The 288,358-nt window shown below is 32.6% G+C and overlaps 6 protein-coding genes and 2 long non-coding RNA genes across 21 annotated transcripts in view; 4 read left to right on the forward strand and 4 right to left on the reverse strand.

Moving 5' to 3' along the window:
* The first annotated feature begins 9,453 nt into the window (after positions 1-9,453).
* Positions 9,454-51,812, forward strand: LOC127735978 (NKAP family protein-like). 8 transcript variants are annotated; one of them, XM_052246461.1, is made up of 7 exons: positions 9,456-10,443; positions 42,994-43,226; positions 44,548-44,590; positions 45,527-46,761; positions 47,801-47,836; positions 50,758-50,832; positions 51,471-51,812. In XM_052246461.1, exons 1-7 carry the CDS (start codon positions 9,623-9,625, stop codon positions 51,623-51,625), a joined length of 2,598 nt encoding a protein of 865 aa, XP_052102421.1. In that variant the 5' UTR covers positions 9,456-9,622; the 3' UTR covers positions 51,626-51,812. The 8 variants fall into 8 exon arrangements, with proteins under 8 accessions (XP_052102422.1, XP_052102421.1, XP_052102423.1 ...); XM_052246463.1 differs by lacking the exon at positions 9,456-10,443 and adding an exon at positions 21,213-21,361; XM_052246465.1 differs by lacking the exon at positions 9,456-10,443 and adding an exon at positions 25,132-25,429.
* Positions 51,813-59,534: 7,722 nt separating this feature from the next.
* On the reverse strand, positions 59,535-62,103 carry LOC127736012 (uncharacterized). Its single transcript, XR_007998689.1, has 3 exons — positions 61,981-62,103; positions 60,695-60,812; positions 59,535-60,037 (listed from the first exon to the last, which is right to left on the reverse strand). It is a non-coding gene; the product is annotated as an uncharacterized LOC127736012 (long non-coding RNA).
* A 10,367-nt stretch (positions 62,104-72,470) lies between these two features.
* Positions 72,471-76,757, forward strand: LOC127733741 (M-phase inducer phosphatase 1-like). The gene is made up of 8 exons (XM_052243056.1): positions 72,471-72,569; positions 73,125-73,202; positions 73,550-73,693; positions 74,075-74,227; positions 74,724-74,822; positions 75,296-75,414; positions 76,138-76,255; positions 76,541-76,757. The coding sequence occupies exons 1-8, from the start codon at positions 72,471-72,473 to the stop codon at positions 76,670-76,672; spliced, it is 942 nt and encodes a 313-aa protein (XP_052099016.1). The 3' UTR covers positions 76,673-76,757.
* A 50,045-nt stretch (positions 76,758-126,802) lies between these two features.
* Positions 126,803-132,075, forward strand: LOC127735986 (free fatty acid receptor 4-like). Its single transcript, XM_052246482.1, has 2 exons — positions 126,803-126,890; positions 130,835-132,075. Exon 2 carries the CDS (start codon positions 130,849-130,851, stop codon positions 131,953-131,955), a length of 1,107 nt encoding a protein of 368 aa, XP_052102442.1. The 5' UTR covers positions 126,803-126,890; positions 130,835-130,848; the 3' UTR covers positions 131,956-132,075.
* A 4,892-nt stretch (positions 132,076-136,967) lies between these two features.
* On the reverse strand, positions 136,968-179,259 carry LOC127735988 (nicotinamide/nicotinic acid mononucleotide adenylyltransferase 1-like). 3 transcript variants are annotated; one of them, XM_052246485.1, is made up of 10 exons: positions 179,067-179,259; positions 176,273-176,361; positions 171,869-171,936; positions 170,886-171,046; positions 160,749-160,870; positions 160,005-160,106; positions 155,917-155,975; positions 152,492-152,590; positions 148,210-148,246; positions 140,525-140,747 (listed from the first exon to the last, which is right to left on the reverse strand). In XM_052246485.1, the coding sequence occupies exons 1-10, from the start codon at positions 179,143-179,145 to the stop codon at positions 140,538-140,540; spliced, it is 1,026 nt and encodes a 341-aa protein (XP_052102445.1). In that variant the 5' UTR covers positions 179,146-179,259; the 3' UTR covers positions 140,525-140,537. The 3 variants fall into 3 exon arrangements, with proteins under 3 accessions (XP_052102444.1, XP_052102445.1, XP_052102446.1); XM_052246484.1 differs by lacking the exons at positions 140,525-140,747; positions 148,210-148,246 and adding an exon at positions 136,968-137,696; XM_052246486.1 differs by lacking the exon at positions 148,210-148,246.
* A 28-nt stretch (positions 179,260-179,287) lies between these two features.
* Positions 179,288-225,949, forward strand: LOC127735980 (nucleolar protein 14-like). 2 transcript variants are annotated; one of them, XM_052246469.1, is made up of 22 exons: positions 179,288-179,376; positions 185,022-185,207; positions 185,721-185,855; positions 186,846-186,987; positions 187,776-187,903; positions 188,120-188,215; positions 189,418-189,501; positions 190,458-190,526; positions 190,942-191,027; positions 191,461-191,657; positions 192,041-192,135; positions 192,566-192,620; positions 195,335-195,465; positions 196,857-197,081; positions 197,483-197,584; positions 199,791-199,853; positions 201,834-201,924; positions 208,553-208,625; positions 221,197-221,280; positions 222,788-223,054; positions 223,616-223,774; positions 225,815-225,949. In XM_052246469.1, the coding sequence occupies exons 2-22, from the start codon at positions 185,025-185,027 to the stop codon at positions 225,927-225,929; spliced, it is 2,580 nt and encodes an 859-aa protein (XP_052102429.1). In that variant the 5' UTR covers positions 179,288-179,376; positions 185,022-185,024; the 3' UTR covers positions 225,930-225,949. The 2 variants fall into 2 exon arrangements, with proteins under 2 accessions (XP_052102429.1, XP_052102430.1); XM_052246470.1 differs by lacking the exon at positions 179,288-179,376 and adding an exon at positions 179,518-179,576.
* A 20,146-nt stretch (positions 225,950-246,095) lies between these two features.
* Positions 246,096-248,893, reverse strand: LOC127736009 (uncharacterized). The gene is made up of 4 exons (XR_007998686.1): positions 248,641-248,893; positions 248,411-248,514; positions 246,974-247,071; positions 246,096-246,119 (listed from the first exon to the last, which is right to left on the reverse strand). It is a non-coding gene; the product is annotated as an uncharacterized LOC127736009 (long non-coding RNA).
* Positions 248,894-276,796: 27,903 nt separating this feature from the next.
* The window catches only part of LOC127735982 (CREB3 regulatory factor-like), a 13,271-nt gene continuing 1,709 nt past the window's right edge, over positions 276,797-288,358 (reverse strand). For 2 of the 4 annotated variants that reach the window (XM_052246475.1, XM_052246474.1), the window contains exons 2-7: positions 288,062-288,164; positions 286,276-287,167; positions 285,724-285,795; positions 284,774-285,191; positions 280,404-280,627; positions 276,797-280,051 (exon numbers count right to left, since the gene is read on the reverse strand). In XM_052246475.1, the coding sequence (XP_052102435.1) occupies positions 279,957-280,051; positions 280,404-280,627; positions 284,774-285,191; positions 285,724-285,795; positions 286,276-287,167; positions 288,062-288,164 (1,804 nt within the window). In that variant the 3' untranslated portion in view covers positions 276,797-279,956. Of the gene's footprint in view, positions 280,052-280,403; positions 280,628-284,773; positions 285,192-285,723; positions 285,796-286,275; positions 287,168-288,014; positions 288,165-288,358 lie in introns of those variants that run through there. The other 2 variants (XM_052246477.1, XM_052246476.1) reach the window with 2 other exon arrangements.

The following is a 288,358-nucleotide window of genomic DNA, read 5'->3' on the forward strand; positions in this document are numbered from 1 at the left end:
ATTGCTACGACAGGAACAATATACTGGCAAACAGTTCCAGCAAGAATGAGTGCTCTCTATCAAACTGTATCAGAGAAGTTGTGTTCACAAAGTGTCATTGTGGTAAAATAACGGTAAAGATAAGATTTACAAAGTTCTTAATAAATCCTCTGTAACAAGATTAAAAAGATATAAAAGCAACTTATGTTACAAAACATGAGAAATGTAATTAGTGTCTTTCAAACAATGACAAACACAAAGTTTGTATTTTGTGATTGTTATTATAAAAGAAAGACTTAAAATGGGGAGTCTAGATCGGCGTTTTGCATCTGCACTTCATTTGCCCAATTTTTTTTAATTTTTCATTCATTTGCGCCAATTTACAGGTAAACACAAGTTATGAGACATGTAAGTTGTACAGAATTTATTGATATGATAGCAAAAATACCCCTTCCCTCTGCCATCTGATCCCTGCCCACCATAGGGAGACGGAAGTGAGATTTCAAGCTGGATAAGTTTATTGTAAAAGTTTCTAAAAAAATATACATCACACGTAAAATAGCACTTTTTTAATGAAATATTAAAACAGTTTGACGTCAAAAGCACAGTTGCATATTGACAAGTCTGTCCTATATGAGTATTTGTACAACACATCTGATGAACCTTGTGATACCTTCTCTACAAAACATCCGATACTTTTCACTAACAAAGTTCATTTTTTCCTTTTCGTAGTTTTCTTACGGCTACTGGCATGTCGAAAGATTTGATTTTTACATTAGTTGTTGTCTTGATTTTCTTTATGAAAACCATAAAAATGTAAATGCTCGGGTGGTGTCTTATTTGTACATCTATGGATAAAGGCAACCGTAGTATACCGCTGTTTAATAGTCATAATTTGATTAAGCAAAAACAAATCCGGGTAACAAACTAAAACCGAGGGAAACACATCAACTAAAAGAGGAAAACAACGGAACAACAGAAACACTGAACTACAACAAAAGCAAACGCCAACATACATAGAAACGGACTGTAGATAACAATTGCCATATTCCTGACTTGGTACAGGACATTTCAAGAAAACTGGTCGGTTAAACTTGGTTTTATGGCTAGTCAAACCTCCCACTTATATGGCAATTTTAAAAATACCGCTAAAATGACAACACTACGTGACAGGAATGCAGTTGCAGTACAAACAAACACAAGAACACTCAGCACAGAGAAATACATAAATAAATAATATAATAGTACATTACAACATGTAAACCGCAGAATAACAAAATGTAAAATCACAAAAATACTGAACTCCGAGGAAAATTTCAAAAGGAAAGTACCCAATCAAATGGCAAAATCAAAAACACAAACACATCAAACGAATGGATAACAACTGTCATATTCCTGACTTGGTACAGGCATTTTCTTATGTAGAAAATGGTGGATTGAACCTGGTTTTATAGCTAGCTAAACCTCTCACTTGTTTGACAATCACATCAAATTCCATTATATTGACAACGATGCGTGAACAAAACAAACAGACACAATAGGTAAAAATGTCAAAAATAGGGGTACAGCAGTCAACATTGTGTTATCATCTTAATCACTATAAAAACAAACAAATGTAACGAAGAAGCACAAAAAGGCATACATCAAATTTAAAATCCTCATTTTGCTTATATTATACGATTTTATTTATCTATGTAAAATCCACCCATAAAGGATGGAAGGTTTTAAGTACTGGCGTAAAATCGCGCGTTTGAAATTCGCACAGGTATACATAAAATAATTTTGTCGTTCAAAGTATGAGGGGATACATAAATACAGAGTCACGTAAAATGGATATAACAAAAAAAAGACTTGACAGTAAAAGTAATATTAATAAATAAAATAAAATAATTGTGTAGTACACAGTATGACGATATACATAAGTACAGAGTCACGTCAAATGTATATCACAAAAAACAGACTCAACAGTAAAAGTAATATTAATAAATAAAATAATTTTGTCGTTCAAAGTATGACGGGATACATAAGCACAGAGTCACGTCAAATGGATATCTAAAAAAAAAACAGACTTAACAGTAAAAGTAATATTAATAAAGATAAATAAGGGAATACTATAACACGTTATTAAGATGATAAACAACGTCAGTACGCAAAATCTATACTTCAAGACCATCGTGTATTATTTGTGAAGAAATGGACACCTCCTATTAATTTACGACAGCACATCAGGACACAACAAGCGAAATATAAACTGCGCGCCACATGAATGGATCAACGTCACAAAAAGTGACGTATTTTTTGTGACGTTTATATTATCACAGGTAAATTTCTAAAAATAGAATATATTTGTTTTATTTATAGACATGTACAAAAATATTAAATTGGGATTGAGTTTGTAATGGTGTTATTTTATGTATTTTCTAACCATGACAAGAATATTAAAATGGAATTGTGTTTTTAATGGTGTTATTATTTGTATTTTCTAACCATGTCGGTTTTTCTTCTAAATCAAAACTGTGTATAAGCAAAAAAATCCTGGGCATATAGTTGCTTTAAACTTAAAATCATATAAATGAAGTAGCTGATTTTTTATCTTAACTTTTACAGACAAATAGAAAATAAAAATAAAATAACTGTAATATAAGGCAAGATCATGCAAGACCAAACAGTAAACACACATGGAAACAAACAACATAAAACAAAAACGCTGTAGACGAACCACGAGTAACAGGACTATACTGACAAATAAGACATGTGAAATTTACCGAAAATACAGAATTCAAAACAAAAACGAAATAAACAGACAACAACTCAGCACAAAATGACCCACCGGACCCACACGTATAAGAAAGTAACAACAAAATGCCCGAAAGCGGGATATATATATAAATACCAAACCCCGTCGTCTCCAACAGCGAACATAATACATAACAAAATATCCAACCGGACTTACAAAAGAAACATCATAACTAAATACATGAATGTTGGATATATAAATACCGAGACACGTCGTATAAAAATGCGAATTCACACTCAGCAAAACAGTCCTATTCGGGAATAGGTCACGTTCGGTACTAAGCAGACCAGACGACGTTGATGGTAAACCACAATCTAAGACGTGGTAAAAATGTCGTTAGTTAGTTTAGACACAGACACAGACACATCGTATAGATCAACCAATTTGTGATGGTGTCCATAAAATTTACGGAGTGTCATTTTTAATCTTTCCTCCTCTTTATAGCAAATATTTCCATTTTTTAAAATGTTTGATTGCCTATAAGAATGTTCATCAAAGATTATCGACTTATTAACCCGGTTTGTTTCTGTGATCAAAAGATCCATCTTATAACAGAAATGATCTCAACAATGATGTTCATACATGTACATATAACATGAACCTAAGTAACAGTAATAATGTAAAATGTATCAGATCTTCCCTGTTCAAATTAAATTGGCGCAAATGAAAAATAAATAATTGGCGCAAATAAATACTTTGTTTTGGCGGAAATGAAAATATGATAATTTCAAAATTGGCACAAATGTCATACGCCCGTCTAGATTTGTGTTAAAAAATTAAACACACAGGTTTTCAAGCCAAATCTTTTGCCAGGTGTTTGCGTCAAACATTATGGTAAAGACCATATTTATAATTATTTATTATCAACACAAAATGTCAAAGATAGTTGTTATTTAAACAATTATGATTGAAAACAAATCTTTTCTGTATTATAAGAAATAAATTGGTTCATCTATCCATTTTATACATTTATTTCTAACTATATCAAATTATGAAAACAACTTGGATGTATTTTCTAGAGAAATAAGGTCAATAAACCAATTTCTAATGTTCACTGTCTAACATGATTATATCAAGTTATAGTTCATTGGAGTACCATCAGTATAATATACAGAAATATTTTCAAATAGATGATACCCGTTATATCGTATTCAGTCTGCAGTTTTCTAAACCTTGGTACTTTCTTTTCATTTTGTTATTATTGAAGTAACAGGTTATCTTTCTTTGAATAAATCTATTTTATATTTTACCTTTTACTCATGTCAATTGTTTGAAATTTGGAATGCGTTTGAAAATCAATTTTTTTACCATTTTTAAAATATTCTAAAAAATCATGCATATAATGTAAAATGAACCTCTTTGAAAAAGTTGATCTCCGTCTATTATCTGTTTATGTATCCGGTTTGATGTCTCAAATTATTTTATTTATACAACTTTATAAATATTTATCAATTCTTCTGTCGATCAAAAAGCTTGGTTATTTCTACTTTAACAGCTTTAAAAAATATTACTTTTAAATGAAGCTTATAATCCTGGTATATATGATGAGTTCATTTATAAAATACAACTTTAAATTGTTTTTGATTTGGCAGAAATTTGTTGCAGGACCTGGAAATGGGTTCTAAAAAAAGTATAAAAAAATACTGGAACTCCAAGGTAAATTAAAAGCGGGGATGTCCATAAAAACAGACAAAATCAAACGTTATCAACCAACAGAACAAGTAAAAAACGACTATGATATTCCTGACTTGGTACAGGTAGTTTTAGAAGAAAATGGTGGGATATCCCTAGTTGTATAGTAGTTAAACCTTCTAATTTGTATACAGCTGTTTTGTTGATAAAAAATATTATTTCCTAAGTTTTTGTGTCGAACAAAATTTAAGTCTTACACAAAATATTCTTTGAAAACCTAGATTACCTGACATAATTAAAACAAAATATAATAAATTGCTTTGAAAAAATGCTTTTTAAATCTTGTGCCTCCTAATAATTGATTTCGTATGTTTTGATTTAGAATAAACAAGATGTTAAAAATACGTCATTTATACAGTTATCAACAAAGCACATGCAAAGCACATGCATATTTACCATACTGCATGAAAATGAAGATATTAAACAACTTTTGTCAAGGATCTGGTTGTATGTAAGTTCCAAACTTTGCCAATCGAGTAAATGAAATATCTGTTTAGCTGTACATATAAATATGTAAATATAGTGAACTTCAATTTTCAAAGCGAATTTCAAGAAAATCAGAAATTAAATTTCTCTATCAGACAATTATTCCGTTCCAGCTAGTTGTTCTGATATTTCAGTATTCGTTGATCAGAACAGTAAAATTGTTGATTACTGAAGATATGTTCAGCAGATCTTAAATTTCCTCAGTCGTCAAAATAGTACTGAGATCATGGCTGATGCGGTGGAATTTACTGTCATTTGACAAAAAGACTGAAAAGTTGTAGCTCCTATTCAGGGGACTAGATCAGTACAGAATAAAATATCTTTTCATTTGCACATTATTATACTACGAATATTGGGAACAACAAACTAAGGATTATAATTTAAGTGCTGACACATGTAAATAAAGTCTAACACAAAAATATATTAAATACGTATAACATAGTGTGCATTGAAAATGAGGAATCCTTGCAGTTTTTATGAAATAAAGCACAGCATTTAAAAGAAATCTTGACAATTGTTTGTTACAATTATTTTATAGAAAATTTACAATTATCACGTACTTAGTTATATTATATATCTTTATACTCACAAAACCAATGTATAACATCAGTACAGAGATAACAACAATAACTATTTACAATATATACAAAACAATTGAAAGAAGTTACAAAAGTCACTAGCCAGAAGGACAAACATAAGTATTAATATTTTTATAAATGAACAAAGTGTCTTCAGGACTGGTTTTCGTGTACTCAACATAAGTTTTTGACTGTATTATGACGTTTTACAAAATATGAGGTTAAATACTCTTTACGTTTTTGTTCGACAAAAGTACATTCGAATATATAATGATATTCGTCTCCAATTTGTCGATTGTTACATTAGAGGCAAACACGGTTTTCTCTTGATACGTTTTGCCACCTTCCTGTTTCAATCGGCAATATGGTATTAGTCGTTCGAAGTCGACAGAGAACAATAGCATCTTTTAAGTCCAAAATTGAATATTCCTCAAATTCCCAGTTTTCCTTAAAATTTTTGTAGTTAATACATTTTGACGAATTTCCAATCTTAAGAAACTGGTCTATAATATTTCTTGTTTTTTTATATAGATTAGACCGTTGGTTTTCCCGTTTGAATGGTTTTACACTAGTAATTTTTGGGGTCCTTTATAGCTCACTGTTCGGTGTGAGCCAAGGCTCCGTGTTGAAGACCGAACTTTGACCTATAATGGTTTACTTTTATAAATTTTGAATTGAATGGAGAGTTGTATCATTGGCACTCATACCACATCTTCTTATATCTACTAACAATCTTTGCTTTATAACAGTTTTTAACCAATCTTTATTAAGGAAATTTGTGTTTCCCATATGTATATGAGAAACCACAATTTTGAAATATTTTTTGATCTAAACAGAATTCATTTAGTCTGCATGTTGTGGTAAGCGTTCATATGGCGAGAAAGTTGATATAATATAAAGAAAAACTTTGCTTGTTTGCCGGATATCGAATTTGCCTAAAATAATACTGCTTGAACTTTTTTATCTATGCCGACCGGATGGCGACCTCGTTCCTTGTAAACCATGTAATTTGGTGTTTGAGGACTTCAGATTTAAGAGCAATTTTTTACAGAATTTTAAATTTATCTTTTCTAATATATCATTATTACTAAAAATCTATACTTCGAACCCATAAAACAGAATGGGCTTGATCAATTTTGTCAAAAAGATCAAGCTGACATTTTACAGAAAGCTGATACATCCTTCCTATTTTCAGGACTTTGTACATGGCTTTTAAGGCCTTATCGGATAAATGTTGGGTTTTTTTGTCATATTAAAATTAACCGTTTTAGTAAAAACAATCCCCAAATAGTTAAACTGCTTTACTATCTCAATGTTAGTGTTATTGTAAGAAAATCGGAGATTGTTTGGCAAACGTTCAAAACCAAACACTAAGGCTTTGATTTTGTCAACGTTTACTTTCAATTTCCAAGCCTTACAATTATCATGGAAGGCATTGAGTTGCGTCTGCAGATTCTGTGCTGTCTCGGCCAACAACACCGTGTCATCTGCATATAATATAATAAAAAAACTTAAGATATATTTCTAATTCTCTTTCCAGATCTTCTGCTATAGTTTTAAGTCCTGCTATATTTTTACTGACTAAGAAATTTTCTAGGTACTTCATAAATAAAGGAAATAGAAAAGGTGATAAGTTTTCTCCTTGTCGTACACCATTGTCACAAGCAAAGTATTCCGAATTACTAGTACAATTATTATATGATATGCGAGATTTAATATCACTGTACATATTCAATATTACCTTATACAAACATCTTACCATTTATATTATTCAATAACATTTTATAAAACAAACCATCTCGCCATACAGTGTCAAATGCCTTGTCAAAGTCTATAAAGGCACAATATAATTTCTTTTTCTTACATTTCAATAATTCAAAAAAAGAATATAAGGTAAAGATATTATCTGTAGTAGAATATTTTTGCCGAAAACCACATTGCATTTCTTGAATGATAATAAATTCGTCTGAATATTCATTCAGTCTTTTATTTAAGATTGCAGTAAACAATTTTACAAAGCAACTACCAATAGTAATTGGTCTATAATTCTTTGGATCTTTAAAGTCGCCTTTATTTTTATGTATAGGGTTAATAGTACCAATTAGCCAACTTTCTGGAATTAAACCTCTATCAAATATAATATTAAAAAGTTTCTCATAAATGCATATAAACTGGTTTGATGTGGATTTTATGTATTCATTTATAATTTCGTCTTCTCCGCAAGCTTTGTCATTCCTCCACCATCAGTTTCTTAATGCACTAAAGAATTTCATCTTGTGAAAAAGGCGAATTTATATGTTCATTAATCTGCTCACGTTGTATGGGATCAATGTCTGGAAAACGCACATTTTGGTCACCTTCCGATGCAGCGTTCAAGTTTTTGAAAAAAGTGTAATTTTTCTATATCAATATCGGGTTGTTTTTTCTTGTTACTGTGATTTGAAATGCGTACTTACAAATGAGCAGTAATACGGGTGTTACTATTGGACCAGGGTCTGCTTACCCTTCTGGGCATCTCAGAACACCCCCAATTAATGTTGGGGTTCGTGTTGCTTTGTTTTTATTTCTACGTTGTATTTTGTTTTTGTTTTTGTTTTTGCCATGACGTTGTCAGTTTCCCTTCGAATTATAAGTTTGAATGCCTTCCACCTTTTTGTTTGGTAATAAACATTTATGAAATTTAAAGAGCTAGTATGGCCAATAAGCCAAGAGTTTTATTCAATCACTGGGACAAAACCGAAAGTAGATGAAGACTAGTTGAATCGGAATATTTTAAATCCAAATAGTATATTCAAAGCTCAAAATGTAATTTGTCACATTTTCACATTGCATCACTTCTGAAGATAATTTTGATGTAATGTTGCAAATTTTACATGCTTTGTATAATTTTGCATCGACAGACATCAGTCACTAAGATGCTTTAATTTGTATTTGAAAGACGATAAAAAACTGAAATTTCCTTAGAAATTTGTGTGTGGTTATAAAGATTGTAATATGGTTTGATTATGACCTCAATAAAATAAAGGTGAAATTGCTCCAACTTTTTATAAATTTTGAATCATGAAATTAAAATCTAATTCGAAATTAAGACTTTGAACATCTTGAAATTCCTACTTAAAATGGCTTATATGCTTTCTTACTATCCTCCCCATACGGCAAGTTAGCCTAAGATCTCGATGTTGATGACAAGGCGTTTTTTCTTAATTACCTGAACCAGTACTGATCGATACTTAATCGCTCGAGGTAGCCAGTGTACTGAACATGTACTGGACAACTGAAAAAAGTTTCCTTGCGGTAAATTCATGCATTTAAGAGTTGTTCAGTTTAAAATGACCGTTTCAGTAGTGAAAACAGTTACTAGTGTATTAAATGGAGAAGCAATCGAAACTAGATTCATCATACCGTTAGATTATAGTAAAACGATATATATTGATTTCCACAACTCAACCACTATCAGTCAGATTATCGGTTTTTAAAATCATTTGGATTGACTGAAATGGCGACAATTAATATCCCTGACACGAAACAAGGATAGAATTAAGAAGTCCATTTTCCTATCACATATCAACATGTAACACCTTTCAATGTTCTAATAGAGAAACGTCCGATATAACCGATTAATGTATACCAATTACTAGTATGTGAAGGTTAGACATTTAAACACTACATTCCAATTAAAACAAAATTGAAAAGATTCTATTTGTTAAATGTCTAAACAGTAACTATTTCAATATCATTATGGTAAAGCACAACGTCAAACCTTTTTGTAAGTGGTAAAGTATAATCTGCCATGAGAAAGGGTTTCCTTTAGATTTTAACGATCTTCAAAACTAGTCCAAGCTTTACAACCGTAATTATTTAAAACAAACTAAGAACTTTAAAACATTTACTCTGCACACATGAATAAATTCCCAGTAACTAAAGTACGGTTGAAATATAAAAAGCTAATAAGAAATATTTTGTATTCATGTTTGAAATGAGTTTGAAATAATACAAGATGTAGAGTTCTCTTTTTTGCATTAGCGACTAGTATTATAAACGTTTCTGACACGAATGGACACATTGACTATAAATACACTCAAATAAATTCATGGAGATTGTAAAAGATCAAGAAACGGGAGATTTATATAAAAATGGAGAGAAATATCGTAGATTTAATGGAGTCAATGTAAATGAAGAAAATGTAGACACAAGTGTGAATGCTTCAAACTCAGGTAATAAAGGAAAGTTTTCTTTTCACGCAAAAGGCAATGATATCCCTACCTCGGACATATTGATATCTTCAAAATCAAGTGATATTCCTACCTCGGACGTGTTGATATCCTCAAGATCAAATCCACAATCACCAAAACAATTAGACGGGGAAGCATCCGATTTCAAATATTATGCAAATGGAGATATTGAGTATGAAGTTGTTTCATCACAAAATTCTATTAAGGATACTAAATCTATTAGATCGCAAAAGTCACCAGACTTTGAAAAAAGCGTTAAAGAGATTCAAACGCTAGGAGATAGTAATGTCAAAAATTCAAAATCAATTTCTTTGAGCAGTTTACAACAGATTAAACCACCATCACGTCCAGTTGTAAAAAATCACGTTTTAATCAATCAGAATGAATCCTCTGGCGAGAAAAGGAAAAGCAGTGAAACTGCTAGAAATGAAGATAAAACCAGAGCAACATCACCAGGAAAACAAGGAGTTTCAACTAAAAAGCTACCTCAAATTAAACCTGGATATTCATTGGAAAAATCTAAAAAGCAAGAAGCAGCAAGTGCAATGAAAGTACAGAACAATTCAAAACGAGGTTTTTCTCCGGACAAATCAAATGATAAAGTTAAACCTGAAAAGGAAAATGAACAGGAAACAAATTCCGTAAAAGTGGATGTGACTGACTTAAATGATCAGCAAGGGTATGTAAATATTTCTCATATAACATAAAAGCTGAGAAAGCAAACCCCTGTCTTCAAACCATAGTCGCAATCACGACCTAGAAACCAATAAAAGGTGTTCTTAAGAATATATAAAACCAAACATATAGTATTCATTTCAATGTATTAAGCTTCAAAAAATCATGTTTGACAAAAATCTTAAGGTAAATACACACGCAAGTAAAAAAAAAAGATCTATCATAAAAAAATCATACAGAGAGAAACGGTTATGCAAAGTTTAGGTAATTCGATGTTCTTTAAAAAGCGGTGATAAAATTTGCTGCCATTTCTCAATTCAATACTCGTTATTTCTTTTAACACTTATGACATTTTAGTAAAATGAGGACGATTATTACGTAAAGAAATGTCAGTCTCCCATTTCATTTATAAGATGTACTAAGAGACACATATTTTTCGTCATTTTTTCATATGTTCCTTTACATTTTCCTTTTAATAGCCTTGGGTTAATCCTGTTATTTTAGAAACACTTACTGTTTGATACTAAACAAACTCACAAAGGAGACTAAAGAACTTCATCGGTCATTAAACCGAACTTGTTGGTAAATGGGCCTTACTGGTTAGTTTCTTATAAAAAGGCAGAGGAAAACAAAGCTAGATCCGATACCCGTAATGCTAAAAGAAAACTTATCAAAGATACCAGGCTTATAATATAGTACAAAAGCCTCACCAGTAACGCTCGAATCAAAAAGTTAAAAGACCAAATCAAGTACGAAGTTAAAGAGCATTGAGGACCCAAAATTCCGAAAGGTTTTGCCAAATACAGCTAAAGTAATCTATTCCTGGGGTAGAAAGTCCTTAGTATTTAGAGTTTTGTTAACAGTTAATTTATAAATATGACAACATCATTGATATATCATGTCAACACAGAAGTGCTCACTACTGGGTTGGTGATACCCTCGGGGGACCCCTACCAGTAGTGGCATCGGACCAGTGAAGGGAGACCGACAAAATCATTGCAAAAACGAAAAACTATAAATAGACAACAGTCCACAAAACACTATATAACAGCCTTATGACTATGAAAATCGAACCCAACTAAAAACCGGACATGACCTCGGATAAAGGTTAGCAGATCCTGCTCCACATATGACACCCGTCATGTTGCTCTGGGTAAGTACACATTATAATATAACAATATTGATACATCAAGGATGTCGCTGTATTTGACAGAATCTATTAACACACTATTTCTTATGTAATGCAGTAAAGACCTACGAATGAGGTATTGGTATATTCATCACTTTTTGCCAAGAATCGTTTTTTGACATGCCCAAGTATGAAATCCAAATAATTTTGTCAATGTCATCTTAAGTATATACTTCAAGGGGTGAAAATTGTAGAAGGATATACAACATGATGATATTTAGAGACAATATATATGGAGTCAGTTTTGCAGAAATTGAACTCAATAATGTTTAAAAAAAATCATTGCATCAATTAAGTAGTAATATCATTGAAATGACGTAAATTATAGAGAGAGCAAAAACAATGTTGAAATTTTCTGTAAAACATATATTAAAACGAAATGGCTCCTTACTCTGCCTCAAAACGGCATTTCATGCTATAGGTTTTGATACTTGATATATGAATAGGTAAATGGGAAATGTTAAACTCGAAACAAAATGATTTTCCTTATGGTATCTGATTCAATTAAAGTATGATTATTAGTAGAAACCAACTCATTAAACTACGGCATTAGATTTTACGGATACCAATATGGCCTTCTTTGAGAATTAATCTGTTCGTTTTATTCAACCTGACACTGAACATATTGTTACACTTTGATAATACACTTACGGCTTTACACCTGAGAGTGAGAGAACAGGTTAATGTCAAGTAGGCCACAATCTGATAGAAAAAAGTGGGTAACATACGACGTTCAAAATATAGTACATTTTTAATATAAAAAGTGTTATGTTTAGACTAGACAGAAAGTTCTCTAAATAATACAAGAATTGATTGAACATATATATTTATGTAAATTGATGTTTCTGCTTCTCCACTAAAACGCTACATACAAGGGAATCAAAGCCTCGGTATCAGTAAAATTCACTTTCATGTTTTCTAAAGAGCCAGCACGTAACCAATCCGGATAAATGTATACGGTCTTCATATACATGAAGTGTGCTCCTTACGCAGAAACTGCTCCAACAGAGTTATGAGGAGGAAAGATTAAAAATGACACTCCGTAAATTTTATGGACACCATCACGAATTGGTTGATCTATACGATGTGTTTGTTTCTAAATTAACTAACGACATTTTTACCACGTCTTAGATTGTGGTTTACCATCTACGTCGTCTGTCTGCTAAGTACCGAACGTGACCTATTCCCGAATAGGACTGTTTTGTCGAGTGTGAATTTGCATTGCTATACGACGTGTCTCGGTATTTATACATCCAACATTCATGTATTTAGTTATGATGTTTCTTTTGTAAGTACGGTTGGATATTGTGTTATATCTTATCGTTTGTGGTTTGAATTCTATATTTTCGGTACATTTCACATATGCCTTATTTGTCAGTATAGTTGAGTTCATTTTCATTTTCCATGGATAAAGTATTGTGTTAGTCCAAATGATTATGACGTCGTCACAGCATTAATTTAAAAGAGCCTTTCAATACCGTCATAATCATGATAATTATTTGGACTAGTATTGTGAAAATAATTGTGAATTTTTGAATCTCGCTCCATATAATTGTATGAATTTCAAGATTATATATACGTCACAGAAATACTTCACTTTTTGTGGCGTTGATCTATTCATGTGACATACAGTTTGTGGTGTCCTGTACTGTCATTAATGGAAGATGTCGGTTGTTATTCTGCGGTTTATATGTTGTAATGTACTATTATATTATTTATTTATGCATTTCTCTGTGTTGAGTTTTCGTGCGTTTGTTTGTACTGTTTTTTTGTCACGTAGTTTTGTCACTTTAGCGATATTTTTTAACATTGCCATATATGCGGGAGGTTTGGCTAGCCATAAAACCAGGTTCAACCCACCATTTTTTCTTTAAATGTTCTGTACCAAGTCAGGAATATGGCAGTTGTTATCAAATAGTTCGTTTCTATGTATTTTGGCGTTTGTTTTTGTTGCAGTTCAGTGTTTCTGTTGTTCCGTTGTTTTCCTCTTATAGTTGATAAATGTTTCCCTCGGTTTTAGTTTGTAACCCGGATTTGTTTTCTCTTAATCGATTTATGACTTTTGAACAGCGGTATACTACTGTTGCCTTTATCTAATACAAATTAGGATTCGTATTTAAACACATTCTCGTCTCTTTTATATTCAAAACATCAAATCACTCTATTTCTTCTAAGGGTCACCACCAAAAACTTATGTTTTAGTTCATGATGTATAGACTATTTCCTGATTACAATTATGATTAGTTGAAAGATAACCAACTGACTTAAATGTAATGGGATATGACAGTTTACGCTTATTTGGTGCAGAAAATAAGTTTACACAATTTGTTTACTTTTATATTAGATATTTCAATGTTGAAGACTTTTTTTCCGGTGGTTGTTGTAATATTACCATGCATATACTATATATAAACTTTGTCAAATTGTCTTTTAAAAGATTTAATCAATTAAAAAAGAGGCGGAAGATATCAGAGGGACATTCAAAACGCATAAGTCGAAGGAGTACTGACAACATCATGGCAAAACAGACAGACAAAGCAAAGACAAAAAGGTCATCAAAACAAAATATAAAAACTATACTTAGCAACACGAACCCCACCATCAACTGGTGGGGATCTCATGTGCTTCGAAAGGGTTAGTAAATATGTGTCACTGGAGAAACCCGTCATGTTGCTAATTGAAAATGCACAAAAACGGAGACAAGTCTCATTTGGTGATGTCTCAATGACGGAAAAGCAGACGGGATTACGGTTAGGAAAATTAGAACAGTTACACATAATTGTATATTCCATTACGTCAACAAACTAGTGATGGCGTTCGTAAAACTTTCCAAGGGTTGACTTCAACTTTACACCACTTACCTCTTTAAAAGACTATTTGGAATTTGCTCTTTCGAATAATTCATTTGCCAATAGAGGGTTGACTTCCATGCGACCGACATGATTGCCTGACCATCCTGAGCAGTTACTTACATGGGTGAATTGTACCTTTACTTGCAATATGTAATATAAGTGTTCGTTAACCTTGTAATTACTTTCTTAGTATAATAAATTATAACACTTATTATGTTAGAGCTGATATCAGCATCACATATTTCCATTATTACAGACAGTTTATGACTAAACGTCAATTAGTCATGTTTACGAGGTATGTAGGTGGCAAGAATAGTAAATAAAAAATAATTCACTTAACTCCAAGGTAATGTAAAAAATTACTCAGTCTAAAATAATTGACAAAATATTTAACATATTATGAACTTGAAAGCAAAACCGAATTTGATAATATCAGTAACCTTCCGGACTTGGTGTGTACATTAACTCAGGGGATGTTGTGGTCTTTATAGCATTTAAATCATAGGAACGTCTCCGGAAATTACGTATCAACGTTATAGCTTGAACAAAATTCAGACATCTGTGAATAAATATACGCGGCACGTCCAGTTGGAATGGGAACTTTTAATACGTGACCATCATTGGGAGAATGTGTTACTCTTTTCGGGTAAAAGAAGCCTAGTAATAATTTTGAAGTGGTACAAAGGTGACCGATATTACAACCAAAATTCAAAATTTTGTCCCTTCGCAACACGAAGGTGACCGATATTAAAACCAAAATTCAAAATTTTGTTCCTTCTCAACACGAAGGTGACCGATATTACAACCAAAATTCAAAATTTTGACCCTTCTAAACACTATGTTTTCAATGGCAATTCAAATTACTCCACCCTTCATTCCTGTCGTATCAAACCTAACATTGATTTATTTCTATTCGTTCTCGCTCTGAATATAGATAAACGTTTTGCAACTGAATGTTAAACAGATAACAGTCAACTGAACAATACGTTTACGTCTCATCTCCTGTTAGTGCAAAGTGGATTTGATTTATAATCATTCATCATGTAATGCATGAATACTACCAACTAGATATGTTTGAGATAAACGTTTGATACCTGTCAAAATGTATCTATATTTGGTTAATTGAATGTGCAGTAGAGACGTGTTTCTTTTAAGACGAAATTTGTAGTTTCGATTTAACGGATTTCACAAACAAGGATATAATACAAATAACAAAGTCTTTACAAACGACGCATACATTAGATTTTAAATTGAAAACTACGAGTTTGAACGCAGAGGCAGGCACTTAAATTAACATACAATTTAAAGTCCGTACAAAGACATGCTTTAATTTGAACACTTACATGCACATTTTGTCTTATTTGTTTAGATTTATTTTTGAATTTCTATTACAATAATTTTCGTACTTTTGAATATTTTATTATATAATAAGATCATTCGTATATCTCTTTGCAAATATTACTAATATAAATAATGTGTTTTAGTACATTGTCAAAGTGTAAATATATACGCCATATTTAAATAAAATCCAATGAAACATGTTTACATGACACTACAAAGAATTTTTCGTACCTTTAACTCTTAAACCGACTTGCACAGTCGGTATGGGACATAAATCTTGCTTTATTTTATATGGTGAGATTTGCTTGATATAAAACTGTTGATTCGAGAGTTATAACAACGAATAAATGATACCATGATATCAAACTAAAGCAAAGCTTTGCCAAATAAACTTCCTGTTCTTTAGACTCCTTAGCTACCGTGATAAACTTCCTGTTCTTTAGACTCCCTAGCTACCGTGATAACTTCCTGTTCTTTAGACTCCCTAGCTACCGTGATAACTTCCTGTTCTTTAGACTCCCTAGCTACCGTGATAAACTTCCTGTTCTTTAGACTCCCTAGCTACCGTGATAAACTTCCTGTTCTTTAGACTCCCTAGCTACCGTGATAAACTTCCTGTTCTTTAGACTCCCTAGCTACCGTGATAAATTTCGGAGAAAAGACGGAATCAAATGTATCTCCTCCATTTTTTTATTTGAAATCTTCTCTAGTCGAAGTACACTCTTGTTTAAAATCTGCCATGCTTAAATAGAACAAAAACGTAAATGCTTGTTTAAATACAGTCTGAATGTGCATATTTTAAATTAAACTATGTGTAACTTCAAATGAAGAAAAACAGGGAAAAAAATATTAAAACATGGATCATTTTGTACTTGTTGTTCCTCAATCTCCTCTCACTACCGATAATTTTATAGATATTCATTAAGGATTTCTGAAACATAATACTGCAACAGGTGTGGATAAGTCATGCTTTTAGCTCATTTTAGCTCACATTTAGCTCATAATGGGTATATAATTTCCTTGGTAGATGGCTAGTTTTATCATTCTTGTGTTTTCTGGTTTCAGTAATATCGAAGTTTAAACAATGAGGGTTGATGACTGTTTTTTTTTTGTAATTGTGGTCGCTTCTTCCGACATCTTGTCTATGTGGGTGTTACATATATATATATATATATATATATATATATATATATATATATATATACAAGTCTAAATTGAAAACAACGTTCAAACCTATGATTGCGTTGGATAAAAACCGCAATTTTTATACGTGTGCATGCAAAAACAAATTTCTTGTTAGAGGGGTCTAAATACAGCACAAACAACATTTTCCAAAAGACCAAAAAAGTGAAAAAGTATATTTTAACAAAACGCATTTGACTAACAGGTCGAACAACAAATGTTCTTAAACCCTGCTGACTGCCATTGGCGATTGCCAAATAAACGGATCACAAGGTGTAATAAATGGATCTTAATTAAAAATTTAATACCAAACAGAAAACAATAAACTTGCGGCAAAGATGGTATACCGCAAACAAAGGTGCAAAGATTTTTGTACACCATATCCGGATTTCGACAATTAATGTCTCTTCAGTGATGTTAGGAATCGAGACAGTATTTGGAAGGCCATGTAATTTGCCTCAATTTAGGATAGACTCTCGAATTTTGAGGAGTCAAATTAGGATGAACGGATCATATTAACCCGAAGGCAAATATAATACAAGCCCAAACGAAAAAATATAAACAAGTCTAAATTGAAAACAACGTTTAAACCTATGATTGCGTTGGATAAAAACCGCAATTTTTATACGTGCGCATGCAAATCAAATTTCTTGGTAGAGGGGTCTAAATATAGCACAAACAACATTTTCCAAAAGACCAAATGAGTGAAAAAGTATATTTTAACAAAACGCATTTGACTAGCAGGTCGGACAACTGATGTTCTTAAACACTGCTGACTGCCATTGGCGATTGCCAACTAAACGGATCACAAGATGTAACAAAATAGATCTTATTATTAATTTATTACCAAACAGAAAACAATAAACTTGCGGAAAAGATGGTATACCGAAAACATGAGGTGCAAAAATTTGTACACCATATCCGGATATATATATGCAGCACGTCCAGTCTTATACTTACAATCCAATACCCCGCTCGGGAGACTGTTTTGCTCTCTTAACGTAAATCCAATCACTCTTTTAGGGGTCAGTTCGTGAATGGTGTTAAAAGTCAAATTCAATTTTTACTCGTACTCAGCGTATCACCTTTTTATAGTAGACGCTATATTGCACATCTTCTGTTATTAAAATTGTGATTTATCACCAATGTATGAATATTACAAGATATGATTTAAAGAAAATGCTTTGACACTTGTCAATATATGTATATATAACTATTTTAGTGTGTAGAAGAGACATGTTTTATTTCGGACGAACATGGCATATTCAATTCAATTAAGATTCGGATTTCACACATAATGTTATTATTATAATATACAATAAACAGCGTCATCCCACAAGATTCATATATTAGATTTTGAGTTTGAACGTTAAACCAAGCACTTTAAATACATAAAATTCCTGGTCTTAACAAAGAATATTACAACTTGCATGCACTTTTGGTCTTAATTGCTTTAAATTATTTTTGGAACCTCTTTATTGTGGTGACAATAATAGTCGTACATGGCAAATTTGTTTATCTACGTATCTGTATTTGATATTAAATGAACTTTATTATATCTCACTTTGTTAATACCCCTTGAAATATATTGTGAAAATGTTAATATATTCCTATTTAAACAAAATCTAGGGAAGCATATTTACATGAGATTAAAAAGAAGTGGTTCATATGTGTACAATTTGTTTCAATTTTTCATACCTTTAAAATGTCTTAGATGGGCTTCTAACAGAGTCAGTATGTTACATAAAGTTGGATTTGTTTGGTATTATGATATTTACTTAAACTTAAAACTGTTAATTTATCACATGATATATATGGTACCCACTCAGACTTTTTTTGTATGCAAGGCTTGCTGTTCTTCGAACCTATTTGCTCCTTGAAATAGTTCTCTTAGTTATAACAAAAACTGCTTTTAAATCCTATCCTTTTTCCAAAGCTGAGATACAAGAATAAAAAACCGTAATGCATGAGGAAACCAGGAAACAACCTATGTAGTTTCATCTGCATATTTCAAGTCTTTCAAACTATTTGTGAATTTGGAAAAAAAAGTCGAAACAACGCTCGAACATCCAGCTATGGCAAGGGAAAATCGATACTTTCAAAACTGTGTTAATTTATCAAACATGTTAAAAAAATGTTGTTTGATTCGGGTTGACATCCATCTCAAATAAGATTTTTCACTTATGTTTTTTTTTTCTCTTTACCTTTCCACTGTATGTGGTGTGTTGAAAGATATAAATATGAATAGCAGAAAACTAATTAATTTGGTGTATCTAATCACCAAATACAGCTGCCCGTGATTAGTGACAGCGACAATTGGAGCATTTTTGGCATGGACCCCCTTTTTAAATGTTTTCCGTGTTTCAGATTTATTTCAATAAAATCACACTGTTATTTCAGCTCAATTTCCTTTATTTCTCGTGTAAATAAATATTAGCAACAAAATACAGAAATAGCGTGATCACATAAAAGTATAATATGGTTAAATCACTTTCCAGTTATTAAGTCCCCCACATTCCATAAAATACATATTCCATATAATATGATAAAAATGGAATTTAAATGTTTTGTGTTTCTTTGTTTTCTTACTTGCGACTTGTTGTAAACGTTTTATCATGTTAATTTTTGTAAATCTTTTAAATTTTGTAAGCAGATTTGTTTTTCTTACTTGCGACTTGTTGTATTTATTTTTTTTTATCATGTTCGTTTTTCATACTTGGGACTTGATTATGTGGTATATTTCAAACAAACTGCATAATGTTCTTCGAAGATTCGAGCATTTTTGGTGCAAACCTGTGTTCCCCTTTATCTGTAAAATGAAGTAAAAACTACACGAAACCAATTAAGATGGCTTTCTATAACTTTGCAAATGTATTTGTTGGTTAGATTCAGACCTATTATCTGTGCACTATCTTTGTGAAATATATCTCTTACCTCAGAAAGTTTGTATGCTTCACAGCTAGTGTATGGTGTATCTTTATTTAGTTTTACATGATATATTATTCATTTTAGCTACCATTTTCAATTTTTTGAGACTTTTGGTTGGTTTTTTTTTTCTCGCAAAATCATATAAATAACTTATTGTTATGCAAATACATCTAGAATAAAATCACTTTAAGTGGTTTGTAAATTCTTCCTGGTTATATTAAGACCCAAGCATTGTCATGCATTGTCGTTATTCAATATTGCCATAACAATTAAAAAAACCCACTTTAAACTAATTTGAAAATATTGTATGATTTTCAATCATTCTTATGGTGTAACTTCATAAATATGTCTTCATGGTAGGGAACTAATGAAGTATTATTTTTTTAAACCGGTCGCGGTATCTTATGTTGGATTGGTTTTCTCATTGTACGACAATTAGTAGGAGAGTAAATCACAAACCATTTTGTAAGAAATGTCAAGACTTTCTCAATTAAAAAGATTTAACTAAAATCAAGGTGTGTTTTTAGCTTTAAAGAAATCCATAAAATCTATTTGTAGTGCTTCACTAACAACCAAACAAAAAATGAAGAAAAAATCTTGAGTAGAAATAAGGCGTATAACTTTTTATTTGTTCTAGATTTAATTTTGTCATTATTTATTTGCTTCAAAAATGTTTAATAGAGACCAGCATGACAACCAGTCGTATATCGGACAAACAGATATTACTTAGTTACGACTTGGTCAAAACTGAAGCGGGAGAAACTTACTTAATTATATAATTAACTAGTATATTTTTCTTCAGTAATACAACCTTTATATTATGTTTTCTCTGTTTACTTTAACTACATGAATTGCATGAACATGGACAATCTCTTGTTCTTTTTATTATTGTAAGAGATTCTGCGTTTTCAATCACCACCGTTGCTTATTTAGTCATAATTAATTTCACTAGTAGTTTTTTTTATATGTACCAATATAGAGTATAATATATTAAATTAAAAGCAATGATCCAGGTTGTATTTTCATGATAATGGCAATTTTAGAAAAACAAGAAAGATTTTGTTTTGCTTTATGTTTATATGAACAGATTTTGAACAATGCAAGTCATAGTAACATTGAAATATTCACAGTAGAATCTGAAGGTCTTTAAAGTTTTCTAATTATCTACAAAATTGGGTGAACTAATTATAGCGGTAAATTTATCTTTTATGTGACATACTATCGTGGTACTAATTATTGTGAAAATTTTGTTTGTGAAGTTTTATTATGTTGAAGCCATAGTCGTTATCATAACGTGAAAAAATGGCGACTATTTACAGACCGACGCTATCATCTTGGAATTCTTTTGGACTTTTAGACACATTCGAAGTTTTACCCTACATCCAAAAACATAAAACATTTTGTTATGAAACAATTCATCCGCTCAGGAGGTATGTTGAATCAATTATTATTAATTTTGAATATCCCTTTTGTATCTTTCTCCTCTCTTTTATTAGAAACTTTAAAATATTTCTTTTTGATTAGGTTCTGTTATGCTAATTAATTTCTTAAATATTGACCAAAGGGCGAAAAACGGAGAAAAGTAATCGATACTTGATATGGTAAAGGTGGTTGACGCTGGGTTCAAGTCGAGTTGCTCCATCAATTTCTATGTAAAGTGCCCGTTTTGATTCAGACCTATGACTTTATTTTATATATCAATGTTGTTCTTTACTCAAATGATTATACATTTTGGTTTTTTTAACTGATGTAATACTGTACATCGAATTCAGCATTGCTTATATTTAGAGTATAATACAATAATTTCATGAAAGTTGAAAGGTTTTTTTACGTCCGCTGATATACAAACTTCTACGTCATATGGTCTCTGGTGGAGAGTTGTCTCTTCAGCAATCATATCAGGCCTTCTTATTTTTATATATCATGTATATTACAGACCAAATCAAGCTTAAGAATGAAAGTAAGGGACTGAAAATTGTCTGATTTTGCATACCAGCAATCGAAAAATAAACATGATTCGTAAGTTTTTGTGCATATGAATTTTGAAATTTTTATTGTTGAGAGCTTTCAGGATTATGAATATTGAATACATCAACAATGATTTAATATTTTAGGTGTCAACGCTGATGTGACAAAAACGCAAAGTCTAACATGGTAAAGTAATTGAAGAAACAATTATGAAAATATTATCAAACGACCGGTTCTATTTTCAATGTCTCGTCCGTCGAAACAATCTTTTTGTTTTGTAATTACTTTATACAAAATGAATAAATACTGATTTAAGCTCACATAGTATATAGGAGTTATTCCAAACAGTTGTTTTTTAGCCGAAGAAATTGAGATTGAACATGGCCTGATTCATTTATTTTTTGTGTAACTAAATATTGATCGATTTGCTTATCCTTGATTAACGTCCAGTGGAAAATGTTTCATATATATTCAGGACGAGCCGAAACAATTAATAATTATAATACAAAAGGTAGGTTATGTAAGGTATGACCGCATTGATAAAAAATTGGGGACTGCAACTGGTCAACAATGGTATGTTAGATAGGGGCAAGACATTTAAGCTAGTAACAGGTTAACCACGGGGCCCTAGGTGAGTTGTTGCAATGGTTCGTCAACTGCAGAGAGCGTGACGCTCGCCCTACACGAGGCATTTCATTTAATATCCCCATTCAGACCGGACCTAGTTGCGACTTTATACAGTCCGCATAGCTAAACTAGCTAAAAGGACGCCCCACCACGTTTGCAAGGGTAGAGGACCAATATGACCCTTTTCTGTACCCCAATCACCCTTGGAGTATGTATAGAACACAAACAATATAAAAGCCTATATTGATCTATATTGCTACTGGATTTTTTTTCAAATAAGCAGTTTCTTTGGGCAATGTATTGATACTTGGATGCTTTATGTCATCTCGGAGTTATGGTCCGATAACCCTAGCAATGGTTTATATATGCTAATGGACAGAAGAAACGTTTGAAGGGGAATGCACGTTATCTGACTTGCCAACTTAGTTGGTATATTTATAGTTTCGGTAATGGAGCTACCATTTGATTTTTATGGGGGGCTAGGATGAAATTTGAAAAAAAAAGACAGGATAAACTAATAAAAAAAAGGCAGGACCGAATAGAGTGAAAAATAAAAAGGCAGGACAGAGATTACAACTAAAAAAAATGCAGGACAAAATTTTTCATCCTAGCCCCCTCCCCCCATAAAAATCAAATGGTAGCTCCCTAAGATTCGATAAAACTAAGGTCCATATTTTAAATGAAAGAAAATTGAAGTACTTTGGTCTCTTGTGGTTAGTTGTCTCATTGACAAACATATCTCCTTATCATAACCATAACATAAATACGTGTTTTGTTCATCGTTGTAATAAATAAAATACAAAACATGTGCAATTTTACGCGATTTTCCTTTGTTTGAAGTGTTCTTTCTAGATTAACCTTCATCAGGAACTCTCAGAGCTGAAAGTCAGGACAGCAAAAGATATATAAATACTTTAGAGCCAAATCATGACTCAAAGAATTACCACATAACTTATCCTTTTAGTGAGTTGGAATATCAAATTCCTTTCAGAAATACACAACGAATAGCAAAATAGAACAAATTTTACATAATAAATCATGACAGTATTAAAATAATAACCACGGTTGATACCAAGACAAATCATGACAGTATTAAAATAATAACCACGGGTGATACCAAGACAAATACAGTTTACCAAATTAGTTTATTTTATATGAACAAAAGGAAATTGTGGTGTTTGTTAGCAACCCAAAGACCAAAAAACATGTAGAGGTCAAAATGCGGTCTTCAACAAACAACAAGTTTCTAAACTAACTTGTCAAGATAAAATATTAAGAAGATGTGGTATCATTGCCAATGAGACAACTCTCCACCAGAGATCATATGACGTAGAAGTAAACATATATAGGTCACCGTTAGGCCTTCGACAATGAGCAAACCCCATACCGCTTAGCAAGCTATAAAAGGCCCCTAAATGACAATGTAAACACGCTCTATATTTTCTCAAATGCTCAAAAACTAGGTAGCATTTGAAAGAGACTATCATTTATCTCTTATAGTTTAACTGACATTGTGAACTTTACGATTCTTATTAAACGACCACAATTTTGTAAAAATATACAGAGTTAATATCAACAAACCAACAAAAAAAAAGGTGAAGGGCGGATGGAATTTTTAAATGTTCTGAAAACAAATTCCAACAAATAAATTTGAACATGTTTGGGTAGGATTATTCCTAAGATTTGTATGTTGAAAAGTATTTGATAAATCTGTGAAGTCCATACCTACAAATGACGAACGTTTACATATCGTTTTATGTAGTCTAAATGTAAATATATTGACCTATTTTTTTCTATCAACCACTAGTTTAGTAGCCGTAAAAGAGTGGGTGTGTTACTGTATACAGTAGAGGTATACATGGCTATGTTTAAAAACCTCCATCTATACATATATCTTCAGTTATTTGCATTGTAATGTACTATTGCATTCATCCATTATATTTCTGAAGTCAATAAAATCCTTCTTGTACAAAAAAAAAATATAGAATGTAGAAATTGTGACGAATATATATATTTCATGGAAGTATTATGTCAGTAACTAAATACGAAATTATTTTTTTCTGCATTTTGAAATTGAGCTTAATATATTTAAACAATTATATTATATAATATTATCTTAGGTATTATAGTATTTATAATTGTAACCAATAGAAATGGTATAAATGAGTTTTAAATGTCAAGTGGATTTATTTATCGAAATAAAAAGTTAACAAATTTCTTAAATTGACTGCATTATATATTCTTTATTGGAAATTCTTTATAATTTATATGTTCAATTTAAATAATAATATCAAATATATATCCATTCTGGATCGACAAATTGTTTGATGTGTTATTGATTTAGATTTTCAATGTTTCAGTGATCATAAGTGTCGTGGTAGAAAGTTTTACTATTTCTTGGACATGTAAAATACTAATATTAAAATGCAGAGGTAAAAGGTTCAGTTGTTTTTTAAACAAAATTCTGTGATAAAAATACTTTGAATCAGACTACTAGTATAAAAAAAAAGTATTTAAATGATGAGTTTTGATCCGTCAGTGATTTTTTTTTTCTTTTAACAAATCACAGTTAGTATAAACTAAAATATAAACTTATTCAAGCATAAAGTTATGTAATTTTGGATCAACTTTTAAAACGAAGCAGATTAAGATCAACACAAGCGAAAATCCGTTAATCAACAACATTCTTGTTAATCACCTTTTCTTTATTTGGAATTAACAATACAATAATATTTATTATGGCAATAGTGGTCAACATGTTTTTCAACTGAAACAATGAAATTATGATTTTGAGTGTACATATGTGATAGTTATGGAATATTCTGGATGGCTACTGTAAGTTTACCATTAATAAGGAAAGTCCAGTTTATGGCTGGCTGTAATGAGAGAGACATCAGATCAAAGTAAGTTTTAAAGCTATCAAATTATCTATTTACTAACTTCCATTGCATATTCTAATTGAAAAAAATTTGCCGATATTGTTACGATGCAGAGTTTTAAATCTAAAAAAATCCGAACGGCATACTGGTCGTTGATTATCACCCTAAAGGTTGTAGTCACTAAGCTTCATTGTTATTATTTTACTATTGTTTACTCTCTTTTTATTAATTTGGTTTTGATGACAGATTTTGTCATAATGTCTATAGGGAGATCACAGAAATTGGTATATTTTAGTTATTTTTCTGCTTTGTATCGATTTGATGAGTTAGGCCCTTTTCAACTGATGTTTACAGCTTGTTCTTATATTGTATTGTTACACCACTTTCTTAGGATAGGGGAGGGTTTGGTGCCACAAACATGTTTAATCCTGCCAAATTCGGTATGTGCCAGTACGAAGTTAGGAGCCTGTATTTCAGTGAATGTTGTTTGTTCATGTCTGTCTTTGTTTTGTAATAAATTAGGCCGTTAGTTTTCTCAGTTGAATTTTTACACATTTTTCATGCCGGGACCGTTTATAGCCGACTATACGGTATGGGGTTTTCTTTGTTAAATCTATAATTGCTTACATCCACTTCATTTGAACTTTGGTGGATAGTTGTCTCATTGACAATCATACCACATCTCCTTATTTTTATATACTCAGTACAAAATTATGTCCAGAGGTCAATTTTTCTACATCTATAGTATATGTTGCTGTAGAGAATCATTCAAAGAATCTATATGTAAAATATGCAACGAAAATGTTTTAAATTATAAATGGGTTTTAAAAGGGTACATGTCGTTGCGTCAACGGGTTTATACATGTATTTAGTCAATTAATAGTCGATTATTACATCTAAATTTCTGAACTTTTATGTATTATAATTATCAATGACATACAGTTGATAAGAAATGCGTTTTAACCTTACACAACATTATATGGCCTTTTAAATACTCTTTTCCACTATAAAACGTGGGAATTATTATAACGAATAGAATTATATTGCAACAGGTCAAGTATGAATATTAACTGCACGTAACTTTGTTGTATGGGACCTTGTCAGAACGGGTATTGTTACGTATGCATGCGCATTGCATTGTCAACCCGATGCTCCCTAGCATGGATCTTACTTCCTGGACACTGGGAGTCTTAGTATCCATATACTTTGAAACAATATAAGATTTTATTTAACAATGCAAATGATTTAAATAATTATCAAAATTCTTGTTGAATAACCACATAAAGTAAAAAAAATTTCCTAACAATCGTACTGGAAAAAAAAACAACTTCAACAAACACACAGGCCATTATGGATTTCTAATTTCCAATCCAAAATCTCGGTGTTTTTCTTCGCGCTATGACAACTTCTAAAAAGGATTTGGAATTGACTTTTACTGACGGATTCATGTATGGCTTTGCTTATTCCGTCAACAGATTGGGGGTTCAAAGAAATCTTTCCCTTAATTTTGGCTAGGATTTCAGCTTTATATACAAGAAAACAGACCACAAAAAGGCAACAACGGCTTGTACAATCAGTGATTTGTTTTACCCATCCTTATATGAATTAAATAATGTATTACATTGGTTTTACATACATTCATCTCACGTCTACAGTTTGAGATGACACTTTTCCTCTTAATATGTGTAAAATGAATTAATAAGATTATAACCAACTTGAATAGATCTTCTTTTTAATTGAACATGTTAGAAACCTTGAATGATTGTGTCTTTTACAACGAAATAAAAACAGTGTATTTTTTACCCTCAGTGTAAAATAAATAAGGTTGATTTCATTTAAACGTTTTCTTATGTTAATTGTATACATTTGGGGATTTAAATATTTGATGTGATTACGATTATTTTGAAATAGTTTGATGCTTAATTAAAACATGTTGACTTTTAAAATGTATATTAGTAAAATAGTTAAAAGTCACAGTATTGAAGTAGATGTGGTTGTCGTTTTTGTGGGGTGTTTCTTGCTTTATGCATATTTATAAACTCATTTGACTGTATATTCTTGTGTACTGAAATGAGTAAGAATTTGATTGTGTTCTACTTTTACTAAAGATGGTATAAAATTATAAGCACGAATTTGTAGATCCTGTTTTACAATATAAACTCACAAAATTTCTTGTTTCAGTACCATTTCAAGCCAATTAGGACACCCTTGTATTTAAAATGGAGTCTACCTGATTGTTTATTTGTGTGATTGATCATTCAATGTAAAATATCTTTTTTTCGGTATGAATTGGTTATATTTTATTTGGTTTATTTTAAATGACAGACATATTGTTTTATGTCGGGGTCCTATAATAAACAAGAATGTGAAATTTTGATGGAAGAATTCATTTTAGGTACATATGAAAATAAGATGTGGAATGATTGCAAATGAGACAACTCTCGAAGTCTAAGAGACCAAATGGTGTCTTTTTGGTTATTTGTGTTGTAGGGTTGCTGTGTAATTGATGTATACCCAACATATCCTGTCATGTTTAGCCATCCGGAAGTATAATATTTCACAGGTTGTCAAATATCAATTTCATGTATCTACAGTATCTGACGTAGACTTTAAATTCCGTTAAATAAGTCATTTAAAACATTCGTTATCCAGAGGGTGTAGATAATTTTATTGTTGATCTTCACAACCAAATAAATCCGCTGGTTTTGTGATTTAAATAGAAGTCGCTAACAAACAAATAAACAAATAGAAGAATAAACTAGTTGATAGAGAGAATTACTAATTCCATTTAGACCTACTTATAAATTGAGAAATATGTTTCACATGATTCGTTGAAGCTTAAGCAACACATATCAAAAATATAACGCTTAAGTAATAAAGAACTCTTGATAGTATTAAATAAGGAGACGGTGTTGAATATCAGTGATACAGCCTCTCTCAAACGTCCTTGTCAAAACTTTTAAAAAAAATATCCTTGCAAACAACGTTATACTGCTAGATCTTCTAAATGCACAACGAAATCTTTTCCAAATTACTTTACAGGCAATCTTTCAAAACGAGACTTAAGGGATGGAGTGAATCGGATGAGTACACTTAAAAATCAAAATGTAAGTTTATAAAATCCACGTTCCTCTCATTGTCCAAATTATAAAAATATTTGACTTTACATTTTTACACAAAAATTTCTTATTTTAAACCTGAAGGCAGATTGTAAGAATCATTCCAACTTTGTTTTATGAAAAAACTGCCTACTTAGAAGAAATATCTTTTTGAAATATTATTTTAGGACGGGGAAATAATATTTTGTACAAAACACTTATTTTTTCAAAAAGTTCTATGAAACTGGCATCATCAATGTTCCTGATTTTTTTAATGAGAACGTGATGGTACTTTGGTGGAGTTATTTTTTAAGGAGAATCCGCATTCCTGTAGTGACCAATTGTGCTACTCTTCTCGCCAATTTTTTCTTTTGCTCGCATTAGGCACACAAAAAGAACGAAGATAGGATTACCCTTTAACTTCTCATTCCGCTTTAAAGATGACGTCCTTTCAGTTCATAATTTAAAGTTAAATGACTTTGTTGATCACATCCATTCCTCTTACCTTGAAATAAAGAATACCATAGATACAAATTCTTCTTTGTATCTTGACTCTATCGGTTAAGCATTCAACTTTACAACAACGGAGGCGACTCTAAGGTTACCTATGTAGCAACAATCTTCCCAGTAAATACGGTATTCCAGGACTCCTGTTATGATTTTCTTAATAGAGGGCTTCTGCTTTTAAGATATATATTGAACCAAAGGTTCTTCTCGGTTAAGTTCCAGTCATGTCTTTGAAAGTTTGACAGACGCTATCATGAACTGGTTGACCGTTATTAAATAGCTGTGTTATATGACCACGGACATGTTCCATTTGTCATAATTACAGTCCCATCTTCTATTCCATGATATTACCTAGTTCAGCTTATCGCCGGATGTTTGCCTGACATGAGCTGCACGATGGTACAACTAGTGGAGCAGAAACCCCACATGAGTTCACCCCGATTTTCGGAGAGGTTCATGTTGCTAGATCCGGAGTTAAGTGTTGTTTTATAGACGTTTGTTTGTATTTTTGTCTTCTTTTTTTTTGGTCGGGGTGTTGTCTGCCAGGCTTTCTTTGACTTACAGTTTTTTGAATTTTTACTTTTTTAAGTGAAAACTTATTATGTATTAATCTTGATTTTTTTTCTTCCGCCAATAAGACCCGTATGAGCGCGTGCGAGTTGGATTTATCAATATATTGATAACTGACGATAAATAAAAGGTAATTTTTATGAGAATATAACATTCTTTGCACGTAAGTTTTAAGGAGGTACCCGTGGGTGACCTGTTGTAACGAAAATGTTATGATTCTTCCCAGAATGTCCTTATAAAGTCTACATTATCTGTATCGCTCCTGCATGACCCCCTTTTCAAGGTCGTAATGTTAATTTGTTCTCGTCATAAATATATATGAAATATTTGCCACGGCAACCACCAATCAATCAAGTTATCTCTAAAGAGTGGTATTTCTAGAATAAGTGGTCCCAAATATTTCATGGAAAACAGTAGACTAACAAAACGAAAGAATGTTTGATCAAAAATTAAAATAACACTTTCTAAATGTTATGCGCTTTTCTAGATTTACCTCGATCAGAAACACTCAAAGCCGAATATTTGAAAGCCAAGGATTTTTGAGAGCCAAAGCAGGTGAAAGGCTATTTGACCAATCAGGACCTAAAAATAATAACCAAATTCATTTAAGGTCAACTTTGCCTGAGGGAGTTGGAACCTTAGTTTCTCAATAATTTATAAATGTATAAACGGACCATTTAAGAAAGGTATGTAATCAATCATGTTAGTACCGAAGTACTTACTGACTACTGGGCTGAATTGATAAGTTTGATATAAGCTATGTTTGTATTATTATGTTTGACTAGGTTTCCAAACTCTTTTGGTCCAGTACTTTCTACTACAATTCTTTGAGTTACAAGACTTCATTGAAGTCTTACAGTACAATTGTCGTCATTTATAACTTGAGTAAATTCTTTTATTTACACAACGAATTTAGATCCACCTTGTTTAATTACTTCGCTACTTTCCAACAATTTTAGAAAACGTTGTCAAAATACAAAGTCTGGATTTAAATATCATTCGCCCTTCAATTTGTATTATCAATATTCAGGAATAGTTCAAGCGCACAATATGATAGACTTTTAAATTTCATAATCGACAACAAATAAGTTAACATATTTGTAGTATGACACCCGAGACTCTCCCACCAATTTTTAAACAAACGTGAGTACTTGATTATTTTATATTTGATAAATTAAAACTATTACTTACAATTTTCTCTTTAAATAAGTATTTTTATTTTTATTAATTATGCAAAATTACACCTGATAACATAAATGAAATAAAGATAATATTATTAATGATAATAATAATAAAAATAATAATAATAAAAATAATGATAATAATTATGATAATGTAACCTGATAATCAAAGCTTTATCACAATGCTGATTTAAAAAAAAGGAGAAATTTCATAATGACGATTTTGGTTAAGAAATTTTTATACTGAATAAATGTTTTAGACGAAAGTGAAAAAAAAAGTCAGATATAAGTCATTGCGTTAAAAAGTTCAGAAATAGTTTATGAGAGCTATAAGTTTGCTGGAATTTTTATTCCATGGTTACCATTTAGTTTATTGATATTAATGAATCCTTTTTACCAGAATGTCGTTCGAAATAAAATTACTTATAATCATTTGGTTTTTTGCCACATCAACTGGTTTTCTATTTATTCAAGATAAAATAACTTATTCATGTAAAAAGATGTGAATGTAAACATTAAAAATGAGGACACACAAGACGAGTGGTAAAGTAAAATAGCGAATCGAATAATAAACACTTGTATTGACCCTAAATGTTGCTTGGGTTTAGATTATCACTTATTAAACATGGTTTGTTAATGTGACTGTACCTGCTGTGTGAACGTCTAATAAGTCATATAAAAATTAAAAAAACTTGTTATGATTGCCAATGAGACAACTGTCCACCAGAGACAAAATGATGTAGATGTAAGCAACTAAAGGTCACAGTACGGCCTTCAATAATGTGCAAAACACATACCGTATAGTAAACTATAAAAGGCTCTGACACGACAAAATGTTAAATGTAAAACAAAACAAATCAAACTAAAAAAAGATATGATAGACAGGAACCAACGACAACCACTGAAATACAGGCTCCTGTCTTGAAACGGGGCCTTGGGCTGTTTTCTGCTCTTTGGTCGGGTTGTTGTCTCTTTGGCGCATTCCCCATTTCCATTCTCAATTTTACATACAGAATGAGTCGTGGTTAAAAATGTTTACGAGCACTCAACCATACCGAATACTGGGACAGGGGTGTAACGGCACAACATAAGAAAATAAAATGTAAAATTCAGTTGATCAAGGTTAACTTGTGTTGTGATATTGAAAACTGAATGTTAATTAACTATCAATTTATTTTTTGTTTTACTAAATGCTTTCTTTAAAGTATAATTTTCCAAATTTTGCTTGGTGGATTTACAATATCACAGATTGTTTAATTTGACAAGATTTTCAGTTCATAAATTATGCAAGTTTACCGAAAAAACAAACAATTAACAAAATACAAATTGCAACCCCATCAGGCACCTTGGGCGGTTTTAGCTGTTCTGTTAAGGAGGACCCTTTTTACTAGTATTCCGATCCATATTATTATATGGCTTCCCAAACGTTTTGTCTACAGCGTATCTGATAATGTTTATTCCAGGATCACGTACATACGCACTTATTTAAAGATAGGTATCAAATCAATATTATTATATATTTATATTAAAATTGCACTAAGTTGGTCTTAAAAAATATAAAACCATTTTTTAACGCGTTATCATCTATTTTGATCGTATTAGCTTCTGTTAATTTTGATATTAACATTGATGAGAAGTGATTTACACTATTGTATACATAGGTATATTGACAATAGCCTCATATGGAGAATAATTTGATTTAAATAACTTTTAATGCAGCAGATAAAATCTAGTAGAAGAAAATGCAATGATTTAATTACGTGTCATGTGTGTGAGCAACGTGCAAAGGTTTTTATTAACAGATCAGTAATCCAAATCTACTAATGTGACTTCCATGTTACAAAATAGTATAATAGTATAGAATCTGTCTCTATCAATACATCTCTGTCAACAGTTGAAGGGTACATGGACAGAAATTAATAAATATGCTAAAAAGTTGGTGGTAAAATCGCAAACATTTATTTATCATTGCATTATCATTCATGGTTTATTGGAGAATAATTTTCAAAGATGTTTGTTTGTGCACTTGTTTTGTTTTGATTTTGGTTTGTTTGTTTTGTTTTGTTTTGGTTTGTTTTGGTTTGTTTTTTTTTTTTTTTGGGGGGGGGGATCTTAATTCAATTTTTGGTGGTCTTAGTTTTGTTTGTCGTTTTTCTTCTCTTTCCGTTTCTTTTGTTTTTAATTTTATCTCTCTTTTTTCTTTATGTTATGTGTAAGCGTTGAAGTATTTATCTTACTTTTTGTACAAAAATAATTTAAATGATCAATGAATCATACGATATATCCCAAAGATAGGACAACGGTTTTATAAACAGAAACCAAGCGGTCGATCGTTTTATTGACTAGTTTCATCTAACATTAAAGCATTATTCAATTTGAATGTTTTAATCAACTTTAATAAACACTCACATCACATATATCTCCGACAAGCAAACAGTTATTCGACTATCCTCCGTTATTTGGTTTGTTCAACCCATGGGACATTCATTTGTATTTCATACTTCCAAAAGTATGTTCCATTGAGATAACGGCTACTGAAGAGTATTGTGTATTGCCACTCTTACACTCTTCAAGTGGTATTTGAAACTTGGTAATAAATTTGAATATTTAATAAATATCCGTTACGACTCAGGACCAACAAACCGTGACCAAATACGTAAACAAAAATAGTCGATTTAATCAAGTTATTAGTATTGTAAGACAGATAGCTTTTCCTTTTATTTAGTTAAGCCGACATTAATGTGGCATGTTTTAAAATGTGATTGTAAAATATCCTAATATATTTTCAAGCATGTATTACAAAGATACATGATTTTTAAACATCTTCCTTGGGAAAGACGGATTTTTATTATCAAAGGGAATCTTAATCGCCACTGAATCAAAGAAATCAGTGGAAAGAGCAAACCGTTTTTGTTTGATGCATTTGAGAGTAAACAATGTTAACACTACGAAGGTCAGTTTTATAATATATTATAGTAACTGTGACTCCATTTATTGTATATACACAGTATAACGTATTGCCTAGGGGAATCACCAAGAGACTACTGGATCTGTCCAAGGTCCTCTGTCGGTCGAGGTCAGATGATAGGTTAGATACTGACAATCGACATCTTATATTTTTTTGGTACATATTTTTTTCCTTTTGGCCCGAGATACTGGTTTCATATGCCCGTGTTATGTAGTATACTGAAATCTGTAATATTCATAATGAACAGTAAGACCCGATATGGGAACTAAATAAGATGTACTATGTACAATAAGTAAAAATATAAATTCATAATGAACAGTAAGATCATATATGGAAACTAAATAAGATGTACTATGTACAATAAGTAAAAATATCAAACTACATATCACATTTGAGGATTTTATGTAAAAGGCCCAAATAGAGCACATCCGCTACGAGGAAAGACATGTGTTTAACAATAACTAAACGTTAAACACCACTGTAGTGGCTATATGCAGAAACTAGGACAGATTACTAATTGATACAAATACATGGAAAAAGTAAAACAACAAAAATACCGAACTCCAAGGAAAATTCAAAACGGAAAGTCCCTTAACAATTGACAAAACCAAAAGCTCAAACACATCAAATGAATAGAAAACAACTGTCATATTACTGACTGGGTACAGGCATTTTCTTGTGTAGAAAATGGTGAATTAAACTTGGTTTTAAAGCTAGCTAAACCTCTCACTTGTATGACAGTCGCATAAAATTCCATTATATTGAAAACAATATGATCGAATCTTTCACCACCAAATATATAGGTTAGAAATGGTTTTGCATACATAAGGTCTTAACCCAAATTCGGACTGATCTTTATTATCTTTAGGCATTACACGTGTATATAATCAAAATGGTTTAATACTTTGGCCTTTTGTAACCTTTTGTAATGGCCTTTTTAAGCATTGGGGTGATTTTGAAATACTTTATTAAATAGTCAGTAAAAATAAGATTTTGAAATGAATACATTGTATCTTGTAGGAACATTGGACATAAATTGCAATGATCAAAATTATTCGAAAGACGAAAAACAGAATTACACACATTCGACAAATCTATTTATTGTTGCATAACTGAATCTACACCTCTTCTGTTTTTATATCCATCCTTGGCTTACAAATCAACTTGTCTTTGAGCGTTCCTGTTCAAGGTGAAGCAAGAAAATCACTACGGACGCATAATTTTTATAAAGTTATTTTCATATTTTTTTTTCTCAATAAATGATGTGTTCCTAAATTTTGCTAAGTAGCATGCATTATACACAACATGAATTCGTGACCTGATTTTTCTACCCCTGCAGCTGTATAAAAGGGAAGTAATTTGCATGTCAGATATCATTTGACTTGACTATCAAGTTAATCTGGGAAAAGAACTTATTCTGTTTCTGGCCAATGTGTATATGACGCATATAAAAACCATATGAACGCATTGCAAATTTTCTTATATGCATATACACGGGCAAATTTGCACTTGTGCATTTTTTAATGCACGCGTGTAAAATGTAACCATTTGAACGGAGCTTTAGAACCCATGGTTCGCCGTAACTTCGTTGTTTAGTGGAATTTATTTGTTACCGTGTATTTTGGGTGAATAATACAATCAATGCTGAACAATTAAATATTTTAAACCAGTTTTAAGTTGTCCATTCAAACGGTGGTTCGTGAAATATTTAAAGTAAAGATATACCTAAAGGTATTCACTTATTTTTCATAAAATACAGCCCTTTAACACATTGAACGTTGGGATTACTCAATTTATTTAATATCCATTATTTGTTTTCTTCCAATCATGTGTATTTTAGTATTAGTGAATTGAATTATGATTTTGAATTAAATGTATTTGGAATTATTGTTGTGTGTACTTTTACATTTTCCCGTCTTTGTTGCTTTTAATGAGTTTAACAAACAAATCAATACCTGTTTTACAAACCTGTTATGCTTTTGTACTTTACATTAGGCTTTTTATTATTCAATACATAGATTAATTATCACATCCATTTTTAAAATTCAGAGGATGGTTGAAAATAGGAACGGTCAAATTATTATAGACTTAGAATTAAGGCCTTTATATATTAGAGAATTATTGAACCCGTTAGTTTGAATAATTTTCTATTTTACCATGGAAACGGATATAGTTTGTATGATTTTACAATCAAAAGGAAGTTCGGCCCTAAACACAGTTGTAACCAAAACCAGAAAATCAAAATATTATTATATAATAAGACACTGGTTTGTCGTCGGAAGTTGTCCATGTTTTTTGTGTTGTTTTTTTTAGAAAAGATAGTCTGAGATATGTTCATCTGTTGAATCTTGAGTCGGAAGACCTCTTGTTTATTCTGGAGACTAATGAATTATTTTGTTATATTCATGTTGCATAAAGTACTTCTATTGTCAAGAAGTTATTTTAGTCTCATCCACGTTATCCCACGCATCCTTCTATTCATATTGTACCCAGACAAAACAAGGATTTAATTAAATGGTGGCTTCTTAAGTTGCAAGATTTAATTTTAATAAAAAAGGGTAAACATAAACCAACACTGTGACATTTTCCTTCTTGTCATGTATTCAAATTGTAAACGTTTTATTGTGCATTATCAATGGCTGCATTTTGGAGACCATTGATATGTAAATCATTTTGTCGGGAAGTGTGACATGTTTACCACATTAATAATGATATAATGCAGGATAAATCCGTCCTGTCCCTTGATTGTTTCTGGCATATCATTATTTAAAATTCTAAGTATTAAAGTATTGTTCTCAGATTGTTTGTATTTAATTTGTCTAAACACCTGTAAACAAAGAATATATTACACTTATATAATGTAGATGAAGGTCAAATGTTATATAGATATCTGGTCTTTAAATTGGATGTACAATTGAGATTTTTAATACTTATACTATATAATAAGTCTTTATACCAAGAAAAACAATAAGGCATGAACAGTTTTGACAATGATCATTCAAACCAGACGAAAACAAATACAACAGAACAAAGATCAGAAAGAGAGAAATTTGAGTTTGTTTTTATCAGCATCACGTAAACACAGATTGATCCTTTTGTATGCGATTTTTCCAATTTATTTCGAATAAATTTTGGAAAAAATGTCTTTTCTTTTACAGTTCTATCACGATATTAGCTAGTGGTCGTACATTCACATCTTTTAGAAGTATTTCTATTCACAGAAGTTATGATAACTACCCATTAAATTTGTTTATGACGTAAACGAAAATGGGTATTCAATTAGACATGATAAAACAACTTTTTGTTATTGCTAATAAATATGTTCTATTTTGTCAAGCTTAAAAGGACAAAGCAATCCGGGGGAAATTGTAATTCAAAACTTCAAAATTGAGAATAATATATCTTCACGAACATGTAAGATTTGTTAATGATGAAAGTGCATTCAAGTTCACGTCTTTAAACGAAATTATTTTCCTTATACCTGAGCGTTACCAACGGAAAAGATCTTACTATATATCTTATGATTATTTTCCTCCTACCTGTGGGTTACCAACGGGAAAGATCTGGCTGTATATCTTATGATTATTTTCCTTATACCTGTGCGTTACCAACGGGAAAGGTCTTACTGTATATCTTATGATTATTTTCCTCCTACCTGTGGGTTACCAACGGGAAAGATCTTACTGTAAATCTTATGATTATTTTCATCCTACCTGTGCGCTACCAACGGAAAAGATCTTACTGTATATCTTATGATTATTTTCCTCCTACCTGTACGTTACCAACGGGAAAGATCTTACTGTATATCTTAGGATTATTTTCATCCTGCCTGTGCGGTACCAACGGGAAAGATCTTACTGTATATCTTATGATTATTTTCCTCCAACCTGTACGTTACCAACGGGAAAGATCTTACTGTATATCTTATAATTATTTTCCTCCTACCTGTACGTTACCAACGGGAAAGATCTTACTGTATGTCTTATGATTATTTTCCTCCTACCTGAGCGTTACCAACGGGAAAGATCTTAATGTACATCTTATGATTGTTTTCCTCCTACCTGTGCGTTACCAAAGAGAAAGATCTTACTGTATATCTTATATTATTTTCCTACTACCTGTGCGTTACCAACGGAAAAGGTCTTACTGTATATCTTATGATTATTTTCCTCCTACCTGTGGGTTACCAACGGTAAAGGTCTTACTGTATATTTTATGATTATTTTCCTCCTACCTGTGCGTTACCAACGGGAAAGGTCTTACTGTATATCTTATGATTATTTCCCCCCTACCTGTGGGTTACCAACGGGAAAGATCTTACTGTATATTTTATGATTATTTTCCTCCTACCTGTGCGTTACCAACGGGAAAGGTCTTACTGTATATCTTATGATTATTTTCCTCCTACCTGTGGGTTACCAACGGGAAAGATCTTACTGTATATCTTATGATTATTTTCCTCCTACCTGTACGTCACCAACGGGAAAGATCTTACTGTATATCTTATGATTATTTTCCTCCTACCTGTGGGTTACCAACGGGAAAGATATTACTGTATTTCTTATAATCATTTTGACTATTTTGATTTAAGCTTTCCGCCACTCTCCAAAACCTCTTCAAGAAAAAAACAGTACTTGATAATGACAAAAAAGTCGAAAGTCACTGTGACCTTTCCACCCTAAAACTAGTGATGAACTCAGAAACCGTATTTATAGTTAAATGTAAGTGGAAAATGTTTGAGACATCAAGCTGCAATTTTGCTATGTTTTAACGAAAAGCTACGACTCCATAAGGGAGAGTAAGTGACTAAACAAAAAAGAAAAAACGCTTAAATGTTAAAAATGTTTTAGATGATGTATTTAAAAATTTGGGTAACAGAACAATTCTAAGCAAGTGGAAAAACCTGTATTTGTTCTCTGAAGAATTGTGTATTAAGTTCTCTGAACAAATAGCCTTTTCATTTTATCTTTTATTATAACGAAACGGTATTATATAGTTTCCGATGCCTTTTAAAGCTTCCTATTCGGTATGAGTTGTTCACATTATTGAGTCGGTCTCATGGTGGCATTAGGTTGTTTACATCCTCGTCCTTTGATCTCGGGTGGATAGTTGTCTCATTGACAATCATACCACATCTCCTTGTTTTACATTTTAGAGAATGTAGGACAGTTATCCCTGTAACTTATGTTATTCCATGGACTCGGATTAAAAGAAGGACGGTTGAGTGCTCAAAAACTAGGGTACCCACACCACATGTCCATGTGCCCGTCTCAAGTCGGGGACCTTGTAAATGGTTAAAATGGTATTTTAGTTTAAATGAAGGATGTTAGATGGTACCTGTTCAATTCGTTCACAGTTTTGTTTTACTCGTATCTATTTACTAATATATAACCACTTTTTAGTGTTGTCGGGTTGCTGTCTTATTGACATATATCCCTCATCTCCTTTTATTCAATCTTTTTTGTTGTTTAATTCCCGTAGAATTGCGCAGATCATGTGATGTACTGCCATTAGCTCTAAGCTGAACATATCAAATATTTCATAAGGTAACTAACACATGTGATATATATATTTTAAATAAATACATATAAAAACTAGATCTGATTATAACTATCTCTTAATTATACATGTTATACACAGGTTTCCGGTTAGTTAGTTTTGACTTCTATTGTATCTAGCCTACTTATCTCGAATAACTTGGTTCAACCGAACGCAACCGCTTTGTAGCGTTTCGATATTTTATCAATGTATCATGCTATAAAAAGTGTAAATAAATTGCAAATATTCAGAAAGTCAATAAATTCACAGCTTGAACCAAAGTCATTTAATTATTTCCAACAAAACCTGTTACTTGTGATCACTAAATATTATTCATAGAGCAGTAGATTTTCCAATGCTTCATATCTTCACACTGTGACCCTATTAAAATTTAATGTCTTCAAAGGACAAGCATTTAATGTTGGCAATAAACATCTATTAAAGGGTTGTTGAATGATAGTACATATATACGAAATGATTTTAAATAAGGTGAGACGTGGTGTATCCATGTCTTGCAATATACAATATTAGAATATTGATGATTTAGGGTCGACATTACTGAGTATATGGACTAGTATAAAGTGCATTGGCCTCTAACAATCCTACCCATATCATTTCACTGACAGTTTGGCGTTTTAATCTGAAAACAGAAGATATTTAAAGGAACGGTATCAAATATGTAGATGTAGACTATTTGTATCCGATTGTAGCATTTTCAAAGCACTTTTGTGTATACGTACTAATTTTGTTTTCTGCGATATTGTTTCCAATCGTTTTAATTTCAAGAGTTGGCTAATGAAAAATGCATGCAATATTAGTTCGCATTAATAACATCAATATGTCAATTTAAAAACTCAAGCGTTCTCATCCTTGTTGACCAAAGAATGTTGGAACCAATCACCCTTGACACTTATAATTCATAATCAAAGTACTGAAGTACTGAACATCGGATGACCGCAAGTTCTGGTGGATGGTAACAAGCACTTGTCTCAGAAAAAAAATCACATCTCTATACCTGAAAGTTAGGATGAGGTACATAGATATATTTTTTCTGAGACAAGTTCCTGTGTGGATGATGAATAAATGACAGGGAATTCAACCACACCGTAATAATTATTATATTGTAGTGATATAATCATTTGATATCAGTATACTCTGGTTTGTTGTTATATATTATATTAATATTTGTATACCAGTTATATGTATAACAGATCATCTTAATAACTCTACAGGCAAATTTTCATTCATTTATATATCATTCTATTCTACTATTCTAATGATAGTGCAGTGCAAGTACATGGTGGACACTCTTCTGTATTAATTCGTTTTTCTAATAGATTGGATTTGAGTAGGCATTCATATTTTCCCGCTTTTGTTGCAAAACGTTCTCGAGATATTCTTCTGCATGCGTTAACACAAATTTTCGGTATCCATGATTTGTTATTGATATATATATATTTCTCACGACAAAACATTTTCATACATTTATCTATGTTCTTAACAAACATTTTCATGAATATTTATTGATGAAATTAATATATAACAAGCGATAAGGAATGTTATTTTGCGCTCGATAATTTCCTCGTAATTATACGAAATACGTTCGGATATCAGTCAAACGGCAAGGAAATTTCTGCGGCAACATAACACCGGTATGACCTCTCAAGGTCACATCCGATGTTAAAATCATCTGGCTTACCTATGTGCATCTGCTAATTTTAAAGTCGTTTCTACAGATTTGGAACCTTCCAATGTTATATTGGGATAAAATTTTTAATTTAAAGAGATTATGAAAACGTGTGTCTTCGCTAAATAGTATTGCTAAATGTAACAATGACCAACGACTAACGAATATAGTATCATTTATCGGCGAAAACACACGCTCTAAACTGCACACTTATTATTTACCAACCAATCATTATCACCTTTGACTTCTCTGGTCGTACATTATTTTTAAAGGCGGTGTCAGTTTACGCGGGATGTATAAATACGCAGTCACGTCTGTTAAATCTTATCCCGTCTTGCTGGGAAGGTGTCGCGCTTCGTGCACGTAAATACGAGTGCAATAATTCTTTTCGGGACATGTAAGTGACCTTCTAAAGGTTTGATTTCTGCTCTACACAATATAGCCCCTTTATCAATGGCAGTACAATTTTCCCATCCTTCTTTGTGGTCAGTCCATTATGTAGAACGCGCCCAATTTGTATATTGTAAAATGTGTTCTCAACCTAGATATGCATTGAAACATTTGTTGCTGGACGTTACGAAAAAATCAATCACACTATCTGTCCATTTTATTAGTTCATAGATTTAACTTTTTGTATTTATTGACGGAATATCATGGTATAAAACTGTATTGAAATTATCAATTAAAATGTGTCCGTGGCGAACCATAAAGGTGTATAATAAATTAAAACTCTTCTAATTATAATACCAAATTGTAATATGATATTCTGTTGCATCCCCATTTTTTCAATTTTTTAATGTGCAGTTGTTTTTCAAAGATTTCAAATAGGTAACAGTAAAACCAATGACAAAATTCTAAAATAAATAAGTCATATAAATCGAGATCTGATTATAACTATCTCTTAATTTTTCACAGGTTTCTGGTTAGTTAGTTTTTACTTTTTTTGTATTCTGCCTACTTATATCGAATCCTGACGTTTAAATCGTATACCATCGTATATTTTCCCAGTGTGAAGTAATACCTGGCATTGTTCTTTTCAATATCCAGCCCTTGATTGATATGTCAAATTATCATTCTTCAATTATTGTTATTCATTCAAATCTATGGATTAATATGGATTAAAACATCATTTGAAGGTGATATTTATAAATTATTTCATTTATCAATGGTAACGGGGACCATTCAATCCACTCCACCATTTGAAATCATAAGCAGCAATTGTAAATAATTACTTAATACATTTTAAGGATCTCCTATTGATATAAAAGTTTATGAATCACCATGGATGTTTCGATGTAAATTACAATTCCAAAATCCGACGTGACTCATATACGTGTTAAGTGTAATTCCACATAATTATCGTCATTTGATACCTTCATGAATTGCATTACGCAATGTTACGACGTGATAGTAGTGGAATTGATTTACAACGCAGTCATACTTGTATTTCTGACTATAGAAGTTCGGAGTTTACACCGTTTGTTTACTATTTGTAAGTTTTTACTTCAATTATATTGTAATGTTCTATTGTTTTACAAACACGAGTCGTGTCAGCTTATAAGTTACTACTATTTGACTCTTTTTTTAATATTGCTGCTAATCAAAATCAATCACAATTGCTCCCCCTAAATTATACCTGTGTTTTCTGAATATATATAGAATTTTTACACAATATTTTGACTTTTATTTGTGTATTACAGTTTTTTGTAAGTTAAAATTTGAAATGACAGTCGTATACAAGTCGGAGATTTGGCATTGTAGAACAGTTTTCCACCCACAACGTTCCCGAGGAGAATATCTGTATACTAAACAATCATGAAATGACTATCTTGTTCTGAACTTCATTTTTCAAGTTCTTTTTCTGATGTTTTGGGGCCTCTTCTTCGTGTTTGTTGTTTCTTTTGTCAGGAAAGGTTACAGCTGAAGGGAGTTATCTATACTGTTGTATATTTTTTCCCAATACATTATTCAAAAACTAAACGAAATCTCTTACTAAAGTGATTCGATGTATTATCACGGTTTTAACTCTCTTTTTTCAGAGCGGATGATAAGACACCGCAAAATAAGCAATCAACAACAACACGTCTTCCACCAGCAGGTAAAAACAACAGTTTAGTAGGGAATGGGGATATTAGTCGCCACCGCCTTCCACCAGCTAATAACAACAAAAGTTTAGTAGGAAAACCAAATGGTGATGTGACGCACAATAACAACATGAAAAACAATGACAGGAGACAGGAGAAACATGTGTCTTCGATACATAAACCGGATGGTAAATAACTTAGTTTTGTTACTTATTAAATATATAGTTATAAAATTAAACTCTGGTGGATTCACTTCCATTGGCTAATAAAATGCAGACATGGGACTTTGGGATAGACATAATATACTATCAAATTATATTTCTATCAAGATAATTTAAGTTCAATTTAATCAAGTATATTAAGCTGTCCAAAGTCAGGAGCCTGGAATTGAGTGGTTGTCGTTGTTTCTTGTCTGTCATATTTGCTTTTCGTTAATTGTTTTGTTATTTTGTTATAAATCAGACCGTTGGCAGCTCGTTTGAATTGTTTCACATTTGTTTTCATGTCGGGACCGTTTGTAGCTGACGATACGGTATGGGTTTTGCTTATTGTTTAAAGCCATACGATGACCTCTACGTCATTTGAATTATTTTGGATAGTTTTGCTCGTACCACATCTCTTCACTTTTCTTAAAAATTTGTACGCAAGCCGCGTGAACAGAAAATCAGCAGCAGTGCTCAATAAAAACATGTTTTTCAGTTATTTAGGTATGGTGATCTCTAAAAATCAATTGTTTGCGTGTATGTGTTGCTTAGCTGCTGTTTCATTGACGCTTTCACTGTCAATATACTATGGATTATTACAGGAAAAAAATTGTCATGTGACTGGATGGCTACACACAAGACAAGGAAACAATCGGTATATCAAAATAATTAAGGAGACAGATTAACATAAGCACTTGATGCTTGTTTCTGAATCCTATTTGTGAATGTGAATATATATTGTAATTCGTATAATTAATAATAAAATATTGTTTACACTAAAATAACAGCGCTTTTATTCCTGTCTATCATCTAAATAGTTGCTGTTAGGTCTTCAGCGATCACTCGAAGAGCTCGATCATACCTTACGCATTCGGACAACCGACTTAAGAGTTTCTCTTTTAATATCCATTTATAATCTGTAGATAAACCATTAAAGACTCATATTTGAGAATGTGTTGTGTGGAAAGAATATATTATAATAAACATTTAATGGAAACCTAATAAATTGTCTATCATATTTTCGACCGATATCAGTATTACAGTTGTATAGTATTTTTAGCCAATATTGTAGGAATGATCGTGTACCGTTACATGTTTGCCAAATTGGTTTAATATACAGACGTTTAGTTATTGCATGTAGCAGGTGATATGTAATAAATACTTTTGCATCAATAGAACTGAATAATAAGTTTTATGTTGCACAATCGAGGTTTACAACTGGGTATATAATGATATCCATTAATACTAGAATTGATATAATGTTATAAGTTTAGTCAGTTTTAAGAAAAGCTTATTTCTATTTCAGTTATGACATCTCAAAGTAACAGAATCCAAACGAGAGGGAAAAAGTAAGTAGTCACATGAAATATCATTGATATGTTCACTTTCTGTAAATTAAAAGAGGGACGAAAGATACCAGAGGGACAGTCAAACTCATAGATCGAAAACAAACTGACAACGCCATGGCCAAAATAAAAAGACAAACAGACAAATAATAGTTTAGATGACACAACATAGAAAACCAAAGACTAAGCAACACGAAACTAAACTGTAACTGTTTCTAAAATGTTGAAATATTCTAAACGCTAATGTTTTCTACACCCAGGTACATATTGCCTAAGCTGTATTTGGCACAACTTTTTGGAATGTTCGGTTAGTAATGCTGTTCAACTTCGTAATATTTGATTTGGCTTTGCAACGGTTTTGATTCGAGGGCTATTGATAAGTCTTACGCATAAACGAAACTCGCGTCTGGCGTACCAAACTATCAGCCTGGTATCTTTGGTGAGTTTTTAAAATGAAATTAAACTATTAAATAGGGTTATCTCATTTATTCACGATAAATAAAACTTCGTCAATCAAGATTTGAGGAACGTCACTTTCACCATTTATCATAGCAGAATAATGTATTTCACTTTTCGATCACACTTATTTGTAATATGTATACATACATTTAAGTTGACTTAGTTTTCTAGATAATTTTATGCACGCCTAAATGAAATTACGTAATATAATGACACCATTTACTTTACAAATCCTTTTGTTAGTGCTGAAAACTCTTTTCAATATATTTTGAATACCGAAAAATTTATCATATTGCCATAGTCATTAAGAAATAACGGTTACATCGTTAAGTCTTTTGAACATTATAGTTAAGAGTTGATAAATGCAAATAAAATGTGCATTTAAATAGCTAATAAATAAAGGATTAAAGTTTCTCAATTTATTATTCGTCATATGTCAACCCATTGCTACACGATGGTAGAATTTCTCCTGTTTTGCAGTAGTGATACAGAAAGAATGTCCGTTGGAAGTAGAAATTCAAATAGAGTCCATGCAACCAGTGACAGGAATAAAGTTTCATCGCCAAGAACTGACACAACAGAATATAGAATTCAAAATCCAAGGAGTAGCCAAAGAGTTAATGGACAACCCATGTCTCCAAAAACAGAAATGTCAACAAACTCGCGAACTAGTTCTGAGTCCAGAGGAAGGAGTAAAGAATTTACTTTCCGGTGGAATGCCCCTTCACGGAATACTTCACCCGAAGCCACTGACAAATCAAGTTCACCCCCATTAAAACAGTATAAACCTAGTGCTCAAATTCAAAGCTTTTATTCTTATTTATACGGGCGATCAAAAAAGCGAAAGAGTGTATTAGAACCGTCTCCTAAACAAAAACCAAAGGAAATTTTGAAGAAAAATACAAATGATACTCTTGAAAGAGAGCGACCGCAATCATTTGTGTTACTCCGAAGTAAAACGGTTAAAAGAAGTGCTTGGGATACGGAGCCCGCCGAATTAACTTATAAACCATCGACGAATGGACCTGAGGAAATCTCGCAAGCTTATGTTGGTGAAGAGTCTATTCGTGAAGCCGAAATGACAGCTAAACTACATCAAATGGAACAAGGTCAGACTAAACCAAAGGAAAACAATAAAGTTGTTCAAAAACGGTCTAAAATTCCTCCTTGGTATGAGAAAGAGTATGTACTGAATAGGAGACAAGCCGGTGTATATAGAAATATGTCCAATGCGTACGGTAATGAATCAAAAAAGCACCGAGAACAGAGGTTCGTTCAGAGACTTGCCGAGTATGAGGTATATAAAGCGAAACAACAGTGGGAAGAATTGTTAGAAAAAGACCGAAGAAAACGAGAAACGAAAGAGAGACAAATATTGCAGCTAAATGAATTACGACAACGATTCGAGGACGAAGCTTACCACCGTTTTCATACGCAGTACGTCACTTCTCGCGTCCTTGAGCACGAGAAAATGAATCGTGATGAATATGGATTACCAGAGGACAACGAAGAGGACCAAGAACAACGAACAATTATCAAAAGGAAAAAAGTAGTACCAAAATCCCTCATTACAGAAGACATGATTCAGGATATTTACAAGAAGAAATTCAATAAAATTTTCGATGTTAATAAAGGTAAAGGTCTGGGCAGACGACCGAAAACACCAAAAATGGAAGGAATCGATACAGTTGTACTAGAAGAGACGGACAAAAAAGGTAAAGTCCAATATATGAAAAAAAATACGTAAATTATTATTGTTTTTATTTTGAGCTGTCAAAAAGAAGGCTTCCAAATTTATTGTATTTGTTCTTGATGTAAGTTGAACGTAATATACATGTATATCAAGCACTTAAGTGTAATTGTTTTAAATTATGGTTGAGTCTTCCCGAGCATAGGTTTACCATAGACGGGATTTGCTTTTTTTTTCGCATGAGCCCGTTCTGCTCTTTACGCACTTTAATGTTTAATGTAATGGGCTTCCAACATTCAGGATAAAGTGTGATAAAGATTTGAGGAAATTTGTTTTGCATATCTAATGTTTTCTTATGTTTTAAAATAAAGCATATATATCATTATCTATATATTTATCACAATAAGAAAATCATATATAAAGTTTATCATATAGTTGGTATTACCTTGCGATAGTTTCACACGATGTTTTATTTTAAGGATATAAAAAGCTGTGATGAACAAGGCAACAAAAATACATGTTTATTGAGGATACTTATTTAAAGTTTGTCTTACAATTTTCATAATATTCTCTGCACAAAGGAAACATGAAACTCGTGAATTATTGGTTTTCATTTTATGTCATTATTATTAAGTTCAATTTGTAAACTGTTAGTCAAACGTGTTTTTATCCGTCTGTTGTGTAATGTAAAAGCTCGTTAAATGGCCTATAAAATTTCTTGTATTATCATTCAGTTTGGAGGGGACAAACATCCAGATTTATCCTGTATATTTTATACTAGATTTTTGCCTGAAACAGGAAAACTTATATATGAGATTAATAAAAGAATTTATGTGATTCTTCAAACAAGACCATTATGCACAAATCAAATTTCAGGTACAAATACTACATTAGTCCGGATCATTGATCAAAAGAATTTCATGCACTTTTTAACATTTGTTGTAAAGTGGCATTAACAGTTTTGTAATAAAAATGTCGTTTGCTTATTCAAGTTTGCGAAATAGGTAATTGGATATTATTTTACTTCATTATGTGTATAGATAATGTAAAATTTGTTTTGATAGATGTTGAGAGACAACCTACACGTATACAGGGTTCTGGTATGGACACTTAAAACTTCATCTATAATTTGTATCTCTCACTTAGCTTATGAACTCACCTATTTTCTTAATATTTATTTGTGTAGTTCAAAAAACATGTCTGTGTCTCTGAGAATAATATACTGTTTGTTGTTCAATTATATTTTCTTATCTTTTATACTTTTACGAGTAAGAATGGATTGGATTGTCATTTTGCTTTTTTTTTTCTGTTTTCTATTCTGACATCGGACTCTGACTTCTTTTAGTTTTACTGTGCGTATTGCTGAGTGTTTGTTTATTCTACATTGGCTAGAGGTATAGGGGAGGGTTGAGATCTCACAAAACATGTTTAACGCCGCCGCATTTTTTCGCCTGTCTCAAGCCAGGAGCCTCTGGCCTTTGTTAGTCTTGTATGTTTTATTTAATTTTAGTTCATTTATATGTTTCGGAGTTTAATGTGACGTCCATGTTCACTGAACTAGTACTCATTTTTGTTTAGGGGCCAACTGAAGACCGCCTCCGGGATTTTCTCGCTGTGTTGAAGACCCATTGGTGGCCTTGGGCTGTTTTATGCTCTTTGGTCGGGTTTGTAGTCTCTTTGACACATTCCCCATTTCCATTCTCAATTTTATGCATATTTTTTATGAAAGCTCACGTAGGCACCGTTTGCTTCTCAAATTCAAAAAGAGTTATAACATGTGTATGGAATTATCATTTTTCACCTGAGCAGAATATTTCTTGGTCAGATACCAAGTCAGCCTTACCTATACGACAGTGTATTTCAAGGGGTGTTAAAGCGATTTAACTTTCTTTTTGGTTAAGTTATTTCTCACTATGCGTAAACTGACATCTTTGGTCAATTATGTCATTCAGAATAACTTTAATTAATATTACATCGTAGTTTAAATTTTTTAATTGAAATGGTCAAACTCTCTCTTTTAGCAGTATATAGTAAGAGTAATCTGAAAGAAGTTAAGGTTTTTTTGTGTTTCGATATTTCGATTTAGGGACAAATAAAATAAATCAATAGTTCGAGACTGCAATGAGCTTTGAAGGCTTTTTGTGACTTGTGAAACCACGTTTTGACGTCTGACGGTCTTTTTCGGACTTCCTTGGAAAATGGGACGTTTGGGGACACGATCCAAAAAGGCCATCAGGCGTCAGAGCAATTTTGGTCTTCTACAACGGGAATGTTAAACGACATTGACTATACCCATGAAGGTCTCGATTGGTCGGAACTAATGTACCGGTTGTTGAACTGTCGACACTGACATTTGAAGTAAGGTTTACAATTATAAGGTGTTATAGAAGTTCTAGCATGTAGTAGTTACTTATAATTTCACCTACATTGGAACTATTTGAGGACTGTGGTATTCTGGTAGAACTAACTATATTAATACATAATCTAATGGTATATATATTTATTACCGAATAACCATGGTATAATGTTGATGTTTATATAGATGTGTTACAACTGGTTTGCATTTAATATATAAACTAATATCAAACTCTCTCTAACTATCTATTTGATTTTTTCTGGACAATTGAGATGTCTGCATGACGTCAGGGTGCCCAGATACCCATGTCAATAAAAAGTGATACCCAGTAGAGGAGATTACTGAATAAATCTATATGTACAAGTGTTGTAATTTTCTTTTGCTGTGTTGTGTTGTAAAATTCGTTGAAGAAAACAAGTTCAGACGATCTAGTATACTTCAAGGGAGAGCCAAATAACAAGAATTATCTATTTCTGCTTCAATAGCAAGCTGGAAACACTGACTTCATTCTCTTATAAAGAAGAAAATAAACCAAAATAACGGTTTATTATTTTTTTTTATTATGTTTTATAGTCACAATCACTCTCTTACTTGTTGCTATGCCATTTTTCGGCACAACTGAGCACATCTTTCGTGTTTTATATAGCTATGCATTAACAAATTAACGATGTTATTTACAGTTGAACTATTATTAATGGTCTTAAGTTATTTAGAATATCTCGGCTACCCTTTCTTACTACTTTATCCAAAAGTCAATCGGTTTTATACAAATGAATGCTCTTTTACATAAAATGTTAAATAAATTATATATACGAAGTCCGCATGGTATAAACTTGGCGTTTTAATGAATAAATAATGTTCATATATACAATATAAACATGTTTAAATTGAACTCAAGGTATTTGATTAAAAAAAAATTATGACACTATTCCAAAAGATTTCAATGGTCAATATTTCAGTACATTCCATTCTGTTGCGTTCGTCAATTGATTGCAGAGATGTTGGCAAAACTATCACATACATTAATTTACCAAAAATGAGATTGATATTTATTAAGGTTTTGAATTTTCCTTAATGCCAATCCTGATAGTATGCTTGTAAATTTGTACAAACATATTTTACTAGAATACCAAAATTGTGGTGTACTTCCTTACATTCATTATAGACGACTGTCGATGTTTTGTGTCTTAAGGTTGCCTTATGAACGCAAAAAAAGGTCATTCCAAGCCATAATCAAAATTATATTCGAAGTACAAATATTCATTTTTATGAAAGATATTATTTGATGCAATTTTGTAACGAATTTTCGTCAGCAATGCGCAAGACTCAACAATATTTTGATTTAATGGAAATGTTTAAATTTGTTCACAAACCTTTAAAATATTTAAATTCCGTTAATTTTTAACAACTGTCTAATTTTTATCCTGTGAGTGACTGCAACAAATGCACAGATAAAATGTCCATACCTTTTTACATACAAAATATATCATTATACATTATATTCCATTACTTCATTCTAATCGTTCTGAAAAAGCAAGAAATATTCACCACTAAATTAACAACGAACTAAAAAAAATATTCAGCTCAGACGCATGGTTTTCTCCGAATACATAGTAAACAATGATGTTTCAGTTTAAGTCACATTCGTAATTTGATTACTTTCAGGAAATACAAAGGAGAGGAAGAGAATGGTCAAAGAAGTTATTAAAGCAGCCGAAAAACAACTGGAAGTTAATAAAAGTACGTTTTTAACTTATCAGGGAAGTTGCAGGATGAACAATACATAATAATACTAAATACTAGTATAAAACAGAAACGATTACAAGTGTAAATAGCTAAGATTTCTAAATTAGCATATAATGAACTGTGTTGGCTTAATTTGAGGCCAAGAAATTGAAAGTTGGTGATATTCAGATTTGTTTGAAATTTGTATGCATTCTAAGATCTCGTTTAACTGCATCTGAATATTGAAACAATAATATATGTAGCATTTATACTTCCAGAGATACATTCTATCAAACATGTTTAAATTGCATGCATAGAACGCACATAAAAAATTTCCGAAAAATAATGCTTTTTACCTGCGTCGCAAAAGGCGAGAACAGATACGACCTTGTTTAACCTTGGGGACTTTTTTTAGATGCGATATTTTTTGGTTTCCCTAGTAACAACATCATGTTGGTACTCTTCTTAAGTCTAGTCTGCCTGTTTATATGTTACTTGTAATCGTATTTACTATTGTGTAATGTTTTATGCATTGATGTTGATATGATATATACTTCAGATATAAGTCTGCAAGTTTCTTTATTTTTATAACTACCTTATGACCACGACGTGTTAATGAATAAATAAGTATTCAGATTATTATTTTTTTTCAGAAGAGCAAAGAAAACTTTCGACTGTAGCCAAAAAAGAAGAATCACACACTCCTTCTATGAAGGACCTTGACCTTGACGATGACAGTGATGATGACGATATGGATGACATTTTCGAGAAAGCCAGGAGAAAATATGACTTAGATGTTGATGATTAGATGCCATAGTTATTCACCTTAAATTATTTTCTTACCAGTATATATATTTATCATAATGAGACTGTAACTCGGAATGTGCATGCATTGAGTCGTTTAGAAATTAGATACCAGCTGTATTTGAATGGTGTATCACATAACTAAAATAAAGTAAGATCATTGTAGGAAGTGATATCTTTTTCTCCAAAAATGGGGTTTGAAAAGTGGATTTTTTAACCGGAGGAGAAGGTACAATGAGATAGTTTCAAAATAGATTTGAAACACCGCCTTTGTTGGTAAAGATTTTTTTGAAGGCCAGTAGGACTCCATTGGCTGCCTCAAACAATTACTGCCTCACTACCTCTTAATACTGTCGACGTTCCACATGTACTTATCATTGACTTTTATATTAGTGCCAATATCAATTATATGTAATTAGGGGAATTACATCAAATGGTTATATTCATAAAATACCATGAAAAACAGTCTAATAAATGAGGGTGCAATGCCAAAGAATTTTTTTTCTGTCACCAAAGGTACTGTAATATAATCTGAGATTTTAATGTATCTGATAAATTACTAATTCTTATTAAAATTCATTTTAAATGTAACATAATGATTTTAGTTTTTATGTCTTTAAGTATGTTTAAAGTGCAATGCTGGGGAAATGAAATATTCTTCTTTCAAAGAATTTGAATTTTTTTGAATTATTGACTATGAATCACAGTATATGGCCAAACTCAGAAAAGACCCGTCTAAATTCCATTTAATTGATCAATTAAAAAACACTTACCGTTATCATTATGATATGTTTTCGTTAAATAATCAAGAATTCTCTAAATATACTACCGATATTTCCCCAAAGGAACTTACCTTAAATAAATCAAATATTAACAGCAATAAGTGACCTTTCCTTTATTTAGACATTTCAGTTTTACACCAGAAACTCTACACAAAAATTTACGACAAAAGGAATGAGTTCTCTTTCCCTATTGTTAATTTTCCTTTTATGGCGGTGATTTTCAGTTGGCACCGTTTTACGGTGTTTATATATCCCAACTCGTTCGCTATGCCTTTACTTAATTCTTTCCGGTTTGCAAGTTTGGCTGTACATCTAAAAAAACTTATTTCAAACGGAATAGCACATCCTAAATTTTATGGTGATGTTGTAATTTGAAATTTAGATACGATCTGGGTAAATTTATCAATCTTTGAATAAACTTATTTTAAAAGGTTACCAATTCAACACTGTAAATAAATCTTTTATTGTCTTTTTATAGGTATACATATTGGTTTTGTTATCAGTAAATTAAAAACAAAACTAAATAGTATCGGTATACACATATCATGGTCCTACAATCTGTCGATACCTATATTTTGGCATTGAACAAGGTCATGTTTTTTTCTGATTGCTAATGACGTCTTTATACTAAATCCATTTGATGTTGGATTTGTACTGATTGATATTTTAGTCTTAGATACATGATTTTTTTTATTAGTTGTTATTGGCTTTGAAATAGCTGTCAGTAACTGCGAGTACTCTCAAATCTGTACTTAGTGTCTTTTTTTGTTGTTGTTGTTGTTAGGGATGAGGAATGGGTAAATACCCTGCCACGTCCGTTCTGTGTTTTTGTTTGATGTTTTTCTGCTTTTTATCGATCTGGTGAGTTTAACCTTTTTCATCTGATTTATATAGTTTGTTCTTATGTTGTGCAGTTACCAAATTGTGCCTCTCTTCTTGCCGACTTGTTTCTTTATTATTATGAGGCTGACTTCATACTTTTAGTTACATAGGAGTGTAGAAACGTATAGGAGGTAATATAAAGGAACTTCTTAGGAAGTAAGATAAGAAGTTAGCAATATCCTTTAACTTTACTTTCCGCTATATAGATGATGTTCTCTCACTAAATAATTCAAAAATTGGTGACTATGTTGAACGCATCTATCCCATCGAACTAGAGATAAAGGATACAACAGATACAGTTAAGTCTGCCTCATATCTTAACTTACATCTAGAAATTGACAATGAGGGTCGGTTGAAAACAAAACTTTACGACAAAAGAGATGATTTCAGCTTCCCAATTGTGAACTTTCCATTTCTATGTAGCAACATTCCAGCAGCGCCTGCATGCGGAGTATATATCTCCCAATTGATACGATATTCCCGGGCTTGTATTTCCTATCATGATATCCTTGATAGAGGGTTGCTGCTCACAAGGAAGCTATTAAACCAAGAGGTCAAAATGATGAAGTTGAAATCATCCCTTCGTAAATTTTACGGACGCCATCACGTGTTAGTTGACCGTTATGGAATAACCGTTTCACGGATGATATCGGATGATATCGGATATGTCGTAATTACAATCCACTTCCTTTTTCACTACGAATATGACCTACCGAATTAGACTATTAACCGGATTTGTAATAACATGAGCAACACGACGGGTGCCACATGTGGAGACGGATCTGCTTACCCTTCCGGAGCACCTGAGATATCCCCCAGTTTTTGGTGGGGTTCATGTTGCTTAGTCTTTAGTTTTCTATGTTGTGTCTTTTGTACTATTATTTGTCTGTTTGTCTTTTTATTTTTTAGCCATGGCGTTGTCAGTTTATTTTCGATCTATGAGTTTGACTGTCCCTCTTGTATCTTTCGCCCCTCTTTTACACCAATTTCCCAGGTTTGCGGTGGGGGTTGGGGGAGGGGGTTGAGCGCTCACAAACATGTTAACCCCGCCATATTCTTTATGTGCATGTCTCAAGTCAGGAGCCTGTAGTTCAGTGGTTTTCGTTGGTTCATGTCTGTCATATTTGTTATTCGTAATTTGTTTTGTTATAAATTAGGCCGTTAGTTTTCTCAACTGAATTGTTTCATATTTTTAATGTCGGGGCTTTTTTAGCCTACTATACGGTATAGGGATTTATCATCGCTGAAGGCCGTACAGTTACCTATAATTGCTTACATCCATTTCATTTGAACGTGGTTGGATAGTTGTCTCATTGGTAATCATACCACATCTCCTTATTCTATATGCACTGGGTGTCGAAAACGAAGTATATGAATCCCAATATACAAAATTTAGAAAAGTTAAGATAATATAAGTTTCCTTTCTGGGTATACACTCTGTTTTGAGGAATCACACTAAATAATCACTCGATCAATTTAAGAGCAAAATATAATATAAAACGACCACGCAAAATCCAATCTTAACAAAAACACTCAATTCAATTACAATGTATATAGAAATGACAAAAGTCCAAGATACTTCTTCATTAAAACAATATTATAATAATGCTCTAACTAACTGAAAGCAGGATTCAAAGTATTTTCACTAATCATGAAATGATGGCTTCTTACACTTTGACATCGACAACGGAACTTACAAGGGTGACTGGGGAATAGAAATATGGTCACTACAGGTCTCCTTCCGACCGGCAGTAAACTCCATAGTGGGGCATCTGTTTGGCTGTGCGGGATGTACATGTACGCAGCCACATCCAGTCAGAAATGGGACGTTAAATCCGATACCTCTTGTAGAGAGATTGCCACTCTCTCTGCACGTTAAGAACCCTAGTAACAACTCTTTGAGGGGTCCGCAGGTAGTGTGCACAAGGCAAATTTTCTGTCCCTATCCTATTTACCCTCATTTTCCGGTGGCAGTCTAAATTTCCCCGACCTTCATCCCTGACGGCCTCTATATCAGGACCTACCTATTGTATTTATTGTTAATTTGTTCTCGTCCTGAGAAAAATGCATCAAATATTTGCTACTGGACGTAAAGCAACCAACAATCAATCTAAAAAGTTTTCATGCTCAACAGTACTATCCAGTAATCGGATATAAAATAGTCGTTTAACAGTCCCCTTTTTAACTTGCTTGCTAGAAATAGGCTATAGTGTCCAAGGTGTTCCGCGTAAAGTGGTGGGAATTCGTAAGGAAATTTCCATTTTCATATTATTATAAATTACACATAAATACGCACAGACACACACAAACATCTTTTGTTTGTGTCATGGCTACTGTCTCATTCACCTGAACCCTCTTCTCTTTTATTTCTTGTATCTATACTTTTTTATTTGTTTAACCTATTCGACCATCGGTTTTCTTCTCAAGAACTTCCTGGTCATTTTAATCATTCTTCATGTCTCATCTTCGTATGAATAGCTAATTTTCTATCATGATTTTTAAATTGCGGTGAAACATTTTTGAACGATTGAACATTTCAATTATATTTCTTTAGTCCTAATATTACTACAAGATTGTTACTTATAAAACTGGGTAGATGCGGAACAGTGGTTACTGTGTAAATGATACTATCGAAAATAGAGTTTATCAATAATGGTATCAAATCAGTGAGAAAAATATTAAAAAAACTAGCCTATTTCACTCAACCTTGACATGTATATGATAGCAGGCATGAACACTATTTTATCATATACATGTGAGCATAATCCTTTAGTATTGTAAAATTCAGCACTGAACCGTATTTTACATCTTTTTTTTTTTATTTGAAAACCAACAGTCTGAATTCAGATTTGCTTCGATGGTTTATTTTTCGTCCATCTGGGGGAATAAATAGGAGGCTCCATGAAAGACCTTCCTTATAGGCCGTTCATACATTATTCTAATAAAGGTTCGATAATATTGACCGAGGATTACTTGTGCTGTTCAATAGTTTAAACATATTTTATAGTAAGTAAATGAATCAGACACAAGTTTTTTTCAACTTAGAAAACTCTTCTCCGAAATAAATGCGGACCAAAGGAAGCCAATGTGGCATCCGTTGATATACAAATAAGAAGATGTGGTATGATTGCCAATGAGACAACTCTTCACTAGAAACCAAATGGCATAGAAGTTAACAACTATAGGTCACCGTACGGCCGTCAACAATGAGCAAAACCCATACCCCATAGTCGGCTATAAGAGGCCCCGAAATGACAAATGTAAAACAATTTAAACGAGAAAAGTAACGGCCTGCTTTTTATACAAAACAATGAACGAAAAACAAATATGAAATATAGCAACAAACGACAACCACTGAATTACCAGCTCCTGACTTGGAACAGGCACATACAGAATGTGGCGGGGTGGAAAATGTTTGCTGGCGCGCCAAACCCTCCTCCTAATCTGGGACATCAGTGTAAAATGTAACAGTAGGACATAAGGACAACCTATAAAAATCTGTTTAAAAGGGCTGATCAATACAAAGTACAAAACAACTAACAAAAACACAGATTGGCCTTGAAAGGGCATTTGTACATCCCCACAACAAAAAACACTATAAAGTATAGATCTAAGAGTACTCGCAGTTACTAACAGCTAGTTCAAAGCCAATGACAACTAATAAAAACAAATCATGTATCTATAAGACTAAAATATCAATCAGTACACATCCAACATCCAATGGACCAACTGATGAACATTTGGAAACGGTCTCCGAATTAGCATTCATTTAAAGTGGGACAAAGCGTTGCCTTGTAGTTTCTCTCAGAAAAAGTTTAAATTAAAAAAATATTTGTTAGAGTAAATAAAACATTGGTTCTGAGAGTCACGTTTTTCAACCAATCGGACAAATATTAATATGATATACCATAAATCCGTTCTTTAATCATGTGATTGATTACAAACCGACAGACGTGGGTTGAAAATTCTTGTAGTCTGAATTACAAATACTAGTACTCAAAAATGAATGGTATCAGATGGTCGTTATATTCAAAACTTTGATTCACCTGAATATGAAGTACACTGATAAATATAAATTTTGAAGCAAAGTTGAAATATTAATTGTCTTCTGATTAGAAATAAATTCCCCGAAACATATAGGGTCTTAAACACATCTTGGGGTTATATATTTATATACTAGTATATTCTTTTTCTGGAAAGCTATTGCACTAGACATTCCCTCCCCAACAAAAAAGTAGGGGAAAAAATGACAGTGACCATGTTGTTTAATGTAGGTCTTATGCATAAGTAAATGTCATAACCATGTTCATTTAAAGATGAGAGAGAAAGATGTTATTTGATTTCTAATATGGTTCTAACAGGCCACACACGGAACCATCAGAGAGTTGGTGCTAAGTTTCTTGAACGTGCAGTGATTGTGGCGCTCGGATTTAACGTCCCCATTTCCACCGGACGTGTCTGCGTATTTACGCATCCCTTAAGACCAAACGGACGCCGTACATTATGTTTACTGCAAGATTGGAGAGCTCTAGGGATGACCAAATTTATATACCAAGTTAATCGTTTGGGTTAACATAAAGTTGAAATTTAATCAATTGAAATAATCAATTGTCTTTGATGTATATGTATAACCTGAACTAATTAAGTCAGGACTCTGTAATTCTGTATAGTTGTCGTTTGTAGCTGTATACCATGTTTGTTTTCCGATTGAAGTTTTGTACTTAAATCATGCCGTTGGTTTTCTCTTTTGAACTGTTTTACATTTTGTAACGACGGGGCTTTTTATAGCCTGCTATGCGCTATGGACTTTGCTCATGACTGAAGGCCGTACGACAACCTATAGTTGCTAACATCTACGTCATTTGGTCTTTTGTGGATAGTTGTCTCGTTGACAAGCATACCACATCTCCTTGTTTCATATCAATGATGAACATATACGGTTCCAATTTTACTGTATAAGATGCGCATTATTTTTTCAAGTAATGTCTCTTCAGTGATGCTCGAGTCCAAAAATATTATATAAAATCCAAAACCTAATACAAACGTTGAAGAGCTTATACAACTTAAAAGGACTACAAGTAAAGCCAAACCCGGACAATGAATCAGAGGTATGCATGAGAGAGATAATAAAAACTGATTTTTAAAAGGAGTAGGTCCGGTAAGGGCCGATTTTGGCCCCAAATTTCAGGTTCATCTGATGAAAGATTTTGGACACTTTTTAAACACTTAAGTGTCTACTTTAGTAGAATCAATTTATTTATGTGAAAGATTTGACTGATTTAGTCATTAAAGACGTTCATATTCAAGCTTAAATGTTATAAATCTATCAAATATGCCATAATATGCTACTTTTCAGATGGTTTTTGTCAAAAATGAATGTTGCCGCATCCGTGTTCATCCTCAACCTTTATATATGTTATGTATTATCATCAAATACAACTTACATTTAAATATTAAGAATGAACACAAATGCGGCCACTTCCATTTAAGACGGAAACCGCCGAAAAATTAACTCAAATGCTAAAATTATGAAGATTTCAGTAATTTAGCATGACTTAATGATGCTAGTACCCGATAAATATGCATTGTACTATCAAAAACAGCCCATATGTATGTAACAGAAGTATTTTAATTTCCAATGAATAGCTAAAAGTTTACATTTTAACAATTTTGTAAAACTGCTATATTTTGGGGCCAAAAAGGGGTCTTACTGAACCTACTCCTTTGATAACAGCAAATAGTGATAAAACAATTGCCGTTTTTTCATGATATCAGTAGTACCACAGTACTGGCTATTGGGCTAATAAAATAATAATTGGATAATGACAACAACCCATACTGGCCCTTTTTGGCTAGATTGGCTGACCTTTTTCTAAACATAAAAGGAGAGCTCTATACATACAATGTTTTCAACGTAAAGTCCGGGACGATTCGAAGCAGAATGACCAATTGGTCATGTTGCATCTAATCTCGTGTTGAGATTTTGAATGCGTTTATACTCAAAAGTTTCATTTGTTAACAGCTTGTCAGAATACTTGCCAGTTATTATTTATTTTGGAAAAACTATGGATGTCATTGCAATTTCTATTTTGTTTCGCCTTATGTTGATTTTTTTCTGTTTTCATTCTTTAATAGAAATAAAACGTAATAAGACCTTTAAAGATGCAACTATTAATAATTAACATGGTACTTTCAAGTGCTTGTTCTCAGCCTTAAGTGTGTTTTATATGCACACAAGTAAAACAAATATTAGATTATTTTTTTATTTATATAAATAGTACAAAAACAATAAGTAATAAAAATATACATAAAAACCGTGAAGGGATTTCGAATTGTTTACAGAAAAGAAAGAAATGTCAGAAACGTACATGTATACACAAAGTAATATTTAAAAAAGCAAACTGAATATACATTCAGGACAGATATACAGCACTAACTTTAAATATACAACATTCAAGTTGTTGTGACCAGCACTAAAATACTTAAACATCCCAAATACTTAAACATCTCAAATAAAATAAATATTGGTAAACTTTTTACACATCTCATAACTCGAAACAATTCAAACACTCGTTCCTTTGCAAAGGTTGAGGTATCATTTGCAATTATAGACGTTTTTAAAACAATAACCGTTGTGGGCTTTTCCTTTTCTCGCCAGCTGTCCAAGACTTTGACTTAGATCGGAAGTGGCGTACGTCTGCTGCATGGTCTTGGTGAAGCATAGGGACGTAGTTAATTGGTTCACAGTATGACTGAAAGGAAAAAATATACATATATATATATACATATGTATAGTAACTCATGTTTAAACATTGAATTTTCCTTTACGACAAAGCAAATATTTCGGTGATTAGTAAATGTAGTAAGTTATTTAAGCTCTTTGACCGTGACAGTATAAAGGAATGTTTTAAGCAAACAAAAACGCATCTGAATAAAAGGTATAAGATACAAAGGGCAATACACTGTAATTTTTTTGTGAAAGTGTTACAATTTAAAATCATTTTCGTTTGTATATGTTACCTTACAAAATTGGTGCTTTAACAATTTTAGATTTTTCCTAAGATTTATTCCGATTCTGTAACATCATACTAGCTTGCTTATAACATAATTAAAGAACGTTTGGCTACTTCTGCAGACGACAGAAATACCAAGTATAAGTTTTACCTAAGATATTAAATATAAAACTAAGTCCAACATATCAAATTCCCATTAATGTAACACTTTTGATAAAGAAATCCTTGAGCAAAGATTGACAGTGTAATAAATGCTATCTGTCTGTTAATAAATGCATCGTGTGATAATTCCTTTATTTTTTTTTTCTTAAAGATAGTTTGTTGTATTATTTCTTATACATCAATTCGTGAAATTCAAGACTAATAATGTACTTAATTCGAGACTTTCAAAAATACCTTAAAACTGTTGTAAAAACTCTTGTAACCACCATCTAAAATATACAACTCTGGGAAAGTTAGAAACGGATACATGTCACTGTTCAGCTCTCGGTCTTTGTTCCGGAGATAGCGGCACCTGAAAACCAAATTATAAAGTTTACAATACAAAAATATTTCAAGTTGTAATTAAACAAAAAAAAACAAAAAAAAACAAATAGCATTCCTTATCGCTTGTTATAAATTGATTTCTTCAATGAATACTCATAAAAATATTTGTTTTTAGAACATAAATTAATGATATGAAAATGTTTTGTCGTTAGAAATATACATATAAGGAAAAAATCATTAATATCTTTGCACACGTACAGAAAAATTGTGTTAACGCATGCGGAAGAATATCACAAGAACGTTTTGCAGGAAAATATGAATGCCTACTCAAATCCAATCTATTAAAAAAATCGAATTATTACAGAAGAGTGTCCACCATGCACTTGCACTGCACTATTATTAGAATAGTAGAATAGAATGATATACAAATGGATGAAAATTATATATACATGTAACTGTTATATACAAATATTAATATAATATATAACAGAAAAAAATATTTCTCTGTACATTAACCTCACTTTCAGGTATAGAGATGTGATTTTTTTTCTTTGAGACAAGTGCTTGCGACCATCCACAAGAACTTGCGGTCATCCGATGTTCAGTACTTCAGTTCTTTGGTTATCACAAAGAGACCAATTAAAACTTATTCCGATTTTTTTAAAACTTACCATCCCACCATGAATCATATCAAAATGAATTTATTTTAAAAACATAACAAAAGCTAACGGCTGTATCTGAAACACTAGCTGGAGCCCTATGTATCACTAACAAAGCAAACCAGATTAAGTTTAATTTAGAAACACGTGACTTGCATACTGAAATTGATAGTTAAACTGGACCCCTGTTGTGTTCACTTATCGCTACACTAACGGTGTGGAGATTTATATGGAATGGCGGACCATGCAGTGTAATTGATAGTCTACTTTTATTTTTAAACAGTGACTTGTACTTTGCACAATCAATCGAGGGGTTCTACACCATTTGACATTAACAGCCATATTGGCGTCGACAAATCGATTTCCAACACCGTTTTCCTTTGAAAGCAGCTTTAGTTGTATGGTTATTTAGTATATTGCATTTAAAAATTCAGATTAAACAGGTTTTTTTAGATTTTCCTTCACATGTTTTATGATACAATTCGTAATGTTTCTTACTATGGATAAGAAAAATTATTTGAACATCTAAGTACTTACAATTTTGGTGCTCTTTCTGAAGAAAACTCGCAGTGGAAAATGAGTATGTCTCGTTGTGTGTTTGGCTGAAAGGCGTGTAAGAGTTGTAAGATGTCATCCTCTGTGTAGATATTATGGGCTCCCTAAAAAAAGAAAGTATGGAACTGATTTCTGTGGGCTCGACAAATGTTTCTGTAATAATCTGTATTTATTACGCTGTAGACAAAACTACGATGGTGTGTACACATCAACAAGACAGCAACCAAACTACACATAAATCCAAAAGACGTCTAGAATTAAACATATAGTCTTCAACAAAAGACAGGTATTTGTACTAAATGTCAAGCTGTAAATCGCCCCAAAAAGTCTAAAAAGTTGTGAATAAAGATATGTCATCAACACCAAATTCTTTAAGTAACAAAAAAAACCATTAAAGTATGACATTCGACAACAACCGAAGAGGTTCCTGACTTTGGAAATATTTAAACGTACGAGATGAAATAATGCTGTCTTAAACTCTTAAATCGGGAGCTGCACTTTATTCAGTATATTTATTCAGTAAAACAGTCCAGGAAGATATGAGATTTGGCAATGCCCAGAATAAACCAAACGCAACACTTTCGCCTTGTTGCAATCTTTAATGTGTATCCAGAGGCAATGATAGAACGGCAACAGTATTACTATAACCTTTATCAATAAGTCTATGAAGCAAAAAAAAAGGACAGTTCCTATATTATCGTTATTCCTATATTATTGTTAAAAGCTGGGTGTGGAATTCAATTTTTATTTTATTCCGGTGATTGGATATCATACTTTATAATATCCATATATCTGTTGTAAAAGATTTACAGTAATGAAAATATTACATTCAATGAAATCTGAGACGTCACAGCAAACATTGGCAAATCGAACTGTTGGCTGTTATTATTATGTCTGTGTATCATCATTAAAGATCAACCGGGATTAAAACAAAATTTAAGTTTTATGTTCACTGCAATATGCTTAGTTTCTGAGCATATTGGTCCATTATAATGATAAGAGCAAATCTTATAAATATTTCATAACGTAAAAACTTTGAAATAAAAAAAAAATGACAGTATTATAAGACCACCAAGATCATTTCTCTTTCTAAAAGTAGACAACTAGATAAAATAACAATCTACCTCTCCTTCCTAAATATCTTCCTTAAATTCTACTCTCTGTATAAAAATTATACATTCCAAACTTTGGTCTTTCTTGTTTATCATTGATCAGTAATCTAATCAATAGATTTTTAGATAAAATATTTTTAACATAAGACTCCAAAAACTTGCTTACTTGAGATTCTTACTATCATACATTTAACAGCTAACAAAAAATCTACAAGAAATACAAAATACTTTTTCGTCAATAAAATAAAAAAATGAATGAAGCGAATAATTTCAAATTGGTTATTTTCATTTTATAATTAATAAATATGTCATTCCTTCTACATCGTACTTGTCCTTAGCACTTATTCTTTAGTCAAACAGCTTTAGGCTGACCTTACATTTTTTCAAAACTGGTTTCTTGACCAAGAAAAATACATTTTTAAAACTATCCCTGCAGTATAAGTTTTCAGTGCATTTATAATAAAACATGTTTTTTCAAAGGTGATGTGGATTTTGAAACAAATAACAATGTAGATAAAGAAGATTCAGTTTACAAATTGTTTATATAAAATGAACATGAGATAAAGTTATTAAAATAAAAATAATCTCCAAAAGATAATCGGGGTTTCAGTAAAAAAAAATCGAAGACAACACAGTGCAATTTTCTTAAGATTTGCATTCAATTTCTATAGTTAAAAAAAACTAAACAAATATAAATGTGAAATCTGACAAGGAAGAGCTGTGTATACTGCAGTTCATTTTGTTATCGTATGCTATTTTAGATTAAAAAAAAATCCATTTTTTATTTTATAATTAAAACGGTTGTATACTTCTGAATAGCGGAAAAGGGATCCACAGAATAAGCAGAGATTTGCTTCATCTTTGGCACTGAATATAAACAATAAAACAAACCTTTAAATGGCCACCATTGTACTCGTACGGATAGCGGCAATCTATGATCTGGTAGCCACTGACGGTTTCCTGATACAATCCATTCTGTAGACCAACAAGCTGGAAAAAAATAACATGATATATTATCTATGAATTAAAAAATAAACGGTGTTAATTTATGATCTTACTTCCATTAGTAAATTATTAAGAACCTATGAAGTATGTTAACCACAAACCACACAACTGATTGCATTTATTAAAATTTGAAACTACGGTAGATTCAACAAACATGTTTACATCCACTTCATTTGAAGTTTCGTGGATATTTGGCAATCATACCACATCTCCTTATTTTATATAATTCAATCGCCAAATTAAGTAAACTGCACGTAGATGTGAGGTATACATCAGTGAGACAGCAATCCAACAACCCAAAGATAAATAAAAACATAGCAGTCAACAGCCAATCTTAACCAATGGACAAAAGTGTATACTAAATATCAAGTTCTATATCGCCTCTAGACAAGTTGTGAATAAGAGGTAAAGCAAATTTCCCCTACATTGGTTTAACTCCAATAGATCAAACAAAAATATTGTTAAAATCTTTTCATTGTCTATGCTTTTTTCTACATATGATTTCAATTGCCTCCTCCAGGTCATCTTCTTCTAGTCCCTTTGTTTTACACATAACCATACGAAATAGTAAGTTGTATAAAGTAAGATCTTGTAAAAAAATAGTTTTCGTGTATGATTGGTTGTTGGTTGCGTGCCATTCAGTGGAGCGATATCATTTTGTGGTTAATTTACATTTGACAACAGTTTCGCGTATATCAGCAAATTAGCCATATACTATATATATATATAAAATGATGGAAAATATTTTTTTATGTTTATTCATTTCGACATCTACTTGTTTTCAAAAATGGGCCAAACATTCCACACCTTACATCAAGATCAGAACTAATATTAATGTCGACTTAAGCTTTGCCTTTTTATCAATAAGTTAAAGACACTTTAGGACAAGATTTATTCTTTCAAATTATATGCTCGCTTTTTTGTCTAAAATTTTGACATGATGATGGTTATTTATAAGATAAAAAAAAGATACATACTGTATTACTGTCAATACTCTTCAGGTCAGAGTGCTTGCCCTTGACTGTAGGTAAAGAGAATATACCAGTGCCGTCACCAATGACATTGTCGACGTCCATTAGGAGACTTACTGCATTCTTGACACCATTTGAGGGTGAAGGTTGATAAACTGGATGGTCCTGAAAAATAAGTGAGATGTTACTGATTTGATATAAAACAAACATTTTCTGCTATCTCAAAATGTCGCCAACGTATAAAAGTAGTTATATTATATATTATAGTTTGACTGTCCCTCTGGTATCTTTCGTCCCTCTTTTACGATTCCTCCTTTTCAGAGTATTTTCAAAAACGGTTATCCGCTACAAGTGCTAAAGATATTTCAACGAGATAATAAATTTGGAGTAAGTTAACTTTTCTTATATCAGTTAAAATGCAGTTCCGAATCAGTTGTCATTAGTTAAAAAATACTGTTAGCTATTTTCGTGTTTGCAATTGGTTCTGTGGAAAGTATTTGAGCAAACATCAAACCTAAAAAACATACGTATTTTTGAGATCGTGTACATTAAAAAACTTCCATGTACAAGTTTGGCAAACTGTCATACACACCCCAAAAGATAAAGATTTATGGATTCCACCAGTTTGTCTTGGTCTCTTGGTACAATGATTGTCATGTGGAGTACGCATGCGTTTATCTGTTTCTGTAAACCTTAGTGGTGAGAATACTGGCAATGAACCACGAAGCTGGAAATATTCAAAAACACATTTTTTTAATTGCACTCTCAATCTAAATTACAACTTACATTCATGAAAATACATTTCTCAACTGAGACAGCGTGCAGCAACGACAAAAGGTAAAATCTTTATGTGGAATGGACATATTCGTAGCTTGAATTATAATTAAGTGTGGTGAAGGACACTATTTTATTCAACTCCTTGGGGGTGTGCCTACATTGGCAGAATTTATACAGATACAGATACAGATAGACTGATAGAGGGGCAGCATATTTAACTGAACTACTGTTATTGCAATATCGTATGGATACTAGCCAGTATATGTTAAATAAGTGAAAATGTGTTTAAATATTAAAGAACATTTACTAAAAAGAATAAACACACAGAAAAATGGAAATCAAAATAAAGGGGGGTCCATGCCCCTAAGCGCCTGTGGTAAGAAATGTCTTGTTTGTGGATTTTAATAGAATAATACGTCAAAAGTCAATTACTACTGCAATGCATAAATTTATCCTCAGCAAATAACTTGTAACAGATTACCATTCATCGATAATTCTAATGTCACCATATATAAGTGAATAAATTTAAAAAAAGATAACCGAAGAAAGGGAGATAACTTTAACTCGGATCGAATTCAGTAACGTTCGATTGCGGATATTTAATACAAAAAACGAACCATCAACAGTTTATTACACATAGCTATTACATTCTCAATTTCCTTTTAAAAAAGATTAGATTTGCATCAAGTACAGGTTCCATTCAGATGAAACAGATCAAATATACTTTCTCCCAATATAAGATATTAGCAAGAAAGGGGAGACAACTAAAGAAGTGATATTTTTATAACACTTTTAAATCCGTAATAATAATAATAATATTATTATCAATAATCATAATAATACACTAGTAAATTAACAAACAAAAGAAGACAAAGTGAACTATCTATGATCATTTATAAGCACATTTAAACAAATAAAATACGAACTTAATTATATTTTTTAAAAAAACAATTAGGATCGTAAGTGACAAATATTTCCATATTGACTTCAAGTTTCAACTTCAATACACATGTAAACTATGTGAAATAATGGCTTTTTCGGTGGATTTAAAAATAAATCGACAATTTTAACCAAATGCTATGTTTTAACTTGTTTGTATCACTGAATTTAGGTAATCTTAAGTGAATCTTTTTATGTTATCGTAGGCATATAATTATACCAATTAAAACCTTCGGGCAGTGATACGAGTTTTTTTATAAAAAATGTCTGATTTCTAACATAAACGTAGATAGGAAATCGAATTTTATTAAACTTACATAGATTTACTTCAGAATAGAGACGTTCTTTTGGAGAGTATTTTTTAAATCACAATAAATGAAATAAGATTTTACAGTAGGTTTAAAATTTTACCTCTTCAAGACTTGTATCTTTCTCATCATCATAAGTGAAACTGACATCTGCAAAGGTGAATGCGTCCATATCCTACAGGAGGAAAAAAAATCTGTGATACCGGAGTTTTACACACAAAAAATCCAAAATTATTTTCATCGTTTTATTTAAGCAATGAATAACTAGAAATGTAATCAAATCTTCGCTTTAACATAAAAATGTTTAAAAAAATAAAATATTACTGTACCATGTAAAAGGAGAAACTTGTCCCACGTCTTGTTCCGTCGACAGATATTTTTTGGTATGACTAAACCTGATAATTGTAGTAATCGGTCAACTTCTGTGGAAAACTAAATACTTGATTGACTTGTTTGTATTTTTTGGCGTGTTGGCACAAGCCCGCGTCCCTATAATCCCAGCCGACACCTTCGTGTGCACAATTGTTATACCAAGCGCATATACAAGCGCAGCTGATTGTAAGAATAGAACGAGATTCTGTTTGTTTTGGAAATTTAATAAGGTTTTTATTTGTTTATTACCGACAGCTTGCATCTTAATCTCTCTTCTATTATGCAATCAATGGTTGTTTTAACTATAGAGTAATTTTACGCTAATTAGTCTTTTTTAGATATTGAAATTTAATGTTCTTACGTAACATGGTAAGGGGTATTTTTTTTTAAATCATGATGCAGCTACTGAGGACACTAGCCGTAGAAGTGTGGTTTTTTTTCCTCGTAGAAAGTACAAACATTTTTCAAAGAGAAAATATCTACTTTCCCACATACATAATAATTTAAATTAACAAAAAAATATTTTCATTTGAAAAAAAGTAATTGCTTATTAAAAAAAGCACATTAACCTTGGTAAGCCATCCGCAAAAATCTATAACTGTGGCCTAACTGAGGACAGTTTTGTTTTGTGTCCAATAAGTTCTATGATAAAAAGAAAATATCAAATGGTCTTGAAACCTGTTTGAAATGAGAGTAACTTACCATAAATCGTAATAAGAATGAAAGACTATTCTTTACCCTGCATGTTATAGAAGCCAAACATGTCATATTAAAATTACTATAACTTACTTTCAGTTTAATTAATTATTTCGTTTTGATTTCAAGATCTCACTTTTATTTAAGATTGAATAGTGTTTTCAAATATCTAAGTCATGTGAGTAAAACATGCTAATTAAATTCTGTTTTCCAGATTTTTTCACCTTCATTTTGATAAACATAAAAATAAGGTACTTTGATTTTAACAGTTTCGAAGATGCTTTATAACACTTTGTAAAGAAGATGCAATAATTCAGACCGTTCAAATAGTTATGACATCACCTTGGTTCACTGCAAATATACTTTATAGGACATGAACACATGCAAATCTCCAATTTCAGTCGAAACACATGAAGACAATACCAATCCACAAAATATTTACCAAACATTATACTTATATTTGTCTCTTACACGGCATAATAATTTGAAGAGTACACAATGCTTGTGGTTTAAATAAACTATTATAACAGACCAAATTAAAACCAATTATGTAACTGGATGCAGACGTTCTTATTACAAAATAACATATGTAAGAAAGCATTCAAGAATTGCACGGATTGACATTTCATACTGATTCAATAAGAAAAAGAACGGGGGTTAAGAGAAAAAAAAAGTCATAGTGTATAGATACAGCAGGGGCAAGACCATTTCTGATCGAGGAATAGAGAAAGAGTAAGGGGGAAAGGATGGGGGTACTGAAATAAAATAAAGGTTTACAATGTTACATTTTTTTTATTTTAAAATGACTCATCTTAAGTCCTGATAATACGATGTATATATAAGTTCAGTCATTTCTATGATTATGATATTTCTATATACTCTTTCTTAAACCCTTACATATATCTATTTATTTAATACGTTACACAAATAAATATGTATGCCTATTATCACTTTGAATTACACCTTTTTTGTTAAATATAACTCAAAATGATCATAGTTGTGTAAAAAAAATTATAAATCCTTTTATGTTTTATGATAAGAGTTAAAAATTTAAGCTCAACTATTTCTCAAGATAACTAATGCTATTTTTTGTTATGATTATTATGATGAACTCAGTCATGGGTTAATGCTCCTTGAAAATTTTTATTTTAATCTTTAAACCTTAATTTACTGATGAAACAATACCGTTGAAAATTTAATTTTATCATACTAAATGCAAACATGGAATAACGTAAAACTTTTTTCTTTCTTTTTGTCAAAAGCTACATGCAGAAATTAATTCTGTTATATGGTGACATTGATAAGACAATTAGTGTCGATCTTAATTTCATTAAGCAATTTGTGGATAAAGATTTAATCTATTCTTCAAAATACAAAATTTAAAAAACGGGTTGTAACATATAACATTTGAGAAAGCACGAAATCATGCATGTACATTTAACATAATTGGTGTTTTTTTTTACGATTTGAGAATGTATTTGATAACTGAATACACAACAAAAAAAACTAAATAGTTTAAGGGGGACATCATAATTATGCAGATCGCAACTGTAGTTATTTATATTTTCCTAGCTCATTTGATTTATGAAATAATGCAGAAACACGTCTAATTTCTTTTCGTTGGGTTGCTATCTAATTGACATATACCAACATCTCTTTATATTCATACTAAAGAGGGGTTTGATAATACTTCGGAAACAGAAACTCTGTAACTTTGTTTTCAGAAGAGTCTTACAAACTTCTTTTCTTAATGGTAAAGCCTGGTTTTCGAAAGTATCGTATGACTAAGACAAGTCTTATGATATGATATGTCATATACTGTAAATCAAAGCTGTCCTAAGATATTCATACCTGTGATGCTCGTAGGATACTTTCGAAAACCAGGCTCCTGTGGTAGTAAAGGATATCTGTTGTTTCGTTGATACTTTATAACAGTGCCTTTTTTTAGATTGAGAAAAGCAATGAAGTATTTTTGTAGCTGCTTACAATTGATATGTTTCCCTATAAGTTTAAAACACTGATTAAAAAATGCCAGACAACTGATTGACAGAACACCGGAGTGAAAGTTGTGATAAGAGTACTGCAATTCGTATTAAACAAAGCTTTTTACGAAGCTACACTACTAGTTTTATAAATGATTTTCTTTTTTGAAATTATCTCAGTCTTCGGAATTATCGCAAGTCGAAGCCAACAACAGCGCTTATATACTTTATCTACATCTTTACATTTGCTTTAAGCTCTTTAACTATTCAGAGAATAGTTACATAGTCCTTAATACAGCAAGATATTTCCGACTTTTGTGGAACTTATAACCGTATTGCATGCAATTGATTGAATTAAATTGGATAGATGAAGATGAAGAACATAACTTATAAAATATTTTAAAAACGTTGGTTTCATTTAGTTCTGTCTTTTTATGTTGTTGATACAAATGAAACTCTAATTGAAATTCATAAATTTCCTCAAAGTTATCAATAACTTTGTATTTCATCATTTTTTATTTATTTCTTTCATTTTTTATTTATTTCTTTCATTTCTTATTTATTTATTTGTGGGGGGGGGGGGGGCATAAATAAAAGTATGCTTAATGAAACTGACGTACGAAGGTGAAGAAAGGTTCAGCTCGAAAGACAACTGATAATTGCCAAGGAGGTGAAGAAATGTTCAGTTGGAAAGACAACTGATAATAGCAAGCTTAAACACTCTCACTCTCATTTGTCATCATTAATTACTTAATTGTGACAAACCTATAACTATAATTATTGTTAACTAATGAATTGCTCACAGTTATCAACTTTGGAAAGTGGCATTGACTAAATATCGTATTCCTATAAATAATTTATAAAACCGTGAAAAATGTGTTGTCATTTCCATGTGAATTATTATCTGATGGTAAGCTCAACATCCAAGCGAATTAGTGCCAATTATGGAAGTATGATATATGGACTACTTGCTTGGAAAAAAAAAAATATTTTGTTTTATCTGTTGAGGGAAAGTCACATTGTAAGTTTTCTTTCTTATATTTATTGTAAATTTCTTATAAATTCTTAAGCACCAAAAATTTAATGCTTAGCTTGAAAAATATTTTTGCCAGTTTATTGCGTAATGGATATTGGGTATTACACGCTGGCTTTTAAGGTACAGTCCAATTTAGTAGTGGCAAAACAATATCTGCTGAAAGCAATGATGAAAAACCATTTCATATCAAACTTTTAAGAGCTATATTTATCATTTAATTGAGAATCAGTTGTGAAAATGAATTAACGCTTTCCATCAATCTTACTTGATAATTACTCTCAATTAAAATAAATATCATTTATGCTGTCAAATATGACTACTCGGTGAAAATTGGTGTGAAATCTGATATATTTTACTTATAGTAGGTGAGACATTTTTAATAATTTTAATTGCATATATAAATAATTTGTATGACCATATTGCACTTACAGATAATATGCCAATTCGTGTTAAATTCAATTAACGATTTATGAAATCGTTCTCTGACGCTTTTGGCGACAAAATGACTTTAAGATAAATTTTGGTTAATAGAAATAATTCACAGGTTTAGGCGTGAAAATTACAAGATAATTCGAAGGAATTGTATAAATGCGATTTTTGTTGTTTTCATTTGAATATAAGTTCATAGTATAGACTAGAGGTAAGATTGAATTTAGAAAAATGCAGAATTACCATTGTATATAAATAATTTACATCGTATCTTATACCATTAGACGTTTCTTTATTAAAGAAAAAGATTTATAATGTTTCGAAAATTGATTAATTAAGGAAAAATACCTGTTAATTTTGCAGGTCTTGGACAAATCATTTTGATGATTTTATCTTATTCCAAGTTAATTAAAAGCATATAAATTTATGACACGACCATTAAATTAATAAAAATGTTACTTCTTTTAATATTTGATTAATTTACAACTATATTGGAACAGAACAGATTCTAATATAAAACAATAAATTGTCCTTGTGTGGGACTGATAAGATCACTGAAATCCCCGATTACAATAGAAATAAGATTTGGTGAGAACATGTGTCGCGCGGACCATGTCAATTGGTGACAATCCACATGTCGTTGACCTGCTGGACCGGTTTGTAAGAAGGAACCAAACTTGTAATTCACTTTAAAAAGCTGTCAAATAAAATTTCACAAATTAAAATGACACAGTACATGGGATAACAGCTTCATAATAGGACCATCAACAAGCGCGCGCGTTCGGACCTACCTTTTTCTTATATATTTAAGTTTTTCCTTTTTTGTCGTATAGAAAATTGAAAGAATGGATTTAAGTGAAATGGTCTCCACCCGTGTTTCCTTTAATGATGATGATTCTGGCCTCGGCATGGACTTTGAAGAATATGACAGCGATTCACAACAGGTGAGACATTACTTCTTTAAGCATATAAATAAATTTTAGATTGTGATGTGCCGTTCTAAAACAAAGTTGAGAAACAAAATCCAGGAGATTTCTATGCTGACATTTGACTATAGTCAACAACACAAAACACGTTTTATCATACCTTGTTTACATGTAGTTTATATCATGCTTTTATTCTAAATTCCATGATTGTCAAAAATAGTTGAAATCGCTGAGTTTGTAACAAAAAGTTATTACTATTATGAGAAGTCCAAGTAATGGACTTCTGCTATTAGGAAAAGTAATATAATTTAATTGTCTTCATTTAAATGTAAATTGCTTAAGTTTGTATATCAACGTAAAAGTGTGCACTGATTATTTTAAGTAAAGTGCCCGACACAATAAATCAGCTAACGCATATTAATTTCCAACAACTTTACGAGATATCACTGTATTACCAGTAACAGTTAAATGTTTGGAAAACAGTCTTAATTTTGTTTTATTTGTATTTTGTATGTTTCCCTTCAAAATATAAGTCTATTCTGTCAATTTCACGTCATTATCAATATATTACAGAATAATGAGTTATACCCTCTGACTTCACAAGCCCTGTTCGACTTTGATGACAATCCAAGCATTTCTGATGTTCGAAATGTAAGTTGAGGATTTATATAAACTACAAAATATAGTTGTGTTTTTGAGAGAGTATTTAAAGGAAATTACCACAAGGTAAACCAGTCCGTTTTAAAGTGTTGAAGGCCTCACTGTGATTTTGAGATGCAGAACAGCAGTAAAACCACTGTTCCTTTGCTTTTTGTGTTGTTTTTTTGTTGTTGTTGCTGTGCATGTACTGATTTTGTAAAATGGACGGATACCCCGTATCCTTTCTTTTCTATAAGTTTAACTTATTAAAAGTAATGCTTTATTTTACAATATTGACACTCGAAGCTAGATGTTTCTTGTCATTCGGATATAAATGTTTTTTTTTCTTTTATTTACAGTTATTCCACGAAAGTGATACATACTGTCAATCTAATACATCATCAATAAAAAGACCAAGAGAATACGATGCTAAAGACAACACCTTTAAACGCCCAAAAGTATTTGATGGACGAAAAACATTGACAAAGTCATTGTCTTTTGGGGTAAGTTCCCTTAAAATACCTTTTGAATTCAATTTAAACTTTTAAACAATAAATTTCACTTCTAAACGAAATGTTATAGTTAGCTTCGTTGATTTTCAAGCACCGGCATTATTCATACCGATATAAGCAGCTTTCTGAAAAGGTTGTCCATTCATCACACTTTTGTTTTCAATTTACAGAATTTTGAATATTTGAATATTTAAATAATGATAAAATTCAGATATGAAGCAACACAACAATACCATTGAAAAATTGGACGTTAAGGTCAAATGTCATCGGTGATAGAAAACTATCAATACCAATTATCAACATAAATGTGAAACACTATTACAGTCAAATGTTTCTTGACCAAAGATTTTTATTTTCAATTTAAATTGACAGGATGAACCACAATTTGTATCATCAGAAGATGTATACACCACAGTTAACAGAGCATTAGACAGAGACGACTTAATTGCCGATGGTACAGGATATTACAGACTACCAACTGTTAAGGGAAAACATTCTGATCTCAAGAGCATCTCCACAGAAACAGTAAGCATTCATTTTCCATAGTTATCTTTTAAAGTTGAAACACGCACAAACACATAGAAGAGAGTGCATAAGATTAAGGTTATACACTCCCTATGACAAAGATGACCATGAAAGGTGTTTGCTATAGATATTTTATCCCTCTTGGTAACATAACTATTTTTATTTATTTGGCCTTTGGCTTCCCAAACTTTTGACTCCGAGCCGTTAGTATAAAAAAAAATTAAGAAATGCGCCTCGTTTGCCAAAAAATGATGTACGTTATTTCAGTTTAACACAGGCGATTTCCATTTTCTATATTTAATGTTTTTGAATGTTTCATATGTATACTTACATCATAAATCTTTTAGAGGTACAGAGTACTTTCTACAAAACAATGCTTAAATGTGTTTTTATGAGTTTTTCCAATTAAATCTCATACAATCACACAAAAATATATGCCTAAAAGGTATATTCACAATTTATATTATTTAAAATTTTGTTTCATTTTTTTTTCCAGATGACAAATATATTGATAGGAAAATATGACGACATAGTAAACAGTTATTGCGTTATTGATTGTCGGTACCCCTTTGAATATGACGGGGGACACATACAGGTAATGCAACTTTACATAATTGAAAATCTAAAAAAAGACGTTTAAAATAAATATTATTATTTATGATATAGACAAGGAAAAAGGAAAAAAAACATAGCAAAACTTGTTAGCAACTTTATCTCTTTGAAGTTGACACTATCTAAAGTTCAATCTTTAACCGCCTCTGGCTTATGTATGTAATATTTTCAAATTTTAATTCAATAACACTCGCAAAGAAACCTTGTGCACATACACGTAGAACTACGTACTCATATATTTTATTAATTTAAAAGGAAAAAAAATAATTAAACCCAATTCAATGCAAATAAAAGTATGGGGTAGATAGTACGAATAAACAGAGTTCTAGCAACATAACATAACAGCTGATTGAAGAGTAAATTCCGACTTTACGGAGAGCTTATGTAGTCCCCGTAAAGTAGATATTGATTCTAAATAAGTTGATTTATGAATTATGCATCTTTATTTTTATTCAGGGAGCAATTAATTTGCCAACCAGAGAAATGATCTCAGAGTTTCTCAACACCCAGTTATCAAACAGACCACAGATTCTCATCTTCCACTGTGAATTTTCATCAGAAAGAGGACCAAAGTTGTAAGTACTTATGTACTATGATCTCTATCGAAAATAAAGAAACTTATTGTTAGGTTTTATACCGATAACATAATACTGTGTGTGAAGATGACCTGTCTATTTTAACTAAGTTTTATTTTTGCGACGAAATGTCATGCAAAGCATAAAGGAGAAAACCTCGTAAGAATAAACATCAAAAGAAAACAAAATACATACTGGATGCAAATTTTCTTTAAAACAGAATATATTTTTAGTATAGCTTACATTGTGGTTACTTTAACTAACTGGAACATTGTTAATTATCATAATTATAGTCCGCAGCTGATAAATTTCCATTGTATTCATAAACAAAAAACATTTTGTTAGTTTCTATATAATTCGGAAATAATTCCCTCCATTTAATAATGTAAGCAATGACATGTTTAGTGCAATGGCATTTATTTTTAACATTACGATTACGGATATTTCTTACTTACTTACTTAGGCCCTGGGCTCCTCTGGGGAGCATAGGCCATGGACAATATTACTTAATATGAGTATAATTGGCGCAGATTTGTGCAACAGGCTCCGTTACCTCTACCTCCATGACAATGACAAAGCTATATAAAAACAAAGACATTTAGCATTGAATTTTTTTGTCAACGAAGAGCTGATCGTAGTCCAATCAAAAAGAAATAAGAAAGTATAGAAATGTTTAACGGTGTAGTTGTAGCACAAGTGAAATATTATATATTTTTTTTACAGATGTAGATTCCTCAGAAATACCGATAGACACCTAAACGGAGAAAGATATCCACATTTATATTACCCAGAAGTCTACATTCTTGATGGTGGCTATAAAGAATTTTACAACAACGGCAAGGTAAATACTGTCATCCATTTATTATGTTTTTTTTTTATCTTTTAGAAATTACAAATTTTATACGTTAATAATTTATTGCATTAAGGATTTTATATGTTGCATCAGTATAATTTTTTTCTTTATTTGGATGCAACGTATTGTCCGTTCTTTTTTCCCCACAAAAAAAGAATTCGAGTTACCAGATTAAGTAAGATCATTATAAACTATACATGTCAGTACTAAGCAGAAGCTTGCACTTGTGTCATACAGGTCACATGTACATCATATTCTTTATTTTTATTGCAGGAATTATGTCTTCCAAGGAATTATATACCAATGTTACACGAAGACTATACTGTAGAGGTACGCCATTTTAGATCAAAGTCTAAATCGTGGGCTTCCGGAGAACGAAGACGATGCCCACAACGCCTTTTTTAGTCAAACAAGCTCAATAGTTCTAGTCTTATTGTTATTGTATAGTTGTTATTATTTATTACTGTTATAAATTATTGTTCCGGTTAAATGTGCCTGAAATAAAACACGTGTACTATTTCATCTAGTCATTTTTATTCCAACTTACGTAAACGTAGCATTTTGTGGGTTTTTTTTTTTTACAAAATTGTGTTGTAGGCTCACGAGCGTTCCCGGTGTAAATCCAGAAGGCACTTCGGATGCATACAATTTATAAAGTGTTGTTTTCATTTATTAGCACGGAGTCGATACCACTGCTGATGAACTGTTAGTTCTGGAGGGTATCACCAGCTCAGTAGTCAGTACTTCGGTACTGACATGATTAACAACGTAGTTTTCTAAAATGTTAATAAAGTAAGAACTTACTAAAAAACTAAGATTCCATCTCTCTCAGTTTGAGTTGATCATAGCTGAATTTGTCTCATTTTTTTTATCAATTAGCTTCTAACGTAGCTACGTATTCATACATCCTTGTGTTTCACACGTTTGGGCTTGAGCGTTCCTGGTGAAGGTTAATACAGAAAAGCGCTTCGGACGCACAAAATTATCATTTACTAACACTGAGTCGATACCACTGTTGGTGGACTGCTAGTCTCCGAGGTTATCATCAGCTCAGTAGTCAGTGCTTCGGTTCTGACATGATTTTTATATCATATTTTTTACTAAGAAACTAAGGTTTCAACTCCCTCAGGCAAAGTTGACCTTAGCAGAATTTGGCTATTCATTTGAGACCACTTTTGGTCATTTAGCTCATAACGTTGTGACGTATTTGTACATCCTTGGCGTTCAGATGTTTTGGCTTGAGCGTTCCTGATGAAGGTCAATCCAGAAAAGAAAGTAATGAAGAGTTGTTTTATTTAGTAGCACTGAGTCGATACCACTGTAGGTGGACTTCTAGTCCCCGAGGGTATCATCAGCTCAGCAGTCAGTGATTCGGTACTGACATGATTTATAACATATATTTAGTCTAAAATTTCTCGTTGAAAAATAATTACGAAACTAAGGTTCTAGTTCACTCAGGCAAATTTGACCTTAGCTGAATTTGGCTATTATTTTGAGGTCACTTTTGGTCATTTAGCTCCAAATGTTTCTACGTATTCATGCATCCTTGGTCTTCACGTACTTGAGTTTGAGCTTTCCTGATGAAGGTTAACACAGAAAAGTGCTTCGAATGCACGAAATTTATAAAATGAGCTGCGTCGGATAGGAATCGACCTTATGCAAATGAATTCGAATACATCTGTAAACCTATTTCGGGTTGAAAAAAATCTCCTCGGAAAGCCTGTAACTGTTTGGAAATTGAGTTGTCATAAGAACCCTACAAAGCAGTTCAAAATTCATCTTTTATCTCGTATTTGAATATTATATAATCAATCATAGTCTTACACATGTACATGTCAACGTGCACTTGCATAAGGTCGATTTCTATCCGACGCAGCTCAAATGTTGTTTTCAATTATAGAATTTTATTAAGAAAACTTTATTTTTTCAGAATACTTTTTTTATACTATATGATCGCAACATAATAGCTTTTTGTAGATTTCGAACTCTTAATAACTCCTTACCAAGTGGACGTTGGTAACATTCTGACCGACACGAAAGAAAATTATCTTCAATACGTCAGAAAAAGGCAACGCATCGCGCTATATCATGAAATACCCTGCCATAGGAAACAAAAGAAAAAAAACTTTTACACGAGACTAAATACGTTCTCTGATTACCACAATAGGTAAAAAAAAATCAAATTTATTGGAGTAATAAATGAAAAAATAGTCCTCCTGGTAATTTGTTACTTTACTATAATCTTTTCGTTATTTGTTGTTTTGTTCATTTTGTTTTAATCTTCTCCATGTATGTATTACCTTAAACATTGCATATCCAAATGCATTACGTAGTCTGACAAAGTTAAAATCTTCATTTTAAAGTTTAGAGACCTTCTTATCATTCTATTTGACCTCAACCTTGTTTCGACATTTTACATTATCAACAAACAGGGCAACAAAATGGTTAACTTTGGTTTCCTGATATGTCTCGGTATGTCTATTTAAGTTTAGTCTTTGAAAAGTAAAATTTCAGATGATAATTCTTGCAAGCAAAGCAAAGATTTGGACTGTTCATATAAAATCATGTACACAATGTAGTTTTGAATAATTGCCTTGGCAACTTCATATTTTTATGAAATATGATTTTGTTTCCATGATAGCCTTAGTGTACGTTATTTGTTTTTTTACTAACGTACCATATTAGGTTGGTAATTTCTTATACAAGTACATCACAATACGTCAATTCAAGTTCGAAAAAATTACTACATATAACGCCATGTTATAAGGTGGTCAGAGACCACACACAATGTATCACCAGAGACATATGTCTCTGGTATCACTTTGTGTTTCTCTATATCTTACTGTCACAATACACGGTAGGTATAGTGTCCAACTAGGATCGTGGTTTTTCGAGTGATTTGATCGGGTTTTTTCGAGTGTGACCATTTTTTTTCGAGTGAATATGATCAAAAATGTAAACAAACAGACTTACTTTCTAAAAAGACGTGATATAGAAGCTTCAGTTTAATATACAAGTATATACAAGGTGTGTAAGTATTTGAGATAAAAAGATATTATCAATCCGACATTATTTTTCGTTCAAAAAGTTGAATTTAGCCTTACATTGCTTTTATTCCAAAAAACAGAATAAAGCCATTTTTATACAACTACCAGTGCAAACGTCGATGAAAATGCATACATGGAATCCATATATCCTTAGATATACAGACACTTTACAAAAATTCTTGTTGTTGAATTGAAAAACGATATTTTGAGACTAAATTCATTTCTAACACTTAGACTTTATAAACAAGTATCAGCCATCTGTATATATTGTTGTTTGTCACATCTGACAAATTACATGTACAGTATATATTCATGATGTCAACAATCTAATGTAAGCATAGACAATTTGGATTGAGACGTACGTACAAAGAGTGAATTAAGCTGATGAATTATTCATTTCATTGTTAACTATATATGAAATTTAATTCAGATGTTATTGTCAATGGGAATAAAAACTGGTCGGATAAAGTGTCTTTTAGTAGAATATTTTTTATTACATATAAAAACAGAAGATAATGAGACAACTCTCCACAAGAGACCAAATGACACAAAAATTAACAACTATAGCTCACCGTACGGCCTTCAACAATGAGCAAAGCCCATACCGCATAGTCAGCTATTAACGCCCTCGAAATGACAAATGTAAAACAATTCAAACGAGAAAGCTAACGGCCTAATTTATGTAAAAAAAATAAACGAAAAACAAATATGTACACATCAACAAACGACAACCACTGAATAACAGGCTCCTGACTTGGGACAGGCCCATACATACAGAATACAGATCCCAACCATCCCCCTAACCTGGGACAGTGGTGTAACAGTACAACATAAGAACGAACTATAAAAATCAGTTGAAAAGGCTTAACTCATCAGATGGATACAAATAGAAATACATCTAACAAAAACAAATGCATTTTTCTGATTCTTCTCTGCTGTCCAGTATGTTTCTTACTCAGTTTTTTAATAAACAGCTGCACTATGGGCGCATGATACGCTTGATATCAAACTCGCCGGAGCATCATTTGATATTATATTGAAATTAAATAACTCGAGTTGATATCAAGCGATATCCATTATCACTCGTTATGAAACCTATAAATAATTTCTCAATGTCATATCAAAAATTTATAAAAAAAAACTAAAAGGGAGGTAACCTTAATCTATATAAAGCAGTCACCAAAGTTTCATGACAACTCCTCAAAGCACTTTAAAAATATTGTCCGAAAACTGTAAAATCACCCCTTTTTAGCTCACCTGGCCCTAAAGGGTCAAGTGAACTTTTATCATCACTTGGCGTCCGTCGTTGTCCGTCGTCGTCCGTTAACTTTTACATTGTGTCGTCCCGTGATGCTCAGATATATACGTCTAGAGTTTTAATTGCTGTTGAACAGATCACAATCTGAGCAGCATAATAACTGTATTTTAATGTTAAGGATAGCGGATCATGTGCAACGCAAACATTTTTTACAGAAATCTTCTCCTCTAATACTTATGGAACAAGTTTATTATAGATAGAGATAGCTGTAAACAGCAAGAATGTTCAGTAAAGTAAGATCTACAAACAAGTCACCATCACCAAAACAGAGAATTTTGTCATGAATTATATTCTTGCCTTTAATGTAGAAGAGTGTCCATTGTTGCTATGCACTGCAGCACATATACCAAGGTGAGCGACACAGGCTCTTTAGAGCCTTTAGTTTGTTTAATAAAATCCTATAACTCGAAAACGTAAAATCTAAAATTTATAAAGTTCGAAAGGGAGGATACCTCAATAGATAAAAAAAATTCAACGAAGTTTCATGTAAATTGGTTACAGCGTTTTCGAGTTTTGTCCGACATGCTGACGACGGACGGACAACGGTATACCATAATACTTACCGTATAAAAACTCTGGGGTTCACCACGAAAAATATTATTAACTGTGACAACAGAAATACCATAAAATGAAGTTGAAAAGATTATGAGTCTCCTGCACTATGTTCTTACGACCTTTTTATAAAGGATCCAATAATTTCTAATTTAATACTGGAACGTTGTGGTAAAACTTGCATTAAATTGAAAAAGGTTAATTTTGATCAACGTAGTAATATGTTTTGGTGATTTATTGATAATATATGATATTTTCATTCATTAAATTACATTTATATACTAGAAAAGTCATTTTTTAAAGTCAGAAATAACTTTTTTCTTATTAAAATTTTCGTTAAAAAAACCGGACCATTTGTTTAAAAACCCGGACGGTTTCACAGTTCCTCTCGAAAAAGCCCGGACAATAACAAACACTGAATTTAATGGTTAAATACAAGGAATTGTGCTTCTTTGTTTCTCAAAACATGTATATTATTCAAAATAAGATGTGTAGTCACGTAAAAACTATTATAATTACGAATTAGTAGTTAATTGACCTGATCGCATGTTTTATCACTCGAAAAAGCCCGATCTTCACTCGAAAAAAAATGGACAGATTCACTCGAAAAACAACGATTCTAGCCGGACACTATACCTACCGTGCAATACACCAGTGCTTTCTTTATATTCTTTCACTGTGCATCATATAGCTAGAGTCTCAATACTTTAAACTTTTAGAAAAAATTACCTACTACAAACTCATGTCAGATCAAGCTTAAATATATGAAAAAAAAAAGTCAAGAAGTCTTCCGATAGAAATTTTGAATTATAAATCTGAACACTCGCAAACTTCCTTTCAATTAATCTTTTCAATAGACGTTGAGCAAACCAACATTACTACATACATATATAGAATGGGTAATTCAGCTAGGACAACATCGTGATACATGAATTAGTTGAAATTCGGCTTTGAAAAATGTTTCTGTAACTGCTAGAACTCGCATGTCAATACTTTGTTGTATTCTTTAATTATTTTTCGCTTAAATATACATGTAGTACGTTTTCACGAAGCCGTTAGTTTTCTCTTTTAAATTGTTTCATATTTCAGTTTCATATCATTACCCCAAGGTCTTCCATAGCCTTACTCTACGGCTTTGTAATTTGTTCATTGTTGAAGGTCGCACTGAGACATCCTTGTCCTTTGGTGTCTGTCAGTCGTTGTCTCGTTGTCAATCATACCACGTGTCCTTATTATTTTTGTATACATGAGCAATGGCTTATGTTTTGTCCAATGAAACGAGATTGGTGTTTATTTACAGGATGTATGATTATCATTGCTGATGCCTCGCGTGAGTAACAATTAGTATTAAGAACATGTATATGGTTTTGTAAGTAAGAAAGAAAGAAGAAAATATGTAACGTTTCCATCAGTAGAAACATAAACAGCTCTCGTTTTTTATATAGATTAGACTGTTGGTTTTCCTGTTTGAATAGTTTTACACTAGTCATTTTTGGGGCCCTTTATAGCTTGCTGTTCGGTGTGAGCCTAGGCTCCGTGTTGAAGGCCGTACTTGACCATAATGGTTTACTTTTACAAATTGTGACTTGGATGGAGAGTTGTCTCATTGGCACTCATACCACATCTTCTTATCTATAAACAAATGGTGTGATTTTGCGCGCATTTACATTTCTTTTATAAAATTAATGAAACCGCACCCATGTAAGATATATACTTTAAATAATAAAGCTTAGCATGTCCAAACTTTATTATTTACCCTTTTGAGTCTGGAAATGTTTCTTGCTGCTCCTCCGCTAAACACACGGCATTGTATTGTAAGAGCAAATACTGATCGGCTGGAGTCCGAATGTTTATGAGCGAAAGATCAATTTTAGTTCTACAAAATACAAACAAATAAATCATTCAATATATACACATTTTACATGAATATAAAGACAACTAAAATATGTATCACGAATCACTTCATCTGGGTAATTTTACTTTTGTACATTTGTTTTCATGTTTTGTCATTGACACTAACTAGATTGTATAAAATGTTGCAGCTCTAATAAAAACCAGAATAAGAACACCTATTTTATCTGTGTTGAGGGTCGATAAGAAAGAACGAGGTATGGTTTAAATTCAGAGCTCTAGATAAGCTGCGTATTTGCGTGATCACGCAATAAAAATAATTAAAAACCCAATGCAATTGCCCATTGCAGGGTTCAATAATCCAATTAATTCAAAGGAAAACCCAATTATATGCCAAAAACATGGGTTCTTAACGCTTTTATTCGCTATCGTTTGCGTTATTTACCCTTACTTGATTACAGTCGTCGCGTAAATCTATTTTTATAATATTTATAATTGGAAATGTTCTTTCGTTCTAAAAATAGAGCCCTGCATCAAGTAGCTGTAATGGGTCCCTGTTGGAATTTTCCGTTGCTCATAAGGTACACGTGTTTATGATAAGATAAGATAAGATAAGATATTTTATTTCCAATTATGGGCCCCAAAGGGCATAAACATTACAACATCAATAATTTTTTCATAATACAATACAAACAATGAGATAAAAAAAAAAAAAAGTTAAACGAGAACTATTTAAGTTCTTAAAGAATACGTAGATAAAGAATCTATAGTATGTTGTTTTTTTTAATACTAATGCATTTTATTGCAAGTGTGGTTGATATAGATAACAAACAAGCAGCCCAAAAAGAAAAAAAGAAAAATAGATATCCACATATGTATAGTACACAAAAAGTTGGATCAATTAAATATATAATAATTAGCCAAAAAGAAAGTAGAAATTAAACATGTCCATGACTCATCCTGTGTCAGCAGCAAATAGGAAAGCATTATGGTTTCCTAAAGGCAGCTGACACCAGGGGGCGATACCTTATGGGCCATAGGCATGTAAAATGTGTGTAAATGTCTCTTTCCTACCTGTATCAAAAGCAAACAAGGAAGCATCATAGGTAACTTGAATGCAGTTGATACCAGGGGACGATGCCTCAAGGATATAAGAGAACATTTGAATAAATAATATATCTTAACAATTATTTTTTTTTTTAATCGGCTAGTATGTTTGTGATATTCAGATGAATATAATTTTCTATGTCCAATCAAATGTATATACACACATAGATTTCCTTTAACTAATCTTCACTAAGGAAGATGTTTGTATATAAAATTACATATTATTTTAAGTAACTCAACATTTTCTACACTAAATAACCAGATAATTTTGCTTTGACTGTTCATATGATTAAAATAAGAATTATATTGTGCAATACTAGCTAACATATAATTTCTATCATCCTCAAATTTGTTACAATCAAATAGAAAATGAGCCTCATCTTCGACAGTATTGGAAGAACATTTATTACATATTCTGTTAATTCGGGGAATACCCTGATATCTACCTAATTCTATTTGTAATCTATGAGAAGATACACGTAATTTAGTAAAACTTCTTCTAAGTTCAAAATTCTTGATCAATGTTAGATATTTTTCAAAACCAAAATTTGTTTTATATAAAAGGTAGGTTTTCAGTTTACTGTCTGAAAATTTATCTATTTGTTTTTTCCAACAGCTAATAAACAATATTGATAGCTTGGTTTGTATATATTTCTTAAATTTGTATAAGGATTCACAAAATGGAGCATTTATGGCATTTGTATAGTCAATACCAAGTATTTTAAAAACAACATTTATTGAACCATACCATGATGTTATATTCATGTGATGTAGTGTCTTTGATTGTGTATATGCCTCTTTTAATAGAGGAAAATTATTACCTAAATTCTCTAATCTATACCAGTACAATAACATTCCTTTTATAATATTAAAATATATTGGAAATCTTCCAAGTTCAGATAACACTGCAGCATTTGTTGTTTTCTTGTGTACCCCAAGTATAAATTTACAAAATTTTATATGAAGTTTCTCACAGGGTAAACCTGAATATAATTTTTCAAAAGATATATCTTCCTTCTTACATTTAGAGGAAAGAGAATTAAACATCCCCCATATTTCGCTACCATATAATAAAATAGGTTTTACAGTGTGGTCAAAAACATGAATACTTGTTTTTACATCAGGATTAAGTGATAAAAGATCTTTCCTTAATTTGAAATGAGCTTTCAGGGATTTTTTGTATAGTTCATTTTGAGCATAACTGAATGAACCAGATGAGCTTAAATATAAACCTAGGTATTTGTATTTTGAAACACATTCCAGATTTATATTCTGAAATGTGAATATCTGTTTTACATGTCTGCCTGCCTTGTTGAAAATGAAAACATTTCGATCTTCTCGGCGTTTATCCAATTAGCGTGTGACATGCTGTCATATTTTTTTCGAATTGCTCGGGATTTATCATAACATACAATGAATTAAAACGAAAGTAAATGTCCGGTAAAAATATTGAATAGAAGCATGTTTTCGGCTTCTTTTTGATAGCTGAGGGAAAGTTATGATGATAACAAGACTCAGCTCGTGATTGAACGCACAGGCGTGTTTGCGTACCATAACGAGAACATTGCTAGAGCGATAAACACGGGGTTCCGTCAAAAACGAAATCAGTTGGAAAAAGTGAAAGGCCAAATCAAGGATTTGTATAGTGGACTATACAAATCCTTGGCCAAATCAATTATGACATGATATGTAGTTTGAAAGCATTGGAAACCAAAAGATCTGATAAGGGACAACTTAACCCAGATTTATGTAAATCGAAAACAGTTTATATATTATTTTTTTCATTTTAGTTGATGAGTGAATACACATATCCGTTTTTTACGTCAATGCAGCTTGACACTTTCTTTGTTTTTGGTCTAATTGTTCTAGATGCTTAAGATAGTTGTCTTATTGGCAAGTGCAGTATAACATTGTCATTTATTTACTTGATGTTGCAGAATTATTTGTAAATTTAAGGTTTTGGGGGTATATCTTAAATCTGGAAACTACTTTTTATTTTTATTAAAAAGTAGATCTGGCAAATAGGTGAAAGGACTGGCAAAACTTTCTTACAGCACCTAAATTTCACATATATTAAACAAAAATCTAAACACTTAGCCACACCTACCCCAACTATAATTAAACTGTAGGGTGATCATATGGGATCTAGAAAGGCAATTAGTTCCTGTCCAACTAGTGACACCAGCTGCAGTTTACATAAGTTTTGAGAAAATACCAAACTGACAGAACGTTAAAAACGGGACACAAATTAAATGTACAATTGCTCGTCAGTGAATAAACCAAATAAAACAGCTAGCACATATTCTACAAAGAAAGAAACACATTTAAGATGGAAACACATCTGGGGTTGATATAATGTGATTATAACATGCCTAAATATTCAATATTGTGTTGATGAAAAAACCCAATACATTAAGGAGCTTGGTGGTTAAAAACCCAATTTGATATTTGCGTGAGGGGTGAATTGGAATTGATAATGCAATTAAAAAACTTTATCACCCAATTACATAAAAAAAATGGTGGGTAAAAACCCCAATTTGTGAATTCTTATCTGGAGCTCTGGTTTATATTACCCCTGAATTAAAAATAGTATTTTTAATTCTTTCGAAAACGTTATTATCCTATAGTTTAGTTTGTTACTGTGATGTCATAATTATCGTAAAATATTATGAAAATAAAAAAATCTCGAGAATTATTTATATATTCCCTTCCATAATGACAATTCTGCAATACGAAAGTATTTTTGTTTCAGCTATAAATTCGATTAGTGGAGTTATAATTAATGCAACTGTACAGATAGTGATAGCCGACACAACCATTCCAACAACAAGTGAGTAAATATGTGACTTTATTATTCATCAGAATGTTTATAACATGTATTTCAATTGTCGTAACCACAATCCCGGCCTCTTTTTCTCAAATGATACCTACCGATTTAGACTTAATACCGGGTTTTTAATTACAAGCAACATGACGGGTGCCACATGTGGAGCAGGTTCTGCTTCCCCTTCCGTAGCACATGAGATAACCTCCGGTTTTTGGTGGGGTTCGTTATGTTTTGTGTACTGTTCTTTGTCTTTTGGTGTTTTTTCGTTTTTTGCCATAGAATTATCGGTTTGCTTTCGACTTATGCGTTTGAATATTCCGTTTGTATCTTACGTCTCTCTTTTACAGTCATATATTAGTCTTCAATTATCTATTACATTTCTAAAGACATATAGTAGTCTGTAATTTTTAACATATACCAACAAAGGCATTTTATCATCTTTTCTAAGTGTTAACTGGTTAAAATCTTGGTTCACGTTCTACAATCTACATACTTGATGAAAGTAAGAGAGACTTTAAAGTGTTCATCACATCGTTTGTGTGATTTGAAAAAGCTTTTTTATACGATTCACTTTGTTCTATAAGTGTTTTTTCATACAAAAGGTTCGACAGCGTTTTTTGATAATAACCAATATGTAAAAATTAAGAGTTTAAATTTACCCCTTCTTACTAAAGCGGGGTTATGTAGTGATCTTAAGTGTCCCAAGTCAGGTGCCTGTAGTTCACTGGTTGTCGTTGGTTCATGTCTGTCATATTTGTTTTTCGTAAATTGTTTTGTTATAAACTAGGCCGTTAGTTTTCTCAAATACGGTCTGGGTTTTTCTCATTGTTGAAGGCCGTACGGTTGCTTCTAATTGCTTACATTTACTTCACTTGAACTTTGGTGGATAGTTGTCTCATTAGCAATCATACCACATCTCCTTATATTTATTTATTATCCGTCCGTTCGTCCGTCCGCACTGTGCATCTGCAACTCCTTTTGAACCACAGACTACATATCAATTAAACTTTCACATAATCTTTATATGTAGTGACATTGAGAACCTATTTTACTTTTTATCCAAATGATTTGGGTTGTTCCTATAACAAAATATGGTTAAAATAATATCAATAAAAGGAGAAGACACCTTGTATACGGAGACTGGATTTCAATGACTGTGTCATATATTCTTGATTGTCTAATGGCTTGTAGATTTTGCCATATCAATACAAATGGGGGAAAATGGGAGTATGTATTTGTACAGTGATTTAGGTTTAACGTATAATAGCTGAATATTCACATTTCCTGAAAATGTAATAGGTAACTTCTAAACTTGTTAATTTTAAAGCTCCATTAGCTAACAAATTCATTCCTATCGAATTGAATCAAGATCTCCGATTTGAGTAATACCATACTAAAAGGAATACCAGATTTACAAAAGTTCCATAGGAAACCATAAACAATGCCAGGAATAAGTTAAAATTAATGTTTCTTCAGTATTTTGGGACTGGGGCGATCTATTTTGCCGTCGACATGACCACTGAAGATTTCCGATGTGCATGTGAACCAGATATGGATAGAAATATAAATAGAGGCATGGATTCGGCGGTGAGCACAAGCAGTATTTTCCTACCTCTGTTCTTTTTCATATCTCAGATCAAAAATAAATTCCGCAATGACTTGCAATAAGAAATACAAGTTTATTTGTTACGACAAATGAACCAGAAGTTTTCAACATAATGTAGAGGAGGATAAGTTCGACTTTCTGTTATGAGGAACTGTATGTAAAAATTAAAAAAATTCTAGTTTATTTAAAAAGATAAAAAAAAACATATCTTTACAGAAAATATATATTCGAGATAACATTTTTACGTCTGACGGACTAAATACAAACACTTTGTCTCTGAAATCCATTTTTTTTCTGAAATTAAATCAAAGATAATTAAAAGATTATTGAGGGTTAATCAAAAATTGATGACAATAACTGAAAAACACCAAAGATAGGTTGACAAACAGTTGTCTAAAAAAAATTTCAACTGAAGATTAAGCAACATGCATGAACCCTACTGAAAAGTAAGGAAAATTCGTGTTGCGGAAGAATAAGCATTATGTGTAGCACTAGTGACACCCGTTATGTTCCTCATTTTATAATCCTCTGAACGATAAAAAAAAATGAATCTAATGCAACAACGAAAAAGCAATACATCTGCATTCATTGATAATTCACATATTCCATAAGTCAAATGCTGACATTAAAACTTTCGAACTTATAAGTATAAAACGACTAGTCCAGAAGCTTACACAAAATGGTTTAACTGTTTAAAACTTGTATTTGATGATAAGAAACGTCGATATTTATCATCTTTATTATCTTTCTGGTAAGAGAGACCACTCGAGCTAGAAGTCACACTACAAAGTCTACTATAATTTCATTTCAACAAACGATGAGAAAGTTTAAACAGGAGGTGTATTTGCCCAAATATAGACGGCTTTCAAATTAGTTCATATACCTGTCTCTGGATAATTACATGCGAATATTTTAAACTTTTCGTTTAATTGACATTTTGTTGCTTATGAGGTCAAATTAATGTGTGTGTATATATATATGCATTGTATATACAAGTCTAAATTGAAAACAACGTTCAAACCTATGATTGCGTTGGATAAAAACCGCAATTTTTATACGTGTGCATGCAAAAAAAAATTCTTGGTAGAGGGGTCTAAATACAGCACAAACAACATTTTCCAAAAGACCTAAAAAGTGAAAAAGTATATTTTTATAACATATATATACAACATGCTTTTGCTAAATTTTCTTGTTTACTTGCACGTATATGGAACTATCTGAACATTGATGTTTTGTAATCATAGCTATGTTTAATGACAGGTGTTCCACCGCCTTGTCCACGAGATTTCTTAGGCCATAGTACATCATGTTTTCATGCTGCTCATATCTTGGCCACGTGGCCCGAGGCTGTGGTAAGTTTGGTAAAACATTTTTTTCAACTGTTTTCTTCCTTTTTCTATCCGTCAAAAGTATTTAACATCAACACCATGTATAGACAAACCTGTATATAAGTGTCAACCGTGGGAGCATATGAAATTGACTTTATAAGATAGGTAACCTTTGAATAGAGGTTCAGAAACCATAGTCATTACTTCAGCGGGAAGAAGGTGGCATGACAAGACAGATGTGACCATTATAGCAGGTTCGACAGTACACATAAAAAAGATCCTTCACACGTTATGGACAGCAATCTTATGAAGGCCTAGATTATGTGTTGTTGTGTTCCTGTTTCGTTAACATACATCTCCAGCTCCTCCTCTCTTATTCTCTTTTATTTTAAAAGATTTTGTAGAATGGAAACATTGTTTAAAGTACATGTAATACAATTGTTTACATTTAACATGATTTTAGGCCTACTGTGAATCTTTTGGTGCTGAGCTGGCAACAATTGAAGACGCACAAGAGCAAGCTTATATAGAACAAATGCTGAATAACCTTCCACGTAAGTCATATTAATAACGTTGGTGCTGAACTGGCGTCTATTGAAGACGCACAAGAGCAAGCTTATATATATAGAACAAATGTTGAAAGGACTTCTACGTAAGTCATATAAATAACTGGCGTCTATTGAAGACGCACAAGAGCAAGCTTATATAGAACAAATGTTGAATACCCTTCCTCGTAAGTCATATAAATAACTTTGGTGTTGAACTGACATCAATCGAAGACGCACAAGAGCAAGCTTATATAGAACAAATGTTGAAAAGTCTTCCACGTAAGTTATATCAATAACTTTGGTGCTGAACTGGCAACGATTGAAGACGCACAAGAGCAAGCTTGTATAGAACAAATGTTGGAAAGTCTTCCACGTAAGTCATATCAATAACTTTGGTGCTGAACTGGCGACTATTGAAGACGCAAAAGAGCAAGCTTATATAGAACAAATGTTGAATGTCCTTCCACGTAAGTCATTTACCAGTAAATAACTTTGGTGCTGAACTGGCAATTATTGAAGACGCACAAGAACAAGCTTATATAGAACAAATGATGAATGTCCTTCCACGTAAGTCATATAGATAACTTTGGCGTTCAAAATAAGATAATGGTCAGGATTTATTTCATTTTACTAGATTCAATGGCGTTATTAAACCTATCAATCGACACCAAAAGATTTACAATATTCACTTAACATTGAAACCATAAGATTTGCATCTTGGTATACATCAAAACATAGGCCGTATAATAGAGAGAGGAGGCAAAGGAGAACTATCCCATTCACAAGGTCAAAGAGAGGAGGCAAAGGAGAACTATCCCATTCACAAGGTCAAAGCTATACACATGTAAACTCCAATTTTTCAACTATTTTTTTTTATACAAGACGTGAGAAACCATATATTAGCATTTATTCTGCCCTTAAATCAGTTGCAGTTTTTTGTTTTGGCTTATTAGCTAATTAAGACATAAGAAAAATAAAATTCTTTTACTCAACTTATCTTGTAACCCCACCCTCTCTTTTCATCTACGAGTATCTTTCACCAGATGTAAATAAATTGTGAAACATGCATATTTTTCCATAGCACTGGGATTTAAAACAAAATTAGATACAATTCAGTACACTTATAAGATTTCTTGTACATTACCTATATATACATTTTTTGCGTGAACCCCGTGAGGGGTTCATGCTTATATATTGGCGAGTTTTTGGAAGTGTCTATGGGCCACTCGATATTCTCGGAATCACGATTCTTGGAACGTCTCGAAACTTTTCCATCATTTATACAGGTAGTTATTTATGTCTTTGATAGGGTCCCTCTATGGATTGGCTACCACGTGACATTCTATATTTCAATAATCCGGCAAAGTTCATTTGTAACAATAAAGTCTAGGTTGCATTCATTTATATGTTTGACCCTATTTGCCTTTTGACAAAACATATATGTTTTTATTCTGATGTTTATAAGAATGTGAATGTTTATTGATTATCAAGTATAATGATGACGCAATTATATAATTCATGCTTTGAGACGGTCCCACTACGCGTTGTGTGTGTAGTATTTGATAAACCTGGTAATAGTTTTATTGATATACAATGACCCAGAATAAACTGATTATTTCTGAACGTTTATTATTTGATATTTAGTATTTCAATCAAAGTATGACAAAATGTCGGAAAGCAAGAAAAAAATTAAGAAAACGATATTTCTGTTAAAAATATTTATCTAAGGTCGGAAACACAGACGTTACGCACGTTATTGCGTCAATACCGTGTAATCAACCAGTCCACACTAATAAACAGCTTTTCTATAAAATCATAAAAGTGAAGTTATATAAATTTTTTATCCATAGACTAGACTAGTAAAAACTATTCCGAAAAAAACTACAAACTGTTTTATCATATTTTACAGTAGTCTAAAATAAGGACAACATATTGACAAAACGTCCAAAATATGCGTGTCAGACGTAACAGACTATACGCAAAATAACTTTAGCAGGGGTGTTTGTGTTCTTCAAAACAGTGTTATATCCGCGAAAATTCGAATGAATGATATGCTTTATATATAAAGTATTACAATATTACTGAATATGCGTTCCTGTAACGACCAACGCTATTTTTTGGCAAAAACAAATAGTGTTCATTATGGTCAGATTTAGGAAAATCTTAAATTATCAAAATTTATAGGTTTCAAAATGTAAGATTATATGAAATTTCGTTTGTGTAAATTATGCTCACAAAAGTACATATATAGACTATATCAAAATCGAATTTTTGCAGCACTCACACCACATATAAAAGGCAACGGCTTCTGGCAAATGTCTTGCAAGATGTCCAATGTCGGATTTCGCCGCTTTTTACAAATAAACTGTCATTTGCGACGTTATTATTGAAAATTGAGATTTGTTGCATGCTAAATAGTGCTTTTCCATAATTGTACTTTAACTCTACGAAACAGCTACATACTTTTTGATAATTTGCGAAGTCACAACGACTTCGTTTTCAAAGAAATGAAATGTCTTGCAAGTTTGTCCACTGGACGATTTTCATACGTTTTGAACGTTGTAAACTCGGGACGCTATTTATGGTGGATTATCTGTATATATTTTCCAGATAGAATTTTCTTGATAGTCAGATACTATCAAAAAGACCACAAAGTATAAAAAAAAATCCGATGGCTGGAGTTGTTCGTTTAGATGAGGTTCTTTAGTTGTGAAAAAATTGTGTAGTACGAGAGGATAAAAAATAATCTTTTTCAAATTTTCAAATTTGGGGAGCGTAAAACTGCGATTTTTTTTTTATTTCTCTGCAATGAGATTCATATGTATAGAACTTGAAAGTAAAAATAAAATTGGACCTGAAGCGTGGCTATATACCTCTCCATATCATACAAGGCTTGTAAACATATGAGATGAATATAATTAACCATTATTCTGACAATCGTTTCATCTCTTAATCTAATTGTTCCGTTATTAAAGAAAGTACAGTGAATTTTATAAGCAAGACCCGTTTAACTTGTAATTCCCGACAAACATTTTTTAATTAAATCAAAATATATATCTTCTTCCTTTTCGGATCAAAATGGGGAAACATTGCATTTTATTACGTTTTATGTCAATTGGTCTCTGGTAGAGAGTTGTCTCATTAGCACTCATCATATCGTACATATCTTCTTTTTCATATAGACTTATGCATTACCCAAATACGATATAGTTTTGTTGTTTGTTGCTTACGTTACTTTCAGTGCATGGGAAATATTTCATGCATAATCAGTACAACCAAACATTAAGAAGTATCAATATTGATGAGCAAAACAGAAATTGCAAGCGAAATAAATAGAGAATATCATATGGCTTTTTCAATATCACATCCGTATCAACCCGAGACACCAATATAATCCCAAAAGCTCTGCTCGAGGGATTATATTGGTTGAGGGTTGATACGGTGTGTGATATTGAAAAAGCCATATCATATACACTTTATTATATACATATACCTCACGTAGATGTTTTTATGTGACATGACGTCATACAGGTAAGGAGGTTTGAAATGACGTCATACAGATTATAGGTTTGACATGACGTCATACAGATTAGGGGTTTTATAAAGCCTTTCAGTTTGCAACAGTGACTGCAATCGATGACGTGACGTCATACAGATTAAAGGTGTGACAAAGCCTTTGCAACCGTGCTGATATCGATATCATCACGGGTGGCTGATACAGAACGCTTGCCAATGATTGTATTACACATAAAATTTATCTGTATTTACTACTAAGTATATAATAAAAAAAAATATCCCCAATATAATCATTAATCGCCGTACAACGTAAAAAAAATGACGTTACCATTTGAGACGCAATATCGTGCGTAACGTCACAGTGGTCGGAAAGTAGAAAGATAAACAAACAAAAGAATTTTTCTGTAAAAAATATCTAATTACATTAATAGACACTACCAGACTAAGAGAATATGCATTGTTAAGGTAAAACTGAGACGGAATTTATTCCTATTAATTATAGAATATAATTAAAATTATAATGTATACGTGCATTATGTCTCACAGGTTTGATCAGTAATTACATTTATGAACATTATATGTAACGTATGAGCACCAATGAGCAGTCATGCGTACCCAAAGTTAGCTGAATATCTAAATTTTAAACGGTCGTGAATGAAAAAATACTTGCGTTGTTTCAATTCACAAGGATTTTAAATCCTTGAATCTCACACAAAAAACGTAATCAATATTTTACAATAATCATAACAAAACTGTCGACCTTCCTTTACTTGGTGTACATTAATGATCTATTAAATGAATTAGAATTAGTTGGAACTGCAAATATTTCAAATATTCATACAAGTAATCCATCATTTGCTGACGATGTAGTGTGCATTGGTACCTCACCACAAAGACTCCAAATTCTGTTAAATTGTGCTTACGATTACTCACTTAAATGAGAGATTTGAGTTTAATCCGCTAAAATCTGTCATTTTATGCTACAAAAATGATTTAAACCACGTATTCAATCTTGGAGATAATGATGTTAACGTTTCAACCGAGACAAGGCACCTTGGAATATAAGAACGGTTGACTTATCGCCGAGCTCAGATATTCAGCTTTCATGTAGGAAGGTTCGAAATGCGTATTTTGCTATAGCCGGCACTGGAACTTGTTTGCTAAATCCCTTAACTGTGTGTAGCCTTTACAATAAAATCGTTATACCTGTGGTACTTTAAGGATGTGAGCTTTGGAATGGGTTAAAACTGAAAGTCTCTTGAAACTTTCCAACATTTCACTGTTAAACATATTCAAGGCCTTCCTAGACGAACACGCTCAGATATGTGTGAATCGATGACCAACCTCGAGAGACTACCAATACTAGTGGAAAAACGGAAACTGATGTTCCTGTGTAAACTTTGCGAAATGAAGGCGGAATCTCTTACAAAACAAATTTTCATTTACAGACTTTACCAGTTTTTCGGAGATACCTTTAGAAAACAATTTGGATTCATCCCAGATGTAATTAACATTTTATTAAAATACTCCCTTTTGAAATTTTTGACAAACTATATGTTTACAGGCACATTCCCGACCAAGTTTCAGTGGAAAAACATTATCAATAGTGCTATTAACCTAATTGAATGACTTCAAAAGGAAGAGCGAATGCGAAGGGACAACGATTTTGTCAAATTTCTAAGATTGTCTGAAAACAATAACTATGATTTCCTGTGGCAATATGCAAAAATTAGTGGCAGACTTTTAACCGCGAAACATATAGCTAAACTTTGAACTACTCCCCCTACTAGCGGAAATTGCAAACTGTGTGGACACTTTGTTCTAGGTATACTGAGCGACCAAATATGTATGTGCACAGAACTTCAATCACAGAGACTTTCACTATATAGCATTTTAACAGAATTGACTAGTTACAAATTCGTTTACACAATGGTTTCAAAATCGGACGAGAGCTTCTCAGATCTTCTGATTGGCAAGCAGGAAGATCTCTGTGACATTTTAACACCAGAGCATCGTTTGGAAGTCCTTAACGAAGGATTTTTCTTCCTAAAAAACTGTAAACTGTAAATACTTTCCATTCAAAATATTAAGTGACATTTCTAATTTTGTGATTTCAAAACTTTATAATTGTACATAACATATGCATTTTGTCTTATGTCAATCTCCTATAGGAGGAAATAAAGTATGATGTATAGCAATATATTCATATAGTGGAATGTTAGACTTTAAAAAGAGATTCATTTGATAAATAAAATGTCCATCCGTAAATACTTGACATTTGTGTTTATTGACATTATATTCAAGCATTTTTTCGGAAGAAGTTCACTAACAGGAAAGAATGTATGTTTATTATAAAATTTCAATTTTTTTTTCTTTTATTAGTTCAACCTTATAGCATCTTAATATTTGTACTATGGTAAGGCTTTGAAAATTTTATGCATTGTGTTGACCAGCTATCCTACACGTCTTGATTCATTCACAATTATAATTCACCCTGTTCACGCGCACACTATCGGTTTGCGTTGACAAAGATTCCGGATAAAATGTCAATGAATCCGGATCCAAAACACTTGAGGTAGCCTAATGTAGTTTGACATCTGAATTCAACTATTAGATTAATATATGTAATGACGCAAATGCGTATTCTTATCCAGAGTATCAGTGCGTATGTTTTCTGTTTACTATTTCTTGCGCAAAAATACCACGTTCATGAATAAATATTAATTTCACTCGGGAATACGAATTTTCGCTTTTTTGTTATCTAAATTCAGGACACGGCAGTAAAGCTTGACATGTGACTTTCAAGCACGGTCATCATTCTGACCTCTAGCGGTTTCTCTTTTATTTTCTTTTTTGAGACAATGTCCTTTTATAAACTCTGACATTTTCGAAATGCTAAGGATTTTCTACCCAAGAAATATATTACTTAACTTCGTACTTTATTTGGCCTTTTCAACTATTTTTATTCGAGCGTCACTGATGATTCTTTGTAGACTTAATTCGCGTCTGGCGTACAACATGTTAATCCTGATATCTTTTTATGTCTGCATGTCTTTTTTTATAAATTGGTTCTTTTGAGAGTATGTTCTGGTATTCATAAAACTTCTAAAAATAAGATATTCTTCAAAACAAAGTTTCTCTGTAGAATATTTGAACTGATTTAAGTAAATTCAGGAAATCCTTAAAATTGGAGATGTTTTATGAGACCAAAATAAGTCTCTATATAAGAGGTCCAAATGAAGCTGGTGTGTTACTCTCAAGAAAAATATACGAAACCTTCTTATAAGTTGCATGCCACAGGTTTTCACTTCACATGAAAAATGGACTTTAAATTTATGTATACAACATCTACCACGAGTACAGCAGACAACTTCAATAACGATTTGAGAATATGACGGCATCCATGCAGGAAACAAAATATAAAGATATGATAGATAAAATAAATGCATCGACGTTGCGCACGATGTTGGTACTACTTAGCGTTACACGACGTTCCGCATAATGAAGCGATTTCGACGATTTCAAAGAACATTTCCACTAATGCATTTCAAGCGTTCAAGCTTATAATTGATGAGGTCAATTTACTGTTGTGAATTTGGTAACCGATTTCGATTTGTCTGAAAATGCATAGTTTAACAAATAAAACTCAAAGTGGTCGTACACATATTTTTTTTAATGAATATTCATTTATAGGAGTTTTCAGTCTTTCCAGGCCATAATTGATCATTTTACTTTTGGCAGCAGTTCGCATTAATGGATCATACATTAATTTCCAAATTTATTCAGATTTCTTTTTAATATAAATTAGATTTTGATTTTATTTCCCCTTTTAATGCATGTTTATACATGTTTATATTTCTATGTCGCAAAATTTCTAGGTAGTTAAACATTTTGGATTCATATTTTTCTCATTTCCGTATTTTTGTGGCATTATGCATATCCTTTGTTTTGTTATAATAGCCAGCGATAGTTTTTCTCTATTTTATTTTATTAACAAAAAAAAGTATGCATGTTGCTTTTGATGATTTAAAACTAGCAGATACTTAGTAGACAACGTTCCTTGAATAAAACAAATGTCATGAATGTGCTGAAAAAAAACTAAGATCCCAATATTTTTTATATCAATCTCATTTGGTCAACATTTGAATTTGAAATTAAACTTACATTGGTTATATTATAACTTATATTTTTATTTTCATTCGAATTAAACTGGAAACAAATAATTATGATATAAAATTAAAAACCCGAGCATGACATCAATTACGTTTTGCGAACGTTGGGACAAAACGGCTATACTTTTTGAAACGATATAATCATCTTGTTGCCTATCGAAAAAAATGTTCAATAGATATAACAAGATGTGGTATGAGTGCCAATGAGACAACTCTCCATCCAAGTCAAAATTTATAAAAGTAAACCGTTATAGGTCACAGTACGGTCTTCAACACGGAGCCTTGGCTCACACCGAACAGTAAGCTATAAAGGGCCCCAAAAATTACTATAGTAAAACCATTCAAACGGGAAAACCAACTGTCTAATCTATATAAAAAACGAGAAACGAGAAACACTTATGAACCACATCAACAAACGACTACTACTGAACATCAGATTCCTGACTTAGGACAGGTGCAAACAAATGCAGCGGGTTTAAACGTTTTAATGGTACCAAACCTTCACCCTTTCTCTGAAACAAAAGTGTAACATCACAACATAGAAAGACACACACTATATTGTTTAAAAAGAAAAAGAAAAAAACTTTTACCGCCAAGTTTTATTTTCTTTGATCTAACTGTGCTTATTTAATATACAGCCGGTTAAACCATCAATTGTAAAGAAAATACAGCGTTTTTTTCGTTGGGACAAGATGGCTATACTTTTTGAAGTCATTGCAATAGAAACTATACGCATGGTTTCCGGCAAAAAAATATCATGAACCAGGAGAAAAGTAAAAAAACTTTCAAAATATCATAAATATTTTTCCTCTCAGCTTTTCCAATTTCACGGTATAAATGCGCAAACCCGATATATGCGTACCTTGCATATGCCTGGACATTTTTCAGACCGTTTTCAAAAATAACATTTTCCGGTTTACGGTTTCAGTGATATTGATTTTGCTTTAACACGCGAATAACAATAACAATAGCAATACTCTTGTGAAGTTTTACGATGGTCAGAAAAAAAATAATGTAGGAAAGAAACGGAACTCCGATATTTGCACACAAAATGTAACGTTGGACATTACGTTTTTGCTAAAAATGGGATAATTAAGTGATAAAATTCTTGATATTTTAAATTTCGGTTCCTTTTTTTCTTTATTTTCAAGTCTAATGTAATAAATTCAACCAAAAATCACTATATTTTTATCGAACTGACCAGTCTACGTATTTATTTTCATGCTAATCTATAGCAAATTGGAATTCGTACCAACATCGTGCGCAACGTCATCCAGATTATAAAGCAAACTGAGTGCTTAAATTTATATTGCGATTGGTTTGTGAATTTACGTTATACATCCGGTTTGTAGAAACTGGGATTTGCAATAGGATTATAAAAAAATGATGTACAATCCCAAGTAATAAATGAAATAGTCGAGCTTTAAAGTGTATATTCAAATAGTAGCTGTATATACTCTTTTCTATTCACAACTATCCAACATTGCTTTCAACTGACTTGTGCAAGAATGTACACACTATTACATATTTTTGATAAAGGTAGTTTAACTTCATCATTATCTTCTTATATTCACAGACAATTATTTCAATTCAAAAGCAAACAAAAATTCAGCAACAATCTTTTGGTGACCAGTCAGCTGTCTAAGGTTCACGTATTGCTTTTCTTTTTTTAAAGAAAGCAACTTTTTTCAAGATGATAAAAACCAAGCAACATTCTGGCTAGGAGGTCATGATATATTAACAGAGGGTGAATGGCAATGGGTCATATCAATGGAAAGGATGGCATACACCAATTGGAGTAACGGACAGCCTGACAACGCACATACATCCGAGCATTGTCTCGAATTGTCCGGGCAAAGAGCATTCAAGTGGAACGATGATGCCTGTGAGGATCATCATTACTTTATATGTGAAACCGGGTTAGTATGGTATCAAGCAGGAAATAGTCCAGAGGCGAATTAAGGGGGACAACCCCACCCCCGTATGAAGCTACATATATGGTAAATGCATAGACTTTTTACAAGTCCCACTCCTAACGTTGTCTTGCCGGGGGTCCCCTTTTTCTAATTTCTGGATCCGCACCTGACATACAATGATCATCATTTGTTGATCAAATAACAGTATTAACATATAAGTTATAATACACACCGGTAACCGCTACTTTAAGTATATGATCTAGTTTTTAGCAATTAAATTGTATAGTGAACTTCTATTCATTCTACTTTTGAAATGCATCTTCCTTAATATCTAATGAATATTTTCGTTTTAATTGTATATATATATTCAAACATTATCATTACTTTTCTGCATTATTTTGTAGACCATAATACTTGTATTCATGAAATTTAATAAACTCAGACGCTGACCCTTAAAATTTTCAATAGTAGACTTTTCACATGATTAAAAATCAAGATTAAGGGGAAACCTCCCTCTAACTTTACCAAAGAAACTTTTATAATTTATTTATTTCGCATTAAAATCATTTTTCTTTTGTTGTTTCAGAATCAGTAAAAACGGTGGTAATATACTTGGAAAGTAATGAAGATACATTGATTACACATTTGTTATATATTATTATTTATATGAGTGTAATAAAGAAAAGTATATTGAAAAGATTAACATGCGACAAAACCCAATAAATAGCGTGCAAATACCCTGTGCACATGACACAGTATATCTTAGATACTAAATCAAACATTTAGACCCTCCAATAGATAAAACAAATGGAACGGGTCGCCTAAGCATATATGGAAGCGTCATAACTGTCTTGGCTTTAGAAAATACTGTCATCACAAACTTTCTGACAAGAAAAAAAATAATAATGATATTCAGTGATTTCGTAGCTCTTTATCATATCAATAGCCAGAACCATTATAAACAATTTCAACAAGAAGTGTTAAGCGTTTTCTGAACATTGATTTGAAAACATTAAGCGAGAACCCACGCATATTCTCATATTATATGTGCCCATTACATAGAATAATGGGCGAAGAAACCACTAGTCTTCATACCTATAACGTTTATACAAGTACCAATGAAAACATTATTTGATGAACCAGTGGATTTTGATACACTTAGATATAGTATACGTTTACTCCTTCATACGTTCACGTGCCTTTCCCAGGAACCTCGTAAGAGGTGGTCTTTTGTCATATTATAATGGATGTTTTTGTTAATTGGGGAATTATGTGGAACTATGATTGTCTCTGTGAAAATCCACGAATTTATTAAGATTCTTGGCGATTTGGAGCTAAAAAAATGTGTATCCAGTTGAAATGTTGTAAAGAAAACCCCTCCCCAGAAACCTGTCTATTGTTGAAGATCATATGTTGACCTCTAGATTTCCTTTTAATTTTTTGTTTATGTCGCTGGGTTGTTGTCTCAATGACGTTCATCCACAGCTTATTTGATTCATATATCAATGGGCACGTTCAGAAATGGTGTAACATTATTGGAACGTCTCTGTTTGGGGCGCTATTTTAACTTCAGACGTCATTTACGATGACGCCGAATATGAGAAAGTAACTTACTATAGCATGGGTCGGTGTTGAATTTCTGGACTGGTTCAATTTGCAACACAGATTGATTGATAAGTTTCCCAAAGTAATATTTTCAATTTGTTTTTCTATTAATGTGGAAATATCATTTTCCTACCCGAAACAATGCTACATAAACAAAGTTCAAACAGTGCATGGCTGAGATTGAGAAATGGTCTGAGATCGTCAACGATAGGATCACTGTGAATAGGATATAACGATACTGATACTAAAGGGAAAATGAGACAGCAAAAGCGATGTCCAAATGAAGAAAAAAAGGGAAAATGAAAGAGCATAATTAAAAAAGCAGGTTATAAATAAAGGATAACAAGGAAATGTTACTAAAAAAACTGAAAGGTATACATCATGACGGAGAACTAACAAGGCCTTTAAAATCCCAAATATAATTATTTCGGGGCCTTTTAATAGCTTACTAAGCGGCATGGGTTTTACGCATTGTTGAAGGCCGAACGATGACCTATAGTTGTTAACTTCTATGTCATTTGATCTCTGATGGAGAGTTGTCTCATTGGTAATCATACTACATCTTCTTATCTTTATACCGGATGCTTTGAAAGATAAATGAGGTTTTTTTCTCTTATAACGTGGTACATGACGAGAAGGTCATGATATTAATCCGGTGATGTTATAAATACTATTAAAAAATGGAACAAACCCTTGACAACCTTACTGAAAAATGCTGCAAAGTGGACAAAAAGGAAAATTCCATTTGTTGTCGTGAAGTTTTAGTTTCGGCCAGTTTATTCTGATAAATAATAAGTGAAGATAGACATGACATAAGGATATGTATAGAATCCATCTTTTTTTATTCTTTAAAGGCCAAAGATAAGATCAATTTGAAAATAATTCTAGTTTACTATTTTACCATATCAGATTTCGATATCTTCCCATAGTTGGTGTCCAAATACAAACATTTAACCATATATTACAATTTAAAAAGTGTAAGTAAGTAAACAGAAAATGTGTTTCCGATGTCTAAAAGAGAAATGTTGTAGAAGGTAAAAAGTTCCTTATCCTTGCTTGGTACTAGTCAAGTAACTCATGGTACAGTAAAAAAGTACAGATAGACATGTATGGAAGAGAAAAGGTTGGAGATCTTTAAAATGGCAAAACTGCTGGAGCATTGACACAAAATAAAGGTTAAACATACTTTGTTCATGCATAGGGGAAATTAAGCCATTCCACTTGTTTTAAAGAAAACTTGATATGATTTCTGTGCGATAACACGCATTTGTTCTTATATTGTGGTTTTACTCCAATGTCCCGGGTTAGGGGAGGACTGAGTGTTCACAAACATATGTAACCCCACCAAAAGACATGGTTCACTTTTGGCCAAATATAGCATTGAATTTCAACTTTATCATAATGCATCAAAAAAGCCATAATTTGGATCCATTTCAAAAGCTTGAATGCTAGGTTAACACAAATTTCTTCATAAGAGTACATTATAGGCTCCAAAGTCAGCACATTTTGGCGATATTGTCAATATTTAAAGACTTTGTGATTTTTTCGGACTAACAAGCATTAGGAAAACATTAACCGCAACCTACGATCTAAAATATTCCGTAAACAAAAGGTGACAATAATAGCATGCAATCTCTAGTAACAAACACTTTCTGGATCAGGAATTGCGGCCAAAGTTAATTATGCAAAAAACTGTTAAATGGACCAAAACTGGCGTAGCTATTCAAATAAATCCTAATTAATAAGATATACCAAAAAGAAGTTATTTTGTATCAATAGTATTATCTTAACTATTTCTACGTGAAATTTGTAGTAATTTGTTTATTAAAAATAACATTTACATCTTCGGCCCAATTTAAGACCTTCGTGAACCTACTTTTTTTGTTGTATGTGCCTATAAAAGGTCAGGAGATTTCGTTGGTTGGAGTCTGCCATATTTGGTTTTGTTTATTATTTATAAAAATAATCATGCCGTTGGGTTTCTGTTTTGAATGTCATCATATTTGTTCTGCCTTGCGCTTTTATAGCTTCCTATACGGTATGGGTCTTTCTCAACACATTGTATCTTGGTGTTATTTGGTGTTGTGCAGCTTTGATTTTTCCTCTACAACAAATCTAGTATAATAAATGTTCGATGCTAAACAGGATCATATTGCTATTGTTTTGCTTTTATCCATTAAGGTCAAATAACTGTATCTCGGTTAAAGCATCAGAACATTAACATGTCTCTTATCGGATCAATAATTTAACCTACTTTCATAGTTCATACAGAATTATTGTTAACAACATGATGGCTTTCTTTCATTTCTTCTTACATATTGGTAAGAATTAATTTTATACTTGGACAAGGTTTTTTTTATTTCAGTGAATATTACCATCAGCATGTATTAGTTAAGTAGAACAGAACAATCTAAAATTATTGTGTAAGATATATAGAAATTCATTTATAGGGTCATTAATAAGCTTTAAGAGGCAAGAATTCGGGGAAAATAAAAAAGAATGAATGTTCAAAAGAAAGACAACTCCTGCAAAATATGTCAAAAGAATATTTTTTTTCAAATCGCTCAAGTTAAGATATTTCGTTCGACTTATAGCATTTAAGTGTTGTGTTTATGACAGGATTTGTTAGATTTCTAAGCTCGATATAGTTTTAATACCTTGTTGATTTAACTCCACAGATGTATCTTCAATGAGGGTGGTAAAGGGTTATTTTCGTGCAACGTGTTTTGCCATTTTTATTTCACGTGCAGCCGTGAAAAAGGTTCGTTATTCACCGTGTTTCGTGAAATCGGTAAAAAGATCAACGTGCAAGAAATTTTTAATTGTTCGTTCATCGTGAAATGGCAATTTTATTTCGCGTTCTTCCGTGCAGATACCCCCCCCCCCCCTTTTACGCCCCTCTTCAATATGTATATGAAGTGTGACTGATATCTAGCACAACTGATACCAGGGTCCGTCTTGAACTAGCATTGAGGTGTGAGCTTTCCCTCCACGTTGAAGGCCGCCAGACTAGCATTGAGGTGTGAGCTTTTCCTCCACGTTGAAGGCCGTCTGGGTCCTTCTTGGACTAGCTTTGAGGTGTGAGCTTTTCCTCCACGTTGAGGGCCGTCTAGGTCCGTCTTGAACTAGCATTGAGGTGTGAGCTTTTCCTCCACGTTGAAGGCCGTCTGGGTCCGTCTTGAACTAGCATTGAGGTGTGAGCTTTTCCTCCACGTTGAAGGCCGTCTGGGTCCGTTTTGAACTAGCATTGAGGTGTGAGCTTTTCCTCCACGTTGAAGGCCGTCTGGTTGTAATTTTGATAGAGTGTTATTTCTTTGCTTTTTGTTTTGTCAAGTGCTTGTTTGGATTTTTTGTCCGAACGTGATTTGTGAATGAATTACGTCATAACTTTCACAGTCAAAGATGCATTTATTAATTTGTGAATTTCAGTTATTGCTAATGATATGCCATTATTAAGCAACAGGTCAGTTACGTTAGGCATATGCACTCAATCAATAACAAAATGATAACAGATCATATCTATATTCCAGGAAATATCATGGTGGTCACTTCAAGATGTAAGTATACTCAATATATACATACTGGTATTATTTCCATGGACAACAAAATGGTTTATTTTTTTATCATAAAATGAATGACTTTAATCTTAAATACTGAAATAGTGCAATTTTTTTTCAGAATAAAATGTACTTATATCTGAAATTTATACAGTATTTCTGTTTGTACATAAAATAATTATAGATTCATAAAATGTACATAAAATAATTATAGATACATGAAATGTACATAAAATAATTATAGATACATGAAATGTACATAAAATAGTAATAGATACATGAAATGTACATAAAATAATTATAGATACATGAAATGTACATAAAATAAAATAATCTGAGGGTATCATATCAGCAAAAAGCATAAAAATTTGACTTGAAATATCAAGTAATGGTCAGTTTGCATTAATTGAAAGAAACGTATGTAAATTAACATTTTTTGAGAAGTTTTCATCATTCTGAAAAAGTAACGGCATTTATATCACATTAATAAGCATTTTGCGGATTACAGTCCAACAGAAAATATTTGTAGGCGTAATTTTCTATAATTGCATTAACTAATCTTGCATTTTTCTCGATGATCAACAGTCGTCCTGATAAATGCACACAGTAATTTCTGAATGTACACTATAGAAAAAGTTTAACTAACTTTACTTGACATCAAATTTGATATACATGTTATTAATTTTAGCGACGTTGCCAAACATTGAAACGCCTTTCCCTCCCAGTACAAGTCAGACAATGCCGAACAAGGAGACACCATTTCCGCCTAGTACGGTACAATATTTACCAAACAAAGAAACGCCGTTTCCACCATCAACAGTTCAACCATTGGTAGTCGTGACCAATGCCACTGATTCTCCTACAAGTACATGTAATAATAGTTTGCATTACTTATTAACATTCAAAAGTATTTGAGAAAAACATGTAACTTTGTACAATGACAGGTTCATTGTGTAGTCGCTTAAATTTATCGTTCATTCTTTTATACGATTCATTTTTATTTTGGACAATACTGTAAAATTCTTGATTGTATCTAGTGTTTTTATGCTTGTTGTCATTTATATTCCTTCTGTATGATAAAAACATTTTGGTGTTCATTGCCTCACAGTGTGCATAGTAGATTTTCCAAAAGGGATAAGTAAAATATCCCATGATAAGTTATGAAAAAAGGAAGAAAAACAAGACTGCAGCTACTATAAATGGAACATCCATGGTCATTTGTGACACATATTTTTGAGACTAAAAGACTAGAAAGAAAAACTAAAAAAGTGCTCAACATCAACAACAAAAGTTTCTGTTATACCAGTACTAACACCTCAAAACTATCGATTGTCATGCAAGTCATTTTTTACAGACATTTTGAAAATCTGTGCACAATGGCTTCAATATATTAAGCATTATCTGAACGTTGATTCTAATATTCTAAAACGATTATAAGTTACTTTTTAATTTTGGATAAACCAGAAAATGTATATAAATATGAAAAATGTAACAAACTATCTTCCAATAGATAGAGGAAGATGTGGTATGAGTGCCAATGAGACAACTCTCCATCCAAGTTACAATTTATAAAAGTAAACCATTATAGATCAAGGTACGACCTTCAACACGGAGCCTTGACTCACACCGAACAGCAAGCTATAAAGGGCCCAAAAAATCCAAGTTTTCATTACAAGAAACTTAAAGTTAAAATGAGTTTCAACTCAACGAAGTAGAGAACTTTTACAGAACCCCCAGCGTCCACGTCAGCATGTACTGCAGTAGCAAAAACTACAGAACTGTAAATAAACATTCTGCGATACAATTCAGTACATGATCATAATTACAAGCTGAAGTTCACGTTACCAATATTTATTTTTAAGATTCGATTACTTATATTAAGTTTTACGTCCGAATTCTATTTTAATGTACTAATTAGCTTTTAAAAAATGTTATGTTTTATGATGTTCCATCATTAGACGTCCCTCCGCCATGTCCAAAGGATTTCCTTGGCCATAGTAACTCTTGCTACCATGCTGCACGTGTCAAAGCAACATGGCCAGAAGCGGCGGTAAGATTATAAACTTACCTTGTATCTTTCAAAGAAAAATAAATTATAAATTTAATATGTGTTGATGCTGACATCATCTTAGGATTAATTTCTGTTTTAAATTTTCTACACACATCTACGAGCGAGTACACTTGAGGATTTGCACACATGTATCCAAATGTCTCATTTATTTGATAAAATCCATTGCATACATTATGAATTTATTTGAAGTATTATATGTATTGTTACTTGAGTAAATAGAGGGTATTATAGATTATAGAATTGTACTTAAAGTTAAATATTACATGATTATCTTTTACTGAAAAAGTAACAGAATTGATAAAATTATCAATTATAATTTTCTGATTCACTGCATAATTGTAAAATGAAAAAGTGTAAAATTTAAAACATGGATGTGAAAGAACTCTTAATGTAATATATTAAAAGATGACATATACATGAAGACATAATACACATTTAAAATGTTAGAATTTCAGGTACAGACAGAAAGATTAGAAACAGCAGGAATCGATTTAACTTTAAACGTAATATTACCAGGTACGTCAACACAATGAGCATTCCTGCTAAACAGGCATCGCCCGTCATATATTTCCAAACTCGTGTGTCCAGTAACAGGCATCAAGACATGTAACATTGTTGAAGCCGGTTATAAACTAAGATGACATTTATGACAAAGTAAACAAATTTCTAGATAGAAAGTTGAGACATATAGATAACGTTACATAAAACACATTCAGCATAATACATTTTTCTTTACTTCACCTCTATTGTAGGCATATTGTGATTCGTTTGATGCGACTCTGGCAGTGATTGAAGATATACAAGAACAGTTATATTTAGCACAAATGCTAAAGAATTTACCTAGTAAGACGGATTTATAAACAATAAATGTTCATTTCTACATATTGTACCTACGCAATATTGAAAGAAAATGTTAATAGTTCAATGTAAGATCCATACGTGTCCAAACACTACAAAAAGTATCATGTGGGCACACGAACTTTTTAACACAACTAGCAAACATAAAATTAGATGTTGTGTGCGTATATTAGCATACTGTTTATCTACACCGAGCTGGCGAAATAATATAGATTGAAGTTAATTGGCAAAATCTCATTTTATGTATCACGAACCTTAAACGAATTAAAAATATTCAATTACTGACAAACGTTCTCTCGACAATTAATACACATGATTTTACAATTAAGAAGTATATAGATTTTTTACACTACTGTCACTTAAACAAAAAGAATGCACCTAAAAAAAACATTGTATTTCAGATAATGCCGGAAATAATGCATTTTGGTTGGGTGGACATGACATACTGGTAGAGGGAGAATGGCAATGGGCGATAACTCTAGAAAAAGTACAGTACATGAACTGGGATTCAGGTCAACCCAATAACCATGACAATAACGAACATTGCATGGCGATGACTGGAAGCAGAGGATATAAATGGGAGGACAAAAAATGTGAGGATCACAATTACTTCATATGTGAAACAGAGTAAGTATGTTCATACGGTACAATTAGTGTTATTACTTTTATATTAGAAGTAGTGTCACTCCGATACTTAGATCTTTATGAAGTTCATCTTTTCTATTTTTTATGAAACATTTTAAGTGTGATACATGTCTATGTATTGTAAAACATGTGCTTATACATCTTGTACTTAATATCAAATTATTATTCTATGTTTCAAGAACGTTTAAGTTGACGTTAAATAAAAGATAGCAAACCAACAGTAAGATGATATTTGAAGAAAACAGAATCCCGACGCTATTAAACATTTATATAACAGCCTTGTGTGTTAGCCATGAATTGTCGTGCTAGTATGAACTTGATATAGTGTGAAACATCTAAGTTTCCTGGGTAACCCACAAAACAAACGAGGAGATTTGGATTTTGTGAAAGGATGACGCGTGGTTATCTGTAGTAGTATCTTCCCGAGATAACACTAAATAGAAAAAAAGTACCTACGCAATGGTTTATATGCATACCATACTAAAAACTCCCATTCTTATTCCTATTACACTATAAAACTTCATTTCTATATTCATACCATACTACTCACGCATTTCCTTAATAAATGGTTTATATTTATACCATATTAAGGAAAGAGAGAGAGAGAGAGGAGATTCCAATAAGTCCAATAAAAACAGACAAGACCATGGCCAAATGTATAAACGCTAAAACACTACACAGAAAACTGTAGATTGAGCAACACGAACCCCATGTGCACAAAACTAGTGTGAACTCAGCTGTTCCGAAGTATTAATAAACATATTCACTAATTGCTCTAATAGAGAATAAAATAAATATTTTTGTAAGGCATAATTCTAATTTTAGGCGGAAATATCACTTTCAAAACGGTATTTGAATTAAAAACATTTTAACTAATTATAGAAATCGAACATTTACAAATTATCATACTTTTATAGACGTATTTTGAATTACTACATTCATATTATACTTATGATATGTTTTCTCTATCTTTTTTCAGTCACAAAACCAGTATGAATACAAACATAATATTTGGGAGAAAATAATTAAACGTTTCAGTCAACCAGTTTTAATTCATTAATTAAACTGATAGTAAATAATCATATTTTTTTTAGTAGAAATGAGATTTTCATGGAGTGAAAGTTTTGATAGTACAGAATTAACACTTAAAATATAGATCTTTTGACATGAGTTTACACAACATTAAAGTACGCTGGAAACAAATGAAACCAAAAACACGTCTATATTGAAAGATTGAATACCGGTACCAGTATATATACGGACAGAATGCCGGTGCCAGTATACGGACATGAGGTATATGTCGATGCAGTGGCAAGAAATAGGGGTACATATTTTCTCAGCCAGTAAGATATGTCAGAGCTCTCTCTCACCATCGATATATCAAATGCCTAAAAATCAATCTAACAATTTTAAAGTAGATCTGATTCTTTATTTCCTCCCCAAACGAGACAGGAACCTGTACTAAGTGGAATTAAAATATTTTGAAATTTAAACAAAGGAGGATGTGGTTTTATACATCAATCAGACAGCAGAAACGACACAAATAATCAAAAGACATTTTAGGATGTTGTTTTTGTGTCTAGTCTTTTAAAGAATATCATAAATTCTGCTTCATATGAGTAATAGAAGGTGTGCACAGTTAGTATCCTACCGAAACCCAGTGTCAATTTGAATATCAGTCCATAGAACGTATAATGCACATTATCGTTGTCAGTTAAAAAGTCCACCATAATGTCAATGTCGATGAGTTTGTTATGGGAATAAAGGATTTTTTTGTTTTGGTTTAGTAGGACAAGAAACTTATGTAGGCGTTCGTATTTATTCAAAACGTTGCACAGTAATTGCACATTCACAGATTGAAGATCAGTACCTCTTATTAGTACAGATTTGATTTTTTTTCTCCCAGATATCTTCAATGTGTTAAACTTAAATCATTTTGTCATCAAGTGCCAAAGGGCTTGTTTCATGTGTAATACGTTTTCAATAACACAATTCATCCTTTGAACAATGAGCGTACCACGATTGAAGATGCGCATTTTATTTTCGACTGATTTGGATTATTGTTTTTCTCAGATATTTCATATCTGGATCATAGTCATTTCTATCATATAATGTCGTAGAGGGTACATAAATTATAAGTTTTCAAACTTCGCGTACAGATTGAAATATGTACTTCCAATTTTGACAGATTTTGGATTATTATTTATCATGTTTCCTACGCGTAGAACTTTTTTCGTCATTAAATGCTAAAGAGAGCACCTAATTTGCATAGTGTTACTTCAGCATTTTTTTTAACAATTTGTCTTCTTTGCATTGTGATTGAATGTACTTGGTTAATATTGTCATGGGATGTTGTATAAATTACCTTGATAAATGTGTCTCGTGTAGCTCCAACAATTCAAACTTTGCAAACAGATTGAAGATGTGCACCTCCTGTATTTTACGAAAAACAACGACAACCACTGATCGACGATCATGACTGGACAGTGTCACAGAGAATGTGGCGTGGTATAACATGTTTGTGAGTGCTCAACCCTCCCTAACCTAACAGGGATGTGACAGCACAACATAAGAACAAACTGTAAAAATCAATTGCAATTGGCTTAACTCAAAATATCGGTATAAGAAAAAAGTATAACAAAAATACCAAACTCCAGTTTTCCTGGGTTTTGTAGAACACAAATAAAACACTTCTCATGTTTTGGATTCGTTTTTATTACGACATGGAAAATAATTGGTAACAAAAAGACCCTGTAATGAAATATAAAATTATAAACAACGGTTCAAGAATAATAGCATGAGTACAATGAGAACTCAATGAATTTCAAATTAAAATAAATTATACAAGTTCTGAACCTTTTCTCTAGTTCATTATTCTAACAAAATATGTTTAATGTAATCTAATTGAATTAAATCGCTTATTGATTTTTACAAACTGTTCAATTATGTAATAATGTCTTGAAAATATAATTACATGCAAAACTAGATTCTACACAAAACAAACTAAATAGCTAATGTTAAGCACAAGCAAAGCAATTAAAAATAAGCATAAGCGATCAAAATAATAAGCATTGATAGCAAAACATATAAAACCAAACTCAATGCTTACCTCACACTTAGATACAAAGGTCAAAACAATAGGATGGAATCAAACATGACTCATCAAAACATGGTAACACCTGATTATAAAATAAAGATTATAACTATTGTGCCCCAAAATGCGCAATTACACAAATACACAGATTGTACATGAAATCCTACTTTAAATTGATATTTACTAGTTTAATGATAAAAATACTATTCAGATAGTTTATATTAATATTTAATGGTTTTAAATAATAACTCATATTAGTTTTTAATACTTTTATAGTTTTTAACCATTTAATCAATTTAGCTGTATTATCCGTCAGTCAATCAATCACTCATCTCAAATACACTAGAAGTATTAAATAAATGATAATTAAATATATGTTAGTAATCATAACTACCTCAATGAAGAATATGGTGACAAAGTAAAACAATAACTCAGTATAAGCCTCAAATGGACATCAGAATATAAATTATTTTGTATATCTCAAAATATCTGCCTTCATGCTGAATGCAAATCAAAAGGAATACTTTCAAAGAACAAAGATTTCCCTCCACAGATATACATGTGATTTAAATGACCAAGGAGAATGGACAAAGTGACGAATACTGACCATCAATACAATGAATAGACATTTAAAGGGTTCACATACCAGAACTCAGGTCATCACCTTAATTAGCATATAAAGATAAACAAAACAACATGCTTCATTTTTTTATTATTGAAATAAGATACTATTCTGTAATTAAGTAAACAGATCCAATAAATATGTTCCAATGGATATTTTATTATCAAAACAGTAATTTCATACAGATCAAATTACAATCCTGAAAGTTAAAAATATATACATACAAACCATTGAAATTTCAACCTTCCACTTACTCCCCCCCTCCTCCCAAGCTGGAAAATGACGTCTCGTCATTTCAGGTTGGAGCTTGTGAAGAAGACTTCAGTATCTCTAAGATGGTCTTTCCTGCCTCAGACTGCAATTCTTCTAAAAATCCTCTGTCTGACAGTGAAGTGATGTATTGCACCTTCTGTTCTCAATCTGGTATAGGTGGCCTCTCTGCAGAATTTGTCATGTCGAAATCTCCTGATCTGAATCAGAGGGGAACTCTCCGTTCTCTTGTGGAACGTCGTGGTTGAACTGGTTGCTCATCATCAGACTCTTTATCAGTATCCTGAGCTGTTTCCTCATCAGGCGGTTCCTCCTGAACAGTCTCATCAGTTGAAGCGCTTCCTTCCTGTACAAGCTCGACATCTTCTGTGATACTAGTAATACCCATAGATGACTGGGCGTCCCCTTCTGTCTCGCTTGTATCTAAGATATCCTCATCAGCATTTCTAGGTATACTCTGTTCAGTGATGGATGAATCACTGACAATACCAGTCCTTGTGATGACTCTATAATTCCATTCTGACTCTTCATCTGAATCTGCTTTTGAGTCAGGTTGGGTTGTTCCCAGTTCCTGTGTCCTCTTGGCAGGTCTTTTCCGTGGTCTTGGTTTCGGTGTTTGAGTAGATGTAGGTTCTGGTGTGTCGCTTAGAAAACCAATTGGTAGCAGAAGGTTACGGTGGAGCGTCCTTGTACTAGTACGTCCCTCTCCATTTTCCTTCCTGACCATGAATACAGGGATGTCTTCATTCTGTTGGCTTAGCACTGTGTAGGGGTCTTGTTCCCATCTATCTGCCAACTTGTGTTTCCCTTCAAAGCTACCAATCTGTACCAATACTTTATCTCCAACTTTTACTGTCCCTCCTGGAACTCTGTTGTCGAAATGTTGATTTCTGGCCTTATTTGCAGATGTAATTACCAACTCATGTGCCTGTGTGATTCTGTCCTTCAGATCTTTTATATAATTTGTTGTTATCTCTTGTTGGTTTTCTCTCAAGCCTAAAGCTGCATCAATCGGTAACCTAGGGTTACGTCCAAACATCAACATGTAAGGCAACTGTCCTGTACTCTCATGTCTGGTGGAGTTGTAGGCAAAAACCAATGGACTGACATGACTCTTCCAGTTAATCTTCTTGCTGGTGTCTAGTGAGCTAATCATATCAAACAGCGTCCGGTTAAACCGCTCACATTGTCCATTTCCCATAGGATGATAACTGGTAGTTCTTGACTTGGACATTGATGTGATGGCACATAGTTCTTTAATGGTGGTACTTTCAAAATTTGCCCCCTGGTACGAATGAATTCTGTCTGGTATTCCATAGTGCAAGATGAAATTGTTGTAGAACGCATCCGCAACTGTCTTGGATAGCTGGTTCTTGGTGGGAACTGCCATAGCAAATCTGGTAAAGTGATCCGTGATGACTAGTAGGTGTTGATACCCTCCCTAAGATGGTTCAAGGTTTAGGAAGTCCATTCACACTAATTCCAATGGCAATGTCGTTGTTATACTTACCAATGGGGCACGTTGATTGGTAGTTGACTTCCTACGGACACATCTTCCACATTCCTCTATCCATGTTTATATATCCTGGTGCATTCCGGGCCATTAAAACCTATCCTTGACCAGTGATGTTGTTCGATCTCTCCGAGGATGTCCCATGTCATTATGTATGGCTTGTTGGTACAAGTTCTAGGGGTAGTACCAGTTGACATCTTTCTTCTTTATTTACAACGGTTACACGATGAAGTACTCCGTCATACAGTTTCAGATGGTTAAACTGCTTTAAGTGTGGATTCGGTCCAATGTCTTTCCTGGTAGGCTTGGTGTTTCCTCTAACATACTCCACAATACGTTGTATGTCAGGATCCTGCTCTTGAACTTTCCTCCAGTCAACAATGTTACCAACTCCACTGCCTCTTAAATCAAGATCTTTCAGTACGGCATCTGATGTCAACGCAAGACTGTCAATGTAAGATTCTGGCATGGCTATATTTCAGATGGCTTGGATGGAATCACTGCTGATGGGTAATCGACTGTGCGTCCGCATCTGCGTTGGTTCTGCCAGGTCTGTACTTGATGTCAAAAGTGAATGCTGCCAATCCTGTTAGCCAACGGTGTCCTGTGGCGTCTAATTTCGCAGATGTTAAAACATAGGTGACTGGGTTGTTGCCCGTGTACACTGTGCAGTCTTGTCCATAAAGGTAGCCTCTAAACTTGTCACATACTGCCCATTTCAAATGCCAGAAATTCTTTTGTGTGGTGGATAGTTGCGTTCAGCCTTGTTGAGTCCTCGACTGGCATAACTGATGACTCTCTTCATTCCCTGCTGTTCTTGGTTAAAAACTGCTCTTAAAGCATCTCCAGTTGGTGTTGGCAAGTTCACTACCTTCTCTGTTTTCTGTTGGTCTATTTCCACTCCTTCTTCTGATACCACGTGTCCTACATACTTTACCTTGCGATTGAAGAATTCGCACTTGCTGGGGTTTAGCTTCAGATTGGCCTCTCTTGTCCTCTTAAATACTAGGTGTAGATTATTTAAGTGCTCCTCATATTTCCTACCATAAATGATGATATCATCAATAAACATATTTTCAGGTTGTAATCTGCAAGGCAATCCTCCATCAGTCTCTGGTATGTCGCTGGAGAGTTCGTAAGTCCAAAAGACATCCTGTTAAACTCGTAAAAGCCAAGAGGTCCCACGGAGAAAGCAGTATGCTCCTTATGGTCTTCCAAAATCTCAACCTGATGGTAACCGGACTTCATATCGACGACTGAGAAGAATTTGCTGCCAGCACAGCAATGTTAAAGCTCTTCTATTCTCTTGAGTGCGTAACTATCATGTTTACTCTGCTTTTTTAACTGTCTGTAATCCACACACATTCTAAGCTGTCCATTCTTCTTCCTAATAATGACAATAGCTGATGCGAATGGTGAACGTGATGGTCTGATAACTCCCATGTCCAAAAGTTGTCTTAGATGAGATCTAGCTTCATCGTACATTGATGGGGGATTCTTCTGTACCGGTGTTTAAATGGAGTCTCATCAAGCAGATCTATTTGATGTTTAACTTGTTGGTGTGTCCTAAATCGTTGTCTCCTCTACTGAAACTGTCTGTGTATCTCAATATGAGTTGTTTTCCTTCATCAAATTGTTCATGTGTGAGATCACTTTAGGTAATATCCACTTCTTCGAGTAACTTCAGATCTTTTTCAGTTGTATTGCTTCGTTGTGCTTCAGTAGTAACTGGTTGAACTTCACAAATTATGGCCTTTGGTGATATGGTTATGGTTCTGGTTGTAATGTTAGATAGTCTGGCTGTAAGTGTTCAATTTTCTTTGTACTGATAAGTCCTTAAAGTTGGTGCTGCATCAATTTCAGTGTAATATTCTGCCACAATAGTTGATTGAATGATAGATGGAGTTGTTTTGTAAGGTATCTCTTTGTCATCGTAGCCAGGAACTTCAGTGGTGGTATTCGGAATTATGGTTATTTTTTTACATGTTCTTATTACTGCTACTCTGTTGTTGTTCTTGGTTAACCCTTTTTCCCTCATTGCTAGACATCTGAAGGTCATATACCATGGCATTGTTAAGGCGGCATTCTGCAAGTATCTTGGTCCATGTTCCTCCTTCAGTTAAAGCATCATGTTGTCTAAGATGTTAGTTCCAATTAAAGCTGTATGTGTTGACTATATCTGCTATCAGGTACTACTAGCATTACATGTTGGTTAGTGGTGTTAGTTTTTCCAGGTATCTTGATATTGACCTCTATATATCCTGTATAGGGCAGCTGAGATCCTCCAGCGCATTCAACTTCCAAGATGCTATCTAGATTTTTCAATGGTACTGTTGCTGATAAGTGTTCGGTATAAAATTATTCTGCAATGGTCGATACGGGTGACCCTGTATCCAATAATGCTGATAATTTCCTCCCATTCAAAAATATAATAGTCTCAGTAGGTGTTTCAAATAATCCAGGTGGTGTCTTCACTATGTTGTTACTTACCTTGGGACCTGATGTTCTTCTGTTCAAGCTTAATGCTGGCCCCTAATAGGCATAGGCTTCCCTGAGTTTAAATTCTGCCTTGTGTTATCTAATCTTACACGGCATCCTATCTGTATGTGACCTTCTTGACCACAACGTCTACAAAGAATTGGGTAGTTTTGTTGATTGGTTTCTCCTTGTTGGTAGTTCGGCTGATGTTGTTGAGGTTGATTTGTGGTTTGTTGTTGTCCTTGCTGTCTATTGTACCATTTTCTACCTCTATTATAACCTCTGTTATTGCCTCTATGACCTCTAAAGTTGTTACCTCTATAATACTGTGACTGTTGCTGTGGTTGCTGCTGTGGTTGCTGCTGTTGCTGCTGTTGCTGTCTCAGTTGTGTAAACGCATGAGTTAATTACTGTACCAATCCCTTCAGATGTTCATAATCATCTGTGTCTTCTTTGGTGGTAGTTGCTGCTTTGGCTGTATTAGGTTTCAACTTCTTTGGTTGATGATCTTTCTCCAATTGACGCAATGCTACTCTTAGTTGGTTGAAATCTTTATTCCACTTATATCCTTAAGTTCTTGTCGTAAACCTGTCCATAACATGACGTGTAACATGGAATTCATCTCTTTGTAGCTGACAATGCCTGTCTCAAGTCCTCTTCCTAGTATATCCTGTAATGTATTACTCCAAGTAGTAACATCTTCATCATCTCGCTGCCTTGCACTATAAAATTCCGCAAGTAGTTGTTCCTTAGGCGCAATTTGTAGTCAAGTGGTTTTCCTGGGTTTTGTAGAACACAAATAAAAACACTTCTCATTTTTTGGATTCGTTTTTATTACGACATGGAAAATAATTGGTAACAAAAAGACCCTGTAATGAAATATAAAATTATAAACAACGGTTCAAGAATAATAGCATGAGTACAATGAGAACTCAATGAATTTCAAATTAAAATAAATTATACAAGTTCTGAACCTTTTCTCTAGTTCATTATTCTAACAAAATATGTTAATGTAATCCAATTGAATTAAATCGCTTATTGATTTTACAAACTGTTCAATTATGTAATAATGTCTTGAAAATATAATTACATGCAAAACTAGATGCTACACAAAACAAACTAAATAGCTAATGTTAAGCACAAGCAAAGCAATTAAAAATAAGCATAAGCAAACAAAATAATATGCATTGATAGCAAAACATATAAAACCAAACTCAATGCTTACCTCACACTTAGATGCAAAGGTCAAAACAATAGGATGGAATCAAACATGACTCATCAAAACATGGTAACACCTGATTATAAAATAAAGATTATAACTATTGTGCCCCAAAACGCACAATTACACAAAAACACAGATTGTACATAATATCCTACTTTAAATTAATATTTACTAGTTTAATGATAAAAATACTATTCAGATAGTTTATATTAATGTTTAATGATTTTTAAATATTAACTCATATTAGTTTTTAATACTTTTATAGTTTTTAACCATTTAATCAATTTAGCTGTGTTATCCGCCAGTCAATCAATCATTCATCTCAAATACACTAGAATTATTAAATAAATGATAATTAAATATATGTTAGTAATCATAACTACCTCAATGAAGAATATGGTGACAAAGTAAAACAATAACTCAGTATAAGCCTCAAATGGACATCAGAATATAAATTATTTTGTATATCTCAAAATATCTGCCTTCATGCTGAATGCAAATCAAAAGGAATACTTTCAAAGAACAAAGATTTCCCTCCACAGATATATATGTGATTTAAATGACCAATGAGAATGGACAAAGTGACGAATACTGACCATCAATACAATTAATAGACATTTAAAGGGTTCACATACCAGAACTCAGGTCACCACCTTAATTAGCATATAAAAATAAACAAACCAGCATGCTTCATTTTTTTATTATTGAAATAAGATACTATTCTGTAATTAAGTAAACAGATCCAATAAATATGTTCCAATGGATATTTTATTATCAAAACAGTAACTTCATACAGATCAAAGTACAATCCTGAAAGTTAAAAATATATACATACAAACCATTGAAATTTCACCCTTCCATATAATTCATAGTCAAATTCCAGTATATCTCATCAGCACCGTTTTTAAGTAGACCGTTGTGTAATGTTTGGACATTAGTAATAAATCGTGAAAGATACCAGGCTTTTGATTTGATACTCCAAGCGCGTGTTTCGTCTAAGACTGATCAGTGGCGATCGAATTTTAAAAAAACGGTAAGAGGGCCAACTCGAATACGAAGTGAAAGAGCTTTATAAACAGAACATTCCAAAAAGTTGTGCCCAACTCGGCAAAGGCAATCTTTGCCTAGGGTTAGAAAAACCTGAGTGTTTCGAATATTTCAAGGTTGTATGAATAGTAAATTTACAGAAAATGAACATATCAATGATGATATCATATCAATACAAAAGTGCTGACAACTGGGCTAGCTGATGATACACTCGGGGACGAAATGCTTGGTACCAAGTTGATTAAAGTCAAGCAAGAAATTACCTCTCAATTTTTTTGTTGTTGAAAAAAAGTAGTTTCATATGAAATATATAACAAAAATTGTAGGTGACGAATACTTGCATAACTCTGTATGTCGTCTTTAATACTTATTTTAAATGTGACTTTATCACCTGATTTTACTTGAAATGAGCAACATGACGGATGACACTAGTTGAGTAGGAACTCTTGACTCCAAAAGCACCGGAATGAATCCGGTTTTTTTATGGGGAGGGGGGGGGGGGGTCGTCTTGCTCAATGTTAAGAACACTTTGTAGTGTTTTGTTTACTGGTGTTTGTTTGTTCGTCTTTTTCTTTTTGCCTTAGTGTTTTTTGTCTTTCTTCGATTATGGTGTTTGATTGGCTTCTTAGCATTTTCTTCTTTTTTTTTTTATTCTAACAAATGTTTCGTATTTATTTTATTTTGCTTTTTCCCCCTCTGATCTCATTTGTTTATTTGATGACCAAGACAAAACTAAATCGTCCACCATATATTCAAATGCGTGTCCTAGATCTTCTTACTGGATGTTGCGGTTTTACTAAGTGTTTTCTGTCTGTGGTTTTGTTACTAATGTCACTGACTGGCCGACATTTTTGAAAAAGAATATTAACACAGAAATATTCTTGTTCTCACATTTTTTTTCTCCGCGTTCAAGTATCTTCCGCCTCCTGCACGTTCTTCCTTTTGTTAATACGTGTATAGGTTTAACTCGGATGGTTCAACTAGTTTATCTTCTATACATGAACTATAACTACTTAACAATTAAGATAATTATCACTGTGAGAACTTCCTGCTTGTCCGCGTAACTTATTATATAATATATATATCATTATGTAACATATATCATTAGGCTTCACTTTTAACGATATAACAATGAATAAATGTCTTTAATACAGTTCTCTTAAATACATGGAGTGTTTATATATATATGTGGTGTCGTACCTGATTTAGATGATTATTTGATAAATAGTAATCATGTGTGCAATGTCTCGTTTTTCATGGCAATCAGACGCCCTCGTAAGAATAATCGTTAACTAGTGTTTAGACGTTACATATATATCGAACCGTATTTTTCTCTTGCTAATTTAATATATCGTTCCTTCGTAGATTCAACGCCAACCACACCCATAGGCTGCGTGTACTGCACTACTGAATCTCAAATATGACTTTTATTGGCCATCGTAGAAATTTTAACTGCAAACTACCAACACCGCTACTCCTCGTGCGTCATTTGCGATCTAAACGAAGAGAACCAGAAATTTTAAAACAATGACACCAGATGGGATCGATGAAAATAGGTCTCGTACGAGCGAAGCGCTTTTCCGGATTAACCTTTATCAGGAACGATCAATTTCAGACATTTGAAAGGTGTAGAAGTATTAGGAACTACATAACCAAAAGTGACATGAAAAGAATAGACAAATATGTTTAACTTTGCTTGTGGTTGTTGAAACTATAGTTTCTTAGTAATTTCTACATTATCAACGGGGACATTTGGAAACATACGTTATATAGCAGTAACGAAGCACACACTACTGGGCTAATGATATCCTTGAAGACTAACAGTCAACCAGCAGTGGTACCGAGTTACTGTTAATAAATGAAAGTTATACTTTATAAATTTAGTGCGTCCGAAAAAAAAAACATGAAAATAACACTAATATAAATATCATGCCTCCGTAGCCCTTTTCTGGATTAATCTTCAGCATAAACGCTCAAAGCTGAAATTAAAAACCAAGAATGTATATGTATTGAAACGATTTAAGATCTTTATGACTAAAAGGGATCTAAAAAATAATATCCAAATTCATCTAAGGTCAACTTTGCTTGACGAAATTAGGACATTTTTTCTCTTAATTTATAAATTTATAAACTATGGAACAATTTAGAAAAGATATGTTATGAATTATGCCAGTCCCAAAATACTGACACTGAGTTGATAACCTTGGGGAATAATAAGTACCAAACACTTAAAGAACTGTAAAACAAAATGGACCAAAGCATAATAGCCTAATCACTCTAAGGTCAATTTGTCCGAGGGAGTAGGAACCTTAGTTTATTGTTAATTTGTAATTTTATAAACGGACAATTTAGAAAAGGTACGTGATAAATCATGTCAGTACCAAAACGCTGCTAATGAGCTGATGATATCGTTGGAGAATAAAAGTCCCCAAGCATCGGTATCTAGCTAGTGCTTTAAAAATGAAAGTAACACTTTTATAAATTTTATGCGTACGAAGATGTTTTTTTTTTACCGTCACCACGAAAACTCAAACCCAGACATTTGAAAGCCAGTAATGTATAAAACGTAGAACTGTTAGGAGATAAATGACAGAAGACGTAAAAAGAATAGCCAAATTCAGCAAAACTTAAAAAGTATACAAAAAAACCGAATTCCAAGGCAAATTCAGAAAGGGGAAGTCCATAAAGACTGACAAAATCAAACGCTTTCAATCAACGGACCAAGTGAAGAACAACTGCCATATTCTTGACTTTCCGAAGAAAATGGTGGGTTAAACCAGGTTTTATAGATAGCTTAATCTTTTACTTGTATGAAAAGTTGTTTATAATTCCGTTATATTGACAAAATTGGGCAAGTAACCAAAACAGACTAAATTCTTCCATAGATACAAAGATTTGGTTTAGAAGTTTGGATGTTCCTGTAGAAAACATATTTCAACCGGAATAATACATCCTAATTTCAACGCTGATGTTGTTTACCGAGCCCGGAAATTTAGATACGATCGGGGTAAACTTATCAATCTTTAAAAAAATTTACTCTAAAAGGTTGCTCATTAAATCAACACTGTAATTTGATCTTTGAATATTGTTTTTATTGGTATAAAACATTGATTTTGTTATCAATAGATTAAAACCAAACTAAATATTATTGTGATACACATATGCACATTCGCGATACTTCAATCTGTCGATGCCTATGTTTTTGGCATTGCATAAGGTCATGTTTTTCTCTGACTGTTAAGGCGTCTTTACACTGCATCCATTGGAAGTTGGATGTATACTGATTGATATTGTTTTTGTATTTTTTTATTAGTTGTTATTGACTTTGAATTAGCTGTCAATAACTGCGAGTGCTCTCAGATCTGTATTTGTGTCTTATTTATTTCAAGTGATGTATAAATACCCTGCTACTTCCGGTCTGTATTTTTGTTATATGTTTTTTGTTTTTTGCTTTGTAAAGATCTGAAGAGTTTTTTCAACTGATTTTTATAGTTTGTACTGTTACGCCACTGTCACATGTAAGGGGAGGGTTGGCGCCTTCAAACATGTTCAAACCCGCCACATTCTTTATGTGTCTGTCCCAAGTCAGGATCCTGTAGTTCAGTGGTTGTCGTTGGTTCATGTCTGTCATATTTGTTTTTCGTTAATTATTTTGTTATGCCGTTAATTATTTCATATTTTTCATGTCGGGGCCTTTTATAACCGACTAAACGGTATGGGTTTTTTTCTCATTGTTGAAGGTCGTACGATTGCCTATAATTGCTTACATCCAGTTCATTTGAACTTTGGTGGATAGTTGTCTCATTGGCACTCATACCACAACTCCTTATTTTTATAATCATAGGTTAATGTGATAATAATTGGGACCCAGCAGCCAAAACCGTATAAACATACATCACAGACATACAACGCAACCGACTAAAAATTCAAACAAACATGCAAATAAATCTAACAAAGACGCCAGGAAAAAAGGTGTAGATAGTGAATTTGAGAATGACGTCAACCAAACAAACAACTATTTGTCGTTGATAGTACATAACGTATATAGCATTCACTTTTTCGATAAAGTAAAAATAAAGTAAATATGAATACAAATACAAATACAAGGGTTCACAAATTAGAAACAATACTGTAAAAACCATGTGTGTCCGAATCGCACCGAATTACACCAGGAATGCTCAAAGTCAAAAAGTCAAATCTCGGAGGCGGGATACATAATACCGAGTCACGTCAAAAGTCATACGACCAAAAGAAACATATTAGCACGAAGACAAATAACGGGAAACTAAAAAAAAAATAAAAAGATACACAACTTCAGCATCTAGAATCTCAAGACCATCTTGTACTATTCGTGAAGTAGACACTGAATGTTTATCGATTAGGTCTTGGTACTTTCTGATGAATTTTTAGAGAAAAAGGACGAGACGTTCTTTGACAAAACCATGGCTCATTAATGTTTTGCTCGGACACCGATGACGTTTTACAAAGTCTGATTAGCAGCTGCAAGCTCTTTAATATTGTATGAGTTGAGAAATGTATACTCCATACACGGATGAAGTTGGTATATTGCTGCTAAGGTGAGGAAAATTTATAATTTCAAAATTGAAATCGTCTCGATTGTCATCGATTCTAATACTGAGATGACCGGTGTTGCCAAATTCAAGGTAAATGTCTATTTTTGTTATTTCCCATTCTTTTACATATAAACCTCGCCTGTTTCTAATAGTTCACCAGCAGCGGTATCGAAACAGTGATAGAAAAGCAAATAACACTTTTAATCTTGTGAGTTCGAAACGCTTTTAGTTACCGATTTACTCAATAAGGATCGTTTGGATATAGACATTGACTTTTTTTTGGTATACCTTGAAGTTTTGCATTTTTGCTATTTCTATTCTTTAACATAATTTATGTTTCATTGCTTTCTGTTAGGATTTTTTAACTTTTGTTGATGTATAATGTGAAAACAACACTTTATAAATGTCATGTGATCTGTAAGAAGAGCTTAACTGGATTTATCTTAATCAGGAACGCTCAAAGGCGAATATTTGAAAGTCAATGATGTATAAGAACCGAAACAGTTGAAGAGGTAAATGACCAAAAAGGGCCAATATTCAGCTTATGTCAACTTTGCTCGAGGGAGTATAAAATAGTATGACGTTTAAGATTTTAAGACTAGAAAAGGTTTCATCAAAAATATGAACGTTTCAATTTATGTGCTATGGTCTCTATACCCAGCGAGCAAATGATACCGAAATTTTGTTTTTTACTATTTTTTCTATACTTTTTCTATTTCATTTTCTGTGTAAAGTGACGTGCATATGTTGTTCTTTTATATATACATATAAACCTTTCGCGGGACAAGTCGTTCACTGCTCTCTCTCTCTCTCTCTCTCTCTCTCTCTCTCTCATTATATATTATTAATGACATTTTTTTAACAAGAGTAACATTGGGATTGTGGGTTCTAAATGATAAGAATAACTTTATTCATTCCCATGGGGATTTTGTTATTTCATCTATAGATGCATATCCGATATTAACAGATCTACTTGCGTTTTGGTAAAATTAACATTTGATTTACTAAAATGTCCTTTGGATTATGAAAACTTTAGCCAAATCATTTGCTCCTTTCGTGTATACATTATGTTGTGAGAAGTATTTAAGACAAAACACCTGCCAATATATAAAGCCTATCTTAAATGATCCATATGTCACTCACGATAAACAATGTTTTGTGTGAGAGCATGGGGAGCTATTCAATCTTCTTGTCGTATTTCATATTTTCATCTTATCCTATCATTTCTTATATATTATCCATATGTTTGATAGCCATGCAAATGATAAAGGATACTCGGAGTTTAGCACCATTTTTATTATTTGTATTTATTTAGACGATTTCATGGAGGTCTGTTCCATTGATGAAGAACAATTCGAAATGCTCGAACTAACGCAATTATGAAACCATAATGATTTGTACAGGCAGTTTTTCGTCAATTTCCGGTCCACTTGACAACGAAATCCACTAGAACTTTTTTTTATAAAACATGAATAGAAAAAGAGGAAAACGACAAAAAGAATTAAAAGATAAAGCAACAAACGGTCTTGTTATTGGCTTTGAACTAGCTATGAGTAACTGCGAGTACTATCAGATCTGTACTTGGTGTCGTCTTTGTTGTGGGGATGTATAAATACCCTATCACGTCCGGTCTGTGTTTTTGTTAAATCTGCTTTGTATCGATCTGATGAGTTAAGCCTTTTCAACTGATTTTCAATAGTTTATTCTTATGTTGTACTGTTACACCTTTATCCCAGGTTAGGCGAGGGTTTAGCGGCAGCAAACTAGTTTAACCCGGTGTTACGGCCTGAAATCACCTTTAAATTGTAGCAAACAAAAGACACAAATCAATAATAAAATTTAACAAGATTTATTATACACAAGTTTACAAGAAATATTATACAAATTGAAATGTCAACTCAACTGTTAAAATATAAGTCCGATCCTTTGACTTTTTTTATCCGGTATTCTTCTCTTAACTGTAATCGAATATGTCCAATAAGTTCACAATCTAGTATTATGTAGTTAACGTAAATAAAAGTGTCAATCCAACAACTCCAGATAACTTCTAAGAATCCAAGTATATTTTATGTCTAATATGAAAGTCTGACTTTGGTGTCTGTATATATATAGTTGTCACGGAAATTTCTAGAACACTATAGAAGTAAAAATCCTAGAAAACTATAGAACGGAAAAGTCCAGAATTTGTAGAAGATGATTATGCGGTATGGGTTTTGCTTATTGTTGAAGGTCGTACAGTGACCTAAAGTTGCTAACTTATATGTCATTTAGTCTCTGTTGGAGAGTTGTCTCATTGGCAATCATACCACATCTTCTTGTTCTTATATTCGGCAATAAATGGTTGTCTTTACAATATGTTAGGGTTCATTTGAAGGTATTGAAAAATATGGCCGTGTTCACAACCCACAATTTGCTCCGGGTACATACAAAAGATCTCAAAATCTCAAGAATATTGTTTTTTTACACATAAAATGCATTTGAATTTTAAGTATCTGGTTCCTGCCATGCCTTATAACGTTTCCATGTACACCTGTGTTTCTTTACTCAGATGTGAACTAGTATCTGTTTACCCTTCCAGGAGCACATGTGATCATCCCCAATTTTTATTGGGTTTTTATTGCTCAGTCTTTAGTTTTCTATGCATTGTTTTTTATTGCTCAGTCTTTAGTTTTCTATGTAGTGTTTTTTAGACTGTTCTTTATTTTTGCGTACTTATTCGTTTTTTGTTTTTTTTGTTTTTGTATATTGCAATGATATGGTCGTTGTTTTTGAATTATGATTTTTAATAGTCCATATGGAATCTTCTGCCTCGTTTTCTGACAAAAATCGAAATGCCTGCCATTAAATTAAAAAGCAGTTTCATTATATTAGGTATGCTTTTTAAGTTCTAGAAGAAAGCATATGTTAAACTTTAAAACCAGTTCAAGTAGGCATATCTGAAAAAAATATTTCATTGGTTAAAAGTAATTTATTATTTACTATCTGAAGTCTATTTGCATTTCCTCGTCAGATTAGTTTAATAATTACGTTAAATCAATACGTTTTACTAAATCACACAGTTACATTATTTATCTAATATAGTTTTATCAGTAAGCTGTTATCTGCATCCTGTGTGTAGAGTACTTTATTTAGTATAGCGACTAATTGATGTAATTTGAAGTATCAAACGTTAGTTTGCTGAAAGTTTATTGGTCAAGAATACGGAGACTGGTGACGTATTATCACTTCAGCAATGACTTCAGCGAAGGGTTACAATGGACCCTGAGAACTGCTGTTTAAGTAAGTTTTATTTCAATAATTATTTCAAAATTTTAAGTGATGCATTTCTGCAAATATGAAATGAAAATATTAACCATATAATAAGTTACAGTTATTTTTTTAAGTAAAAGCTATGGTCATTCTTGACAAAGTATTTTATTTTAATTCAGCAGTATACAATTTTTAGGCATATGCAATTTTATACACTGTATATGTTGGATTCATATCGACGTCCGGTCTCTAAACGAATTCTGTGCTTTAAATCGACGTCCAATCTGGCCTTGTGGTCATAAATCTTTCGAGCACGATTTTTGTACTCGGACTCAGAAATCAACCAATCAAAATACTGGATTTGATGTTTCGAGCACATATTTTGTAATCCGAGTACTGAGTAAAGTTTTATGACCGAAGGCCCTGACGTTATAATGAAGTAAGACTCCAAATCGACGGCCGATTCTATGCATCTCTTATCGCCGTCTTTTTCGATTCTTGGCTGTTGTTTAATAAAATTCATAAAAATTCTGTTTTCATAATTCATTATTGTGGTACATCGGTAATGATTTATATTTTAAAAAACGCGTAGTTCATCTGAACAATTTCAATGACAAATTTGAAAATCTCTACCATTTGTGGCTAACGTCTTTGAATTTACGCTGTTTTGATAATAAAACCGTTACAATGTCCAGAATATTCAACTTTTTTTTTAACTGTATAACTGTGAAATATTGTTTTTTTTCAAGAGATACAAAAGCTGCTGTCGTTAACGTGTATGTGCAACCCCTTCCGTTCATAGTTAAATGAAAGCTTTACAATTTTGTACAGGCTATAACACCTTGGTTAATCGTTATTTTATTTCTGTGTCATTTGTAACCACGTTTATTTGTCCCTTGTCTTAAGTTAATTCATGAGCACCCAGTTGCACCTTCTCTCTCTCTCTCTTTCCTGGTATGGTTTACTTCTGCATTTGACAATAGCTACCGACTGGAAAATGGTTAGTTTCCGGTGATCTTGGCCTAAAACCGGGTTTTAAGGAGGTTTTCAATGAGTTGGTTTGATTCAACTTGCAGTAAGTAGTCTGTAGCATCCAGGTACTAATGACTAGAATTAAGGAAAGTCTATTTTTTACCTTAATAACGGTTGTGTTACAATTATTCAAAAGTTTATTTTCTATATAAAACAGAGGGCGAGGTATGTAGGATAGTTTGCTGTCCCCTTGACCTAATTACAACCAATAGAATTCATAAAAAGGGTTTTTCTATTCCAAATTTCCAATTCCAAACACTTATTGATTTCATTAGGGAAGGGTTAAGAAACGGTTGACAAACGAATGACAGACACAAAGCGATAAGAACATTTTATGCCAGTGACCGACCTGAAAATTGATATATGAATATACAGGAAACCCATCATATAGAGTTCATTTGTGTTATGAAAAAAAAAATTATAAATCTTTGATATACAATTATAAATAAATGAGTGGTGATGACTTTAAGATCATATGTTCCCTCATTATAGATCAAACGAAGGAAATTGCACTTTGGTGAAGTGTTTCTTAGTATAGAAATACATCAAAGGTGTTAAGTTCTGTATTTAATTGGAGTTGAACACGTGAATTCTCATTCGGTCTGTCTTTGGTTTAGGTAAGAGGCTTTTTTATATAAGGTTTTTGTTATTCTTAAATAATTTTGGATCAATTAACATGCATTTTAAAATCGAAAATAACATTTTTTTTCTGTAATAATTCCTTGCAGATGGGTAATTCAAAGAGATCTCAAAAACCATTCAAAAGAGGAGAAAAAATACCAAGGGACTATCAAAAACCATAAGTCGGAGAAGAACAGATATTACAATGACCAAATATATCAGTCGATAAAAAACTACACTGAATATCAAAAGTTGAGCAACACAAAACTTGCCAAAATTGAGTGGAATTGGTGCTCCGAAAGAGTTAACAGATCCTGCTCTATACGTGAGACATTCGATGTGTTACGAAATATGCGTGATTTTGAAAACACAGTCTTATTTTCTATGATAACCAACTGTGCTCTTCTTATCAATTACATGTTCTTTTGTTCAAATGAGACATGGTTAAAAGAAAAATTTACTTTTCTCATTGTAATTTTAATTTCTGTGTAGCAACTTTCGAGCACCAAACGCTTAAGGAATATGTGTTCCCGATTTGATATCATTTACCGGGCTGGCGATTTCTATCGTGATATCATTGATATAATGTTTCTGTTTATAAAATTTTGAATTGTTCAAACTACTAAGGATTTTCTAGCCCAGGAACAGATTACCTTAGCTTTGTTTTGCAAAACCTTTTAGAATTTCGGGTCTTCAACTCCGTACTTTTTATGAACTTTTTTATTCGAGCGTTATTGATGATTCTTTTGTAGACGAGACGCACACAATTATAAGCCTGGTATCTTTCATGAGCTATGTATTGCTTACAAGGAAGATTTAGAAGTATGGGTTCCCAATGGAAAAGTTGAAGTCCCTTCGAAAGTTTTACAAACGCATCATAATTTGGTCGTCGACCGTTATAGAATATCTGTTTCACATATGTCAAAGTTGCATTCCTTTTGTCGTAACCACACTCCCGTCCTTATGTCGTAACCACACTCCCGTCCTTTTTTATTCGTTTGGAAAATTACCGAGTGCCATTTACTGCATTGTTACAAGCAATGAGTAGTACGACTAGTGCTACTAGTTGAACAGAGACCGCTTAGCCTTCGGTAGCACTTGCTCCCTGTCCCCGTTTTCGATGGGATTCGTGTTGCTCATTCTTTAGTTACCTGTGTAGTGTTTTGTAATTGTTGTTGGTCTTTTCGTCGTTTTCTTTTTGATCATTGTGTTTAATTTTCCACTTGGTATTTCCGCTTTTTTTGCCAAAGACATTATTATTATGCTATATATTAAATGGTTTCCCAGCTAGAATATTTTATTTGCAGAATGATTGTATACAAAACGTCAGCTAGAATATTTTATTTGTAGAATGATTGTATACAAACCGTCAGCTAGAATATTTTATTTGTAGAATGATTGTATACAAACCGTCAGCTAGAATATTTTATTTACAGAATGATTGTATACAAACCGTCAACTAGAATATTTTATTTTCAGAATGATTGTATACAAACCGACAACTAGAATATGTTTTTGCAGAATGATTGTATACAAACCGTCAACTAGAATATTTCATTTGCAAAATGATTGTATACAAACCGCCATTTCTAACGGATATTTTAAGATATTGCTATGGTCAACGCTTTTTCACGCAAATAAAAATAAAAACAGCAGCAATAAATCCTTAATCAAATTTATATAAAATGCGCAAAGGTTTTGAAATCTTTTGATTTATTAGGTACTGAAATATTTGAAATAAAGTTTATTTTTTCAGAGGCGTGATTAATCTATTAATCCCTTTATTCTACATAGAGTCACTTACATACAAGCTACATAGAATAACAAAAATGAGATGTGGCATGATTGCCAATGAAACAACTATCCATACATGATTGATTGTTGGTTGCTTAACGCTGACCAAAGGACAAAGATGTGGACAATTACATGTCATGTATTCTTATAATATCTAAGATACAATTTTGAAATTCGCTTCATATTTGTACTTTATTCATGTTTTATGTGCAAGAGTACGCAGAACCCAAGTGTCAGAATCATGTTTTTTTCTTATTACCGGACATTTGTACTTGTTTGCACACTTCAAGAAATGCTTGTTTTACACTACCTGAATCGAACTGTAAGTAGATCTTGATTGGTACTTGGGCTGATGACAACATTATTTGTTGTACTTTATGGAATAGTAATTATCCTCGATAAACACTTAGAGTTGAAATATTGGTATAATTATTTCATAAATTTTCTTAGTCATCATTACATGGCCACCAACCCACATTTGCAATGTAAAGATATAAATATGACACTTATTTCCAATCCTTTTTCAGATCAAGACTGAAATATGGTAGATACAACACAAAACAAGTCTTATTTCTTTGATGAAGAGGCAGGATGGGGTAATAGATCTTACTTCACATTTTTCTCCGAATTCAATCGACCATGGAAAGGACTGTCTTATTTAGAATCTATCATATATATCGTGTTATTTCTAGTATCAATGTTTGTAAATATCCTCATCTTTTACCAAATAATCAATATTAAAAGCACACGAACAGTGACAAATTACTTCATGTGTAACTTGGCTTTAGCGGACATCTTCTTTACTCTTACAAGTCCTTTAATAGCAATACAACGCATAACTGAAACATGGGTTCTGGGCGGATTTATTTGTCATATGATGGTTTTCAATTTATTTGTTTCCGGTTGCGTCATTATTTGGACCATGACGATGATAAGTATTGACCGCTATATATGTATAAACAGACCATCATCAAAGAAAATTACACCTAGAATGGCAATCGTTTTCATAATAATAATTTGGATCGGTGGATTTTCGGTATCATCGCCCATTGCAATGTATTTTGTCATTCGACAATTCCCGTTCGGAACAGAAACTGTAAAAATCTGTACACTTATTTGGCCGGTATCTAAGGTCAGGATATCCGTCGTTTTCACCGTTTTTCTATGTGCATTAGGATTTTTAATTCCGTTGGCTATTCTCGGATTGAACTATTTTCTCATATTGAAAAGATTCTGTAAATCTAGACGAGCAATAGCTAGCATCAAAGGAAATACATTGACAAAGAACAAGCGACATAGAGAAGCCAGAGATCTGCGAGTGATTCAAACACTTGTTCTAGTGGTAGTCTTATTTCTGTTAATGTGGTCGCCTATATTTATAGTATTTGTGTTAATACAATTGGACGGAATGGAAGATAAAATGAAAATGTCATCTCAAATGTTTATAGCAACTTTAGCCATAGCCGTTTGTAATGGGTGTCTTAACCCATTTGTATATGGAATTCGTAACTATCGGATTAAACGATCTGTTTTAAGATGTCTATTGTGTCGAAAGAGACAAAGAAGAATAAAACAAGACAACGAACCCAACCATAACCAGTCTGTATATGCAATGAGTTTTACTCAAAACTCAAGTTCCGTTTACTAGTTTGTTAGTTATTGTTCCTTTGTAAATTTACATAATAGCATAATATACTGTTATCGCATTAGTAAAGATTAAAATAGTTTTTTAAATAAATTGTATAGAAGGGTTTTCTTTATATTCATTAAAAATATATAATGCATAGAATTTACTTTATCGTCTAGAGGATGTATGCAAGGTACTTCATCGGAACATCTAATTGAGTTTATAAACATGTATCTACCGCATAAGTTGGCGTTTTTAGCTTGCAATAAATTATTTATTCGTTATTTAACAAAATGAATGTGAAAGAACTGAAATTGTTTATCAGATTGAATGCATAAACTAATCGCCCCTCTGCGCAAAAGTGAAGTGGTGATAAAACAGATGTACTTATAAATGAAAACAACACCAAGTCTTTATAAATGTCAGGCGTTCGAAGTGTTTTTTTTCTGGATTTTCAGGAATGCTCAAAGCCGAATACAAAATGTATAAGAACCGAAACAGTTGAAGTACTAGATGACCAAGAAGGACGTAAAAATAATAGCCAAATACATCTAACTTTGCCTGATCATTTTATCTTTTAATGAATTTATAGATACAAATTCAAGATAATACAAGTGGTTAAAATGTTTGTATTTATGGAAATTGACAACTCCGCCATAAAAGTATCTCATGTTTCGTCTTCTCCGCATACATAGGTTATTGCAGGCGAATATAATTTCTGAGTACTCTTTAGCTTTAAGATTAAATCGAAACGAAAAAAAATAAGAAGGACACCATATATAAACGATCAGCGATTTTATTCTTATAATTCACAATATAACAAGTGGCAAAACGTCAAATAAATATAACATAATCAGTAACAACTACAATGTAAACCAACGACTAAACGTCTACGTAAACAAACAAACAATACCCGTACATAATAATGTGACAAAATAACATAGTTCTTAAATCTTTGTAAATTAAAAAAAGCTGTCGTTTTGGCAAATAATAAAGCTTTTAATCGAATGCCTCTTTGGTTCATTGTTATACTAGAACATTTTTGGTTAGACAAATCTATGTTGAGTAAGGAAATAAATGCATTTCTGTGTAAATGTTTAATAAACAACTAATAATTAAAGACAAATGTAAAATTATTGGAAAAGCACCCTATATCATTTTTCTTTTTGGAATTAAAGTACATATATATCAAAATTTTAAAATGCTTTAAACTTTGCTATGTAATAATATGTATATTTTCTTTTTAAAATAAAATCTACTAAAAGGATCGAAGTCAATGTGTTTATATGGCACAAGGTAAAACACTTTGTAATGTATACAAAAACCTATTCAATTCACCTGTTAGCTTCTTTGTAAATATTGCTCTAGCGACCTGCATTTATTATCAAGAAAAGGATTTTGAAAAAGTACGGATGTCCAAGTCATACCTTATTTAAGAATTGAATGCTTCTTTTTGTAAATTTATTGAGGTGTAAAAGCGTTGACCGAAGTACATTTTAAAATGTGCGCTCGATCAACGCTTTTACAACCCTATAAAATTACTAAAAGAAGCATTCAATACTTATAATTACACGTTTTGCTAGGATCACGAAAACACGATTTCTATCAAGTTTTTCTTTTATTTAACTGTGCACTTTATTGTGGAAGCTCGCTTCTTCATGAATGTAACATTTCATTTTGAAATGAAGGTTACTTTTAGAATGACGCGAGATTGCTGTTAAAAATTAAAATAACGTATTATAATGAAACATACATGTAATGTAATTATTATGTGAGAACAATATAAAGTTTACCTGTGCTTGAAATGTATGCTCTTCTGTTTTTTCAAAGTTGAGGCATATATTTTCTTTAGACTATTTTTCTTGTGTGTGGCAATTCATTTTCTCCTTTCGGCCATTTTGGTTACTGAAAAAGTTTGCAATTGTTTTGGGCAATTTTAATACGCTATTTTATACAAAGTTATCCAACGTATATTTTGATAACTGTCGGAATGTTTTTATTGTTTCTGTGTTTTATAGTATGATTGGAGACTATCGAGCAATTTATGACAGTATTTGTTAGATTGATTTGCCAAACGTAATTTATAATTTTTTGACATTACCCCGCAGCTATTTTTTCAATACACAGTTGTAGAATGATCGACCTCTAGCAAAGAAGTCCGCTCAAACTGGCGGTGCTAGGGGTCGTCGTGAACTTGCAGTGAGGATATAGTTTTTAATCCATGTTGAAGGCCTTACTGCAACTTTGAGATGAAGAACACAAATAAATCCACAGTTCCTTTGCTTTTGGTGTATTCATTGCGCTTACGGATTTTGTGTCATTAGTTGATACACCATATCCTTTCAATTCCTTCAGTCATTGCATGAAGCAGCAATATTTGACAAATATCGTTCATCTTAAAACTTGATCATAACAATATTTCTCGCCATTACATCTAAAGGATGTTGGCTATATATGTACATTCTCAATTCTTTCCTAATATTTTGTAACAGAATTCTTTCCTAATATTTTGTAACCGTCTTGCTTTTTCGAGGCAAGGCATTAAAAAAGTTAGTAACTACCTGTAAATTTATAAATATTGTCTAAAAGCATATATCACAAATGCACTTCTGATAATGTTTCTTTCCCATTCTAGTTACATCCATTACTAGTATATTTTCGATTCAGTGTAACATTCATTTATTCAAATACATTAACATTCAGAGATATAAATTTTCCATAGAGATCATATAAATTACATCAAACGTAAGGCTAATATAGTAATATTTTAAAAAATACCTGCTTTTTAAACCGAATTGATTTTAATGTACTAATACTCAATGTATAGGCAATATCATTTATCACAGATATGCAAAAAGCAAATAGAGAACAATCTTATATACACTCTACACAAAATACTTTTGAAGAAAATAAACCTAGTACATCTTAACATGAAATTTTTTTTACGTGTTTTCAGTTGTCAGATGGGGTTGTACAGTATCAATATGCATTTAACTATAAAATTGATAAACAAACACAATTCTAAACGTCCTAATACTGTTACATCGACAGGCACTTAACGAAAGCAGTTATTTAGGTTTACATATGATTGTGCTGATAAAGATGATTTATCAAAGCGGATTATAAAATAAATATAATTACAAAATACGGAAACCTAGAGGATTGCAAAAATTATCTCACTTCAATTAGGAACTTTTAAAATGAAAATAACATTTTATAAATGTGTTCAGATAGAAGCAAATCAAATGTTCATACATTAAGAAACAAAAATGCCCTAAGCGACAGCAAAAAGCCGAAGGATTGTATATTCATCTGAAGTATGTACTCGGGAACAAAACGGGGACAGATTTACAGAGCCTGTCTTGTCAGACAAAGTCTTACACAAATCGCATTCATAGCTACATCTACGACTAAAGAAGGATGTTCCATTGCAACTTTCGTGAAATTTCCTGATTTCAGGCACCGTTATTTACTATCAATATCAAGAATTTGACAATCAGTTTTTCTTTTAAATTTTAGGAATCCTTCAGCGGAGGTCAAAATTGTTTTTCTATTTTTTCAATCAAACAATGTGAACCCGAATAGAACAATAAGTACAGCTGTTTTACATCGGAAGGATGGGCAATAATTAAAACTATTTACTACAGCCATTGTTTGGTGGGTCGTGAAGTTTGATTTCTTCTAAAGAGAGAACTGTAAAAAAAACCTTGACAGGAAATTGACATTTCTTACATTCATATAAAGTTTCTTATAAGTGGTAACATGATTTTTATGTATGTGTTAAAAATATATTTTGAATACTTAATTGTTACAAGTGCCATTATTTGGCACAAGCATGGTCATGGTCATGGCATTTATACGTTGGTCTGCAAATATTATTAACAATAACCTTTTTTAATGGCAAGCTAATTCTATATAATAGCATTGCAACCAGACATGTCGTCAGCAGAAAGACCATCACAATCCAATTTAAAATCAAAATTACACGTTTTGAATCACTTTCAAATAACATGAAACGGTATCACTTTAAAAAAAAAGTTGGACGCAGTGAAACAGATCAACATCGACCTTAGTCAATAGCAATCAACATTTCATTACAAATTTAAGATTTAGATCAAATAGCATAAGCAAATCCACATGGAAGTGGTCATGTCAGACGGACGACCACAAACCAGTGCCTTTTATTGCGAACCAAAATGAAACTTTTCCCCAGAGTCATCTACTATTGGTCAATCTATTCAAACTTTTGTCAGTTCTATTATCCCATTGAACAAATGCAACAGCTATTGTTCTTTGTGAAGTTTATTCACTGGGACCTTTAAATGTCTTCAAAGAGAAATCCATCACTCATTGATTAATTTACCTGATTAAAAAAATTATCTTCTAAAAGATGAGAATACATGTTTTTACTCACAAAACTGCATGTGATATTGTATTTATTCAATATAAATAATATATTTTCAATCTGTTCAATATTAACACTGATTTTTAAAAATCATAAAGTTGATTTCTGACAAAATTTTTAACATTGTTCCTATTGAAATTTGCATTTTTTTTGTTATAGAATATATTTAAGAAGGCCTTTATTTAAATATCGTCATTTCCCAATTTTTATTTGTCAAACACACACAAAAAATCAATAGGAACAACTTTTTGTCAGAAATCAACTTTTAATGTTTGAATCACTGTTTACATTGAACAAATTGATGATATATTATTATTTGATATTAAATAAATACAACATCACATGCAGTTTTGTGAGTAAAACATGTATTTTCATCTTTTAGAAAATATTTTTTTAATCGTGTAAATTAATCAGAGTGATGGAAATTTAAAGGTCCCAGTGAATAAACTACACAGAGAACAATAGCTGTTGTATTCATTCAATTGGATAATAGAACTGACAAAAGTTTAAAAATAGATTGAACAATAGGAGATGACTCTGTGGAAATGTTTCATTTGGTTCGCAAAAAAAGACTCAAAATATTGCACTATTATCAATTATACATGAGCGTAAAACAATACATACTGTGAGGTAATTGATAAAAACAATAAGAGTATGATCGCTGCTTAAATCTGCGCGACAAAATTTTTACAAAAATTGAATAAAACTACTCTGCTTTGATAAAAAAATAATGCGTCAGCAGTATTTGACAATTTGGTTTAAAGCCGTTGCTTTGGTAAATATAACTGTAAATATGTGTTCGTGAGTAAAACAATACTGATTGACATTAAGCGAACATATTACGGTATTCATTCGCAACATTTAAACATTAAAGCAAGGAATGTTGGCAGTTTACTTATCATATTGAACACATGAAACAGCAGAACAACAAATTGGTAAATAGCCTCAGTCAGCAGAAGAAAATTCTTCCATTCTTTTTACGATGTTTCAAAACCTTTCCATTAGGAATTGTACTCTTAACATCAAGATACTTCAAACACAAGTTTCTGGAGCATATCCAACTATACGTACATTTCGGACACGTCTGACCAAACCACTAATATCTGGTCTCATGCAGGATACATGCCGTGGCGATTTAGGTGATGGTGGTCCAACCCAGGAATTGGGATGAACTCTTTTTGGTGATCTTGGTCTTTCCTCCTCCACTACTATGTTACGTGTTTGGATGGGTTGTGGTCTGGGAGACTGGTGGGGTGATCCGTCTAATTCATCTTTTCCATCGAATTTGACATTCTTTTTTGTTTCATCTACATCTTTTTCATTGGTTGGTGTTTTTATCATTCCATTAAGAATTTTGCTGTATTTAGAAAAATAGATGGTATTTTTGTATATTTGCAATCATGTTAACAACTTCATAATTTAAATACAAGATAGTATTGCATTTGTAACAGAAGATAACAAATAAAACACATGTATTTGTTTTCATGCATACTCAAACGTAACTTCATACAAAATATGAGAAAGATAATAAATACATTGATCTAACATGCGTACACAAAAAAAACGTGGATCATCATAACAGAATCTTGTATGAAGAAATACAATAATATATATAGAAGAAGTTAAAACAGATTGGTGACAGTTTCAAGATATACCTTTTCATAATATACGAAGAAGGTTATATTATTTTTTTCATTGTCCTTAAGTTCTCTCCATTGTATATTCTTAGACAATATATCGAATGCTTTGATTTGAAGGTACAAATTATATTTTAAACAGTCACTGAAATATGGATACTATGATATGCACAATGTTCAAACACTATTGATTTGAACGTATAAAAACTTACAAATTGACAGCTGATTCTATGTCCCTCTATAGAAGTACTTTTATTTTTTTTAAATCGACGTTCAGTTCGTTGCATCTCTAGTTAACGTCTTTTTGGGGTTATTTTCTGCAACAACAGAATTATTTATACATCCCGCACAGACAAACGGACGCCCCATTGAAGGAAGGGTTTAACTGCAGGAACGGGAGAAGCCAAGGTATGACCATATTTCTATACCCCAGTCAACTCTTGTGATGATAGAAAAAGAAGAAAAGGTATAAGCAAATAACATAACGCGGAGACCTTTTGTTTCGACATGCTGTTCTATAAGAAAATCATCAAAGCCGCTGAAAAGAACAGCACATTTGGGCCCTTCGCTTTCTTTCAAGGTCCAAAACCTCATTACCAATATAGAACTACACTAAGCTAAGCTTAACAAGAGCCCTATCCCTAGAACATAAACCTATCAGTAAACTAAAACTTAATCCTTTTATACAGGACCCCTACAGTACAGGGAAACAAATGTAAATGTTTGCATAAAACCTAAAAATATGTTCCAATAATTTGTTGTCGATGTTTGTCTTGATGTTATTTTCATAAGATAAGATAAGATAAGATATTTTATTCCAATTTAAGGGCCCATGAAGAGCAAAGTAATTTATTACAATGATTTAGATAATTGACACATGTTATGATATATCTTCACCATATCTGTCCTTTTATTATGTTTAAGTTGCCTCTTTGGATTGGATTTTGCCTTTCCTTTCCATAAGTCAACTTAATCTCAAATTTTACATGTATGATTTCTAACATTGTCTATTTATGCAGCATAATACGACGAAGAAATTTCTTCACAGATAACACAAAAATGCATTAATCAATCATTAAACCATATTGTACATCGATAAGAGGAGAAATGTATAGGATTCTGTTTTAAAAATACATGGCCTCATATTGGACGTCGTTTAGAGGATAAAAATGTTGGACTTTGATTTGATCATACTGTTGCTTCAAGATCGGACACCGATTTAAGGAAAGTGCATAATAATGGAGATGTGACACAGAAAAAGTTTAAACAACTGAAGTATACTCAAGGTACTATAGTTGCATATAAAGATAAACTGTAAAAAGCCGAAATTAACAAAGCCCTTGTTACTTTTAACAATAGTTTTCTCTTTTTTTAGTAAAGCTTAGATCGCATTGTATTTCAAAGTGTTTTTTAAAGAAAACAAAACTACGTAAAACCGCATTAAATCTTTTTCAATAAAACAGAACCTTTCAATGGATAAGGGAATTTTTTTATAACGTTTTCCTGTCTTTTTCAAGTGTTATTAGTATTAAATTCAAATAAATCTATAACAATGTAGAATATTATTTACAAGAATATTTCTAATAATGTACTAAACATCTTTCAATGTAATTATTATAAACACATATATTGCAGCATATAGAGCACCTTATTTTTCACCAAAAATAAATTCACGTGTCCTAGTTTTTAAGACCATTATCAAACTGTATACTGCTTACGAACAATCCATTCACCAGTTTAAGATTAGGAAGAAAATAAAAAAGATTCTTCAACAACCAAACAATAGAAGTCATCGAAGACATGATCTAAGAAGAGACCACAACGTGACTTTAGTTGTTATCGCTAACAAAATAATAAGTGAAACTCCAAAATATAAAAAAAGGGTTGATATATCAAAATGTACAATTTAAAAGCGGTTCATACAATCATTGACTTAAAATACCTGTTACATTTCGAACATTTCACTTTCAATGACTATATTTCATTTTCAACTGATTTCACTATACTTTTATGATACAAGAAAACATTAGCAAAGCCCCTTTTACTTTTTAAAATATGTTTTCTTCAATTCAAAAATAGCTTTAGATTAAGGATCCGTAATGTATTTCAAAGAAGAAATATCTTTATACTTATAATTATCAAACATACAGTAAACATTTATTACACAATGACGAAATTAACAAAGCCCTTGTTACTTTTAACAATAGAGTACTCCTTTTTAGTAAAGCTTAGATCGCAATATATTTTAAAGAATGAATACCTTCATATAAATCTTAAACAAACATGCAGAAATGCAAGTTCCTACAGTGACACATGTTTCGTGTATCAATGGTTCAATTCTATACCACAACAAAAAGTTTGCAATATGTTAGAGTTGTTGTCCTTATATTCGGATTTACTTTTCACAACTGTGTTAAGTGAATGTTGTTCAGAGAAGTTGTCAAAAGCCTATGTTCAAACACAAAGCACTTTTTTTTAAAGTGGGCATGTCAATCATAACTGTATAAATACATCATGGACAATAATGAGAATGGCAAGCAATATGACATAATAATAAAATACTATTTATTCAAATATTTATCACAAAGTTGTCCTACTAAGTCACAAGCAAATTTCTCTGGCAAAAGTACGAAACATATAATCTTAACGCAGTTTCTCACAAACGTCGCATGCCTGTTCGTTTTCTTTGTTTGTAAGATTCGGAAATATCCTTGTCGAATTTTATCGACTTCTGTTTCTTTGATGAATTTGGTTGGTCTTGTTCCATTTTTCTGAAAATGGACAATATTCACAGAATAATAATATTGACTTCACCTTTCAACTTTTAAACCATAAGTTTAAATAGAAAGAGCAATTTTACAACCGCGGTTCATATCTTTTTTAATGAATTGAATAGTGTCTGAAAAAAATGAAAAATATTTATTTCAAATAATTTCAGCGATTATTGTCTATGATTAAAAAAATGCATGTCAGGAAACAGAAACTTTCGTAAATAATATTTTGAACTGTTTATGAAAACATCGCATACGAAGTGAAAAGAGCTATTCGAATTAAAACAATCCGTGAATCGCAATACTTCCAGTTTCATTGGCCAGATTTTACCAAAGTAAAGTGTTCTGATTTTTAAATGCAGCTGAATAGATTTGATCTTTATCTTACTAATTAAAGTCAATTTTACCGTCAAAATATAGAGAACGTATACGAGCCGAGTGTATTGCATTTAAATTCGAAGCTAATATGGCGATATTATCCATTATGAATAACAATTACTTAAGAGGTATTGTTATAGACAATACGCGTAAGTAATTGTTATAGACTCAATATCCATATTTTCCCGTTGTTAATATCCTTGCGTTCCCGTTGTTTATTATCCTATTTTCCCGCTGTTATAACTCTACTTTCCCTTTGTTAATAATTCTACTTTCCCGTTGTTTATATTCCTACTTTCTCGTTGTTAATATTCCCACTTTCTCGTTGATAATAGCCCTACTTTCCCGTTGTTAATAATCCAACAATCCTGGTGTTGATAATCCAATGAATCAAAATCAGCAGAAAAGTTATCTGGCGATGGCAGAACATTATAAATACATGCAAAATGCTGTTATGAGGTTTTTTGCAATGCTATTCACTTACTTGCATTAACAATAATAAAATTGTTAGTTTTAATTAATAAGGAATACATTTTACAATATATAACACCAATGTATGGCAGTTAACTACAAAGTTACGAAATTTTAAAACTTACAAATCGAATAATCAATTCACTACGAAAACCAAATAAAAAAAATTAAAAATCCTGCATCATTAGAACGGCATTTAACGCTTACGACAACAAAACCGCAACGCCAAACATGGACACTGGTGTGAAAGCTTCTAGCAACAAATTCCAGTAAGAATTATTTGAGTCTATCTTCGAGTTTGGTAGCTCTGAGGGAAAACGGCTATTGTTTACATTTCCCCCAATTAGCCATTTCAGAAAAATATATATATATATGTATATGTAGTTCTAAGTTTTAATTGTTATATCCAATAAATATGATTCTTCGAAATAACGCAAAATGTTCCAGAAAATTCTACCTGGCACATTAACTGCAAAAAATGAACCTGCTCCCCATCACCATCTTTGAAGTTTCTGTATTTTATTAAGGTATTGCTGTTTACAAGTGAGATGCAGGAAAACTCTAAAAATTCTTAATTTCAGAAAAATATTGAACCACAAAAAATCATTATTCTGAAGAATCTCCTGTTTCTAAATGTAAAGCACACAATGTTTTCGGTAATAAGAAATAAACAACTATTCTCGAGGTTAAATAGAGGCGAAAGAGACCAAAGGGACATAAGTCGAAAATAAACTGACAACGCCATGGCAAAAAAAGAAAAGGACCGAAAGAAAACCAACTGTATACAAAACATAATATAGAAAACTAGAGACTAAGCAACACGAACCCCACTACAAACTTATAAATTTAAAGATACCAAACTTATCAACATGTACAATTGGATATATGTAAAATTGATGACATAATTAGACAGACTCTGCATTAAAAATAAGATTTAAAAGGCAATTTTATTTCAGTGATACCCCTAATCTTAGGGATGAATCCCAACAAGGCCAGAATCTTGATAAGTCCCTACAGAAGAATGAAAGCGCTAGAGAAAGAACAAGCGTTTCTGTCTTATTTATATTCAACTTGAATATACTATTCTGTGCATGAGAACAATTTTTCATTCATATATTTGTAGGACTCTGAACCGCGATGGTCACGCTGAAGTGCGATGGTTTGATGCTGAAATGAGTTTTTGATCCGCTGAAGTGCGATGGTGGGATTGTGACGCTATCTTGTTGATAGCTACGCCGAAGTCCGATGGCGGTAACGCTGAAGTGCGATGGATTACATAAATCATAGTTCACATGTAAATGTAGAAGTGAATTGTTTGTTGGAAGTAGCTTTTCGGTTTTTTTTAAGGTAAAACATCGGGAGTATAACCTGTTTAACTTAAAACAGACATGATAAATAGTCATTGCCTTTCCAGTCCTAACTGTAACGTAGTGTACTTTGTAAATAGCTTCAGACAAAAATACAATTATTTATTATAGTTCATACAATCTTTTAGATATTGACCACTATAAATGCTACATAAAAGTTTATTTTCCTTTAAAACCAGTACGTATTGCAATGACTGAAAAACGTAGTAGTTATTTGAAATGCAAATACTACTTGTTTAGTAAGAACGGAACAAAATACGCGGAGAATTTATACGGCTGCTGTGAACGAGAACAAGAAACAAGATAGTTTTTACTGGACCAGGAGAAAATATTGAATGTTTGTATTTACTAGTTTATACTAACTAATTAAAGAACAAAATCTTAAAATAATTGGAATAATTAAACATCTTCAGATTTTAACTATAGCCATCACGCGTCATAGAGACCATCGCACATCAGCGAATGGACCATCGCACTTTGGCGAAGACCATCGCACTTCAGCGTGACCATCGCAATTCAGCGTTCCCATCGCATCTCCTAGTCCTACATTTATATAGTCGAATGAGATCTGTCTTCGGGTGTCAGGGGAACTTTTGCATTTCTGGAACCATATTCGACGTGATGTGAAACAGTGGCTACGAATACATGATGACAAGAAAGATGACAATTGCATTTACCAAGCAGATATCAGAGCTTTGAAATAGACAGAAGATCTAGTAAGGGTTGAACGTTTTTACGATACACTTTAACTAAAATCGAGAATACCGTTTGAGGATTACTTTAATGAATAAATCATCATAGAAACCAGCTTCAAAATATGTACGCCAGACGCGCATATCTCTGCATCAGTTGAGCCATCTAAGGTAGAAATCCGAAAGACGTTTGGTTTGTGACCCTGATGCAATTGTTAGTAGGGTAAATTCTGAAGTGATAAAAGTTGACAAATGTGACATGCTATATCAACAAACTGCTTCAAATTAACGCCGACTTTGAGAAGGAAACAACTGTATCTTGTTCACAGAAATCTCTTGCAATTTATGTTGTTTGACAAAAAAGGTCCATCATGTGCCGGGAGCAGGTTCGTTCGTCGTGGAAGTTGTAAATGGTGATAAACACAGCGTACAACTGTATCCAAAGGAAATGTGTTCCTGTCCTTCTTTAGTCACAGGTTACCACATTTTAGCCGTCTATATTGGTATGAAAGACCTCAGAGAAAAGCGTTTATACAACCAGAACCATCTTCTCAAAAATTCAAGGAAGCAACCCAATAAAAAAGCTGGAAGAAAGCAACTATGACCATGTGATACGGATATTTCAGTAATTCCAGCACCTGATTCCACCTTTCAGGCTTCATTTTTATGTTCAGCGCCGCAATCTGAACCACAACGAACACCAATAACACCGAGGTCAGTTTTAAAAAAGAAAAGCAGCACCTCTATTAGCACTTGTTTCAAAGAAGAGAATAAAGTTTTATAGTCCAGATAAAAGCAGGCATTGATGATAAGTAAATGGATTCGGTAGATATTCCAGATTCTCCACCTCCACAGTGAATATGGGTTCAGTTAGCATTTGTCTAATATTTAATGACAAAAGAGACATCAAATTTGACAGAAAACTCTTGCAATGGCATGCCATTAACGTTTACCAAAACCTCCTGAAAAAGCAGTTTCAATATGTTAATGGATTTCAGTACACTGGCCACAATTTTTGTCACCCAATTAACATTAAATGAGGAAATCTTTTGGACAGGGTCTTCCAATCATCAATCACCTAAGTTTTAAAACATTTTGCATTGTAATTTCAGAGGAAGAAGATGTTTTTAAGCAGGCAAATCATAATCGATGATTATCTTTGACGGTCATGTTTTTCATCTAAATAGAACCAAATGGAAACTATTTGTAGAGGTCCTTCTAAGCATCATTCCTACAAGGTTTGGTTAATATATAGGTTAATCAAATATATTTCCAAAGTGTTCCAATGAGAACTATATACAACCAATGACGACTTGATTGAAAGCCGATCAAAAGGAGATGAGAATTGTTTGTAGAGGTTCTTCCAATCACCAATCCCCTAAAGTTTAAAAAAAATGTGACTGTTGTTTTTGATATAATTTTTTGAAAATTAGCCAATTAAATCAGAAAATTGCCTTTAACGGCCTTGTTGTTTTTCATTTGATTAAAACCAAATGAAGATCCGTATTTGAAGAAATTCCTTTAATAATTCCTTCAAAGTTTGGTTAAAGTTGGCCATGTAATCTCAAACAAAAAGATCAAAATGTGATTTACTATTAGTTTGAAATGGGATCTATTTGCCACCAGTGCCACCATCATAAGAATAAGGAAATTAGGTAGGAGACAACTATGCACTGGAGAACAAAGGATAACAATGTTACCGTACAGCCTTCAACAATGGTACAAAACTATACAGTATAGAAATGGCCAGACATGACAAAATGTTAAACCATTCTAGAAACATATCAAGATTTAAAGAGGATCATTTGTAAAGAGTCTTTCAATCATAAGTCTTCCTCAGTTCAAAATATTTATGCTTGTAGTTTCAGAGATTTAAAAAAAATGACAAATAAGAATCCAAGATGTCCTCTGGCTGCCATGTTTAACATCCAATCAAAAACAAATGATAAAGGACCTTGCATATATCATTCCTGCGAATATTTGTTCATATTGGTAGAGTGGTTTGAGAGGAAATAATAAAAATCTGAATTGTCTAACTGACTGACATTGCACCAACCCAATGGAATGACGATAGATCACATGTGGGCCAGGTGAGCTTAAAACACATTTTTTCAATTGTTTTAAATAAGGTAATGAACATTTGATAATGATGTGAATTAGGCTAATTAGATTCAACAGTACTAATTTTACTGTACCTGACGTGCATTTCAACAATCACTGTCTCTTCAGTAATGCTTAAGGCTAAAATGTTCGAAAATCCAAACCCTTGTAAAAACCCTTCAAGAGCAGATATAATCGAAAAGGACCAAAAGTATAGACGAACCAGAAAAGGAATCAGAGCAGTGCATGAGGAAAATACATTTCTCAATTTCAAATGATTTCCTAACAAGAAATTTTAATGAAACAATACCCGTATAACATGCAAGTAATGAGGTACTGAGCTACTAGGCTGGTGATACCCTGAGGGACTAAAATTTCATCAAGAGATGTATCATCCCAGTAGTAGCATAACAATTTTACTACACCGTATGCACATTTCAACAATTGATCTGCTTCAGTGATGCTTGAGGTTAACATTTTTTAAAGGTAAGGGTTATTCTATGTTGAAATATGGAACAACTTGGCACAAAAATAAAATTGTTGGTGGCTAAATTGGAGCAGAGACATGTGTATATATATGTCTTTGATGGGAGTATGTCAAGATTTATCTGCAGGAAATTCACTTATGAAAAGCCATATTTTGGTTTCTAAAGACTTATATTTGTGAACATATTTGCTACAAATTATATTCTTAGCAGTCAACACTATGAACAATAATTACACAACAGAGATAAATGACACATTTCAAGATCATGTTGTAGTAGTTACTATAAATCTGTATAATGTTCTTCATGTGTTCCCCTGGGGTCAATAACATAAACTGCACCATCTGTGTTCCCCTGGGGTCAATAACATAAACTGCACCATCTGTGTTCCCCTGGGGTCAATAACATAAACTGCACCATATGGTATTTCAACAAACTGGACTTTAAATTTTATGTCAAAATGTTTACCAACAAATTTGTGTATCGATTATGATGTCAATTTCATGAACAAGTACTCATATATTAATATGTCATTATATAACTGTAATTGAATTTAACCTGGAACAGTGTGTATTCATACATAGGTTTTCCTTATTTCAGTGTCCAGTTTGTTTATAATTTCCTTGTGAACATGATGATTGGCATGCTACATATTTCTTATGATCACTAATGCACTGAAACCTGTCTGACCAAATCCTGACTAACCTGGAAACCTGTGAATTAATATATGATGAACCTGTGTATTCTGAACCTCCATTGAAAGGGAATAAATTCTTCAGTCATGATAGAATTCAGCATAGACAGGTTTTACTGTGTTGAAATATGACATCATGAATGTAGTGAAAGAGCAAACTGGTGTGTGACTTTAATGATGGACGTAGAACTGTAGATCTACAAATGACTACACTTTGTATGCACTGCACATGCCAATTGTAATCTTGGACAGATGAGATATGTGTATGCCGATATTTAAATAAAAAGACTTGACCCTCATGAAAAGAATGATGATATATAAATGAGGAAGACATGTGCTTCAGAAAAATAGTACATTGTTGCATTTTTAAAAGAAATTCTTCCACAGACATACTTATCATGCCTTAGTATTGAAAATCCCATTACTTAAGGGTCAGACGATAATATTAAATAGGCATACAGGATATTAATAGATCTTGTAAGCATGCATAAACATAAACAAAAGAAACGAAAATAAAGATTTTATTTCTCAAAAGTTAACAATGTAAACATAATAACAAAACTACATTTGGTCTCATTCTATAAAAGTGATTTCTAATGCTTGGTATCTGATATGATTTTATTATATATTTAAGCAACCACATGACCCCTTACATGTTGGGATGTTACATTGTAAATTAATCATTGTATCTAAATAACAAAAATTTTGAAACATAGAAATGCTGCTTATTTGATTTCACCCTGTTATAATTGGTAAATCCTGGATTTAAAATGTAGTAATAAATACACTTTTTTACCACTAAAAATTTTAAATTTAAAGTCAAAAACAGCACAAATTAGATATAAATTTAAATATAATTTAAGATAAATTCTCAGCATCCATTCCACATTATGAACACCTACAGATTTATATTCTTGAATATTTCCCAAATTGGTTAAAGAATACCATATACAATTTTTTGTTATGGTTTTATTTAGTAATGACACTAAATTGCTCCTATCTTATTCATCTAAGTATGATATATGTTTATATAAAGTATTAATGTAAAATTCAAACTGAATATTAAATGCGAAGTGCAGTTTACAAGTAAATGTAATACTGAAATACAAAATATCCCAGTTCAAAGCATTTTATTTTGAAATACAATCAGAGAAAGCTTGCTGAAGATACCTCTTAGACAAGGTGAAATCAATATAGCATATATGGATATTAAGATGAAAACATTCCTCAATGAGGGTTAAAGGTCATGAATATATTAAATCAAGCAATACTCACATAGCTTAGTGCAAAATTAAACGGAATATCTGTTTTCCTATTTTCATAAAAAATATTAAACTTGCTCTTAAAACTGAAAAACTGTATTAATGCTCTATCAAATTAATAATTTATCTGTACAATCTATATATTCATTTAAAACATGATAAAATTCATAACATATTCATGAAAATATTGTTTTCCTATAAAAATAGAAATTCTCAGAAAATTAAACACAGTTTACAAGGATATGTTATCCCCAACAGGGCTACAGAAAGCTTAATTGTAGACCTTTATCTTGTTTACAATGCCTAATATTGGATCACTGTTCTGAACATAAAATGCATTTACTACAGATCCATGTAAAATAAAGATGGGTACCCAGATTGCCAATTGTATTTATTTTTGCCAATATCAGACAAAATTTACAAAGAAAGAGAGTATGTGAAAAACTAAAGTGTGAGTGTGTGTTATTTTCTGAAGATGTAATAAAAAATATGTTTATGGAATGCAAGTAAAAATAAAAGAGGAATGTGTCCTTGGGACACAGATAATGTGCCCGCTTGCATATCATATTAAGTTATAAAGGGACATAACTGAAGAACGGTAAAAGTGATGCTACCCAAATTTGTACTTGATCTGAGTTTTGTGGTAATAAGTATTGTGTATAAGTGTCATAACATTTGGTTGAGGCAAACTTAAGTTAGAGAACAGAAATGAATAAAATGCTTCGCTGGGCGCAGCTTGATACGACCGCAGAGGTCGAACCCTGAACAGTTGGGGCAAGTATGGACACAACATTCAAGCTTGATACAGCTCTGAATTTGGATTGTGATTAAATATTTGACACAGCTTAGGTTTCTGACACAGAAAGAATGTGGTCTAAGAACTTCAATTTTTTTAATTTACCTATTATGGTCCAATGTCCAAAATCAAAATACATGGTTAGATTCAGCATATCAAAGAACCCCATATATTCAATTTTTGTTGAAATCAAACAAACTTTAATTTTGGACCCCAACTTGGACAAACTTGAAACCTGGTCCCATAATCAAAAATCTAAACACATGTTTAGATTCAGCATATCAAAATACCCAAAGAATTCTATTTTTGTTAAAATCAAACTAAGTTTAATTTTGGACCCTTTGGACCTTAATGTAGACCAATTTAAAAAACGGGACCCAAAATTAAAAATCTAAAAACACGGTTAGATTTGGCATATCAAAGAACCCCAATAATTCAATTTTTGATGAAATCAAACAAAGTTTAATTTTGGACCCTTTTGACCTCAATATGAACCAATTTGATAGCAGGCCCACAAATAAAAAATCTAAATACATGGTAAGATTCAGCATATCAAAGAACCCCATATATTCAATTTTTGTTGAAATCAAACAAAGTTTAATTTTGGACCCCAATTTGGACCAACTTGAAAACTGGGCCAAAAATCTAAAATCTAAATACATGTTTAGATTCAGCATATCAGAGAACCCCATATATTCAATTTTTGTTGAAATCAAACAAAGTTTAATTTTGGACCCCAACTTGGACCAACTTAAAACTGGGCCCATAATCAAAAATCTAAACACATGTTTAGATTCAGCATATCAAAGAACCCCAAGAATTCAATTTTTGTTAAAATCAAACTAAGTTTAATTTTGGACCCTTTGGATCTTAATGTAGACCAATTTAAAAAACGGGACCCAAAATTAAAAATCTAAATACACGGTTAGATTTGGCATATAAAAGAACCCCAATAATTCAATTTTTGATGAAATCAAACAAAGTTTAATTTTGGACCCTTTTGACTTCAATATGAACCAATTTGATAGCGGGGTCCACAAATAAAAAATCTAAATACATGGTTAGATTCAGCATATCAAAGAACCCCATATATTCAATTTTTTGTTGAAATCAAACAAAGTTTAATTTCGGACCCCAATTTGGACCAACTTGAAAACTGGGCCAAAAATCAAAAATCTAAATACATGTTTAGATTCAGCATATCAAAGAACCCCATATATTCAATTTTTGTTAAAATCAAACAAAGTTTAATTTTGGACCCTTTGGACCTTAATGTAGACCAATTTGAAAACTGCACCCAAAATTAAAAATCTAAATACACGGTTAGATTCGGCATAACAAATAAATAAATGTGGTCAACGATTTTACAAATCTAATGCGCCATACTTTGCAATTAAAGATTACTTCTTGAAATTTTTCAATATTTGAAATTTGAAAAAAAAATAATATTTGAAGAATAATTCTTTTTAATTTCTGAAATCTGAAATGAGAAAAAATTGACCCCCCACAATTTCTTTTTTACCCCCCCCCCCCCCCTTTTTTCCCCCCAAAAATTCTTTCCCTCAAGATATGGTCATAATTTCAATTCAAATTTCCAATGGAGGTTGCAACCATAATTACCCATTTAAATTTACCATAGTGCTAACTTAATCTATTTTATAATAGAATTTAAAATATAGTGTCAAATCTTTCATATGGATTTTTTTGTAAAAAAAAAAGATGCAACATTTGAAGATATTTTAACTGGTCTTCCTTTATAAATATGCATTTCTTTAAACATAATTTAAAAGCAATGTAAGGGAAGTAACCAAAACGTTGTATTTGGATTACCTCCCTTACACTGTTTTAAATTATCTTAATTGTTCATTTACCATTACTTTATACATAATTTAAAAGCAGTGTAAGGGAGATAATTTCAATAATGTATTTGATTTATCTCCCTTACACTGCTTTAAATTATGTTTTGTACTAAAGTATTTGTCCATTAAGCAGGACAACCTTGTTTTTCCCCCTTTTTTGCCCCTAATTCTTAAACTGTTTGAGCCATAACCCCCCAAAGCAAATCCTAACCATCCCTTTGTGGTATGGAAACTTGTAGTATAATTTCAGAGAGATCCATACACCGTTCCACAGTTATTGTCTGGAAACTAGAAAATGCTTATTTTTGGCCCCTTTTTGGCCCCAAATTCCTTAACTGTTGGTACCATAACCCCCAAAATCAATCCCCACCTTCCTTTTGTGGTATTGAACCTTATGGTAAAATTTCATAGAGATCCATTCACTTAAACTAAAGTTAGAGTGCGAAAACTAATGCGTCTTCGGACGACGACGCCGGACAACGACGACGACGCCAACGTCATACCAATATACGACCACAAAAATTTTTGAGGCAAACTAAAGTTAGAAAATGGAAACTAAAAATTCAGCAATTTTTCCATTTATAAAGAGGCATAGAACGGTTAAAGTGACGCCACCAAAATTCAAACTTGATCTGTGTTTTGTGGTAATAAGCATTGTGTATAAGTTTCATAACATTTGGTAGAGGCAAACTAAAGTTAGAGAACGGAAACCAACTTTGGGATGTACGGACGTACAGACAGACAAGGGTAAAACTTATTGCCCCCTCCATAAGGCAGGGGCATAATAAGTCATTATGTTATATTTATAGTACCTTATGACATTTGTGTACAAACATGTAATTGGTTCGTTACAGCTGTCAATATGAATTTCTACATGATTTCTATTTTAACTTTTCTCAAAGTTTGCTGGAAACCAATATTATATGATTCAAAGCATTTTCATTGAAAGTACCTTATTGTTGTCAATTTTTTCTTCTTTTGAAATAGTGATGATGGAAGTTTTCAAATATAATTCCATGAATTCATACATCAATAATCAGGAACTTAAAAGAGTTTGATTTCTGAATGATGCTATAAGTGAGATTAAGAATTGTCTAGGTTTTATAAACTGAAGAGTAAATTTTAAAAGTTTCAGTAAAATTATATTAATTCCACATCAAAAAGCAATTATCTCACAACATGCCTAAAATCCCTGATTGAATATAAGTAAAGTTCCTCTGTATTTTTTATTTCATAGACACTATCCAATACAAATTCGTTACCATTTATTATTTATCAGTGATTGTATTCAGAAAAACTAGATGTAATGGTAAAAATCGCTTCTTGGCAAGAAATAGTGTCTTACCAGTATACAAAAAATCTTTGATTTAAAAGCAAAACTAATATCAATGATATCTGTCACACGTAATACTTTTAAATCGAATTAATTCAAATATATGTGTATTTACAACAGAAATGTGAGAATACATAAAATAGAAATATTGCAACTGCTTTTTCTCCTTATTCACAATTTATTAATATTTGTTGTTGCACATTTCTCGTCATGCTTTAAAATAACCAAAAATAAGCCAGAGTAAAATTCACAATACAACACAGGACGAACTAAAAAGTGGATTTCACAGAAAGGACAACAGTCTTACTTGTCTACAGTTGTTCCATATAAACCATGTTTATTTATGTAATCTATTACACAGTCTTGTAGTAAATATTTAACACTATCTCCTCTTCTTAAAGATCTCCTAGGGAAAAAAAAAACAGATAAATTAGACAATAATATACATGTTGAATAAATCATGAAAAAAACTTTACTTCTCCATCATTTTTTTTTGGATTTTCATGCTTTTCTTCATATTCCCTTTTTGAGATTGGTAAAAATTGAAATGACAAATCTCTCTTCAAAATAATTATGAGTAAGCATCTGTTTATGTGATTGACACTATGTATGAGAAATAGTGATTTATTTAATATTATTTATTTTGTATATATAAAGCCTTCTTCAGAAAACAAGTGAAAAGTCAAATAACAGAGTTGTCATACTTGTACACGTTCTGTAAAAAATAAAATGATGTAAATTGGTAAATTATAATAGTGTTAGTCCTGGGGGTATCATCTAAGTCCCTGGGGGTATCATCTAAGTCCTTGAGGGGTATCATCTAAGTCCTTGAGGGGTATCATCCAAGTCCCTGAGGGGTATCATCTAAGTCCCTGGGGGTATCATCTAAGTCCCTGGGGGTATCATCTAAGTCCTTGAGGGGTATCATCTAAGTCCCTGGGGGTATCATCTAAGTCCCTGGGGGTATCATCTAAGTCCTTGAGGGGTATCATCTAAGTCCCTGGGGGTATCATCTAAGTCCCTGGGGTATCATCTAAGTCCTTGAGGGGTATCATCTAAGTCCCTGGGGGTATCATCTAATTCCTTGAGGGGTATAACTAAGTCCCTGGGGGTATCATCTAAGTCCCTGGGGGTATCATTTAAGTCCCTGGGGGTATCATCTAAGTCCTTGAGGGGTATCATCTAAGTCCTTGAGGGGTATCATCTAAGTCCCTGAGGGGTATCATCTAAGTCCCTGGGGGTATCATCTAAGTCCTTGAGGGGTATCATCTAAGTCCCTGGGGGTATCATCTTAGTCCCTAGGGGTTTCATCTAAGTCCTTGAGGGGTATCATCTAAGTCCCTGGGGGTATCATCTAAGTCCTTGAGGGGTATCATCTAAGTCCCTTGGGGTATCATCTAAGTCCCTAGGGGTATCATCACAGTCCTTGAGGGGTATCATCTAAGTCCCTGAGGGGTATCATCTAAGTCCCTGGTGGTATCATCTAAGTCCCTGGGGGTATCATCTAAGTCCTTGAGGGGTATCATCTAAGTCCCTGGGGGTATCATCTTAGTCCCTGGGGGTATCATCTAAGTCCTTGAGGGGTATCATCTAAGTCCCTGGGGGTATCATCTAAGTCCTTGAGGGGTATCATCTAAGTCCCTTGGGGTATCATCTAAGTCCCTAGGGGTATCATCTCAGTCCCTGAGGGGTATCATCTAAGTCCCTGGGGGTATCATCTAAGTCCCTGGGGGTATCATATAAGTCCTTGTGGGGTATCATCTAAGTCCCTGGGGGTATCATCTAAGTCCCTGGGGGTATCATCTAAGTCCTTGAGGGGTATCATCTAAGTCCCTGGGGTATCATCTAAGTCCCTGAGGGGTATCATCTAAGTCCTTGAGGGGTATCATCTAAGTCCTTGAGGGGTATCATCTAAGTCCTTGGGGTATCATCTTAGTCCCTGAGGGGTATCATCTAAGTCCCTGAGGGGTATCATCTAAGTCCTTGAGGGGTATCATCTAAGTCCTTGAGGGGTATCATCTAAGTCCCTGGGGTATCATCTAAGTCCCTGAGGGGAATCATCTAAGTCCCTGAGGGGTATCATCTAAGTCCCTGAGGGGTATCATCTAAGTCCCTGAGGGGTATCATCTAAGTCCCTGAGGGGTATATCATCTAAGTCCCTGAGGTATCATCTAAGTCCCTGGGGTATCATCTAAGTCCCTGGGGTATCATCTAAGTCCCTGAGGGGTATCATCTAAGTCCCTGGGGGTATCATCTAAGTCCCTGAGGGGTATCATCTAAGTCCTTGAGGGGTATCATCTAAGTCCCTGAGGGGTATCATCTAAGTCCCTGAGGTATCATCTAAGTCCCTGAGGGGAATCATCTTAGTCCCTGGGGTATCATCTAAGTCCCTGAGAGGTATCATCTTAAGTCCCTGGGGGTATCATCTAAGTCCCTGAGGGGTATCATCTAAGTCCCTGAGGTATCATCTAAGTCCCTGAGGGGTATCATTTAAGTCACTGAGGGGTATCACCTAAGTTCCTGGGGGGTATCATCTAAGTCCCTGGGGGTATGTATCATCTAAGTCCCTGAGGGGTATCATCCAAGTCCCTGTGGGTATCATCTAAGTCCCTGAGGGGTATCATCTAATCCCTGGGGTATCATCTAAGTCCCTGGGGTATCATCTAAGTCCCTGAGGGGTATCATCTAAGTCCCTGGGGGGTATCATCTAAGTCCCTGAGGGGTATATCATCTAAGTCCCTGAGGTATCATCTAAGTCCCTGGGGTATCATCTAAGTCCCTGAGGGGTATCATCTAAGTCCCTGGGGGTATCATCTAAGTCCCTGAGGGGTATCATCTAAGTCCTTGAGGGGTATCATCTAAGTCCCTGAGGGGTATCATCTAAGTCCCTGAGGTATCATCTAAGTCCCTGAGGGGAATCATCTAAGTCCCTAGGATATCATCTAAGTCCCTGAGGGGTATCATCTTAAGTCCCTGGGGGTATCATTTAAGTCCCCGAGGGGTATCATCTAAGTCTTTGAGGGGTATCATCTAAGTCCCTGAGGGGTATCATCTTAGTCCCTGAGGGGTATCATCTAAGTCCCTGAGGGGTATCATCTAAGTCCCTGAGGGGTATCATCTAAGTCCCTGAGGGGTATTATCTAAGTCCCTGGGGGTATCATCTAAGTCCCTGAGGGGTATCATCTAAGTCCCTGAGGGTTATCATCTAAGTCCCTGAGGGTTATCATCTAAGTCCCTGAGGGGTATCATCTAAGTCCCTGAGGGGTATCATCTAAGTCCCTGAGGGGTATCATCTAAGTCCCTGAGGGGTATCATCGTAGTCCCTGAGGGGTATCATCAGCCCAGTAGTCAGTGATTTTGTACTGTTATGATTTATAGCATACATTTCTAAAATTCCCATTTGATAAATAAATTATGCAGAAACAAAAGTTCCAACTCCCTCAGGAAAAGTTGTTACCCGTAGATGAATTTGGCTATTCCTTTTAGGTCCCTTTTAGTCTAATAGCTTCTAATGTTTTCTACATATTATATATCTCTGGCTTTCAAATTTTTAGGTTTGGGCGTTCCTGTTGAAGGTAAATCCAGAAAAGAGTTTCTGCTGAAAGGAATTTATAAACTCTTATTTTAATTTAGAAATTTAAGTATCTAACTATGAGGCAGTTACTCTAACTTTCATGTTCATGTAAGCTGTTAATATCAGCTACATACAGATAATATTAACTCAGTACTTACCTAATTTTTGTAGAACTTATATCATTATGTATCCATTCAGTTAGTATATGGATATTGTCCTATAAAATAGTTATCATAATAAATATTACCATACTATTAAGAGTAAAGAAATGATCAAAAAAAATCTGACATTTATCATCCTCAAATATTTTTGTTTTGACAATTTTGTGAATATCAATTCAGCTGAAATCTGTGATGTTTAAACATTGTTCATTTTCCATTATTCAATTCTAACTATGTACTGACAATATATAAACAAAAGAGGTGGCTGAGTGCAAAGATCAACCCAAAGAAGGAGGTTAAAGGGCCATTATTTGGCCCCAGAAATTACTAATATTAACAACATTATTCCTTCCTTTCAAAATTAAGTAAGTTCTAATGATACATTATTAGGGTGATATAATCTAGATACTTCAGTTCAGAAGAGTCAGTTGTGATGTCACTATGATATCATAAACATGTTGAAAGTGACACCTTTGACCTAAAATGGCTGATTTACAAATATGTATTGGTTAAATTAAATATGAACCAAGGCTTTACCCAAAGAAATATTCTACCATTTATGTATAAGCGATCATGTAGCAAAGTACTGTAAATGTAGAAAGCTTTACCTGCATTATTATTGTGATTGCTGAACAATGGAAATTAACACAAGATTAATGATTTCAGGAAATTGCTGAAAACTAAAATCCTATTGTAATTTAATGTGAGTTTTTAACTTTGTGAAACCTATCCTGTCTCAATGTTTGAAATAATAAAAATAAAAGCCTGAATAAATGTGCCAAAGCCTTTTTCAAATACTGTAAGTAATAAGTTAACTTGTAATAAGTGACTCGTTTAGCTCATATTGTGCAACTTTATTTGAACTATATAATGTTGAAACTCAGTTTTCATATGCATTTGGTTCAATTACTAAATGAACAAGAAATGATTGTAACAGGATGCTGTTACGAAGTCTCCCAAACGAAGCTCCCATAATTCGTAATTCCCAGGGTCGCCTGACATTGGGCAACGTCCAGTGAAAATTGGTTTGGTCCAGTAAAGTTATATGCATTAGTGATGCCTGGGGACTAACCTTGTATATCATTCAAATCATCTTGGCATGACAAACCAGAATATATATGGTTTAGGGGTGGGGATCTCGACCATTTACAAGATACTAGAACATTGGGGGTGGGGAGGAACCCCTGGGGACTGGCCCTATACATCATTCAAATGTTCATTACATGACGAACAGGAATATATATGGTTTAGGGGTGGGGATCTCAACCATTTACAAGATATTAGAACATTGGGGGTGGGGGGAACCCCTGGGGACTGACCATATACGTCATTCAAATGTTCGAGACATGACAAATAGGAATATATATGGTTTAGGGGTGGGGATCTCAACCATTTACAAGATATTAGAACTTTCTCAAATGGCAGGGGGTCGGGATGTCCCCTGGGGACTAACCCTGTATATCATTCAAACCATCTTCGCATGACAAACCAGAATATATATGGTTTAGGGGTGGGGATCTTGACCACTTAGAAGATATTAGAACTTTCTTAAATGGCAGGGGGTGGGGTGACCCCTGGGGACTAACCCTGTATTACATTTGATGTGCTTTATCATGACAAACCAGAATATATATGGTTTAGGGGTGGGGATCTTGACCACTTACAAGATATTAGAACTTTCTTAAATGGCAGGGGGTGGGGTGACCCCTGGGGACTAACCCTGTATTTCATTTGATGTGCTTTATCATGACAAACCAGAATATATATGGTTTAGGGGTGGGGATCTCAACCATTTACAAGATATTAGAACTTTCTCAAATGGCAGGGGGTCGGGATGACCCCTGGGGACTAACCCTGTATATCATTCAAACCATCTTAGCATGACAAACCAGAATAAATATGGTTTAGGGGTGGGGATCTTGACCACTTAGAAGATATTAGAACTTTCTTAAATGGCAGGGGGTGGGGTGACCCCTGGGGACTAACCCTGTATTACATTTGATGTGCTTTATCATGACAAACCAGAATATATATGGTTTAGGGGTGGGGATCTCGACCATTTACAAGATGTTAGAACTTTCTCAAATGGCAGGGGGTCGGGATGACCCCTGGGGGCTAAGTCTGTATATCATTCGAACCATCTTAGCATAACAAACCAAAATATATATGGTTTAGGGGTGGGGATCTTGACCACTTACAAGGTATAAGAACTTTCTTAAATGGCAGTGGGTGGGGGTGACCCCAGGGGACTAACCCTGTATTTCATTTAGAACATTTTCAATTAAAAATATTGTGTCTATCACAAACGGTTTTCATTTTATAATCATTTGAAAATTTTTGAAAATAAAATCCCATAGGGTAAAACCCTCTTTTCTTTTTGCCCCTCAAAGTACCCCTTTATAAACCCCATTGCACAAACAAAACCCTGATTGCACCACTAGACATGTTAGTCTAACATATTGTGAAACCCTAAGTTAATCTGACAAGCGGTTTTGGAGAACGGGTGCGGACAAGTTCAAATTTAAAAGTGGCGGAAGAAGAAGAAGAAGAAGAAGAAGAAGAAGAAGAAGAAGAAGAAGAAGAAGAAGAAGAATAATAATAACTAGATTTGCCATTGCAAGCAATAGCGGATGTCACCCTGCCCCCAATTACCCCTAAGCGGCAGCCATTTCGAAACATTTAAAACAGTGAATGCAAATAACTACCGGTATATTGCTATACATCTTTCTATAAATTTTCAGAACATTTACAGCATTTTGAAATTTTTGAAATTTTTTCTGTTTCCATGGTAACAGGAGCCATTTTGGAAATTCCAATGTCAAAAGTCTCATCTTTACTTGCCAGTTAACATTAATATTAAGTTTCAGTAAATTTGAGGCATTTTGAAATTTTTAGACATTTTTGAATTTGTGCCATTTCCATGGCAACAGTGATCGTTTCCAAAATTTCAAAGATGGATGCCATATTGGCACATGACAGGGAACATTCCTTGAAAGAATCATGGTATTTGACCTACCATGTTAAGTGAGTAAATGCCACTGAAAAAATTTTCCCATAGGGTCCAATGATAAAACTTTGTCTCCAGTTTCCATGGCAACGACGGCCATTTTTGAAATTCCAAAATCAAATGCCACATTTACATCTGCCAACTAACATTTCTGTAAAGTTTCATAAAGTTTGGAACACTTTCCTATTTTTTCGCATTTGTGCTGTTTCCATGGTAACGGTGGCCATTTTAAAAATTCCGAAGATGTCCTGCACAACTTTAGATGGTGGACCTCATTATGTTAACCATTCAATAGAATTGGTCCACTAAACTCCCAGAAACGCTTCGGACAAAATAGGTGGAAGAAAAATAATAATAAAATGAAACGGAGGAAAAGCAATATGTCACCCGACATTGTCGATCGGGTGACATAATAAGAACTGAGCAAAAACAATAAGTCTTCCCAAACTTCGTTTGGGAGACTTAAACAAGTATTCTGGGAGTATTGCATGGCAATACATAGTCCCCTACCGGTGAAAAATTCATTGTACTGGAACAAGATGCTAACTTGATCTATAACTTGTCATGGTGTAAACTTTATAACAAATATCAAGTCAGCATCTTCAAGCATGACAAAAAAAGTGTGGAAGACTGATTATTTAAGTGAATTTTCTAAGTCCAAGGACCATAACTTTGCACAAAATCATCAGACCAGAACAAAATTTGAACTTTATCTGTAACTTGTCATGATAAAACAATATACCAAATATCAAATCAATATCTTCAAGCACGAAGAAAAAAGTGTGGAAAACTGATTTGCCGGACTGGCGGATGGACAGACGGACGTAGTGCAAACCTAAAGTCCCCTTCGACTTCGTCGGTAGGGGACTCACAATAAGCATCTTCTCAAATGCCCTCTGATTTCCATGTTAATATTCTTGCCAAAGGGAACATAAGTGCATGAAATAAGTTTTTCTGTCACAAGAAGTTTTAAATTTCTATTAAATATATCGGATTCTATATTCATTCAGGCTTTTATTTCTTGCTTTCATTTTCTGTTGTTACTGTTTATATCTATCTGTGACATACAATAACCTACCTCATATTTAGTTAAAACATCAGATTCATATATAAACTTTCTAGGATCAGACCCTTCTCTTGTAATGCACACTAACCCATGTTTACCAACTATATACTCAATCTGTAACAAAATCAAGCTTTGTTAACCATTAAACCAAACAATGAATCATTAATTAACATACAGAAACCAATGATAGAATGTCATTCTACAAGTTGAACAAAATTTTCCCCTTTTCATATCTGTTTTAGAAAAAAATGGCAGCAAAAATTTAAAATGAAATAGTAAGTAATAATATATAGATAACACATAGCTAAGAGGGTGATAGAGCAGATTGGGAAAAACATTGTCAACTGAGGCGAAGCTAAGGTTGACAATGTTTTTTGAGGGGTAACAACCTGCTCTATAACCCTCTCAGCTATGTGTTACTTAATGTTCTGTTAATACTGCCTTTTAAATTTCTAATTCAAAGTAATAAACTATGACGTCTTGTACATCACAACCATCATCATTTAATATAAAGTGCACAATTGACCAAGCATCTCTGTGAAGGGTTATAGAGTAAATTATCTCCCTCAAATTAACCAATTAAAATCAGGCATTTAAACATAAAGTATAATAACAAATGATATTTCACTTGAATAATACAGTGGGCAACAACAATAACTTTCCCATACTGTAACATGACAGCCAACAGTAGTAGAAGTGAAAATCATTATCATAATGTCTTTACTATTTCAGTTCTAATTCATAGAAATATCTTACATCTTCCTCTGACCAAAGTCCAGGTGTACCAAAGGATTCTAATAAATCAGCACCACATAACAGACGTAGATTAACGGAATTATCTGCTTTATTTCTTAAATTGTGATTGGCATTGTCATCATCTGTAAAACAAATACTTAGATTTTTACATTTTGTTTTTATGTAGTGCTGTAACACCACTGATCCAGGTTAGGGGAGGTTTGAGGGCTCACAAAATTTTTCACCCAAAACATTCTATATGTGCCTGTCCCAAGTCAGGAGCCTGTAATTCAGTGGTCATCTTTGGTTGCTGTCTGCCATATTTGCTTTTCTTTTATTGTTTTAGTCAGTTGTTTTTTCTTGTTTTTATGTTTGTCACACTAGGGCCTATTGTAGCTTAGTATATGGGTTTTGCTTATTGTTGAAGGCAGCACAGTAACCTATAACTCCTTGCAGTCACACCCTTCAGTCTCTGGTAGAAAGTTGTCTCATTGGATATCATATTACATCTTATTTTCATTACATTTGCAAAATAAATTGCTATTCTATTTTTTTTAAATAATAAAAATTATCTCTAAAGTTTTTACTGGATCAACATGTTTTCTAATTATCTTTATCCAGTACACACAGAACAATAAATAATGAAATGTTGAGATGTTCAAAATTAAAAAACAAATCCTTCTTCAGATATGTTTTAGAACCATTACTAACCTTCATTGATGTAATCTCTATTAACTTCTCTCCGTCTTCTCTTTGATGGAGCAGTACTTACCTTCATTGATGTAATCTCTATTAACTTCTCTCCGTCTTCTCTTTGATGAAGCAGTACTAACCTTCATTGATGTTATCTCTATTAACTTCTCTCCGTCTTCTCTTAGATGAAGCAGTACTTACCTTCATTGATGTAATCTCTATTAACTTCTCTCCGTCTTCTCTTTGATGAAGCAGTACTAACCTTCATTGATGTAATCTCTATTGACTTCTCTCCGTCTTCTCTTTGATGGAGTAGTACTAACCTTCATTGATGTAATCTCTATTAACTTCTCTCCGTCTACTCTTTGATGAAGCAGTACTAACCTTCATTGATGTAATCTCTATTAACTTCTCTCTGTCTTCTCTTTGATGGAGCAGTACTAACCTTCATTGATGTAATCTCTATTAACTTCTCTCCGTCTTCTCTTTGATGGAGTAGTACTAACCTTCATTGATGTAATCTCTATTAACTTCTCTCCGTCTTCTCTTAGATGGAGCAGTACTAACCTTCATTGATGTAATCTCTATTAACTTCTCTCCGTCTTCTCTTAGATGGAGCAGTACTAACCTTCATTGATGTTATCTCTATTAACTTCTCCGTCTACTCTTTGATGGAGCAGTACTAACCTTCATTGATGTAATCTCTATTAACTTCTCTCCGTCTTCTCTTTGATGGAGCAGTACTAACCTTCATTGATGTAATCTCTATTAACTTCTCTCCGTCTTCTCTTAGATGGAGCAGTACTAACCTTCATTGATGTTATCTCTATTAACTTCTCCGTCTTCTCTTTGATGGAGTAGTACTAACCTTCATTGATGTAATCTCTATTAACTTCTCTCCGTCTACTCTTTGATGAAGCAGTACTAACCTTCATTGATGTAATCTCTATTAACTTCTCTCCGTCTTCTCTTTGATGGAGCAGTACTAACCTTCATTGATGTAATCTCTATTAACTTCTCTCCGTCTTCTCTTTGATGGAGTAGTACTAACCTTCATTGATGTAATCTCTATTAACTTCTATCCGTCTTCTCTTAGATGGAGCAGTACTAACCTTCATTGATGTAATCTCTATTAACTTCTCTCCATCTTCTCTTAGATGGAGCAGTACTAACCTTCATTGATGTTATCTCTATTAACTTCTCCGTCTACTCTTTGATGGAGCAGTACTAACCTTCATTGATGTAATCTCTATTAACTTCTCTCCGTCTTCTCTTTGATGGAGCAGTACTAACCTTCACTGATGTAATCTCTATTAACTTCTCTCCGTCTTCTCTTTGATGAAGCAGTACTAACCTTCATTGATGTAATCTCTATTAACTTCTCTCCGTCTTCTCTTTGATGAAGCAGTACTAACCTTCATTGATGTAATCTCTATTAACTTCTCTCCGTCTTCTCTTTGATGGAGCAGTACTAACCTTCATTGATGTAATCTCTATTAACTTCTCTCCGTCTTCTCTTTGATGAAGCAGTACTATCCTTAAAATTTTTGAAGACATGAAAAAGTTTAAAGTTTCATGACGAGTTTAAGTTCTTGGATTCTAGGAACTTAAAGTCATCTAAATTGGTATTAGATAGGAAAACCAGACACTATACGCCATTATATAGATTTTTCAACAATGCTAGACTCAGAGTATATACAGTCAGGACAAAAAGAATTTAATAGACTATCCACAACATTCTCATTTTGATGAATTGTTAAACCAAAGAAACTTAAAGAAGACCTACAGAAAACCTAGGCTGTATAGTATATACAACAATATAAAAGAATCGGCCAGTTGCATTCATCTATAAGGAACCCAAAAATTGAGCAATGACCTTGAAGAGTAAGCAATGTGTACAGTAAGATATCCATCTTTGTAGTTACCAAAGAGTGTGGTAAGAACCTCGTCTATAATTATACATGGGGGCAAAGTTACTTTAAAGAATTGAAATAAGATGCAGCTGGGAGGATGTTTCAGTCATAGACCTTGGATAGACTCCGTTGTAGCAGACTAGGGAGAGTAGCATATAGTTCTCGTAACGCTATACAATAGTAACAAGATCATTCTACTCTGAGATTGTTAAAGGGCCTGTTTGATAGAAGTGACGCCAACATTCCCCAACACTACTAATTTGTAAATTTAAGAAGAATTAAGATGGCTGCCGAGCTGAAAACACTGTGAAAAGTCAGCTCCCAGTTTTTTGCAGTTTTATGTGTTTTATATGAATTGTTGCATGATAAAAAGTGGATAGACTGATAGATAACAATTTGCTGAATCATTGGATGCCAACTTATGAGAAAAATTTGGTGGAACTTTTGTGATATTTACAGAAAACCATTATTTGGATTTAAGTGTTCACCTATTTATTGATTATATTTACTTGATCACAAAGGATTTAATACAACATGCCTGGAGGCAATAGCCTTACAAGTAACAGATCTGTGAATAAAAGTGGAAAATGTGGAAACACTGTTCAGACTTTACTAGCTGCCAAAGTAGATAAAGTTGACAAAGAAAAAACAGAAAAACCTAATAAACAACCAAAAAGAACTCACTCTGAAGTGTCAAATGAATCAAATACAAGTGTTGATCTGACTGGTATAATTAGTATACAAAGGGACTTAGATGAAATTAAACAAAACCTTAAGGGTGGATTAAAAAAGATAGACCTTGAAAATGCAACAAAAGATCTTGTTAAGTCAAGTGATCTGGAAGTCATTGTAACATCTATTGTGAAGAATTTATTTAAAGAATTTACTTCATCATTAGAGACAAAAATTGATGAAAAAGTATCAGAAGTTAAAGGGGAAATGCAAGAGAAAATAGATGCATTATCAATTGAAAATGAGAACTTGAGGGAGAAAGCTGAGGTAGCTATGAAAAGCCTATCTGCAACAAAGAAAGAATTACACCAAAATGAAAGACTGACAAGAGAAGCGATTACCAGCAGCAACTATAATGAACAATATTCTCGCAAAAACAACATAAGAGTTATAAACTTTCCATGGCGAGAGCGACAAGATCTGCGTGCGGACTTTATAAGTAAAGTGAAAAGGGACATGAATGTAGAACTTGAGGAAAGAGATGTTTTCGCCATCCATAGAATTCCATCTGACAAATTAGGACCAAAGCCTCTAATTGTGAGATTATTTAGTAGCGATGTTAAACGAAGAGTGATGCGAGAAAAGAAGAATTTACAAGACCATGTAAGATTTTATGATGACATTTCCAAAAGAAACATTGAATTGATGAAAAGACTAAATGAGACTGAATGGTTCAGCGACGTATGGTACTTCAACTGTGGTGTATATGGAAGGATATCTGATGGTCTACAGCTGAAGTTCAATATTTTTGATGACATTTTTCTTAGATTGAGACAAAGGAAATAAGTAGTTAACTTAGTATATGACTTTCATTGTTACATGTACATTATGTCTTGATGAATTTTAATTTTTTTTTTTAAAAGTGTTTTTCTTATTTTCATGGGACAAATCTTAATACTACAAAAGTTGTCTCCACTTTGTAAAATAGTTGACTATGTCATAACTGATAAGTCATATACAGGATATATAAAATTGAAAGAACAATTATACTGCAAAAAACTATTGTTTTGACATTAATTTAATAAAAAATGTCTGCCATCTTGATGCTAAATTTTTGTTTTTATCTCTATCTTTTTCTTTCCAGTCCTTTATTCTTTTAATTAATTATTGCATTTCTGCAATATCATTCCATTACATTTTGTTTTGGTTTAGTTTATGGTGAGTTTCCTACTTATCATTTTTTATGCTTCTATATGTTGGTGAAATGTTTTTCTTTAGTATTTTTTATACATATGGAGAATAATCAGATATTACTATTACAATTTTTTACGGTCATGTTATGTGCTAGTGTATTTATCGACATCATATCATGTGTGCCCTGAAGTTATTAACTGTTAATTGCCAAGGTTTGGGAGATAAAGTTAAAAGAAGAGATGTTTTTAACTATTTAAGAACAAAGAATTATAATATTTACTGTTTACAAGATACTCATTTCTTATGTGAAAATGAAAATAATATAAGAGCTATGTGGGGATATGATAGTTTTTTTTCATCATATAGTTCAAATTCAAGAGGTGTAGCAGTTATGTTTAATAACAACTTTGAGTTTAAGGTCCTAAAAGAAAAAAAAGATGTTGGTGGCAATTATTTAGTATTAGACTTAGTTGTTGATACTTTACATTTTACACTTGTAACTATTTATGGACCAAATATAGATAATCCAATTTTTTATGATCAAATTATGTCAATTATAGATGATTTTGGTAATGATAGCTATATGATATGTGGTGATTTTAATCTTGTTCTCAACCCTGATATAGATTATTTTAACTATTTACATGTAAATAACCCAAATGCTCGGGGAAAAGTTTTAGAAATCATTGAGGAAAGATGTCTCATTGACCCTTTCCGAGAACTTTACCCAGATTTGAAACGTTTCACATGGAGAAAAAGAACCCCCTTTAAACAAGCAAGGCTAGATTTTTTTCTTTTGTCTGAAAATTTACTATGCTGTTTGAATAATTGTAATATTGAGCCTAGCTATCGCTCTGATCATTCTATGGTTATATTAAATCTAGAATTTAATCCATTTGATCGAGGTAGAGGATTGTGGAAATTTAATAATTCATTATTGTATGATCCAGAATATATAAAGATTGTTAAGGAAAAAATAGTAGAAGTTAAAAAACAATATGTAACACCTGTTTATGATATAGATAGAATTGAAGACATAAATAATGAAGATCTCCATTTTAATATTAACAGTCACTTATTTCTTGAGACAATGTTGATGGAAATTAGAGGCAAAACTATATCTTATTCAAGTTATAAGAAAAAAGTAAAAGAAAAACAAGAGAAAGATATTAGAAATGAAATCCTAATTTTGGAAGAAAAGGTAGATGAAGGTTCAATAAAGATTTTGGAAAATAAAAAATATGAATTAGAAAATATAAGAAAAGAAAAAATTAAAGGGAAAATAATTCGATCAAGAATACAATGGGTAGAAGAGGGTGAAAAACCTACTAGCTATTTTTGTGGGCTAGAATCAAAAAATTTTACAAATAAGATAATACCAAAAGTAGAAAAAGAAAATGGAGATGTTATTTCAAAACAAAAAGATATTTTGAAAGAAGTGAAATCTTTTTATGAAAATTTATATAAGAATAAAGATCAGTCAAAGGGAGATAAATTTAGTAAACTCGAGGAAGGATTGAAAGATATAAAGTTTAAAAAATTAACTGATGATGAGAAAAATAATCTTGAAGGTAAAATAACAATTGAAGAAGCTGGTTTGATATTGAAAAATATGAAAAATAATAAAACACCAGGATCTGATGGTTTCTCCACAGAGTTCTTTAAATTTTTTTGGAAAGATTTAAAAATTTTTGTTGTAGACTCCTTGAACTACAGTACTGAGATTGGTGAACTATCTGTTACGCAAAAACAAGGAATAATTACATGCCTGCCGAAAGGAAATAAACCTAGACATTTCTTAAAAAATTGGCGACCTATATCTTTATTAAATACAGTTTATAAAATTGGCTCTGGAGTTATAGCAAAACGCTTTAAAACAGTTTTAGATAAACTGATAGATTTCGATCAAACTGGATTTATTAGTGGGAGATATATTGGAGAAAATCTTCGTTTAATTTATGATATTATGCAATTTACTGAGGAAAAAGACATTCCAGGACTTTTATTGCTCATAGATTTCGAAAAGGCATTTGATTCAATTTCTTGGGAATTTTTAACCAGTGTCTTGAAGTTGTTCAATTTTGGAGAATCAATAATTAATTGGGTTAAAGTTTTTTATAACAATATTAAATCAGCTGTTAATCAGGGAGGACATCTATCAGAATTTTTTTCTATAGAACGAGGCTGTAGACAAGGTGATCCCTTGTCGCCTTATATTTTTATTCTCTGTGCTGAAATATTAGCACTAAAAATACGAAATAATGATAAAATAAATGGCATTACAGTTGCTCAAGCTGAGCACAAACTTTCACAATTTGCTGATGACACATCTCTTATTTTAGATGGTAAAGAAGAATCTTTGAATGAAGCATTAAATGAATTAGATTGGTTTGGAAATATATCTGGTTTAAATATTAATTTTTCTAAAACACAAGTTATTTGGATAGGAAATAAAAAGTATAGTAATGAGGTATTATGCCAAAATAGAAACCTTACATGGGGAGAAACATGTTTTAAGTTATTAGGTATAAGCTTTGATGGTAATCTTGATAGAATTGTAAAAATTAATTATGATGAAAAAATTGTACAAATAAAATGTGTAATCAAACAATGGTCAAAACGAAATCTTACTGTTATTGGTAGAATTACTGTTGTAAAGACATTGATATTGCCTATTTTAAATCATTTGTTTATATCCTTACCAAATCCAAGTGATGATATTTTAAAAAATGTTATTGAACTTATGTACAATTTTATATGGAGTTCACCAATTGATAGAATAAAGAGAGATGTTTTACAAAATGATATTGAAGATGGTGGACTCAAAATGATAAATCTTAGTGCATTTATTTTAGCACTGAAGTGTACATGGATAAGGAGATTATTTAAAACAGATAACAAATGGCAGAATGTTTTTTTGTCAAATGTTCATGTAGAACTTGAAAAATTTTATGGTTGTGGAAGTGTTTATATACAAAAATTACAACAAAATATAAAAAATAAATTTTGGCAAGATGTTCTGAAAGCATGGCAACTTCTCAGAGAAAAAGATGAATATGACAGTTGGGAATGCTTTCTTGCTAGTCCAATCTGGCTTAACAATAATATAAAGGTAGCAAATAAACCTATTTTTTATAAAGATTGGTTTGAAAATGGTATAAGATTTATAAATGATATTGTAAATGAAGATGGGACTTTTTTCTCTCATCAAGAATTAGAAGAAATGTATCAGATAAATGTGAATTTCATGAGATATAATAGTATTATATCTGCTATACATCAAGCATCAAAATCATTTGTGGGAAAAAATCACAAATTAGAACTACCTTTAATTCCATCTGCTATTAAAAGACTTGTTAAAAGTTCAAAAGGATCTAAAGATATGTATATTGTTTTAAATAAAAATAAAAGTGTTCCCACTAGTCAGTTAAGATGGACTGAAATTTTTGGCTTTGATCAAAATCATTGGAAAAAAATTTATAAAATGCCATTTGTTGTCACAAATAATACTAAGTTACAGTGGCTGCAGTATAGATTCAATCATCGAATCTTAGCTACAAACAAATTTCTTCATAAAATTAAGATTTATGATAATCCAAATTGTACATTTTGTAATAGAGAAATTGAAACATTAGAACATTTATTTTGGGATTGTGAACATACACAGATATTATTAGAACAGATTGAAAATTGGTTTCTGACCAATGGAGTTAGTGTATTTTTTACAAAAGAAGTTTTTTTGTTTGGTAACATTGCAAAAATATCAAAAGGCAATGCAGAAAATACTCTTTTTCTTACCATAAAGCAATATGTTTATAATACCAGATGTTTTAAAAAAAAACTGTCAATAAACTCAGTAAAAGAGAAGATGAAATATGTGTATGCAATTGACAAAAATATTGCTATGAAAAGCAAATGTGAACATCAGTTTCACAGAGAATGGAACATTTTTAATAGATTACTTAGTTAAGTACAAAAATGTATACACTTTAAATTTAATATTATACATGTTATAAATGAAAATGCTGTATTTACTATGCTAAAATAGAATTCAATGTCTAGATGAATTGTATTGAAAACTCACCACACTATTTTCTCTCACTCTCTTTCTCTCTCTCTCCGGTGTTCAGACTGCTTTACTCTTTATCTTATATTTGTATATTTAAAAAAAAAATTGCTTCCTAATAAAAAGATGTATTGTTAAGATAATATCAATAGATTTATATATTATATATTGTTATTATTTGTGTATACACTGTATTCTCTTTGATGGAGCAGTACTAACCTTCATTGATGTAATCTCTATTAACTTCTCTCCGTCTACTCTTTGATGGAGCAGTACTAACCTTCATTGATGTAATCTCTATTAACTTCTCCGTCTTCTCTTTGATGGAGCAGTACTAACCTTCATTGATGTAATCTCTATTAACTTCTCTCCGTCTTCTCTTTGATGGAGCAGTACTAACCTTCATTGATGTAATCTCTATTTACTTCTCTCCGTCTTCTCTTTGATGGAACAGTACTAACCTTCATTGATGTAATCTCTATTAACTTCTCTCCGTCTTCTCTTAGATGAAGCAGTACTAACCTTCATTGATGTAATCTCTATTAACTTCTCTCCGTCTTCTCTTTGATGAAGCAGTACTAACCTTCATTGATGTAATCTCTATTAACTTCTCTCCGTCTCCTCTTTGATGAAGCAGTACTAACCTTCATTGATGTAATCTCTATTAACTTCTCTCCGTCTTCTCTTAGATGAAGCAGTACTAACCTTCATTGATGTAATCTCTATTAACTTCTCTCCGTCTTCTCTTTGATGGAGCAGTACTAACCTTCATTGATGTAATCTCTATTAACTTCTCTCCGTCTTCTCTTTGATGGAGCAGTACTAACCTTCATTGATGTAATCTCTATTAACTTCTCTCCGTCTTCTCTTTGATGGAGCAGTACTAACCTTCATTGATGTAATCTCTATTAACTTCTCTCCGTCTTCTCTCAGATGGAGCAGTACTAACCTTCATTGATGTAATCTCTATTAACTTCTCTCCGTCTTCTCTTTGATGAAGCAGTACTAACCTTCATTGATGTAATCTCTATTAACTTCTCTCCGTCTTCTCTTTGATGAAGCAGTACTAACCTTCATTGATGTAATCTCTATTAACTTCTCTCCGTCTTCTCTTTGATGAAGCAGTACTAACCTTCATTGATGTAATCTCTATTAACTTCTCTCCGTCTTCTCTTTGATGAAGCAGTACTAACCTTCATTGATGTAATCTCTATTAACTTCTCTCCGTCTTCTCTTTGATGGAGCAGTACTAACCTTCATTGATGTAATCTCTATTAACTTCTCTCCGTCTTCTCTTTGATGAAGCAGTACTAACCTTCATTGATGTAATCTCTATTAACTTCTCTCCGTCTTCTCTTTGATGAAGCAGTACTAACCTTCATTGATGTAATCTCTATTAACTTCTCTCCGTCTTCTCTTTGATGGAGCAGTACTAACCTTCATTGATGTAATCTCTATTAACTTCTCTCCGTCTTCTCTTAGATGGAGCAGTACTAACCTTCATTGATGTAATCTCTATTAACTTCTCTCCGTCTTCTCTTAGATGGAGCAGTACTAACCTTCATTGATGTTATCTCTATTAACTTCTCTCCGTCTTCTCTTTGATGGAGCAGTACTAACCTTCATTGATGTAATCTCTATTAACTTCTCTCCGTCTTCTCTTTGATGGAGCAGGATTATTTGTATTGTTTGTTGCTGCACCATCTAAAATAGCCTGGTGGTGTCTCAAAACCAAAGCTGTTCTTGACCAAGATGGCTGCTCACATTCCCACGTATCCATTCTGTAACAGACAATTTTATAAATAGGAAAGATTTTTACATGTTCAAATAAGCCTTTCTGTGTGAAATTTCTTGTTACATGTTATTTAATTTTTTCTAACCTTGCCTGTTTATTTTTTACTTTTAAAATTTAGTTATGGTCTTCACTATTGTACATGTCAATGTAAATTAGCAATCACTGATAACAGTAAAACATGTTGTGGAAGTGAAACTAAAGATTAAAGCCCAGTTTGAATATAGAAAGAACACTGGGGCTACCAGCTCCTTTGATGAGATTTGCAAACAAACTTCATTCAACATATGCATTCAAATACATACTTTCCTTTTTAATTACTTAAATTTAAAACCTAAACCATGAAGCATGAAATTGACCTACATATTTTTTAAAGGCTGTTCTACCCCTATTAATGCATCAATTACATAATTCCAAGATACATGTACTTTGTATTTTAGAGTGAACCTTATAATAAACATTTTCATAAGACCCAGTGATTGCAGTAAACCATGACATTAGTTTCATGTACCCATAATTTTATGGCCAGTAGTCAGTTCTAGGGGTATATACACACTAAATCACATCTGGGGACTGTTTTTATAGATAAAACCAGCTAATAGTAGAAGTGAAAGCATGTATTTAACTTATATTTATGCAAAATATAGTTGTTTTTAATAAAACATCCTTCAATAATTATTAATTCTGTACACATATGTCACAAATAGCTAATTTTTCCTCATATATTACCATTATAATTATAAAAAAAAATGTTCTATTTATTTCTCACTATGTGTATTAACATAATGTGTGCTTTCTATTTTATAATTACCTTATCCAATCACTGGACGTCAAAGATTCTCGCAACATGTTACACCTGTGTTTAGCTGGCTGTAAATCCTATACAGATAATAAACATTATTAGATTAGGAACTCATAGAAAACAAGCATTGTCAATACACAGATGTACCTTTCTATGTTGCACAGGTAAATATTATGTCCATATAACATTTAAATCTTTTACTACTCTTGGTAGTTGCCTTATCAAAGTCCACATGGTTAGCCGTAAATGCTGTTTTTTTATATTGTTTCATGGAAATTTAGGTCACATTGAAGTACAGTGTAAATAAAGGTATACTCCAACCAAATTCTATATTTTCACATGTTCAAAAGATCTTACTTAGTAAATCTGTTTACAAACTAAATATAATAAAATGCTTCGCTGAGTGCAGCCTGATACGACAGCAGAGGTCGAACCCTGAACAGTTGGGGCAAATTTGGACACAATCTTCAAGCTTGATACTGTCTGAATTTGGATTGTGATCAAATTTTTGACATAATATAGGTTTCTGACACAAAATAAAATGTGGTCAAAGATCTTATAAATCCATTGCGCAATACTGTGCAATTGAAGATTTCTTCTTGAAACTTTTCAAAAATTCGAAATTATCAGAGAGATCCATACACTTGAACACAAGTTATTGTCTGGAAACTAGAAAAATGCTTGTTTTTTGGCCCCTTTTTTGCCCCAAATTCCTAAACATTTAGGGCAATTACCCCCAAACTCAAACCCAGCTTTCCCTTTGTGATATGGAACCATGTAGTACAATTTCATAAAGATCCATACACTTACACACAAGTTATTGTCCTGAAACTAGAAAAATGCTTGTTCTTTGCCCCATTTTGGTCCCAAATTCCTAAAATTTTTAGGCAATTACCCCCAAAATCAATTCCAGCATTCTCTTTGTGGTATGGTACCTTGCAGTACAATTTTAGAGAGATCCATACACTTGAACACAAGTTATTGTCTGGAAACTAGAAAAAATGCTTATTTTTGGCCCCTTTTTGGTCCCTTATTCCTAAACGTTTTGGGCAATTACCCCCAAACTTAATTCCAGCTTTCCCTTTGTGATAAGGAACCTTGTAGTTCAATTTCAGAAGATCCATAGACTTACACACAAGTTATTGTCATGAAACTAGAATAAAATACTCCGCAGGGCGCAGCTTGATACGACCGCAGAGGTCGAACGCTGAACAGTTTGGGCAAGTATGGACACAACATTCAAGCTTGATACAGCTTTGCATTTGGATTGTGATTAAATATTTGACACAGCATAAGTTTCTGACACAGAATGAATGTGGTCTAAGAACTTAAAAATTTTAAATTGGACATTCACCTATTATGGTCCAATATCCAAAATCTAAATACATGGTTAGATTCAGCATATCAAAGAACCCCAAGAATTCAATTTTTGATGAAATCAAACAAAGTTTAATTTTGGACCCTTTTGACCTCAATGTGGACAAAGTTGACAACGGGGCCCAAAAATCAAAAATCTAAATACATGGTTAGATTCAGCATATCAAAGAACCCCATATATTCAATTTTTGTTGAAATCAAACAAAGTTTAATTTTGGACCCCGATTTGGACCAACTTGAAAACTGGGCTCATAATCAAAAATCTAAATACATGTTTAGATTCAGCATATCAAAGAACCCTAAGAATTCAATTTTTGTTAAAATCAAACTAAGTTTAATTTTGGACCCTTTGGACCTTAATGTAGACCAATTTGAAAACGGAACCAAAAATTAAGAATCTAAATACACGGTTAGATTCGGAATATCAAAGAACCCCAATAATTCAATTTTTGATGAAATCAAACAAAGTTTAATTTTGGACCCTTTGGACCTCAATGTGGACCAATTTAAAAAAACGGGGCCCAAAATCCAAAAACTGAATACACGGTATGATTCAGCATATTAAAAAACCCCAAGAATTCAAGAATAAAACCCCATTGAAATTGGTCAAGAAATAATCAATTTATACGAAGTATCTTCTCTTGCACAATACTGTGCAATTAAATATTTCTTGCTATTGCGCAATACTGTACAATTGACAATTTCTTGCTATTGCGCAATATTGTGCTATTTGATATTTCTTGCTATTGCGCAATACTGTGCAATTGAAGATTTCTTGCTATTGCGCAATACTGTGCAATTGAAGATTTCTTCCTATTGTGCAATACTGTGCAATTGAAAATTTCTTGCTATTGCACAACACTTATTATATAATAATTTAAACACATCATGTTTGGTGTGTATCTCCTACCATATCATTATCATTTGCTTTTAAATATAAATCAGAAATAACCAACTTAAAATGGAAAATTTTAAAAGAAAAAAAAAAGGAAAAAAAGAAAAAAAAGGAAAAAAAAAAATCCCCCTCCCAAATTTTTTGAACCCCCTTATGATTCATCACCCCCAAACTCAATCCCAGCCTTCCCTTTGTAGTATGGTACCTTGCAGTACAATTTCAGAGAGATCCATACACTTGAACACAAGTTATTGTCTGGAAACTAGAAAAATGTGTTTTTTGGCCCCTTTTTTGCCCCAAATTCCTAAACGTTTAGGGCAATTACCCCCAAACTCAAACCCAGCTTTCCCTTTGAGATATGGAACCTTGTAGTACAATTTCAGAAAGATCCATACACTTACACACAAGTAATTGTCCTGAAACTAGAAAAATGCTTGTTTTTTGCCCCTTTTTGGCCCCTAATTCCTAAAATTTTGAGGCAATTACCCCCATCATCAATCCCAGCCTTCCCTTTGTGGTATGGTACCTTGCAGTACAATTTCAGAGAGATCCATACACTTGAACACAAGTTATTGTCCCGAAACTAGAAAAATGTGTTTTTTTGCCCCTTTTTGGCCCCCAATTCCTAAACGTTTTGGCAATTACCCCCAAACTCAATTCCAGCTTTCCCTTTGTGATATGGAACCTTGTAGTAAAATTTCAGAAAGATCCATACACTTACACACAAGTTATTGTCATGAAACTAGAAAAATGCTTGTTTTTTGCCCCTTTTTTGGCCCCTAATTCCTAAAATTTTGAGGCAATTACCCCCAAAATCAATCCCAGCATTCCTTTTGTGATATGGAACCTTGTGGTACAATGTCAGAGAGATCCATACACTAACACACAAGTTATGTCTGGAAGTTACAATAAAAATGCTTATTTTTGGCCCCTTATTCCTTAACTGTTGGTACCATAACCCTCAAAATCAATCCCAACCTTCCTTGGTAAAATTTCATAGAGATCCATTCACTTAAACTTAAGTTAGAGTGCGAAAACCAATGTGTCTTTGGACAACGACAACACTAACGTCCCAACGTCATACCAATATACGACTGCAAAATTTTTTTTTTGTCATATAAAAATGCTTGTTTTAGGCCCCTTTTTGGGCCCCTAATTCCTAAACGGTCAGGACCATCATCCCCAAAATCAATCCCAACCTTCCTTTTGTGATATTGAACCTTCTTAACAAATATCATAGAGATCCATTCACTTAAACTAAAGTTATTGTCTGGAAACCAATGTGTCTTTGGACGACGACGCAGACAACTACGACGACATCATACCATTATACGATCCTAAAAAAATTTTTGCGGTCGTACAATAATTTACACACCCTGTTTGATGTGTATCTCCTGCCATATTAGTATTTGCTGTTTCTTTATATAGATCAGAAATAATTTATGTTAGAACCAGCTTAGCCAGTATTAGAAAAGTCTTGTTTTGGGCCCCTATTTGGCCTCTAGTTTCTTAACAATTAAAGCCAAAAACCACAAAAAAGATGCCCTACCTGTGTGTGGTATGGAACCTTGTGGTACAATTACTAATACTTAAGTATTTATCCGGAAACCAGAAAAACCTTGTTCTTCCCCCTCCCCCCTTTTTGTCCCTTATTCCTGCACGGTTTGAGCCATAACCCCCTAAGTCAAACCCCAACCTTCCCTTTTTGCCACTTATTCCTTAACGGTCTTAGCCATAACCAACAAAGTCAAACCCCAACCTTCTCTTTGTAGTATGGAACCTTGTGTTTCAATTTCATAGAGATCCATAGACTAATACTTAAGTAATGTCCATTAACCAGAAAAACCTTGTTTTTTCCCACTTTTTTTGCTCAATTCTTGAATGGTTTGGGCCATAACCCCCAAAATCAATCCCAACTTTCCTTTTGTGCTATTGAACCTTGTGTTTCAATTTCATAGAGATCCATTCACTTATACTTAGGTTATTGTCCGGAAACCAAATGTCTTCAGACGACGACAACATGATAGCAATATACAAACGCAAATTTTTTGCAGTCGTATAAAAATAGTCTGTTTAATTTTTAGTTTATTGGAGGTCTATTCTATTCTTTTAACTTTGCTAAACATAACAAACTATTCTACCTTCTTTTCATACTGATCACCAACAGGGGATATTATTCCACCTATCACTTTAAATCTGGATGTTCGATTCAAAGAATCTCTTGCTAGCTCTGGAAAATACAAATGTATGCATCTTTAATTTGAATATAAATATGTTCAGATATCATATTACTACATAATATTTCTAGGACATTTTTTAATCATTCTTATATAATTCACAAAATGTTCTCTAAGATGCAAAATATATAAACATTTTTATACGAAGGTTATTAATAGATAATTTAAGTATGTATTAGAGATGCAGGATTTCCTCACTGTGTTGAAGACCCATTGGTGGCCTTCAGCTGTTTTCTGCTCTTCGGTCGGGTTGTTGTCTCTTTGACACATTCCCTATTTCCATTCTCAATTTTATTAGAAAAAGTTTCCAATATACATGTATGCAAGTATTTGATTGTTCTATTGCCAACAATTACATATCATGCAAATTTGTGAATATGGGATTCAATTCATGTAAGTTATCATGGCTACAATATGTACAAGCTTATTGGAGTTTTATAATACACAAGACATTTATATTATCTGTAAAAGTGTTCATAAATACTGTATAACACAATTATATCTGAAACACCTATTTTTTACACAACATTTTATTGAAAGAAACAAATTGCTACAACTTATGTTACAATGTCCTTATTCAGTTGTCCTAGCTATGAAAATGGCCTTAATCTTTTGTATCAAAAAATAACAGAAAATCAAAAAACATCAAAAGATATTTTCAATGGATGTATTTTTACAAAGCACTTAACAATGCTTAAGAAATTAATCAGTCTACTGTGATATATATATATATATATGATTGGCTTTCAGTACTAGTTACAAAAATCAATAAATATTATCTTAGACAATACCATAGCAATCACACAATGGAACTTTTACTAGTAAAACCTTTGCATTATTGAGATAACCAAGAAAACAATTTTAAAAGACATATATGGCTTGTGCATATGTACATTATAGAGAAAACTGAAGAAAACATATGTCACCTAGGTTCAGAGCATTAAGTTGTTTCATCGGCAATCGCACCAAATATCTTGTTTGGTATTTTCTCAACAATTACTTGACAAAAGCATAAATAATACTTTAGATATATATATATATATCAAATTATTATGATAAGAACAGAGACATTTATATGTAGGCACTGGCTACGATTACTCACAAAAAGTAACAATAAGAAATAATTATTTTTTACTTCCGATGCTAATTTCAGAAATGTATTTCTGGATAGGGATCCAATTTCATACAGAAATTGCAGGTAATAATAATTTCGTTTTTTATTCTTACCTGCAAAATTTTTCATTTGGAAATTATGTCATTTTTGTGTGTAGCTTCGGGATACTGCGTACTGTCGTCCTGTCATTGCCCAGTACACATTGTTTTACATACATTTGAACAATTTTATATGAATAGAAATTTATTTCTTGAACATAGCAATCAACAAGAATGTGTCCATAGTACACATATGCCCCACCCACACTATCATTTTCTATGTTCGGTGGACCGTGAATTGGGGTCAAAACTCTAATTTGACTTTAAAATTAAAAAGATCATATCATAGGGAACATGTACAAATGTACTAAGTTTCAAGTTGATTGGACTTCAACTTCATCAAAAACTACCTTGACCAAAAACTTTAACCTGAAGGGGGACAGACGGACGAACGAACGAACAAATTGACGCACAGACCAAAAAACATAATGACCCTAAGAGGGGCATAAAAATTAAAAGCACATTTATAAATATTTAGAATTCTTTTAGCTATTTATTTTGGTGGCAATTCCTGCATATCGAGTTATTTTCAAATATAAAAGTTTCTGCCACCACCATGAACATGATGAATGCATGTATATTTGAATTCAGAATAAATTATATATACCTTTGTTTCTTCTCTCTTTTTTTTTTTATTTGGGCAGTGCTCCTATCTTACAAGAACTTCTTCTATATAACTGTACAATATTTGCATCTAGGTATTGTTGACATTTATCATTAAAATTTTGAAAGGATATGAACATTTCAGTGGCCACAATTTGGACATCTTGCCGCCCGAGTTATTCTTATTCATACTTAAGAATAGGGAGTTGTTTTAATTGACAAAAGTGAACGTATTGATGAAATCAGAGTTCTGTCCGGAAATACACTTCAACAATTAGTCTCAGGAGTAACAATAATTATTTCTTATTGTTACTTTTTGCAGGTAATCGTAGCCAGTGCCATATATGTACATTATCTGATAAAAAACAACAATCCTCTTCACTTTTCAAAATAACTATCATATCTTTTTTGTATATAAAAAACTTCATTTTTATTTTATCAATAATCAACATTTTACGAATTTTCTTATAAAATTCATCAATTGATACACAGTTTTATCAAGGAATATAAATGTATGATTAAAATGTATTTTCCATTTGTTTCTAGAAACAATTATAATTTCCTCCCTTTATAACAATGAAAACCTTGGCCGAAACAACTTTACAAAGTATGGCCAAAACAACTGTGGCAGAACTGGCAGTGTGGCCAAGACGTCCTGCATCAGGTGGTGAGCCATCATACATATGATTTTAAAGCAGGTCAATGAGATCCCTAGGCCTAGATTGTTGGATTTATCAGAGGATATTGTATTTTAAGGCATGTTCCATCCCTTCCTTTTTTTTTAAATGTTTAGCTGCTTTTATCTTACAAATTAATATTTTTACAGAAATTGTTACTTTCGATTTCATAACAGTTGGATATTTTTTTATGTTTGTTCACTCACCAAACATTCTCAAGTGCATGTTTGTTACGGGGTTATACGATCCACACGCTATCAGAACTACTCTTCTCGGAGAAGCCATACTTTTACTGTTAATGTCACTCGTATCTTTTTTTATTTATTGGAATTTAAAACAGTTTTCCTTCCGTGGGATTTCGCTTCGACATGTTGCATAAATTACATTAATCTACTTCCTGTTTACATTTTTCCGGAACACTTCGGATTTTTACCATTGAAATTGGATTCACATGTGCTTAGGAAACGTCATTTGTGTTTAGTTGTTTAAAACTTATTGCAGATTCACATATACACTGTAAACTTTTTGTTTTATTTACTAGATACTTAGCTGTTTTTTTTACTTCAATTTCAATCATTTGGAAGTAATATTTTATTGACACATTTCAATAACATACTTTAATCTAACTTAGTAACTAGATTGTCTCCCCTGAATATAGTTTGTGGTGAAAAGACAGAAAGAAACGGATTATACTTATCATCTTTAAGCATGCTTTAGTAGAGAAAATACTTTTATTTGTTAACATTATTACCTATGTACCCTTTCGTAGCTTTGGTCTAATAATTCAAATCAGCTATTGCAGTATTGGGATTCTAGACTACATGGAATATCCTCAATTTTCTTGCTATTCATATCGGCACCCAAATAGACAACTTTCAAATACATGCATTTTCTTATACATTTTTTTAGTCACAATGCTAATGTAATTATTAACATCAGGTCAACCATTGTAGGCTGTAGCTCATTCATAAAAAAAACAACTCAAGATTGGTCCATTAGAACCCAGCAGGCACCCGATGTTGTACAGACGTTGATATTTGGTTGAAAATAGGTCGCAAAGTCGGCGACCTAAAGTCAACGTCGGTTCAATGTCGACTGGCAAACGTCTGTTGGACGTTATAGAATGACGTCTATATAACCTTGTTTTTTGGTCACGACCTTATACAACATCGACACAACGTCGGATTCCAAATGTAGGTCGGACATCTAGATTAATCTAAAATATCGAAATAACACGTACCTGGACATATATACTCAGCAGGCACGCAACCTTTTATTTATATTGGTTTACTTGTTTTTTTTAATAAATTCAACAATTACTGTAGATAATATATCTAATTGATATGATTAAAGTGAATGAATAAACTGTTTTATAATTTTCGCCGTAAAATATTTCAATTACACGAAACAGATTTGATTTCAATTGGCGCATGCGTATGAGGCCGACATTTCGAATTTATGTGCGCCAATTTGATTACAACAACAATTTCTACAACTGATGCTGTAAGAAGTGCAAAGTAAGTGTAATTTTCATTTATTGTTTGCTTTAATAGTAGATATATGATAATTTAGTGTAAACAGTATTGTAGCTGTAATAAGTCGCTGTTACCGCAAGTATGAGTGTACAGTGATCTGTGCAGATCAGATCTCGGATCACATATAATTTATAATTGAAGCCTCAGCAAACAACTATAGGTTGACCTTAAGATATATTTGACTTGTAAATTGAAAATTGGGTAAAGGAACATGTGTTAAAAAAATTATGAACAATGATTTAGTAAAAAGCCAAAGCGTGTGGCAAAGTATTCTAATATTAGTTTAAACATATTTTATTGTTCAAAATGGACAAATGGATATTAGATACAAGTTTTTCAACTTATAGTAATGCTTTCTCCAAAATTCTATCATTGCAGATACAGAGAGGATGGATTAATAATGTATCATTGAACATCGGATGAAATTAAAGAATTTATTCGTCTGGCAAGTATTGAAATAATTATTTATAACCCCTTATTGAAGTTAAATTCACCTATGTAAATTCAAACGATAACAGTTCGTTCTTATTAATATATGTTGATGCAATTACAAGTCAACGATTTACAACACATGATATTCTTGACCTTGGAATACATTTAAAACAAACAAATTAATTCTTTTCTACTCTAGCTGACACTCACAGCATGTATTCCAACATGTTATCGGTGAAGTAATACACATAAGAAACATGTGTGACCATAGCAAATTAATACACAATCTGACCAATTTCAAAGTGGTTTATATGATAATGTCGAAATAGATGATGTGTTTCATACCATGAATACTGATGTTTTATCAATTGACCGTACTTAATTATTACAGCACATAAAATTCAAGGAAAAAGCAAATATTACTACAGTTTTGGTATCTAAACATAACCCATATACATGTATATGTAAAATAAAAAAAAGTATCACAAAAGACTGGAATTTATTACAGTTTGAAGAAGAATGTAAACAAAGTTTCAATGTGTAACTACTTCTTGCGTATAGCAAACATGCCAAAAATATCTATTGATGAAGAATTTAAATATGAAATAAAATATATCAATATAATTAATTATACATGAATAATATTTATTTTGAATTATAGTAAAATTATAGGGGTCTATCTGGCAATGTAGGATACATTTTTTATGGGTGTTTTATTATACAAAATGAGTGTTTGTCAAGATCTCGGTGCTTGTGATGCATTATTGTTTCCCAAGATGAGTGATTGTCAAGATCTCGGTGCTTGTGGGGCATTATTGTTTCCCAGGATGAGTGATTGTCAAGATCTCGGTGCTTGTGATGCATTATTGTTTCCCAAGATGAATGACTGTCAAGATCTCGGTGCTTGTGGGGCATTATTGTTTCTCAAGATGAGTGACTGTCAAGATCTCGGTGCTTGTGGGGCATTATTGTATCTCAAGATGAGTGACTGTCAAGATCTCGATGCTTGCGGTACATTATTGTTTCCCAAGATGAGTGATTGTAAAGATCTCGGTGCTTGCGGTGCATTATTGTTTCCCAAGATGAGTTACTGTAAAGATCTCGGTGCTTGCGGTGCATTATTGTTTCTCAAGATGAGTGACTGTAAAGATCTCGGTGCTTGCGGTGCATTATTGTTTCCCAAGATGAGTGACTGTAAAGATCTCGGTGCTTGCGGTGCATTATTGTGTCTCAAGATGAGTGACTGTCAAGATCTCGGTGATATTTCAAGATAATTTGAAAAAAAAACTTTATATTTTCCATCATTGATCTGTGTTTGCAATGTATGATCCCTTGCTTTATATAAAAAAGATATAAAGAATATTTTTACTATACCTAGAACAATTTGTTATTGAAGTCAGGGGTTTAACTGTTTGCCTCAAAATTTGCTAAAAACATCGATAATGTAGCCCGAATGACATTATGTTGTTAACACTAAACTGTTTGGTTTTTACATAAATTATACATTTTTTATTTTAGAAATGGTACCTGAAGTACCCATCTAGCAGAATGGGACAAGTGGTCGGAAGAAGAAAGCTAGGACATCAACTGATGGAGCAGCAGACATCAATAGAAATGGAGCAGAAATAAGACATTGATGTTTTTAAAAATACCACATTAAAATATGTAGATTCATTCAATTATTTATTGTTTTGTTTCAACACATATTTCAAGTGTTCAAAGCTCATAGTTCTGCTTTTTAGAACTCAGCTAATTGATATTTGTTGGTTTCTCCTATACTTACTTAGCAAAACCTTATATGTCCACTTCAGGCTCTGCATATCAAGTCAAAAATATAATTTACTGGTCAAGCCCGGACAATGCGACCATTTTTGAACCCCTGGTCAACAGCAGATTGATGTGCAAAGTAGTTGTGGAGACATGAATTATAAGGTTACCAACCTTTGTTGGAAGGAATGGTTTTCTGAGGTTTTAAAGATGTTGAAGCACTTATTCAGGACGTCAACTTGTATGAATTATTGTTTCATTACCTTAAGTTGTCCAATTTAAGAACGTTAATAAGGATTTACATTGGTCTTTAATTAGCTCTGAAGACATCTGAGGATATTTAAAGAGGTTAAATAGTGGTTGTTATGACGTTGATTAGACGTTGTATAGATATCTGAGGATATTTAAAGAGGTCTAATGGTGGTTGTTAGGATGTTGTTAGACGCTGTGCAGACATCTGAGGATATTTAAAGAGGTTTAATGGTGGTTGTTAGGACGTTGATTAGACGTTGTACAGACATCTGAGGATATTTAAAGAGGTCTAATGGTGGTTGTTATGACGTTGATTTGACTTTGTACAGACGTGGAACATCCTTATTCAGGTTCATCCTGTTGGTTGGTCGGATGTTGTACCAACGTTGTACTGATGTTGTAACTACGTTGTACAGACGTTGAACGGACGTATGTCAAGACGTTGGGTAGACGTCAGTTTTTGACGTCTAAAAAATATCATATACAACCAAAATCTAACGTGGGCGCAACATTAGGGTCTGATGTCGAACTGATGTTCATACAACGTCAAATGTCTGCTGGGAAAGGCTTTCATGTCATGCATGTCGATCCTGCCCCAAGTCATTTCGGCCCAAGTCGATCCGGCCCCAATATAAAAAATATTTATAAGGAATTAAAATAAAGATATATATATGAATTGTAATACATAAATGTTTATGAATTTTATAATATTACAAAAGGTGGACGGTAAAAAAGTTGGCCTTTGACTATTATTTGAATATTTAATTTTCATAAGATGAGACATTTATTTGAATATTTTTTTAAAAACTATATCAATATTTGTTATAGAAATGAAATATTTGAATTCAAATCAATTTATCACCTTAAATGAATACTGATGATTATGCAGTATAAAACAATTATTATGTTGATTATGTTTTAATTACAAGTTTTCAAGACTATTGGGTATGCATAATTATAATAAAAAAAATATATAACAGAATCAGAGACATATATTGTATTATATGTCTCTGACAGAATTTAGTACCATCAACATTAATCAGCAGTAGTTAGCATTTTTTCAATTGACTGTGATCTTAACAAGTCTTTCAACTGGTGTAATAACAAATAGTTACATACACAACTGTACAAGCTGATTGTTGAATAAACAAACCAATTATAGATTAATGATTTGATTTAAACAAGTCATTATGATGATTACATAATTATATGTTCCATTGGATTATAAGTGTCTATTTATCATGTTTATCTCTTCTATGTGTGAATTTAATAAAAACTGTTTTCCCCATGATATTCCAAGTTATCATGGAAAATAACTTCATATTTATATGCTGATGCTTCTTCAAAAACAGTACCAATCATACTCCTTTTCGTACGTGTCGTATCGATAAAAATAAATCGTCTGAATGTTATGCCAATATTAGGCATACTTCATTTACGTGCTGTCATTTATCATCAATACTCTTTGCATATTCCATTTATCCTGATTCAAATATGTCACCAAATCCTCCGAAGTTAATATAAATTATTCATTATTTTATTATGGGGCTGGATTGTCGTGGGCCGGATCGACTTGGGCCGGATCGACTTGAGGCCGAATTGACTTAGGGCCTGATCGGTTTGGGGCCAGAACGACCTGATACCTTAGAAAATGTTCCAGATTCAGAATCTCAATAGGGATTAAAGATGTTGGTCCAGTACCAGTACAAGAGAGTAAGAATGTCCTTGACCTTCAAGCATTAAAACCCCCTTTTTGCTACAGCTGCATAGTTAGCATCAAAGAGCAAAAAAAAGTTATGGTCTATACCACGTACATCATATTTTAAGCTACAAATTTAGTAATAAATGGAGTAAAACTTGTTATTTACATTGATTTTTGCAGAAATATCGTATCACACTTGATGTAGTGGTAGAATCTATATAAATAGTTTAAATGTATTCATTGGTATAAAATCAGTTGAGAAACATTTCTTTGTTGAATTAAAATAGTGATGATGTTAATAACTCCAATAAGCAATAAGCATGATAAGAATTTTGATACTTTTGAGTTCCAAACTGACAAACAAAACAAATATTGGAGGAGATTTAACTCATGTTATTAAGTTAAGTACAGTTGTCACTACATTCTTATATGTTTTTATTTTCCTTCTTAAGATGAGATGACTTTTATTTCAGAATATGGGTAAACAGAAAAAGAAAAACGTAGCAGATAAAGTTCGTAACAAGAGGAAAGAATCAGAGAAGAAGATCAATCCATTTGAAGTGAAAATAAATCGACAAAAACATGATGTGTTAGGACGTAAAATATCTAAACACGATAGAGGAATGCCTGGACTATCTAGGTCCAAAGCAATTAAAAAGGTAAAAAGTGTTAAGTCAAATAGATTTTACAACCAGTTTCAGTATGATTATGTTTTTATCCTTAACAGTCAGCATTTTATACTACTGCAAACAATTACAGAAACAATGAAAAAAAAATTTTTTTTACTGTCAACATGGTCAAATCATAAATTATTGCATGCATTTATTAGTGCGATTTTTGAAGAAAAGACAAAAATGCAAGATTAATTAATGCCATTGCAGGCAAATTTGCATACAGATATATACGTATATGTATCAGATATCAGAATGCGGTACTCACCCAGTCACATTATTCTCATTAATAGAAACACAATAATTTCTGAATTTACAGTACATGTATTACAAACAATTTTTATATGTAAATTGTTTTACTTAACAAAAAACATCATTGAGCAAAATGTACTTCACTCATGCCAGTGTCTTTGATATAAAAGAAAGAAATAAAACTGTCATTAAAGAAATTTCAAAAAGAGTTTGAAAAATTATATATTTGTTTAATTTTATATTTTACAGAGAAAGGACACATTGCTTCAAGAATATGGACAGAGACTTAAAAGCAATAAGTTTGTAGACAAGAGATTTGGTGAACATGATGCTACACTTAGTGTTGAAGACAAAATGATGAAAAGATTTGCCTTAGAAAGAGCAGTATGATTTTTGTAGAGCTTTTATTTTCATAAATAACAATCATTATGTACAACACTTTTAAAATACTGTGTGTTCAACAACTTGTCAAGGTTTTTTATTGAAGGTAAACATGTATTTTTCAGGCACCACAAAGTTTAGTAATTATTTAGTTTTATATAGATTAAAAGACACTCACAAATCTAAAGAATGTTGATAGAAGTATTTGTACTTGTAAAGTGGTGTTTTTTATGTTTGTACTAAAGAATGTTGATAGAAATATTTTTACTTGTAAAGTGGTGTTGTTTATGTTTGTACTGGTGTCATGTTGATAGAAGTATTTGATCTTGTAAAGTGGTGATTTTATGTTTGTACTGGTGTCATGTTGATAGAAGTATTTGTACTTGTAAAGTGGTGATTTTATGTTTATACTGGTGTCATGTTGATAAAAGTATTTGTACTTGTAAAGTGGTGATTTTATGTTTGTACTGGTGTCATGTTGATAGAAGTATTTGTACTTGTAAAGTGGTGATTTTATGTTTATACTGGTGTCATGTTGATAGAAGTATTTGTATTTGTAAAGTGGTGATTTTATGTTTGTACTGGTGTCATGTTGATAGAAGTATTTGTACTTTTAAAGTGATGATTTTATGTTTGTACTGGTGTCACGTTGATAGAAGTATTTGTACTTGTAAAGTGGTGACTTTACGTTTGTACTGGTGTCATTTGTATCTGCAAAAACAACAAACATAAATGGTAAGAATGAACAATTTTAATTTTAATTTTTTTGGTAAAAAGTTTTGTTCTGACAAAGTGGACAAATATTTACAACTTTAAAAAAAGTAAGGTTGCATTGCAATGTTTTTCTCTTCTTTGCTTTCAGTTCCAAAAAATTCTAGAATAAATACTTTCAAGTTTCAATACTTTGCTTGTTACATGACATCCATTTCCGATTACTTGAATAAAATAGTTAAATTGTAAACAAAGCAGAGAAATATATTTTTTTTTCTTCAGAAAGGTGACAAAGTTAACAAGTACAGTTTAAACGATAATGAAGAAGAACTGACTCATTATGGTCAGTCTCTGTCAGAAATAGAAAAGTTTGATAATCCAGAAATAAGTGACGAAGATGATGAAGACCAGGGAAGAATTGATGGTAAGATATTATGTAGTGGTATGGGGGATGTTAAGTTATCATTTACAGGTAAAAGTTGATATTATTTAGTGGTATTAGGGATAATATCATATGGGCATGTTATGTTATCATGTACAAATATGTAAAGGTGATAGTAGGGAGAGTTTAGAACATAACAGAATATTGTTTTCAGTTTAATTAATTCGAGAATATCTTTTGTCTAGATAAAAATGCATCAATGCCAATAATAGTGATACTGATGAAAATGATCTAAAATTAAAAATGATACCATCAGAAGTTTGTTGGAATAGATGTGGAAGGAATGACATGGATATCTTGATTGGTTAACACATCTTGCTTGAAGGAGGAGAGAGGGGCAGACAATGATTAAAGTATATTGACTGGTATCCACTTGCAGAAATAACAAGTACACTAGTGTATTTTGTGTGCCTTTGTTATTTTCAGCGATCAAGATTTAAAGAGGGAGAGGGTTTCAATAAAAAAAGAAACATGTGCCTGTCCCTAGTCAGTAACCTTATCAGTGGTATCTTGTAGATTTATTTTTTACATAGTTTGTGGACCATACATCATGTACATTAATTATAAACAAAGCAGAAATATAATATAACTGTAAAATTAAAAACAAATTGAAAAATTCTGGTAATATTAGTTGTGAGAATTTTTTTAATATTTTTTCTAATACACAGGGCTCACACTACTTCAGAATCATAGGGAGAAGTGACTTCTCTTTTTGAAACTGAGAGGGAGAAGATAATACAATATTATACAAATGTACTAATTTTTTTTAGGTAAACTAGTATCCCAGGAACATTTTGGAGGATTTCTGGAAAACAGTAATTATGTATCACTGGGTGGAGATAAGAAATCTTGGAAGGAAAGAATGGAAGAACTGATTACAAAATCTAAAAAGGAAAAGGTACTCAATAGATTTTATAATGGAAATACAAATGTATTATCTGACTTAGAAATTTATTAAAATTTATTATTTGCAGGATAAAATTTGCTGAAACTCTTAATTTTAGAAGAAAGAAAAGTGTTTACTTATGTAATGCATTAACATATTATATTTTGACTTGTCATTCTAAATGTTTTCTCTGATAAGTTTTGTTAAAATTATTTCTTTTTTTTTCAGCATGAAAGACAAATGGAAAAAGAGAAATCACTTCAGCTTACTCAGCAGTTAGATGATGAATGGAAGAATCTTAGATTTCTCATGGCTGCAGGCAGGGTAAGTGTGATCTTAGATTTACATGAAAGTTATATGTTATCAGCATACTGAACAGTTAATCTTATTTTGAAATCTGTATTTTTTATCAAATTGAGAAAAAAAAAATCCCAAAACGAAATTGATGAAATGCAAATAAAAAACCATTATTCATTGTATCGTAATAAATTTTTTTCACATATGAAGGATGCTTTAATCCTTTTTATTCTAATAACTATTGTACACAAGACTTATCACAACAGGTAAATTATCTTTCATTTTGTATATATATATTTTAGCAAAGAAGATAGACATGGTAATAAACTAAGCACTTTTTAAGAAAATTTTTTGAGACTGTTGAAAGACACTATTTTTTTGACACTCGAAATCATGGAAATATTTTGAGACTTGTTTCAAAGACACTATTTTTTTGACACTTGAAATCATGGAAATGTTTTGAGACTGTTGAAAGACACTATTTTTTTGACACTGGAAATTATGGAAATGTTTCAAGAAGAAATCTTAGAATTTATTTTCTATTTACTGTGGATTCATTATTATTTGTGGAATACCAATTTTTGTGTGTACAGATAAACCATTAATATAAATGTTCAATAAAATACACACTTTCTTTAGGTTTGTATTTATACTTTGGCAAAACCAGGAATTAAAATATCCAGGAAAAATTCAAGTCTTCCTCAATCCAAGAAAATTGGTATCCAAGAAAATAAATGAATCCACACTATGTTTTTTGCTTCAAAATTCTTTCAAACAGGAACCACAAGTATATTAATAATTATACCCATGCTTTAAAAAGTGGGGGTAAACTGTTTTACCTCTGTCTGTCCGTCCATCCGTCCCATGAATATTTTTCGTCGCATCTTTTTCAGGAACTACATCATAAGGATTTCTGAAATTTAGTTTCAGGGTTTATATAAGTCAGCTATACCATGTGATGCTTTTTCAGATTCAGCACTCAACAACTTTCTGTTTACCGAACACTTACATATTTATACACTATTATATTTGTGCTGGGGGTATCATCAGTGAGCGGTAGCTCGCAGTTTCACTTCTTTTGAATGCCTTAAAACCCCATTTTTTAAATAACTATTAGGTAAGATAGTACATTGTACCAATAGTTTTAATGAAAACAATAGTGTCATGTTTTGCCATGTCAGATTTTTTTTAAACTATTTGTTATATTCATTGATTATATTTTCTGACAGAAAAAAGGTGATGACACAGTTACACCAAAGAAAGATGATTATGATATTGCTGTCAGAGAATTACAGTTTGAAATGAAATCTAAGGTGAGTTTAACTTTAGAAATGGATTGGTCAATATTTTGGATCAAAATTTTCTTTGTTATTTACTGGTTGAATATGGAACAGAATCTTAAGCTTAAAAGTCATGGTAACAAACAGTTTAAGGTTTCAGACCACAGGTTATTTTTTTTTCTAAACATTTTTCTGTATTTTTTAGTTTTACAAGCTCTGTAATGGTAATAATTTGTGTAATTGTTCACAACACTAAAATATATATATATAAATTTAGAATCTCTAGCTTAATTGTCAATGTCACAAGTGATTCATATTATAAAATCATGTCAAAAAATTATAGATCTATTAAATATGGTGTCCCCCTATATCTTGAGTTCTCTTTGTGTTCAGGGATGATACATCTGCAATTTTTCACCACTAGCATGACTAGAAGATTGTTAGTTACACATTTATAATTAACAAGGTTGTATTTAACAAGTTGGAATATATAGCTTGAAGATGGCTCACAAACTTGGTTTTAATCTTGCAGACCTTAAGTTTATGTTTATGAAATATCCACTCAATGTTACCAGTAACAGGGCCTTAAAGATATGGCATCCATCGATCTCAATGCTTTCTATTTCTTTGCGATCACTTATTGTTAAATTTTGTCACTGTCATGTATTGCATAAGCAATAAATTTAGAGAAGTAATTTATACATGTAAAATTGAGAATGGAAATGGGGAATGTGTCAAAGAGACAACAACACGACCATAGAGCAGACAAGTATTAAACACAACAAAATGAGTCTTTCATTTATTTACCATATATATGGTATACCAGATTTAACTCACAAAAAAGAAGTAAATCAAATTTGGTTCTTGCATAGATTAGTTATCTCATGCAATTAGTTTGAAATATAATGTAATAGATGGGTAAAATCATTGTTCTGAAGGCAGGTAGGATTGTACTTTACATAATTGACTAATTATTGTTTTATCATTAGCCAACAGATAGGCTGAAAACAGAAGAAGAGTTAGCCAAAGAAGAGAAAGAAAGACTGGAAAAACAAGAGGTAGCTACCAAATAAACAATTGTAATAGTTTGAGTGCGTTATTGTCATCTTGTATAAATTATATTGATGCTAGTGTTTTTTTGTATACAAGTGCTAATGAATTTAGACAATAATATGTAACAATGACTGAATGACTTGGCACTGGCTCTTACAAAATAAGAAATTTAATTAAACCAAAACCAACATTACTTGAACAAGAGAATGAATACAAATATTTCAGTTGGCAGTGATCTTTGTTTTAAGATTCAAAACATGAATGGGTTGATGAATTATACTTCCAGAGAATATATAATAACAAACTTTTGCCTCATTACATTAAAATATTTTTTCCACAATTTGGATTTTTTCATCACAAAAATTCTATGTTAATTATCAGCAACAGAACTTATGAGAACATGTAACTCTTTGTTTTCAGTCTGACAGATTGAAGAGAATGCAGGGCATATTGGAAGATGATGAACAAAAGTCTACACACATATCAGCTGATGACTTGAATGATGGGTTTGTTATTTATTTAATTTTGATCATGATATTTTGAACCAAAGTTGTTTGAGGAAAAAATTTGTCATCATTAGAATATGTTTTACAGTTTTCTGTTATTGGTCTAATTTTGTTAATTTTGAGACATTTTGTTTTTAATGTAGTCATTGATGAACGTATTCTTAAATTCAAGACAAAAATAACTTTTTTGTGTGTCTCGTGTCATTTAATTTTTTCAAAATTCATTTTCACACATCTTTTATTGCTGTTCTTCATCTCAAAGTCACTGTGAGGCCTTCAACACAGAGCAAAAACTCTCACCTCACTGCAAGTTTCAGACTGTGATATAAATAAACCTAGGTAATAAGATATGGAAAACATTACTTCATATGTTACTTCAACTCTAACCAAGTCTAAATATATAAGATATATCTATAATAAGTTTGTTTTACAGTTTTGCATTGGATTATAAGGAGGAAACCATTGAAGCATCTGATGGTGATGACAATGATAAGGAACAGCAAGGCTCTGGTGAAGATGAAGGGGAGGAAAATGATGATGATGAAATAGATGAAGAGAAGGAAGAAGAGAATGGTGAGGAAGAAGATGTAGAAAAGGAGGAAGATGAGGAGGAACAGAGTGAAGATGGAGGTTTGTTATATTGATATATAATTCATGTAGAATAAGATATTCGAAAATGTGAATGAGCCTAAATGCAACCAGGGTATTAAAAATACATTTGTTTGTTTTGAAACTAAAGGCCTTAGGTAAACCCTATTTCAAAATAAGTAAACAGGGTTTCACTTTACCTATCCTTAGCAATTTATTGGGATATTCTCCAAAATATAAATATAGACAATGTGCGCCTCCTATTGTTGAGTCGTATAAAGACTTTTCCAAACTTTTCAGTTTTACATTTTCATCCATTTCAATGTTCATTATAAACCATTCTCCGTTGTTTAAGATACATTCTATGCAACCCTACCATTTTAGTCTTTAACCCATTTTTAAAATGTTGTATGATGATTATTTAGACGAAAGTGATGATAGTTATGGAGATTTAGAATCTGAAGATCAGGGATCTGATGTAGAAGAAGAAGATAAACAGAGACCAAAAGTAGATCTGAAGGTTCATAATTTTATCTTTAGTTTTTTATTACAGTATATCTTTATTTTTTGTATACAAACTTAGAATATTTTTTCATAAACAACACATTTTCAATAATGATACAACTCATTTAAGAGGTGATTTCCTAAGCTTTATTATTTACCTACCTGGTCAAACCAAACTTCATAAAATTAAGATTTTCACTGATTTAATATGGTTTTTGTGAAATTTGTTGGATTTAAATATAAATAAAAATATGAATAAATGTTGCACCAAATATGTGCAAATTTTGTTGGATTTCACTTTTATTGTATGGTGTTAGATTTTTGGCTAAAAAATTAATGAAAATGTGAAGCCAATTAACAACAATGCATTTTAATATTGATTACACAAAACAAAGATCAATAGCTTCAACTTTAATGTTATTTATATATTAGGAATTATTTTACAGAAAAAGAAGAAAGTAATGGAAGAAGCCAGAAGAGAGCTGCCATATACATTTAAAGGTGAAAGTTATAATGATATTGCTAGAAGGATTTAATATTTTAACCTATGCTTATTCATACACATGTTAGCAGTATTGGATCAATGGTTAACAGTAATAAAAAAGTATTTACAAAAATAAAAATACCGACTCCAAGGTAATACAAAAAGGGGAAGTCCATAAAAACTGACAAAACCTAATGTTAGAATTTATCAATATTTTGATCTTAACTTTCTTGCATTCTTAGGACTCTACTTTAGATAAACTAATCCCTGTTTCATTAAATATTTTATTACACTGGTACATATTTATATATCAGTTGAATTAAAGAAAATGAGATCTAAAATCTTCAAGAATTGTAAAATGCCTTCACTTTGTCATTTTATACTTTTTGATTTATTTTATCCTTTTAATTGTTCTGTAATGGTAAGTGAATCTTAAAATGCAGTTGACAATATTACAGCTATCTTTAGGACATGAACAAGCTAAAAAAAAGTACACTAATGAACTTGAACTGAATTTTGAAAATTGCCAGGAGAGAAAAAACTGACAAAGATTTTGACTGCCATGAGGTTTTTGAGTTCAACATGTGTTCAAGTTTAGATATGACTACAATATCAAATATATTATATACAGAAATATCACAATTGCTTTTTCACTGATATGAAGTTGTTGCAAAACAGGAAGATTAATGTTTTTGTATACTATACAGATATCGCTTTAAACCTCTGCCCAATGCTGGACTATTTTTGTGTATTGCTGTTGACGAGTGTTGTATGAACTTTCGTGACCTCAGAATGTGTATTGTAATCGCATTCCAATGACATATTGCTCCGTCTGTGAATGTTCCATTCTCCGATCCACAACCCACTTTCTGCTCATAGACAAACATGAACAGCAGGATTAACTCCATTTTCTACGGAGCCAATCTTCAGTTCAAAACTTGAATGTGTAAATGTGTACACACAAAATCAACCATGCAACAATGTCAATAATCAGTGAATGCACAGACAGTTCGAAATTCTGAAACGTAGGACAAATCAAACACTTTTGTCTTAAATCGGACAATGTTTTGTTATTTCTTTTTACTGTTGAAATTAGTACTTGGCTCGAAACAGGAATAATAGCTCGCTGAAGCTCGCATTACTCCTGTTTCTTAGCCTCATACAAATACAGCTGATATTTAAAGACACTAAACAGTTATTGTCTATAAAAACAAATTAAACTTTTTAAGGTAGTACAGGTGTCTTTTTCTGAGCATTTTTACTTCTTAATGTTTCTATCTATCTATTGAAGTTTCAAGATAATGTAAAAAAAATCCAAAAAAATCCCAAGTTTTTATTTTGAAATTTGAAAGAACATAGACCCAGAAGTCTTTTACAGAAGTTTGAGAAAAATCTATTGTTGTACATTTAGACATCCCAGCTACCTTGAGAGAAATGAATATTATAATAAATTCTTTAATGGAGAGCCATGTTTTTAAGTTAAAGCTGAACTTGTAGTAAAATCTTCTTGCTGTATTCATTAAATTTTGTCGAGCCTGCGACTTTTGTCACAGAAAGCTCGGCATAGGGATAGTGATCCGGTGGAGGCGTTAGCTAACTTCTTAAAAGCTTTATATTTTAGAAGCTAGAAGACCTGGATGCTTCATACTTGGTATATAGATGCCTTATGTTACGAAGTTTCCGTCTGTCATATGTCCATTGTCCTTGACCTCATTTTCATGGTTCAGTGACTACTTGAAAAAAAAGTCAACATTTTTTGTAATGTTAATTTCTTTCTTATTATGAGTAATAGGATAACTATATTTAGTATGTGCGTACCTTGCAAGGTCCTCATGCCCGTCAGACAATTTTCATTTGACCTCGACCTCATTTCATGGATCAGTGAACAAGGTTAAGTTTTCGTGGTCAAGTCCATATATCAGATACTATAAGCAGTAGGTCTACTATATTTGGTATATGGAATGATTGTAAGGTGTACATGTCCAACTGGTAGGTGTCATCTGACCTTGACCTCATTTTCATGGTTCAGTGGTCAAAGTTAAGTTTTTGAGTTTTGGTCTTTTTTTCTAATATGCAATAGGTCAACTATAAATGGTGAATGGAAATATTTTATGATGTACATGTCAGTCTCACAGGTTTTCTTTGACCTTGACCTCATTTTCACGTTTCATTTCTCAGTGTTAAGTTTTTGTGTTTTGGTCTGTTTTTCTTCAACTATAAACAATAGATCAACTATATTTGATGTATGGAAGGATTGTAAGGTGTATATGTCTGTCTGGCAGGTATCATCTGACCTTGACCTCATTTTCATGGTTCATTGGTCAATGTTAAGTTTTCATGGTTAAGTTTGTTTCTTAGATACTATAAGCAATAGGTCAACTATATTTAATGCCTTAATTGATTGTAAGGTGTACATGTCTGTCTGGTATGGTTCATCTGACCGTGACCTCATTTTCATGGTTCATTGGTCAATGTTAAGTTTTCTTGTTTAAGACTGTTTCTTAGAAACAATAAGCAATAGGTCAACTATGTTTGGTTTATTGAATGAATGTAAGGTGTACATGTATTTCTCATTTGGTTTATCTGACCTTGACCTCATTTTCTTGGATCATGTTAAGTTTATGTGTTACTTGTAGTAAAGCTTTGTATTTAGGACTATCAACATAAAATCAATGGTTAGTAAAGAAGGCGAGACATTTCAGCATGTGCACTCTTGTTTTTGTATTGATAGCGCCAGAGAATTATGAAGATCTACTAGAATTACTACAGTCCCACTCAGAAAGTGACAGACTAATTATTATTGATAGAATAATAAAATGTCATCATCCTAGTCTTGCAGAAGGCAACAAACAGAAACTTGAGGTAGGTTGTTCATATGTAACACATTTAAGTTGAACGAAATTAAGAGAATGTGGTTGTCATTTAATATGACCTGTTGGATGTTCATGCATTCAGCTGATTCTTTGTAATTTTATGTACTTGTGTGTGAAGATGTATAATAATATTTCTATTAATTACTTTTTATACGCCTGTTTACGGGACGTATTATGGTATACCTCTGTCCGTCTATCCGTCCGTCCATCCGTCCGTCTGTTCGTCCGTCGTCAACATGTCGGACATTAACAAAAAAACGCTTTAACCAATTTGCATAAAACTTTGGTGAATTGTTTATATCTATTGACGTGAGCTCCCTTTCGTTTTTTATAAATTTTAGATTTTTCGTTTCCGAGTTATGGGGTTTTATTCATTAAAAAAAGGGGGATTTTCCAGTTTTCGGACAATAACTCAAGAATGCTTTCACCAACTTGCAAGAAATTGTGGTGAATTGTTTATATCTATTGACATGAGCTCCCTTTCGATTTTTATATATTTTAGATTTTACGTTTCTGAGTTACAGGGTTTTATTCATAAAAAAAGGGGGATTTTCCAGTTTTCAGACAAAAAATCAAAAATGCTTTCAGCAGTTCTTATGAAACTTTGGTGAATTGTTTATATCTATTGATGTAAGCTCCGTTTAGAATTTTATAAATTTTACATTTTACATTTCTGAGTTATGGGGTTTTATTCATTAAAAAAGGGGGGATTTTCCAGTTTTCGGACAATAACTCAAAAATGCTGTCAGCAATTCTCATGAAACTTTGGTGAATTGTTTATATCTATTGATGTAAGCTCCCTTTACATTTTCATAAATTTCTAATATGACATTGAGAATTAATTGAACTTTATTTGTTTATAGTCTGACAACAGATTTACTAAGTATTGCGCAACAGCACAGTGTATGCACAACAGCAAGAAATCTTTAATTGAATATAAATTCAATTCATATAACCAATTTCGAGTTCTTTGACTACATTTATTCAGAAACCTATAATATGTCAAATATTTAATTACAATCCAAATTCAGAACTGTATCAAGCTTGAATATTGTGTCCATTTTTGCACCAACTTTTCAGGGTTGGACCTCTGCGGGCGTATCCAGCTGCGCTCAGCGAAGCAGTTTATTATTTGAAGGTTAGCAGGTCATTAGTCCATGAAAATTACATTAACCTCAGTCAACATAAGATTTTTAGATTGACAAAAGATAGAAAAGATAGTTGCAATTTGAGAATATAAATTTTCATGTCTTCTGTACAAAAACACTTGCAGTTTATTGAGTAAAAACTATAAAAAGTTTTTGTTTTACATATGATTTTGAAATGTAAAAAATATTACATAAATAAATCAGATCAGTTATCATAGGTTGTCTATTTCAGTCATTATTCTCATTTCTGGTGCAATATTATGGTGACCTGACTCTTCAGGAACCTCCATGCCTCTCTTTGGCTGACAAACTGGTACCAGTTCTGTATGGCCTGACACAGCAGTCCTCAGTACCAGCAGCCATTGCAGTACTGGATCAGATTAAAGACAGACAAGAAGAGTATGATACTATCTGTGATAGAAAGGCTGGTAGGGGATTGTATCCTGGTCTTGATACTGTAAGTTTGAATTTTATTGTTTATATAGTATGATTTAAACTTTAGCTTGTCTTATTGGTTAATGAAAAAGTGTATTTAAAATTATAGTGCAGGGAAACGGTTTGCAGGTTACTTCAATTAGCTAAAAACAAGTTTCCATGGAAAAAATAGATACATACAAAATTTGTTCATGAAAAGATTTATGGTATGGTAAAGTCATATAAGTTGTTTTACTGGTATTGGTGACATTGATCTAGCCAGTTTGTTCCTTGATCAGTTAATAGTTAAAATATAAGGTCTAAAGTTAACCTGATTTTAATGATTAACATTCTCTATGTTGTTACTCAGAATTCAATTTGTATAAAATATAAACAGATGCTAGCACTTATTAAGATATAAACAATATCTTGATTTGATTACAGCTTCTGTTGTTAAAGCTGGTAGCAGTGTTGTTTCCTACCTCAGATTTCAGACATCCTGTAACCACGCCAACCATGTTGTTTATTTGTCAGATGTTAGCTCAGGTAACTTTTTACAAGCCCGTCAATTTTTGAAGGGACGTATTATGGTATACAAATGTCCAGCGTCCGTCCGTCTGTCCGTCTGTCTGTTCGGCGTAAACATGTCGCACCGTAACTTGAGAATGACTTATCTAAATTTCATGAAACTTAACATAGTTGTTTCTTATGATGGTCAAACGATCTGTATACTTTTTGGTGAAAATAATATTAAAACTTTTTGAGTTACGGGACTTAGTAACTAAAACAGGTGTGTGTTTTATTTCACATGTCTCGCCGTATCTCAAAAACAATTTATGATTATTGCTTAAAACTTTACACACTTTTTAGTTATATTAATCTTAAGATCTGTATACTTTTTGGTGATGATTCAAAATTTTATTTTAGAGATATTGAGTATTTTGTTAAAAAAGGGGGATGGGTTTTTCACATGTCACGCCGTATCTCAAAAACAGTTTATGATTATTGCTTAAAACTTTACACGCTTCTTAGTTATATTAACCTTAAGATCTGTATACTTTTTGGTGATGATTCAAAATTTTATTTTTGAGTTATTGAGTATTTTGTAAAAAAAAAAGGGGGAGGGGTTTTTCACATGTCGCGCTGTATCTCAAAAACGATTTATGATTATTGCTTAAAATTTTACACACTTCTTAGTTATATTAATCTAAAGATATATTAATCTAACGATCTGTATACCTTTTGGTTTTGATTCAAAATTTTATTTTTGAGATATTGATTTTTTTTTTTTTAAAGGGGGGTTTTTACATGTCGCGCCGTATCTCAAAAACGATTTATGATTATTGCTTAAAATTTTACACTCTTTTTAGTTATATAAATCTAAAGATCTGTATACTTTTTGGTTTTGATTCAAAATTTTATTTTAGAGATATTGAGTTTTGTAAAAAAAAAAGGGGGGTTTTCGCATGTCACGCCGTATGTCAGAAACTATTTATGCTTATTGCATAAAAATTCACACACAAGACGACGGGCGTATCATGCGCTCATGGCGCAGCTGTTTATTTTATTGTTTTAAACAGAGTTGTCATGAGTGACCCTTAAGTTACTTTCTTGAAATGGAGATGCTAAAGTGATATAATATCTCTACAGTTCACATGTTTTTATCTGTTTTTGCCTTGCCTTGACACTTAGGTGTGCTGTTTCCGGTGGCCCATCATCAATGCTTGCATTTTGTTTATTGACTTGACAAGCTGCCAGTACTGATTGATCATCAGATCGAGAATCCGATTTGTTTCACATGAATTTCCTTCAGTATTTGCTATTATGCAAACTCATTTTTTGTGCAAAAACAGAAACATGTTCAAAAATATTTTAATTTAGTATCAAAATACCGGACTTCTTAAAGTGCACATGTGATAATGTTTTACCGCCTTTTTCACCTTTAAAGTGAATGAGAGGATTTATTCCTGTTTGAAATTTTGAGATAGTTTTGGAATTTTCCTACTGAAATTTGGAAAAATGTAGGGGTTTTGCTTTTGGAAATGGGTCCGAATACCAGACCATGTGGAATGCTAGAAAAATCCATGCAGTCTAATGATTAAATCTGCCTTGGAGGTGTAATGGCTAGCACCTTGAGTTGGATTCCAGCCAGGTCAAACCGAAGTTTGTAACTTCATATTTAATGATACTCTGTGGAGATCATACTTTTTAGGGGCCTTGTTTGAGGAGTGGTCTAAGTAGTTTGTCTACTGTATCACTAGCCTGTCAACACTGAGGTTGTGAGTTTGAACCCTGCACGTGACAGGACTAAGATTGTCAGTTTTCCTGCCGAAGATAAGTGGTTCTTTCCCAGCTTTCTGGCTTCCTCCACCAATAAAAACTGACTTCCATGATATAGATAATAGTGCATAAAGTGGCGTTAAACACCAACAACAATCAATCAATCATACTTTTTAAAGAAAGAGCAAAGACTCTTCTGCACAGGAGTCCTAGTAAAGTGTCCAAGTATATTAAAATGTCTCTGCAGACCATGTCATTATTTTAGGAAAGCAAGAACAGTTTAAGGAAAGATTGACAAAACACAAATATAGATCCTTAAAATTACATTATTTGGTTGACTTATATTGTTAGGTTCTTTATCACAGCATATTTAATATATTTGACTGTAAGATTTTCACATGTGTCAAAAATATTATCAAAAGGTTATATGTAAAAATCAAATACTTAATAATGTTTTTTTTTTGCCTTGCAGACACCTGTGAACCATGAAAGAGATATAGCTGTTGGATTATTTTTATGTAATTTATGTTTAGAGGTAGGTAATAAATTTAGTCAATATATGCCATGGTAGATTAAATAAAAAGACAATAGTCCTTTAATCCAAATGGAATTTAATGTTGTCATACAATAAAAGACATTTATGGACTAGAAAATTCCTAGATTTTATTACATTTATCTTTCATTTTTAAAAAGCATTTCAACCTAGAATTTATTATACTTTAAATTACTTTATTGTGCATATCTTGTTAATTCAGATTGGATGGATTTATGAAGATAAAACTCATTTTTTATTTTTAAAACTACTATTGCCTCTTAATAATACATGTACTGCATTATTTTTGTTAGTTTTTTTTTTATTCCCTATATCATGTATATGTCACTCTATGTCCTGTCTGTCACTTTGTCCATCACACATTTACTTGAGTAAAAATAATACAATATCAATCATGTTAGCTTAAAGTACATAAATATTAAGATCTAGGATCAGGTCTTTTATGGCAGAAATTGGTTAAACAGTTTTGTGGAAAATTTAGTTACAGTTGAAAAAAAAGGTATTTTGAGAATTCAGTTTTGTTTGCAAGATAACTAGAGCAAAAATTTGTAAGGGTTCTGCGGAACCCAGTGTCTTGCCTACTTTTGCTGTTAATCGCAGGCTCAACAAAATGAGGAACATTTTTTTTATAAATATTCCTCTCTATACTATCTTTTGATTGTAAGCTTCTGTCCAAGTTTGGTAAAAATCCAGGATAGTTTATGAATCTAATCAATGTTTTAAAAACTTAAACTGCAGACTGTATGTAATGTTAACTGGAAGAAAAACTAAGTCCATTTATAAGTAAAATAAGGAAAAAATGGAACAAAATTTTAACAAAATTTCCTTTTAGATACTAGCTTTTAATCATAAAAAAGCTGCTGTCCAAGTTTGGTACAAATCCAAGATAGTTTAAGAAAGTTATTAAAATTTCAAAAACTTTAACCACAGAGTGAATGTAATATTTCCCGGCAGAAAATCTAAGTCCATTTATAAGTAAAGTATGGAAAAAATGGAATTTTTTTTTTACAAAATTTACTTCTGGATACTATCTTATGATCATAAACAAGCTTCTGTCCAAGTTTGGTAGAAATCCAGGATACTTTAAGAAAGATTTTAAAATTTCAAAAACTTTAACCACAGAGTGAATATTTGTGGCCGCCGCCGCCGCCGACGACGGAATGTAGGATTGCTATGTCTTGCTTTTTCGACAAAAGTCGAAGGCTCGACAAAAACGATCTGATTTCAGTAAGTTTCTCCATGAAGGTATCTTGATTTAGTTTGTCAATGGAATCTGTTGGACAAATGATTTTAGGGAAAATATTAATTTAAAAAAACACAGGGATTTTGAGATTCGAGTCTTGTTACCAAATAACTTCATTAAAAAAAAAAAAAATCAAAAGTTTTGTGAATTGCAGCTAGAGATAGAAAGGTCATGGATAAATTTTTAGCTGAAAGAGATTGGATAAATGATTTTGGAAAGAAGAAAAAATAAAATGGTGAAAAAACAGGGACTTTGATAATTGTCTTGTTTTATACACATTATGAACATTATTTAGAATAATTCAATTTCCATAAAAGTATTTTCACTTTCCTTTTTTCTTGTTCGCATATTTTCCTTCAGCTCGTCAGCTTTATATTAACTTTTTGCAAACTCAGCAAAAATCTTTATTACAATTTCTCAATGGTGCACACTATTACATGTTTACAAATTCAGTTAAGTTGCATGAAAATCATGAATACTTAATATAATTTTTATGTACAAATACGATATACAATGCATGTGCTTTTATAAATAAATAGATAGAAACATCCAATGTGTATTTTGAAGATGGTCTAAGTGATTGGGGATTTATCATACAATCATGCATTAGTTAGTGGTGTTAATTATTATTTAAAAAGATTTGTACTAGATTGTTTGGTCAGTACATATTTCAGTCAATTCTATTGTAATGCTATACTTGTTTTTTCTTCTTATTTTAGTATATTTATTTATCAAGACGGTTTGTTCCAGAAGCTATCAACTTTCTTCATGGTCTGTTATATATAGCATCAAAGAAAGACCCCAATAAAAGTAAGTACAATGTTTGATTTCAGTGTATTGCAGAGTTTTCCTAATCTTGTATTTGGAGTATTAACACCTAGGATATTCTGGCTTATTTTCAACCCCAGTTATATGTACAGAAGTAATTAAGTAATTGCTGTTTTATTTTCAAAATTTTTGGGGGGTAAAGATTGTTTTCATGCAATGATAACCCTTAAGTGACTGGCTTGATAGTTATCAATTTTCCAAACTTTATCACTACTTTTGATATAAACAAAACATAAAACATCATGCATTGATCTCATCATTCTATATATCCTTTCCAATCCATGAATTCATCAAGAAATTTATCAATGAAATATATGTTCAGATATTTAAATTACAAAATGATGCTTGTGTATAACCATACTTGTCAAGAAAATTACATAAATTGTGCATGAATCTATCTGTTCTTAAAGTATCATTGATGTCATTGTTAAAGTAGTATTTAAAATTGAAGTTATCTTCCTTTGTCCATAATTGTAGTTGAACCAACTATGATATTATCTCCAGTTCTCCCAGTTCATAGTATTACCTTCCAATACTTAATACAATGCAATGCTTAATTTCTAAAGCAATTGCTTTTATGCTATGGCAAGACTGCTATTTTTGTGACGTAGATTCATGTGACAGGATGCCAAACTGGTTCAAATGCAAAATTTAGGTTCTTCTTCTGCTATGATAAATTTCCTATGTTTTTATGATTTATGAACAAGTTCAGTTTAAGACTGGTGAAGTTTCTAAACATTAATTTATAGATGTATTTTGCATTTTTTCATGTTTTCCAATTGACTTTGATGAATTAAGTAGAAATCTGAGTGAAAAAGTGAGTTTTTATTAGTGTCATTTTCGTTCTTTAGTACATTATCGTTTAAGTGCTAGTTGTTTGAAAAAAAATTAAGAACTAGGCATAATGAATTTGTAGACTGGTCATATGATATTTCAAAGAAACAACTGTTTATGCCAACAAATTGAAGTTTTTTTTTTTACTTCCTTCACTCATAACTCGAGCATACATTTACATTAAATGATTCTGATTTTCGGCTAAATAATGTTTCACTTCATTAAAACATGATTACAATGGCCTTAAAGGGATGATCCGCAAAAAAAATGAAAAATTGATATTATGTTCATTATGTATAAAAAAGCACAAATTCATAAATATTAATGTTTTATTTTCCTACATAAGATATCACCATCGATTTTAAATTGAGAATATCAATTCTCTACATGTAGAAATCTTGACGGCGTCCTGGTTAAAAAAAAAATGTGATAACTATAAACCACAAAGTACCTAAACAAGCAGGGACTAACATAGTGGTAATTAAGTGTCAAAATCTCTTGTCAATCGTACGGTTGTTTTACCCGACAAGGTAATGACAAACACAGTCAGGAGCCTCTAGCCTTTGTTAGTCTTGTATTATTTTTAATTTTAGTTTCTTGTGTACAATTTGGAGTTTAGTATGGCGTTCATTATCACTGAACTAGTATATATATTTGTTTAGGGGCCAGCTGAAGGACGCCTCCGGGTGCGGGAATTTCTCGCTGCATTGAAGACCTGTTGGTGGCCTTCTGCTGTTGTCTGTTCTGTGGTCGGGTTGTTGTCTCTTTGACACATTCCCCATTTCCATTCTCAATTTTACATACACAGTCTCACAGATCCAAAAAAAAGAATTATACCAGACATGGTTTCTACCTATCGGCTAGCCTTTTATTTTAATTAACTTGATACAGAATAATGTTTTTTAAAATAACTATAGTCTGTAGATTTTAAACTGTTTTTTTTTTTTACTAAGTTTATGAAACAGATAAATATAGGGAAACTATAGTATTACTTTTATAGATTCTCTCATAGTTCAAAGTCATGATTAACTAGCGGTGTTCCGTGTAAAAATGTTTTCAAAATCTGATTTGTTCATAACGCTTTTATGTAATACATTTATTTAATTCGTTCCTTCCCTAATTTGATCATCAGCATGGCTAACGGAATTATTGCCAGAAGTATTGTGAGGTGACATGTCCAGGTATTCAAGTGATTTCCTGTCAGGCTTAAAAACTCTTATTACACAATTACGTAATGCAGGTTTATGCATTGTTTAAAAACTTACACACCAAAGACATTAATCCATTCAAAATGACAACATATTCACACCTGTAAAAGCTTACATTTGAGGCTTAATTGCCCTCAGGTAAAATAAACGAATAGTTTTACTAAATGCTTATCTATTTGAGAAATAAACAATGCTTTTCTGAAATAACAGACACATTCTATTCACATAGACTTTGCGTTGAAAAGAAATTATTGAGGTAAATAAAAACGAAATATATTTTCAGTTCAATATCAGTAAATAATTTGTGTTTAATAAATATTTCCGGAAAAAAATCGCAACTATTAATAATTAAAATTAGATCGAAAATATATACCATAAGATTTTGTATTTAATCAATGCAAAATGTTACATGTGTGTTCATTTTCTTTAATTCGTCTTTTGTGGTTATTAGCTATGAGAAACTGTCATCTGAGCGTTTTTTTAATTACAGAAAAATTCGACAAGCAATTAAGACTTTAACAGATTTTATTTTTTCCCAGCATTCACTAAATCAAGTTAAAACGTCACAACCCCATGACGTATGTCAACCAAAAAGTTACAAATACTTGATTTTCTGAGTTATTAGAGGGAATATAAATTTAAAACTTTGTGAATGTGTTTTTAGCTCACCTGACCTGAAAGGTCAAGTGAGCTTTTCTCATCACTTTGCGTCCGTCGTCCGGCGTCCGTCGTCCGTCGTCCGTAAACTTTTACAAAAATCTTCTCCTCTGAAACTACTTGGCCAAATTTAACTAAACTTGGCCACAATCATCATTGGGGTATCTAGTTTAAAAAATGTGTCCGGTGACCCGGCCAACCAACCAAGATGGCCGTCATGGCTAAAAATAGAACATAGGGGTAAAATGTAGATTTTGGCTTATATCTCTGAAACCAAAGCATTTAGAGCAAATCTGACATGGGGTAAAATTGTTTATCAGGTCAAGATCTATCTGCCCTGAAATTTTCAGATGAATCGGACAACCCTTTGTTGGGTTGCTGCCCCTGAATTGGTAATTTAATGGAAATTTTGCCGTTTTTGGTTATTATCTTGAATATTATTATAGATAGAGATAAACTGTAAACAGCAATAATGTTCAGCAAAGTAAGATCTACAAATAAGTCAACTTGACCAAAATGGTCAGTTGACCCCTTAAGGAGTTATTGCCCTTTATAGTCAATTTTTAACCATTTTTCATAAATTTTTGTAATCTTTTACAAAAATCTTCTCCTCTGAAACTACTTGGACAAATCTAACCAAACTTGGCCACAATCATCATTGGGGTATTTAGTTTAAAAAATGTGTCCGATGACCCAGCCAACCAACCAAGATGGCCGTCATGGCTAAAAATAGACCATAGGGGTAAAATGTAGATTTTGGCTTATATCTCTGAAACCAAAGCATTTAGAGCAAATCTGACATGGGGTAAAATTGTTTATCAGGTCAAGATCTATCTGCCCTGAAATTTTCAGATGAATCGGACAACCCTTTGTTGGGTTGCTGCCCCTGAATTGGTAATTTAATGGAAATTTTGCCGTTTTTGGTTATTATCTTGAATATTATTAAAGATAGAGATAAACTGTAAACAGCAATAATGTTCAGCAAAGTAAGATCTACAAATAAGTCAACTTGACCAAAATGGTCAGTTGACCCCTTAAGGAGTTATTGCCCTTTATAGTCAATTTTTAACCATTTTTCATAAATTTTTGTAATCTTTTACAAAAATCTTCTCCTCTGAAACTACTTGGCCAAATCTAACCAAACTTGGCCACAATCATCATTGGGGTATTTAGTTTAAAAAATGTGTCCGATGACCCAGCCAACCAACCAAGATGGCCGTCATGGCTAAAAATAGACCATAGGGGTAAAATGTAGATTTTGGCTTATATCTCTGAAACCAAAGCATTTAGAGCAAATCTGACATGGGGTAAAATTGTTTATCAGGTCAAGATCTATCTGCCCTGAAATTTTCAGATGAATCGGACAACCCTTTGTTGGGTTGCTGCCCCTGAATTGGTAATTTAATGGAAATTTTGCCGTTTTTGGTTATTATCTTGAATATTATTATAGATAGAGATAAACTGTAAACAGCAATAATGTTCAGCAAAGTAAGATCTACAAATAAGTCAACATGACCAAAATGGTCAGTTGACCCCTTAAGGAGTTATTGCCCTTTATTGTCAATTTTTAACCATTTTTCATAAATTTTTGTAATCTTTTACAAAAATCTTCTCCTCTGAAACTACTAAAACAAATTTAACCAAACTTGTCCACAATCATCATTACGGTATCTAGTTTAAAATATGTGTCCGATGACCCCGCCCGCGAACCAAGATGGCCGACATGGCTAAAAAATAGTACATAGGGTAAAATGCAGTTTTTGGCTCATATCTCTGAAACCAAAGCATTTAGAGCAAATCTGACGAGGATAAAATTGTTCATTAGGTCAAGATCTATCTGCCCTGAAATTTTCAGACCAATCAGGCAACACGTTGTTGGGTTTCTGCCCCTGAATTGGTAATTTTAAGAAAATTTTGCAGCTTTTGGTTATTATCTTGAATATTATTATAGATAGAGATAAACTGTAAACAGCAATAATGTACAGCTAAGTAAGATCTACAAATAAGTCAACATGACCAAAATTGTCAATTGACCCCTTAAGGAGTTATTGCCCTTTATATTCAATTTTTTACAATTTTCATAAATTTTGTAAATTTTTGTAAATTTTTACAAAATATTTTCCACTGTAACTACTGGGCCAAGTTCATTATAGATAGAGATAATTGTAAGCAGCAAGAATGTTCAGTAAAGGAAGATCTACAAACACATCACCATCACCAAAACACAATTTTGTCATGAATCCATCTATGTCCTTTGTTTAATATGCACATAGACCAAGGTGAGCGACACAGGCTCTTTAGAGCCTCTAGTTTATGTTATGATGAACATATTTAGATGATAAGTAAAAAATCGTGGATTTTCCCTTTAAGTTAACGTTTGATTCATTTATTGTCAATAGCCTTTTCTGTCTTTTCTGATCAATATAGTCTATTGTCCACTACATGGTGTAATTCTTTTATATAAGTATGAAAACTAATATAAATTACAAAGACATTGACTTACCAACAATTATAGGACTCTCTAATTTTGATTAGTTCCCACTGCTTAATGAAAACAATCTTAACCCTTCAGTGCTTACAAGCACTTTGATATGCATTTGTTTTTATATGGCCGCAAAATTTTTCCACTTGTATTATGGTATGACGTCGTCGGTGTCGTCTTTGTCCAAAAACATTTGTTTTCCAGACAACTTGTATGTAGATTTTTGATTTTGGGCCCGGTTTTCAAATTAGTCCACATTAAGGTCCAAAGGGTCCAAAATTAAACTAAGTTTGTTTTTAACAAAAATTGAATTGTTGGGGTTCTTTGATATGCTGAATCTAAACATTTATTTAGATTTTTGATTTGGGCCCAGTTTTCAAGTTGGTCCAAATTGGGGTCCAAATTAAACTTTGTTTGATTTCAACAAAAATTGAATATATGTGGTTCTTTGATATGCTGGTACTAACCGTGTATTTAGGTTTTGGATTATGGGCCTGTTATCAAATAGGTCCACATTGAGGTCCAAAGGCTCCAAAATTAAACTTTTTTTGATTTCATCAAAAATTAAATTCTTGGGGTTCTTTGGTATGCTGAATCTAACCATGTATTTAGATTTTGGATATTGGACCATAATAGGTATATGTCCTATTTCTGTACTTCGACCACATTAATTCTGTGTCAGAAACCTATGCTGTGTCAAATATTTAATCACAATCCAAATTCAGAGCTGTATCAAGCTTGAATGTTGTGTCAATACTTGCCCCAACTGTTCAGGGTTTGACCTCTGCGGTCGTATCAAGCTGTGCCCTGCGAAGCATTTTATTTGTGTTGAAACAATATGAATTTTATGAGTGCTTATGAATTTGACCAAGATAGGATTCATTGTACACTGGACTTTAGATAAATGTACACACAACATTGCTTCTATTTCCTTTGACGAAAAAGTGTACAGTCATTCATATATTATTCATAATTTGCAATTGATCCCTATTTTGATATATTTCATAAAGAACAATATTTTTCAAAATAGGAATTTTAAATCTTCTCCGATTTTCATCAGCAAAAAACTTTTAAAAATGTTACCAGTTTGTTTTGATGCAGCCTTGTTTTCACTTACTTTTTTCTTCCTAGAAACACAAGTTTATTTTTCAACTTTTTTGGTTGATTTATACAGTGGTTTCTTTTGTTTTTTGTGTTTAAATCATCAGTAAAAAATATTTGAAATTTTTTTTTTTTTGACAATAGCCATAAGAAAAACACTGTAAATTTGTGTTCGGAATTTCAATACAGTAAATAACATATCTGCTACATTTTATGTGTTTTTAATGAAAAAATTATTCTTTTTTTTTTTTTAAATACACTAGGCAAAAATTTGCTCACATCAACAAGATTTCTCCACTACAGTGTAATTATAACCTTTGTCTTTCAGTTGAACCTGTGATACCTCCATTTAAACCTGTTGGTAAATCTATCAACTTACTGGAGATAAAGAAACCAGTCAAGTAAGTTTGTTATAGACTTGGTGATTGGTTATTAACTACTGGTTTACCTAAAAATCAGCAATTATTTGCTTTGGAAATATCTATATTTAGTTATTCTTGGGTGACCATGATTATTTGCTTTGGAAGTATCCAAATTTAGTAATTCCCGGGTAATCAGATATTAATTTGCTTTGAAAATATCCATATTTAGTAATTTCTAGGCAATCAGATGTTTATTTGCTTTGGAAATGTCATTATTTAGTAATTCCTAGGCAATCAGATGTTTATTTACATTGGAAATATCCACATTAAGTAATTGCTGGGTGATCAGGTGTTAATTTGCTTTGGAAATATCCACATTTAGCTATTCCTGGTGATCATATGTTTTATTTGCTTTGGAAATATCAACATTTAGTCATTGCTGAGTGACCAGATGTTTATTGTCCCCTGTGTAATGTGTTGCGGGGGACATTGAAATACAGGGCATCCGTCTGTCCGTCTGTGTGTCCGTCCTTCTGTCCGGTCTTGTTAGCGCTCTCACAGGTACAATTTTTGCCAGATTTTTATAAAACTTATACTATAGGTAAATATCAGCAATATCTCGGACATGTGTGTGAGTAGTATTATGGTGGCCGATCGACTTTTTTCAAAAGAGTTATGACCCTTGGAAATATTAAATTTATGGAAAATGGCCTTGTAGCGCTCTCACGGGTACAATTCTTGTCAGATTTTTATAAAACTTATACTATAGGTTAATATCAGCAATATCTCATACAAGTTATATAATGGTGGACGATCGACTTTTTTTAAAAGAGTTATGACCCTTGGAAATATTAAATTTATGGAAAATGGCCTCGTCAGCGCTCTCATGGGTACAATTCTTGCCAGATTTTTATAAAACTTATACTATAGGTTAATATCAGCAATATCTCGGACAAGTTCTATAATGGTGGAAGATCGACTTTTTTAAAAGAGTTATGACCCTTGGAAATATTAAATTTATGGAAAATGGCCTCGTCAGCTCTCTCAAGGGTACAATTTTTTATAAAACATAGTATACTATAAGTAATGCCCTTGAAGGTCTGTTGGAAATATTTAGTATACAATAAAAAAAAAAATTTTTGTCCCCCGCCATGCTTTTTTTTTTATAAATTGTTTTAAAGAACAACAACAAAAAGTGTTTTTTTTTTTAGATATTGCCCCTTGATCGATAAAACATGTGCAACGCGGGGGACATTGGAACTCTGTTCTTTTATTTACATTGGAAATATTCACATTTAGTAATTCATTGGTAATCAGATGATAATTTGCTTTGGAGATATTCACATATTATCATTCCCGGGTAATCAGATGTTTATTTGCTTTGGAAATATCCATATTTAGTAATTCCTAGGCAATCAGATGTTTATTTGCTTCGGAAATATCCATATTTAGTTTATCCTGAGTGATCAGGTGTTTATTTGCCTTGAAAATATTCATATTTAGTAATTCCCAGGTTAATCATATGTTTATTTGCTTTGGAAATATCCATATTTAGTTATTCCTGGGTGACAATGTTTATTTGCTTTGGAAATATCCATATTTAGTTATTGCTGGGTGATCAGATGTTTATTTGCTTCTGAAATATCCATATTTAGTTATTACTGAGTGATCAGGTGTTTATTTGCCTTGAAAATATCCATATTTAGTAATTCCCTGGTGATCAGATGTTTATTTGCTTTGAAAATATCCATATTTAAAAATCCCAGGTGAGGAGATGTGTACTTGCTTTGGAAATATCCATATTTAGTTATTCCTGGGTGATCAGATGTTTATTTGCTTTGGAAATATCAAAATTTAGTTATTACAGAGTGATCAGGTGTTTATTTGCCTTGAAAATATCCACATTTATTATATCCTGTTTATCTAATGTTTATTTGCTTTAGAAATATCCATATTTAGTAATTCCCTGGTGATCAGATGTGTATCATCTTCACTAGCCAAGGGTTACGATCCAGTCCCCTCCTCTCCACCCTTGGCGGATTAAGATAGAATATAGGATCCACGAGGTAATGATTCCCATTGGTCGCAGTTGTAGCAAAGATGATCACATGTAAATGTAGAAAATGTAAATCAACAATTGCCACGTGCTGATTGTGCAACAAGTCTTTACCCCCAAATCCTGTTCCTGTGTATATTTCTCGCGAAAATGTTGGAATGTCAACATATATTTTCGGTTTCTGCTTCATGAAATTTGTAAACACTAGACACAACCTTTTTAACACCTCCACACTGAAGAGAGTTCCAGAGCTACCATTGGTCAAGAATGATGTAGTCGGAATGGGCGTGACTTTTATCTACTGGTAGATGGCGTAGCATTGTAATCACAAATGTTGGCTTAATCTGCCAAGGGTGGAGAGGAGGGGACTGGATCGTATTCCTTGGCTAGCGAAGATGGATGTTTATTTGCTTTGGAAATATCCATATTTAGTAATTCCTGGGTGATCATATGTGTGTTTGCTTTGAAATATCCATATTTAGTAAATCCTGGTGATCACATGTTTATTTGATGTCCTCATTCATTTTTATGACAGTAGAAAAGATAAAAAAAATCCTTCAAAAGTATCACTTCATAATTTTTGTCAATATGTCCATAACAGTCAGGCATGGTTTGTGTTAGTTCAGTACAGGTACTCACAAATATTTTTATATTAGTGGATAACATATAATGTAGCCATAATATACAAGTCTTAGATACCTAATTTTTGTATTAGTTGTTTTTGGTTTTGAACTAGCTTTAAGTAACTGTGAGTACTCTAAGTGTGTCATTTGTGTCTTTGTTATTTATTTTTGTGCTTTGTATCAATCTGATTAGTTAAGCCTTTTAACTAATTTACGGCGCACAAACTTTGTGATTAAATTTTATGAAAAAATGAGGCAAAAGACACCCAATTTTTATACGACCGCAAACAAATTTTTGTGGTTGTATATTGGTATGACGTTGGTGTCGTCGTCGTCGTTGTCGTCCGAAGACACATTAGTTTTCGCACTCTAACTTTAGTTTAAGAGAATGGATCTCTATGAAATTTTACCATAAGGTTCAATACGACAAAAGGAAGGTGGGGATTGATTTTGGGGGTTATAGTACCAACAGTTAAGGAATTAGGGGCCAAAAATAAGCATTTTTGTAACTTCCAGACATAACTTGTGTGTAAGTGTATGGATCTCTCTGACATTGTACCACAAGGTTCCATATCACAAAGGGAATGCTGGGATTGATTTTGGGGGTAATTGCCTCCAAATTTTGAAGGAATTAGGGGCCAAAAAGGGGCAAAAAACAAGCATTTTTCTAGTTTCATGACAATAACTTGTGTGTAAGGATATGGATCTCTCTGACATTGTATCACAAGGTTCCATATCACAAAGGGAATGCTGGGATTGATTTTGGGGGTAATTGCCTCCACATTTTAGGAAGTAGGGGCCAAAAAGGGGCAAAAAACAAGCATTTTTCTAGTTTCATGACAATAACTTGTGTGTAAGTGTATGGATCTTTATGAAATTGTACTACAAGGTTCCATATCACAAAGGGAAAGCTGGGTTTTAGTTTGGGGGTAATTGCCCAAAAAGTTTAGGAATAAGGGGCCAAAAAGGGGCCAAAAATAAGCATTTTTCTTGTTTCCAGACAATAACTTGTGTTCAAGTGTATGGATCTCTCTGAAATTGTACTACAAGGTACCATACCACAAAGGGAAGGTTGGGATTGAGTTTGGGGGTGATGAATCATAAGGGGGTTCAAAAAATTTGGGGGGGGTGGGGGGGGGGGGTGGGGTTTCCCTTTTTTTTTCTTTAAAATTTTCCATTTTAAATTGGTTATTTCTGATTTATATATAAAAGCAAATAATAATGATATGGTTTGAATAGGTAAATTAAAAATTTTTAAGTTCTTAGACCACTTTCATTCTGTGTCAGAAACCTATGCTGTGTCAAATATTTAATTACAATCCAAATTCAGTGCTGTATCAAGCTTGAATGTTGTGTCCATACTTGCCCCAACTGTTCAGGGTTCGACCTCTGCGGTCGTATCAAGCTGCGCCCCAGCGGAGCATTTTATTATTTGATCATTTGGTAGATTAATGTCAAGAGTTTCAGAAAAGGTATCACTCAAAGGCATTGAAATTCTAGTTTGAACCAAATTTTGGGGGAATATGTGACATTTTCATGCACATTTTTGCAATATTTTATGGTAAATAAATGCAGAATCTTGCCATGGATACACAAAAAGAAATTATATTTCACCCATTTTAACTTTTGAAAATCAAATCTATGGAACATACTGATTACATACATATGCACATGTATGACACAAACAGTTGGTTTAATGTATTAGAAAGCCAGGAATAGAAGATGATTAAACATTTTGTGGTTCAATTTTAATTTCATTTTCTAACTGTGGAGTGCTACCTAAGTTTTGGTGGTCAAGTCTGTATCTCGGATACTATATAAAGCAGCAGGTCAACTATATTTGATGTATGGAATGATTTTGATATGTACATGTATGACTGGCAGGTTTTATCTGACCTTGACTTCATTTTCATGGTTCATTGGTCAATGTCAATTTTTGCTGATATTTGGTTTTATTATTGTCGAGCCTGCGACTTCTGTAGCTGAAAGCTCGACATAGGGATAGTGATCCAGCGGCGGTCACGGCGGCGTTATCAAACTTTTTAAAAGCTGACTATTTCAGAAGGTAGAAGACCTGTATCCTTCATACTTTGTATATAGATGCTTTACGTTATGAAGTTTCCGTCTGTCATATGTCCATTGTCCTTGACCTCATTTTCATGGTTCAGTGGCTACTTGAAAAAAAGTTAAGATTTTTAGTATTCTGAATTTCTCTCTTATTATGAGTAATAGGATAACTATATTTGGTATGTGCGTACCTTGCAAGGTCCTCATGCCTGTCAGACAGTTTTCACTTGACCTCAACCTCATTTCATGGATCAGTGAACAAGGTTAAGCTTTCGTGGTCAAGTCCATATCTCAGATACTATAAGCAATAGGTCTACTATATTTGGTGTATTGAATGATTGTAAGGTGTACATGTCCAACTGGCAGGTGTCATTTGACCGTGACCTCATTTTCATGGTTCAGTGGTCAATGTTAAGTTTTTGTGTTTTGGTCTGTTTTTCAAGTACTATAAGCGATAGGTCAACTATGTTTGGTGTATGGAATGATTGTAAGTTGTACATTTCTGTCTGGCAAGTATCATCTGACCTTGACCTCATTTTCATGGTCCATTGGTCAATTAAGTTTTTGTGTTTTTGGTCTGTTTTTCAAATACTAATAATAATAGGTCAGCTATATTTGGTGTATGGAATAATTGTAAGGTGTACATGTCTGTCTGGCAGGTATACTCTGACCTTGACCTCATTTTCATGGCTCATTGGTCAATGTTAAGCTTTTGTGTTTTGGTCTGTTTTTCAATTACCATGAGCAATAGGTCAACTATATTTGGTGTATACAAAAAATTAAGATGTATATGTCTGTCTGACAGGATTTATCTGAACTTGGCCTCATTGTCATAAATCTTTAAAAATGTTAAGTTTATGTGATACTTTTAGTAAAACCTTTATCTTTAAGACTTTCAAGATAAATAAATGGTCAGTAAAGCAGGTGACACATTTCAGCGTGTGCACTCTTGTTCAGATACTATAAGCAATAGGTCAACTATTTTCGGTGTAAAGAATAATTGCAAGATGTATATGTCCGTCTTGCAGGATTCATCTGACCCTTGACATGATTTTCATGGTTAATTGGTCAATGTTAAGCTTTCATGGTTTTGTCTGCGTATCAAATTCTTTAAGCAATAGGTCAACTATATTTGGTGTATGGAATGATTGTATGGTGTACATGTCTGTCTGGCAGGGTTCATCTGACCTTGACCTCATTTTTATGGTTCATTAGTCAATATAAGGTTTTCGTGGTTTTGTCTGTTTATCAAATACTATAAGCAGTAGGTCAACTATATTTGGAGTATGGCATGATTGCTTGGTGTACATGTTGTCTGGCATGGTTCATCTGACCATGACCTCGTTTTCATAGTTCATTGGTCAATGTACAATTTGCATAATTAGGTCTCTTTCTCAGATACCATAAGCAGTAGGTTAACTATATTTGGTGTATGGTATGATTGTAAGGTGTACTTGCCTGTCTGGCAGGATTCTCATTTACAATGATCATTGATAATGCTTATTATATTTTAAAATTGTAGTGAAACCTTCATGTTACACATATACAATTTCAACATAAATTCAATCATGATAAGTAATTCAGACATTTCAGTGTCTGCACTCTTGTTTTAGCTTGTTCTTATCTTGTGCTGTTACACCACTGTCCTGGGTTATGGAAGGATTGGCATGCCGTCAAAATTCTGTATGTGCCTGTCCCATGTCAGTAACCTGTAATTCAGTGGTTGTCATTTGTTGCTGTATATCATAATTGTTTTTGGTTAATTGTTTTGTACAATAATTAGGCCATTACCTTTCTCTTTTGAATTGTTTTACAGTTGTCATTTCTGGACCTTTTATAGCTTGCTATGGATTTTGCTCATTGTTGAAGGCCATATGGTGACCTATAGTTGCTAACCTTCTACGACATTTGGTCTTTGGTGGAGAGTTGGCTAATTAGCAATCATACCACATCTTTTTATTTTTATAAGAAAACTATGTCTAATTGTCAAGACCAATACAGGGTCTGAACCTGCATCACTCCATGTAATTGATTCAGGTTGCATGTATACTGAAGCATAACTGATCATTTTTTTAATTGAAGGCAAGAAAACTTTGACAAGAATTTTCCTTGTTCAATGAGTGTTGTAAAATTTCAAACTATCCGCAAACAGGAAGTGGCTGCACAGCAGATGTAAAAATTGCTTACTTGCTACAACTAAACATTATCAAATATTAAACTATTCCCTTCATAGAAGTACAAGAAAACTTTAACAAAAATTTTCTTTGCACAATGAGTGTTGAAAAATTTCTAACTATCAGCAAACAGGAAGTGGTTAAACCGCGAATGTAAAAATTGGTTACTTGCTACAACTCAACACTATCAAGCTGCAGACCAAATATAAAATCCTTCCCTTCAATAGGAGCCAGGAAAAGTTTGACGAAAATTTTCCTTGTACAATGAGGGTTCTAAAATTTCAAACTATCTGCAAAGAGGAAGTGTCTACGTTGTGGCTGTAAAAATTGCTTACTCGCTACAACTTAACATTATCGAGCTGCAGACTAAATATCAAATCATTCTCTTTCATAGAGCCAAGAAAACTTTGACAAAAGATAGGACAAAAAAGAATTGAAATATTTCTCCTATAACAAATTTTAATGGTACAAAAATGTATCATGTAAATATATTTTAGTTAATCTATGACCTATGTAAACCCTCACTATAAACTTAAATTGATGTAATATATCATTATGTGCAATGTAAAGAATTTGTTTCACATTAACATGATGATATGGCCACTTCATATATCTTGGCCTCCTTGGTTGTACTGTCTCCTGGTGTAATACATCCTATGTAGAGTTGTCCTGTTGGAGAGAATGCAAGAGACCATGGAAATTCTATGTTTATGTCCTTTGTTTTATAATATATCATCAGTGTGCCAGCATTGTTCAGGATATGAAGTGTATGAGTATCCAGATCAGTTACAATAACATTGTCTCTAGGTGTTGTCACTATGTCTGTTGGTAAGAATGGTATGTCCTTATTGATCTCGGTATCTCCTGTATAGATATTGATGATATCACCACCCTGTCCTAACACTACAACTCTACGTCTGTCACCACTTACTCCATCCACCACATAAATATTCCCATTACTGGTGCTGGTGATACTCCAGGGATATGTAAATATAGGTTGTTTATGTTGATCATGTTCATACATTCTCTCATGGTCTCCATTCTGATTCATTAGTATTACAACTCTTCTTCCTTTATTACCACCTCCTACTAGAACTTTATTGTCACTGGTAGTATAGATTGCTGTAGGTTCCAATGATGACACATTATATACAGAGTCTGTTAGTTTACCTGTATTACTACTGATTTGTTTTAGTCTTGATTCCCATGTAGCTATCAGTAGATTATTTGATTGAGTAACAGCCATACCATTGACCTGGATATTAAAGCTGGATAGTATGTTCAGTTTGGTTCCTTCAGGTTTTACTCTCTGTAATACTTTATCTGGACCACTACATATCCACAGTGAATCATCATCACAATAAGATATATAGCCTACTACAGTTAGTTCAGTCTGATATTGTTTATTAATGTTCAGTTCTACAACAGTAGGTTGTCCCACATCTTTGATGTTTACCACCTGATGATTCTCTGTGTCTTTTAATTTTGGATGTACTTTTTCTTTGCAATGATCACATAATAAGTTACTACAGTCAATACACTTCCACTTTATTGGTCGGTCAGTATCACATATTCCACATTTAGCTGGGGCTTGACTTCTTATAATAGACTGAGAGAATGCCATATTAGATAAATTTATATGAAAGATTTCCTTCCTGGTTTGAATCTATAAATAATACTACTTAGATAAGTTATATGATTTGGTCAATCATGGGAAGTCAAGGTTGTAATTTAAAACCCAGTTGTAGGTATGATTTGTTTAAACACTTGAAATTAAGTAATTAGATAGTTGAAAATCTGACTACTAGCTATAGGCTAACAATAGTTTCAGTTGATTTAAAGTATTTTATTATGTCTCCATTATACAAATATATTTTGATTTATTGATTTTTTTTTATCTGGGGTACTTTAAAATTCACATTTTATTATTGTAAAAATGAATGAGAAATAGACTTTAAAAAAAATTGATTGAACTATAATTATTTACCTTAGTAGGTTGGCAATATTTTTTTTAATGCAGTGACACTGTAAATTATATCATACCATGTGTAGGCACATATACTGGGTATAGAATGGATAGGAGAGATAATATTGCATGCCCTTCTTTCACAAAAATAGAAAAATATACAGAGAAATTGTGTTGTACAATGTATAGAAAACAACAACAAATAAATGAAGAAAAAAATATGCTGTTCACAATTCCTGGGTACTGGTATTATATTAACCTTGGTGTTCAATCATGCTCAGTGAATATACCTGTATAGGTCCTGATATGCCTGTTAATTTAGCAATACAAAACATTTGATGATACATGTGTATTAAATTCACACTATGCCAATAGCAATTTTTGGGTCATATATTGGCTGCATGCATAGTTTTGTAGGTTAAAACCAGAATTCATTATAGTCCCATATAGATAAGTGCATATGAAATGTTCTAATGGTAAATAGTCTGGTTTTTATACGACCGCAATTTTGCAGTCGTATATTGGTATGACGTTGGCGTCGTCGTCATCCGAAGAGACATTGGTTTTCGCACTCTAACTTTAGTTTAAGTGAATGGATCTCTTTGAAATTTTACCATAAGGTTCAATACCACAAAAGGAAGGTGGGGATTGATTTTGGGGGTTATGGTACCAACAGTTAAGGAAAAAGGGGCCAAAAATAAGCATTTTCTAGTTACCAGACAATAATTGTGGAACGGTGTATGGATCTCTCTGAAATTATACTACAAGTTTCCATACCACAAAGGGATGGTTAGGATTTGCTTTGGGGGGTTATGGCTCAAACCGTTTAGGAATTAGGGGCAAAAAAGGGGGAAAAACAAGGTTGTCCTGGTTAATGGACAAATACTTTAGTATAAAACATAATTTAAAGCAGTGTAAGGGAGATAAATCAAATACATCATTGAAATTATCTCCCTTACACTGCTTTTAAATTATGTATAAAGTAATGGTTAATGAACAATTAAGATAATTTAAAACAGTGTAAGGGAGGTAATCCAAATACAATGTTTTGGTTACTTCCCTTACACTGCTTTTAAATTATGTTTAAAGAAATGCATATTTATAAAGGAAGACCAGTAAAAATATCTGCAAATGTTGCATCTTTTTTTTTTTACAAAAATATCCATATGAAAGATTTGACACTATATTTTAAATTCTATTATAAAATAGATTAAGTTAGAACTATGGTAAATTTAAATGGGTAATTATGGTTGCAAACTCCATTGGAAATTTGAATTGAGATTATGACCATATCTTGAGGGAAAGAATTTTTTGGGGGGAAAAAAGGGGGGGGGGAAGAAATTGTGGGGGGGACAATTTTTTCTCATTTCAGATTTCAGAAATTAAAAAGAATTATTCTTCAAATATTATTTTTTTTTCAAATTTCAAATATTGAAAAATTTCAAGAAGTAATCTTTAATTGCACAGTATGGCACATTAGATTTGTAAAATCTTTGACCACATTTATTTATTTGTTATGCCGAATCTAACCGTGTATTTAGATTCTTAATTTTGGGTCCAGTTTTCAAATTGGTCTACATTAAGGTCCAAAGGGTCCAAAATTAAACTTTGTTTGATTTTAACAAAAATTGAATATATGGGGTTCTTTGATATGCTGAATCTAAACATGTATTTAGATTTTTGATTTTTGGCCCAGTTTTCAAGTTGGTCCAAATTGGGGTCCAAAATTAAACTTTGTTTGATTTCAACAAAAATTGAATACATGGGGTTCTTTGATATGCTGAATCTAACCATGTATTTAGATTTTTTATTTGGGGACCCCGCTATCAAATTGGTTCATATTGAGGTCAAAAGGGTCCAAAATTAAACTTTGTTTGATTTCATCAAAAATTGAATTATTGGGGTTCTTTGATATGCCAAATCTAACCGTGTATTTAGATTTTTAATTTTGGGTCCTGTTTTTTAAATTGGTCTACATTAAGGTCCAAAGGGTCCAAAATTAAACTTAGTTTGATTTTAACAAAAATTGAATTCTTGGGGTTCTTTGATATGCTGAATCTAAACATGTGTTTAGATTTTTGATTATGGGCCCAGTTTTCAAGTTGGTCCAAGTTGGGGTCCAAAATTAAACTTTGTTTGATTTCATCAAAAATTGAATATATGGGGTTCTTTGATATTCCAAATCTAACAGTGTATTTGGATTTTTAATTTTACGTCCCGTTTTTTAAATTGGTCTACATTAAGGTCCAAAGGGCCCAAAATTAAACTTAGTTCTTGGGGTTCTTTGATATGCTGAATCTAACCATGTATTTAGATTTTTTATTTGTGGGCCCCGCTATCAAATTGGTTCATATTGAGGTCAAAAGGGTCCAAAATTAAACTTCGTTTGATTTCATCAAAAATTGAATTATTGGGGTTCTTTGATATTCCAAATCTAACTGTGTATTTAGATTTTTAATTTTGGGTCCCGTTTTTTAAATTGGTCTACATTAAGGTCCAAAGGGTCCAAAATTAAACTTAGTTTGATTTTAACAAAAATTGAATTCTTGGGGTTCTTTGATATGCTGAATCTAAACATGTGTTTAGATTTTTGATTATGGGCCCAGTTTTCAAGTTTGTTCAAGTTGGGGTCCAAAATTAAACTTTGTTTGATTTCAACAAAAATTTAATATATGGGGTTCTTTGATATGCTGAATCTAACCATGTATTTTGATTTTGGACATTGGACCATAATAGGTAAATTAAAAAAATTCAAGTTCTTAGACCACATTCTTTCTGTGTCAGAAACCTATGCTGTGTCAAATATTTAATCACAATCCAAATTTAGAGCTGTATCAAGCTTGAATGTTGTGTCCATACTTGCCCCAACTGTTCAGGGTTCGACCGCTGCGGTCGTATCAAGCTGCGCCCAGCGAAGCATTTTATTGATAATGTTTTGGTAATTTTTGTATAAGTATACGGGACGTTTAGTATACATCTAATTTTTATAGGGATTTGGGATCATGTGCATTGGATAATTTTTTAATAAGAAAATGGCATTTTCTGCTTTGGACTATTTTAAGTAAGAAAATGGCATGTTCTGCTTTGGACCAAATTTTAGTAAGGATATGGGATGTTTAGCTTTGGACCATTTTTAGCTCACCTGGCCAAAAGGACCAGTGTGAGCTCTTTCCATCACTTGGTATTCCTCTTCTGTTGTCATCTGTTAACTTTTACGAAGATCTTCCCCTTCAAAACTACTGGGCCAATTGGACTTTACAACAATCATCATTAGGGTACTAGTATTTAGTTTAAAAATTGTGTCCAATCATCTTGCAAGACAGCCAACATGGCTGACTAGGCTAAAAATAGAATATAGGGGTTTAATGCCAGTTTTCATCATGAAAACTGCAATATATAGGATATATATGACAGCAGGAAAATTGTTTGGAAGGTTGAAATCTAGCTAGTTTTAATAGTTGTGGCCCTGTAATGACGATTTTTCCCAATTTTTTTTTCAAATTTGCCTATTATATCCTTTTTTCGCCAGAATAGTAGTAGATAAAGAAAAACTGTAAACAGCAAAAATAATTAGCAAGACATGATCAACAAAAAAGAAATCCGACTCATAAATTATATTCTAGTCTTCAATGTTGAAAAAGGTAAAAGAATTCCGTTGAATTAAATTTAACCTGAATTGATGGTTCAGTATGCATATATCAAAACCCTCTATTTTCTGTCATAGGGAGAAGATACAGACCCAGCTAAAGATGTCAGAAGTACTTACAACAGATATGGATAGAGATGCTCTCAATAATGATGGTTTTAGGTAAGGTTTTTATGCCCCCTGGACAAAATGTTGAGGGGGCATATTAATTTACCCCTGTCCGTAAGTCCATTCGTTCGTCCGTCCAGATATAGATACATGGTTTTTCCAGCTATCTCCTCCTACAGTTTTTGAGCTTCAGCTTTAATATTTTGTAGAATGTTTCTAAACATAATAGAGATGTGCATTTCCACAGGATTTTGATTTTTATGCCCCACCTACGATAGTAGAGGGGCATTATGTTTTTCGGTCTGTGTGTCCGTCCGTCTGTCCCACTTCAGGTTAAAGATTTTGGTCAAGGTAGTTTTTGATGAAGTTGAAGTCCAATCAACTTGGAACTGTTCCCTATGATATGATCTTTCTATTTTTATGCCAAATTAGAGTTTTGACCCCAATTTCATGGTCCACTGAACATAGAAAATGATAGTGCGAGTGGGGCAACCATGTACTATGGAAACATTCTCGTTTTCAAATATTTTCAAAATGCCAGGTATTTGGACTTACTCATTTTTTGGTACTAGCTGCATAAAGAGATCATGGTTTGTCCGGCTATCTCCTACAGTTTTTTAGCTACAGCTTTACTATTTTGTAGGTTGTTTGTACACATAATGGAAGTGTGCATGTCCACAGGTATTTGGAATTAAGTCATTTTTTTGTACTAAAAGTCAGAAGGTGGGGATGTTAGATAAGATATTCACAAAAACCGGTAGTTGGACTTCATTTCCTTCTCACTTGCTATATAATTGAAAACATGGTTTGTACTACTACTGCTTAATGTCCCTAATGCAATAAATAAGATTTTTTAGTAGTGTCAAATATTTAATCAATACCGGGAAGTTGAACTTGGTGACTACTAAAACTGGAAAGTTGAAACCTTTTGGCTGGATATTCAGTCCTGCAAGTGTAGACATTCAGAATAAAATCATCATACATAGTGTTAAATTTATAATTTCTTATGGTAACTGGTCAGGCAGAGCATCATTTGTGTCTTTCAGACAGCACAACAATTTCAAGTTGTATCTCAACATCACTGTTTGTCAAATCTAAAGTATGTGGAACTATACTCATGCATATGGCAGAGCAGAGGGGGGCATGGTCCATATCTAGTTATTCTTACGTTTCCCACCTTTCATTTCATTTTAACAAGCAGAGCATAATTATATTCTGCTTTTTTGTAGTGTAAACAAAATTAAAACATTAAACCAAATCTTACAAAATACAAATATTAATTTTTAAATGTATATCAGATTATTCAATGGGTTGAATGTGGGCAGTATACGGAAGAAGATTTATGCAAGACCACAGTTTTGTTTAGTTTTAAAATTTCATGAAATCAGCATGAATCTTTGGTCACCAATTAATCAGTACTAAAAATCTTTCTCACATGCATTAAAGTTTGAAAATGTGAGAGAGAAAAAATGTGTTGAAACCTTAACCACTGAATGCACTGATATATACTTATTGTCAAATAATGAATGTTAATACAATTATGATTCTTTCTATGTTTCAGGTTATCTGTGATATCATCTACAGTATCGTTACTGGAACAATTTTCCTCAGTTTATGATAATTATCCATCATATAAAGAAATATTTTCACCAATCAAATGTCAGTGTGGTAAACTTCCTGTCAATAATTACCCAGAATCCTTGAAGAAACAAATACAAAGACTTGTAAATGATATTACAGATGGGATGGAAACTAAACGAAAGCCATTAGTCATGCAGAAAAAGAAACCACCACCACTGAAAATGTTTGAACCCAAAATAGAAGAAGTGTATGTCATTTAAGATATTTGATAAAATAACAAACATATTTTTACTGGGAAATTTATATACATAATTTATCATAATAGAATGAATCTTTGGTGAAAAACATGACCTGTATACAGAATATCAGCTTTTTGTCAGTACAATTTATTGAAGTCGAATGATTTGATTTAAACATTAATGAAAAGTATCAAAGCCCATACACATAGACAATAACCTTAAGAGTATTCCCTTTATTGAGTACAATTGTATACATTATCTTTTCAATCTCAAAAGTGAGACTTTAAAACATTAATGAAAAGTATCAAAGCCCATACACATAGACAATAACCTTAAGAGTATTCCCTTTATTGAGTACAATTGTAAACATTATCTTTTCAATCTCAAAAGTGAGACTTTACCTAAATTAATTTAATAAAAAACAAAAAATATTGTGCATGCATATATGCTTATAGGGTTGTAAAAGGGCATTAAAAAAATTAATATAAATTTACCATTGGGTAATATTCTTTGTTTAAAATTAACATTAAAAAAAACCACAGTTTTATATGTTTTCTTTTGTCTTCTAGGTTTGATGATAGAAAGAAAAGGAAGGGAGGATCGAAGGAAATAAATGAAAAACAGAAACTTGTACATAAATACAAAAAGGAGATGAAAGGAGCCATTAGAGAAATTAGAAAAGATTCCTATATGATAGCTCAAGTACAGTTCCAGGAACAAAAAGAAAAGTATGCATTATTATCTGAGCTCTTCTTACACTTTCATTACTGTGTATTCGTTATTATGAATGGGGTACAAAATTTTTGGTTAAAATAGAAGCATGAATTCAAGTATTCAACCAAATACAAATTTACTATAGTTTTGTTTGATGAAATTTCCAAAACCACGTACATTTTAAGCTCACCTGGCCTAAAGGGCCTAGTGAGCTTTTCTCGTCACTTGGTGTCTGTTGTCCGTCGTTGTCGTCTGTTAACCTTTACAAAAATCTTCTCCTCTAAAACTATTGGGCTGAATTTAAGCAAACTTTGCCACAATAATCACTAGGGTATATAGTTTAAAAAATGTGTCTGATGACGCTGCTGCCAACCAAGATGGCTGATGCAGCTAAAAATAGAACAATGGGGTAAAATGCAAGTTGTGTCTATGCTTTTGAAAACTGCAATAAATAGAGTAAATCTGACAGGCAAAAATATTAAGAATGTTGAGCTCTATTGACCAGGTATATCTAAACTGTCAGACGACCTCTAATAGGAGTTATTGCCCTTAAATGACGAATCTTACCTTTTTTTAGCTCACCTGGCCCAAAGGGCCAAGTGAGCTTTTCTCATCACTTGGCGTTCGTGGTCGTCGTTAACTTTTACAAAAATCTTTTCCTCTGAAACTACTGGGCCAAATTTAACCAAACTTGGCCAAAATCATCATTGGGGTATCTAGTTTTGAAAAATGTGTCTGATGAACCCGCCTGCCAACCAAGATGGCCGACATGGCTAAAAATAAAACATAGGGGTCAAATGCAAGTTTTGTCTATTATTTTGAAAGCCGTTATAAATAGAGAAAATCTGACTTGACAAAAATGATCAGAATGTTGAGCTCTACCAATTGTTCATATACGTCAAAACTGTCAGACAACTTCTTTTAGGAGTTATTGCCCTTAAATGGCAAATTTTACCATTTTTTTCAATTTTGCCTATTATCTTGAAAAATATGGTAGATAGAGAGAAACTTTAAATTGCAAAACTGATCAGCAATACAAGTTCTACAAATAAGTCAGCATGGTAGATATTGTCAGTCGACTCCTTATTAGTGCTATTGCCCTTTGATGACGATTTTTAACAATTTTTTGCGTTTTTGCTTTAAATGATAAAAATTATAATAGATAAATAGACACTTTAAATCACAAATATGATCAGCAAGGCAAGATCTACTAACAAGTCAAAATTTTCCAATATAGTTAGTAGACTGTCACTCTTTATAGGAGTGATTGCCCTTAAATGAGGAATTGTTTTTACCCTCTTTTGTGTTTTGAGCAAAAACTAAAGAAGATAGAGAGAAACTAAACAGAGTAAATGATCAGTAATACAAGATCAACAAAACATAGATTTTTGTCATGAATTCTATTCTCGTCTTCAATGTTGGAGAGTGTCCTTTGTTTAATATGCACATAGACCAAGGTGAACGACACAGGCTCTTTAGAGCCTCTAGTTTCATTTCTGCCTATTATCTTGAAAACTATAATAGGTAGAGAGAAACTTTAAATTGCAAAATTGATCAGCAAGACAAGATCTACAAATAAGTCAAATTTATCTGAAATCGTTAGTAGACTCTTTATAGGAGTGATTGCCCTTAAATGACGTTTATTTTAAGAGAGAATCTTTAAACAAGAAAAATGATCAGCATTTAATACAAGATAAACAAAAAGATTTTTGTCATGAATTCTATTCTAGTCTACAATGTTTGAGAGTGTCCATTGTTGAAGATGCACATAAACTCAGGTGAGGGACACAGGCTCAATATTTTGATTCATTTTTTTTCAAGACTACAGCTGACTTTTCATAAAAAAAGAGTAGGAAGATACCAAAGGGACAAACAACAATCTTAAATCAATAAGAAACTGACAAAAATCATGTTAAAAAATGAATAAAATTATGGTTTGTTCATGCAGTTAGAGTTAGCTTAATTCTTGACATACAAAATATTCTAGTGACAATAGCATTTGATATAAACCTTGGCTTACCAGAAAAAGAAAGATATTTTTTTTATTTTTGCAGGGATGATGAGAGAAAAAGGAAGGTGAAACAGTTATATGGATTGCTAGCTAACCAAGAAGGGGATTACAGAGCAATGAAAAGAAATAAAAGTAACAATGAGAATAAAGAAAAATAAATAAATATCTACTTAGTTTTTGAACATTGTCATTTATATCTCTGGTTAACAAAATACAAAATATAGGGAAGTTATCTACAGGACAGCTGACTTTGTACAGGACTCAAATGTTGCTGACCTTAGGTTTGCACTCTATATCTTGCTAATTTTAATTATGATTATTTTCCACAACTAGAAGGTGTGTCTCGATCAAGTTAAGAATAGCTAGCATAAAGGTCAGTTTTTCTAGCTTAGTTGATTGTTCCTAAATTTATGTTCACAAATTGTTTGGTTAATATTACGATTGGTTATTGGAGTTAAATGATGATACTTTGTCTGATTATTACATTCGAACACACAAGTAGTAGGTATGGCATGACTTAGGTCAGAATTTCTGTTAGGTCAAGACCACATATTAGTTTAATTTAGCTGACCATAGTACAAATACCACATCCAGGTCAGACATCACTGAGTTTTTCATGGCTGGTACATTTCTTTTGAGCTCAATTGACAAGTATCATAAACACTTCTGTCTAATAAACTAAAATTAAAAGGACACATAAGCAAAGACCTAGAGAGACAAGATATATCCCAATTCTCCAAAGGTATTAGTTTAAACCAGCTTTGACATACTCTTTTTTCAGACTAACCTGAATAAATCTATGTTTTTAAATGAATATGGATGTAAATAGCTCTTCATTACTCAATGCCAGAAGTGAATCTAGAATAAATGTACTGCCCATGTAGACTTTTATAATAGGTATTGTCAGTTTACTTTATTCAAATAATTGTAGAACAAAAATCAAATATTCGTTATTTATAACTTTAAGGACGGTTTTTATAAATTTACATCATGTATATAAAATTTTCAATGTAGTACTTGTATAACGTTTTATTTCAATAGTGTTTTCATATAAAAATTGCAAACATACATCCATTGGCTGGCTTGAACTGTTCACTGTAAGGTTTAAATATCACCATCATCCAATTATCTGTGCTTGGTTTGACCTGTAAAATTATAATATGAAAATCACTAATAAAGCCAAGTCAATGAAATTTACCAATATCTGCATGGTGATCAATTGTTATTTTTGATTGATTGATTGATGTTTGGCACCCAATTTGTTTGTTTTTTTATGCCCCCGCTGTAGCGGTGAGGGCATTAAGTTTTACCCTTGTCCGTCTGTACGTACATCTGTACGTCCCAAAATTGGTTTCCGTTCTCTAACTTGAGTTTGCCTCAACCAAATGTTATAAAACTTATACACAATGCTTATTAACACAAAACACAGATCACGTTTGAATTTTGGTGGCGTCACATTAACCGTTCTAGAGTTATGCCCCTTTATAAATGGAAAAATTGCAAAATTTTTAGTTTCTGTTTTCTAACTTAAGTTTGCCTCAACCAAATGTTATGAAACTTATAAACAAGGCTTATTACAACAAAACACAGACAAAATTTGAATTTTGGGGGCGTCACTTTAACCGTTCTAGAGTTATGCCCCTTTATAAATGGAAAAATTGTAAAATTTTTAGTTTCCGTTCTCTAACTTAAGTTTACCTCAACCAAATGTTATGAAACTTATAAACAATACTTATTACCACAAAACACAGATCAAGTTTGAATTTTGGTGGCGTCACTTTAGAGTTATGCCCCTATATAAATGGAAAAATTGCAAAATTTTTATTTTCTTCTAAATATCAAGTAATTATACGACCGCAAAAATTATAAATTTTTTGGTCGTATATTGGTATCACGTTGTCGTCGTCGTCGTCAGCGTCTTACGAAGACAGATGGTTTCCAGATAATAACTTTAGTATAAGTTAATAGAAATCAATAAAATTTTAACACAAGGTTTATAACCACTAAAGGAAGGTTGGGATTGGGGGTTATGGTCCCAACTGTTTAGGAATTAGGGGCCAAAAAAGGGGCCCAAATAAGCATTTTTGTAGTTTCCAGACAATAACTTGTGTTAAAGTGTAAGAAATTATACCACAAACTTCCATACAACAAAGGGATGGTTAGGATTGACTTTAGGGGGTTATGGCTCAAGCCATTTAGTAATTAGGGGCAAATAAAGGGGAAAAACAAGGGTTTTTCCGGCTTAAGGACAATTGAGACAATTTAAAAGCAGTGTAAGGGAGGTAATCCAATTCAAATTAAAGAACACTATTTGATTACCTCCCTTACACTGCTTGTAAATTATGTATTAAGAAATGATGATTGTCTTGAGGTGATTAGCTGTCAATTTATTTTTAGCAGTTACTATTAATTAATATTAATTTTAGCCATGACTATGTATGTCATTTTATATTTTAAAATTTTTATTATGTATTTAAATGGGTAATTTTGGTTGCAAACTGCATTAGAAATTTGAATTGAGATACTGACCATATCTTGAGGGAAAGAATTTGGGGGTTAATATTCAACAGCATAGTGTATTGCACAAAAGCAATAAATTGAATATAATTCAAATCATATAACCAATTTGAAGTTCTTTGACTACAGTTATTCTGTGTCAGAAACCTATTATGTGTCAAAAATTTAGTTACAATCTAAATTCAGACCTGTATCAAGCGTGAATATTGTGTCCATTTTGGCCCAACTTTTCAGGGTTGGACATCTGCGGTTGTATCCAGCTGCGCTCATCGAAGCAATTTATTTTTAAAATTGGAGTTATCTTCCTTTGTCCATGATTATATTTGAATCAACTACAATCAATGCTTTATACAATGCAATGTTTAATTTTGACTTCCACTGATAAAACACAGATCAAGTTGAATTTGGGTAGTGTCACTTTAACCATTATTGAGTTATGCCCCTTTATAAATCGAAAGATTGAAAACTTTTTAGTTTCCATCCTGTAACTTAAGTTTGCCCCAACCAAACATTATGAAAAATATTCATTACCACAAAATTAAGATCAAGTACAAATTTTTATTTGTTTCTGTTTTCTAACTTTAGTTTGCCTCAACCAAATGTTATGAAACTTATACACAATGCTTATTACTACATAATACAGATTAAGTACAAAATTTGGTGGTGACACTTTTACCATTCTTGAGTTATGTCCCTTTATAAACATAAAAATTGCTGAATTTTTCGTTTCCGTTCTCTTACTTTAGTTTGTCTCAACCAAATGTTATAAAACTAATACACAACCGTTCTAGAGTTATGCGTGTTTACAAATAGAAAAATTGCAGAATTTTTAGTTTCTGTTCTCTACTTAAGTTAGCCTAAACCAAATGTTATGAGACTTACACACAATGCTTATTACCACAAAACTCAGATCAAGTTCAAATTTGGGTAGCGTCACTTTTACCGTTCTTCAGTTATGTCCCTTTATAACTTTATGATATGCAAGGGGGGCATCATCTGTGGACACATGTGGACACTATCCACATTTATTTTTTTTTTTATTTACAAATATATTAATAACATCTTAGCTTTCCAACTGTGGACATATGTATATGCATTTATCTTACCTCCTATACATTTCTAGGAATATCATTGGTTAAAAGCAAACTCGTGGAGACCCTGTGTATTTAATATGGGGTCAAAGGGCATGTTTTATTTTAATATACAGTAAGTAGCTTTATAAAAACAACATGATGCTGAAGAAAAATCTGAAAAATTTCACCCAAATAACAGATGAAGAAATTGATGATGAACAACTGAAAATAAATGCAGAAAACACATTAAGGCTAACAAGTTGTTATTGTTGGCATTTGTTTTTGTATAGACCAATGGTAGAATGTTCTTAATATTGAGGACTTGATCACTTTGATAGGCCACTAGTCTAAATGCCACATTTTAAGATAGTCGGTAAGATAAATTGCACATTAGCTACTTAAATAACCAACCCCAAAATTTCCATTAGACCCCCCCTTAGTATATCTCAAGCCATTTTTATATTTATTCCATTTTCAAGATATCTTATCAAGTTTTAAAGATATCTTTTAAACTAATTAAGTTTTATAATAAAGAAAGATGAATATTGATACTTACATGAGTTCATACTGAAAGTTGAACATTATTACTTATGGTAGGTCGCACAGAAAGTTTAGTATTGATACTTACAGTAGTTCACACAATGGTAGTTCACACATAAACTTGAGTGTTGATACTATCAAAGTGCACACAGAAAGTTTAGTGTTGATCACCATTGGTGGCCTTGTGCTGTTTTCTGCTCTTTGGTTGGGTTGTTGTCTCTTTGACACATTCCCCATTTCCATTCTCAATTTTATCCTTACAGTAGTTCACACAGAAAGTTTAGTATTGATACTTACAGTAGTTCACACAGAAAGTTTAGTATTGATACTTACAGTAGTTCACACAGAAAGTTTAGTATTGATACTTATAGTAGTTCACACAGAAAGTTTAGTATTGATACTTATGGAAGTTCACACAGAAAATCCTTATGGTAGTTCACACAGAAAGTTTAGTATTGATCCTTACGATAGTTCACACAGAAAGTTTAGTATTGATACTTACAGTAGTTCACACAGAAAGTTTAGTATTGATCCTTACGATAGTTCACACAGAAAGTTTAGTATTGATCCTTACAGTTGTTCTCGCAAAGAGTTTAATATTGATCCTACGATAGCTCACACAAAAAGTTTAATATTGATCCTACGATAGCTCACACAAAAAGTTTAATATTGATCCTACGTTAGTTCACACAGAAAGTTTAATATTGATCCTACGATAGCTCACACAAAAAGTTTAGTATTGATCCTTATGGTAGTTCACACAGAAAGTTTAGTATTGATCCTAACGGCAGTTCACATGGAAAGTTTAGTATTGATACTTACATTAGTTCACACAGAAAGTTTAGTATTGACCCTTATGGTAGTTCACACAGAAAGTTTAGTATTGATACTCACAGTAGTTCACACAGAAAGTTTAGTATTGACCCTTATGGTAGTTCACACAGAAAGTTTAGTGTTGATACTTACAGTAGTTCACACAGAAAGTTTAGTATTGATCCTTACGATAGTTCACACAGAAAGTTTAGTGTTGATACTTAAGGTAGTTCACATTGAAAGTTTAGTAATTTTAGTATTGATACTTACGGTAGTTCACACAGAAAGTTAAGTCTATTTTGACAGTCATTGTCATTCCATTTGAAGTTAGTAGAAAAATCAAACTCCACACAATTCTCTTTGCCTTGACTATTACTTGGTTCTCCTATCTGCCAATTAGTGAAGACAAATTGATCGTTACCATGTGTCCATACCCATATTCCCTCCGTCTGAATATCAGATCCTCCTAACCAAAACTTTCCAGGTGTGAATGAATCTAAATTAGTTGAAACATGCAAACGTCATAAAAACATTCTTTTTTCAATAATAACTATTGGGCAAATTGGAACCAAACTTGGCAAAAATCATCATTTGTGTATTTAGTTTTAAAAATGTGTCTGATGACCCTGTCTGCCAACCAACATGGCTAAATTAGAACATAAGTGTTAAACGCAAATTTTGTCTGTTAAGTAGAGAAATTTTACACAGACAGAAATATTCAGAATGTTGAGATCTTACTACTGTCTATTTACCTCAAAACTGTCAACTGACTTATAGTGTTATTGCCCTTAAAAGACTAATTTAACCATTTTCTTTTTCATTTCTGCCTATTATCTTGAAAACAATTAAAGATAGATATAAACTTTAAACAGCAAAATTGATCAGCAAGAAAAAATCTACAGGTACAAATAAATCAGATGGCCGGAATTGTCAGTCGACCCCTTACTGGAGTTATTGCCCTTTAATTACGAATTTCACTTTTATTTTTAGTTTTTGTCTTTTATCTTTTTAAAGCTCTAAAAGATAGATAGAAACTTTAAATAGCAAAAATGATCCACGAACGAGATCTATTAATAAGATGATATTTCTGAAATCGTTGGTCAACTCTTAAAAGTAGCACCCTTAAATTACTTTTTAGCTCAACTAGACCTCTGGGCCAAGTGAGCTTTTCTCATCACTTGGCGTCCGTCGTCGTCCGATAACTTTTTAAAAATCTTCTCCTCTGAAACTACTGGACCAAATTTAACCAAACTTGGCCACAATCATCATTGGGGTATCTAGTTTTAAAAAAATGTCCGATGACCCTGCCTGCCAACCAAGATGGCCGACATGGCTATGAATAGAACGTAGGGGTAAAATGCAAGTTTTGTTTATTATTTTGAAAACCGTTATAAATAGAGAAAATCTGACAGGGGCTCAAATGTTCAGAATGTTGATCTCTACCAATTGTCCGTTTACGTCAAAACTGTCAGGGGACTTCTTATAGGAGTTATCACCCTTAAATGACAAATTTTACCAATTTTTTTTTTTCATTTTTGCCTATTTTCTGGAGAACTGAAATAGATAGAGAAAAACTTTAAGGTGCAAAAATTATCAGCAAGACAAGATTCACAAATAAGTCTGCATGGTCGAAATCGTCTGTCCACTCCTTATTAGAGTTATTGTCCTTTGATGACGATTTTTACCAATTTTTGGCGTTTTTGCCTTATATCTTAAAATTTATAATAGATAGATAGAAACTTAAATAAGCAAAAATAAGCAGCAAGACAAGATCTACAATTAAGACAATATGAAGGAAATCTTCCGACGACATTGCCCTTTAATGACTATTTTTTCCATTATTTTTGGCGTTTTGCCTTATATATTAAAAATTGAAATAGATCAATAAAAACTTTGAATAACAAAAATGATCAGCAAGGCAAGATCTACAAACAAGTCAAACTTTGCTGATATAGTTAGTATACTGTCGCTCTTTATAGAAGTGATTTCCCTTAAATGAGGATTTGTTTTTATCCTCTAGTGTTTTGAGCAAAAACTAAAGAAGATAGAGAGAAATTAAACAGACAAAACGACCAGCAATACAAGATCAACAAAAAAAGAGATGTTTGGTCATGAATTCTATTCTCGTCTACAATGTTGGAGAATGTCCTTTGTTGAATATGCACAAAGATCTAGGTGAGCGACACAGGCTCTTTAGAGCCGCAAGTTTTTTTTTTTTTTTTGGAGTTTTTTGCCATAGATCTTGAAAAATGTATTAGATAGATAGAAGTCAAAATAACAAAAATGATCAGCAAGACGAGATCAACTAATAAGCCAACATGACCCAAATCGTATGTCAACTCCTTGTAGGAGTTATTGCCCTTAACTGACGATTTTTACCATGCTTGTGCGGTTTTGCCCTTGTGTCTTAAAAACCATAATAGACAAATGGAAACTTTGAAAAGCAAAAAATGATAAGTAGGACAAAATCTACAAATACGTCAACATGGCCGAAATTGTTAGTCAAGACTCAAGAAGTTATCGTCCTTTAATAATGATTTTTACAATTTCTCTTCATTTTAAGTGAACATTTTGTTTGATAGAGTAAATTTGCAAACAGCAAAAAGGTCAACATAGACGAAATGGTAGGTAGACTCCTTATAGGAGTTATTGCTCTAAAATTAATGTTTTTTTTTTTTCATTTTGGGCAAACATTATAGAAGATAGAGAGAAATCAATTTACTGTTATCATTACAAATCATCAGCAGAACACGATTAGGGAGCTACCATTTAATTTTTATTGGGGGGGGGGGGGGGGGGGGGGGGGGAGGCTAGGATGAAAAAATTTGTCCTGCATTTTTTTTAGTTGTAATCTCTGTCCTGTTTTTTTATTTTTCACTCTATTCGGTCCTGCCTTTTTTTATTAGTTTATCCTGACTTTTTTTACATAAATTGTCATCCTGCCTTTTTTTTTTGCAAAGTTGCTCATCCTGCCTTTTTTTTACTCAAAAGTCCTGTCCTGCCTTTTTTTCAAATTTCATCCTAGCCCCCCCCCCTAAAAATCAAATGGTAGCTCCCATAACCAAAAAGAGATTTTAGTCATGAATTATATTCTAGTCTGCAATGCTGGAAAGTGACCATTGTTGAAGATGCACATAAACCCAGTTAAGCAACACAGGCTCTTTAAAGCCTCAAGTTTTTTATGGTGGGCTTTTATGATGTATATCAATCTACCTAGAAGGCTCTAAAGTGCCTGTTTCGCTCTCCTGAATCTTCAACAATGGCCACTTTTTAGTAAAAATCAGCATTATAGGGAAATAACTATATTAAGAGTTAACGAAAATTTCAGTCATGTTGTCGTATTTGTAAATCTTATCCTACTGATCATTTTTCATTTTTAAAGTTTCTATTTACCTATATATTAGTTTCTAAGATAATAGGAAAACAATGGAAAAAAAATGACAAAAATTATCATATAAGAGCAATAACTCCAATAACAAGTTGACGTAAGATTTCGGCCATATTGGGTTATATGTAGATCTTGCTGAACATTTTTTACTAATTAGAGTTTCTATCTAACTATTATAGTTTTCAAGATAATAGGCAAAAATTGGCAAAAATGGTCATTAAAGGGCAATAACTTCAATAAGGTGTCGACCGACGATTTCGATCGTCTGACTTATTTGTAGATCTTGTCTTGCTGATAATTTTTGCTTTTTAAAGTTTCTGTCTATTTATCATAATTTGTGAGCTAAAAGGCCGCGTGAAAATGACAAAAACTAGTAAAACTCGTCGTTTAAGGACAACGACTCCTTTTAGATGTCGTCTAACAGTTTTGATGTCGATATACTTTATGAAAATCTCAGCATTCTTAACATTCTGCCCCGGTCAGATTTCCCTATCTATAGCCATTTTCAAGATAATAGACAAAAATTACCCCTATGTTCTATTTTAGCCATGTCGGCCATGTTTGTCTGCAGGCGGGGTCATTGCACAAAATTTTTACACTAGATTCCCTATTGATAGTTATTGCCAAGTTGAGTTGTTTCAGAGGAGATGATCTTTGAAAAAGTTAACGAACGACGACGACGGACGACGACGACATACGACGGACGCCAAATGATAGTAAAAGCTCACAGCTAATAAACATGATAGTTGATATAAAAAAAACACGCAAAAAGTATAACAAGATATGAAATGAAAGCTCCTAGCAAAAGAACTGTTTTTTTCTTGATTTTTCGGATTTCACAGGCTCCATGCGTTCAAATTAGAAAAAAAATAAGCAAGATTTACACAAAATCGATTTTTGAGAATGTCATTGGAACTCCCCGATATCTTAATGTCATTACATTGTAGCTTGTAGTCTGTGTACCTATAAAAAAAATGAAATGTTATTTTTTCAACTTTAATACTGAACAAATTGTAAGCCGTTCTCGTAAAAAACACACTTTTAAGCTTGTATGATTAAAAAACCTTGAACCCATGTCTTCATAGATGTGTTAAGCTTACTTGCCTTTTCCTAACCTTGCTAAGTAGCTTGCAACGTAAATTTGTTCTTGGTCAGTATCGATGTTTGCTAAATACCCACCATAAACTTTGCATATCATCTGAAATGTTAAACATTTGTAATATTCAGAATAACAATAGTCTATAATATTACTTTAACTTTTCTATTCCGTATTTCTTTTATACTCTGTGGTTGAAATATTTATCATATATAAGCTCAGCTCATTTTCCTCCTGCGGTTCAATTCTTGCAGAAGATAATATTCTTGTTTTACTGTACACAGTATTGGCATTTTTATAGAATTTTGGACATAAAACAAGTAAAACAAAGCGAGTCTGAGACTTATGTTATTATGTGCATTTTACTATTTTATGTGAATTTTAATGCGTTAAACTTACTAAAATGTAGTCAATTACGATTGTATTCTGCGTGTTTATATTAATCGATACACAGTGGAACTTATACTTGTAGGCCATAGTTTTGCTAAGCCTAGAGTCAACGAACAATCTCGATGTTTTGGATTGTTAACAATAACTATGCTGCACAAAAAAGGGAAGAAATATAATGTCAAAAGGTAGTTGATATTCCAAGTCTTACTTTTGTCTTATCATCACCGTGTTGTTACATCACCTGTGGAGTTTAAGCGGTTCCAAAAATCTCTACAGTTCCCATAATGTGAGAGATCGATGAAGTTTAAAGTCTAATTTTAAAACCATAGAAGGAAAATAGGGTTTTATCTTTCACTTTGCTGAGAGCAATAAGCTATAACTGTAACTCGGAAAAAAGAAGAAAAATATGTATGATGTATAAAGGGATTGTATACAGATTTACAGACGCTTTAGCCAAAGTAGCTCTTAATAATGTATGATGGATAAAAGGATTGTATACAGACTTACAGACGCTTCAGCCAAAGTAGCTCTTAATAATGTATGATGTATAAAAGGATTGCATATATATAGACTTACAGACGCTTCAGCCCAAGTAGCTCTTATTCCAAATTCTTTATAACATGATTCCCTGTGGACGAGAAATCCATCCGGGCAATCTCCATTAGCTACAAATGAAACGGTGTGCCATATATATTGTTCTGATATCACATTATACAATGACAATGACACAATAGACGCTCAAAAGTTTTAAAAAATGCTTCGGTTCAGCTTCTTGAAAATGTCTGGTTTTAGATGGTAATGTGCACAAATCCTTTTGTTGATGTCATTATTATTTTTTTTCAATTGAAAACTTTATTTAATTGATGAAGTATTATTTTCTGGTTTCCTGCTCATTTATAGATGAAACTAAGGTATACTCTTACCGTTACTGATAATATTCACCACGAAACAAATCAGTAGACTGTGGATAGAAGCCATTTCTTAACTCTTATCTTTCAACCTAAACATTCTACTGGTGAAGGTCGGCATAAGTCACAATATTTTTAAAACTACCTAAAGAAAGTTATACATGTATGTTAAGAAGAAACAACGCAAAGTTTTATGATAGAAAGCCGGAGAACATGTTTCTACTGATAATCACGAATTGTTAATTTTCTCTTTTTCTCAACATCAAAATTATTTGAGATTTGAAATTTATCTTTAGTCTTGACATCCTATATATATAGAGGGAGAGACATAATTTACACTGCATCATTGATGTCTTAATGTAGTAGGTTTTTCATGATTTTACTTTGAATTTGACAAAGTTTCTGTCAGATAGACATAGTTACAAATGTATACCCGACATCTTCTTTTATTCACAGTTGTATATTTTCATTCAGTCCTATTTTAGAATATCTATTTACAACAACGTGTGATTGTAATATCTATTTTCAGAAGCACTAGCTACAAGAAATTTATTTTCAGCAGACTTTCAAACGATATGTATCTATCTTACTACATCGAACGTATCGCCAAAGAATGAAGTTATTTGAATACAGATAAATCAGAGGTAGATGGCCACAATTCTGATATAGACGTTGTTGATCTCTTCGATGATTTGTATAGTACTTTACAAGGGTTGTTGTCTTTTTGACATATTCCCCATTTCCGTTCTCAATCAAGTTTATTTTTTACAGAGTTTGTCTTTAGTGCTGTGTGGAGACAGTAGAGTGCCTCCCCCTGCTTCAGGTTTATGCTCTTATAATATACAAGATAATGGAGTGTGTGTCCGAGCGAGAACTTCTCTATGTTCATTACTTTGTTCTTTGGTCGGGTTGTTGTCTCTTTGACATATTCCCCATTTCCCGTGATTCTCAATTTCAAATCTTAGTCTATGATATATATGGCGCGGAATCAAGGTCATTATTATTGATTTTAGTATATGCTTGAATGATTTCAACATATGCTAAATTCCATTAAGCATATACAGAAATATAGACGCGGAATAAAGGTCATAAATATTGAATTAAGCATATGCTAAAATGAATTCAACATATGCTAAAATCAATAATTATGACCTTGATTCCGCGCCATAGGTATATGTCTTCTCTCTCGACAGTTCACGTGTCGTTTTGGTACAGAGCGTCATCATCATAAACAGTATCACGTGTCGTGCTCACGGGACAAGAAATTGCCTATTGAATTATCATAAACCGTATCACGTGTCGAGTTCACGGAAATCAGTATCATTCACGATTTTTTTGTAAAACGTCTTCACGCGTTTGTTTAAATTATTGCAAAATTCCTCATCAAAACCTGCATTTTATTTCAAAAGATATTTTGGTTATCTTCATGATAGACAGTTCCATTATCTATGTTGTAATTCTTGATGTTTATTCACATGATTTATGTAGAATTATAATGGTTATGTCATGGTTATCATGGTTATGTGACATTTTTATACATAATTATTTTAATAGAGTTTTATGATTTATATGTTGTTCAGAATAAACCGGGGAATGGCGTCCGATGTTCTTGCACTTCATAAGACTCAGACACAAATTTTTTTTAAACATCATGTGTAGCATAATCATACAGTCAAAGCTGCCCTGAAACTGTAAATTATCGACATTATCGTAAAAAAAAAAGAAAAAAATATGTCACAGTATAAATAACATCACGTAGAAATAAGAGGTTCAGATTTCATCTACATGTATTTCGAATTAGAGACATTGCTTACTGAATAAACCCCGCTTCATTCAAACTTGTTAGTAGGGGATTTTTGTTAAAGAATACTCAGTCTGGTTTGAATATAGATACTTCAACAAGAATAATCTAATTCAATTTGTACTATGTAATGATACCAAATGTTCCATATACCAGACATCCATTTTAAATAACCAAAAAATGTAACTTTGCCCGATATTTGAAAGCAATGAAAACCTATTGTTCTTTTCCGTTTTGTTCTAGGATTAACGAAACAAAACCTTTTATGATTGACATGTTTGTCAAACTTTTGATTTTGTTGTGTTTCCTACTCTATCATGATATGAGAGAAATATCCATGATTTTTTCAGACTGTTTATAACGTCTTTTACACTACACCAATTGGATGTGCACTAATTGAAAAACTCTGGGAAATATGTTTTATTATAAGTTAGAATAAGCCTTGCACTAGGATGCTTCTCTCCGTAAAATATTCAGTAATCTTTCGGAAAATACAAATATTATTGTCAAACTTGTCAAAGAACGACCGGGGACCAGTCTATAGCTTTGAACTGGATTTCAGTGACTATGAGTACATTGTATTTTTGCCTCTTTTTTTTTAAGGATTATATGTATTAAGTGCCGATCTGATGAGTAAACCTCATCCAACTGATGTTTATAGTTTGTTCATATGGTGTGCTCTTTCAAAATCTAATGTTTTAATATATTGTTTATTAACCAAATTCTTCTCGACGCAACAAAGCCCCTATGCGTTTACACGGAAACTAGTCAATTTATTCTATATGGCTTATAAATCTCCAGTATGTATATAAATCGGAAGATGTGAAATGATTGCCAATGAGTCAACTATCCATATATATAGACGAAAAGACAAAGATGTGAACAATTACAGTCCATCGTACGACCTTCAACAATGAACATAGCGTATAGAAGGTTGTAAAAAGCACCAGAATGACAAAATGTGATGCAATAAAAAAAAGAAAATAAACGGTCTGATTTATACTGTAACGATGAGTAAAAAGGCAGCAACCAACGACAACCACTTTGTTACTGGTCCCTGGCTTGGGACAGGCAAATACAATGTGTAATTTTCTATTTCTTAGTTTCTACGAAATTATTTTAAGCCATGTTTATTATTGGTCAATATTAACTTATTCTTTAATTGTAAAATAGAGATAATGGTTGGTTTTTTTTTATTCATCTATAAAGATTTGAAGGACATATATATGAATTGGAATCTTTAGTTTATTAGTGGTGTAATTGTACTTTAACTATGTCTGCCGCATCTGACAAAGACAACGTTGGTTTTATTTAAGTCCATTTGGTTTGTTACTATATAAAGTTTTATATATCTGGTTGTCAAATGGAGATAACTTGATGAAGGCCATTGCTGGAACTAAGTAAAGCTTACCTGATGAAGGTCATTGCAGGAACCCAGTGAAGCTTACCTGATGATGGTCATTGCAGGAAACCAGTGGAGCTACCGGATAAAGGTCATTGAAGGAATGCGTGTCAAATAAAACAAATCTCAAGATGAAGTGCAATGTGAAATAAGTCAAATAAGGCAACATACGATCTCGATAAAAACAGTACATTTTTGAAAGCTTTGGATTTTCATTGAACAATGACGTCATAACCTTTCCCTTTAATATCATGTGCATTATTCAGAAATGGTTTCACACGCCTTAAATATATACCTGTATCTCTCTTGGACTTAAATTCAGCACTAGAAAAATAAAGCTACTAGTATATAAATAACACATAGCTGAGAGGGGGATAGAGCAGATTGTTACCCCGAGAAAACATTGTCAACTGAGGCGAAGCCAAGGTTGACAATGTCTTTTCGAGGGGTAACAATCTGCTCTATCACCCTCTCAGATATGTGTTATTTAATTTATTATACTGAATGTTTTGTTATTACTGTCTATTAAATTTCAAATTCAAAGTAATAAAATGTGTCGTCTTGTACATAACAATCATTCGTATTTATCAAAACGCACACTTGAGCAAGCGTCTCCGTGAAGGGTAATAGAGTATTTGCTATAGGATAGAGTAAATTGTCTCCCTCGTATTAACCAATCAAAATCTGGCATTTTGACATGAAGTATAATAAAACTAAGTGTCTTGAAATGTTTGACTGCATTAAGTCTGTTGTACATTTCGAAAGATAATAATAATTTCTCTTAAGTGATGCACGAGGACAAAATATTTGAGATCAAGAAACCTCTTCAACATAGGTTGATGAACTTAATAAACAAAATAATAATAAGTGAATTTGTTTTAACAGTATGCTTACTTATTACACCGGTAAAGTTAAACCCGAGTGTGAATATTAGTAAATGAAGCTATAACGACCCACTATAAAGTAAGTCATTTATCTTTTTTTTTTTTAAAGTCCGACACATATTTGAATTGAACTTTTCGGAGATAACAAGAATGTAATATCCGGGACTTTAACCACGTTTGTCATTTCGGCTTTGTGAATCTGATACATGTAACTCTTACCCTTGCCATCTTACTTTGATATCAATACTTGAAAAGTCACAGACAGAAAGAAGTACAAATTGTTTTTTCATTTTTGTCTCGCCTGCGACGAAAGTCGCAGAAAGTGAGACATAGGTATTACTATCCGGCGGCGGCGGCGACGGCGGCGTAAACTATTTGTATAAAGCTTTATATTTCAGAAGGTAGAAGACCTGGATGCTTCATACTTTGTATGCAGATACCTTATGTTACGAACTTTCCGTCTGTCATATATTCAATGTCCTTGACCTTATTTTCATGGTTCAGCGACTGCTTGAAAAAAAAGTTTAGTTTTTTTGTTATGTAAATTTCTCACTTATTATGAGTAATAGGATAACTATATTTGGTATATGGGTTCCTTGCAACGTCTACATGTCCATCAGACAGGGTTCACCTGACCTCAGCCTCATTTCATGGATCAGTGATCAAGGTTAAAGTTACGTGATTAGGTCCGTTTCTCAGATACTACACGCAGTAGGTCAGCTATATGTGGTGTATGGAATGATTATAAGGGATACATGTCAGTCTGGCAGGTTTCATCTGACCTTGACCTCATTTTCACGGTTCATTGGTCAATGTTAAGTTTTTGTGTTTTGGTCTGTTTTTCTAATACTATAAGCCATTGGTCAACTATATTTGGTGTATGGAATGATTGTAAGGTGTACATGTCTGTCTGGCAGTTGTCATTTGTCCTTGACCTATTTTCATGGTTCATTGGTCAATGTTAAGTTTTTGTGTTTTGGTCTGTTTTTCTAATACTATAAGCAATAGGTCAACTATATTTGGTGTATGGAATGATTGTAAGGTGTACATGTCTGACTGGCAGGTGTCATTTGTCCTTGACCTCATTTTCATGGTTCATTGGTCAATGTTAAGTTTTTGTGTTTTGGTCTGTTTTTCTAATACTATAAGCAATAGGTCAACTATATTTGGTGTATGGAATGATTGTAAGGTGTACATGTCTGTCTGGCAGGTGTCATTTGTCCTTGACCTCATTTTCATGGTTCATTGGTCAATGTTAAGTTGCTCTTGTTTGGTCCTCTTCTCAGATACTATAAGTTATAGGTCAACTATATGTGGTGTATGGAATGATTGTAAGGTGTGCACGTCTGTCTGACAGGTTTCATCTGACCTTGAGCTTATTTTCATGGTTCATTGGTCAATGTTAAGTTTCTGTTGTTTGGTCTTCTTCTCAGATGCTATAAGTAATTGGTCAACTATGTTTGGTGTATGGAATGTATTTTATTATTTAACTGCTGATTACTTACATTGAAATAGATTATTTTATAAAAAATCTTTAAATAACATTAATAATGATAATACATAATAAAACCTTTTAAGGGATCATTACTAAACCGTGATTAACAAAAACATTGGAAGGTGTGAAAATGTTAAAATAAGGTCACTCATGCATGCATGAATGTTTAACATAGAATACAGTTCACTCCAGTCCCTTCATAAAGATTAATTGGCTGAATATGTACAGATTGAAGAACTTTTGAAATTTTGTTTGCACAACAGAATCACATTTACTGATTTTTGATACATATGAAATAAGATAAGTATTGAGATAAGTAAAAAATATTTTAGCACAGCAACATAAATAGATAAATAGATAATATGAAAATATGACTTTTTACAATATTTTGATCAAAGATTGAAGATAATTTTAGTTTTTTTTTGGGGGGGGGGGGGGTGGGGGGGGGGGGGGGTCTTTCAGGTTCATCTCAAGGAATTGACAAATATTTATCCAGTTTCTGCAATGCCTTAAAACTTTTCCTTGTGCACAGGTTTGTCTGTACTCAAGAGGAAATAAAAAAAAAAATGGCCATATTTGTCAATCCCTTCTGATGAACCTTAAATCTAGATGAAAAATTATTTCATAAGAAATTTCAAAGTTTGCTTTTAGTAGTCATTTGACTTAATGTTTCAAAAAAAAAATTTGTATAATGCTATTTTATTTACTCAAATGTTGTTGCTATATTTGCCTGTGATTTATTAGCCAAAAGTGTATCCCATGTGATTTTATGATGCTGTTTTTTCTAAAAACATGTTACTCAACATGAATGTAAAAGCATTACAGACCTATATTTAAGCCTAAGGTCAAGGTAACTAAAAAAGACTAAAATTTGAACATAGGTTTCAGGATGTATTCAATGGGATTGCAACTTAACTTGGATATGTGGCTACATAAATTAACAGAAAGAAGAGGAAGATCCCTGGCTATTGTTTTGCAAGTCGCTATGTCTTAGTTCGAGGTCCTATTTACTAACAATAGATTTGCAGAAGACCATATTACTGTCTTAAATCATGATTTATATAGGGGCCATGGTAATGTGAGCTTGCTCACTAAAGGTCTATTATATTTCGTTAAGAATGTCAAGAACTGTAAAACAAAATCTACAAATATGCAAATATTACTCAAATCATCAGATCACTTATTCAAAGATGTATTTCCCTTTCATGCTTTTAATGCTAAGTAGTCACTTCCTTTTTAAGCTTACCTGGCCAAAATTGCCATTGTGAGCTTTTGCCATCAATTGGCATCCATCGTCTGTCCATTGTCCTTGACCTCATTTTCTTGGTCCAGCAACTACTTGGAAAAAAAACTGTATGGTTTTTGTAATGTGATTTTCTCAATTATTATGAGTAAAATGATAACTTTATTTGGCATGTGCGTACCTTGCATGGTTCACATATCTGTCAGACATATTTCATTTGACCTTGACATCATTTAATGGATCAGTGAACAAGATTTAGTTTTCATGATAAAGTCCATATCTCAAATTCTATCACCAATAGGTCTTCTATATTTGGTGTATAGAATGATCGTAAGGTTCACATTTCCAACTGGCAGATAAGTGATAAGTTCATAAAATTTTCTGTATGGAATGAATGTTATGTGTATATGTCTGTCTGACAGGTGTCATCTTACCTTGACCTCATTTTATGGTTCATTGGTCAAAGTTCAGTTTCCTCAATGAGGTTTGTTTCTAAGATACTTTAGGCAATATATGTTAAATAAATTTGGTGTATGTAATGATTGTACGGCCTACAGGTTTGTCTGATAGGGTTTATCTCACCTTGCCTTCATGTTCATTCATCATTAAAATGTTAATTTAATGTAAAGCTTATATAAACTTATTTTTTTAACTTTCAACATAAATTCAATTATGAACACTAAAACAGGCGAGACATTTCAGTGTGTCCACTCTTGTTGTTCCATTTTGGGATTATTTCCATTAAAGAATTTCAAATGTTTTTCAGACTTCCAATATTTTCAGCACTCCTGTTTCGTGTAATAAGCTGTGGCATCTTGTAAAAAATTTCAAGTCGTTCAACAAAGGTAAAACAAATGACATTATTATTCTTATAATTCCTTTTATTTTAATAAATTTATCATTTCATCACGATATCGTGTTAGATACACTTGTTAATTCCTTGATTCAACATAACTCTATCCAATAATTGAACCCCCATCTTGTTTTCTGAAAATACAAGAAAAAACATATTTGAATTGATTAATAAATATTGTCTACGATTTTTGTAAAGCGTGTACTTATTTTTTCCTTCTAAAAATACATTAGAAGCAATAAGATCTTTTCAACATAAGTAACAAACAAGTTCAAACGTAATTTCTAATATGAGAGATTTTTATATATTTTAAGCAACAAATGGTGTTTTGGGGTGTTGACAAAAATGAGAACTTCGGTGACCAATGTTCCTTAAAAGAGTAAGCATATAAAGGACAAGACTTAGGAATGGTTATAACATGCTGCTGTTACGAGGTCTCCCAAATAAAGTCCACTTAGATCCATATAAAAAAAATACGTACCCCCGGGTACTCACCCTTTATATCATTCAGTCAAAGAGAAAAATATAGGATTTACGCAAAAAAAAATTGAAGAAATTTCATTCTTTGATTGTAACAAAAGGGGATGATCACGGGGATTTACCCCGAGTATATATCATTCAATACTTCTTGACATGTCAAACAAGAAAATATCATCATTGTTAAGAGATTTGGATCTCAACAACTTTCATGATTTCTTAACATTCTTAAGAAAAGTAAAAGGGAAAATCTCCAAACAATAATGATTCCTTCACATTAGAACAATTGCCAATTTTTTTAAAATGTCATTTTCATTTTCAACTTGTCAGTTGAAAAAAAATTTAATACATATGTACAATTTTGGAAATAAGAGATTATAATATAAAAATAAGAAGATGTGGCATGATTGCCAATGAGACAACTCTCCACAAGAGACCAAATGACACAGAAATTAACAACTATAGGTCACCGTACGGCCTTCAACAATGAGCAAAGCCCATACCGCATAGTCAGCTATAAAAGGCCCCGAAATGTAAAACAATTCAAACGAGAAAACTAACGGCCTAATGTATGTACAAAATAATGAACGAAAATCAAATATGTTACTCAGCAACAAACGACAACCACTAAATTACAGGCTCCTGACTTGGGGCAGGCACATACAGAATGTGGCGGGGTTAAATAGTTTGAAGGCGCCAACCCTCCCCTAACCTGGGACAGTGGTGTAACAGTACAACACAAGAACAAACTATAAAAATCAGTTAAAAAAGGCTTAAATCATCTGATGGATACAAATAGAAATACATCTAACAAAAAAACACAGAGTAGACGTGGCAGGGTACTTATACATCCTCACATCAAAAAGACACTAAGTACATATCTGAGAGTACTCGCAGTTACTGACAGCTAGTTCAAAGCCAATAACAACTAATAAAAAAAATCAAGCATCTAAGACTAAAACATCAATCAGTACACATCCAACATCCAATGAATTTAGTGTAAAGACGTCATTAACAGTCAGAGAAACACATGTCCTGGTGCAATGCCAAGATACAGCGACTCTTTTCACAAAAAAATCTTACGATTAAAATTGATCGTAAGTTATACTGAAATGTGTATGACTTTCGAGTATTTTTACTCTTAAGATTTTTTGTGAAAAGAGCCGCAGGTATCGACTGATTGTAGAGCCATGAATGTGCATATGTATATAAAAATAATATTTAATTTAATTTTAATTTACTGAAACCTGTATTGCTTACAAAGATTCACAGACAAAGTCTGCCTTTGATTCGCATGACGAAGCCGTCCAGTTGAACATATGATTCCTATCCATAGCAGCACAGTTTTGTTGTCCATTAAAATCATTTGGTTGACCTACAGCCCAGTGCGAATAAACAGGAGCCGTCCTAGTTGTTGACCAGATCCAAGTACCAGGTTGAAACATGTCGGTTAGGCCAATCCAGAAGTCTGTTCGAAAAAATCTCAAGTTTATAAGCTTTTCACAAGAATTTGATTTATACAACTTGTAAAATGCACGTAAGCCCATTTATTTTATAAAAATCATCATCAGGTACGATTGAGACCAGAAATTTGAGAAGCCAAAGACTAATCATAAAGAGGAAAAAGGCATAAGCAGAACTGTCGAAATCTTATCTAGTTACTATAACTGACAAAACGAGTCGCAACCTACGGTTAGGTACAATCGCATTATTCATCGACTTATTATACCTATTAAATGTATCAAATAAATCATATATTTGCGAGGCATTAGCTTTTTAGCGGACCAACAAGCAGTGGTAGCCTTCTGCTTCTGCCTGATAATGGCCAATCAACGAGCTGATTATTATGCCATGACCCGTGGTAGTGACGCCGTAGTAGTACGATTTATTTCATTGCGAGGACAGCATTTCACGTGTTTTATTACCAACCTTAATCAGGTGGGCTTAAAGACCAAAACGTCAGGAATTTAACACAGAACGGACTATGGCAAAACTGCCTTACATTCCATGATTGAGTTGCAATCTTAGTTTTAGTACATTTACAAAGTTATCTTTATATACCTGAACTTTTAATTCTTAGTTTTATTGATATCTAAGTTTCATGGCCATTGCGAATGAGGAAATTTCACCACGCTTACATAGGTTTTACGCGTATTTGTTCTTAATTCACGAACGAACAAAATCTACATCGCTTGATATTCATTTAAAACGATGGCAGAAGTTGTATAGAGCAAATACAAAATGTGTATAGTAGTTCAAATCTTTGAAGTATTTGGAGAAAAAAGAATGTTTTATATAAAATAGAAAAACCCTAAAACGTACATACGTCCAGGAAATCTTGACAACATACTGCTAACTATGTTTTGTTCTCCAGATGAATCTATCGTAAGCAAATGTGACTCAAAAAGAGTACAATAAAACTGTAATATAAATGTTATGGAGATTTATAGCCGATCTGAAACTAAAATAGGCGTACGTTATATTACCATTCCTACTACAAACACCAACATCAAATGTGTGTGTCCGTACTTAGTGTATACTTTGCCATCCTCAGTATAGTTTTGTCCAAGAACAAGAACTCAAAGTTAATGCTATTGAAAAAAAAATTATTACATATAACTAACATCTTGCAAGGGCTAATCGCTATAACGTGAAATAAGTGTGATTTTGAGTTGGTTGTACATTTCAGTTTTGATCTGTTTTTTTTGTTTTTTTTATAGCTATAATCCATATTTTACACCTACAACACTGTAGATTTGTGGACTGTCACATCCTATGAGCGGCTGTTTACCTTTGACGTAGTTTATGAATAAAGGAAAAGCGGGGATAACGTTTACTAGAAGAGGCCATCTAGTGATCATAGCCACACACATGCCTGCAGCATTTATATAACTCTTGAAAAGAAAATGTCCACTCTGTCAAAATAAAACATGTATTCTATATGGTCAATGATATTGTTTTTAAATGCAAAAAGATACTAAAAAGTGGATTATTTATTATCATCCTGAAGAAAAAAAAACGGAGTTGTTAAAATAATGTTAATGGGCATAACTCTTAATCAGTACATGTCGAAATCATGAAAATCCGAATTCCCTCGACAACGTTAACGGGAATTCGGAATATTGAACAACCTTTATCAATAAGTTCATTAAAGCAAAAGCTAAAATTACAGGACAATTCCTTAATTGTTTAGCATTGTAAAAACATTGCTGTATAATCTGGGTCTGAAATATCACATTTTATTATATTTCTGCATGTGGAATCATAATTGGGAACAAGTCATGCATATTCATGACGATAACATGATAATGACGTAGGAATATACCCAGTATTTAGTAGACATACTCGCTGAATCACATTTTAACGTGTTGCCTAACAAAAAAGTTAGCAAGGAGAAAAATCACCATACCTAGACACATCATTCTGATTTCGAGCCGACCAGTCTTTACTTGTACTCGTAAATGCTGTAACATCAAGGTATTTTGTTGAACCTAGCCTAGGATTATACCCACTGCTTTTCGCATTAGAGGTTAATATATTACTACGAGACCACCGAGAAGTAGAAATACGGATCTGATCCATGAAATTCTATGATATCTAATTAGAATTGGTAGTTGTAAATAAACTCATCATAGACACCAGGATTGAAATTTTGTATTTTCGCCAGACGCGCGTTTCGTCTACAAAAGACTCATCAGTGACGCTCGAATAAAAAAAAAGTTAAAAAGGCCAAAAATATATATATAATTAAGATCTCACGGAAGCCTCTGCCCATGTCGAAGGTATATTCAACTCCATATAACAGGATTGTCCATTCGCAATAAATCCATCAGGACAGCTGGCTTTTGCGCCGACAAAGGCAACTAGAATTATCACAAAATCAATGATTAAAAGTAAACTAAAAAGAAAGGGGATTTTTGGAAATCGAAAGTGACAATAAAGGAACATAATCCGGATAATAAAACGGAAAGAAAGCAGTAAACACTAACCTTTCCCTTGACAATGTTTTGCCGGAAGTCATCTTGACATTACTCACGTTCGATTACAACTATATTTCCTTATCTTTTGTATGATCCAACTAGTTGAATGCATTAATTTGTCAGTTTTAGTAACTATACAAGGACGAATGTACTGAAATGAATAAGCCGAATATTTTTACGTAACGTTATAACTATTTTATTCTATTCGGGGCGAACGGTTCCTGGACTGTGTAGCAATACAGATATAGCAATAATATCAGATTAAGACGATTAATATTTACAGTAAAGATTAGAATCATTACAAATTATGAGTACTCTTACCAAACAAAATTAGAAGCATATTACACGCCATTTCAAGTTAAACAGATTGTGATTAGATAAGAAAAATAGATCGTTGTGTAAAGACACACGGACTTATAATTCTAATTATATAATAATAATAATAATATATCTAAGTCCAGTGTTGTAGATGTAAAGCGCTACATTTTTAATATATCTACGGCGCTAGACTTTACATTTGCATCGCTGGACTTTAACTATACAGCGCTGGACTTTACATCTGCAGCGCTGGACCACATCTTCAGCGTGGACTTTAAATATTTAGCGATGGACTTTAGATCTACAGCGCTGGACTTTTACATCTCGAGCTTGACTTAAAAAACTTTAAAACCCCAACTCTTTATCTGTACGAGACCAACATGGATCCATAGTTCATTGTAAATCAGATCTATAAAACATTCAAATAAAGGCTATGTCACTCATGTCTATTTAAAACCGCCATGTTTGAGGTCAGTTTTGTCTTGAATTTGGTAAACTACAAGGGAGGGACATGTTTTTCGTATAAAAACTTGAAGATCCAATAAATCTATGGCATATTTCGGATTATTAAATCTATTTGGAACACTTTCAGATTTCAAAATTACCATATAATGAAGTAAGTTTCTGAGAGCTAGGTCATAATTAAATTATCTTGTCTAAATTGTTATTCTTTATGTATGTGTACAGTCTATCTTGAATATATTATAATATTATACAAGTGTGGACACAGATCAGTGTGGATAGTATGATTGGATGTTTGACAGTGTTTTATATGACAAAAGGAGTTCTATGTTTTAGGTTTTCTATGTATTAACTGTGTTGCACAATGACAACCAACATGAGCATTAGGGGTGTTGTTTATGTAATATTTAGTTTTTTATGTTCAACACGGGCATGGAAGAGATACTTATTGCATTAATTACCAAATGATTATGATAGAATATATATGTTCCACATCTTTGATTTTGGATACATTTTGTAGCTAGGAGAGGAACACATAATAGGTTCATTTTTTTCTTTATGTGATTTTTTTATATGGGAGATGCTATCTGAGAACATGTATTTGCTTACTATTTGTATGGTTCTATTTATATTACTTTGTGGGGGATTGTCAGTATCATAAGTAAAAGATTTCGGTTAAATGTGGAAATTGTTTCTCAGTTTAGAAGACATTAAATGTTTTTTTAGTAATGACAATGCCTGACATGATGATTGGGGCTAGATGAGCTAGAAAGTGAATTTCTGTGTTATTTTTAATTAATTCTTTGAAAATATCTCCTCCAAAGCTGGTCAAAGCAAAAAAAAAGTTTTGACCAGTATGAAAATGATATCAACAAAAGAACCTTTGTGAGCATGCTTCAAAGACTCATAACTAACTACAGAAGTCATATGATAAAATGTCAAGTGGATATTATGAACATCTACTTAATATGTCTAAATATCTAAAAAGTTTTAGTATTCAATATGAAAACGCTATTGCAAAAGTATTCTCTTTTCAGTTTTTTTTTGTTATATGGATACAAATATAAGTGATACCAATACAGTAAGGCAGTTTTGTTATGGTATGAAAGTGTAGTAATTAGCATTTACTGTTAAGTAACACAAATTAAGAAATAAACAAATGAATGATAAATGTTGAACATGTACAATGAAATATATTTTAGAAATCAATTAGGCCAGATAGGCCTTATAAATTTTGATCTTTTTCTTAACATACTGAATGAACATTTACACTCAGGACTGAGTCGCCAGTAGGCAGTACAGATGTAAACAAATGTGGATAGTGTCCACATGTGGACACAGATGATGCCCCCGCTTGCATATCATATAGTTATAAAGGGACATAACTGAAGAACGGTAAAAGTGACGCTACCCAAATTTGAACTTGATCTGAGTTTTGTGGTAATAAGCTCATAACATTTGGCTGAGGCTAACTTAAGTAGAGAACAGAAACTCAAAATTCAGCAATTTTTCAATATTATAATATATATACCGCACTGAATATCTTATCTAATAAAGTTATCAAATATTTAGATTTTCTCTTAAAAGCTATTTGGTATTTTGAAGTATGATCAAAGACGCTTCGGACATGGACCCCTGTTTTCTGTATTAAAGATATTTTTAGAAAAATTTCAGCTTATATTCCTGTAATTAACGCGTTATTAATATTACCAAAACAATAAAACATTAGCAACAGTTTATTTGCGCCGCCTTTTCTTTCTCATTGTACATCTTTTGGAGTTGTGCATGGTTGCAGCAAGTGACAGAATTTTCAGAAATGATTGACATTTTATTTTAAATAATTTATCATCCCCCTCATATGTATCTCCAAATATGATGTTTTAATAAATATTAAAGAGTACCGCTTATTTCAATGCCAAGGCTTGTCTCGGTCTTGTTGCAGCAGCACTGCACCTAATATTTCAGCAAATTAACAAGATGAAGAGCAACAACACAGACGTTGTTCTTTTATCATGTTTTTGTCCAGTTTTTAACAGATTATTATCTTTCAAATGGAATAAAAAAACATCTTGGGATAAATATAGAACATTTTAAACCTGGTTTTCTGATTGTTATAGTATACGGAACGAAAACAGCACGCATGACCAACAATATCCCATGAGCTGGCAAAAAATGTGGTATCTGTTTTATGTGAAGATTTATGTATTGAATTGATTGTATACCATTTATATAACGTATTGGTTTGACCATGGAAGTAATATATTGACACTTTCATGGTTTGACCACGGAAGTAATATATTGACACTTTCATGGTTTGACCAATATTTCATAGCATGCTGCTGCGTTGCTAAAAAGTTGGATACAAAATTGAAACTCTTTGTTTGTTCAGAACTTCGATAGATGGGAAGCCGCTCTGGTTACGCTTCGGGTATTTTTTGTTTAAAGATTATGAAGATCAGATTAAGTTAAAAGATAATCTGTTGTTTATAAATGATGCAAATGTTACACTAAAGAACAAACATGAATAAACCCTATGCAAAATAAACATTTTGCTGCCACAATTAATTTATTAGAATGTGGTTCACACATTTAATGCTCACTATTATGGTAGAATGCGGTTTCACATATTAAATGCTCACCATAATATACTAGTAATTAGGTTTCGGGTATTTAATACTCACCATTATATAGTAGTTATGCGGTTTCGGGTATTTGATGCTCACCAACACTTTTCCTTTCAACTCAACACAGGGTTAGGGTTCAACTTCTGGTTAAATGTATACATAGTGACGTCATCATCATCACTTTAAAACATACATTCCTTTAACTGGTAAGACAAATTTACGATTCTCGTATTTTGTGCAAATTTTTATCAATGTCACCACGACACAACTTACAAAACATGTACATCGATAAATAAAAAGATCTTAAGGGTAAGCATCGAATAGACAGAGTCCGAACAAATGGACATAATCAGCTCGAGCTTACAATTACGGTACGGGTATTTTGTTGAAGGTCGTATGGTGACCTGTACTGACATTTATATTTTTGTCAATTCCTTTTGATGAACGCTTGTGTTATTGGCAACGATATCACATCTTATTTTCATATTCGGAAAAACAGCGTCTAAACCATATCTCATGCTGTAAATTTGATTTTCCCCAGTTAAAGGTAAGTTAAAAACAAAAAAAAACCTATATGGATAAAACAGATATATGTGGGACATGCACAAATGACACATTCAAAAGCCGCTAAATAATAGAGACTATCGAAGATCTTAAAACAACAAGTTCGAAAAGGCCATAACGTTCCAGAAACATTAAATTCGATCTTTGAGTTTCTTTCCCCTTTGCGTCATATCTAACTATCTCAACAAGTTTGAGCTTTCTAAAAAGCTGTGGACTGCTTCTCTCTATCGTAATTTAAAGAATCATGTGTACACGTGGTTGTTGATTTAGTATTGGAAATGTGGTATTTTTAGATATTGATTGATATAAAATGGATTTACTTTAAGAGTGTGCGTTTTACACCCATCATCGGCTTTTAAAATTTTGTTCACTTTACTTGTTGAAAATTAAAACATATACAAATAGACACGACTTTGGAGGTGTGCCTAGATTGGCAGAAGTTATAAAATACATATAATGCATTTTTATAAGAAGAAAACATTGTATAGGAACATTGTTTCGCAAAACAAATTGTGCATATTGCAGATTAACAAAGCAAATTAACACGTAATAATAATTGATATTTCAATATTGAATTTCAGTGTGCAATATATATATATGCATAATAAAACGACCATGAATTAATGACAGTTGATCGGAACTGAAATACACATAGTTAATTTTCAGGCATTTGATGTCTTATCCTGAGACGAAAAAAGTCTTTGTCTCATTTAAGCCAATAGCTACTGCTGTATCTCAGCAACCAATCAGAATCTATATGTGATTAGTAATTATTTAAAGACGGCGTGTATGTCGACTGAAACTAATAGCTCCGTGATGCGAAGCAATCAGAAAATATCAGACCGAAAATGTCATAGCTCAAAGCTATAGATCGGTATTTACAGGGGCGAAAACACGACTGTACGAAAAAGAAAATTCTGTATAATAAAAGAATGCTCGTAGATACTGATAACAAAATACGACTGATGTAAAAATCAACCTTTCTAACATATGTATATTTGTTAATAAATCGAATTCATTTTTAGGGAAATACCAACAACATCGTTTGTCAAGAGGCTATTGACTATACTTCCTGATATAATGTGTTTGACCTTGGATGACCTTGGATGCACTTTTGTCTTTTTACATTGATAAACCAGTACAAACGCTCTGAGTATAAGATGAATTGTTTTTTGATATGATATACCACAAGTATGGTGAAACATTGCTCTTTAGATACCCTTCCTTTCACTTAAGGTCGTTTGGAAGCAGTAAATTTGCACTTCAACAGTATGGTTCAACAACCCAGCAATGCTACAACCAATATTTTTAAATCATCACATGTATTATATAATATATATATAAATTAACTACACAGTGTTTTAAAAAATAAATTTAAGAAACAAAATAAACACTTAAACAACTGAATAATTGAATAAAACTATTTTTATGGTAATTTTTATTCAAACGTGTGATTTATTAATTTTTATGATGTTTTTTTTATCAATCGTATGACTTATTTTTTAAAATAATTTCTATCAAATGTGTGACTTATTTTTCATGACGGGATGCCATGTGAAATTTGAAAATTAAACTCAATTTGATGATATGGAAAAAAAAAGATGTCATACAGCAAACAAGTTTTCGTAAAACATCTGTATAATCCTGACACCGATGTAAGTGGAATAACATATTTAAGAAACTAACTTTGTATTGAAGAAATGATAGATCTAACTGACCACATTCTACGTAAAACCAACTATACCTCTTTGTGCATATATAAAACGTTGGCACCAAATGGGATCAATGAAAAGGTGTAGTTCTAATTCGCGCAGTGCTTTTCATTTGGGTTGTATTACTACGCAGTCTCTTTTGTTATTCCTTAACCTTTGTCAACTCTGAAATTCTAGAATTATACCAGTTTAAAATCGCAGGGTGCTATTCATTTGGGATAGATAAATACGCAGCCACAGTGTAATTACTTAACCTTTGTCAATATTAAAATTTAAAACTTATACCAGCTCAATCGAACTGCTATTCATTTGGTATGTGTAAATACGCAGCCTCTATTGTAATTACTTTACCTTTGTCAAATTTGAAATTTTAGTATTATACCAGCTCAAATCGGTCAATGCTATTCATTAGGAATTATTTCTTTGTAGTCTTTGTTGTAATAACATAACTTTCGTCACCTGTGAAATTCTAGAATTGTACCAGTTCATATCGCACATCACTATTCTTTTTAGAAGCATATCTATGCAGTCATTGTTGTAAATACTTAACGTACGTCATTTTTGAAATTTTAGAATTATAACTGTAAAGATAATTATGGTTAAAACAGAAAAGATTGATATGGTTCATTTTACATCATCATAATCATACAGATGAAGGATATCTGTTATCCGAAATATTTAATATAGATACTTATATTTAATGTTTCCTTTTTTTTTTATTTTGGTGTTGTTTTGTACACTTTTAAGGCGTATATATATGATGTAACGACCCAGCGCCCTCGTAAGATAAGATCGTTGGCTATATCTAGACGTCTATATATATATATATAAGTCTAGCGATTTGCACAACGATACTAATATAAGATGGTATTATACGAAGATGTTGTTGATAAATCGTGTTGACAAATATTTCGGCTTAACAAATAGCCTTCTTCGGTGTCAATTATTTTAACAATACTGATAATATGTATAAAAATAGCTCAATAATACAGGTAAGTTTTGGTCTATTGATTTAATCCAAAATCCTGAACATCATAATATAAAACAAAACTCAATACTCAAATATACGTGACTGTGTATATTTACAACCCAAAATGAGTGAAAAATAAAACTTAGTATTTTTTATTGATGCCGTTTGGATGATGTACATTTAGTTCCTTTATCCAAAAGCTTTCCCGAACCTGTCGCTGGGCATCACTCCAGTGAATTTTCTGTTCAATCACTAGGATCTTCATGCGGTTAAAGTCATCAAGTGTGTGACCAGACTGTCTGAAATGCTGAGAAACTGGGAGAAGTGGCTTCCTCTGAATGACCTGTATTATGTTATTCACATAATCCCAGTGAATTTAAGTTTTCAGCTCTTATATCATGAACATCAATGATTATTTTAAACAACTAAGAGCTATTAAACAAAAACAAATTAGAACTGAACACCACTTATCTAATTTAACCCATTATGTGTATAATGAAAGTATTCCTAACGGACTACAAATCAAGCTTATGCCACAAACACCTGGCAATTTATCCAACACATTACTTCGCAAATGGGATCAAACCCTCTACCATTGTTCCAAGCGGTTAATGGTCCTCCTCAAACAACACTGCGAAGAATATCTGAAAACTCTTACTGGCGAATTTAACACCCTTTCAAATAGCTGCAAAAAAGATCTCACATCTGACAATTGTGATGCTATCAGTGCTCGCCTTAAAGACATAACAACCATACAATCTCAAAATTTGAGTGAAAGGCAGAAAAGAAAATTCCGTAGGGATGGCATCGAACATATCAATCCTTCTTTACCATCTGAAAAAAAAAGAGAAAACGAGTAAGGCGCTTTAAACGTAGGTCACTAGAGACTGATTCGCCCTCCAACATTGTGGTCAATCTTTCCAAACACCAGTTAACGGAAGCTGAAACATCTCTTCTCTCGATAGGCTTAAATTTCTGTCCTTTACCTGCCCCTGTCAATGAAACTAAATTGTCGGAAGACCTTGACAATTTTGCCAGAAGTCTACGCATTAAGGAATATTTCGCGTCGAAGGAGAACAACAACAGATGCTCGGATAGCGACTCAGAAATTTCAGAAGACGAAAACAACTACAAATTTATAAAAAAGAGTACTTGGATCCCTAAACCGAGCAAAAATGCCACCTTGGAATCATTTATTGACAATCTTAAGTCGGACATTATTAGAAATACTAAAAATAACAATAAACCTTTTGACAATCTTACCAATGAAGAACGAACTGCACTGAAAAACTTACGATCTAACGACAATATCGTCATTAAACCTGCAGACAAAGGCAGTGCAGTGGTTGTCATGGATAAATCTGCCTATATTCAAGAGGCTGAACGACAACTTGGCGATGCAAGGTTCTACCAAAAACTAGACTCTGATCCTACAACATCTTTTAGCAGAGAAATAACTGATAGTTTGGTAGAAATGCACAACGATGGTTTCATCGATGAAAAGACTCTAGAATATTTGAAACCAGAAAATCCAAAACCGGGCAGATTTTATCTTTTACCTAAAATTCATAAGGCCAATAACCCAGGGAGACCTATAGTTTCAGCGAACGGTCATCCGACGGAAAAAATATCGGAATTCGTTGACTTCCATCTTCGTCAACATGTTGAGGACTTACCATCTCACATCAAAGATACTACCGATTATCTTAGAAAATTGCAGGCCTTAAATCCACTCCCCTCCGACACGACACTTGTCTCTATGGACGTCACCTCCCTCTACACGAATATTCCACATGCAGATGGCATTGATGCATGTAAAGAAGTTTGGAATTCCCGACCAGTGAAATATCCACCTACTGAATGCCTGGTCAAAATGCTCACGCCTGGTACTCAAAAACAACAACTTCACTTTTGATGGAGACCATTATCTGCAAGTTAATGGAACTGCTATGGGCACCAAAATGGCTCCATCATATGCCAACATATTTATGGGCAAATTAGAAAAACAACTCCTTGAATCTTCCATCGAAAAACCGCTTTCCTGGTTTAGATTTATAGATGATGTGGATATGAAATGGAATAAAAGTGACGAGGATTTAGATACATTCATCACTCATGCCAACAACATACATCCAAGTATCAAATTTACTCATGAGAAATCTAAATCCAAAATCACCTTCCTCGATACCTCCAGCTCGCTCACAGATGGCATCATATCCACTGATCTATATTCTAAGCCTACTGACACTCACCAATATCTGTCCCCTAAAAGTTGCCATCCTGCTCATTGTACTAAGAGCATCCCGTACAGTCAGGCACTCAGAGTCAAGCGAATATGTTCCAACTCAGAAACAACTAAAAAACAACTACATCAACTCGAAACCCGCTTGAAGAGAAGTGGCTACAAACACAAAACTATCCAAAAAGGCTTTCAGAAAGCGGAAACTATTCCAAGGAGTAAACTGTTAGAATACAAATATAAAAAGAAAAATAAAAGGACTCCATGTGTTCTTACTTACCACCCATCTCTCAAAAACAGCTTCGGTGTCATTCGTGAGCATTGGAAAACAGTTGAAAAGAATTCCAAACTATCCAAGATTTTTCCCGAGCCTCCCATGATAGCTTTTAGGCAACCCAATAGTCTGCGTAACCTGCTTGTGCGGGCTGAAGTGTCTGATAATAGAAGTACTTCTGGAGAATGTCGTTCGTGTGATGAAAAACGCTGCAAATGCTGCCTACAGATGCATCACTCATCAACTTTTCACAGTAAGGCAACCGAAAATAACTATAAGATATTTTGCAATGTTAACTGCAAAAGTATGAATGTTATTTACATTCTAGAATGTTCGGTTTGTGACCTCCAATATGTTGGTGAGTCAAAGCAGCCTTTCCACAAACGCCTCAATGGCCATAGGAGTGATATCTCTAAGAAGCCACTTCTCCCAGTTTCTCAGCATTTCAGACAGTCTGGTCACACACTTGATGACTTTAACCGCATGAAGATCCTAGTGATTGAACAGAACATTCACTGGAGTGATGCCCAGCGACAGGTTCGGGAAAGCTTTTGGATAAAGGAACTAAATGTACATCATCCAAACGGCATCAATAAAAAATACTAAGTTTTATTTTTCACTCATTTTGGGTGGTAAATATACACAGTCACGTATATTTGAGTATTGTGTTTTGTTTTATATTATGATGTTCAGGATTTTGGATTAAATCAATAGACCAAAACTTACCTGTATTATTGAGCTATTTTTATACATATTATCAGTATTGTTAAAATAATTGACACCGAAGAAGGCTATTTGTTAAGCCGAAATATTTGTCAACACGATTTATTAACAACATCTTCGTATAATACCATCTTATATTAGTATCGTTGTGCAAATCTCTAGACTTATATAATTTTTTTCCTTATCTGCACAGTATCGTCTATTCTAGACGATCCGGTACATAGTAAATTTGCTGGTTGGTCCTTTATATAGACTTCTATATATATATATATATATATATATATATATGGGGCTGGAACCTGTACTTTTCACTTCTCACTTCTACGACAACACCGCCTATAGCATTGATCAGACGCATTATCCCCTCCTCTAACTATAGCAGATCAAAATCAGCTTTCGTATAAATATATATATGAATAATTAAGATGTAGAATATAAGCCAATTGCTCATTTAAAAGAGGTGGAAGATATACCATAGGGGATAATCAAAAGTCGAGAGAAACTGACAACGCCATGGGAAAAAACAAAAGTCGAGAGAAACTGGCAACGCCATGGCAAAAAAAAAAAGTCGAGAGAAACTGACAACGCCATGGCAAAAAACAAAAGTCGAGAGAAACTGACAACGCCATGGCAAAAAACAAAAGTCGAGAGAAACTGACAACGCCATGGCAAAAAACAAAAGTCGAAAGAAACTAACAACGCCATGGCAAAAAACAAAAGGCGGCGAAAAGACAAACATGTTCACAAATCATTACATATAACACTTAGGACTGGGCAACACGAAACCCACCTAAAGCTAGGGACATGTTCACAAATCACTACATATAACACTTGGGACTGGGCAACACTTAGGACTGGGCAACACGAAACCCACCTAAAGCTAGGAACATGTTCACAAATCATTACATATAACACTTAGGACTGGGCAACACTTAGGACTAGGCAACACTTAGGACTGGGCAACACGAAACCCACCTAAAGCTAGGGACATGTTCACAAATCATTACATATAACACTTAGGACTGGGCAACACGAAACCCACCTAAAGCTAGGAACATGTTCACAAATCATTACATATAACACTTAGGACTGGGCAACACTTAGGACTAGGCAACACTTAGGACTGGGCAACACGAAACCCACCTAAAGCTAGGGACATGTTCACAAATCATTACATATAACACTTAGGACTGGGCAACACGAAACCCACCTAAAGCTAGGAACATGTTCACAAATCATTACATATAACACTTAGGACTGGGCAACACGAAACCCACCTAAAGCTAGGAACATGTTCAATAATCATTACATATAACACTTAGGACTGGGCAACACGAAACCCACCTAAAGCTAGGAACATGTTCACAAATCATTACATATAACACTTAGGACTGGGCAACACAAAACCCACCTAAAACTAGGAAAGGACTGGGCAACACGAAACCCACCTAAAGCTAGGAACATGTTCACAAATCATTACATATAACACTTAGGACTGGGCAACACGAAACCCACCTAAAGCTAGGAACATGTTCACAAATCATTACATATAACACTTAGGACTGGGCAACACGAAACCCACCTAAAGCTAGGGACATGTTCACAAATCATTACATATAACACTTAGGACTGGGCAACACGAAACCCACCTAAAGCTAGGGACATGTTCACAAATCATTACATATAACACTTAGGACTGGGCAACACGAAACCCACCTAAAGCTAGGAACATGTTCACAAATCATTACATATAACACTTAGGACTGGGCATCACGAAACCCACCTAAAGCTAGGGACATGTTCACAAATCATTACATATAACACTTAGGGCTGGGCAACACGAAACCCACCTAAAGCTAGGGACATGTTCACAAATCATTACATATAACACTTAGGACTGGGCAACACGAAACCCACCTAAAGCTAGGGACATGTTCACAAATCATTACATATAACACTTAGGACTGGGCAACACGAAACCCACCTAAAGCTGGGGACATGTTCACAAATCATTACATATAACACTTAGGACTGGGCAACACGAAACCCACCTAAAGCTAGGGACATGTTCACAAATCACTACATATAACACTTAGGACTGGGCAACACGAAACCCACCTAAAGCTGGGGACATGTTCACAAATCATTACATATAACACTTAGGACTGGGCAACACGAAACCCACCTAAAGCTAGGAACAAGTTCACAAATCATTACATATAACACTTAGGACTGGGCAACACGAAACCCACCTAAAGCTAGGGACATGTTCACAAATCATTACATATAACACTTAGGACTGGGCAACACGAAACCCACCTAAAGCTAGGGATGATCTGAGTGAGTGAATTCATAAACCTGACAACAAAGGAAATGAAGTTTATGGACTAGCAGACTACCAAAGATCCGCCATATATCCGACATTTACTGAAATGACAACAACGTGACTAACACATACAAAGATCCGCCATACTGAAATGACAACAACATGACTAACACATACAAAGAAGGCAGCACCAGATGAGGCTCATGACTTTAGTCACGCATATTACCCGGTATCCTGTGGCGAAGTAAATCCATGTTTTCTGTAAACAACTTGCTCTTTTTGTACTCTTTACTAGTGGAAATTAAAATTGTATGGAAAAGACAGCACTAAATCAGTTGCGAAGAAACACTTAAATCAATAATGTCCATATTTATAACAGAAGACAAAGATACAGTTACAAGAAAACAATAATAAATATTACCGTATGAAAGAAAGATCGCAGTTTCTGAAATCTTGGCCAAAGTACATAGAAATAATGTTGTCTTTTAATAATAATGCTTTGAAATCCTTGATTCGGTTACAATAAAGTAAATTCATTCATACCTTTTTTTTTTAGACTAACGGCTATTTAGAGAGCTCGATATATTACATACAATGTATATTTAACTGTCTATTGTTGATGATTGTATACTGACATCTCAATGTCTTGTAATTTTTTTGGGGGGGGGGGGGGGGGGGGGGGAACCATTTGGTTGCTGTCTCATTGACGTTTATCCAATATGTTCTTTTATTCATATTATTGTTCTCTAGTTCTCGATTTCCACGGGTAATTTAAATACCTTTATGCTTCAATGTTAACATTGGCGCAAATTCCACATCAGGAAAGCCGCCTCCAAGAACACCAAAAACACACACACAATCGTTAACATTGTCTCAATTTATGAATATTATTTCAATTTTGAAAATTTTTACCATATCATTCTATCTCAAAAGAGAGGCGAAATATACCAAAGGGATATTCAAACTCATAAGTCGAAAACAAACTGACAACGCCATGGCAAAAAACGAAAACGATGAAAAGACAATCAGTACAGAAAACAATAAAGAAAACTGAGCAACACGAACCCGTCCTGTCCACAATCCGGAGGTGCTCTCAGGTGCTCCGGAAGGGTAAACAGATCCTGCGCAACATGTGGCATCCGTCGTGTTGCTCATGTAAGTATTCGGTAGGTCACATTCGAGTAAAAGAGGACGGATTTCCGTCGCCTTCTGCGAAACAGATATTCCGGTTAAGGGAGCTACCATTTTAGGGGGGAGGGCTAGGATGAAATTGAAAAAAAAAGGCAGGACAGGACAGGAGTTTTGAGTAAAAAAAAGGCAGGATGAGCAACTTGGGGGGAAAAAAGTCAGGATGACAATTTATGTAAAAAAAAAAGGGCAGGACCGAATAGAGTGAAAATAAAAAGGCAGGACAGAGATTACAACTAAAGATGGTGTTCGTATGGTTGTGATAAACTAAAAAGCAAAATTGATATCAAACTGTGTTTATGCTTGTAAAATATAGGTGCCTTACGCCCAAAAATTATCAAACCATAAAGCATTCCTTATTTATATCACTTATGTCTAAATTCGAGATCAGTTTCGTGACCTTGACCTTTCAGCTAAAATGTCACCTTATATGGGGACTCTATGATATGTTCAACAATTGTTGCAGGATTAACGCTCTAAAAATAAAATATATATACTTTTTATATTCCTGAAACAATGCAAACATGACGTGCATAATATATACACAAAATATGTAACCAATAAAAGTGTGTGCAGGTTCATCAATATTTGAAATGTATACTGGCGAAAAAAAATCACATCAACGGAAAATAAAAAAAAAACAAACATTCTAAGGCACCGTCTTATTATCTTTTGTGTGGTGCATGTTGTTTTGTTTTTATTAATCGTTTGATTTTAAATTTCTATAAAAAAAAGGTGATCCAAAATAGTGAGTGGCTAATCTATTGAAAATTAGGGAATGAAGAAATGAATATGACATTGAGTTACCAAAAATAATCCAGTTCCACCATATTATTTACAAAAGAATCTCTTGATTTTTTTTAAATGATGTCGAAAACTTAAACATGACCGAACTGTGTTATTAACTAATACTCCAAACTGTTATGGTTTAACATTACATATATACTAGAAAAAACCTGCGAGAGCGCGTCTTGAAGACTACTTGAAATGTTTATGGTGATACACAGCTTGGGTTCGTGTTTCTCAAACTGTTTTTATGCACTGATGCATTATGTTGATAGTTTTTGTTAGCTTGTCAGTTCTTCTTCCATAGGAGTTTGAATGTCCAATTAGTAGCTTTTGTCTCGGTGTTACACATGTGCTCCTAGAACGGAGAAAATAGCTCAGAGAAGAAGAAGACAACCTAGAACACTGATGATTAAATAATTTCTCAGTGGTGATAGTTTGTAGTATTTCTTTTTCTTTTTTAAAGGTGCGAGTCAAGTTCTGTCTCTGTGTGATACGGGTGCTCCAAGAACGGAGGATATAACTCAGAGAAGAAGAAGACAGTCTAGAACTCTCTGATGATTTAAAACATTTCATCAGTGGTGCGAGTTTGTAGTAATTTTTTTTCTCGAGTGGTGTGAGTTCTGTCTCTGTGGGACACGGGTGCTCCGAGAAAGGAGGAATTTACTAAGAGAAGAAGAAAACAATCTAATGATTAAACACATTTTTTCACGTTTGTTATATTTCTCTTTTTTTTTGAGTGGTGCGAGTTTGATAAAGTGATGCTAGTTGTAATAATTAGTGAGAGTGTTTGAGTGGTGCGAGTTGGCCGTTACGTCGACTGAACATGCGCGAAATCGTATAAGACACAGATCGATAACGGTCTCCGAATTTGGATTTTTTCTCAAAAATTGGCGTTTTCTGTGGAAAAAAGATTGTTTCAAAGACAAAGGAGTAGGTCCAGTAAGACCCCTTTTTGGCCCCAAAATATAGCAGTTTTACAAAATTGTTAAAATGTAAACTTTTAGCTATTTATTGGAAAGTAGAATACTTCTGTTACATAAATATGGGCTGTTTTTGACAATACAATGCACATGTATCGGGTACTAGCATCATTAAGTCATGCTAAATTACTAAAATCTTCACAATTTTAGCATTTGAGTTAATTTTTAGACGGTTTCCGTCTTAAATGGAAGTGGCCGCATTTGTGTTCATTCTTAATATTTACATGTAAGTTGTATTTGATGATAATACATAACATATATAAAGGTTGAGGATGAACACGGATGCGGCCACTTTCATTTTAGACAAAAACCATCTGAAAAGTGACATATTATGGCATATTTGATAGATTTTTAATATTTAAGCTTGAATTTGAGCGTCTTTATTGACTAAACCAGTTCAAATCTTCACTCAATCTAATCGAATTTACTAAAGTAGACACTTAAGTGTTTAAAAAGTGTCTAAAATCTTTCATCAGATGAACCTTAAGTTTAAGGCCAAAATCGGCCCTTACCGGACCTACTCCTCTAGGAAGTACAAAACACTACATGTATACGTCATATCACAAATATTTTCGACTTTGTATGGTTTCAGAGGAGTTGCGGATCAATGAAATCGGTCTCTTCTGAATAAGAAGACATTAGTATGTCTGACTACCATATGGGCATTAGCACATAACTAACATTTTCTACTCCAATCAAATTGCTTGAAATTGCCTGATCAGTTACATTAAAACATACTTACGCCTTCTCGTCGAATGGAAAATCTTTAGTTTTCCCTCTATTTTCAGAGTACATGGTTTTCAATGCACTACTAAATGCTATGTATACATGAACAATTTTTCATTGTAGAATTTAATTATTAAAGTGAACTCTCAATGATTGCACTAACGAAGTGTACAATCCCCTGACGCAACTTCCGTAGGAAAACAAACAAAAAGGAAAATATGTATAATTATCATAATGAAACACAAGAATGAAATTATAAAACATTTAAATTTAAGTTTAATATATTGCAAACGTTATATTATGGTACATGTAAGAAAAAAAAAGTAAAAAGGGAAAGTATGGGTAGATGAAATAATACTTAATAGGAAATAAAGGATATGGGGTATCCATCCATGACACAAAATCGGTACATGCACAGCAAAAAAAGAACAACAAAAAAAGAAAAAGCAAATGAACAGCGCTTTTATTGCTGTTCTTTATCTCAAAGTCACAGTGAGGTCTTCAACACGCAAAAAAACTCTCACCTCACTGCAAGTTTAAGACTTCCCCTAGCACCGACTAGAGCGGAATTCTTTGCAAAAATAATTTGGATAGACTTTGTAAGATGTAACACCACCAAATCGGACCCGGTCAAAATAGAACATACTGGAAAATAGTACATATTCCTACGCATAGGTGTAAATATAAAACTATGTAGAATATATTTTAGTAATTAAGGTATAAGATGAAAGGAGAAGGACTAGTTTAGTTATCATGCAAGAACTAAGAGTCAATGTTATAATATTTTTTTTTTAATTACTGTATACATATTAAGTAAAACAAATTTTAGAAAAAGATTAAGACTGTCGTAGAGTGTCATATATACCTGATTGTGATCATGTTACTGACGATCTTGTTGCAACTATCGTCTCTGCACTGCATCAACGCTCATAGCACAACACATGCTCCAGGACTAGTCATCATTGCAAAATTTGAAAAAGCAAAACCTGTAATATCAACAGCCGGAACAAGTGAAATATGGGCATACTTGGAATCACGATTGTCCGATTATGTTGACTCAACAACAATCTTGACCTTGACAAAGTACAGTAACTAGTAGTTTAAATGCTAGAATACTATGTTGAGCAGCAATATAAGGAGTTGACACGATCAGCCGGTGGTAGCACTAAAACATATAAACAAGAAGTGCATGTTAGCTGTAATCAAGAAACTTGCTATTCGCACAGAAAGCACAATGATGGCCAAAGTCACACTCCACAACATGCGACAATACCGTGAAGAACCAGTGCGTAGTGTGTGCACGTTTACATGATCAAGCTGGTGTCTGCAAATTCCAACTCAAATGCCTTAGTTGTAATTTTGGTGTAAACTATCTGACACTTTTATTCGGGATGAACTTGGGCGTGGCATTTGTGACTCTGAAATTCAACCCTATCTATTTGGAGGCAAAAACCAGAATATGACATTGAGGAAGGTACGCAGTTTGTTTAAGCAAAAGAGTCAGGAAAGCGATCCACATCTAGACTACTAGATGCTCAGGTAGTGCAAGCTACTAGTAGCTCTTATTAGAAGGATAAGCAAACACACTCGTCATTTGTACATATTGTGGCAAGAATGAACACGTTAAAATTTCACCAGCTCGTCTCCGAATGAGATATTGCACAGCATATGGCCATAAGTGTGGATACTGCAACACGGTGACCATCACTTTGAAAAAGTTTGCAGATGTAAACAGACGCTCCATGTAGTATATCAAACGATTTACAAGAAAGAAATGGTATGACATTAGCTGTGGACTATCATCATGATCATCTTCATGATAATTTGTCCGATGCCTTTGGTTTCCATATTAAAACCAGAACAAATACTGTTTTTATATCTGCTGTGGTAGATACAGGATACCGTAGCTGCCTTGTTGGTATCAAAGTCATCCATAGACTCAGTAAAAATTAAACCTAACTCATCAAGACCAATATGAAGATGCATACTGCCAACAGTAAAAGTATCTCGATCTTTGCTTGGCGCCACAATACCCTGCACCTCTAGCAAAGACGACCAAGGTCGGCATTATGAAACGATACAAATGACTTATTTTTTTGACAATTTTATTAAGTTTTTTTATGAGATAAGCTTGCATTATCCTTGGAATGATCTCTGACAGCTTTCCCTTCATTGGTGAAATCCGTTTAACGCAACAGATGGCCAATACAGAGACTCAATAAAAGCGACTGCCTATAACTGCCGTATAATTGTCATAAACGGCAACGACCATCTCCACTATCAGGGGCGGATTCAGGCGGGGGCGTGGCGGGCGTGCCCCCCCCCCCCCAAAAAAAATAAAAATTTGCAAAGCATTGGTTGTCCTCAGCTCAATAAAGAATATTTCAATAATTTTACCTCAAAAAAGTTTTCGCCTCGCTCTTACTCTAACCCAAGAACTCACCTACAAATCTGATGTTCCTAGACTACCGTTTCAATTTGTATGTTTTGTCTTTTTCCAGTACAAAGGGGTCTTTGACCTCGCCGATGTTCAAACTGGACAATTATTGAAAGATAATCAAAAGGTGCAGCTGGATTCTTTACTTGCCTTCAATGCACGTTTGTTATTTATTTGGGATTCCTGATGATCATGAACTATCGTCTGACGGTGGACCTAAATTCACTGCCGCAGTTACTAGACAATTCATTAAGGACTGGTGGGTACAGGAACATTTATCTTCAGTGGCTTATACGTATAGCAAGTGTAGAGCCGAACGTTTTAGTCTAGTTGCATATAACACTGGTCCGAACGTTGACCTGGAGAAACAGAAATATACCCGACTTCTGGTCGGGGATTCATCCCAATTTCGACAGTACATGGAGGGAAACCATAAATGCATGAGAAGAGGCTTTACGAAACCGCCGCATCAAACAGGGCGAACGCTTTTCTGAACATACCAAAAGATTATCTCCACTTGCAATCGGCGAGGGTGAACAAGATGGAACATTAATCGCTAAAATAGAAAAAAATAAAATGCTTCGCTGAGCGCAGCCTGATACGACCGCAGTGGTCGAACCCTGAACAGTTGGGGCAAATTTGGACATAATATTCAAGCTTGATACTAGCTGAATTTGGATTGTGATGAAATTTTTGACATAATATAGGTTTCTGACACAAAATAAATGTGGTCAAAGATCTTACAAATCTAATGCGCAATACTGTGCAATTGAAGATTTCTTCTTGAAACTTTTCAAAAATTTGAAATTTTGAAAATTTTGAAAAAAAAATATGAACCCTTTTAAAAAAAATTGGACCCCCCCTATTCCCCCCAAACTTTTTGAATCCCCCTTTTAGCATTAACCATCAAACTCAATTGCAGTCTTTACTTTGTAGTATGAAACCTTGTAGTACAATTTTAGAGAGATAGAAAATGACATCATAGTCATGGCTAAAAATAAACAAAAAACCTTCATCAGCAACATTTTATATTGGCAAATTTCCAATGGAGTTTATTATACTAAAGTTATTGGCAAATTTCCAATGGAATTTATTAATACTAAACTTATTGGCAAATTTCCAATATAAAAAAAAATTAAAACCAGTGTAGCTGAGATATTCAAATGAGTTTGAATTACAACCCGAATAAATTTGCAACCATAAAAGCCCATTTAAATACATCATAAAAGTATTAAAAAATTTAAATACATCATAAGGCTATTAAAATAGAAAATGACATCATAGTCATGGCTAAAAATAAACAAAAAACCTTCATCAGCAATATTTTATATTGGCAAATTTCCAATGAAGTTTATTATACTAACGATATTGGCAAATTTCCAATGGAATTTATTAACACTAAGTAATTGTCTATTAACCTGGAAACCCTTGTTTTTCCCCTTTTTTTTGCCCCTTATTCCTTAAAGGTTTGAGCCATAACCCCCCAAAGCCAATTCTCACTTTCCAATGGAGTTTATTATACTAAAATTATTGGCAAATTTCCAATGGAATTTATTAACAATAAAGTTTTTGGCAAATTTCCAATACACATAATTTAAAAGCAGTGTAGGTGAGATATTCAAATGAATTTGAATTACCAACCTTACACTGCTTTTAAATTATGTTTTGTACTTAAGTAATTGTCCATTGACCTGGAAACCCTTGTTTTTCCCATTTTTTGCCCCTTATTCCTTAACGGTTTGAGCCATAACCCCCCAAAGCCAATTCTTATCATCCCTTTGTGGTATGGAAACTTGTGGTATAATTTCAGAGAGATCCATACACCATTCCACAAGTTATTGTCTGAAAACTAGAAAAATGCTTATTTGGGCCCTTTTTTGGCCCCACATTCCTGTTGGGACCAAAACTCTCAGCATATCAAAGAACCCCCATAATTCAATTTTTAATGATATCAAACAAAGTTTAAATTTGGACCCTTCTGACTTCAATGTGGATAAATTTAAAAACGAGGCCCAAAATCCAAAAATCTATATACACGGTTAGATTCAGCATATCAAAGAACCCCATATATTAAATTTTTGTTGAAATCAAACAAAGTGTAATTTTGGACCCCAATTTGGACCAACTTGAAAACTGGGCCCATAATCAAAAATCTAAATACATGTTTAGATTCAGCATATCAAAGAACCCCAAGAATTCTGAAAATTTTGAAAAAAAAATATGAACCCTTTTAAAAAAAATTGGACCCCCCCTATTCCCCCCAAACTTTTTGAATCCCCCTTTTAGCATTAACCATCAAACTCAATTGCAGTCTTTACTTTGTAGTATGAAACCTTGTAGTACAATTTTAGAGAGATAGAAAATGACATCATAGTCATGGCTAAAAATAAACAAAAAACCTTCATCAGCAACATTTTATATTGGCAAATTTCCAATGGAGTTTATTATACTAAAGTTATTGGCAAATTTCCAATGGAATTTATTAATACTAAACTTATTGGCAAATTCCAATATACATAATTTAAAAGCAGTGTAGGTGAGATATTCAAATGAGTTTGAATTACAACCCGAATAAATTTGCAACCATAAAAGCCCATTTAAATACATCATAAAAGTATTAAAAAATTTAAATACATCATAAGGCTATTAAAATAGAAAATGACATCATAGTCATGGCTAAAAATAAACAAAAAACCTTCATCAGCAATATTTTATATTGGCAAATTTCCAATGAAGTTTATTATACTAACGATATTGGCAAATTTCCAATGGAATTTATTAACAATAAAGTTATTGGCAAATTTCCAATATACATAATTTAAAAGCAGTGTAGGTGAGATATTCAAATGAGTTTGAATTACCAACCTTACACTGCTTTTAAATTATGTTTTGTACTTAAGTAATTGTCTATTAACCTGGAAACCCTTGTTTTTCCCCTTTTTTTGCCCCTTATTCCTTAAAGGTTTGAGCCATAACCCCCCAAAGCCAATTCTCACTTTCCAATGGAGTTTATTATACTAAAATTATTGGCAAATTTCCAATGGAATTTATTAACAATAAAGTTTTTGGCAAATTTCCAATACACATAATTTAAAAGCAGTGTAGGTGAGATATTCAAATGAATTTGAATTACCAACCTTACACTGCTTTTAAATTATGTTTTGTACTTAAGTAATTGTCTATTAACCTGGAAACCCTTGTTTTTCCCCTTTTTTTGCCCCTTATTCCTTAAAGGTTGGAGCCATAACCCCCCAAAGCCAATTCTCACTTTCCAATGGAGTTTATTATACTAAAATTATTGGCAAATTTCCAATGGAATTTATTAACAATAAAGTTTTTGGCAAATTTCCAATACACATAATTTAAAAGCAGTGTAGGTGAGATATTCAAATGAATTTGAATTACCAACCTTACACTGCTTTTAAATTATGTTTTGTACTTAAGTAATTGTCCATTGACCTGGAAACCCTTGTTTTTCCCATTTTTTGCCCCTTATTCCTTAACGGTTTGAGCCATAACCCCCCAAAGCCAATTCTTATCATCCCTTTGTGGTATGGAAACTTGTGGTATAATTTCAGAGAGATCCATACACCATTCCACAAGTTATTGTCTGAAAACTAGAAAAATGCTTATTTGGGCCCTTTTTTGGCCCCACATTCCTGTTGGGACCAAAACTCTCAGCATATCAAAGAACCCCCATAATTCAATTTTTAATGATATCAAACAAAGTTTAAATTTGGACCCTTCTGACTTCAATGTGGATAAATTTAAAAACGAGGCCCAAAATCCAAAAATCTATATACACGGTTAGATTCAGCATATCAAAGAACCCCATATATTAAATTTTTGTTGAAATCAAACAAAGTGTAATTTTGGACCCCGATTTGGACCAACTTGAAAACTGGGCCCATAATCAAAAATCTAAATACATGTTTAGATTCAGCATATCAAAGAACCCCAAGAATTCAATTTTTGTTAAAATCAAAATAAGTTTAATTTTGGGCCCTTTGGACCTTAATGTAGACCAATTTGAAAACGGTACCAAAAATTAAGAATCTAAATACACGGTTAGATTCAGCATATCAAAGAACCCCAATATTTTAATTTTTGATGAAATCAAACCATATCATTATTATTTGCTTTTATATATAAATCAGAAATAACCAACTTAAAATGGAAAATTTTAAAGAAAAAAAAAGGAAAAAAAGGAAACCCCCCCCCCCCCAAATTTTTTGAACCCCCTTATGATTCATCACCCCAAAACTCAATCCCAGCCTTCCCTTTGTGGTATGGTACCTTGCAGTACAATTTCAGAGAGATTCATACACTTGAACACAAGTTATTGTCTGGAAACTAGAAAAATGCATGTTTTTTTGGCCCCAAATTCCTAAACGTTTAGGGCAATTACCCCCAAACTCAAACCCAGCTTTCCCTTTGTGATATGGAACCTTGCAGTACAATTTCATTAAGATCCATTCACTTACACACAAGTTATTGTCCTGAAACTAGATAAATGCTTGTTTTTGCCCCTTTTTGGCCCCTAATTCCTAAAATTTTGAGGCAATTACCCCCAAAATCAATCCCAGCCTTCCCGTTGTGGTACGGTACCTTGCAGTACAATTTCAGAGAGATCCATACACTTGAACACAAGTTATTGTCTGGAAACTAGAAAAATGCTTATTTTTGACCCCTTATTCCTAAACGTTTTGGGCAATTACCCCCAAACTCAATTCCAGCTTTCCCTTTGTGATATGGAATCTTGTAGTACAATTTCAGAAAGATCCATACACTTACACACAAGTTATTGTCATGAAACTAGAAAAATTCTTGTTTTTGTCCCTTTTTTGGCCCCTAATTCCTAAAATTTTGAGGCAATTACCCCCAAAATCAATCCCAACTTTCCTTTTGTGGTATTGAACCTTATGGTAAAATTTAATAGAGACTTAAACTAAAGTTATTGTGCGAAAACCAATGTGTCTTCGGACGACGACGACGACGACGCCAACGTCATACCAATATACGACCGCAAAATGTTTTTGCGGTCGTATAGACATCATAGGTGTTTTTTTACCGGATATGTCCACAAGTAAACGATATAAGTTTCTGCAACCTGACGATTCTTAAATGGAGTATCATACATCCTGAACGCCGTCGTTTAGATGTCACCAATACTTCGTATAAGAAATCTGAAAGCCGTCGTTTAGATGTCACCAATACTTCGTATAAGAAATCTGAAAGCCGTCGTTTAGATTTCACCAATATTTCGTATAAGAAATCTAAAAGCCGTCGTTTAGATGTCACCAATACTTCGTATAAGAAACATGAAAAGCTTCCAACTACGACTACTCCTTCGCTGATCACACAGACGGCGGAACTCTTTTCTCACGATGTTGTTCGTACTCCGTGCAACACACTGCATAACTCAATTCGTATCAGTCGCCCTCCAACCTGTCTCGCATTCAAATTATGACATTGTGCTTTTAAACGTTTTTTGTATATCAACTAACAGAGATGAGTGTTTTTTTTTTCACAAGGATCGCTCTAACAACAATATTTACACGTCAAGGGTACCTAAATACGCTGCAATGTTAGGAGCTATTTGACCAATAGATTAAGGACCTAACCAGAATAGCCAAATTCATCTCAAGTCAACTTTGGATCCTTAGTTTCTAAAATATTTCTTAATTTATGAACTTGAAATTTAAAATCACTACATGTTATTAATCGTGTGAGCACCGAAGTAGAAGTACTGAGCTGATGATACTCTAGGGGACTGATAGTCCACCAGCAGCGGTATCGACCCAGTGCTAGTAAATGAAATGAACCCTTATACGGGCGCCTTGCGTACCAAATTATTAACCTGGTATATTGATGAGTCTTTTTGGTTTGTTTTGTAAATATAAACGGCAAATATTTAGATATAATGCCGAAGTCACTTCTACTCGAATAATCCAAGATAACAACAGATCAAATGCATATGGGAAATCTCATGAAATCAGAGGTTCGTCGTCAGAGTAAGCATCTTGATATTAAAGCAACACACACGTCCTGATATCTACAAGTCCAGTAACGGACAGGTATATTACAGAATTAAATGATGAGAACGATTTAGTTCATGTTTGATCTATAATGGCGGTAAGTTTAGACACTGCTGCAACGAACAACTGTTTCATGGTTATTACTGATATCGTTTGTGTTTTCATACTGGCGTAACAAATTATCATCCCGGTATCTTTGGTGATTTTTTTAATTTTACCCATGAACAAAGATATATCTAGTTTTCGGTTATTTAATTTTACAAGACGTGTTGCAATCAATCGAATAAGATATAAATCAATTTTCATCTAGAAAATGATTATTTTTGACCAACAGAATAGATTGTACAGTATCAGTTTCTATTGTTAAAATGTGTGAACTTGGTATCCTATCTAGGTTTTAAAAAACTGGTACTGGCTTCGTCTCCTACAACTGTCAGTATTTTTGTTATTAACTCGATTTTCGTGTATATTTATTTATCCTTCCAATTGACTTCGTGACCTTTTTAATCAACGATCATGTACCTTCAGGTCTATTTCTTTAAATTACTTTAAAATAAAAATGGGCAGTGAAAAAATACTTTGTTTCTATTGAAAAATAGTACAAAGAAATCAATTTTGATGAAAAAAAACAAAAAAAGTGTTCCTGTATGTTAATGCAAAAATTGTGTAAGTCAACTCATCATAGATACCAGGATTGTAATTTGGACGCAAGACGCGCGTTTCGTCCCCAAAAGACTCATCAGTGACGCTCGAATACAAACAAGTTAAAAAAAATAAATGGGGAATGTGTCCATGGGACACAGATGATGCCCCCGCTTGCATATAACGTTATAAAGGGACATAACTCAAGAACTGTAAAAGTGACGCTACCCAAATTTTTACTTGATCTGAGTTTTGTGGCAATAAGCATTGTTTATAAGTTTCATAATGTTTAGTTGAGGCAAACTAATTTAGAGAACAGAAACGAAAAATTCAGCATTTTTTCCATTTGTAAAGGGGCATAACTCTAGAACGGTAAAAGTGACGCCACTAAAATTCGAACTTGATCTGTGTTTTGTGGTAATAAGCATTGTGTATAAGTTTCATAACATTTGGTTGAGGTAAACTAAAGTTAGAGAACGGAAACCAATTTTTGGACGTATGGACGGACGTACAGACGGACAAGGGTCAAACTTAATGCCCCCTCCGCTACGGCGAGGGCATAAAAAGGTAAGATAAAGTACGAAGTTGAAAATCTTTGAGGACCCAAAATTCCTAACATTTTTGCCAAATACAGCTAAGATAATATATTCCTGGGGTAGAAAATCCTTAGTATTTCGAAAAATTCAAAGTTTTGTAAACAGCTAATTCATAATTATAACCGTATCAATGATAATTCATGTGAACACAGAAGTGCTGACTACTGGGCTGGTGATACCCTCGGGGAGAAAAACTCAACCAGCAGTGGCATCGACCCAGTGGTTGTAAATAAACTCATCATAGATACCAGGATTGAAATTCTGTACGCCAGAGGCGCGTTTCGTCCACATTAGATGATAGCATACTTTTATTGTTCAATTTTATTCAGTTGAACTTCATGTTGTTACGTCGGACATATATTTGCTGTAACTCGTATAAAGCCTTCTTCTGTAGTGAAGAAGATAAAAATATATTTTAGATATACTGACTGGAAATGTGTAGAGATGATTAAAGTCACATTTTTACTCCTGGACATCATCTATTTTCGTTTCGGTATTAAAGTTTATTGGGAGTTTGTAGGTATTCCTATGGCCTTTAATATCAAATTTGTTTCTGTTTAGAATCAAATTGTATGGTCAAACTCAATAAAGATGCGTCGAACTCCATTCAATAGAAATATTTATATCAGTTACCTTTACCTTGGAGATAGGTTTACTGTTAATGACGAATTTTCAAATTACTGTGCAGAAATTTATCCCAATAAACTAACTTGATTAAATCTATTATAAACAGTAGTTATTGTCCTTTTCTTGATTTGGATATTTCTGTTTCACACTTTCACACTTTCACACGGGAAACTCTACACTAAAATTTACGATAAAAGAGAAGATTATTCGTTCCCTGTGATTTATTTTCCTTTTATGGACGGTGGTGTACTTTCGAATTTTTCCACGGTATGTTCTTATATTTCATTAAACGTAATCTGTTTATTTTACAAATAATAAATTATTTAAGTCAGGGATTTCTTACAAAAAATCAATTAAAACCTATACTAAGTTCTTTCATTGATACAAACATTTGGTTTTGACATTTGGATGCACACTTATTTTTAAGGTGATGTTGTTCTATACTCGTCAGTTATCAATTAGCATTGTAGTAAGATCTTTGAATATTGTCTTTAACGGTGCTAACACTGTGTCAACTTTGTATACCTAACTAAACATGTATTGGTATCCAGGTATTAACACTTAAGGTTATACGTCCTGTCGATACTTTTTTGGCATTGCATAAGGTTACTATTTTAACACTGTCAGTGAAGTCTAAATATTAAATCAGTCGGAGGTGTATTGATTGACATTTTAGTCTGAGAGAACATTGTCACTTATTAGTTGAAATTGGGCTTAGGACTAGCTTTCAATGAAGAAGATTATTCCTAGACTGGTACTTGTGTATTTTTGTTCTTTTTAACTATCTGATGAGTAAATCCCTTTCCAGCTTAATTCTAGTTTGTTAATATGGTTGTTACACCGCTGTCCCAGATTTGATTTGTGCTGGGTGGGGGTATGAACCTAACAAACCTGTAAAGGCTAAAGCCCAGCCACATTATTTGTGTGCTTATCCCAGCCATGATCCTGTAACCCAGATTGAGTGGTTGTTGTTGGTTGCTGGCTACCATATTTGTTTTTCATTGACTGCTGTATTATGAATTTTTTTTCTTTTCTCTTTTGAATTCACTTTGTCATGCCTTTCCTTTTATAGCTTAAAATTTAAAATACAAATTGTTGAAGGTTGTACAGTGGCCTGTAATTGTTCATCGATTGTTCTTTGGTTTTTATAGATAATGTCTCATTGCCAATCATACCATATCTTATCTTTATATTTTGGGTATGATCTAGGACTTATCTCATCAATAAAGTCCTTCAGGGCACCAAAAGTTGTGCTTCAGAGTGAATGTATTGCATGGTATATAAAAAAGTTTTTATTTTACCTTGACCCTACATATATATATTTAAATCTGATCCATAACATTCCCTTAGCAATAAGGAACATATTTACAAATTGGCAATTCAATGATATGTATAACATTGAGCTAGAAAAATAAGCACACTTGTAACTGACGATATAGTGTTGACCCAAGTTTGAAACCTTGCACAGTACTAGTATCTGATGATTAGAATTGAATTATTGTTTAGCTTAACATCCAGTGACATTGATGATTGTACCAAGTAACATAGATTTCCTCATGATAGTATTTCTTCTGCAAATCTACTGACTGGTTATATGAAGTAGATGATGACCTTGAGAATAAATGAACTTTAACTAAAGATTGAGCAACAAGAACCCAACCAACAATGGTTGAACTCAGGTGGTACTGAGGGGCCAGCAGTTCCAGTTACACAATAGTTGAACTCAGGTGGTACTGAGGGGCCAGCAGTTCCAGTAACACAATAATTGAACTCAGGTGGTACTGAGGGGCCAGTAATTCCAGTTACAAAATAGTTGAACTGATGTGGTCCTGAAAGGATATTAGTTCCAGTTACATAATGGATGAACTCAACAGGTCCAAAAAGGTCAGTTGTTCCATTTTAAACTCTGTTCAATAATTATAGAAGCAAATGTTATTTACAGTTTTTTATTTGATGCAGTTAACAAAACTTTAACATGGAACAATTCTTTACAAAAGTTAACAATTCTTCATACAACCTACTTATTCTGAAAGACTTGTGGATTTACAGCTTTACCCGCTTACTTTATATACAATCTGACCATGATTTCAAGAAAACTTCTTTGGTTACCATAAACTTCATCAGACTATTTTTTAGAAATCATGGCCAGGTTCTTAAGATTCTGTACTTTTCAAACATATTTTATTTTGAAAGACTATTCCATAAAACAATATAGTTGTTTAAAATTCAATTTTTGATAAAACAAGTGAATTCTTAAGAGTATTCAGTCTCTGTTGAAATTATAGTACATATTATTCTATTGACATTTATCATAGAAACTGTGACATTCTTTAGACTTAAGGCTACCAATTTTATGAAATAGTCTTTGACAAATCAATACTACAAAACATAACAACATTAGTGCAATAAGCTAGTTGTATATATACATGATTCAAGCAAATGTGTTTAGTGTTGATTCTCCATTTGTAAAAGGCAATAATTCTGTGCACTAAAAAATTATTCGAAGTTGTCATCACAAAACCTAAATTATACATAATTATAGATCTTCAATCTACACATGTATCATTCTCCTTCCCCTTACATTCCCCTCCATATGCCTGACATGACACTATTCTAATATATATTCAGTAAAGCAATATGTGTTAGTCTGACCCGTGTTCTAAATTATCTGCAGAGCAATATTTACAAAAATTTAAGAAAAAAACTTGTATAGCTTCCACTTTTTTTGAAAACTAATTTAATCACAAACAATTTGTCAGTAAAAAATTAACAGGTTACCTAAGTAATAAATACAACACAAACTTGTTAGAATTGTAACCAAATGAAAAACAACTTAAACACCAGCCTTAAAATGACCGACATAACCCTTAAAGACCAGTCAATAATAATTGGTATTGGTGTAGCCAGGAATACTAAAGTTAATTGATAATGTTCTAGTAATAAGCCTTAGGAATGCTCCACCAGGTGCTAAAAAAAGTCTTTTAAATGATCAATTACTGTTCAAATAAATCATGTTTCTCATACTAACAAAGATAGATTGTAATTTTGAGATAAGTACTGAAAATGTATAAAACAAATAATTTGCAGTCAAATTACAAGGGAAATGATTCCAAAAGAAGATTTTTAGTATGGCCTTGGCAATAGTGAAGGCACGTACATTTTTGTATTTGTACTATACAGCATTAATATTACTTAAATAAGTCCCATACATAACACACCAGCATCAAATTTAATGACTACATACTGACCTTAATGAGCCATAGTAGTTCTTTATAACAATACATCTATATTTACAGTAAAGTATTGCCATCTCAAAAGCACTATTATATACCAGGGTGGATCATTTATCTGCAATGGATTATGAAAAAATTGTATGGAAGAATTACAGTAATTTTGGATTGGCCCAAATAATATAATCTCATGTCTTTTGGGTCATTTGTTTCAGATACAGACAAGATTGTCATCCAAATTTTGTATAAGTGTTTTTGTTGTTAATTCTTTTAAAAAAATAGTTTCTACTAAAACCGTGCATTTAAATGTTCAAAATGATTCAATAAAAATGTCCTATATATTTTTGAATAAGGTATAAATAGAGATGGCAACACAGCGTATAAAAAAGCAAAAATACATCCAAATTCAATGATATATGAATGGAATTTAGCATCAATTACAAAGGGTTAAACTAATTAAATAAGCACTGTTTTCTATCAAAGCAGTTATTTATATACTGAATACAACATATAAGCACACACAATTCTATCTACTATGGCACTATATCAAAATATATAAAACACTTTTCTACACATAATACAAGATTTACATTGGTTACACTAACATCTGGTGAATTTTAAGAATGCATTGTCCTGATACCTTATTACCTAATGTATGCTACAGACTGTACAGAAATTTCAAATAAAATAACCTCATATTCTACAAGTAAACGAGAACTAAAATTACAATCACCAATTTTTGCTAATAACTGTAGATTCTTTTATTTTGTGGGTACCAATTTGTGTGGTTTTAACAAATCTTCAAACATACATATTAAAAAGTTATTTATGGAAAGAACAATTAAATTCATTGTTTACCTTAACCCACAAAATCAACAAATATAAGTACCTCACGATTAATAGTGGTTAAAAAATAACTGTGGACAGTAGAGTAACCAATTCCTATAAATAAATAATTCACACAATAAATAAAGAAAAATAACAACAACAAACAAATAAAATGGACTCTGATTACATCTACTGTGTATAATACAGGATTTCAATAGATTATAGTGAATGTTTAAATTAAACTAAACATATTTCTATTGTTTCATTTTATGAATTTATGAAACTGGATAGACTGTCAAATTCAATTTTTTTTTCAAATTTTGAACTTTTCACATATTTACAAGTCATATGATATCTTACAATGAAATACTAACAAATCTAATGTTTGACTAGCAAATAAATGATGGACTACTAAACTTTTATAGTACTAGCATGTGAAATTTTTGACTAGTTAAATCATAAAACTGAAGATTTATATACATCTTAAAGCCTTAACCACATACATTTTATTCTTTAAATCATGCGAGAGGCCAAAGAAAAAAAAGACACTGTTTTGCTATTTCAAATTTTAGTGACAAAATAAACATCAATCTTTATTGCATTTAATTTTTTAATCAACAAATTACAAGTCTTTCAGATTTGTTTCTCAAAATCAACAAATGAAATATTTACATAAGATCACACTAGTCTATATGTACTATTTACAAAATTTTTCCATTGCTTGAATACAATAACAATGTATTTACAGTGATATACACATAAATGTACCATTATATACAAAATACTAGCAATTAAACATTCTATGCACATGTCAACTGTTTGAGCATTCAAAGAAAAAACAACAAAAACTTTTTTCACATTGTCTGTACCAAAAGTAATTTAAAGTCAACATGAAGATACATGATATCACCATTAGTAATAATTGCCAGAATCACAAAGTTTACACTAAAGGCAATATCCAAGATAACAACAATTTTTGAACAGTCATCACAGTGTTTGGAACTATAGTCTATTTAGTTTATAATGTTAAGTCTATGTTTGATCCAGACCACCTGTAGGATCTCCTTCCTCTACTTTACAGAGCACTCTGTTTACAAATTCTGATGTATCACCAGCCACCTTGTAAGCTGAAATAGATAATGATAAAATGAGTTAATGCAAATTCTAATTTTTGATAATGATGGGGAAATAAGTGCCTTTAATTTCTAGTTTTAAAAATCCATATACATGTTAATTATGTACTAATTGCACAACTGGAATTAATTCAAGATACGACTATGGTAAATTTGTAATGTGGACTTGTCTCTCTAGCCATCTTTTCACTTTGATAGAAGCATAATTCCTACTTTCACTTACTGTATATCAAACATTGGTTCATGGGTACAAAAAAAAACAAACATTTAATTTACAGTTTATGAAAGTCAAGAATATTTTTAACATGTATATATAATTACAATTTAAAATAAATCAAGAACTTACTATAAGCCTTTTCTGCTGTTTTTTCTAAGTACTGTGTCATTTGAAGGTTATCTGTACCTTCTTGTTTAACTATTTTCCTTTCAGGTAGTGTTTTCTGAAGGACATCTGTAAATTTCTGCTTCATTTCTTGTGTAAGTTGTAACAGCTGTTTATGTTCCATATCTAAGCCATGTAACTTGATTTTGTAAGCTTCATGTTGTGCCTTTTTCTTCAAACGACAAGCTCTGGAAAAAAGAACGGACATTCACATTATATAGATTTTTATGCTTCTCAATAGTACAATAATGGAATTTATTACAAATAGAAAATGACATTTCATTAAAAAATTAATTCTACTACACTTGTATATACATCTATCAATAGTTGTGTATAATGCAGCGTTCATCCCCAGTTTTTGGTGGTATTCTTGTTGCTGTCTTTAGCCTGTTTAGTTTTTGGTGGGTTTCTTGTTGCTGTCTTTAGCATGTTTAGTTTTTGGTGGGATTCTTATTGCTGTCTTTAGCTTGTTTAGTTTTTGGTGGAATTCTTATTGCTGTCTTTGGCATGTTTAGTTTTTGATGGTATTCTTATTGCTGTCTTTAGCTTGTTTAGTTTTTGGTGGTATTCTTATTGCTGTCTTTAGCATGTTTAGTTTTTGGTGGTATTCTTATTGCCGTCTTTAGCATGTTTAGTTTTTGGTGGTATTCTTATTGCTGTCTTTAGCATGTTTAGTTTTTGATGGTATTCTTGTTGCTGTCTTTAGCATGTTTAGTTTTTGGTGGTATTCTTATTGCTGTCTTTAGTATGTTTAGTTTTTGATGGTATTCTTGTTGCTGTCTTTAGCATGTTTAGTTTTGGTGGGTTTCTTGTTGCTGTCTTTAGCATGTTTAGTTTTTGGTGGTATTCTTATTGCTGTCTTTAGCATGTTTAGTTTTTGATGGTATTCTTGTTGCTGTCTTTAGCATGTTTAGTTTTTGGTGGGTTTCTTGTTGCTGTCTTTAGCATGTTTAGTTTTTGGCGGGATTCTTATTGCTGTCTTTAGCATGTTTAGGTTTTGATGGTATTCTTGTTGCTGTCTTTAGCTTGTTTAGTTTTTGGTGGTATTCTTATTGCTGTCTTTAGCATGTTTAGTTTTTGGTGGTATTCTTATTGCTGTCTTTAGCATGTTTAGTTTTTGATGGTATTCTTGTTGCTGTCTTTAGCATGTTTAGTTTTTGGTGGGATTCTTATTGCTGTCTTTAGCTTGTTTAGTTTTTGGTGGAATTCTTATTGCTGTCTTTGGCATGTTTAGTTTTTGATGGTATTCTTATTGCTGTCTTTAGCTTGTTTAGTTTTTGGTGGTATTCTTATTGCTGTCTTTAGCATGTTTAGTTTTTGGTGGTATTCTTATTGCTGTCTTTAGCATGTTTAGTTTTTGGTGGTATTCTTATTGCTGTCTTTAGCATGTTTAGTTTTTGATGGTATTCTTGTTGCTGTCTTTAGCATGTTTAGTTTTTGGTGGTATTCTTATTGCTGTCTTTAGTATGTTTAGTTTTTGATGGTATTCTTGTTGCTGTCTTTAGCATGTTTAGTTTTGGTGGGTTTCTTGTTGCTGTCTTTAGCATGTTTAGTTTTTGGTGGTATTCTTATTGCTGTCTTTAGCATGTTTAGTTTTTGATGGTATTCTTGTTGCTGTCTTTAGCATGTTTAGTTTTTGGTGGGTTTCTTGTTGCTGTCTTTAGCATGTTTAGTTTTTGGCGGGATTCTTATTGCTGTCTTTAGCATGTTTAGGTTTTGATGGTATTCTTGTTGCTGTCTTTAGCTTGTTTAGTTTTTGGTGGTATTCTTATTGCTGTCTTTAGCATGTTTAGTTTTTGGTGGTATTCTTATTGCTGTCTTTAGCATGTTTAGTTTTTGATGGTATTCTTGTTGCTGTCTTTAGCATGTTTAGTTTTTGGTGGTATTCTTATTGCTGTCTTTAGCTTGTTTAGTTTTTGGTGGATTTCTTGTTGCACCTCTTTAGTATGTTTAGTTTTTGGTGGGTTTCTTGTTGCACCTCTTTAGCATGTTTAGTTTTTGGTGGGATTGCGCCTCTTTAGCATGTTTAGTTTTTGGCTGGATTCGTGTTGCGCCTCTTTAGCATGTTTAGTTTTTGGTGGGTTTCTTGTTGCTGTCCTTAGCCTGTTTAGTTTTTGGTGGGATTCTTGTTGCTGTCTTAAGCCTGTTTAGTTTTTGGTGTGTATAGTTTTTGGTGGGATTCTTATTACGGTCTATAGCCTGTTTAGTTTTTGGTGGGATTCTTGTTGCTGTCTTTAGTCTGTTTAGTTTTTGGTGTGTATAGTTTTTGGTGGGATTCTTATTGCTGTCTGTAGCCTGTTTAGTTTTTGGTGGGATTCTTGTTGCTGTCTTTAGTCTGTTTAGTTTTTGGTGGTATTCTTGTTGCTGTCTTTAGCATGTTTAGTTTTTGGTGGTATTCTTATTGCTGTCTTTAGCTTGTTTAGTTTTTGGTGGATTTCTTGTTGCACCTCTTTAGTATGTTTAGTTTTTGGTGGGTTTCTTGTTGCACCTCTTTAGCATGTTTAGTTTTTGGTGGGATTGCGCCTCTTTAGCATGTTTAGTTTTTGGCTGGATTCTTGTTGCGCCTCTTTAGCATGTTTAGTTTTTGGTGGGTTTCTTGTTGCTGTCCTTAGCCTGTTTAGTTTTTGGTGGGATTCTTGTTGCTGTCTTAAGCCTGTTTAGTTTTTGGTGTGTATAGTTTTTGGTGGGATTCTTATTACGGTCTATAGCCTGTTTAGTTTTTGGTGGGATTCTTGTTGCTGTCTTTAGTCTGTTTAGTTTTTGGTGTGTATAGTTTTTGGTGGGATTCTTATTGCTGTCTGTAGCCTGTTTAGTTTTTGGTGGTATTCTTTTTTTTTGTCTTTAGTCTGTTTAGTTTTTGGTGGGATTCTTGATGCTGTCTTTAGCCTGTTTAGTTTTTGGTGGTATTCTTATTGCTGTCTGTAGCCTGTTTAGTTTTTGGTGGGATTCTTGTTGCTGTTTTTAGTCTGTTTAGTTTTTGGTGGGATTCTTGTTGCTGTCTTTAGTCTGTTTAGTTTTCTATGCATGTAGTGTTTTGTGGACTTCGTCATCTTTTATTTTTGCCATGGGCGTTGTCAGCTTCTTTTAGACTTTTGAAAGTCCTCTTGGTATCTTTTGCCTCTTTTCAACAATGCAGCATTTAATAGTTTAAATGACCTCTTATTATTTCAAATTACAAATTGATTTAAGTCAGTGTCAATGGGCCATCATACTTATTACTGTACTTGTACAGAGGAGATAATTGAATCTAAGAAATCTTTTTTTTTTGCAGGAAGATTTGTTTTATATAAAAATTTGTATCTTTTTTTAAATTCCAACTTAAATTTGCTAAACAATTGACATGCATAGATAATTGGATTAAATTAAATTAAAATACATGTATATGTATTAGATTATTGCAATTGGTTGTCAGGGGATAAAAAAATATTTAAAAAGTAATGATGCAGTATGAATAAATTCAACCAAATCAGGTACATGTACAGTATAACATTTGGTCATACATTATTTTTACATTTAAATGGCTGACTTAGAATAAGTAAACTTAAGCTTTAATGTGATGATTTCATATCATATTGACCATGTTTAACCCACCATTTTCTTCAGAAAATGCCTGTACCTATAAGTCAGGAATATGGCAGTTGTTTTTCACTTGCTTTGTTGATTGATAGCTTTTGGTTTTATCAGCTTTTATGGACTTCCCCTTTTTGAATTTGCCTTGGAGTTCGGTATTTTAGTTACATGTGTTTATTGTACGCCTTTGATTTGTGACTTTTCTGTATTTATTTTTTGTCATTGTTTTTGCACCATGCTGTAATATCTTTTTCATTCAAACAGAAGGTTAAAATGTGGAAATTCCAAAAAGGATTAGATACTTTTTCTTAAGTGTTGGTTTTCTACCTTTGCATGCATAAATCTTCATAGAGATTATCAGTATGCACTAAATTGTATGTGTAGCAAGGCAGAGATTATCAGTATGCACTAAATTGTATGTGTAGCAAGGCAGAGATTATCAGTATGCACTAAATTGTATGTGTAGCAAGGCAGAGATTATCAGTATGCACTAAATTGTATGTGTAGCAAGGCAGAGATTATCAGTATGCACTAAATTGTATGTGTAGCAAGGCAGAGATTATCAGTATGCACTAAATTGTATGTGTAGCAAGGCAGAGATTATCAGTATGTCACTAAATTGTATGTGTAGCAAGGCAGAGATTACCAGTAGCTGCACAAACACACAAATTTCTATATATTCTCTCACTTCCTTTTAACAAATTTTTTAACATAATAATAATATAAAATGTAAAATCATATTTGATTCAAGTTCTGCAGCTTACCTGGAAGCCAACTTGTTTTTTTCTTTTTTGGACTTGTTCCGACTAGAGACTGGCATTTCACTCAATGGAATAAAAGAGTCAATTTGTTTGTTTAACTTGTTAATTTGTTGACCGATCTGATAAAGTTTCTTTGGATTTGGTGAGACATCAGTTCCATCTCCTCTCCGAGCTTTACCGCCATGACGTATTGTCGTTCCCGCAACAAATTTACTTGCAACAGGATCAAATACTGGATCTTCAAAATCCTTTACAACATGTGGATCATCTTGTTCTAATTGTTCAAAACTGACACGGGCACCTTTAGGTCCTTTTGATTGTAAATTATATTGCCAGAAATACTGTCGAGACTTTCTCTGCGAGGTGTCTGTTTCATGTTTATATGACCATGAATCTTGACTGTTGTCATCATAATCTGAATCTACAAAACAGGATAAGATACTTTATTTACATTTTTATATTCACTTGAACCAAAATCGCTACAAAAAATTTTCATAAAGTATGGTGCTTTGATTGACACTAATGAAGGCATGAAAGATAAGTATATATGTATGTATTGTTCCATTTCTTGACTTTTAGCTATTTCAAAAGAATAAATCAAAATGAGTGCATGGATATCATTTTTGAACTATAATAAAATACAATATTACAAAATCTTTTTAAATTTTACAATACATACTACATGTATGAACATACCTAATTGATGTCTTTTGATGACTGCATATAATTACAATTAATTTACAATCATATTAATGTGATATGAATATACAATGTATATGTATTAGGGACATTAAACGTGCTATCTCACTTGTAAGCTAAATAGTGTGTACTTGGCAAAATCTAGTTTTAGGTGTTTTTTTAGTGTAAATTCATTGAAGGTTTGATGCTTACATATGTTACATGTATCTCAATTTTCCATTAATACACAACAACAACTACAAATGCATATTTACCTGAGTCGTGAGATTCTCGATCACTTTCCATGTCAGATTCATCATTTGATGTAACAACAGACTTGTAAGAGTCTAACAAAAGAAACAATAATAATAAGCTTTTACCTCTAGAAAATAGTAGGAATTTGTAGTAAAACATGCTTATATTCATATATTACCAGTACAAATGTATGTTGCATGTACAAGTAGGTGCCTGATCAAGATATGAAAAAAAAAGGTCAATCACTTTTTCCTTCCACTTTTAACAAGGAAAATCAATATGTACTACTTCATGACCTGTCTCTGATGACATCAACACAATAACATGCAATAACATGTACATGTATACTGACATTCAACTTTGAAAAGAACATTATTTTTAAGATCATTTCTCGATTTTTTGCAAATTACTGCCATGACTGCAGTAAATAGATATTTCCTTTAACCAGAATTTAAAGTGTTACAAACCCTGACCTTGGGAAAAGATTTTCTGAAAATCCCTCTATTGAATAACAATTTAGCTGAGTTAAACATAAAAAAGTAAAAATTCATTTGGATCTCATATAAAATTACCTGTACTGAGTCTTGTTTGTTTTGGTTGTGGTATATCTTCATCCTGCTCATCATCATCATATATATAATGTTTGATTTCTTCCCACTTTTCATCAACCTCTTTGTTGCTAATGTTCTGTTTTCGTTTTGCAGGACTAGTCGGAATCTTTGGATTAGGCACACTTTGAACTGGACTAGTGGTGGACTCTGATTCAATTTTAGGAGGACTGGTTTGAATATGCAGCAACTGACTCATTCTAGTTGATACAGTGTTATTATCAGACTCTGAAGTAACAGTTGCTGATGGTTTTCTTCCACAAAACACAGGTCTAGCAAGTGAACTTTGCTGTGAAGCTTGTGGCAGCTGACCTGTTGAAGACCAATTGCCATTCAACTGCTGCACTTGTTCCGAGATTTCTGACCCATTTTCTTGTTTCCATGATTTAGTTTTGTCACTGTCACTAGAAGTTGGACCAACTATGCTAGCTAAATCATCTAATAGTGATTCTGAAGCATTCAGTTCAGCTAAAGTTGGGTTGTCCATTTCTTCATCCATTTGAAAAACATCACAATTTAGAAAATCCACATCACTTTTTGTGTCCATTGGCCATGTGTTAGACTGAGACTCTGATGTCTCTCCTATGAACAATGGTGAACCTTTAGACACAGGCAGAGCAATATCACAAGACGTTTCCAACTGAGAATTCAAGTCAAATTCCTCATTCTTCCTACTACATGTCATATTCCCAAGGGAGCTTTGCATATCGGCTTTCTCCTGTTCATACATGAATAATGAATTTGGACTAGATGCATATACTGATGTATCCAAACTTGTTTTCTCTCTTACAGGTGGATCGTATAATGATTGTTCAGTTACATATACACTACTTAAATATGGATCCATTCTTCTTGGCTGAAAAATACAAGAAAACATCATACATTAAATGAACATAAAGCAGTATATCTATATCCTTGTACAAATATTACATCTAATCATTTCTTTTCAAATGTTTTATTCAAAGCAGTTGTTAGATGCTCTTTTTTCAAATTACTGAAAGGGATATCCATACAACTTTGGTTTTATAGATCTTATATTCTAGAAATTACTGTTTGAATTGTCTCCCTTTTGATATGCTTGTAAAAATTGTAGGAAATCAGCCAGATTATCAATATACAACAAACATTGAATTTTAAAGGAACATTGGTTTGAGCAATGTTAGTCAGCTAGTATTTTTTTTTTCATAAATTTTAAGTAGGATGTAGGTCCTCTTTATTCAGAAACTCTAACAAGACACTGCTACTTCCCACTTCTGAACCTCATCTATTTCACTTTTTTATTCAATTTTATTCATATTTACTTCCTACTACTCTTTTAACTTCAAAAAACAAATTTTTGTTTTCATTTGTATAAAATGTATTACTCATTTATAAATATGCATCTATAATTCACGTAATTACAAATGATTTGGACAATTAACAAATACTAAAGGAAGTAGATTTGTCTAGGCATATACTCATCAATTCCTGCCCCGTTTTTTGTCGGTCATAAACCCTTTCAAGGCCAAGCTTATATTTTTGAAGCGAACATCTTTCTGCGCAAATAAATCTTCCGAACTTAACCTCTATCCTTGAAAAATATATATGATCACATGTAAGTACAATGTATCTACATATATATCTATCTGTAATATTTCAAAACTGATTCATTTTCAGGCTAATCTTGCATATCAAAAGAAGAAAGATAAAAAAAAAATTGTAACCTGTTAGATTTTTCATGCAATCGATTTTCAAAAACATAATTGTTTACCCGTTGTGGGGCCTGGTTATAACCAAAGGTCATCTGTTGTTGAACTGGTGTATATGGCATACAATTATAATAACAACCACAAGTCGAGTATGGGTAACCAAAACTGAAAAATATACAAATTACATGTACATTTTATTACATGTATAGCTACGGTAAGTACAAATAAAGAGTATTATCAATCAATATAAGATATATAAAAATTATCATGTAGCATGGTTTATTCTGTACAAAACAACTGGACCTTTAATAGTAAAAGAAATTTCTAGAATAATATTTTAAATGCTAAGCCATTTGAAT

This window comes from Mytilus californianus, unplaced genomic scaffold (genome assembly GCF_021869535.1).
Source record: "Mytilus californianus isolate M0D057914Y unplaced genomic scaffold, xbMytCali1.0.p SCAF_3, whole genome shotgun sequence".
NCBI lineage: Eukaryota > Metazoa > Mollusca > Bivalvia > Mytilida > Mytilidae > Mytilus > Mytilus californianus.

What these genes read in the sequence shown, in the direction of transcription:
- LOC127735980 (XM_052246469.1), top strand. Translation starts at nt 185,025, where the DNA reads ATGGGTAAACAGAAAAAGAAAAACGTAGCAGATAAAGTTCGTAACAAG. An exon ending in AGACCAGGGAAGAATTGATG is followed by an intron (nt 186,988 to 187,775) that starts GTAAGATATTAT and finishes AATTTTTTTTAG; the next exon opens with GTAAACTAGTATCCCAGGAA. An exon ending in GAGATAAAGAAACCAGTCAA is followed by an intron (nt 208,626 to 221,196) that starts GTAAGTTTGTTA and finishes TTTCTGTCATAG; the next exon opens with GGAGAAGATACAGACCCAGC.
- LOC127735986 (XM_052246482.1), top strand. Translation starts at nt 130,849, where the DNA reads ATGGTAGATACAACACAAAACAAGTCTTATTTCTTTGATGAAGAGGCA.
- LOC127735978 (XM_052246461.1), top strand. Translation starts at nt 9,623, where the DNA reads ATGGAGATTGTAAAAGATCAAGAAACGGGAGATTTATATAAAAATGGA. An exon ending in TTCGATACATAAACCGGATG is followed by an intron (nt 43,227 to 44,547) that starts GTAAATAACTTA and finishes TTTCTATTTCAG; the next exon opens with TTATGACATCTCAAAGTAAC. An exon ending in ACAACTGGAAGTTAATAAAA is followed by an intron (nt 50,833 to 51,470) that starts GTACGTTTTTAA and finishes ATTTTTTTTCAG; the next exon opens with AAGAGCAAAGAAAACTTTCG.
- LOC127735988 (XM_052246484.1), bottom strand. Translation starts at nt 179,145, where the DNA reads ATGGCTTCTCCGAGAAGAGTAGTTCTGATAGCGTGTGGATCGTATAAC. An exon ending in CATGCACTTGAGAATGTTTG is followed by an intron (nt 176,362 to 179,066) that starts GTGAGTGAACAA and finishes TGTATTTTCCAG; the next exon opens with AGCTAGCAAGAGATTCTTTG. An exon ending in TAGAGATTACATCAATGAAG is followed by an intron (nt 160,871 to 170,885) that starts GTTAGTACTGCT and finishes TTTGTTTTACAG; the next exon opens with ATGATGACAATGCCAATCAC.
- LOC127733741 (XM_052243056.1), top strand. Translation starts at nt 72,471, where the DNA reads ATGGATTTAAGTGAAATGGTCTCCACCCGTGTTTCCTTTAATGATGAT. An exon ending in AGAGCATCTCCACAGAAACA is followed by an intron (nt 74,228 to 74,723) that starts GTAAGCATTCAT and finishes TTTTTTTTCCAG; the next exon opens with ATGACAAATATATTGATAGG. An exon ending in TCAGAAAGAGGACCAAAGTT is followed by an intron (nt 75,415 to 76,137) that starts GTAAGTACTTAT and finishes TTTTTTTTACAG; the next exon opens with ATGTAGATTCCTCAGAAATA.